The sequence below is a fragment of the Phaenicophaeus curvirostris genome, chromosome 2 (assembly GCF_032191515.1).
Source record: "Phaenicophaeus curvirostris isolate KB17595 chromosome 2, BPBGC_Pcur_1.0, whole genome shotgun sequence".
In the NCBI taxonomy this organism is placed as follows: Eukaryota; Metazoa; Chordata; class Aves; order Cuculiformes; family Cuculidae; genus Phaenicophaeus; species Phaenicophaeus curvirostris.
In genome coordinates, this window is record NC_091393.1 from 90,911,974 (window position 1) to 91,200,331 (window position 288,358).

A 288,358-nucleotide genomic window follows, 5' to 3' on the forward strand; every position below is an offset into this window, starting at 1 on the left:
GCGTTTCCATCCATCCATCCAAATAAATTTAACTTTAGTTCCAGTCACCCAGCTAATAACTGCTAGGAATGGCACACCTGACAACTTTATAGTGATCCAACTGAAGGCTTTATACAAATATTCAGACTTGTTTTGAAGGTGAAGAATACAGAGAAATAAAGCAGTGTGTACAACTGAAATGATTATGTTATCTTAAAAAAGGTGATCCATAGAAATGAGTCAGTATACACTGCCTTCAAGACAGCATTAGGCTCTCCAGATATTTCCCTTGCATGTTCCTTGACTAGGTAGTGCATACTAAAGCAAGACAAGAGCCGCTTTTTCTTCATATAAATGAATTAACTGCATATCAGCTGTATCAATAGCCTGCTAGGAAATGGTGTTTCTCCAATAAGACTGTCAAGTATCCACATCCAGCTATCCAGACTCTTAAAAAGCCTCCACTGGGTAGATATCCGCTCTTTTACTCCCTCATGAGCAGAGAAACGTAACTGTAGAGCAGTTTAACTTCTGCTTTTTCCTGTTTAATAATATGGAGAGATGTCTTAAGTGTTCGCTTCAAGTTTTATTACTTCAGTCTTCCACTTCAGGGAAATCCATGTAAGATGATTTAAAAGATGACTGACAGGACTTTTTGGTACTACTACCGTTGTTAAACCCAGATTGGAACTAGATGATCTTTAAGGCCCCTTCCAACCCAAACCATTCTATGATTCCATGATTTAATATGGATACCTGAAAGACTAGTGTCATGTTCCTTGCATGAATGCCCTTAATACTCTCACTAATTTCGTTGTTTTCCCAGTGTCTTTCCTGTAAGTCCAGCTAAAGTTTAGCTTTTCATTAGAGAGGAATACAAACAAAAGTCAGAGTACCTCTTCAAATCCTTTGCATCAGATTTCAAGTTGCTTCTACCATTAACATACCTTGTACTGCAAGAAGCTGCTCTTCTGTGGTCCAACGGGCATTGATTTTCTGATTAGACTATTAAAATTAGAAAAATAGCACAAAGATCATAAAAATGTTTCAACAGCTGCAAAATATCTGAGCTTCAGAATGTTTCACTTGCACTATATTTCATGACACAGGTAAAAATGTCTCACTTATAAGCCATAAATCTGTAGTTTAAGATTGCTTTCAGGAAGAAGTAGCATTTAAGATTTGCGTTTAAAACTACATTAATAATTTTTCCTCTGTTTTATCGAGGTGCTTAATATCACCTATATCATAACTTATGCACAAGCTAATTATGTTTACGCAGGCAGAATTTGAGTTCACAGTTACATTTATCTGAACTACGGGGACTTGGTTTCTGGAGTGTTTTGCATTCACATTACGTTTCATATTCCAGCCTTTAAAACAAGCAAAAAGGTAACTTCAGTATTAGTAAATTATTCACTTCAGATGCCCAAATGTTTCCACACAGAACATAGAACTCACTGCTAGCAATCCACAAATCTACTTTTAATCAGAAAAAGCCCCATACAACAGGGCTCAACTTCAGCTCCCTACTGTCATGATCAAACATGACATTTCAGGTTTTTTTCTGCTCCTTTATTCAGCCAGTTGCCATAAAAAAAGCCTACCACTAATTTCTTGTAAAGAAGCCAGACTCACCCTGGATCCTGTTTACGCTGCTGCTGAAACGCAAACACTATGCTGCAGCAAAATACATTTCTGTAGTTTCCCATTAATGCAACTGCAAAGCCACGAGTTCTAATATTTATTCTGATTTACCTCAGGAGGTTTGAATTCTTCAATCCCGCCTTCCATTTTCTGTTTAAGTGCACTGTTTACTTGCTTAGCATTTTGAACCTTGGTCAAAAACAACAAAGTTAATCAGCTCCACAAAGAAAGTTGGTCACTTTACACATATATCTTCACTAGGATTGCCACAAGTGTACCTCCTAAGTTAGAAAGAGAAATATTAAGATTTAAGGCTTCACTACTTTTAACTGTTTTAAAAAAAATTAAAAGTACAGCACAGTTTACTATGGAAAGAAAGATATTTAAGCCAGACTTTCAAAAGAACAGTTCGTCTGCAGGAAAATTAAAAGTAGGACATAAAAAGCAAGACATGATGATGATGATGATGCATGCGCTCTTGAAGAAGAATGCAGAATATTCTAGACACAAAACTTGGTTCTTAGAAATCTAAGTGAGAGGTACTGCATACATTAACTTCTTCCTTCTCCAAAAAGCACTTTGGAAAAAAAAAAAATTATGAGTTGTTTCCAGGTAGTTCCTTTTGACAGACTGTTTTTTATTGACCTTAGATCATCCTCCTTTAAGGGTGCCTCTTGAAGCGACTTAAAATGTTCAGATAAAATATCTTAAGTCTATGAAAAGGAGAGAGCTTCCAAATTGTACATATACATATATATTAACCCTTTAAACCTGACAGTGATGCACATAAGGTAACATAGGTAAGAAAACAGTTTTGCATACTATGGTGAACAGCTATTACAAGTGTTCTTAAGTATGGACACAAAAGTAGACAACTCAGTGGGAGACTCCAAAGGCTGCATCTCTGAGATCACTGCAAGAAAAAAAGGAGAAACAGAACCTCAAGGCTGTAACTCACCTACACTTAGCCTAAGAGTGAAACCCACCTATGCTATTTAGCCCCAGAGTCCTGCTGTGACAGAAAGAAGTATATTTCTCCTGTAAAAGAATATAAGGGAGCAAAAACCCCATGAAACTCCTTTTCCACTCCATAATTTCGCAACATGGCAGCTCTTAGCAGTCTATAAGCAGGCAGAATTTCCAGGAGATAAGCCTTGACTTTGTAGCGCCATGTCTCCTAGAAAGCAAGCATGCATATACTTCTGCACACCCTTAGAAGCTGAATGGATTCTGTGTTTCAACATTAAGTGCCAAAAAGTAACTTCTTCATGCAAAGGACGCAGGCAATTGTCCTCTTAAAGGTGAAGACTACAAAGCTTTTCTAAATTTAGTAAGAATTAGAAAGCTCATCAATTCAAACAGAGAAATAACTAGGCCCACGATTTCCCCCCAGCTATACTTTCATGATGTGTGGGGAAGGACATCCTGAAAAACAGCTACAATTTTAAGCAAGCATAACAAATGCAACTTTCTCTGCTTCATTGTTCTTATTCTCACTTGTCACACAAATATTTTCAACAAAAGTAAAAAATAAAAATTTTACTAAAGTGTGACTTTGTCTTTTGTCCTGTCCCAAATCTGTAATACTGTTTTCATGCCATACTCCCCCCCTCCCTTTTTTTAAAGGAAGTTATCTTGTTTCATGTTATCCACAAGAGTAGATGAACATAAAAAACAAAACCAAAGAACAGCTAGTCAGCTAGTGTCCAGCATTTCTGATAACTGTGGAACAAAATTAGGAAGACTCACATCAAAGAAGTTTCAGAATCTTCACAGATAATCTTCAAAAGCATTACAATCAGAACAATCTGAGATGAAAACAAAACAAAACCAATAACCCATGGTACCTGTCGCTTTAACGAGATTAGTTCCATATCCAGCTGTCTAAGAATTGTGTTGGCTGCATTGGGACTACAGGAAACAGCTATCACATCTTCCTGGGTCAGGTACATGCCTTTTGGTGGACGGCATTTGGAACGCTGAGAATGGTGGCGATGCTGCAAGCTCTGATACTCTCTTCTACCCAGACCTATTTTGCTGGTCTGAACAGGCTGCTCATTATTGCCCTTTAATTTACAAGAAATAAATCATTAAAGAATAACAGTATCTTGTATGCAACTTTATTAAAGTATCACATAACATTGTAATGTCATACATCCTCTCTGCATGAAGTATTCAAACTAACTCTTGCAGATGAGCTGATGGCACATACAAGTCATTTGCTGGATAAGCCTGCATTGGTCTTAAAAGCCAGTTTTCAACGCCTGTTTTTTTTGTTCTCAATACGGCTGAAAATACAATAAATGGTATAGAAATCACAGTTTGAATACTGTGAAAGAGGGCAAAAGTCGAGAACCTCTTACATAAGAAGAGAGTAAAGAATATATGTATATTTTACATGTTTAAATCAAGCAATCAGTGAATTCACACATTTATTTTTGGTCAGATATGACATGTTCAGGTAAAGATCAGGAGAGAAGAACGAGTGGAAGTCAACCATGGGGGGCAAGAATGCAAGGTGCCACTTTTCCCTGCTGCAAGCACTCTTAACTTGGAAAGTGAAGGGGCTATTTGTTTTGGGAGGGCATTCAAGATTTGGAAGATAGGATGGATTCACTTTTCTAGTTATTATAAAAATCCATGTGATTTAGCAAACTTAAGCCTTTGGTGTTTGCTGTTTTGAAGCGGAATAGGATAGCAAAGAGGAGATGCAATCTTTGTAACTGTTGTTCTGATGTGTTTGGACACCTAAAAAGTTCAGCTTTGTCTGAAATGGACAGTGCTGCACAACAGCTAGTCTGCATGTATGTGACTCCCATAAAGCAACCAGGTAGGTTCCCTACAGATCAGGAGCAGAGAAACAAAAACTACTTTTCCTGCAAGGGTCTTCAAATTCAAAGCAACGTTAAATATAAGAACAGAGACGAGATTCAGGCTTTTTGCTACTTCAAGGAGCTCCCTACTACTCCTCCCTGCTGGCACCTATGCAGGTTAAGAGGATGTGGTCATCTGATCACAGTGAAGAGCAAAGAAATTGCAGCAGCCATTATTATTATGTTCTGTAGCACTAGTACAGATTAGCAAGCAATATTTTGCTCTACTATGCTTAATCTTCTGTCACACCCTCTTTCTGGTTAATGTAACATCTTAGTCCAGTACACAGACTTCATAGAGGCAAGCTTAAAAGCATTTAAGATTTTAAGCGCTTAAAAGCACAAAGATATTTGCTTTACCTTGGGAAGTAGATATAGAGCCTTACTACTTTGACACCTAAAAATCTGAAGGTTAAGTTTATTTCTGGCCCACTTATACTATTTGGTTTTTGGCTTTGCATTGCTCTTTTCCTAGGAAATCACAGTTCCTGTCTGTTCAATCTGGATTTAAAGTTAAAAATATTCTCTCCAGCTTTTGTCTTGCCAAGCTAGAGTTTGACTTATTTTAGTTTTCTCTGGTAAGAGAAAGTTTTCATTGCTCTGTGTTCAGGTAGCCTATTCAGTTTATATTTTGCTTAGGAAGTCAAAGAATGCAAATCCCATCAGAAATATTAGATCACAAAATTATGTTACGTAGATCCCACTAGCTCATCAGAAACTGCAAACCTATTTGACCTGTTCCGAGAAGTCTACAAACACACTACTTTCATTCTGCACTGTGTGTAATGATTCAAACAGTAATGGCGTAAACTGAACAAAACAGCCCTTATTTAGAAGTAGCTTAGGCAGCAACTCAAATGAACAGCTTGCGTGACCATTTACAACAGCAGAATAAAAAGTAAAGATGTTAATCATTAGACCTTGTGCCATTTCAAGTTCTAGAAAACATACCCTGGCATGTTAAAAAAAATAAAAATCTCAAACTCTTTTATAGAAAGGGGTAATTGTAATTGTCCTGGTTTGGGTTTTGGTTTCTTTATTCTATTTCCTAAGGCAGTTAGATAAAGCAATACATTGAAGGTCACTGCAAAGCTGAGAATGGAATCTAAATCTATCAGTCTCTTAGCATAATTTTTGGTGTAATCACAAAATTATGTTAGTAATCCTAGATACCACTTCCTGGGACTGTTGAAGTTTTACACTACCTCTCCCTCCTGTTCTCAAAAAGCATGAATTCTACCATTTCAGGAAAATCACAAATGTATCAAGTTGATCAGGGAACCAGTCTTGTAGTGAGATGGGTGTTGGTCTCTTCTACCAAGTACCAAGCAATACACAAGAGGAAATGGCCTCATGTTGCACCAGGCGAGGTTTAGGCTAGATATAAGGAAATACTATTTCACTGTAAGGGCTGTCAATCACTGCAACAGGCTGCCAGGGGAAGTGGCTGAGTCACCTTTCATGTAAAGTGGTGCTTAGGGACATGGTTTGGTGGTAGACTTGGCAGCATTAGGTATATAGCTGGACTCAATCACCTTAAAGGTCTTTTCCAACCTAAACAATTCCGTGATTCTGTTTACACACTTAAATGTGTTTTTCTAGTTTTGTTCAGTTTAACAAAAGAACCTCCCAAAAAAACAAAACCCGAGCCCACCTCAAACACAGCACTCATCTGTAAAGTTAACAGTAAGTGCTCATTAGAGGAGACAAAAATATTTTTCTTCACATTTATTAGTAGAAAGCACCTCAATAAAGCCACATAATAGCTGAAATGCATAACCTCACTATGGCTGTGAAAGAACAAAAAGAGATGTTCTTGGAAAAATGTAGTTTAATTTTAAAATGCAAAGAAAATATTTAGCTTCCAAAAATTCACAACTAGTAAAACTGTAAACATTAACAAAACAGAAGTGGGAGGAATGTTTATTTACCAGGTAGCGATAGCATATAGTTCTCATAAAACCTGAAGATCTCTTGGCAGAGACCGAAGGCAATGAGGGATGCATTTATGTCCATAGAATGGCAAAAATATACGACAAAATTCTGTTTCAATCAGAAGATGTCACGACCTTGATCACTTTGAAACCCTGTGAATTCGGCAGGTTCAAGCTAAACCTCTTTACTACAAGTTATATTCTTCACAATAACATATTCACAGAAAACAAACAAACTGACATTCACCGTTAAGCTATCTGTTACCTCCTTTTTGGCTTCTTTTTTGGGATCATAATCACTATCATTTCCATCCATTGGATGAGCTTCTTCTACGTCATCATCACTGAGGACAGATGATAAGAAGCTGGTTATTTTATCTATTTTTTTAACCTCAAATATAAATATGTATCAGGATTAAGACAAAACTATCTACTCCAAAATTTCTACTCCAAGTACATGGCATCTCAAGGATATTTGTAGTTTTCAAATGAGAGCTATTGCAAACATATTTCCTATATTAAATTCTAGTAAGTATTATGCTTAGCGAGAAATTGTCAACTGTAGTTTCAAAGTTACTTTAAGCAGTGCTGGTACTGCTGCCAAAAAATTTCAACCACTTGCGCTAGCATGAACACTTACACTGTCAACTATACCAAGGCTTTCATTTGCCTTGTTAGCTTTAATAGACCAATTCTCAAACCCGTGCACCAGGTATATGAAGAAACCTGTGCTGAACTCTGTAGGGAGCAAAAGGGGACGGTATAAGATGGGAAAACAGTGGATTGCTTTTTCACCAAAGTGCTCTAGATCTAGCTACTGAGGGCAGGGAAGAATGAAATCTGCTGAACCATCAAAGAGAAAAGGTTGAAAAGGTAACAGCTAGTTCAGCCCAGTAAAATCCAGTCATTCACACAATTTCTGAACAAGTGAATGTAAAAAACCCCCAAACAATAAAAAAAATCTAGTTATTACAAAAAGAAATTCAAAATGCTGAACTGGAAGCAAATTTATTTTCTTCTGTAATTTTTAAGCTATAGGGTCACTGAGTAAGCACATGAATTTTAGATTTCATGTGTTCTTTTCAATAACATATAATTAAACAGATCCTTTTGCTAGGCAACTTTCTGTAGATGTAAAATCATTTTTTCCACGACTATGTTACTAATACATTCAACATACCAAATCACTTTTACAAAAAGTACAAGTTAACACTCAAGTATGCTACGTGCAATATAATTTTAATTTCATAGTTACTAGGGGAAACATCATTCCCTTCTGTACAAGACATTGTTAAACTACTTTGAACTCTAATTCTTTTTGACTGACAGCAGTTCTGAGTCTCCTAAAATAAGATTTATATTTATATAAAGTTTTGTTATAAAACAGTAGTTGGGCATTCTAATTGCTACAGCTCTTTCCAGTGGTCGCTCTTTCAGTTTTTATTCCATTCTAGTCCAAAATAACCCAAGCAGACAAAACCCCCTCATGCCCAGAAAATCCACCTACCCACTCAAACAGGGTTAGACTTAAAGCATTATTTCTAAATCACATCCCCAGATTTCAGGGTTTTTAAACCCTTTTTTTTGCAGTTATGCATTAAAGCACTCAAGCGTGTTATTACAACCCACACCGACTGGAGTGATACAGTCTTTAAAGCACAGGTACCAAACTCCTAACTAAAAGCAGAGACGCTTCAACCTTCAAACATAGTTCATGCTGAAATCATGTTGGCTGGAAATTACTCTAGCATTTCTACCTAGAACTACTTCAGTCTCTGGTTAGCTACTTGAGAATAAAGAACTTACCTATCACCTTGATTATTTCTATTAGCCAGTTTACGTGCCTGCCGATCCATCAAACTTGTCCTAGAGCGAGTTTTTTTCCAAGAATAGTAATATTTTACAAGGCTTGCAATAGTCTTGTCTGGAAGCTAGAAGAATTCATTAATATATTAATACTTCTAAAAATTAAAATTCCACTCAAGAGTATAATTCTGGCCTATTTACAATCACCTTTATCTGAGTACCTTAAAGGCATGGATGAGATGGAAAGGAGGGATGTATTTCATATACTTTTTAAAAAATGGGGAGTGGGTAAAGGCTCTTTTACTAGAGTGAAAAAGCTATAGGTCCAAGAGACATAATGAGATTAACTTAAATCTTATATTCAAAGTTGTTCCTCGAGCTTTTACACAAAAATCAATGTGAAATTTTAGCCCAACAGAAGCCTCTGTTCTAAGAGCATCTGAACTATTTAATACTCCTGATGAAAATATTACTTTACCATTTGCTGGATCCTGTGGAAGCTCTTTCCATGGAAGCTAAATGCTTGTTCAAATAGAACTTTATCTTCAACTGTCCATTCATCAGGGAAAGGAGTGAAGTTAGGGAGATCCGCAAGTGACTTCTCAATATTGTGTTTATGCCAAAACAACATGCCGAGAGCCTTTGAAAAGAAATAGTCCCTTTTTGGATTTAGTCAACTTTCTAAAATGTTGAACTAAGTCAAATAAGAAAATGCATTTATTTGTTTAAAATAAAACTTGACTACCCCTCTCAAACTGTATTTACAATTTTATTGGCTATGTGCTATAGGTAACAGAATCCTCTTTTGAAACAATATGAAGAGTGAGCACATCTGTACTCTATTAAATCTATGAAAACTAGACAATTAAAGGTTGGCATGGCAGCATTAATTCTGAAGTAGCATGAACTAGGCTGATACGCTCAAATCTGACCTGCTTTCTTTCTTTACAAACACGTATCTCCTACACAGTTCCTTACAGGTCTTCAGGCCCACTCAAAAAAAAACCCAAACAATATTTTTCAGCAACCAGAGGATCATCCAAAATGAAAGTCTGAAAGTTCAAAGAGCGGTCTTTCTACAACTCTCCAAACCACACATAACAGCACAGCCACTTCCATGTCAAGTGCACCTAATAAGAACTGAAACTTAAGTACATTTTCTTACATAATTTCATTTCTTCATATTCTTAAAAGCATTTTCCACTGATTAGACTTTCTGCCAAAGGATCCGCAACAGATTCGATGCCAGGCCTGGCATGGGAATTGGGAAATGTAATCCACTCAGTTTCAACCAAACAGTCCAGACACAATCACCAGTTGTTCATCAGTTCTCCAAACCTCCAATTTCAAATCTTCTATTAACCTGGACATAGTAAACCTCTTTACTTGTTAAAATGGCAAATAATAAACACTTCTTGCAAGGATAATTTCTGTTTTGCTGTGAACAGTCTACAAATATTTTGTACCAGAAGTTGTTTAGAAAATTAGTCTTTTTTCGTAGACTTATTTTGAGATCCCTCAGTTCCTTCTCTTCCCTAACAGAAGCCACGCCATAAACAAACCTCACCAAATTGCAGGTATTCTGGACATCATGACACTAGCAGCCTCCTTTTTTAGATAGCAGTTGACTACCAAGATTACTATGAGCTTCCATCCTCTAAAATTTGACCATACAACTTACTTCCACTAGTACACCAAATTTCTTTTGCAAGAGGTAATCAGTTAATTCATGAAGAAAACTGCAATAGAACTAAGTGCAGACCAGCAACGATTTATCCTGTACTTTTTTACAGGATGGTGATTAAAGTTTATTAAAATAATGAACTCATTTGCTACTCTCAAGCCTAGACCTTCGTTCCTTTTTCCTGCCTCTGAAAAAACAAAAGTTGGTTTGCCTCTTTTTTTTTTCATATGCAAGAAACCTTTCCAATGCTGTCCCTATGGTAATCAGCTGCTCAAAACTGTACCATGTTTTAATTCTAATATTAAACATCAAATTTGTAATCTGCTTTTCTAAGAAATTCTTTAGCTAAATATACACACACAATTGCATGACATGCCCAGTGTATCAAGAAACATACCGAACCTTTCAAAAGTGCACATTACAAGCTGAGCATGTCATGAAAACAAAGAGCTCAATCTTTTGCAGAGAATCCAGACCACAACTGTATGCAGGTCCATTTAACTGCAGTGTTTGCTGCCGTGCCTGAAGAGAAACAGCGTTAATTAATGGTAACCAAGGGAGTGTTGTGTTATACTTTTATATTAAAAAATCCTTTTACATAAGCGCTCTCATTTCATAGCACTTACCTGTTCCACATTGTATCCATGTTTTTCCTTTGCTATTGCTATATATTCATCCACTGTAACAAAGCAATGTCAGAATTATTCTTTAGTACTTGTAGTTCTGTTATAAGGTGAACAGAATTAGCCATCTAACATGGGAAAACAGTCATCCTGTGCTTTAATAAACTGCATAGGCTCAGGTCCCCAAAAACATTAAATATATTCACAGCTTTATTAATAATAAACTCACTGATTCTAATCTCACATTTAATTTTATAAACTTCTTACATAAGCTAATTATCAGTGAAAAAGATGTTTTCTTTCACATTTTTATGACAACAAAGCCACAGGGCTCAATAACTTATTTATTTAAATTGGAGACTACCTAGTTATTGAAAGGCTATGTCTTCTTGGAGCCCACTGCTAAGAACACAGACATGCTGGGGTGAGGAGGTGCAGACACCTGGTTCAGTTTTAAATTGAACTACTTCTAATGTTTATATTCCCAAACATGTTAAAAATTAATGTAAAGAGTTCCTAAACCAAGGACTATGCAAAAGTTCAATATCAATATAGTTTTCCAAGACCAACATTAATTTTAACCATGGTATGAAATCAGTTTTCAATAAAGAATATGAAAATTCAATAATTAAGTCATCAAATTCACCAATAGTATTCTTTAAATCATATTTGGCCACACAAGAGTCAGCTTTGAGTTGAATGCTTTCCATCATTTTGCGATTAAGACCTGCTACTTTTGATCTTCAATGGGCATTTTTTTATTTCTAAGGAAACAAACTCTTTCCATTCACTTTCTACAGCTCATAATAAAGTGGCAACTAAATGTGGTTGAAAGGAAGCATGACTGAGAAAGGAAATATCCTCATTATTCAAATGGACCAGTGATGTCCTTCCATGAACTGCTGCAGCAAAGTTAATTGTACTTTAAAGGAATGAAGAAAACATTTAATAATCACAGTTGTACAGTATTTTATTTTTATCTGTTCTGCAGTGGTAGAAGCTATGTTCCCTCAAATGTAGAGGGACACAAACCTCTAAATACTGGTACAAGTTCTCATGACCACATCCTCAAGACTTTACTCTGCTTTATTACATATCTGAAATTCTAGCATAGGGGGCGGGTTTAAACTAGATTAAGCAGGTGGTTGATCACATTTGGTCAGATAAATCCTGCATGTCAGGTCACTTTTGAAGGGAGAAAATGCTCAGTTTTTCCTGAGCATTCCTCAAGAACTCAGCCTCAACACACCTTTTCTGAATTTACCCTGGAGGAGGCTGAGGGGAGACCTAATTGCTCTCTATAACTACGTCAAAGGAGGTAGTAGTGAGGTTGATGCCAGTCTCTTCTCCCAAGTAAGAAGCGATAGGATGAGAGGAAATGGCCTCAAGTTGTAGCACAGGAGGTTTAGATTGGATATTAGGAAAAATTCTTTACTGAAAGAGCAGTGAAGAATTGCAACACACACACCCCCAGGGGAGTGGTGGCGTCACGATCCCTGGAGGTGTTCAAAGAACATGTAGATGTGGCACCTTGGGACATGGTTTAGTAGGCATGGTGATGTTGAGCTGATGGCCGGACTTGATGATCTTAGAAGTCTTTTTCAACCCTAATGATTCTATATTTTATCACTACAGCGCCTTCTCCTTGAAATTTAAAGCAGCAGCAAGTTCCTCATGTTTAGATGTTTTATTCTTTTATTAATAACTGAAAGTTATGATGATACAATGCAGTCAGTGCAATCTGAAACACAAACTTAAGTAGAAAATAAGAAAAGGGAATCTTTCCTTTCCCTAGAGTTCTCTAAATAAGATAATAAGAGAGGATTTCTGTTTAATTTACTAATTTGCAGTTTCACTGTGTGCAAAATAAAGAGCAAACAGGCACACCAGAAACAACTATTTAGGTATACTTAAGCATTCAAATTCCTAAGCAGGGAAGGACTTACACTTGGCATCTGGAATATTATGATATGGAGACCACACAAGCATCCCTCCATTATCTTTATCAGTATATTTCGTGGCACCTGCAAGAAAATATTTAAGTCTTAGTATTTATAAATATGATCTAGAGAACAACTACTCAAGGAAGAATAAGTAATTAAACAATATCATGAAGTCCATCCCAGCTACTAAGGGGAATGAAAGAAAAAAAATCACAAATTCCACATTATTTCCTTAAGACTTCAAAGACTGAATTTGAACACCATTCTTACGAGGTTCAATCGTAACTGGATGTTAGACAAGATCCTGGTTACCACAATTGGTACATTAACATGCATTGCTGAAGTTGGCATGGATGCAAAATTTAGAGGTACTTCTGTTGGAATCATCCACCAGAAGATATGATTATCTATTAGTACTCTAACATTTCCATTATCATAGGAGTTATGAGGATCTAGTGTATTAATTTAGGCTTCCTTAAAACCAAAAACCCATGAGACAGCAAGTAGAATACCTTGATCCTTCCAGCAAGGAACTATATTAACAGCTATGCCAGAAACAGTCCTGTTAATCATCTGTCTCTCTAGTTTTGATTTTCACAGCCATGTAATTTTTATATTCGTAGCTAACCAAATTGTGTAGCTGCAGAAAGTAGTTAGGTGTAAAAGTCATCTTTATGTGGTTGGTTGGTGTTTTTTGGGAGAGGTATGGGGGCTGGGAGCTTTTTGTTTGTGCTTCACCTCCACAAGGTAGCAAGGGAAGCAGACCAAGCTACCCAACCAACCAGGAGGACAGAGCAATATTTGCAATACTGATGCAGCTTCATACAAAGCACTAAATTGTAAGAGTCTTATTTTTAAAAATACTCTGTAAAAGAAAAGGAAACTCACAATACTAGATAAGTATTAACAGATAGTTACATTTCATGAATATTTTACAAGTGTATGCTACTACATAAAGACTTCTTACAATCCATTTGTTTACAACAGTTTATCTTGCTAAGATATTGCTCAACAATTGGAGCATTTGCGCTAATGTCGGTATGAATTCCTTGAGGAATCAGTCTCAGAGGAACTTGCCTTGCATCCTTCTTGGAGAAGGATAGGGTTTTTTTTTATTCAGTGAAACAAGTAACTTCTCACTCTATTTTAAGCTTCCACCCTTTATATTTAGGTTCTATATCTTGTTGAAGGAAACAAATCAGTGCTTTGGAAGAGAACAACTTAGTGCTTTCTAATAATGTACTATGTTTTGGTGGGTTTCCCTTTAGTTTGGCAGTGTTTTGTATTTGATATCATCTTTGCAATCTCTAGATCCCTTGCGATTGTGGATTTGAAGACCAGTTAATTGGAAAAACTCAAGTGTCTTCCAGGATGAGATGTGCAAGACAGATAATCTAAATGCACCATAAACTCTGTAACAAGTTAAAAATGTACATACATCCATAAAGCACCGAAGTACTAAACTCTGTAAAGGTTTTCTTATATAAGAACAAATTCCTTAATGTAACATTCTACTTTAGAACAAAAGCAGCATGCCATTTTCAGCCATCAGAAACAGTATTCCATGAAGAATAATGCAAACATCTTACAGGCACAACTTCTCTTGTCCACTCAGCTTTTATCACAGGTAAACGCCTGGTACCCTGTACTCTGCTCCTTAACTAGAAGATGAAAGGGAAACACGACCACTAAAGAATGCATCAGATTTTCAGGCTGTGAGCGAGAAACATCTAAATTTAATATCAGTATACCCTCAGATCTTCCTTAAAACAAAACAGACACTTGCAGACAAGTGGGTATCACAAATATTGTCAGCTATTGACTATTCAAGTATTAAAGAGAAAAATCCTGCAGGAGGTCACAGATGCGGTACCACTCCCTTACTGAGAAGCCACATTCACGTGACTAATGAGCAGCTCCCACCAGAACACCCCTTTATGGAGCAGTGCTGTTTCTCCTGCAGGAAGCAGATGACTGTTTCCTTTCAGGTGGCAACTTCACACTGCCAAAAGGAAAGCAAGGATGACAAAGGAAAGCTAGGATGCTTATAGGTAGGTCTGCACTCAAGGAAGTCATCTTGTCCTCAACACAAGATGCCAATAGCTACAGCAGAGGGATCCCTCCATCTCCATATGCAGGACCATGACCTCCCTTTATGAAAACAGCTTCTTGCCCTTTGTGCTTTAAAGTATTCAAGTCAGCAGGACTTGGCCCCCTCAAAGGCTCTGCTTTATCTCAAGGGCAGCTTGATCTTCATCTGCAAGATTCATTCTTATTTCAGACAGTGGCTGGACATTCCAGGAAACGTGTTAACCAAAGAACGTTAGAAAAGCAGAGTTGTAAGCCAAAGAAAGAGGAAGACCCTGAGCTACATCAAGTATAACAAGCTTTCCCCTTCCCAAAAGCCACATTCAAGCCACGTAGGAAAAGGTTGCCATACTTCAGCTGCTGCGCTCCCCGGCTGATACCACTTAGAAAAAAAAACTCTGAAGAAGACCCACAGGCACTCCGCTCCCCACTGTTTCCAGAATAGAGAAACAGTAGCAGTATACTGACACTTTATCTAAATTTCAGCTTAGCATTAGAAGTTACTACATGCAGAAGACACTATTCTGTACGTGTCTAAGTACTCAGAATATGAAAATCTGGAAGCATACAAGACTTAATAAGGGTATTCTGGGACAACATGGCAATTTAAAAGAATACTGTTTTCCAGCATATGTACTCCGATCATCTGCTAAGGCTAAGCTTTGCATGTAGGAACAGAACCACAGAAACTTAACAGGAGGAGGAACTAAATTTCTAAAACAAAGGACAGGAAAACTTAAAAATAAGTAAGTAAATAAACAAATAAATAAAAAGTCAGGGAATGTGAGGACAGATGGCATGGAATAAATAGAAAATTTTATACACTACACCACACCACTTAGTAATTTAAGAAAGTCTGCTTTCACACAGGAAAACTAGAGAGAGATAAGTTATTAGGATATACACAGTAATGGAATTCATAAGTGACTTTAGATAGTATGAAACATTCTTCTTGATGCTTCCACCCACCCAGAGAAGAGGGTAAATGTGAAACAAGTACTTCATCATGAATTAAGCAAAATATATAATAAAGATCTTGGCAAGTCTGAATTCAAGTAGAGTAAAACTTCTCTAGCAGTAACCTCAGACGTGGATGACACCGGTATGGTGCATCTCCACTGATGGCATTCTCCAGTACTTTTTCCCAGATAATGCAAACAGCCTTGGTCCTGCCACATCTATAGGCAGGCCAGCTTTGTTCTTGCCACATCTGTAGGTGGGCCAGAAGGTACAAGGAGAAACAATTTCACCTCAAGAACATAAAGTACTGTAGGAAAACCAGCAGGAGGAAGAGACAAAAATCTAGAATGCAGGAGATGCTTTATTAACTCAGTAAATTAGGTAAGGAAATACAGGATTTTGATTTTATTAAAACCATTTTTTGCAATGAGAAAATTTGTCTCATTGTAGTAGTACCCAGCGACAATTAAAAATGCTATTTCTCTTACAGTTCTAATTGAATATTTGCTTGTAAAGAGGAGATGGTGAGGAAGGGATAAGAAAAAGTATGTTTAAACTCACTTCTCCAAATTGTTGCTTCCAACCACAATCCATTTCTTCCAAGAGACACTGACAAACAGTTGATTAACTTTTTCTTTAAACAATCTCTTATTTGAAACAATTTTTTAACCTTAGATCATATATATTACCATCAGAATTTTAATCATTAATGTTTTGTTCCTCAATGTGTTGTTGACAAATATTTTTAAACCCAGCCTAAGTGAGGCCAAAGGACTGGTATTTATTCTACTCCTATCTAGTTTCATCTGCCATTGATTCCCTTATCCCACTCATTTGTTCTAAGAGGGTTAACAAAACAGCACTCAAAGTACTGTAAATAAACACACACTCTAAGGTATCTTAAAAAAAAAAGGCATTAAAACAATTCCAAGAAGAAAGAGCATTGAAGTTAATCAACTAGAGATAGTGGCCTATGTCCATATATAAAAACCCAGAAATAAGATGGAGCAACGTTTGCTACCAAAAAAAGTAATCTAAGTGTAACTATGATAAGAGCACAGCTTTTGGCCCAGCATTACGGCTGTTTCTAATCATGCCTCAAGATTAATCAGAAGGAAAAAAAAAAAAAGCATGAGATCTCCTCAGACAACCGATCTGCTACCACAGTAAGTGTGCATTGCGCTTTTACTTTATGGACCTTTTATTAAAAAATTTTTTCTAAGACTTAGGTATTAAAAATATTGTTATCTTCTTGCCCTAATAATCAAACTACACACAGTAAGAAGAACAATATTATACATTATGTGTCTTACACAAGGCTTATTAGAGCTTTCCATCATTAAAAGCAAAGGAGTATATATTAATCCCAATTATTAGGGAAAGGAGTATCAATTGAATTGCACGCTCCAGGAACACTTAGGAGCTCTAACGGGTCTGGTTATAAGAGAGCATAAAATTAGTTCTGCAGTTACAAACACTATGATACTATCACATATATAGTTTACAAAATTGAAACCACAGAACCTCAGCTGCCCTATAAGGGGTAAAGAGTTCTTTTCATCAAAAGAAAAAAACAAACACTACGTGTTTTTCTAATTTAAGTGACCTGTAGGAAAAACAAGCTCAGGCTGCACGTTAGAAATTATCGGTTTTATTTATTTTTACGTAGGCAATGTAAAAAGAAAGGGTGTAAGCGGTTAGTCTTATTAACAAAGAGACCTAGACTACGCGCTCCTTTCTAGAGGAAAGGCATTCCCTTATGCCAAGATCATGCATCCATTTAATCCCACCCTCCCCCTTTCTTTCCCTCGGCCTTTTCTTTGGCCTGTGGGGACCTGCGCCCATCAAGAGGGGCTCTCTCCAGCTTTAGGAGGCACTATGTGAGAAGCTCTGGCCCAATCCTCTTCCGGTAGGAAATCATCTGACACGAATGGAGCCTGTTTGGAGAACAGGAAAGTAGATAGGCTTCATCTGACCACTCCAGCAAAACTGATAAACGCTCCTAGGGTCTCGGCGCTCAGCGGAGTAAAGGCAAGGCAGCGTTCTGGCAATTAACTTGCTAAAACCGAGTACCAGGCGATGCGATCGTACCCAGTGTCCCCCGGGGTCGGGGGAAGGAAGGCGGAGGAGCTCAGCTCAGCCTGGAAGAGCGGGGCTGGCGCGGCTCCTCCAGCACACAAAACCGGCATCAGGAGTTTCCCACCAAGCGCATCTTCCTTCCACCCGGCGCTTCCAGCAGGCAGCAGCCCTTGGGCGCATCCCTTCCCACCCTCGCCTGAGCGCATCCATCACCCCTTCGCCTAAAGGTTTTAAAATCACCTTTCTTAGCTATTATTGCGGGGGGGGGTGTGTGTGTGTGTGTGTGTGAGCATCCAACCTTTTTCTTTTTTTTTTTCCTGCCTCTCTCCCGAATGATACACATAATAGGGCCGATAACGAAGTGAAAATCCCAATCGTCCCCTCCCCAACCCCCTCTCTCCTCTCCCCGGGAGCAGGGAGAGCAGATGCTGCCCCTGCCAGCCTCTCGGGATCGCCCACACAAAGGCTCCACCAGCAGCATCGATCCCACCCCGCCACCGGACCCAGCCATCCCTCCCTCCTCGGGAGATGTCAGGTTACAGCAGGGGAAATAAATAAATAAATAAATACAAAAAAAAAAATTTAAAAAAAAAAAGAAAAGCCACACACTCACACACACACCAAAAAAAAAAAAAAAAAAAAAAAAGAGCGATTTTACCGGGCTCGAAGTCGGGAATGCGCGCCTGGTATTCCGCTCCGACCCTCATTCCTACATCTGCAACGTAAAAAGCAGGGAGGGAGGAAAGGAGGGAGGGGGGTGGGAAGAAGGAATTAGCGGCTTCGGTGTCCCCGGGCGCCGTCCCAGCCACCGCCGTGCGGCGGGAGGGGACGCCGGTCGCGCCGCCCGGGAGCCCCCGCCCCCCCCGCCCGGGATTAAAGCCCCGGCGACCGCCAGGGAGGGGAGGGGGGAGTTTTTTATTTCAGCGGAACAATGGGGACGGCGGCGGCTCCCGAGAGACACTCCCCATCGTTAAGCACCGCGGGGCCGCCCGGCAGCCGCGGGGCCGCGCCGCGCGCTCCCGGCATCCTCCTCCGACCCCCCCCACGCCGCCCGGCTCCGCGCCTCCCGCACGCAACACAGAGGCGCGGAGGCAGCGGCCGCGCCGGCTCCCGGGCCGGGGTTCGGCTCGGGGGCCGAGCGGGTTCGGCTCCCCTCGGCTCGGGGCCGAGCGGGTTCGGCTCCCCTCGGGTCAGGCTACTTCGGCCCCTCTCGGCTCCGCTCGGGCCGGTTCGGCTCCGCTCGCCGCCGCCCTCTCCCTCCCTTCCTCCTTCCCTCCTCCCCTCCCTCCCGCGCCGGCGGGGCGGCCCGGGCCCGTCCCCAGGCTCGCACCGTGCTCGTCGCCACTGTCCCCGCCGCCGCTCTCCGGCTCCGAGTAGTGCCCGTTGGAGGGGCTGCTGCTCTTGGTGCCGTTGGGGGCTGCCCGGCTCTTACCCCCCAAGAGCTCCACTCCCTTCTCCATCATGCCCGGCATGTCAGGGCCTGGCGGGGGGGAGGGCGAAGGAGGGAGCGCAGGAGAGCAGCGGCAGCGCGGACTGCCGTGGGGGGGTGGAAGTTAACACGGAGCCGCCATGTTGCCCCCTCCCCGCCCCCCCCTCGGGCCGCCGCCGCCGCGCCGGCACCTCCTCCCCCCCTCCCGCCGCGCGCGCGCTCCCCCTCCCCCTGGCGCAGCGCAGACCCCCGCGAATCCTTCCGCGCCGGCGCGGCCGGATCTAGCCGAGGCGGGATGGCAAGGGGGTGGTGGTGGTGGGCGGCAAGCTACGCGGCGGAGCTCCCAGAGCGCGGCGGGAGGGGAGGGCGCAGCCGCCCTCCGGGGCCTCGCTACCGTGCCCGTAACAGGGCCCCGCCGCGGGGTTTCCCCGACGTGCTGAGGCAGAAAGTGAGGGGACTATTTCCCGTGTCGGCGCAGGGAGACGGGAGGGATGCTGCGGCCCGGAACAGGAGGTGGCGGGGCCGGCCCGGGGGTGGCGGCGAAAGGGCCGTGCCGGGAGCGGCCTCGTCGGGCGAGCGGGCTGTCGCCGACCTCCGCGGCCTCCGGGAAGCGTTTCGGTTCAGGATCAAGTCGGGCTGAGGGGATTAAGGACACGGGGGAGGTGGCAGCAAGCAGCATGGCGAGTGGTTTGAGGTGCCGGGAGCAGTGTTGCTGCTTTTTTTCGTCCAAATGCATAAAATAATTGATTATTTCGTAGGATCATAGAGTAGTTTGGGTCGGAAGGGACCATGAAGATTATTCAGTTCTACTCCCTCTGCTGTAGGTGGGGGCGTGCCACTAGATCAGGCTGCCCAAGGCCCCATCCAGACTGGCCTTAAACACCTCCAGGGATTGGGCATCTGCAGCTTCCCTGGGCAACCTGTGCCAGTGCTTCACCATTCTCATAGTGAAGAAATTACTCTAGTCTAAGTCTGCCTCTCTCCAGTTAATAGCCATTGCCTCTTGTCCTACTACTGCTACAACCCTTTTGTAAACAGTCCCTCCCTAGCTTTTTTGTAGCCCCTTCTGGTACTGGAGAGTTGCTATAAAGTCTTGGAGCCTTCTCCAGGCTGAGCAAACCCAACTCTCTCAGCCTGTCCTCATAGGGAAGGTGCTCCAGCCCTCTGATCATCTTTGGAGCCTTCCTCTGGACCTGTTCCAATGCTTCCACATCCTTTTTATGTTGAGGATTCCAGAACTGGACACAATACTCCAGGTGGGGTCTTACAAGAGAGGAGTAGAGGGGCAGAATCACCTCCCTTGACGTGCTGGCCGTGCTTCTTTTGACACAGCCCAGGATAAGGTTGGCCTAGGCTGTGAGTAGATGTTGCTGGCTTATGTCGAGCTTGTCATCAACCAGCATGTTGTAATCAGCCTTTCATGTGTTCTTGGTGTGTTACCGAGTGCCCAGGTCATATCAAAATATTCAGGGTTTACGAGGGAAAAAAGGCTGAGCCTGGTTCCAGATTGAGGCTGAGCTGCAATATAGTCTTGTTGCAGTGAGTATAAGCTTGGCTGTTAAAGTTATGATTGCTTTATATTGTCATCACGTCTCATGTTCCAGCTAAGACTGCCTGGCATAGTCTATTATACTTTGTCATATTTCAGCCATTCTTTCCAAACTTTGTCCTGGCAGCTGTCTGCCCCAGATCGGTTGGTTGATTGATTGAAGAGTGCTAGCTGGAATGTCACAGCTGCTCACTTACAGTGAGATTAAGGAATGATGACTACTTGTGTCCCTGCTTTTGACTGCTAAGTGTCCCTAGTGCTTTACAGTAGTAGCCTGATGTAGTTTGCCATGCTTGCAGGGTGCCATTATTTGATACTTGTCTTGAAATCAGCCCAGTGTGGTCAAATTCTAGACTTTTGAAAAACCTCTGGTTTACCTGTGCTTCTTAGGATGTGGTGGAGAAATGTTATCAAAATCTTCCCTGCTCTGAGTATATTATGGTCTTTGAAGAACTATTTTTGTGACAGCTTTTGTCAGCTGACCATCAAAAATGGGAGAAAACAGGCTCCAACTCCTGTATGCTTGCTATTCTCCCTCTCCAAGAATTGGAAAGAAAGACTAGTAAGGAGATGGTAGAAGTGAAGGTGATTGACTACCTCTAAGTACCTTGACAATTGAGGAAATAAAACCTGTAAGCAACCTCACATTTTAATACACACAAACGACTTCGTGTAAGAATATTCACAAAAACCAGAACCACAGGAGGATCTTCAACCAACATTTGCACTTTTTAGCTGCAGAATCAATAAGAAAACTTGCAGGAAATAGGGCTTTCTAAGTTTAGTGCTCCTAAAACTGAATATTTGAGGCTTTTAAGCTTTATTTTCTAAGGATATGAGGTTTGGGCATATGTGCAGCCCTATGGCTGCATAGGTCTGTCATCTTGTCTCTTAACTGCTAAAGCCACTGAAAAATTCAGTAAGCTAGTACAGCTTTCAGAAATGCTAAGTTGTTTCAAGTGTTGAGCAGGTAACGACCCAAAAGGAAGGAAGATTCCTTGACAGTATGGCCGGGAGGAGAATTGTGTTAAGAGCGTGCCTCTTCTTATTTTTGTTGTTTGCATGGCTACCATTAAAATTGCATTTCAGAGGTTACATTGAGAAAACATAGGTTTGCTAAGTCAAGCGCTTAAATATTAGCAAATGCATGTAGTGGGTTTCTTTACCCTCTGTGATTTTAAAATTAGCTTGCCTTGGAATATGCCTTCACTTGTATGGAAGTCTTCCTTTTGAAGGAACCCAGCCCCCTGTCCAGTTCCTCTGTCACATTCAGTATCTGAGTGCTTGTGGATTAGTTGTTGTATGCTACACTAGACTGTTGTTTGTCAAATTGGTCCTGCGTTTGTTGTAGAAGTTACATATAAGAAATTAACTGAGACTAATAGTACCATATACATCCTTACTCTTAATTTTTCTTTCTGAACATAAGCCATAGGGGACAGCAATGTAACCAATGCTTTCAGAAGGTATGACTCAAGCCAGTCAAAAGATTCTTTTTATGAGCCTGCCAGATTTTCTTTCTTGGAGGTTATGATTTCATCTTAAAACTTACTTCCCACAGTCATAGTTTTGAGGGGAAAGGTTGTGTTTGGGCAGAAGGGGAGGAATTGTTGGACTGCAGAGGTGACTGCAACAAAGAGGATGGGAGTTATGGAGTAGAGAGGTTGCAAACAAGGAATATGAGGCAGTTGCTTCTGCCCGTTCACAGTTAGTAAAAGGCTTTAATAGAAATAGAAGCTCAAAGGCAAACAGCTTTCACTGTCTGTGATGAGCTTCAAACCCGCATGGCTTTTGAGATTGCTCCACGCAGATCTGAGACCTCTTGCAGTCATCTTTGTTAGAGCAGGTTCTTGGCATTCATTGCTTAAAATCAGACTCTTGGAGTGTGGAGTCCTGAGATTCATTATTGTGACCTTGCAGTGAGGGATGATGATGTTAATTGTTGAGTAGTGAACTATGGGAGAGCAGAGACTGTTTATTCAAAACAAAGTAATTTCTTAAAACTCTGGATGGTTTCATATGCCCTTTTTGCTGTAGAATCATTTAGGTTTGCAAAGACCTTTAAGATCTTCAAGTCTAACCCTTAACCTAGCACTACCAAGTCCACAAGTAAACCATATCCCTAAGCACCACATCTACACACCTTTTAAATAATTCCCAAGATGGTGATTCAACCACTTCCCTGTGCTGCCTGTTCCAAAGCCTGACGACCCTTTTGGTGAAGAATTTTTCCCCAATACCCAGTCTAAATCTTCCCTGGCACAACTCGAGGCTGTTTCCTCTTGTCCCAATGCTTGTTACTTGGGAGAAGAGACTAACAGCTGCCTCACTACAACCTCCTCTCTGGTAGCTGTAGAGAGCAAGAAAGTCTCGCCTCAGCTGCTTCTTCTCCAGAATAAACAACCCCAGTTCCCTCAGCTGCTTCTCACAGGGCTTGTTCTCCAGACCCTTAACTGGCTTTTTTGTGCATCTTTGGACGTGCCTCAGCACCTCAATGTCTTTCTTGTATATTATGTCCATCTCACCTATGAAATTTCTAGCTCATGAAATGTACTGCAGATCACATTCTTGACCTTTTTATCTTATGGTGACAGTTTTATACATTCTGTTTTTTTGGGGTTTTTGGTTTTGATTTTTTTTGGAAGTTGCATTGTAACGGTTTCCTGGCTTGGGAGCGTCACTTTATGCCATTTAGAATCTGTGTTTTGTTATAAACAGAGAATTAATTCATGTTGCTTCTTCAGATAAATTACAAATGTGTAGCATGTGTTGTGTGAAACACAGAGAAAACAGGATGACTGTGAACTCTTTTGGCAATATCCAGCCTGGAAACTTGTACTCTAATGTGAAGATTTATAATTTCCTTTGGTATAAATGTTCCATAAAGTAAAGTATGCTCTTTGTCTTCATAAACATTTTAAGAAAAGCATGCCTGGAATCAAGGTAGTTTCAGATAAATCACACTGCTTGGAGTCTGTTTGCTCCTCTGCTGGAAAATATATAGGTGTCATCTGTCAAGTACTGTGTTTCTTTTATATTAAACACAGCTCAGCCTGCTGGGTGGTAAGTGGGAGGCTTAGAGTGGACAGGGTGAGATTTATTAGTTCTTTCAGAATGATGGTGGTTGCTCTGTTCCATGCAACATACTTGAATTTTCCGAAGACTCCATTTTTTTAGTGGAACAGGTGGAAGATGATGGAAGCCACAGGTTTTCTACAGCTCTGGAAAATTAGGACATCTGTATCAAGCTGGGTGCTTATTAGTATTTCTGAATTTCAGTATTAATGGTTTATTAAGGCAGAAATCAGTAAAAAATTGTTCTATAACTGGTCAGCGAAGTAAACAATAAAACATTTGCTAACTGACTTGCTGCTGTTAATATCCCCTAACTGCAATTTGAGACTTTTTTTCTTTGTTTGCTTTATTTTTGTAGTGCTGTCTTCCAGTTACAGGTGTCAAGAGCTCTCTGCTTTCCGAATCTTGATGGGCTGCTTTTGCGATTTAGTTACCGTCATAGAGAGTCACTATAAGGACAGTCAGGAACTTATGCTTGGGAAACGGAAAAAATCATGTTACAGTTTCTTTGAGAAGTCTAAGGACTTCAGCAGTTGTAAACACTTTTCTGTATTTAAATACTGCCACCAGCTGATCAAAATCATACTCTTCTGAAACCTTTGCCAAAATTTGTGACTTCAGCTGTGTTGTTGGTTGATCTGTTGAATGAACCTGGCAACATTAGGACTTGGCACTCTGTTAAAAGTAGTGTTTTGAAACAGTTTGTTGCACTGCAGGAAGGCTTATCCAAGAATTAGTGTAATGGGTCTGTACTAACATCCATCTTGTTCACTACTTTGATCCTGACAGTTACAGGCAGCAGGGCCTACAGAGGAGCTCATTTTGGGGCAGATGCCATAATCTCCAAGAAACCTATTCTTAGTCTTCTAAAGAGTTGTTGAAGCTCTGAAATGTAGAGCTTAGTATATTTTGAAAAAAAAGAAATTATAACTTCCAATTCCTCTTTGAAGGAATTCCTCTTTGATTCCTCCAATTCCTTTATGAAAATATGTTCCACGTGTATGTATTTGTAGATTTTTATTTCAGTGACTTTCTATAGCAGTGAGTTCCACTGGCAATGTGTGAGGATTTTTTTTTTCCTTTTAAAAGAAAAAGTAAAATTTTCCAAAAGTTGTCGTTTTCTTGACAGGAGGGTCAGATGTTCCTGATCAGCCCTTTCAGTCTCATTATTTCGTTTCTCTACAGTTAACCTAAGTATCACGTAAGCTGTGCCATAGTGGGACATTCCCTTGCTCATGGCAGGGGGGTTGAAACCGGATGATCTTTAAGGTCCCTTCCAACCCAAAGTATTTTATGATTCTATGATTTACAGAAAGTAAAAAGGGTTATGTGTTGAGTTGATTATCATGACACACATTAAAGCTGACTTTGCTTCTTTCTTTGCCTGAAACAATTTGTCTGAAGGCTGGCCATTTGTGTGTTTGTTTTGTGGCACCAGCTACGAATAGTGGAGGTGATGCTGTAGCAGACCTCCCCAAGGACGGAGTTTGGGATTTGGCCTGGGGGCCTCGCCTGTGATGCTGGGTTCAATGGAGGGGAGGTGCAGGAGTAAGCAATGACCCTCCTTTGTCTGGCTGAGCTCAAGGTCTGGAGCTGGCTGCTACAGGGGGAGGTGATGCAGAGGTGGGCACTGCTCCCCTCCACTGCTTCCTTCTCCTCCCCTGCCATCTACCTCCACCTGCTGGACTGCCCAGTGGTGGTGAAGGATACTCTTGAGGATGTCACCATTGCACAATTTTGTGACTTCTGCCCTTGTGATACAAAATTCCATCCTTTGGAGAAACCAGATTATTATGGGGTTTTATACGTGCCTCAAGTTTCCCAATATTCTGGTTTTAAGCCCCCTAAATTTATCTGAGCCAGTGGAATTCTGGTTACAAAATTGAAACTTAAAATTTTTGGGAAAATAAGTGGCACCTCTTTGAGTGCCCCAAAATTATTATTGCTGGTGGGTTATGCGTTAAGATTGGAGTTGCTTATTTACCATTGCTAGTAACCTACGGAATAGAAAACCAAGGATAAGAACTGTAGTTTCAACCCTACTTAAAGTGTTATTTTTTGGTTGCTAGATTTATACTTGTACTGGTTCACTCACCTATTGTTATATTAATCCTGATCCTTGTATAATCATGCATGTTATCCTGGTTCTCTTTTCCTCCCTATCTTTCTTCCCCTGTCCAGTATATCCTGATGCTGAATTCCTCTTGTCTTTCGACTGGGCAAGTCGGAAAAGTCCTGGGTGTGAGTTGGTGGCTCGTGGATCTGGGAAATACCCCGTCTTCAGATTGAATACCTTGAGTAAGTGGCTGAAAAGGCAGCCTCTCTTTAGAAATAATTTGAGTTTAGAACCAGTTGTTTCCCACAGAAAAAATGAACAAACGAACAAAACATTGTAGCTGTTTTGTAAGCGAGTCTGCTTTTACTTTATTCTGTTTTAACTCTCACAGTTACCTGAACTACTTTTCATAGGACTGTTCAGTGAAAAGCAGATCTTGCCTAATTGGTACTTGAAGCAGCTGGACTTGAATAAAAAATGTAATCTTACTTTTCCTGCATGGCTTATAAATTTTTGTTGTTTGGGTATTTCTTGTTAGTTTGGTTTTTGTTGGTTTGTTCGTGGTTTTATTTAATGCAAAGCAGAACAAGTGCTTTTATTTGACGCACTTAGTGAAATACTTGAGGACTTCAACCACCCAAACATATGCTGGAAAATCAGCACAGCAAGCTGTAGGCAATCCAGGAGACTCCTGGAGTGCATTGAGAGTAACTGATAGAGACCCCCACCCAAGGAGATGCAATACTGGACCTGATGATCACCAATACAAGCGAACTCATCAGTGGTATTAGGATTGGAGGCAGCCTGGGCTTCAGTGATCACGCACTGGTGGAGTTCAAGGTCCAGAGGGATATGGGACAGGTCAGGAGTATAGTCAAGACACTAAATTTCAGGAAAGCAGACTTCCAGCTCTTCACTCAGTAGGATCCCCTGGGACATGGTCCTCTGAGACAAGGGAGCGGAACAGAGCTGGAAAATATTCAAGGTCACTTTCCATAATGTGCAAGAGCGCTCGGTCCCTGTATGTAGAAAATCAGGCAGGGAAAAGACCAGCATGGTTGAGTCGAGACCTACTGGTTAAACTGAAGAAGAAGAGGGAACTGCACAGGCAGTGCAAGCAGGGGCGGGTAACCTGGGCTCTGTATAGGGACACTGCCCAGATGTGTAGGGAGGAAGTCAAGAAGGCCAAGGCACAGCTGGAGCTGAACTTGACAAGGGAAGTAGAGACTAACAAGAAGGGCTTCTACAGGGAGAGGAAGGTCAAAGAGAACGTACTCCCACTGATGGTTGGGAATGGTGACCTTGTATCAACAGACAAGGAGAAGGCTGATGTACTCAACAACTTTTTTGCCTCAGTCTTCACCGATAACTTCTCACCCCTTCTGGGTCATGGGACGGCAAGATGGTGACCAGGGGGATAAACCCCCTTCCACAGTAGAGGAGGATCAGGTTCGTGACCGCCTGAGGAACCTGAAAATTTATGTCTATGGGACCTCATGAGATGCATCCCAGAGTCCTGAGGGAATTGGCAGATGTGGTTGCCAAGCCACTCTCCATGCTATTTGAAAAATCATGGCAGTCAGGAGAAGTCCCTGGTGGCTGGAAGAAGGGTAACGTTGTGCCCATTTTTAAAAAGGGCAGAAAAGACGACCCTGGGAACTATCGACCTGTCAGCCTCACCTCTGTGCCTGGGAAGATCATGGAACAGAGCCTCCTAGAAGCTCTGCTAAAGCATGTGGAAGACATGGAGGTGATTAATGGCAGCCAGCATGGCTTCACCAGGGGCAAATCCTGTATGACCAACTTAGTGGCTTTCTATGATGGGGTGGCTGGAGCAGTGGACACGGGTAAACCAACTGATGTGATCTATCTAGACTTCTGTAAAGCCTCTGACATGGTCCCCCACAACATCCTCCTCTCTAAATTGGAGAGATGTGGAGTTGATGGGTGGATGGTACGGTGAATAAGAAACTGGTTAGATGGTCGTATTCAGAGAGTAGTGGTCAAAGTCCAGATGGAGATCCGTGACAAGTGGTGTCCCTCAGGGGTCCATACTTGGGTCGATGCTCTTTAATATCTTCATCAATGCTATTGACAACGAGATTGAGTGCACCCTCAGCAAGTTTGCAGACGACACCAAGCTGAGTGGTGCAGTTGCCACATCGGAAGGACGGGATGTCATCCAGAGGGACCTGGACAGGCTGGAGAAGTGGGTCTGTGAGAACCCCATGAGGTTCAACAAGGCTAAGTGCAAGGTCCTACACCTGGGTTGGGGCAATCCCCATTTTCAGTACATGATGGGGGGTGATGTGACTGAGAGATGCCCTACAGAGAAGGACTTGGGGGTGCTGTTCAATGAGAAGCAGTGTGTACTCGCAGCCCAGAAGGCCAACCACATCGTGGGCTGCATCAAAAGAAGCGTGGCCACCAGGTCGAGGGAAGCGATTCTGCCCCTCTGTTCCTCTCTTGTGAGACCTCATCTGGAGTATTGTGTCCAGTTCTGGAATCCTCAGTGCAAGAAGGATATGGAAGTGTTGGAACAAGTTGAGAGGAGGGCTACAAAGATGATCAGAGGGCTGGAGCACCTTCCCAATGAGGACAGGCTGAGAGAGTTGGGCTTGTTCAGCCTGGAGAAGAGAAGGCTCTGAGGAGATCTTACAGTGACCGTCCAGTACCTGAAAGGAGCCTACAAGAAAGCTGGAGAGGGACTATTCATAAAAGCTTGTAGTGATAGGATGAGGGGAAATGGATATAAGCTAGAGAAGGGCAGATTTAGACTAGACATTAGGAAGAACTTCTTCACCACGAGAGTGGTGAGACACTGGAACAGGTTGCCAAGGGAAGTTGTGGATGCCCCATCCCTGGAGGTTTTTAAGGCCAGGTTGGATGTGGCCTTGGGCAACCTGATCTAGTGGGATGTCCCTACCTGTGTCAGGGGAGTTGGAACTAGATGATCTTTGAGGTCCCTTCTAACCCTAACTATACTATGATTCTATGAAATATGTGATAAACTTATGCTTTATTCTTTCTTGTTAGGTTGTCCATTGCTGTTGTACTTGAAGAGGTGACCATTGGCCGTGAATTAATGATGTTTATGCTCCCTGCTATTTTTTCTCTTCCTTTTTCTTCTGTGAAGTAACATTACAAAAGGAACATACTGTGCAAGATTTTCTCTTTACAGTTAATAATGCCACACACTGACTTCCTCGAGAGGAATGGCCTTTAACTCATAGAATAAAAAATTGTGCTCTGGTATGTCAGTATATTGTATGCCTAATCCTGATAATGGGAGAATCTTGCCCCAAAGAGCTTAGTGTTTAATGAGGATCCAGTCAGTGTGTGAAACCCACATTAGGAAAATCAAGGGAGAATAAGGCAAACATTAGTAATGTGTTGATGTGAACGAAGCAGGTAAAATTACTGTACTGCCAATACATTGAAGATACAGTGTCATTGTAGGTGTGATCTTGAGGTTTGTGACACTACTAACTTTCATTCTTTCAAGAATCTCATTTGAGGAAGATAATCTATTTTTGCATGCGAAAAGAAAGTGTAGAGTGTGTTGTAGTAACAATCTAACAACGCTGACTGTGTATGACAAAAGGAAGGTTTCTGTGGTGCTACAAGAGTTTTTGTCTTTGTTTTCCTTCTTATGATTTCTATAGAAAATTATAAGCTATTTCTTAGAAACCCCTGTGCTGTGGAGCTGTGCTGAATTTTGCAACTAAGTTTGGCTGGACTGAGTCAATACCAAAACATTATTACTATTCAGGTACCATATCTTTTCCTATTGTAACTCTTGTTTGTTTCATGTAATGATCCACAGTCCAGGTATGCAGTTTAGGAAAGATCAGCAAGATGTTCCATTTTGAGAATATCTGCAAGAATGGGTTGCAAGCAATAAAAATATAATTGTCAATTAATTTTTAATTTATTTTTTCTGAAAAGCATAAGATTTATTTTCCAACATGGAAATTGTTGTACCCTTTCACTATTTTTTTTCTGGGAATCAAATGATTCTCTTAAGTCTATTCTGTTAAAAACAAACAAACAAATCAATACGGCTGTGTCTGGCTCTTGAAGTTGTATTATGTAATGCTTTCAGGAATGATGATTCTCTCTTCTCTGGTCTATGGCAGATAAAACTGCATAAATATAAAATTGAAAACCACAATCTTGTGTTGGAGGGTATGGATGAATACATAAAGGGTCAGTCTACACTAGGAGAATTCTCCTTGGGAAGATTCAGCAGTTCACAATATTTCTGCTGGTGTGTTTGTTAAACCAAGAGGAAAACCAAAAACTAATCCTTGTATAACTTTAGGGGGAAAATGCTGGTTTCCACCATAGTTTTTAGAAAAATACTGACTTCAAATTCACTCTCAACCAATCTGTTAGATACTCTTATTCTGGAGGTGAGGTTTGTACTTGCTCATATACTGTTCATTATCTTTCATCTGAATTCAGTCCCTTTTACTGAAGGTGTCTTTTATCCTCTGTTTAAGGGTCTGCCTAATTAAAACTAGAAATATTTTATGGTCTGGGAGCCTGTGAGGAGATCCATCTATGTTAGACATCTAGTGTACTGAAAAAACAGTTGATCCAGGTTTCAGAGGTGCACTTTGAGCCCACTGCTAGAAATCCAGTCCCTGCAGATACTGCAGAATTGCCAAGGGCGTCTTTGATAGATGATGCGTCTGCTGATGTTTCACATATAAATGTGTGTGTGTGTCCCCCAGCCTGTCCTTCCCAAAATTCATCTTCCTTTTTGCCATACCCTGTGTTTTGATTAGCTTGCTGGAGGTAGGTTTGGATATTACAGTGCATCTTTTTTAAAGAATGTCCTGATATTTCACTGTACCAGCTGACTTTACAAGGAAGCTTTCATATCAATTAACTGGTAGCAGTTTTTCCTTCAAAGCAGTCAATGTAAGCACAAGAAGGAATCTTGTTATATTTGTTTAAACACTGTGAATTTCATAGAGCATCTATATTCATGACTGAACATCTGTAAAATGTGTACTCTTTACAAACATTGTACCTGGCAGTGCCTGAAGTGAATATATTGTTAAAAAAAATAACTAACATTCGAAAAAAGCATAAAAACCCCTCAGCAGGTATCCAGGTGTTTACAAAAATCAATAGCCCATCTGACTTTAGGGTCATGTGATATTAGTCACTAGGTTGAAATATAAGTCCAGTGCTTATAAAGGCCCTGGAAAAAATGCTCTTAAGATATGATAAAGTGCCAAAAATTAGGAATTTTTTCTCAGTGCAACTGCAGAAGATAACAATAAGGTTAATTAGAATGAGAAAATTTATAATCACTATATTTAAATTTTAAATCTAAAAGAATGGCAATACTAAGCTAGTTACAAAATGTTTGCATTGTTTTTCTCTCTCTCTCTTTTTTTTTCCCCCCACATTTGTGCTCCTGACCTGTTTGGCTACTTTTGTGTATCCCTCCCACTATCAAAGACTGCAACAAAAATTGCAAGCAAGTACTGTAAGTAATGCAGCCTACTGACAGGAAGATCAGTCAGTGGGAAATATTTCATGAAATGTTAAGCTCAGTAAAACTTCAAAATGAAGTGAGAAAAGTTTGTTTTGCTTTTTTTTTTTTTTTGACCTTCCCTGTCATAGGAGGCTTTTTGGAGAGTGGGATTGGTTTCTCTGTTGTTGACGAACCTTCTACAATTGAAATTGTACAAGCAGCAGGTATGGTCAGTAAAGTTGTGAGGTAAGAGATCAACTTTATGAAACATATAACTTCAAAACAGGAATTCTTTTCCTCCTCTGAGTAGTAACACTTGAGTGGGTCACTTGCCTCTGCTCCAAGACTGGGAGAAACTATGGGCAGGGTGGGACAGGGTTGAGCCAAAAGGGCAGGGTAGAGACACCTGCAGTGAGGAGAATGAGGATAGTAGCTGGTGTCCTAATCAGGGTGTGTGGGGATGTTTTTTGTGTTGATTTTTTTTTTTTTTTTTTCCCTTTCCTAAATCAGGGAGGACAGCATGCAACCTCCTGTTGAAATAGATGGACACACTGTTCAAATGCAGAAAATTTTTCTGTACCCTTTTGAGCTGTTCCGAGAAGGAACAGTTCTTCCCTCTTAGCCCACAGCCCAGATATTAGATGTATAAATAAAAGCCTGGCTGTGTACTCTCATCAGATTTATTTTGAGATTTTTTTTCTTCCACTCAGAACATAGGATTTTTTAGTTATTTTTCCGTATTTGTTACCCATAAAAAGTCTGGAGAAAATTCAGTAATTCCCAAACTGGAAAAGTGTCCATATTTATTTTTTGACAAATCTGTTATGGCTGGTTGGAAACAGGTCTGCAATCTGCTATGCGGATGGATATTTCCTTGAGTGAAAAGTTTCATTTAGTTTTAGATCACAGAAATAATTGGACCTTTAGGAACCTCAGACTGATCTTTGCCAATGTCTGGAGCATTTTGGTTAAAATGAGTCGTAGAAATAAACAGTACAGTTTCAGTAAGATGCACAAATGTTTTCCCAAGTCCTTTCCTTTTGTTAGACATGTATGTACTATGGGCTTACCTTAGTTTTAAGACCTTGCATTTCTCATTGCTTTTTCCACAAGATAACACGTAATATTAGTCACAAGCAACTAAGTATTCAAGTGTATATTTAGATGGAAGCCTGCAAACTTTTGGGGGTAAAAATTTGTAGAATAACAACTGCTTTATTGATTTTGCTCTAAAAAAACCCTAATAAAATTATCACTGTTTTACCATCTTGGTTTGAATTCAGAATTTCCTTTTTTTGTTTAGTGTCTGTATGGCAGAGTAAATTCTGTGTTAGCTTCTGTAATTTATTATCCTATCAATTGATGTATTGTACTTTGGCAGTAGCAAAAAAACATATAGTAGTATACAAACAGAACTCAGTTTAAAGATTTCATGTTCATTTTATTTTCAAGGTTAGCGGTAGTTTGTTATAACTTTGTGGTGTTATGATTCTGTTTATTCTCAGTTTACTTCTTCAACAAAGAAGGTAGTATGCAAAACAGGGTAGGAATCAAAAAGGCCTTGAAGAAAAACAGTGCTTTTCAATATAAATTAATTAAATTTTGAAATTGTGAGACTTCTCTGACTACTATGTTTTTTCACTAATGTGATGCTGTGAAAGTGAAATTATAAATCCCACAGAACTAACAGAATCTTACCAGCAAAAGTGTTGTGCAACTTTGGAAGAACTGAGTTTGTTCAGATGTGAAGGCAGCAAGAGCAGACAGAGGAGCATTATAGAAACCTTCCATGCATTTGAAAACTTGCAGAAGCATTGGTGACCTGTGTGTCTGCAGAAGAAAGTGTTTCTACTAGCTTTGAAGACCAGGTGACATAGCAATGTTTTAGGAACACATTCTGAATGAGATTTGTTAGGTGTTGGAACACCGTATGGCTGACTAATGGGAAGTTTTAAATGGAAGTTACAACAGTACCTCTCAGGAGTGAACCTTGTGATGAGATGAAAGAAGAGAGCTCTGTCCTCTTCCAGTCTTTTTATTTCGTAGATGCCACAAGGGGTTGGTGACATTCCTGCAAATTACTGCCTGGAACTAATGTTTTTATTGATGATAGAGTTTTGAACATTTTTGTGTGTATCAACACTGGAAGTTATGGTCATGTTAGTCAATGGGTTGGCATAAATACAGACTGCTGCCAAAAAGGGAGGCGCCTCAGCTGCCTTTCTTCATTCACCACCAGTGCTGGGTTTCTTTTCAGGCTGGTTTTCAATTCAAGTGGGGTGACAAAATACGGACAGCTTAGATGAAGGCAAATCTGTCCTTTTTGCAGCAGCAGCTGCTCAAAGTGACTGTGGAACAGTAGCTTAAGGCTCTGCAGCCAAGGGACAGTCACTTACTGGGGTACTACAAGTCCTGACCTAGGGCCTTTTCCAGAGAAAAAATCATTAGGGTGAACAAGCAGCATAATAAATACAGCTGAATGTGCTCTGTAGCAAACAATGACTTTTTATATTAGCCTTAAGGTGAAGTGTCAGGTATTAAGCTTTGTCCATAGGCTCAAGCAAATTAAGCAATCCCAGTTTTCAGTTTTCCAAAAAAATGATAGTTGGAGAGAAGTAATCATGTAATAATGAAGTTGGACAGTGTATGTGCAGTGCTTCAAGTGGGGCTTTGCTTCCAACTTTGTATTATTTGCAAAATTTACCAATAATGGCAAGAAAATGAGTATAGAATTAAAAAAAACCACAGTGGAACGCTAACACAGTGTCCCTCTGCACTCATGGTGGAAAAACTTCCTTCACAATCAGGAATTGTATTTTGCAGTATGGAGAAACTCTAAAGCAGAAACTCAGTTTGCTGTAAGAGTTTATTCATTTGCTATGTTACAAAGAAGATGTAACCCCCAACCTAGCTAAAATGGTACCTTTGATATGGAACTTGTGGAATTAAGTATGATGCTCTCAAAAATTAGGTAATTGGAGCCAGATAGTCAGGGACTGGACCACGCAATATAACATACACTGCAGCCAGCCTGTGCTTTATGAGAGTTCCAGAAAAATCACAGTTTTGCTTTCTTACTTTGTGTCCCTTTTCGCTCACTTCTGTGTACTTGCTGATTCAGTTTAAAATCTTTTTTTTTCTGTAAAGGCCTCAAAGTTTCTGTAATGTATGCCAGCTGCCAGATGTCTCCAAGTCATAGATATTCCTGCAGAGCCTGGCAGAAGCTAAGATAGCAGGCACTTACCCAGCCCTCTGGCATAGTGGCTTTAAGAAATAATGAGAGTCTTCCAGTTTTTCAGAGCCTTGTTTGTTAGCAGTTGTGTAAATTCATTGTTAAAGGCTGTAGTTACAATTTTTCTGGGGTAAGTACCGAGAGTTTAAGATCTCTTTGGGTTTGGCCTGTGCTGCTGAAGCTAGCAGGAACTAAATAACCTGGGGTCTTCATTACATACAGTTGTTCAGGATAGATTTAGATGCGTAAAGATGCAAATAAATGCTTCCATGGGATTTTTTCAAAATCTGACATTTTGGAGAGAATTGGTAGTCTTTGTGCAAGTCCAGGCACTTAGATTTTTCCCTCTTAACGTTTGGCAGCAAATTCAGGGATGGCCAGTATATTGTTCACGACCGGTTTAAAAGCTCCTTCATGTGCCCGACAGTAGGGCTGTCCCATTCCAGGGTTCTAGGAGTCACCCAGGGCTCTGGCTGTGTGAGGGGCTGCTGGCACTAGTCTGCTCTGGGACTTAGCCTGTAGCTTCTGCTGCAATGAAGGTCATAGAACGGTTTCAGTTGGAATTGACCTTAAAGATCACCCAGTTCCACCCTCCTGTTATGGGCAGGGACACCTTCCACCAGATTAGGCTGCTCAAAGCCCTATCCAACTCAGCCTTGAACACCTCCAGGGATGGGGCCTCCACGACTTCTCTGTCCAACCCGTTCCAGTGCCTCACCACGTTCACAGTAAAAAATTTCTTCCTAATATCCAATCCAATTGTGACCTCTTTCAGCTTAAAACCATTCTCCCTCATCCTATCCCTGCACTCCCTGATAAAGAGCCCCTCACCATCATTCGTGTAGCCCCCAAGTTGTTTATCTGCCTCCACCCTTTATCTCTCCACAATACATAGTGTGTGTCTGGTCAGTCAACAGCGCTGTGGGAGGCAGCAGGTCAGTGGCAGGAAGATCAGGCTCTTGCTGCTGTGCGTGGGTACAGTCAGCGTATGGTCACGACCGTGGGCCATGCTGCGTAGCTGAACCGGACCGTGTGCCTAGCTGCGCTGGAGCTGGCTGCTGTTCCTGGCGGTGGCCCAACCGTTGCCCAGGAGAGAGCTAGCTAGGCAGTGCCAAAATTCTGCGGGAGCAGTGCTAGCACTTAAAAACCCTGAGTGACACGGACCATCGTCTTTGCCATGCTTTGTTTGCTCACTTTGTGAGAAATAGCTTTTCCCCAGACAAGTGATCATGTGGAAATTCACTCATGTCTTGAATAAGCCCTGAGATACGGAGCTCAAAGGTGCTGCACTTAACAGCAAGTAAATGCCCCTGCCAGCGAGAAACTGCCTTTAGATGGGAGAGATCCGAGCATTTTCCATTTACTGTGAGATCAGTAAGGGGGAAAGAACAAAGTTGTATAATCCATGAATGAAAAACTGTTGTATATTAAATATTATAAATAGTTTAACGCCTGCCAAAGGGTATGTTTAAATAGTTCATCTCGCTGCTTCCACTGAGCTGTTGGTCAGTTTGACCACACAATACCAAGCAGCAATTGTCACGGGGCGGTGTTGAGGCTCTCAAATGGGGGCCAGGAGCAAAGCCTCTGATGTTAGGTGGCAACATCATAGAACCATTAGGGTGAAAAAGACCTTTGAGATCATCAAGTCCAATGCACTGGAGAGGCAGAGGGGAGACCTCTCTCTACAACTACCTGAAAGGAGGTTGTGGAGAGGAGGATGCTGGCCTCTTCTCTCAAGTGACAGGGGACAGGAGAAGAGGGAATGGCCTCAAGCTCCGCCAAGGGAGGTTCAGGCTGGACATCAGGAAAAAATTTTTCATGGAAAAGGTCATTGGGCACTGGAACAGGCTGCCCAGGGAGGTGGTTGGGTCACCTTCCCTGGAGGTGTTTAAGGGACGGGTGGACGAGGTGCTGAGGGGCATGGTTTAGTGTTTGATAGGAATGGTTGGACTCTATAGAATCATAGAATAACCAGGTTGGAAGAGACCCACCGGATCACCGAGTCCAACCATTCCTATCAAATACTAAACCATGCCCCTTAGCACCTCGTCCACCCGTCCCTTAAACACCTCCAGGGAAGGGGACTCAACCATCTCCCTGGGCAGCCTGTTCCAGTTCCCAATGACCCTTTCTGTGAAGAATTTTTTCCTAATGTCCAGCCTAAACCTCCCCTGGTGGAGCTTGAGGTCATTCCCTCTCGTCCTGTCCCCTGTCACTTGGGAGAAGAGCCCAGCTCCCTCCTCTCTACAACCTCCTTTCAGGTAGTTGTAGAGAGCAATGAGGTCTCCCCTCAGCCTCCTCTTCTCCAGGCTGAACCACCCCAGCTCCCTCAGCCGCTCCTCGTAAGACTTGTTCTCCAGCCCCTTCGCCAGCCTCAACCCTCTTCTCTGGACACGCTCTAGAGGGGCGGCCCCGCGCGGAGTTCGGAGCGCGCGCGGGGCGCCCCCTCAGCCATCGCCCAGGCGGTGGCGCTGCCGCCCCGGCGTTGCGGCGGGGGGCGTCGAGCGGCGCGGCGGCGGCCGGCAGGGGGCGCTGCGGGACGGCGGCGCCGTCGTCCTCCTCGTCGTCGTCGTCGTCGGGTCCGCGGTGCGCGGGAGGCGGCGAGCGGGCGGGCGGGCGGGCGGCAGCCGCACCGCCGTTACCGGTCCCGGCGGGGGCATGGAGCGCGCGGGGCGGGCGCAGACCTAGAGCGGAGCCTCCGCGCCGCGCTCCCCCGGGCAGAGCCACCATGGCCGGGGGGAGGCGAGGGCTGGTGGCGCCCCAGAACACGTTCCTCGAGAACATCGTGCGGAGGTCGAACGGTAAGGGAGGCAACGGGGTTGGGGCGGGGGGGGAAGCGCTCCCCGCCGCTCCCTCGGGACATCCAGGGGCCGGAGCTGCGGGGCTGGATCCGAGCCCGGTGCGGGGCTGGGACCCGCGGGGGGCTGCGGGCTGGGCTCGCTGGGGCTGCGACTTCTAGATTTGCCCCCCGGCGAGGCCGCTTCGCCGTTTTGGGGGCCGAGGGGAGGCGTCCGTGGTGCTTCTTTTCCTTCTTGTTGCGGGTCTTTCTCTGGGAAAACTGTGGAGTGGGAAATGCCTCGAATCTCACAACTGCAGGCGTGAGCGTTATCCAGATTTTTGGGGGTTTTTGGCACTTAGGGACTTAGCGAAACGCGCTCCCTCGGTTAGCCTGAGACCCTGCGAGCGGTCGTGTATTTGTTTAAACCTGGGCATGTGCATCTTTTCAGGGCTGGGAGCACAAGCTCTGCCATTTCTGATGCTCCCATTGACTTGAGTCGGGTTACTTAAGGGATTAAGAACTTCCAGCGTGATGGAGAACACACATGATCGAGCTCCTTGTGAAGGCAAGACGACTTAATTAAAAATACAGCCTGTTCTGATAAGAGAAAGACAATTGACCCTCTTGATAAGCGGCTGAGAACTCAAATTATTCAGAGTATGGTTTTCAATTTTCTTTTCTTCAATTAGTCACTATTATTGGACTAACAGTCTTTGATAAGGCCATATTTTCACATAAAATTGCGAGGTTCTTTTTATAGGTTGTTTCTCTCTGCAACTTTCTCATAGAAAGAAAGGGATTGGGAGCTGCATTCCTGAAAAAAAAAATCCTCAGCGTTCTTATAGTGCCCTCTTTTTTTAAAAAAATGAAATGTTACATTTCATCGCATTTGGGCTGCTTCTCTAATCTTCCAACGCCGGTTGTCTCAAGCTTTTCTCAAACCTGCCCTGAGTTTGTTGATTATTTTCTTCATGAAAACCCAATTTTCTCTTCTGACTTCCAGTGCCAAAACCTCAGTGCAATAAATCAGTTGAGGTTTGGACTCGAGGGGAGTCGTGCAGCAGAAGCTGTGCTCTGTTCCTGCCTCTCTTCCTCCATTATTAAGAAGGTGTCATAACAGAGCGTGGTGCTAGCCAGCACAGGTAAAATGACAGTGCTCCGTTTCCAAATGCTCAGCAAGTCCTGAGGGCTGTAATCAATACAAGGTTTTAGAATAAGCTTGGTAGGAAGCGATGTACAGCTCAGGCGTATTAGGAGGAGCTCGGGGAAGCGACTCAGCCCGTTTCTTCTGTAATGTGCTTTCTAGTTTTTGCTGGACCCAGTCCAGCTTTGCTGTAAATGTGACGCTGTCACATACGAATACTGTATGGATCAGTTTTAACATGGGGCTACCAGCCTTTTCTAACTACCATCTCATTCAAGAGATGAGGACAGTCTCCTTTTTCTTCTCGTCTGGCAGAGCTGTGCTGGCCAGTGTGCGGGCAGTATGGAAACACGCTGGTTCCTTGCTGCCTGTCTCATCCTGGACTTGGCTCGTACTTGGCCTTTGAGATGATTTGGGATACCCACAGGATGAGAGCTCAAATGGGCCCATAAAGCTTGAGGTTTGGCTCCCCTTTCTTGGTCTCATTCAGTTGAGTAGTAATGTGACCCACAATGAAACTATCTAGGCCATTTGGGATTTGCCAAATAAGCCTTGGGCTTGTTGTCAAACTGTTTTTGCTGGCACATGCAAGCAAGTTAAGTAGTGCCAACAGATACTGAATTGATACAGACATAGGAATGTTCTTAGTTTGGGGTGGGTTCCCGTTGAATGGAGAGGATTTTGGTCATGGAACAGAAACAGACACTGAGTAAGTGCTTCACTTCAAGATACTTGTATAGGACGTGTATCGACAGTCGCAGGTAAACAGAGGAAAACAGATTTTGCTGTCTGTTACATTTTGGGGCAGGAAGTGTTAACTCAGTATAAAAGGCATGGTAATAACAAAGTAATTGACATGCAACCTCTTTTGGAAGAGCTCATGCAGCCTCTCTTACTCTAAGGACAGCACTAATTATACCATTTGCTTACCAGTAGTTTAACTAGGAATTCTTTGGACAGCCTTTCGTATTAGATGTGTGACTGGTAAACTGATGCACCTGAGATGGCTGAAGGTGATAGCAGGGTATGTAGGCATGAAAGTTCAGGGTTTTCCTGTTAGGGTTAGTATTTTGTGTTAATACTGCACCATCTGCAGCAAGACTCACCTCCAACTTCATTGGTCTGAATTGTCTCTGTTAGAGTTAATAGGGATGAGAGCTTCTTCTAAGGCTGCAGATAAGCTGAGACAACTTCTCATGCACTAAATGCCAGCCAAAAGAGCTATACTAGGCTTAGAAGCTGTGCAGTATTTCCTCCCTACGCGTTGGAGTAAAGAAGGAATTGGGAATTTCTCAGCCCATCCTGGGATAGGATGGCCTGATGATAGCACACAGAGGAAAAAATATATTAAGTGTCATCCATCCGCTGACACCTGTGGACTTCATCTGGTCACCTGAGATTTCTTCTCACAAGATCACCTTTGGATGAAGAGTGAAAAGTGAAGGTTCTTTCCTCTTTGAAATAAGGGGCACTGTAATCCTGCTTGTCTTATATTTGGTGTTTGAAAGCTGTCCTTCTATACTAGCCATGTAAAATTAGAAAAATAAATGTTGCATGTAGTGCTTCGTTGACAAAAATTTGTTTGAAGCGTTGAAATATTTAAAGACCAGAACACCCAGTGGGGACAGAAAATGAGCCCATGCTGTAAAAACAGAGCAGTATGTAAAGGATTACTAGCCCCTGATGGTTACTGCTAATGTGATATTAATGTATTTCTCGGGTAATGTGATACACCCGCAGTATACAAGCGCTATAATAATAACAGTTGCAAACTTGGGTCATGGCCAAGGCACCCAATTCTGATGGTGCAGTACGTTATAGAGAATACTGATTCTTGGTGATCTTCCAATGCTCTATCAGTAACTGGAGGCAAAAATACTTTCCAATTTATGTAAATGCTTGGTAAATCCTGCAGTCCTTCCTTGATCAAAATTCTCACCGAGGTACGTGATAATTGTGCATCTGTCAGGATAGAAAAAGCAAGCCCTGCGTTTACAGGGCTTTGGATTTACAGTGGAAGTCATAGATGCTTTTCTGATTTATTGACAAAACAAGGAGGCTGGAAGAAGCGGAGGTTACAGGGCATAAGAGTTGTGTGGATTTAGTCTTGCTTCCACTAAAACCCCTGGGAACATCCTAAGGCAACATCAGGTATGGAAGCAAACCTGCACCCTTTGATGGAGAATGCAGTGAGTTCCCCGTAGAAGGAAAGAAAAAGCACCTTCAGACACAAATCCTGAAAATAAAAGACATTTCCATGATTTATGACATTACTTCCATTGGAGACTGTGAAATTGCTGTACAGTAAACTTTCTGCAACCTGGGCATGCTAACCTTGTACCATTGCCTGAGACCTAGGAGAGAAATTAACTTTATTATAAACAGCTCTGAAACTGAAGGACCTTTCTTTTGTGTTCAGCCAGAGAGAAGTGCAAAAGAAACTAACAGAGAATGAAGAACTGAAGTGAGTTTTATTTCATGCTTTTGCACTTGAATAAAATGTTAATTTAAAGGAAATATTTGTAAAGGATCCTTAACCTGACAGTGCTGTGTCTGCTGCAGCCTGGCCCTGCCTGCCTTGCTTCTAAAAACTAAAGCAGTGAGCAGCATGGTACGGAGAGACAGATGTGGCTGTGGCTAAAGCGATTTGAGTCCAGAAGCAGTACAGATGTGCTTCCCCAAAGGCAGGGCTTATGAACTTGGGTATCGAGGCTCCGATCACTTTCAGACTACTGAGTTGTTATGTTGGTAGGGAACATGTGTGTATATATATATGTATATGTATATATATATATAAACGTGACAAGCTCTGCGTCACTCTTCCATATGTGATATGCCAAGGATATTCAGGTCCTGGGCACCACTCAGGTACCTCGTACTAATGCAACACTTCTGGTAAATAGCATCACTCGTCAAGAAAGTATTTTCTTGTTGTCATTGAAATTAGCATGCACATTTTTGGGGTGGAGTATGCTTTTCTATTTCCTTTTGATAGAATACGTTTAGTTTCCTGACGATTCATTAATTCCCATAGTTTTTAATGAATCTTAAGGCAAAACTGGGTGAAATTTGTTATTTGCAGAGGACCATCTCAGAAGCCATGTGCTACAGGTAAATCTCATCCTAGTCCCATCTAGTGAGTTTCTGTTGATTAGGGAAATGCATTTTAGTGACTGGTTTACATGTGAAAGTAATGAAAAGGAGAAAGTTAACTGTGCACAGGGAAGAGCAATATTGAGGTACTCCTCATGAGGTGCAATGTTTGGGTTAAGCTGTCCTAATTCTTAAAGATCCCAAATGGCCTGACTTGGAAGTCTGTGGCAGATATGCAGGAGGATTTCTGCTCCATGCTGCTCGTCCACCTTCTGGACTTCAGAGGTGAGGGGAATGGTTAATGTCAGCATAAGATAAGCAAATGTAATGGAATAGAGGGCTCTGGTCTGAAGAATGTGTCTCTTCTTTTGTATTGGAAGCTCTTAACCAGAGCCACACCTTGCAAAAAGTGCATGGAAACCTGCTAAATTAGTAATAGGATGGTGCTGTATGTATAGAAGGTTTTCTCTTCCCATCACTATGGCTTGCCCTGTGCAAGGCAAAGTGAATGTTCTGATCTACAAATCTGGCATCCAGTGGTTGAACTTGAGTCTGTACCCTTTTGGGTCTAATCCTGCCAAGACCCAGTTTGTTCAAGATTTCCTGTAAAATCACTTTTGGCTGAGTGAAGTTCGTGAGCATAGGTCTGTCTGTTGGCACTGATTAAAACAAGGCATTTTGCCACATAAGCTGCAGAGTTTCCAAAACCACAAGGGGACGACTTGTAGGTTCCACGTTAAGGACATGTTCCTAAACTGAGAATGAAACAATCTTCCTTATTTTCTAAATTAACAACTGTGGGGATGCTTTTATTTTGATCTGTGTTTTTCATACCATTGGTCAGTACATCAAAATATCTATTCACTATTAACAGGTTTTTTTTTGCGTTGAATATAATTTTTTTTTTTTTGCTGGCTTTGCTAGGCCAGAAGGTTCTAGTTTTGTGTGTTCATCTTTATGCACTTAATGTACAACCTGATCTCCTTAAAATGGCTTTTATTGATAGTAAGAAAAAGACATACAACACTTATGATAGATAATGTATTTTAAAATTAATGTTCTGAAAGCTCAAGAAGTTCCACTGTGATAATTCAATGTATCAGTCCATTTCTGAATTAAATCCTAGAACAAGATCATAAAACAAATCTTAACGAAACCTTTCATTGGAGAATTTGTTAATGCGTTTTTGTAACTCTTAGTAAAAAGTGAGCCGTTAGGTCTTGTCAAATGCTCTTAAGGCTTTTGATGGCTATAGCTGTAATCAGTAAATCATGGCTTCTTTAAAGTGATGGAAGACCCATATATAATCAGTGCAACTAAAATATGATTTTTCCTGGATTTCTTTTAAGATCAGATGGGGTGGGAAAAAACCCTGCCCAATTAAATGGTGAAGTCTCACTGCTAAACAGTGGTTTTGCATATGGCTTTTATAGCTGACGAGCTTTCTAGTTTCTAGAATTATCTGACGTTTGTCTGAATGCCTTTTTGAAAAAAATTTAATTTCTCAGTATGGACAGTGCTTCAGGGACAGGTGAAGAAGGATGGTATGCATAAAATACATATGACAGCTTCTGTGCACTTTCAATTTCAGCCATTCTTGTTCCATTGTTCTGCACTAATTTGTTGTATTTTTTAACAATACAGGTAATTATGAAGATTTTACAGCTACTAGTGTTGGAAGGATATTTTGTTTTGAATTTTAACTTTTCTCATGGTAGGGATTTACTGTGAAGTGTTTTCTGTAACAATGCAAAATAACAAATGTTAAGATGGAACCAGTAGTTTTAATCTATATTGCTGGCTGAAATTGCCATTAATTTTCTGTCATGACTCAAACTGAGTCACTTGAAGTTTTTTTTTAACTTATTGTCTCTTTTGTTATCTGTGATAAGTATGATGAAATACATTTTTTAGTAATTCTTTTCAGCCTGTGCTCTGCAGTACACATGACAGTGTAAGTCATGTTTGAATAAAGCATGAAATGCCTGCTTTTAGTGGATTGTGTTAATGCTGTAGCAGCCAAGGAGCTTTTAAATCAATTTCTGTTTCTGTAAAATAAATAGTTATATAAGACTTTCATAACACATGTAAGCCAAAATGAACCTATCTATAAGGTTTTATGTTGCTTTGTATTAGAGTGAGCCTATGGCTTAAAATAATTTGGTCTTGGTATTAAGGATGTACAATTTTTAGTCTGCTATATCTTTATTCTATAGAGTGATCAAGTTGTTCAATGGGATATTTAAAAATTAATGGACTCCCACTCTAGAAATGAATATAAAGAAATACTGAGTAGATGTGTGTATCTATGTAGCACCATGGACTTCTATGGGAGGGTGTGGGTGGAAGAGCAGAGTTTTGTCTTAATACTTTTATTCTACCATGTGAATAGTCTTTCAGTTCTTTGAGCAGTTCTGTACTTGCTTTGAATACAGTTACAGCTCTTCTGTTGAGATGAAAATTTGGTTAGTTCCTGCGTCTTTCCTACCTGAAGTGCGAGCCTTGAATCCTGTGTATGCAAAGAAAGGATTGAATGGGTGCTTGAAATTCAGTTTGACTTATTTGTACAGATTTAGGGCCATATTTTGATCTCAGAAGTTACATTTGAACAATGGAATTAATCAGTGTGACTAAATGCTTTTACTTCTTTTCAAAGCTAAGTCTAAACATGAGCAAAAATTCATACATACCTATCCTATGCAGACTGTTAAAGCAAAAGCATGATATGAGCTGTTTGACTGTAGTAATTTTGACAGGCTCCTTGTAAAAAATGTTCTGTTTGGTTCCTTACCAAAAATGAAACCATATCCAAATTATGCAAAGTCACAAGTTTGTAAATACTTGAATTTTTTAGAAACACATCTGTGTCTTTTACTCAGACTGTATGATACTGTCTTTAGTCATGACAGCTGCACATGATTTTTGCCTATGCACACTTCTTTTGCTGGCGGTGACATAGCACCTGTGCTGCTTTATGCCCAGCTAATGGAACAATATCCCCCACTGCTAACCCCAGTGACCACAGGTAGGGTAAGAAGCCTGTTTACTAAGAAGTTCTTTTAGTTCTGCTATGGTAGTTTGTACTTTGTAATACTGGAGATCTAGTTTTGCACTACTGAAGATCCATGGGAGGAGTTTGAGACAAGATAAAAAGAGACATGCTATTCTCAATAACCACGGTTGTGTCCTCACCCAACGTGATGAAGGCTGTGGTCTGGAATGAGGAGGCAATTTCTGATCTGTTGGAGACTGATGGGAGAATGAGCAAGTTTGGTGAGCAACAGGTCTTCTCACCACAGTGAGCCCAATTCCCCTTTTGTTAAGAGGGGAATAAAATAGGAGTAAACCTCTTGAGTTTTGTGTTTGTGTGGTGACTGTGGGAAAATATATTAATATATTTAAATTACAGTTGTGCACTGCACCACCCTGAGCATACTTGTGGGGGGCTTTGACAGACAAATCTGAAAGCACAGTGAGCACCAGCCTCTGTTGTTCCCAAGACCTGTGCTACAACTCACTGATCAGAGTTTTCCTCTTGGTCAGCTTCCTCTGTGTGCTTCCTCTGTGCAGGCAGCAGTGTAGGAACATGCGTGGGAGCATGTTTGGCTGCTGGTCTCTGACCAGTGTGTCCTGGAACAGAGCCCACGTGTCACTGAAGAGGCAGGGAACACAGGACTTTTGTACTGGCCTCTGGAAAGAGGTGAGGGGCTTGGTTTGACAAGGTCCACCTTGGAGGAGAGGCTGGGGATGCTATGGGTGCTATGGTGGCGAGGAAGCTCTTCAGTAATTTGCTCCAAACTCTTTCTAGCAGGTGACCTCACCTCAGTCAGCTAGTCCTGACCATATACGTATCTGTGAGGTGCTTCTTGACCTCACATTTTTTGGAGGTTTGAGCTTTGGTTGGGCATAGTAGTAAATGTAACATCAACATTCAGTAGATAAGGTAGTTCTGGTGAAGCTGAGTGTTCTAGAGACTTACTGTCACTGTTGTGAAATGATCACTGTTATTTAGAAAAATGTTTTCTGATGGTGTATTTTGTGAGTGGAGGAATGTACTGGTTTCAGTGACTGAGCAAAATCCATTCTTATGGTTTGGAAGGAGTTAAAATGTTTTTCTTGTTGCTTTAAAGCAGCTGTGTCTAGTTTAAAGTGATAATACAAAACGGGTCTGACATTTGAGTGTGTAAAGACTGATGTGAGGATATACTGCAGTGAGCAGAACTTTTGGGAAATACAGGCTAGAAAATATGAAGTGGGGCACTTCACAAAGTCACCAGTACTGCAGACCCTTTTGATGGGAGCCTGCCCAACTTAGGCAAGTAACTGTGCTGCATTTGAGATGCTACTCAGTTCTTATACGTGTTTCTGCATGATGTGCTCTGTGCAGCACAAGCCAGAACCCCAGGTCTTCCCTGTGCAGTTTCTAGCTTAGTTCTTCTTGGAGCGGGTAAGAAGGGCAGGCAATGCTTACAGCTTCTCCTTGGGCCAGACAGTACTGCTAACCCAATTGAGACCGTGATAGAAATTGATTTCCTGTTAGGGAAAGGAGTCCTTTGAGTCCTTTCAAAGATGTGTCTCAAGTCACTAAATAGTTTTAGTACTGTAGCTAACACATGTACATTTTACCTTCTGTCTTTGGAGAGAATTTGACAGTGGATTTCTTCATGGTCTTCCTCTGACCAACTCCTTTCCTGGCCTTGTTGACCAACTTGAGAGTCCCCGAGAGGCTTTGCCCTGTGATGCTCAAAGTGCACGCTAGAGCATCCCTCGTGCTTGTTGTGCAACGAAGCCACAGCTGTTTTCTGGCCTCCGGGACCCCATGTCCCTGCAGACGGAGAGGCAATATTTGCCGCGGTGGATGTTATTTAATATTTTGTTATCCTAGGAACAATTGTTTAACAGATTATGAGCTGTCTCCAAGCAGCACATTGTCAAGGACGTCAATGCAATTGAATGTAAATGATAGCAATGAGAACAGCCCTTATACCTCCCAGTTATCTGTCAGAATAAACTATGCAGGGGAGTTAGTAGTGGGAGTCCTTATTTTATGCTGTGTCTTGCCAGTGTTCACACAGGCAAAACACCATTGTCTGAGACACTCCTTCTGAAGAAATGCAGATGTGTTCTCTGCATAGGCACAGAACTGCTTTTGTGTTGTCGTTTTGTCTTTAAATAGATCTGGGAAGAGCACTGAGTAACTGGAAAGAAATTCCTGTTTTTCTCCCAGCCTCTTTCTTTGCTGATGCAAAGAGCCCACTCTGTGACCACTCTCTTAGGGCACAGCAGGTTTGGAAAAAAATAAAATAGGTGGATACAGGAGGTTTAGAAACCACCAATGCAGGTTGTCTCTCTCTTTGGAACAACATCAGGATCAAAGGAACTGATCACCCTGAGCCTGGTAACCTCCTAAGGAAAGCTGGCAGAAGGTGGTGGGTTGGAAACCTCTTTTCTGGCCTGGCAGTTTGGATGGTGCTGCACTACAGTTTCTCTCATCTGTTGTGTTCGCCAGGACCAATGGCTTCTCTGCAGACTTTTGGCTATATGGAGAGTTCCCAAGAACTGATCCATGCAGGGCATTGGTTTTGGATCTAGGGATCACCCAAGGTAAGCACTAAATAAGTGTGGCAGTGGAGCTGGAGGAGCAAGCCCAAAGATGAATCAGGGGTGTGGTGTTGACTTCGGAGAATGAGTCCGACTTCGGAGAATGAATCCAACTTCAGTATTCACTTTGTGTGTCTTTGTAAGCTATGTAGCCTGGATGAAAGAAGAGTAAAGATGCACAAAGTGGTGACTAGCTAGAAATGAGACACACTTATAAAACAGTGGGCTCACCAAAACCTCTGACTTGCTATTTGAATTGATAGATGGCCAAGTTTTTGCCTTTAAAGCTTTGTGTGTGCCTGAAGATCTCTTAGCTTGGTTGTAACTCACATCTAAACCCAACCTGATTTCTTTGATGAAGTATTCTACCTCTGCCTCCCTGAGAGACTCCACCAATATAGGCAAACAGGGCTACCTAGTAGGGATGCATAAAATACAGCCAAGTCACACTGATTTCAAAACTCACGTGGCGAGGATGTTGGCATCTGTTCTCTTTGGCAGCTTGATGGTTAGAATGGTCATTTAGGAGTTTAAATTAAGATTGAGCTTTCACTGCCCTCAGGTAGCCGCACATCTCATAGAAGAACATCCAAGGTGCTAGACTGTCAGGGGATAGGGAAATATTTGCATGTTCTCTAAGTGTCCTTTGGAAACTACCAGTCCAAAAAAATCAGGCCTCATTGAGCCAAAAGGCAGGCAAATGTAAATGTGATTCTTTAGTTCCTGCAATAGTGGCTAAGATTCTCGAGTATTGTCTATGGGAACTGGGTTTGTGTTAAAATATTTGGTACCATATGTAATATAGGAAAGGGGGGAAACAAACACCTTAAGATATCCACTTTTTTCATTGTTTTCTATAGTTTAACCTGGGCAGGTTTCAATTTGCTGTGCTAGTATTTTTTGTTTCTGACTTGCCGAGACTACCCATGGTGCTTCCAACTTCCAAGTTTTTGAGAGCTGGGCATCTAGGGGCTGAGCTGTAGCAGTCTCACCTTTTGGTGCTTAAATCCCCTTGTGGATTTAGTGCTTTGATTTTATCTGTAAAAAGGGGATAGGAGTGCTGTCCTCCCTCACAGAAGCATTGTAAGGCTGGAAAAAAGTAGGATTTGCACAGTAATGGTCATCAGAAAAGTGCCCTATATAGCTTTGAATAAAAAAGAGATTATTTGTGCAAAGACAATGTTGAGGTTTAAGTGGGAAAGGAAGGTCACTGCTTAAGTTGATAGAAGTTCATTAAGGAGCTCTTGAGGAAGAGGAGAGAAGGGCAAGTTATCTTTTGAGAAGGGGAGGTGGTGAAGGAATGTGTACATGAAATAATCCCATTTAGATCAGAGCAGGAGCTGGCCTAACATTTGTATCTGCATTTTTTTTTTTGGTCATTTTTTGTACTTCCTGATGTAAATTTAAAAACATCCTAAGACAGTGCAATGCAGTGTCTGTAACAGACACTCAAAAGCGCTTGCTTTAGCAATTAGAAATGACTTGGCGCACTTGTTCATAGGAAGGGGTAAAAGACATGTATTGTTTTTGGAACAAAGTTCTTCGACCAAGCAAAACCCATGGTATTTAAAAGAGGCTGTGTGAAACAAAGCAGTTAAAATGTCCTGAAGTTATACTACTGGTGTATTTCATTCTAAGGAGTGTATAAAGATACACTCGATCATGGTCATGGGATTGGGCAGTGGATTTAGATAGCTACAGGAATGTTTTATTTAAATCCACTTGAAGTTTGCAACGGGACAAAAGATTTTGAAAGGGGAAGTTAACACACACAAAACTCTTTGCAATTAATAGGTAGAATATCTTGTTTGTATCTCTTGGTTGCAGGAACCGTGAATGACGGCTATGTATCTCTGAGCAGCTGGGAGTAAATCCTGAAAAGGAGACAGCGTAGTGGAGTCCCTTAAAAGCTCCCCTTAAGTGTGTATGTTTTTTAATCTCATATGGCTGCTTAGTCTTTTAAAGGCCAGGGATCTTTGCAGCTGTGAAAGGAGCCACTGCCTTCTCCTGTCTCCCAGTGCCCAAGCAGCAGCACTGCTGTCTGTCTTGACCCAGGTGTAGTTGGTTGACTGCACAAGAGCCAAAGCAGCAGAATAAAGCAGTGTCTTGGTCCAGCATTGAGTATGTTCCTCATTTGAACGAGGTCACAATCATAAAAAAAGAGTAGCTTGCATGGATCCGATAAGAATGGAGGTGTGAATCCCACTCAGGATTTTTTTTTCTCCTTACTAATAGAATCTCCTGGCTTGTACAGCAAACAAAAATTTCTTTCTACTGGTCTGAGTACTAACCCTAATTGTCCGGTGTCTAGTCTGGAGTGCTGTGCTGAACACATCACACAAGAAGTATTTGAGCTTGTGTGGTCAGCTTTGAAGACAGTGTCAAGAGGAGCCACTGTGTCTACGTTCAGAGAGGAGAAATATCACTCGTGCTGTTTTGGCTGTGTGTGGGAGGCTTCACGTTCATACTGAGTGTCATGGTGGATCAGTGCTTGTGGCACAGAGGGAAACAGTTTGGTGAATCTACTGCTAGTCATGAGATGATTTTTACCTGCCTGAACATTATTTGCATAAACTACATTCTTTGCATGAGAAATCAACCTATTTTTTAAAGGAAGAATTTACTTAAAATTAAAACCAGGAATAATCCTGTTGACTGCAGTGGAAATAGTATTTGGGAAAAACTGTGCAGGCACTGAAGCAGTTGGGATTGGGTCCTAAAATGAGTATTTCCTTTAATACAGCCATAGCCTTGTCTAATGTCTAACTGATGTCCTCTTTCAAACAGATACTAATTTTGTCTTGGGTAATGCCCAGATAGTGGATTGGCCCATTGTCTACAGCAACGATGGATTTTGCAAGCTATCAGGATATCACAGAGCAGAAGTTATGCAAAAAAGCAGCACCTGCAGGTATTTGAGAACAGATTCATTTTCTGTTAAATAGCTTGTAGTGTTGTGCTTGTTGCTTGAGGAGACAAGTAATCTGTTTATTCCAGTTTTGTCTTTTTTCTCCTAGGGCTGCATCTGTCAAATATGCTTTCCAGGTGAAACAAAATCAAGGAGGGCTATTTCTAAATAGGTCCTTTTCACACTGTAAATAGATGGCTTTGTGTCTTTGTCTAGTATCTGACTTTAATTTCTCACTTTATTTGCAGTTTTATGTATGGCGAGCTGACAGACAAAGATACAATTGACAAGGTCCGGCAAACATTTGAGAACTATGAGATGAACTCCTTCGAAATCTTGATGTACAAGAAGAACAGTAAGTAGTTGATATAGGTGTGTAAAGTTGTTTTAAATTATAGAGTAAGGCAAGTCTGTCAGCCTGGAGGACAATGCTTTATCTAGGGCTAAATAAGCCTCAGTTCTACCAGTTCATCTACAAGGGAGAAATGAGAACATTAGGGATGAAAGTCACTCAGGGAGAGAGAGATGAAGCTTTCTAATTTGTTCTGACATTTAGAGCAATTTATGTGTGATGCTTTAAGACAACACTCAAGATTCCATCAGAAATTATAATATATGTTAGGTTTGTGCAAATGGTTTCTATTATGGAAAGCATACTTTTTCAATCTTTGAAGATTTGATATGGCAAAGCCAGTATTTAACTGTAGTTTTGGAATTAGAAGAACCCATCTTTTGATTTAGAAGCTAAATTACTTCTGACGTTTTTGGATGAAACTGTCTTTCATTTTGGACAAAAATTCCTTAATTGAGATATGATTTTTTTCCTAGGAATTTTAGTCTGTCTGTAACTGCACCTGTCAGCAGATGAACTGCTTGGCCAAAACTCGTTGCCCCATCTACTGTGCACTACATGGCACAGTTATTTTCATGTACTTAATGTCACCTGAAGTGTAAATACATGGAGGTCTTCAGCCTGGCTAAATGTTAAGCTGACAGTCTACATTCTGTAACTTATTTTGGTCTTAACAGTTTTGCTTTCTAATCATGAAACTGGTAGTGTCTGTGTACAGGATGCAGAAGAACCCTGCTAGCAGCTCCTTCCCATTACTGCTGTGATGATCAATTTGATCAGTTCTATGTTAGAGGCCGTGGGGGACTTTAACCAGAAAATATATCATAAACTGCTGTGATGTTAATTTTTGACAGTTAACCTCATTGCTGCTTTGTTTCTTGTTAGAAAGGCCAGTTTTCTGGGGAAAGGTTATCCAATCTATCTGTATGTGTGAACTATTGGTGTTTCTGTTGAAATGACTAGCTAGTACTGATGGAGTTTGGTAAGAGAACCACAGGTATTTCACAAAAGCTAAAAGCTAGTACTGACCTGTGGATGTATGGAGCTGCTTGTTTTCTGTTTGAATTAATTTGTCATTCTAAGAAGTGGTGGTGCCAAAATACATGGAATTGTTTTTTGTTGTCTTTCAGAGAAAATAACAAAATCCTTGAGAGATTTTTTTGCTTCGTCTCTCTTCCAGTATCTTTCTTGTCTTTTTAGCTTGCTGAAAGCATCATGACATCTGACACAGTGCCATTGCTTAAGGCTCTTCTGGAGCACAGCTTTGCTGGTCCAGCTCCTTGGAAAAGCTGGATGTGCTATCTGAATGGCCTTTCTTTTTGCTTCTTTTCTTCTAGTGTTACCTGCCTCCTATTTCTACCTATTTTTTAAAGCTGATTTCTGTTCCTATCTCAGTTAGTGGCCATAGGGACCATATGCAGCTCACATCTATGCATCCAAAGCCAAGTAAATAAGCTGCAGTCATGGGATCCAGGAGGGTCTGGAATTCTCTCTTAGTTAACAGTGATTTGGCACCAAAAGGCTATGCAGCAACTCTTCTGTCATTGCTGCAGCATATGGCCTGTAGTAGAGCCTGGGGCCTCTGTCTTTTACGCGGAATTAAAGCAAGGTAACTGTGGAGTGGGGAATGTTTCCTGCCCTGCTGTGCACTTCCCTGAGGAGAGGCGGCCCAGAACAAAGTCCAGCTGTGCAGAAGCTGTGTGGTGTGACATGCCAAAAGGCAGAGCTGTGATGGTTCTGCTGTGTGCAGTGAGGGTCACAGGCATGGGAAGAAGGAAAGCACAGAGCTTGCTTTTAAGTTTAACAGAACACCGTGCTCTTGGGTTTGTTAGATTTGTAGCTTTAAAAGTGCGTTAATTACTGTTACCAAGACTGTTTAATAACACTAAAATAAATAAATAATAGAGAGTTGTAGCTGAAAAATACCAAAAAGAGGATGTCCTGGAGCTTTTTCTCAGAATAAGCCACATCATAGAAAAGCACTGTCTAGTTTACCAGTTACTTAGCAGCCAGAATGTTAAGTAGTCTGTCCTTTGTGGTCACCCTACCTCTGCCTGCAACTGTGGCAGTTGCCTGCTTGGGCAATAAACATGATTTTTTTCAACCTACTCTCAGTCTGAGGGTTTTGGAAGGGACCCTGAATTTTGTTAGGCATCTTTTTTTCTCTGCTCTTTGTTTCTTTTTTTTCCATGTCTCTAGTTGAGGAATTAGGAAATTAGGAAATATTTTTTGTTGCTCTTTACCTGCCCACTCCCTGCCAGTAAACTAACAATCATGATAAATAGCAAATTTTTGTTTCATTTTTGTGTTGTTCAATAATCGGTACATTTTCCACAGTCTGCACATTTAATGTACTTCTAGCTATTTTAACAATACAACCTGTGTCCTTTCAGGAAAAATAAAAAAGGAAAACAAGGCAGGAATTTCAAGTTAGCTACGTTGTTGCTAGTGCAGATCAGTCTACGTCTTGTATCTTAAGGAGCAAAAGTCATCCCTCTTTCTCTGAGTAACAGTTATGTCCTGATCTTGCATTAGACATGTCAAGAATAGATAGAGGCATTTAATAATGCTACTAGAAGCATTATGCTTTTTTTTCTGACATGGCACTCTCCATGGTGGGTGCTAGTATTTACTTGGTTGCCTGATAAGAATACCCCATCCAGATGTTGATAGGTGCAGTATATCCACCAGCTTCATTGCAATTCACAGTATCAGCTCTAGAAACAACATTGGCTGTGGTTCAGAATAATAAAATCTGCCTTCATCATGTTTGTATTTATGGCTTCTGGCCCTACCCTAGCCTCCCCTTTCTCTGTCTGGCCATACCCCAGCCTCCCCTTTCTCTGTCCAGCCCTCCCCCCACCCAAAAGTGACTATCCTCCCTGTTTTTTAGAACTTGAAGGTAAGATGTGAAACAGATTTGATGATTCCTTTGGCTTAGGCCCTTGATTACTTAGCAAATATGTTGACGATCATTGTTAGTCTCTGGAAATATTGCTGCTTAGAAACGCAGAGCTCTTTTGGTCTAGTTGGAAACAATTGGAGCAAGCAGGTGCATGACCACCAGATCTTTGTCATTGTTGCTCTGATGCCTTCCTATTCCATTCAGTGGGAATTTATGGTCATACCTGGGAGAAGACTAAGTGAAAGCTTTCTTTAATCTGGGCTGTTAAAATGACAACAGACAGGTTGACAGTAATTTCATGCGAGAGCTTCAGCTCCATTGTTTGATTAGATGTGAGTGTACAGTCATGCTTGAATTCTTGTTTATTTTTGTATGGGAAAATCAAAACATTGCTAAATCTTATTGAAATCAGTGGAGTTATGTTAACTTGCACCATGGAAGGATATGGCCTAATGTATTAGGAAATATTTTGTCTCTAGTCTTAGTCATATCTTAGCTTATTTGAACTGATGCAGCTTAAACATCTAACCTCTTATGAGACTTTGACAGCCATTTGTTAGGTTTTTATACTTCATAGTCAGCCTCATAAATTAAAATGGCTGAGTAAATTAAACTTGGATTTTCATTGCCTACTTTTCCATCTACAACATAGGTCTGTGCTACAAGCAGTGCAAAAGCAGACTTCTAGATGTGCTTTCTTCCCTTATTACTGAAGTAAATTTTTTTAAGAATATAAATTTATTTGCTTCTGTCTGCCTCTGAAGAGGTGGTGTCCTTTTGAAATCTAACCAACTTTTCTATGCCGTACTTCATCTGCTTCAGTGGAAAAAATATCTGAAGTGGGCTAGACTCTTCAAAACTAAAATATATGAAGAGTTACTGAGTGTTCAAGCATCCCCTGTCTGAGCAAAAACATTCTCATTGTTTATATTCCGCAGAGAGAGATAAGACACATTTATTTATTTTTGTATTTATTTTCCTCAGAGGTTTCTACAGGTGGGGCCAGTGGAATGGCAGCAGCCAAAGGTTTGTCTGTACGTAATTATTTTGCTCACTGCAAAGTGATGTGGATAAACGAAAACTCTTCTCTGAGTACATACATTATGGTGAGAGTCCCAAAGGCAGGAATTAATTTTCAGTTTGTTCTGGGATTCACTTCTCTGGTTTTCTGGGTGATTGTCTGTTTAAAAAAAATTATATTAGGAATATCTGTGTGGAGTTTTTTTGTTTGTTAACTTTTTTTTAACACATGCACTAATCCCCACAGTGTATTAGAAGGCTTTAGATATTAAAGAATGTCAAATAAGCTCAAAATAGTGATTTGACAAATTCTACTTGCACTTGTCTTTGGGGACCAGTGCTTTCTACACAGGTCAAAAACAGACAAACACCCCCATTGTATTTTATAGAGAGCTAAAGTCACTTCAGGGTGGTGGACCTGTGATTGACCATCACTAGGGAGAGTTTCTCATAACTGTTACTGGATAAAACCTTTTAAAGCCATTTATATTTTGTGTGTACTGTGCCTCTGCTGTCTCCCGTTGGAAACCTTTGCTATACCATATTATTGCATAGAGCCAGAAGCAGGAGAGAGTAAGAATGTTGAAGTAAAGTCGCCTGTATCCTCCTGAGCCTCCCATTGAAATCCAGCTCCATATTTATCAAGCGGTATGCATGCCTGCATCTCCTCTTCTGTGAAGTCCATCTGCATGAGCTCAGTGATTTCCAGCAAGGTCAAATCTAAGTATTTTGGATTCACAAAACTGATAATTCCTATTGATCTTGTCATCTTCAAATGTGTGGTTAAGCAAGACCTGCTGTCATCTCCTCAAGCATACGCAGAACAGTAAGACTACCCAGTAGTAATCCTTAAATGTTTTATCTGGGGTAAATGGAAAGATTTCAAGGCTTCTCTGTGTCTTCCCCTTCCTTGTATTCACTTTCTGTTCTTCAGAGAACTCATAATCAGGTAAACCGTATCAACACTGCTGCAGTACAAGAGTGTGTGCTGAACCTTTGTGTTGTTTCAATGTCGTAGGATAACCCTTGTGTGTAGTGAGTCCACCTTTGGGGACTGAAATTGATTTTCCTTATCTTAGCATGTAAAGATCTGACCTTTAGAAGCATTAGCTGCCAGAGCATAGCAGCACCAGATGGAGAAAACGTGCAGGTAACAGCTTTTAAAGTGCTGGAAATGTATTTTAAGCTCTATTGGTATTGGCACAGAGGGGTGGGCCACATACTGAGTTAGTTTGTTCTCATTCAGTGCACACTGTATGCTAGAAGGTAGAGTATGTAGGAAAAATTTTGCTCTTTGTCTTGCATGGTCAAATGTCTCGGGCTCCTCTGTGCTGCTAGTTAAAGTCTGTGTGGGTATAGTGGCTTGCGCAACCCTTCTTGATCAGACATCATCAGCTGGTTTGCTAATTTGATACTGGACAAACTGTTTGATCTGTGTGGGATAGAGAGAAACAATGTCATACTAAGTACCTAGGCATAAGTGAAACCTCAAAAGGGGTGGCTCTGCTGGTCAGCTCTGCTCTTTATATAACTGAAGTCCTGCTGTCTGCATCACTGTATGTAGGAATTGGTGGAGACACAGTACGTACTCCATTTCCACACTGCTTGACTCTTTACCTCCAGGGCAATACCTGTCTGATGACGGTTTGAGACGTTATCAAGCAATGCAGGGGTTGTGTTGCTTTGAGGAGACTTGCTCCATTCATTAAGGGCAGTGAAGATGTCAGCCAAATTGTCAAAATGTGTTTTTTTTGTCGTATTTATAAACAAATTTGATTTTACTTTGTGGAAATAAAAAGTGCATAATGCAGTTTTATTTAAACAATGCCCTTTTTGTAGGTCTGAAAAACAGCTGAACTGGTTAAATGTTTCAAGGGATACAGAAAGAGCATATTTAGACGGTGGTTTTGATTTTCATTATAGCCTATTTCTGTTTGACAGGAGGGAAAACTAAAGGAGAGGTGTTCCGGCTCAGCAAGGGGCTGAACATAACACAGTTGAAACACACAAGACCAGGAAAGAGATAGTGTTTGTGTTACAGATGGGAAATTACAAGGTGTGGAGACATTTACTGTATGTTAGTCTGGAGAAGACTTGGGATTTGAATCACAGCTCTTAAAATTGTCTTGCCTTTAAAGCCACAGTAAGTTCTGTGCTCAGGCCAGTGTAGACTATTGATAGCTGCATCTGTTAATTCTGGAATTAGCTACATAACTTTAGTGTCACAAGATAGGCTCGTCCTACAGCTACTGTCAGAAGTTCATGGTAGATTTTAGTTTCTTCTCTGTTTTTCATGCTGCTTCTCTACCAGCTTTGAAGTGACATTCCCTTTTCTAGCAGGATTGGTCCTATGCCATTAGATAAACTCTGGATTCCTCCAGTGTTGATTCCAAATCTAACAGAAGCCAACGTGGCTCACAAGTGTTTACTTCTTTGTTTGTGCATTGGCATTATCATTGAATTTCACCAGCGGGAGAGTTTGCCAGGACTGAACACAAAATGTAAATGAAAGTAGATGTATTGTTGGAAACACTGGTAAACAGTTTCTGCATGGCTGTACATCAATGCAGACTGGGGGCATATGGGAGAGTTACTCTTGTTTTGCTGTGAGAACTCTGAAACATGGTGCAGTTTCACTGCCTGAATAACCCATAGGCTGAATCTAAATGACATTTTTCATTAGAATGGTCTTATTTGTGCCTTTTGCCAGTAGTGATTGTCTAGTTGAGCCAGGACATCCGCTTTGACACCAAGAGTATGAGGGCTGCCTGTAGGAGGTTGGAACTCTAGTTTCCGACCTGATTTATAAGTGGTTTATACTTTAAGCTTTCCTGTTTAATAGTTAAATAAACTGTTTAATGTTTGAAAAGTAAAATTCTAATGTTAATTAAACTAGTATGCAGGAAAAAAGCTGAGCACAGCCACATCTTGTCTGAGCCTTTCAGAGTGTTCCCACAGCTTAGATCCTAGTTCTGCTATGAATAAGCTCCTGGTTACAGAGCGCTGTGGAAAGCCCATGTAACCCAGCACTGTGAGCACTAACCTCATGGTTGTATTTTTATATTCACTTGTCTACTATTCATGAAAGAGACTGACAAGATGATGGGGAAAACACTGCAGGGAAAAATACTGAATAATGTTGTGGAGGCAGATACATGGCCTGACAGAATTTTCTGTCTACTTATTTCTGCTGTTGCTGTGTTACTGTGTAGGACCGAAACGGAAAGGTGATTTATGCAGACCACCTATGCCACCTTGATTTTCTGTTCTGCCCTGGAATACACTGAGTTTGTGGCACACTGACTCTCTGGAAATTATAAGGGTGCCAAACAGTGACAGTCATGAAACCCACCTACTTTTAGCTATCAAGGATATCTGGCTCTTCTCATTTGCTGTGGGGCACATAACTAGGTTCTACACTTGGTTCTAGGTAAAACAGTGATTTGTTTTCCTTTTTACTATAAATAATGCAGCAGGGGATTGGAAGTCAAGGGAGTCAGAAAGTAAGAACCCTGCTGATATAAGCTCCTGGTCCTGCAGCAGCAGCCTTCTACAGGTTATCAGGAAAAGTCTTTCCTCTTGCTGCATCCAGAACATGTTAGAAAAATCTTGCAACAATGTTTCATACCATAATCATAAAAAGATGATGACAACATGCGTCTAATAAATAGCCAGAATGAGAAGGTGAACTGCATCATTTCTGTTTCTGTGATGTGTACAGCATCTTCAAAAGCAGAGTAATAAGTTTTTATGGCTGTGAGAGGCAGAGATAAAGCTGTGTGTGTAATGCAGCCTCAGTGCTATGAGGGTTAATGTTATAAGCAGCCCACAGCAGAATGAATGCAACTTGAAATAGCAAAACAATACAAAGTGAGTTTGAGGAGGGGAAAAAAATCCCTGATAAAAAAGTAGTTGCATGTAGATGGAGATCAAAAAGCAAGGCTGTAGCTGGAGATCCTGTGTGATTAAGGAGTTGCATTGTTAGTGAAGGGTGTTGAAGTAGGTGAAATAAAGTTCAATTAGTTACCAAGGAGTCTGTGTAAAAAGCAAGATACAGATTTGATCAACCTCGGAATAGTTCACATGTGAAGATGGGGAAAACCAAGCAGTCAAGAAGAAATGGAGATAGGCAATTTTAGGGGTTCCTGAGAAAGGGTAGTGTGAAAAGTGTTACTGTCTTGCTGTTGGCTGCTTTGTGGCAGCATCTTCTAAGCTCATTAGCAAGTTAGTGATGATTTTACTGGCACAGTCACCTTACTGAATCTTTTCTTGCATTTAGCATTTTTGTTTGCTCATACTTTATTGGAAATGATTGTTCAGAAATGCTAAATCTTTATTTTATATATATATATATATTGACCCCTGAATACTTCTGCCATACAAGGATGCTCGAGTAATGGTAATCAGTGATTCCATCTGGATTTCTCTCCTTTTTAGCTGAGGCCTGCATGCATCGCATACCCTGCTGTTTATAGGGGTGGCTGTACATATGGCGTGGAATCTCAGCCAGGGTTTGAAACTGCCTGTGCTATGCAGACACAGTGGGAGCCTTCTGAGTTGAACTTCATTTATGGAAGTTGTCCATGGGTCTTTGAGATATCCTGGCTTTCTGTGGCCAGAAAAGATTGCTAAGCACAGAAACTAGGAAACAGTCAGGTGAGACACTGGTAGCAACAACATCTGTTATATGAACCTAGTTGTAAAAAAAGCTGCATTTGTTTGCTTTGCTGAACAGTAATTTGTGAACTACTTGAGGTTTCCTTGTGACCCTTAGACAGTAAGGAAGCACAAGTGGCTCTTGTTATAACTATTACATGAAATATACCATATAGTACTTGTATTGAAATACTGAACAATTTGAGTGAAGGAGAATCTGATTTCTAGCCTATAGAAGGGTCCTGTGATTGAGAAAGGAAATAAATAGTCTTCTAAGGTCACTCTTCCTAAATAAGGCTTTCCTACATGCATGACAAAAATCATGTGGTGCTGTTTAGTCTGGCTTTTTAAAGCAAGCAAGCCCGAATCCTCTCCTTGACTCTTACTACTTATGCCTGCAAAGTGGTGAGTTTTTTCATTGTCATTGAGGATGTAAGGACAATCTGAAAACTCATGTACAAAAATGAAGCTCCCTGCAGGCCCAGGCATGGTGACCCTGGAATCTCCTCATTGCTATGTACCTCACAGTTTTAGTAGTCATTTTTTTTTATGTCTGAAGTTAAGACTGAAGACTTAAAAATGGTGCCATCAAGCAGGCCCTGTTATGACATACGGGACCCAGTTGCTTTTTTCAGAGCCTTCCAGTCAGCTTATACACATCGCTAAAATCAGCATGGTGACTCCTATGAAACAAGAGTGGTAGACAGTCTTGTTACGTGTAACTTCATTGCTGTCACTAGGGTCTTTTCAGCAGCCCCAGCAGAACTGACAGAAATCTAGAAAGGCAGGGTTGATTGACAGCTTCCCTCCTCAAGGTGATCTGTGTGGATAGATGTCAAGGAAAATTGACAGCAGCATCTGAAGGGTCGTTATCTGGGATGATCTTTTTCTATGATGTGCAGGCTCTAATCTCTCAAGCAGTTTTCCTTAGTAGCTCGTCTACTGCAGTAGTTAGTTGGGAAACTTACTCCCATCCACTGCCCGTGATTTGGTCCTGATGGCTTGTTCTCTCCTGAATTCAGTGGAGTCTTGCGTCACACTAGAGTGATTGCAAGCAGGCTTAGGACAAGGCAAGCCAAAAGGTAATTTGGGTGGGAGAATTTGCAGGCTAGACCAGAGGTCACAGAGCATGGCTCTTGAAACTTAGCATAGGCTAATGTTGTGGGTATGGGATGGTCCTCCCTGTTTGCTGAGAAATATAAGGTCAACCAAACCGGATGTGCTCTTGAGTTGAGACTCTGTATCATGGTCGTGATCTAGGCACCGTTAGCCTGTTCTCAAGTCTTGCACAGAACTACTGAGATTCTGTTGCATGCACCCTTTACCCTTTGCCCTTTTTTCAGGGGATCACAAATTACTTAATAAGTTGAAGTATTCACTTTGCAGATGAAGACCAGAAAGAGCGTGGGATTCCTGAAGATCAAAAAGCTAATCAGAAGCAGAGTAGAGAACTGAACTAACAGTCTTGTCAGCTACTTTGTCATTTTTTCTAATAGGTGTTTGCAAAAACCCCAACATTAAAGTAACATTTACAAATGACTGATTTTGAAGTGTAATCATCTAAACTAGCACATTTACTGTTCTGCCTACCACTGACCAACTTTTTGATATGTTTGTTTACAGGAACACCTGTCTGGTTCTTTGTGAAAATTGCTCCAATTCGAAATGAGCAGGATAAAGTGGTTTTATTTCTTTGCACTTTCAATGACATAACGGCTTTCAAGCAGCCCATTGAGGATGATTCATGTAAAGGTTTGTCTTTTTCACAATTATATATTTATGCTTCTTCAGTTTATTTGCCCTGGTCTTAAAAGAGCTGAAGTCCTTTAAATACCAAAGCCAAAGAATCAGATGTTAAAATAGCTTGTAGCTTTGCCACCAGGATCTGCGTTGGTGGAAGAAATGGTCGCTATTTACTTAAAGGAATTGGCTCTGGCCTGCACTGGTATTGCTAGTGAAACCCCCGAGTGCTTCAAGAAGCAAAGTGTACTTGCTCTTCCTTTTAGATTCATTGTTAGTCAACAATGCAGTGTAGCCTTGAAGGAGTCACAGTGTTGCTAAACAGCCTCAATGTTGCTAAACAGCCTCTTTAATGTTAAAGGTAACTGAAGGATTTTGGGCCCTGTACAAATTATGCCTGACACTGTATGCAAAAACTGAGGAATTAACCCTGTCTAAGTCTAGCAAAGATCTGAATAATTTCTTTCTCCCTGTCTTGATGTAATTTACCATTGTTATGGGATTTCCTAAATTAAAGTTCTGGACTAGTTTCCTTTAACATATGTGAAGAGAATCCCATCATCTTAATTTGAATCAGATTTAAGTTATCCTGGTGAGTGAAGTAGCATTGCTGTGTTTTGCTCTTAACCCTTTGCTGAGTGTAACCTGGATGCAGAATTAGCTGTGACAGCAGCATAAACTTGCACTCAGGTTCAGGTCCTGTCAGAAACAGACTTTTTGTACCCATATGGAGAATTACAGACTTGCATCTCTAGTGGGGTAAAAAAACACGTATGTTCTGTTGTTTGCGTTTTTGTAGTATTTAATAATATTTGTACTATTAAATTAAACAGGAAACTTACTGTGAAGGTGAACTGATTTATTTTTATGCCTAAAATGTTATTCTTTAAAAATGTAGTTTCTCAAAGTGGAAACACCTGTTACCATGAAAAACGAAATACAACCTTGACAAAACATACCCTCTTCCAAGCTATGTGGTTATTTTTTTCTCTTTTTAATGCCATTTTTAACCTGTCTTCATTGTATGCTGCTGAGGACTGACAGCAAAGATAAATGACCATGATGCAGTGAAGCTGGCTCTTATCTGTTTGCTGGGAGGGAAGGACTTTACTTCACTTAGTTGATAAGCAGGACTTCTAGAGAAGGGTGGTAGCTGTGTCTTTTCCCTTTGCTTTCACAGAAGGCTTTAATGTGGTAGTGATAGACACTCTTGTGAAAAGAATTTGTCCTTCACTTTCAACTAACTTTTTTGTTTTCAAGACAAGTATGTTGGAGGAGAGAACACTAACTTTTTAAGAAAATCTTTGCATCTTGAAATCATGCTATTTTTACAATGATCATGGTAATTCTTAGCAGTTCTATAAAGCAATATAAGCAGTAAATAAGTACACCAACTTGTAAAGTAGCTATGATGATAAAGAAAATTTCTTCATCTGTCTCATGGAAACTGGCTAAGTGACTACCAAAAGCTGTAGGATGACCAGAAGAACTGAGCTAATTTAGAGGTCACTCACTGACAGCTCTGTACTCCATGTGCTGTGGCTTTACGTATGAAAGCTCATGCACTAAATGAGTCTTCCAAATATTGTTTCTGAATCTCCTACAATGAATGAAGCAGCATCAGCTTCATGCTGGTAAAGAGTCCTCTGTCGCTGTATACACATATCAAACATGATATCAATAAAACTGCACATTCTATTCTAAACCTTAATTTAGTCGCTACACCTGCCTTTCTTCTGCAAGTTACTTGCTATAGCCTAGCTTTGGAATTTCCTCGTGTACATCTTGGGAGTTGATACTGTATCAGTCGCTTGATGTCTAGATGTGTAGTTTCTTGGAAAAGAAGAGCTGCTTTGCCAAGCAAGTAAAGAATTTTATATGCATGACCATGTCTTTTAATATTTGTTCTATTTTATACTGTGAGGAGGAAAAAAGGCAGGTATGGAGTGTCAGACAGTTGTCTCCAGTAGGCTGTAGGATTCATGGAGGGGAAAAACATTTCTGGAAGATCTGAAAATGGTAAAATTGTGTTAGCTTCTTCTGAGAATCATTGCTTTTACAGACCTGAGCTTTGAAGACATGTATTCTTTGCGCTGTATACAACATTACATGGGAATTTTGTGGTGTGCTTTTGAAGGATAGCAGTTTTCACAGGAATGTTTCTCATTTTCTAAAACCAAATGAACTCTCAATCTGAAAACCTGAAACTGTGAACTTAGATAGTTATTGTTTAAGTGAAAGAACTGGAAAGTGATTTTTAAATGAATTACTTTTCCATCTTTCACCTTCAACATATCAACTACTTTTCTTTTACTGTGTTTATATTTGAAATTGATTTCCTGTGCATGTGACCATTTAATATGCAACAGGCTGCCTGCAAATGCAGGTATTTTATTACCATATTTGCTATTTGCGTAGTGGCATAGCATAAAATATTTGAGTTTTTCAAAATCAATGCTATATATCTATCCAGAGAAAAATATTTTGTAGAATGAGAACACGGTCAATTTAAAGAGCAACTAATCTGTCAGACTACACCTGCTTAGCTGTGGTATATCTTAGATTTCTGTCACCTGCTGGCAATTACAAGCATGATTGTTCAGCTGCAAATGATGTAGTAGTGATTCCTGGGGTGAAGTGTTGTGCTCTAATGACAAGTGTTTGACTTGTACACAAAAATGAATAGACATCTTTTACATCTTTTTATCTGAAGGTGAAATAGACAAATCAAGGTCCTAGTTCCATTTTTGTTTCATATTTTTTTTGTTAGTAATATCAGACATTAGAAGAGGTAAACCAAAAAATATTTCTGGTCATGTAAAAATTAGATTTCTAATTGCAGTCTCTTTGTTAATTCAGTCAGATAATTTAGAAGATGTTTATTTTATGACTTACATAGAAGTTAACTAAATTTGCTTTTAAATGCAGCAGCTTTAAAAATAGTGCATTCTAAATAAAACATCTTAAAAATAGTGTGTGAGTGATGTTGATATAATACTTTTAAGTGGCCTGTTTCCACTCTTCCTTGTATGCTTGTCCCTTTAAAAATATCAGGAAAAAATAGGTTTATTTGAATAGAAGAAGCAGGCAAAATCAAGCTATAGCACAGCTAAATTTGGCTTGTGAAGTGATAGGTCACCTTCTTAGCTGAAGTATATGCTTAGAGTATATGCTATATTTGGACTTCATACATTTTTTCTGTATGTCTCTTTTGGTTTGAGATTCAACACACCAAGTATGAGATGTTTGAGAATAGAGTATAAAGTAGAATACATCACTTTATGAAAACAAATAGAATCTGTGCCTGCACTCTGAGTAGCTAGGAAGAAGTTTGCCTGAACAGGTGTTGCATGTATGAATACAATGTGAATGTATTCAGAAGATGCATCTATGCTGCTTTATAAGTTTGGAAATGATGCTTTGAATCCTGATTTTAGGTTTTGATACTTTCGTTTTTATACAAAAAGGGGATCAAATTCAGCATCACTGAATCACGTAGGAGAATGTTTGTTAGCCTTCTAGCTATTGTAACCTTCTGTGCTTTGTAGCAGTCATCAGTTCTCATCTCCTCTGCATAAGCAGCTCTGTTTTGTTTTGCAGCCAAGCTGTCCTTTGCAACACAAGCAGGTCTACACAAAAAGTAAAATTTTAATTGCTGCCTCCATCTTAATTCAGGGAAAACTCCAAATGTTTCCATTTTTCCCTTTTGTGTCTGGTTTTTTTTTCAGTTGCTGTTTTTGTTCTGTTTTTAAACATGTATTTATATGAGCAGAGCCAATGTTTGAAATATTTCCATTAAGTTATACTCTACTTTCGTCTAGATGAAATGTTTTTCTTAAAAAAGGAAGCAAATGAAGGGGAAGTGGTGAGTATATTAAAAATCTTTGGTATGCTTCTCCAGTCCAGATGGAAAAATAAGACAGTTTTAGTCATGAACTTTCAAAGGGAAGGAGCATTAAGACTGCAGAGAGGCATGATGGATGTAAGCAGTGATCTTTGATATGTAAGAAAACAAAGGTGATTTGAGTGGAGGCAAGAACTGCTAGAATCCTCATTTACTCTCAGTGGTGCAGTTCTGTGTGAGCAATAGATGTATGAACAAATGAACTTGTTCTCTAGCAGGCTCCTTGTTGTAACTCTAGGGATAGCGTAGGTCATGGATCAGCAACTTAATAACAAGGGTTCTGTAACTGACACAGTTACTGAAGACTAAATTTATGAGTAATCATAATCAAATGGAAGAGAGTGGTAGGAAATAAATAACCACCTACAAATAAATAATAAATATTGTTGTGGACTGAATACCAGTCAATCATGCTCACCTCAAAATACAGAAAAATGATTTCTTCAACTTAAGGAAATAGTTAAATGAAACTTCATCCCATAAAGAAGAGAAGTCTTGATGAGGTAAACATCACATCACAAAGATGTAATTCATTGTAATTCATTGTCATGTTTCCTCATGAAAAAAAGCTCAGGGAACAGTTTTTGTCCCTGTTGTAGGGACTAAAACAAACCCACCAAACCAAACAAAGAAAACCAGACAACACTCCCTAAAAAAAACCAATCCACAACAAAACCCCTCTCCTCCTTCCCTCCCCCCAAAATACCCCAAGAGGCAATGCAAGAAGATAAGTATTCTGTCCTAAAGCTGAGATTCATATACCTGGGACACTTGCACAATGATTCAGTGCCTGGTTTTAGGCATTAATCTCGTAATGGCATATGTAATTCCAAACTGAGTTCCATGTATTGTATCCGGTATATGGAGAGAGTTAGGATGTTTGCTTCCAACCTGTCATTTTCAGGTCAGCACAGGTTCAAAAAGCCGAGGGAAAAAGCCCTGCCTCTTAACATGACCTCTTACTTATATAGTTAGATTGTTTTTAGATCAGAACATAGAGTATGTGTTAAGAGAGATCACGTTCATGGAAAGAGTTCATTTTACGATTTATGCACCCGGAAATGACATTTGCAACATGCAGGACAGGAGAGGTGCTTTTTGGGGATGTTGAGGACAGGAATGGGTTAAAGATGTACCTTTCAAAAGATGACTCTTGGGAAGAGAAGGTACCCAAAGGTGCTCAGCATTTATAGCCACAAACAATGCCACAGAGATGCCTGGCAGTGCTTTTGTGCAAGAAAGCTCAGGTGAAGAGCTTTCTTTTCTTCCCCTCTCTGGTGTGTCTGAATGGCCCAATTCTTAGGAAACTTAATGGCAGGAAGAAAATACAGACACTCTGAAGTTTTTTTTTTTCTCAGATTTTGAACAAAATTTGGAATCTTCCAGGAAAATGCCGTACCCGTCAGTCTAGTTTGAGTTGGTAAAAGGAGCTGTCTGTGTTAGCTGGCCTTAAAAACATCATGTGTCTGGCAAGACAGACTGATTTCGAATTCCCTTGTGAAGCTCGAACTCTTGTCATCTTTCCAGGGCGTTGCCAGGGCTGCTGCTTGCGAACGAACCCCGTTGGGCTGCAGACGCTTCAGCACCATGGTCAGCGCCGAGGGGCTGGAAAACGGGGCGGTTGTGTCTGTGTGTCCTCTTGGAACAGCATCAGCTCCTCCTCAGTCTGGGGTTACATTGCTGGAAATAGACGGGTGCTGATAGCCCTCCCCCGAGGTCCTGTCAAACAGCAAGGAAACGTAGTAGCGCTGGCTTGCAAGTTGCACCACAACTTGCACACCTGATTGCTTCAGCCGGCAGGTTGAGGAGGTGATTCTGCCCCTCTATTCCACTCCTGTGAGACCTCATCTGGAGCACTGTGTCCAGTTCTGGAATTCTCAACATAAGAAGGAGATGGAGCTGTTGGAACGGGTCCAGAGGAGCGCTACAAGGAAGATCAGAGGGCTGGAGCACCTTTGATATGAGGACAGGCTGAGAGAGTTTGGGTTGTTCAGCCTGGAGAAGAGAAGTCTCCAAGGAGATCTTATAGCGACCTTCCAGTACCTGAAGGGTCTACAAGAAAGCTGGGGAGGAACTGTGTACAAAGGCTTGTAGTGATAGGACAAGGGGCAATAGGTATAAACTGGAGAAGGGCAGATTTAGACTAGACATAGGGAAGGATTTCTTCACCATGAGTGGTGAGGCACTGGCATAGGTTGCCCAGGGAAGCTGTGGCTGCCCCATCCCTGGACGTGTTCAGGGCCAGATTGGATGGGGCCTTGGGCAGCCTGATCTAGAGGCATGTCCCTGCCTGTGGCAGGGGTGCTGGAACTGAGTGATCTTTAAGATCCCTTCCAGCCTAAACTAGTTTAGGAGAAGAGGAGGCTGAGGGGAGACGTCATTGCTCTCTACAACTACCTGAAAGGAGGTTGTAGGGAGGAGGGAGCTGGCCTCTTCTCCCAAGTGACAGGGGACAGGACAAGAGGGAATGGCCTCAAGCTCCGCCAGGGGAGGTTTAGGCTAGACATTAGGAAAAAATTCTTCACAGAAAGCGTCACTGGGAACTGGAACAGGCTGCCCAGGGAGGTGGTTGATTCACCTTCCCTGGAGGTGTTTAAGGCATGGGTGGACGAGGTGCTAAGGGGCATGGTTTAGTGTTTGATAGGAGTGGTTGGACTCGATGATCCAGTGGGTCTCTTCCAACCTGGTTATTCTATGATTCTATGATTCTGTGATTCCGTGAGAGCAAAATTTTTGGTTGGTATAAATTGCTGAAGCTGAGTTGGCTTTACAAAGTCCAGTCTGATTTATATCCATTCAAGATATTCTATGATTCTATGATTCTAAGATTAGCCATTATGAATGGTTTTTCCTGATCTGTTTGGAAATAGTCATAGCACAAGTCTGACTATTCAAGAAGCATTTGAGCAATTCCTTCAGACACATGGTGTGAGTTTTGGGGTTGTCCTGTGCAGGGACAGGAGTTGAGCCCAATGATCCTTATGAGTCTATACCAACTCAGGACATTCTATGCTTCTGTGATTCAGTAGTCAGGAGGTAGTGTGGCCTTCAAGCCTCAGCCTATCAATTGTAGTTGGATTTCTTCATGTGCAGTAGAGAAAGAATACACATTTATAAATGTACCTTAAAAAAACCTGACCAAACAAAAAAAACACCAAACCCAGCAAAGCCCACCACCTTCCATGAAAATGTATTATGAGAAATGAAATGCTTTGTGTTGAGTTTATAAGAGATACTATTTGACCTTGCTTGAAGTTCTGTCATGTTGATTTGTTTCTCTAAGAAATAGTCCTTTAGTATAGTAGCTAATCTCACATGGGTTTACGATGAAAGTTCTGGCTTCCTGGATGGAAATCATTCAGTCTTCTTGCTGAATACTGCTTGCAAGCGATGGCTGATTCTACTATTAAAATTACATTACTGGTGACAGAGTTGCTTTAAAATGTGCTTTAAGGCATGAGGAGATATTCAGTTTTATTCTTGGTTTTGGAGACGTGATGAATTTGATCCTTCCCTTTAATAAATGCACAATTTTACATATTCATAAAGGAGAAAACGCTAAGCTTTCTTTTCAGGTCTGCCCTGGAAGATCTTGTTCGATACTGGATCCATGTAATTTCCTTATTTGCTGTACTCACATCTCGAATTACAAAATATGTTCCTGCAGACTCCATCAAAGTGAGATGTTAAGCAAGGATGCATTCAAAATACCTGATAGTATTTTAACCACCCTTACCCCTGTACTTGTCATGGATCACACGCAGGCTAAAATTCAGACTGGTGTTTAAAAACAGATACTGCTAATAGTATCACTTCTTGTGGTAATAAAACCATAATGTGGAGGGTACTTTTTCCAGAACCAGGTTCTCATTAAGAACTGAATCTGCAAAGTGCTGAACATCTGTGGTTGGAGTAGGAGGTGAGGCTGCTTAACAGTTCCCAGGTGGTGCTAGCATTTTTCAAGACTGGGACTAAATGCACTGCTTCTTTCCTTTCAGAGAACCAAAAATATCCAGATGTATGCTCTGCCTGAGTTTCTATTATGGTGAAGTACTGCTCATAAAGGTTATAGTTACAACTAGCGCTTATGACTGTCATTCAAGGTTTTCTGTTTTGAGGAGTATTTGAAATGACTGTAAAAAATATTTTGAATTAAAATTCAGCATATGACTTCTCTGCCAGAAGCTGCTAAATGTTTTATTAGAGTTTGAGAAAATCTATTTGTATACTTCCCTCTTTTGTTTAGAGAAGATAAAATTAATGATTTTGTTTTGTTTTGTCTGTTCTGATTTTTATTCTCTTATGTATATTTCCTAGCTTATGCCAGATCTTTGCTTGATACATTTGAGGCCAGATTCACTTCTGTTACAGGCAACTGTAGTTTTTGTTATGTGTGATTCTAATCTTATGTCTTGATCAATCTGGAGTGTCTTCTGCAGTGCTGAGGGATCCAAATCTGGCCATTTGGTTCAATAGAAGATTGTTGTAAAGTAGACGTTTTTCGTTACAAAAGATGCAGTTCATGTAACAGCACTCCTCTAGAGCCATTGAATACAAAGTCACTGCAATAATGTTTTTTATTACTTTACCACACTGACACCTCTTTTTGACTTGCATTTATCTGGTATTCGGTTGAATTATACTCCCTTGTGGTCAGTATTAAAGCAGAATGCTGTGTTTAAACTTTTTTTTTTTTTAATTATGACAGGCTTTACGTAGTACATTTGCAGCTTTATTTGGTAACGTCTATAATCTTGCATGTTTTCTCAAGGTTGGGGGAAGTTTGCTCGCTTAACCCGTGCCCTTACAAGCAGCCGAGGTGTGCTGCAGCAGCTTGCTCCAAGTGTGCAGAAAGGAGAGAACGTTCACAAGCATTCAAGACTTGCTGAGGTAATATTTTCTTTCCCTTAGAGACCATAAAGAAATGTTTTTCCTTTTTGCCGGTATGTTGCCTCTGCATTAGCCAAGCACTGTCTGTTCCCCTTGTCCTGGAAATCTGAAGCCTAGTGGCAGGTATGGGAGCTCAGAACATAGCACATGTGCTGTGAAATGTGTCCCATGACAGTGGAATGGAAATAAGTGTCCAAAAGACTTCGTATAACCTAATTACAGTGTTGTGTTCCACATCTCAGTGAAGTCTTATAATGGCATTATTATTGAAGTAATACTTTCTTGCTTAGTTTCCATTCTTCTGAGGATCTGAATGGTAGTAGGCTCTTGGACTATTCACTTGTGTGAAATTGAGGTGAGAAAAACCCAGGCTAGTACAGAAGGAAATTGTGGAGAATCCTTGACACAGTTGTTCTCTGCATTCATTTATGTCTAGTTTTTTTTTCAGTGGGATGCCAAATCTGCTTTACAAACTGGTTAAAACATATGTTTAAGTTACTGGGTTTGCAGACGGAACAGCTGTAGGATGCTACAAGCAACATTGCAGACAGATTAGGAAAATGAAACCTTGTGATTTAAGACTCTTATTGAGAAAAGCTCCAGGCAGTGAAGTCTCCTTGAAGTACTTAATGGTTTTAGGGCTTTTGCCACGAGGGGGAGAGACTATCCCAGGTTTCCTGTAGCTGTCTCCTGAGCCAGTATCAGGGTCTCCCTGGCATAAAAATAGTTTAGGGAAAATCTTGATATGGTGTTAATAACAGCATGGCCAATATAACATGGCACTTCTGTGTCACCTTTTGCTGTTAATGCCATGGCAGCAGCTGTGACTCTTGTCAGTAATTCTTAACCTTCCTGTGTAGCTGGAGTGGTATAAGCCACTGATGGGTTCCATGGAGTCAGCACTCTATTGTTTTTGCTCTGTATAGGTCTTAGTTTCTATACAAAATAAAGAACTCCTGCCAAGGCCTATACTGTTACCATGTGTGACAATGAAATTCCCACAGGCAGATGCTAACCTGTTCAGTATTTAATAACGATGCACTCAAGAGGGAAAACCTATTTCTGTTGAAATTACAGAAACAGTATAGATCACACTAGCACAGGAAAGGGCCAGACATTCACATAGACACTATACTGTAGGAATACCATGTGTTCTGGAATATGGAGTAGTCTCCCTCCTAATCCTACTCAAGGTTTAGAACCAAATAATCCTTCCTTCTCCTCAAATGTTTACCATTACTTTCGAGTTGATGCTAAGATGTAGGCAGTAAAATGTAAGGCAAAAGGTCTGTTTGGTTCAGTGAACCTCAGTCTGGACTTAAGTGACTCTGCATTACTGAAATTTCTTGCAAGCCAATGTGCTCAACTGGTCTTTGCCAGTTATTTTAACTGGCACAGCTGGGTGATTCATTACAAATAATAAAAGGCAAGTGTGTAGTTAACGTGTCTGAAATGAGTTTCTTTAATTGTTGACTGAATATTGCAGTCATTATTTTAAGAAGAATGTTGGCCCCAGATGTGATGTTAGGTACTTTGTATATCTGCTGTAGAAATCTTAAGTCAAGTGAAAAGTAGAGTGCAGATAATCATACAGATAAGCCCACTTTCTTCCTTTCAAGATGTATGGGGTGCCACGCTTCTTATTCTGGAAAGATCTCTTGATAATATTGAATGTGGGATCTCTAACTGTTCCCTGTTGTATTTTAATATCTTCTTTTCCATTCCTGTCTGCAATAGCCCATTTGAAATCTTAAGTTCAAATTGAAATTAATCCTTTTCCTACTCATTATGGCATTTCACATCAAGCTTGTTTGCTTGAGAAGGCTATTCATTTATTGTAATATTTGTGTTGCTCTTAGTTCTCTATCACTTATATTGTTGAATATCTGAGGAGCCACTGTGTCCTAGAACCTGAATGGGGCAAGGTGTTGTACAAATACAAAACAGGAGCCTGCCACTAAAGCTTATGATTTCTTTTATTGTTCTTGAAATACTAGTTTAAGAAAAGTGTAAGTTACAAACTTATTTGTTTTATTCACAGGCCACAGATAATACACGCAGTGTCTGTTAAGCCTCAGCCTCTGACTTTTGTCAGCGTGTATAGATTTCGTTAGCCCAACATCTTTAATAGCAGTCATATGAAAACTGCTTAAATTGATTATGCAATTAATACAAGGCAATTAGGTAACTCTGAGAGTATAAAGAGTATAAAGTAATTGGTACATTTTGGTGGATTTATCAACAAGGAGCTGATCGAGCTGATTGTAAGAATCATTCTTCCTGGTCACTGCATAGCATATGACCTCTGCACCTATGGTGTTAACTATTATGTATGTTTACCAGAGAGTTCTTGGTAAAAAAGATTGTGTCATAATTTAAAAAATACGATAATTATGAGAAATAAAAGCAGAAAAATTATAATGGTGCTTAGCAGCACTGCTTAATAAAAGAACTTTTGCCATTTATTTTGTAAACTCTGTTTACAAGATACTTATAACTGTCATTGAAATCTGTTTGAAGTTGAGGCTTAGCACCTAGCTCTTGGTTTGATAGCAATTTGTCTGAGTGCTTATGAAAACAAAAGCAAGGGAGAGTGAGGGAAAGCAAACATGTGGAGTTGAAAACAGAAAAGATAGAGATTAAGCTAAAAGTGAATGATGGTTTGTGTGGGTTTTTTTCCCTTGGTAATGCAGTCTTAAAAATAAATCATAGTAACCACTTGTTAATGCACTTTTACCAGTTTTGACAGGGGATATATTCACCATTTTTTAACAAATCATCCTAGTTTTTTTTATTTTTTTTACATTAAAAAAAATGAATGCAGCCTTGTGAAATACATGATGAAATTTACCATTTCTGCTCTTGAAATAATATTCTCCAGCTTTAGAGAGCTATTAAAACATCATGCATCATTACCACAAATAATAAATGCAGATAATGCAACTGTAGTAGCTGATGAATCATAAATTATTGGAATAATGCTTTCACTAATAACTTTCTGAAGCAAGTATTTCTTTTACTATGGTAAAGCTGCATGATAGAGAAGAACCTTCCAAAACTGAGGCTATTTCAGTTATTTAGAAGAAAAGTAATGAAATATTTGTTCAGTGGACATGGGTGGAAGCTGAGCATATTGGTTTATATAGTTGTGTACATTTTCTTCACAATTACTTTTATATTCATCTCTTGGGGTTGTCTCTTTCTCTCCTAGAAAAGTACCTTTACAAGCAGTTTGAATCTAGTTAGTTCATGTGGGTGGGTAACAACACCTGATTGCTTCAGCAAATATTGTGTTTCAGGTTGGCACCACTCTCCCTAGAGGCTGAAGTGGAGCAAGAACACCTTGGAATAGGACAGAAAGTACTTCTCTTTGCATCTACCAGGCTTTGCTATATGATGCAGAGAGAGTGCGGGTTATAGCTTTCTATCTCCAGGTGAACTGGAGTGGTGCGTGTGTCTGGAAGGATGGTGAAGAAATAGATTGTGTGTGGCCTTTGGTGTGAAAAGTGGAGAAAAGCCTTTGGTGTGAAAAGTGGAGAAAAGAGCTCTCCTAATTTCCATTTTCAGCAAGCTGAGAAAACCTAGAGCTTTAGCATTAAGCTCTGTGGACCTGCTTCCATTATTTCTGCACAGCACTGAACTCTCTTATTGTACCTAATGCTAAAAGAACTCGGGTTCTCCAAGATAATTAAGCTTTGTTATAGGGTTTTTTCCTCTTCTTTTAGTGAAAAGAAGAATTTGGTGCCTTTGAAAGCTCTTGGCCAGCAGTCCTGCAGGCTGCAAGACCTTTCCCAGTCTGTAAGGCCAAGTTTCTTTCCCAGGAGAGATAGCTGAGCTGGGGCAGTGACTTTCTTCCATTTCAAGCTGTGAAATGACAGCTCATCTCTAGCAATGCCAGCATGATGTTGGAGTGGTTTTACAAGATGTGTATTAGTGATGTAGTGAGGGGGAGCCAGGGATAGAACTTATCGCCTCTACTCCACCCAACTAAAAGCCTGAAGACACCCTAGACTTGCCATAGGTGGCTTTCCCCACCTTGTGAGTGATTGATACCATTCCTTGATGCCCAGCTCCTACCCTGTCCCTGCCTCTCCTTTTGAGATTCACATCCACGCTGCTGGTGCACATGCTTCGACTGGAGACGAGCTAAAGCCATAGCCCCTGGTCATTTTAACTAGCTATTGGTAGAGTTGAACCAGAGACTCCAGGGTAGTAGTGGAAGTTCAAGAGTCTTCTTAGTAAGGTTCCTAGCCATTCAGATAGTTTAGAGTATGTTTACTTTCTAAATAAAAATAGGATGAGACTTCAATCCTTTTATTTTCCTGTGCTGTAGCTCTTTGAATTTCAAACAAGCTAGAGGAGAGTGCTTTGTACTTGCTGATGACATTTTAAAACACTGAACACTGAAACAGCAAAGTTGTTTATTTTCTTAATCAGCTGAAGTTAGAAGTCTATTTTTCTCTGCACTCAGTTCAGTTTTACATCCCTGCAGTTCCACTGACTTTACTGCATTATTTTTTATCTTCAGCAAAAAACCCGGACACCATAATTTAGCCTCTTCTTTACTTCCAAGCATAGATTGGGTTTGCCTTAGTTCCTATTATTCAGGTATATGGGAATACATTTCTGCTTTATCCAGTAATTTAGTTTGGATGAAGCAAGATTTTCACAAGTTCTTGTATTACAAAGAGACCGGTGGTGGCCAAAATGGAGTGCATTATACAATTCTTAGTGTAGAACTTATGTATATATGTGTAAGAATCTATCTGATAAGAAGTAACGAAATTTTTTTTTTCAGTATTTCATAGCTGTGTTTCCAGTGCTACAGAATGGTTACAAAAATGATTGACTTTGTCATATAATATCAGAGGGCAAAAAAACCCAACCTCTAAGAGACGTGGTTGCAAAAGAAGGGTTTATGCATTTATGGGATGATACACTCTCTCCGCTCTAGTAAGATGTCAACATTAGAATGTAAATCCAGTTAGCTGATTGAAAACTTACACTATGTGATAGAAAGTGCTTGGTTTTGCTGATCAGTTACTCCAGTGAGTGAATATTGCAGAGGATTCTTCTTGCCCGGTGAAGCATACTTCAGGCTTGGGATCTTATGTTAGAGCTGCTGCTCATGTGAAGTCTTATAAAAGCCAGTAGTAGCTCAGTGCTTTCCAACTGGTTCAGGTACAACTGTGATGTTCAGAAGGGAGGGCAGGAGGTGTTTGCAATATTGATCTTGGGCTAAAGCTTTTGTGTAGAAAAGACACTCTAACATTTGTCACTGGACTGCAAACAAGTCCTTAAGGGAACATACACTGGATCAGCGCACAACCTATGCCTCTTCCAGTCCCTACTAGTGGCTTCTAGGGACTACACTTGGGTGGGCAGTGCCTCCTGCAGAAAAAGACTACCTCTGTCTTACGCTGCTTCTAGCTTCTCTCATCACAAGGAAACTTTTAGTTTGGTTGGTTTTGTAGCATGGAGAAACCTGTATGAGTCAGGGTCAGGAGTGGCAGAGTACTTAATACTGCAGTGGATGTGTCTGACTTCTAGTTTGGTCTGCAAGGGTTCTGCTTAGGGGAAGGCTCCTTTTCCCTCTTTGCTGCCCTTCCAGAAACTCAGTGAAACAAAAATACTAAATCCTCTTTTTTTTTTTTAAATCTGCTAACACGAAGGTCTCTCTGAGCAGGTCATGCTACTTCTCTTCTGAAGAACATACTGGGCTCAAAGTCAGCAGGCTTGCAACTCCTGTTGTCATTTACACATGTGCAAGGGACTGTGATCTGACAGTGTTTCACCCCTGTTGTGCCCAAGAGTAAGTGATTATGTGAGGTTCAAAGCAGCAGGGAACTTGATCTGAGGCTGTTTTGTCCAAGTAGGATTCTTGTAACTGATTGTTTTCTTTTGTCCCCTTTGGCTTAATCTGTTGGAAAAAAAGCCCACCAGTTCACAAAAAATAGAATAATAGAAAACACTCAGAAAAGCCTGCAGATAAAAATAATTGACATTAAAAGAGCTGAGATAAGAAGCATGAAAGGAAGACATCCTCCTATTATAGCTATGTTATCTGATCTTTTCCCTGAGAAGCTGGCCGTTTAATTTCCTGCTCCCTATTGCTCTGAACTGTGTGTAAATCATGTGAAAAAGGAAGCATTCTCCTAAATAGTTCTTCAAGTCTGACACTAGAAAACACATCTCATTCAAGTGAACTTTCATCTTCCTCATCCATAACGCATACAGGGTAAAAATTTATTTTTAAAATTTAACTTGTCTTTATTTGGAGATGGACCCTTCCTCATATATCCATAGATGTAACGAAATGCATTCTTGTTCATAGGTATGTGAAAGAAACTTTAGTTTCCAAGAATACGATTGTACACTTTTTGCACTAGTGTGCAGAACTGGAAAGACAGTAGGCATTGATTGAGATTGCAATAATGTACAACAGTTGAAGCATGTACTCAGCTTGAGGTCCAGGGTTTAAAACACATGCTGACAGATCATCTTTGGCTATAGTGCTTTTTTGAATTCAGACCTAACCGCATTATAACTTGACTGTACGCCATCGGATAGTGAAGATGCTGATCTTCTCTCAGTGAAAAGTTAAAGTGCAAAATGAGTTTATTTAGCCTAATGATAGTTATCTATGGGCTTTGGTCCTGCATGGCCCAGAGGAGAAGAACAAAAGCCCATGCATTCCTAATAGATTGTAGTATAAGACTATTTCAGATACAGTACAGTGGAGAGTTAAATAGACTATATTGGAAAACAATGTGGTCCAGTGGTCCCTGTGCTGGACTGAACTCAGAAGTTGTGATATTGTTCCTGGTGTTGCCATTGATTTCTATTTGCAACTGATTTCCTGCCCATGATTTATCTCTCTTGTCTATTTAGACTGCTGAAGGAGTTGTCTCTTCTCTATATGTCTTGGAGACCCAGCGTATTAAGCTTAGTGTCAAAAAAATAATTAATGGCATTAAAAGAAACAACAGCTGTTCTTAGGTAGATGCTGGTCGATTTAACAGAATACTTATCCTGACTTGCTTACCATTTGGTGGTGATTAAAAGAGTTAAAGGATGTATGTTTTTTTTAACTGTTGTAATGAGCTTGAGAATCTACAATGTGAAACATGAAGTTAAAAAATTAACCATGCTTTCTTTTTCTTCTGAAATCTCTGTGACCACAGGTATTGCAGCTGGGCTCTGAAATCCTCCCACAGTACAAACAAGAGGCACCAAAGACTCCGCCGCATATAATTTTGCATTATTGTGTTTTCAAGACCACCTGGGACTGGATCATTTTGATTTTAACCTTCTACACTGCTATTTTGGTCCCTTACAATGTCTCCTTTAAAACCAAACAGAACAATGTGGCATGGCTAGTAGTTGACAGCATTGTAGATGTAATTTTTTTGGTAGATATTGTGCTTAATTTCCATACCACCTTTGTGGGACCAGCAGGAGAGGTGATCTCTGACCCAAAGCTGATTCGCATGAATTACTTGAAGACCTGGTTTGTGATAGATCTGCTTTCATGCTTGCCGTATGATGTCATCAATGCATTTGAGAACGTTGATGAGGTCAGTATACTACTTACACTTCCACTCCTTAATTTTTACTTAATGGTTGGGGGGTGTGAGGGAGGGAGGGAGGGAAGAAAGAAATGCATGACTTTAAATATATTGTATTAGCATACATATGTCTCTAGTAGCTGCCCTCACTGCACATAGAAGTTTGCTTTTGAGTACTAGCCAGAAGGATCCATCTTTAACTCCACTGGGAGAGGCTGAGTTTTTTTGGTGGCAGAAATTTACGGTTTTTTCTGTCATTCTTCATCCTCAGAGTTCAGGAGGAAAGGCAGAAGCAGACAGCAGAACCTCTGTACTGCATTGAGGAAAACTGCTCCATCTGACTTACCATGAGTAGCTTGAACTGGTGCGTCAAGATAGTTTCTTGGGGAAGGGTTCTCTTGCTTTCACTGTTGACAGAACAGGTTATGTCCACTGATAAAAATTCTTCACATGAGCAATTGGAAAGTATAAGACAATTTTATCAGCTGCTTCTAACACAATAAAGCAAGTGGCAGGCAGTGATTCACTGAATCTCAGAATACCAGAAAATTTGTACCTGATGATCTATGTGGCATTGTTTGGCAGCAGTTGTTGTAGAGGAAGATGAAGCAATTGAAGGTGCTGTTTTGGTAATTCTATAATTAGAAGAAAGGATAGCAAGAAATCTGAATATCTCTCCTTAATGCTTGCTTATTTCTTTGGGAACTGGTTACAAGCCAGCAAAATAAATTAACGTTCAAACGCTTAAAGCCACAATACCACCCTGTTTTAACTGCCAATTCTTGTACTGGATCAGGTTGCCAAGAAAATATTCCTAAAATAAATGTATTAAGGTTCCATGCCTAAATAGTTGAGAGAGTTAATGAATTGTTAATAAAATCTTAAAGAGGATTCCAGCTGTCCACTTTTTAATTACATATTGTAAAATCTGAACCATCAACTAATTATAAGTATTTATCTGTGACATATGCTAGACCTGTAAAATACATTAACATTTCATCAGTGCTTAGTATTTAATTTTTAGCCTGTAAAACCTCACTTTTCTGAGTTCCTTTAAAACATGCCCATGTTATAAAGGAATACCTAGCTATTAAAAGAAAACAATTCCAAGTGAAATATCTGCATAAAAACATAAAACTGCTTTACTTCTGTAAAAATATACTACCCAGGTTTTTATGAAATTTAAGATATTTAAAGTATTTTTCTCAATGACTTTGAGGACAAGTAGGCAAACTATTGGATGCAGTGGAAAAAAACATAATGCTGTTTGATACTTAATTCCCTAGAGAGGTTTTCATTTTATATAGAGCTACAGACTGAAATAACACAAATGAGATGAAGCAAAATAGCCGTGTGAGACCTGTCCTTATATATTTGTTTGTCATAAAAAGGACCCAGGCTGCAGATTACAGTGTGAGACTTTCACATATTACTTTGTTGTGGCACTGCTAAAGCAATGGAAGGAATGGCCATCTGTCTGTTTCTGACATTTAGACTGAAACAGTTCACAAAAAAAAAGACAAGAGATGAAAATAAAAGGAAGGAGGCTTTTCTCACCCACTGCAGATAGTAGCAACCTGCTGATGATTTTGCTGAAGGAACGTTTCATAAGTGTAGACTGGTGATGTGACCTACAGAGCATCCCTGAGGAAAATGTCTGTACTAGTGACTTTGACAACTCTTGTGCTGAGCACAGGGATTCTCAGGCTCATGGCAGCAGTTCTGTAGAGAAATTCTTGTTGTGTGAGTTTGAATTTATCCGAGTTCACTGTCTCAGCGTTGCCTTGTAACAATGAGGAGCCAATTGGTACTTGACTTTTCCTACAGCTCTGCAACAATCTCCTTATTCAGTATAACGGTGTTAGTTTTAGTTATTCCAGCTATTGTGCCCAAGGAAAAAAAACATTTTTCTTGATGTGATCCTTTCAAGGCTGTTCATCTCTTATTTCCTCTAGTGGGTTCTGACATGTAGCTGGTATAAATCATTGCAGGATCATTAAAGCAGAGTTTCCATTGGTGTAAATTGCTGTACTTCTATTAAGGGCTCATAGACTAGTTTATAGGACCTGAGGGGCTTTGCCAGCAATGCCAGCAGAACAATATAGTGCACATCAGATGAGGATCTAGGACAGTATATGCTGATTGCTGTTTCATTAACTGGCTGTGGAGAGAAAGATAACCTTTTATTAAAGAAGGACCACACCCCCTCACAGACACCTCACCCACATTTAAGGAGTCTTGAAAGTAGAAAGACTTTGCCTTACATCTTCTTCACTGTTGTGTAGAGCATTCCCTTGTGTGTCAACTTCTGTATCTTTCAAACTTGCTGGTTTAAGTACTACTTGTCTCTTGCCCTGGATTACAGAGCATGTTACTTCACTGTTGAATTAAGTCAGCTTTGAGGCTGCATTGCTCAAGTTCTAAGTAGCCAAATGGAATTGTTATCTGTGTGTCACTTTGATTTTGCTAATGGGAATTCTCCTGGAGCCGTGAGACTGAAGTTAGTAGGTGTCCGTGGCTGCTGCAGGAATTTTTGTTAGTCCTAATGTAAATACTCTTAAAAAAAATTGCTGGAGATCAAATGGTACCCAAAGTCAACAATGGTGATAGAATGAGATGAAGAATATGAATTGCTATTTTCCTGACTTGGTGTTTTCCATATATGATTTTAAACAGGAGAAAATAGATTTTGGGCTTTGTTGAAGTCCCTGTAGTGATGGGAGACTGGGACAAGTGGAAGCTCACTGTTTTTTTTCTGCCTGTTATCATTCTCTGTTAAAAGAAACGTCACAGAAGACACTGAGGATGCTATGGAGGAACTAAATTGACAAGTCAATTTGTTTTTAAGAATGCCGTAATTGCCACGATGGAGATGATGAATTGATTTGCAAGGGCCATAGGACCTGGAGCTGAAGAAGCAAAAAGCTGTGTATATAGGGTGTTGAAGCTCATTTGCCTTTGGGTAATTTTGGGACTGTCCCATCACTTAGCTCTTGATAGATTGACAGTGAAATAATTTTTGTCTTCTTTAAGGTGATTCACTGTATAAGATTAACTGCAACATAAGAAACTAGAGTTGATCACGATTTTTCACAAGCGGATATAAATTAAAAAACTGATGTTGGATTTTTTTCCATTTGGAAATAACTTTTCGTTTTGCAATTTAGTTCATGATTTCATTATACTTTATAATGGGAAATATTGTCTTGAAACAAAATTGAGTGTGAATTCTTTGTTTTTCAGGCTGTTTTAGAATTTTTAGGATTTGTTGCAGTTTGGAATGTTAGTATATTTTCAATTCACATTTTTTAATATAATTGAAATTCCAGTTTCCTCTATGCACCGAGAATATTTTTATCCACAAAAATACTTTGAATTCATTAACTATTAATCAATACAACTATTAATAACTGCAATTAATACAAGAGGCCCTTAAGTATGAATTGCCACATCCTTCAGAGGAAAGAAAAAACATTAACATCTTTGTTCAAGGCCATAGAATTAAATACGACAATGTAAGGAGCTTCTGAGCTCAAGCACTGCACTCAGAGAATCATAGAATCGTAGAATCACCAGGTTGGAAAAGACCCACCAGATCATCGGGTCCAACCATTCCCACCAATTTCTAAACCATGTCCCTCAGTACCTCATCCACCTGCACCGTAAACACCTCCAGGGAAGGCGAGTCAACCACCTCCCTGGGCAGACGGTTCCATTGCCTAATGACCCTTTCAGTGAAGAATTTTTTCCTTATGTCGAGCCTGAACCTCCCCTGGCGGACCTTGAGGCCATTCCCTCTTGTCCTGTCCCCTGTCACCTGGGAGAAGAGGGCAGCTCCCTCTGTATAGTATCTCATATTCAGACATGAACGGAGTTCAACAAATGAAGGAATGAATAGCTGTAGAACTTCCATTGTTACTCAAATGAAAGTTAAGTTATAAATGTTTCTCCTGGCTTTTGTATACAGCTGGCTAATTATACAGTTAAATACAAATTACTTTCTTTACCTGCTATAGAACTTCAAGAATAGAAAAAATTCCACTGATTGATGAATTAACTGAATACTTGACTTAGACTTTCGACTGGTAAGACAATACGTCATGCTGTAATATAGTTTGAGTAAGAAAAGAAAATTCATCTAACATTTACACAGTCCTTTAAACATGTGGTATTAGTGTCTTTTGCATTTGAATGATGACAATAAAATTTGACAGTAATCCTTTACAGTAATTAGTCTTATTCCTCACTTAAGGAAATACCACCTACTTTGGGGTATAATGTTATCTTTTTGTGTTCAAACATCAATCAGTAGATTTAACAAAAAACAGGCTTAAAGAAAATACCACAATTATTGTAAGAATAGTGCAATTTCAACGTGCCATTGTAATTCAAAATCTTAAGCATATTTTTACGGAGTCAGCTTGAGCAATTTTATACTGTGGTTTTCAGCCATAATACCATAAGGTATGAATTATATAGGAAAAAAATGACTTATTACATGTGACACTTGTAAAATCTCATGGTAGGAGTGGAATCCAGTCGTGTCACCACCATATAAATCTCTGAAATGGGGAGTCTGTAACAGTAACTGCTATCTGCATTTGAAGGGAATGCTCTGTTCAGTTGTTGGCTGATGCCAATTGAGAACTGCATATCATTCTTCTTAGATGTGGAAGAAAGGGAAAAAAATGCATAGTAAAAGATCATAAGGAAGAATGTTTTCAATATAAACAATCTAGTGTTCACTTAGGTGGATGAATAAGAGAGAAGCTAGCATGTAGGCAAAGAAGATACCCAGTTTTGAAAGAACAAAATTTATTATGATAAAAAAGTCCCAGAAAAAAGTCACAGTATAGAAGTTATAGAAATAAATTAAGCTATTTAGTGCCAAATGAGCATGGTGTAGCTGGAAAGTAAGCAATGAGTTGTGACAGAGAAAAAAATGAAAGTGTTGCTGGTCAGATTGTTGGCAACCCTCTCGGGCAGTACTGTTGCAGTAGATTAGATTAAATTAAACCTTACTACTGGAATAATCTCTCATGATAATGCAAATCAGCTATCTAGGAATTACTGAAGTAGCTACACTGAAAAGCATGCAGCTTCCCTAGGCTTGTTTATGCCTATTTTTTCTTAATCAAATACAGGGTTCTTCAACTTCCCTCCGTAAAAACCCAACGTCCATGCTACTAATGAAGTGCCTTTTTTATGCTACCCTCTGAAGGGACAGGCTGTCTTTTCCCCATAAATCCTCTTCTTTTCCAAATTGTGTTGATGTTGTATATAGGTGCTGCAGAGCTCTTATGCCATTTAACCCATTCAAAGTTAAATTCTCTTCTCTGCTGTAAGACTATTTAAGGTGTTCATACACCTTGGTGGCTCAGAGACATCTACACTGCTGACAGATAGCCCCTTCCAAAAGGGAATACCAGAGAAAGATGCTTTGCTGTGTCCCTGCCTGGCATCTACTCCATAGGTTCTGTTGTGGCTGTTAAGATGCCAGTTAACTCCCCTTCTGGGCTACTAGTGTTCAGATTAGACTTTTTGTTAAATCACAGATAAGTAAGGGATGTTACTGGGTTTCAGAACTACTTCTTCATAGCTTTGAAAAGCATGACATGATTTATCATGAGAGAATAGTAGTCTACATAATCCATTCAATCTGTGTAAGATCAGAAGAATTAAAACACTGAATTACATTTTCAGTGATAATATACGGTGATAGCCTTTGTCCAAGAAGGAGGGCTAATTGAATATATTAGAATCTGAATTATTTCAAAAAGCTGCTGTTAGAGTGATGCTTACATTGCATATAAAGGGAAGCATGTTTCAGAGACAGGGATCTGTTACTCTATTCTTTTTCCCCCATTCAGCATATTTGTATTGATCTGAGGCAAAAAGTCAGATGAGACGGCAAATGGTATTTATTTGAGTAGCTAAATGGTTGCTTTATAGTCTATTTCATAGGATGGATTAGATTAGAATTGGAAAGATGGAGTGGTAGTAGATGCTAGTAACGCTAAGTCTTAATTGAGTGTTCTTCCTCTTTGAGATAAGTAAAAAGCTTCTGGAGCTTCTTCCAATCAGAAACATTGGGAAGCAGGTTGCTGTCTGTCAGGGGTAAATTTTTATTTGATATTGTGGAGAGTGGTATTTCTTTAGACTTTCGTATGTGTTATCTTTATCCTTGTTCTTCCTCTTAAAGTAAAAAAAAACCAAACAAGTGTACATGTGCAAGGCAACCACAGACATAGTTTTATAAGTGAAAAGTCAGCCTTTCCATCTCTTCTCCCACCCTGTGATCTTATGCATGGATTAGTGCTGTTTCTCCCCCAATTCTAACCAAGCTCACAGATATCTGACAAAAATAAGCTTTGTGAGTCTAGAGATCTGCTTTCCTCTATGCTGGGAACCATAGCAGTAACCAGAGAGTTTAAGTATTGATTTTGACCTGTACACATAATGTTATCTAATCTGTTGGTTGCTAAATAGGCAATCTGTAGGAAAACTCATGAAATGATAGAATCATAGAATAGTTTGGGTTGAAAGGGACCCTTAAAGATCAGCTAGTCCAACCCCCCCCTGCAGTGAGCAGGGACATCTTCAACTAGATCAAGTTGCTCAGAGCCCCATCCAACCTGACCTTGAATGTTTCTAGGGATGGGTTATCCACCACATCTCTAAGCAACCTTTTCCAGTGTTTCACCACCTTCACTGTAAAAAATTTCTTCCTTACATCTAGTTTAAATCTACCCTTTTTTAGTTTAAAATCATTACCCCCTGCCTTATTGCAACAGACCCTGCTAAAAATTTTTCCCCATCTTTCTTCTAAGCCCCTTTTAAGTACCGAAAGGCCATGATAAGGTCTTTCTGGAGCCTTCTCTTCTCCAGGCTGAACAACTCCAACACTCTCAGCCTTTTTTCATAGGAGAAGTGTTCCATGCCTCTGTTCATTTTTGTAGTCCTGTCTTGGACTCACTCCAACAGGTCCATGATTTTCCTGGAGTGAAGCTCCAAAGCTGGATGCAGTACCCCATTTAGCGTTTCATCAAAGCAGAGTACAGGGGCAGAATTGCCTCCCTCAACCTGCTGGCCACGCTTCTTTTGGTGCAGCCTGGCATATGATTTGCCTTCTGGGCTGCAAGTACACACTGTCAGCTCATGTCCAACTCTATGTCTACCAGTACCCTGAAGTCCTTCTCAACAGAGTTGCTTTCAATCCCTTCATCTCTCAGTCTGTCTTGTTACTGGGGCCTGTCCCAACCCAGGTGCAGGACCTTGCACTTGGCCTTGTTGAACCTCATGAGGTATATATGGGCCCACTTCTCAAGCTTTTCCAGGTCCTTCAGTGCCAACCACACCACTCAGCTGGGTGTTGTCTGCAGACTTGCCGAGGGTGCACTCAATGCCATTGTCCATGTCATTGATGAAGATATTAAACAGTACGGATCCCAGTATGGACCCCTGAAGGACACCACTTGCCACCACTTGTCTCCATGGGGACATTGAGCCATTGACTGTTACCCTCTCAATGCATCCATCCAACCAATCCATCATTCAAAGAGTCCACCCATAAAATCCATATCTCTTCAATTTAGAGAGAATGACATCGTTGGGGTCTGTGTAAAAGTCCTTACAGAAGTCCAGACAGACAACATCTGTAGCTGTTCCCTTGTCCACTGATGTAGTCACTCCATCCTAGAAGGCCCCTAGGTTGGTCAGGCCAGACTTGCTGTTGGTGAAGCCATGCTGGCTGTCTTGAATCACCTCCCTGTTCTTTATGTGCCTTAGTATAGCTGCTAGGGGGATCTGTTCCACGATCTTTGCAGGCACCAGGGACTTCACCTTATTGCCATGACTTTTCAGATGTCATGGAGAGTGTCTTGGTGACTATATCAAGCAATTCCCTCCTATCTTTGGGTTGCATCTTCCCAGGTCCCATAGACCTACAGCTATAACCTGTCCTTTCATCCTCACGGAGGTCGTTGTGATTCTGGAGGTGGGCCTTTCTGACTCTGGCAACACCTCTGGTGTAGATGTACCTTCATCCACTTCATCTACTGACTGGTCTTGCACCTCCAGAGCATCATACCTATTGTACAGAGGCACCTGGGAAGGTGAGGCGGGTAAGGAGGGGGTTTGCCTGCTGCCCAGAGTGTGGACTTGCCTCCATTCACTCTTCTCCTTTGCATTACTCCCTTCACTTGGCAGAGGGAAGACACGGGATTCCCTTGATATTGGGGATTTTGTTTGGTGGCTGTTTTTGTTTCTGTCATATTCTCAGACCTAATTGAGAACATCAGAAGATGCAAGTAGGACAAACGAAAAGTCCTAATAATGACCTGACACAGCTGCTGTGTTACTGCCAGGCTGTGGCACAGCTGACTTCAGTATTAAATGTCCAGGAAGAAGACAGTGTTTTCCACGGCTCTTGCCTCACTTATGCTAGTGATAAATTTGGTTAATTGCCTTCCTTTTTTTTTTGGATAAATAATTAATTTATTTCTATGTTCTGTTTCATTCCCATTCTTTCAAAGGTTGTCTTTTAGTCTCCTGTATCTGCCTTTAATTGAGATGAAGCCTGAACTTTAGCAGTTCCATATGAGAGGAGAGTGCTGGAAAACTTAGAATGGATTTGTGCCAATACTGAATATTTTTGGTTTTCTTAAAAACAGATCGTAAATAGAAAGTAAATTATAATTCCTTTGAGCCTAGAAAAAAAAAATCTTAATTCTTAGGTTAAGTGCATTTTTTTTCTGTGCACATGGAAGATAAGTAATGGCCTAAAGTGTGAATACTATCATGGAAATTGAATCTATTACTAAAGTGCTAGTGCTACTACAGCCGTAGGAGGTGGGATGAAAGTTGCATTTTAGCTCGTTTCTAAAGTTGTTCATCCTACATCTTGTTTGGAAGGGAAAATGAATTATTTCTTTTGGGGTTTTTCTGACTATAATTAATTTTTATTGCTGTTCTTTAAACAATTTTTTTTTCTAGGTGGAATTTTAGTATTTGATTAATTGAGTTGAATTTAATTTTGCAAGGCAGATGAACAACAGAAACTGTTTTATTTGTACATCATCTAGCACTGTAGTGTCCACATTTACTGTTTTTGAGGGCCATAATGACACAAGTAACTGATAATTACTCTGCTTACAGCCCTTATGTTTTCCTATCACTTCACTAAGTACTTCTTCACAGTGTCTTTTCTCTATCTCTTTCTATGGGCATGGAAGTAATGGCACAAATCGTAGGTTTTCTGATGCAAAGCTACAGCCAAAACATGGACATGAGGTTCAACAAGGCCAAGCACAAGGTCATACACCTGAGGCGGGGCAATCCTTGGTTTTAATACAGGCTGGGGGGATGACGTTATTGAGAGCAGCCCTGTGGAGAAGGACTTGGGGGTGCTGGTTGATGAGAAGCTTGACATGAGCCAGCAATGTGCGCATGCAGCCCAGGCCAACTGTATCCTGGGCTGTCTTGCCAGCAGGTCAATAGAGGTGATCCTCCCCCTCTATTCCGCTCTTCTGAGACCCCACCTGGAGTACTGTGTCCAGGTGGAATCCCCAAAATAAGAAGGATATGGAACTGTGGAACTGGTCCAGAGTGGTGCCGCAAAGATGGTCAGAAGACTGGAACACCTCTGTGATGAGGAGAGGCTGAGAGAGATCTTATGGCAGCCTTCCAGTTCTTAGAGGGGACTTCAAAGAATGCTGAGGAGGAACTTTTTACATGGGCATGTATTGATAGGATGAAGGGGTATGGTTTTAAACTGGAAGGGCGATGATTTACATTAGACATTAGGAAGAAATTCTTCATGATAAGGGTGGTGAGGCACTGGCACAGGTTGCCCAGGGGAGTTGTGGATGCCCCATCCCCAGAGGTGTTCAAGGCCAGGATGGATGGGGCCATGGGCAGCCTGATCTAGTGGGATGTGTCCCTGCCCATGGCAGGGAATTGGAACTGTGGATGATCTCTAAGGTCGTTTCCAAACCAACCCATTCTATGATTCTGTGGAGATCCTGGATCCTATGTTAGGAAAAAAGGTTATTTACATGGCGGAGATACCAGTGTGAGACAAGGGGTGCATTGACACTAGGTAATGTCTTGCAGAAAACAAGGAGATACTAAAGAAAATCTGCATGAATGTACACAGTATCGAGTATGTAAGTCTAATTAATGACAAATTATACGTGGAGATTTACTTTTAGCAGTATTTCATGGACAAACTCAAAAAGTTTTACCTTCTCTTTGAAGGTAAAATGTGTGTCCTGCTTTCCTTTATGGCTGAGACTAGTCTGTTTTTCTTCTGTATTTGAGGTGCAGTTTCACTCTGCAAAGATGCATAGGAGGACAGGAAAGGGAAGTGGTTGTATTTCTTGTTCTAAGGACTTTTGACATCCAGGGTTGCTCAGTTAGTGAATAAAGAATTATTTATTCTGGCTCAGTGCTTTGAGCTTGCTCTTAGGTTTGGAGGGGACTCACTACAGCTTCTTCCATTTTTATGCGTCGGCCATCACTGGCAATGAAATTAAACCTGCCAACATATTAAATCTTTATCAACAACTGTATGCAGGTATCAGCAGTAGATTCTTTATTTAGTGTTATTCAGTTACTTGAAACTATTTGTAATATATGTTTGTGCGAAATTCAGCATTTTCAGCCATATTTGACTAAGTGCTGCTAGCGAGTGCTCTATTTGTTTAAGCAAGCGCTGCAGAAGGGGTCTCTGTAACAAAACACAGTAAAACTCTGGCCATAGAAAAGATTTCTTAGCTTCTGCATACCCCCAGGGAAACATTTCTGTTGGATGGAGTACTGATAGTTAAAAGCATGTCTGAGTGAATCAGGTGCAGGTAGAACTTTGTGGGATATTATTTAATCTTTTTCTTTCCCTGACTGTCACACAGACTTTCCTTAGGTTGATTGTTCATAGCAGAGCATCTGAGGTGCCAGTTTGGGACCTATAGCACAATTTCTAGCTCTTTATGAGCTGAGGTTTCATCTATTTTGTTTGGGCAAATGAACCTCTGGGTGTCTCTTAATTTGCCTCTCAAAGGTTATAGGAGTAGCAGAGCTAAGAGAGTGGGACATGCATCAAGAGGAGTAAATTGAGTTCAGGCTCCTTGGTGTGACATCGTGGAGCCATCTTTATGACAAAAGCGAAACAATAATCTGTACTGAAAAGAGCATTTGGATGGACAGTAATCTAAAAGTACAGTTCTATTTTGGAAAGTGGTAGTCTAAAAATGTCAATTTTGAATCCAGCAGATCTATTCCTGTGAGTATTAAAATGTTACTTGCTAAATTTAGTGACAAAAAGTACTGTTTTAAAGTATAGGAGAATGATCTGATTTTTTTCTACTGTATTATCCGTGAAACAGTCTATTCAGTTTCCATTGTTCATACCCATTTGAAATTCTGTCACTTAGAAATTTTTAAGAGAGTTTTATGAATAATTATTTCCCTGGGCATTTCTTCCTCTGGATATTGATCCACTTAGAACAGACAAATTCTTTCCTCTAGGGAAATCAAATAGAAAGTACTGTTAATGCTGAAATAAAAATAAATTGTTCTTTTTTTCAACTTTTAGAATCTTATTGGCAATGTAGTCAGGTGAAATATTGTTACTAATTTGAATATTAAATGCATCCTTTCAAAGCAACCAAGTCAAGTAATCAAGTGCTTGTTGTATTATATAAAAAGCCTAAATCTCTATCTCTGGTCAGAACTTGGTAGGATGACTTTCCCTCAAATGTTGCAGTTCTATCACATTTTAAATATATACACAAGATTTCTTCTTCTGAATTTCATAAGGGAAATTAGGATAAGAGTACTCTGAAAGCAAAGTAGTTTGCCTTAAATGTTTTAAATTTAATTTCAGATATTTTATTTTGTATTCCCATTTTTCATATCCAGTTTTTTAAATTCGCCTTCTGTGATTTCCACCGTCTGCCAAATATTTCTAATATTTGACTATTTTTTTTTTCCTGTTAAGAATTAAGCAAATGCCAAACATTTAAGTCCTTCCTGAATCACTACTAGTTTTGTCTTTGGTAGGAGTTTTACTGACAAACAGCATTTATATTTTTTAAATCCTAGTGATGAGTTTTAAGAGCAGGTTTTGCACCACTAATTTTAAGGAAAAATAAAACTGGTTTTTAGAATGTTAAGATGGAAAAATTTCCTGCCCTTGCTGGAGACTTGTAAGCACTGTGTGATTAAAAAGCTTGGCTTTGAGACTAAAGCTAAAAGCAGGCCATCACTGGAGACCTCTCATAATGTAAACCATTATTGGTTTCCTGTTAAAGTTTGTAAAGAGGAACGAGAGAAATGGGCATGGGTCCTGAGGAAAATGGATAGAAAGCTGTGTTGCCTCATCAGAAGGTGGATATTTAGAATGTAGAGACTAAACATGCTTGTCACTGTGGGACTTGCATATCCAATTCTAAAATAAGGTTTCATGTTACAGGTTTTTTTGTGTTTCCCCCTTTGCTTTTCCTCTGTGTACTGAGTGTCCAGCAGTACCTGTTTTCCCTCCCCGGGAAGTGAAAGCCTAATGCCTTCTGTGTTGTAGTCTCTGAATTGACATCAAGGCTTACCTTCATTGTTTACAAAACAAAGCCAGATATGGAATGAACAGGAAATGGAAATTAACTTTTACTTATGAAGGAATTTTTGTGTCCATGGCTTGAGAAGTTTGACACAGATAATCATGAAGAAAATAGATCACTTTTTCACTTCTAGATCTATGCAAATATCTCTGATTTAAAGGAATGATGCTTACTTATCTTTTTGTTCTTCCTTTCTACTCCCCTCCCCCCTGGCTGTGTTTGATCTTGTCCGAATACTTAATAGAATTGATAGTGCGTTCCCAGGTAACAAATCACATCTGTCTCTGAAAATGAGTCAATGTAATCATGACAAATTCATGAAATAAAGGGGAAATACATTGCTGCAGTCCTGGGGAATGAGTCAATATGCTTTATGTAATTATTTAATAAAGCATCTCTTCTAGTACATTGAACCAGCCTAAGATACCGAAGCAGTTGTATTTATGCAGGAATAAACAAACTTCCAGTAAAGGCTGGTGACCAGAAGTATGCAATTATGCATTTCCAGAAATACCCATTAAACCAGTCTGCTTAAATTTTAATCAGACTTCAATGTATGAAACAGTCTTGATAAGACAGAGTAGAAAAAGAAAAAAAGGAAGAAAGTATTTTTATGAAAGGCTATTCAGATCTTCTTGTGCCCCAAATGATTTTCATTTTTTTTTATTTAACTTCTTGTGCATGGAATTGCAAATCTATCTAAAAGTTGACATTACATAATCCTGCATGCTGGCGTAATTCTGTTTTACGGGAGCCATGTAAGTATCAGTGCAGAAACAATACCTTGATAACAAAGCTGTCATAAAAAGAACTTGATGTGGGGGTTAGACAGCAAGGTAGTTGAAATAGTTAAGCTTTGTGTAGTCCATGTGACAAATGCTAGAGGACTGATTATCAGTGCGTGTATTCTCATGTGACAATAAAGTCATAGGAAATGCACTGTTACAGTGAAGAATTACAAATCACCAGATACTTCCAGTATTTTTTGGCCTTCCTTATTTATCTTCTTGGTATGTCTGAGCTAAATACTGCAAGCTGTGTTATATCTGAGACATGAAAGGACACGTGTTGCCCACGATCATAAGGAGATCAGAAATAGCCGTAAGAAGTTCATGACTCCAGATTCTGGAGTGAATTCAGTAGGTCTCTGGTTATGTTCCTCTCATCATTAGTTTTATATAGTTTAATGACCAGTGACTTCCACATTTATTTTCAGTCAGCCTAAAGTTGCATCAGAATGCTCAGGGACAGTCTACTTGCAAAACTAGATGTGCAATGAGTAACATCTCATTTGAAATCTTTACAAATGTATTTGTAGACCTGTTCAAATAATCTGAAAGGGGGGTTCAGAGAGCAATCCATAAAATGTTAGTGAAGGCAAGAGTGTGTATCTCCATCCCCGAAAAGCATTACTAACCTTTTCATGTTTCACAGTCTCTTTTCAGGTGTTATCTGATGGCCAACCATTTGTTATGCATCACCTCATGTCTTAGGAAACTGCAGTTATGAATATTTTTGCTTTAATATTAAATTCTTAACAGTCACTGTACTTTATCCTTCTAGGGTATCAGTAGCCTCTTCAGTTCGCTTAAAGTGGTCAGGCTACTTCGGCTGGGTCGTGTAGCTCGGAAGTTGGACCACTACATCGAATACGGAGCAGCAGTCCTGGTTCTGCTGGTGTGTGTCTTTGGTCTTGCAGCACACTGGTTGGCCTGCATTTGGTACAGCATAGGAGATTATGAAGTTATTGATGAGGATACAAACACGATCCGAACTGAGAGCTGGCTCTATCAGCTGGGGGAGTCAATAGGAACACCTTACCACTTTAACACATCAGGCTTTGGAAAATGGGAAGGCGGACCAAGCAAGGATTCAGTCTACATCTCCTCATTGTATTTTACGATGACCAGCCTCACCAGCGTTGGGTTTGGGAACATTGCTCCAACTACAGATGGGGAGAAGATCTTTGCTGTTGCCATGATGATGATTGGCTGTAAGTATTAGAGATCCTTACACACACACAATGCCAAATAGCTGTGTATCATGAATGCTGATATCATAAGGACATCTGGAATTGTGTCAAATATTATGCAGCTTAAAATGGTTTTGGTGCAGTATAGTTATTACACACTTTCTTACCAGTTAGTTTTAAAATCACAAGTAGGAGTATTGCTGTGACTTACAGAAATTCAGTCATTTTGGAAGCAATATCCTTTCAATGTTCTCTTGTAAGAAAACCGTAAAGTGTGTAAAGCCTGATGTATTAAAAATTAATGCACCAGAGACAGTACAGACAACCTTTGTGCCTCCATTTGATATGTGGCAAAATCTTTGTATGTCTGACTGCTGTATATATTGCACAAGTAAGTCAGTGAGCAGGATGGGAGGAGGTCCAGGAGCATCTCACAAAGGCAAGAGGACAGTAGCTCTCTAGGAGCCATAAACTCAGCAGTAGACTGAACATACAGTCAGAACCTAAAGCAACCAGGATGATAATTGGCCTTGGGCACCTCTGGTTCGCATCTCCTTGTTTCAAGGGATTCATATTGTCAAGCTATCCAGCTCTTGGCCATGTTGTATCACTTCAGTGCAGATCTGCACTGCAAGTGCCTTTAGAGCTACTTGGAGGTAAGAACAATATTGTGGCCACTGTTCAACTCGGTCATGTTTTTCTAGATAAAGGTGGAATATGAACCAAAATAAGGAAAAAAGTTCTACTTTGTACATGGAAGAGCATATCATTATATGGAGAGAGACAGAAGCTTCTGTACAATAATATTACATCTAGAGGAGAAAAAAGTCAATCCTTGCTAAGCAGAAAATGAAAACTAAATATATAATGAAACTCAATTAGCAACACAGGGCCTGTTATGATAGAAATGTGAAGCTTTGATTCTGATGTGTCATTTTACAGCAACAGTGAAATCATGTACTGGGATTGCGTGTGCAGTGCTAAGCAGGCTGAAGGTCAGTGAAGATAAGTATAAAGACAAGCATTCTTGATCATACAGGGATTGGGATATTTTACCTATGAAAATTGTTAATTTTGTTCTTCTAGTTTTTTCCACTGCTAGAAGTCCCTTCATCCTAATAAAACATTCATGTAGTAGAAGGGGAATTTATATAAAACTTGGAGAGTATTCACAGAATCACAGAATAACCAGGTTGGAAGAGACCCACCAGATCATCAAGTCCAACCATATTACACTGTTTCCTCATGAGGCTGTGCATTAGGCAATGTAGAAGTATAGTACAAAGTGGGCTTCCAAACGTATTTCTTGCTGAAGGTACCTGTTTAATAGGAAATATCCTGACCTTTGCCTTGTTGTTCACTGGACTATGCTCATGATGCTAGCTAGACAAGAATAGCTAGTATTATTCACTACCATTATGTGGTACTATGAATACTGAACGAACATAGCCCTCATAAAATCGAGGATGTACATGGGGATATCTTGGAATTGTACCTCTCCAAACTCTTCATATGAAAATGTAGTGCGAAGAAACTGAATTTATGGAAGATTAATGTTGTTATTAGATATCTGCCCTGAATTCTAAAATTAACTTTAATTTTAACAAGTTGCAAAAAATAGTGCTTTGGCAATTTTAAATCTCATGAATTCAATGACATTTGAGGGAAACAATTATTTTTTTTTTAATTTTTTTTTATATTTGGGATTCTGGAACTCACATTTCTACCTCCATAACTTGCTCTGTATCTGAGCCCCTTTATCCCGTGAAGAACTACTTGGAAACCATTAGGACTATTTACAATATATGCTTGTGGGAATGGCAACTAAACAATCCAGTCTTTGAGTTTACCTCTGGATTTTGTAGGGTATGGGTTTGTCTTAACATGCTGAAGTTTTGAACTGTGGTCATTCCTCAGGATGGTAGGAATAAAGTGTATTTGTTTAGTTTGCAGCTATTTAAAGCCTAACTGTTGATATACATTCTTCCACCATTAATTTTTGTGTTAAAATAACACTATTCTGTTTGTAGAATTAAGCTCTCAAATATTGGTCTCAGCTTGAACTAAGGCTATTTTATAATACTTTTGTCTGATCTGCTGGGAACCTGAAAGGTTCGTAGCAAATGTATCAGGGGTAGATTTGGGAGAGAGAATTTTCCTGGCTAAAGCTTTTGTGCATCACTCAGAAAAATTCCTGCTTGTCCCTGGCCAAGTAATATTATTTTTTATGAGCTGAGCTACTTACTTATATTGCAGTTGGTGGCTCCATGTTCCAGTTATGGTCCTCATTTTGCAGATGTCAGATCACATGGATTTGCACATGGGTTGGACAAGGACCGTGGATGTCCAAAGCATCAGAAGTAAATAGTTTCAAATAAATTCTGCTAATGTATTACTGCCACTAATATAAGGAAAGGGTATATGATTTCTCATTTGTACTTTGCCATTGACACTACATTTATTTTAGCACCCACCTAGTGATGCGTTCTGAAAAGCTACTGCTATCTTTCAGTAGCACAGGGAATGTAATTTTCTTTCCACAGAGACTGCAGAGAGAGACTAATTGTTTGACTATCTAAAACTCCAATTGAAGATAGAGGTGGGATTTGCTGAACCCAGCCTCAAATGTATCACTCCATTAACTTCTTCCCTGCTAGAGGATTAGTCTTTGAGAACAGTGTGAATTTATCTTGGTTTTGAAGTGGCCGGGTATAGTCCAGACAAAAATACATACCTGTATGTTTAAGTAGTACAGAGAAATAAGTAATTTTGCAGCCTTTTCTGTATTAAATAGAAGTAAAACTGTCACTTTTTCTTTGCATTTTGTTTAGTTAAGTAAGACAATATATTGACAATATTGGTTTTGAGACTCCAAAATTGCCACTACAGTGTAATTAAAGAAAAAAAAATAATTATTTGGGGACAAATGTATAACAGCCAGCATTAATATTTCAAAATGATTCCTGCAAGATTTTACTTTAAGTAGGCCGGAGATTTTTAATAAGAGGGTAATTTTTTCCCCCTTCAGCCAATTATCCTCCTGTGAATAAACAGTAAAACTTCTGTTAGCCTGATGGGGACAGATTTAGATGAGCTGAAAGAAAATGATAACATCTCCTTCTCTTTGCATGTTTTATCCTCTTTGCTCTTTTCAATTGCTATTGAATAGCAATAAGCACTGTGTCAGAAAACCAAGTAGCTTGTTAAACAAAACTGTGGGCAGCTAAGCTTACAGTCACAATTTTGTTAGCAAGATCAGCTTTGAAATTTTGATATTCTCTTTATTTGTAAAAGAAACTGAATTTTCTTGAAATGGATATGATGGTCAATATGTCTGAAAATGTCTGTGATCCCCACATTCCTTACATGGGTTGTATGTGCGGCTGTCCTACAGAAAGTTAGGGTGCAGGTCCTACTTTAAGCAGTTGCCTCCCACTGGTGGCTGACCAAGAAATTACAACAGTGTGGTGCTTGCTCGTTCCTGGATCCAGCTTAGGGTCATACCACTGCATTTGCACCCTCTCTCTGATTTTTAGTGTTAGTGGTCTTAAGTTTGTTTCATGAGCTTTGCAGCCGTCGTTTGGTAGGGGTACTCAAGAACTGCTTCCCTGGAGTGCAGATGTTGGCATCGAGTAGAAGGAAAGGAAGAATTTACTTAAAAGCATGAACTCGTCCTACTCAGTGAACTTAAAAATAAATAAATAATAGGTATACATGCATATATGCATAGCATATGTGTATACGTACAGAGAGAGCACACGTGTGTTACAGTGTTTAAAAGAAGAAAAAGTTAGTGTGCTTTTTTCCTTCATGTTTGATATTCTAGAATTATTTTTAATAGACTAGGCTTGATTTTGCAAAATTCTTGTATCTGGCGAAGACTGGACATGGTGTGTACTGCCCTGAGGAGCACTGCCAGGTGGCACAGTTTTCTGGGCTTTCTGTTCCTTGTTTCTAGCAAATGGAGTTTTTGGGTTTGATTTGGTTTACTTGGCTTACTGGATGAGTATCTTGAATAGTTTCTGAGGAGGAAAGTTGTGAATAGCAGCAATACTTTTTTGTTTAGACTCCTTGTCTGTTGAGTTTCTCTTTTTCAAGAGAGGAGTTACTGTGCAAACAAGTGATTTTAAGACGTATATTGCTGTTTTCTCCACTGGCAAACTGATTGAAGGGCTTGTGGTACAGTCAGCACAGTACTATGGTGACATTCAAAGAGGATGTTTTGTGTTGGAAAGGCTCAAAATATTACAGGTATTTGAAAGCAGAAGCGGTTTATAACTACTGTCCTTTCATGTGTGTTTAGAATGCTTTTGCACAGAATGATGAAATTAATACTTGGCAATTATGTTCCACCTTTTGTAAGACAAGATTTAGTTTTCTTTGCTGCTCAGCCACTGATATATCCCCTTCTGCTCACTGCTTACTCTCTCTGTAAAGCTGATCCTGTGGAAGAAATATATGTGCTATATTAACTCTTCGTAGATCCATTGACCACTAGTAGTGGGACTTCGCTATAATGTCAGATAGCTGTTTAAAAAAGCAAAGAAGACCACTTCCATTTTCCTTTTTATTCAGTCTTTCATTATGGTAAGTAATAAGGAAACTTTTACTTAAAAAAAAAAAGAGATATGTTAGTGAAGGTATCCTGGGCCAACGGGAGTTTTGGATGAATTGAGTGCAAATGTTGGCCTAGTAGAAAGTTTAAGGTATATGAAGGAAGTGGGGGTAAGTCGTGTTAGCAGTGCATAGATGCTGGGAAGGGATGTTTGAGATGAATGATTGTATGTGGGTATTGAGCCTTTGGGGCTAGCTGGGTTGGTTGATTTTACACTTGGGACGAAGTACGAGAAAGCATGGCTTGGTCTCAGCAGCCCTGGTATCTGCTTGACTGCACACACTGTCCTACTGACCTCATTGTGACTACAGTTTTCAGAGAGAAAGAGTTTTACTGTTGGTTATTTTGACATGAATACATGCAACTCCTAATTAGATCTATGAGGGACCACAGCATACTCATTTTGTAGCCCTGGGGATGTATGGTTCATTGGGCAGCTCCACTGAAGGGGGACATGGGTAGGTGAGAAATGCTTTTGATTTTTGACCTCAAATAATGCACATCTGTTTGGGAAGAACAGTGGCTGCTCTTAAGGATTTCTGTTTTGTGGAGGCTTGATTCTTGTGGTAAGATATGCACTTCATATTCTTATGTAGTTGCTTTTTCTGAATGTATGGTGAATCATAGTTTTGTAAACCAAACTGTCTCCACATCTGTCAATGAACTGACCTGCATGGTTTTGAGGGTATATGTATATATAGAGAGAAAAGGATGAGTTTTACTACTGAAAGTAAAAGCAATTAACCCCTCAGCATCATTTTAAATGAATCAAAATGTATTTGCTTATCACTTTTCACAGATGGCCACTAAATTTCTAATTAATAGGGAATATGCTTACAGACATCTTTCAGAGAGGCTGAGAGGCTGACGTTACATAAAACCAGTTTTAAAACCACTGTCTGGGTTTGTGGAAAGACATGTATTTTCCATTTTTCATACTGGGATGAGGTGGGGGGGGAAGCTATTTCAGGTTTTAGTTTCTTCCCTGTGGAGTTAGGTGCCTCAAAATAACAGTTCTCGTATATCTTGTTCAGTGAAGCTGTCAGGTTTGGTTGTGTATTGTTTGTTTTTCCTAAGCAATAGCAGAAAACTAAGGACTTTCATTTGCAGTTTTCATATGTGGGCACTGTGTCAGCAATTCCCTAGCTGTGCAGGTGAAGCAGGGAGGAACAGTCCTAAAAATGCTTTGCATTTTCCACTTTTAACATACCATAGTACTGATGGATGCTTGCCTATCTGGATTTTGAGCATCTGAGCAAAATCTATCATTTCAGAAGCCTTTTGTCAGTGTTCTCAGTTGCACTGAAAGATCTCAAGCTTTTGGTGCCTGTTCATGCTGAATTCTCCTTGTTGGAGTACTTACTGGAAATACAGTACTTGGCTCATCCAAAGTGTGAAGTTCACCGAGGAAAAGGCACATGTTTGAATGCTAAACTAAATCATAAATTCCCCTGTGAGCACTATAATTAGACCAGACAGTGAGAGGGATTATGGAAAAAGAAAGCAAGTAGGAGTTAAAAGATCAGGCTCGAGGGCACACGTACACACATACTGTAATAAATTTTCAGCCACGAAGTTCATTAATTAAAACAGACCAGAGACCAAACCCACTGTTCTTCACTGACCTTGTGCAACACAAGCATCATGCAGTCCTCTGGCACGTCAGTATTGTCTCTGATTAAGGTAAACACAGATCCCAGGAGTGTGGAGTAGCTGTCTCAGCTTTGTTAGCTTTGTTTGTAAATAACTTCTTTCTCATTTGACATCAAACCAGGAATGAAAGTAAATTTGAAAACATAATTAGATAGTTTTATTTACAATGCTTGCTGAAAGGAATGGAAATCTGCCTTTAGTAATGTGACGATTTTTCTGAAGTATAAGAAAACCTTGGTATTGTGACACATGGATCAGTGTTGCTTCTTCACAGCCTCACAGATGAGTAGTGTGCTTTTGTGAAGCAGAGCAGGAAGGATTCAGAGGGTGTTGTGAACAAAGATAGCCAGGAACTGATGAAAACTGTATTGCTGTTATCAAAATACCTGAGCAAAATACAGATGCATCGCACCACCATGTTTGATGATGTTCCTGAGGCTTGATTTTCCCCTCATAATGCAGTTCATCAGTTGTTAGAGGAAATGGATATAGCCATGCTGTATGGGTACTTACCAAACATATCTAATCATAAGAGAAGCATGTGTATGCCTAGTACCGCTTTTAAGGGATGGGGGCAGGGGCATGTTGAAATTGGTTTTGCTGGAGGTTGGTGGCCTGAAACTGCTGAGAATTATCATTCGGGGGTTGAGCACAAAGGCCTATGAGACTTCAAACCCAAAGCAACTTTTTCTGTATTCATGGTTATTGCAAATGTGATGTTTTGATTTGGGGACATGCTGAGAAATGAAAAAGAAACCTTGCCTTGCAAAAGTGGTCTCTTGGATACCTGCTCTTTGTCACTAACCCTGGCAAGATGACAAAAATCTCTTTGATGCCACAGACTTCTTGCTAGCCTCTGAGGTTGCTGTTGGCATGCTTTCCACATGGCTTATAGTTTGGCATTGCTTTTCATTCCTGTCTGTCTTAGCCACCAGCAACACTACTCAAGCTAGTAATTCCTAATTTAAAGGCATGGATTTATTTTAATTTTTTTTTCTTCTTACTAAGTAGGATCATCTTTCCAGTTCTATTCCCTCACCCCTCTCTGCTGTGCTTTATTACTTGTTTGAAGCTAGTCATGATATTTGAAGAGCTGGTGTGTTACTGGTATGATTGTTAAGCAACTGTTTGGGACAGAATTTGTCCTGATTATCTCTAAATGTCAGAATACCCCACTTTTTCTTGCTAAAAGTAAAGAATGAGTAAAACAGTAAAAGAATCGAGCAAAAGCAAAAAAATCGCTGTATTTCAAACAAAAAAACTTCTAACACCCCCAAAAAACACAGCAAAACCCTCTGCCAAAACCCCAAAGTCAATGTGATGAAAAAAAAAATTGCTAGACAACATTGTTTTAGGCTTTTTGACTATATAAACAATTCTTCAGACAGCTGAGTCCTAAGGGATGTATTTTTCAGTGAAGCGCATCGGTATCTCTCATTAGTAAGCATGGGACTGCATCAGGTCATTGTAGCATTTTCAGACCCACTGATGAGCTGAAGTATCTGGCCTGTGCAGAATTATATCATTGATATTCAGTATAGACGGGGCATGCTGGAGGGTTGCGGTCAGTGCTGACAGACTTCACAACATAGCAAGCTCCAAACTCTAAACTGTAGCTCTTAAAAGTTGCCTCCTTTTTGAATAAGGATGTCCAAAGCTTGCAGACTTTTTAAGGATTGCTTCTGTGGAGATATAAAACACCGGTGTCAAAGCCAGCAAAAGGGCAGGCTTTAGGTGACAAGTATGTAAATAGTGAACTCCTACAAAAAACATCATCTGCAGGCTAAGATGAGCTGGAAGGATTTGAGGTTCACAACACCAGTGCTAATGCTGTAATAAAACTGTCTGAGCTAACGACCATGGCTATATGAGGAGTGCCCCGTTCATATGGGGTTAGTCATCTCCTTACTACAACACACTTGAAAGCAATATTTATAGAATAAATAAAACATTTTTTGTGCATGTATTAACATGGTAGTACTTTGTTTCTGGGCCTGTTTTGGGGAAATAAAAACTAACTCTGTGTGACATGCTATTTCTTGCTATGCAAAAGTGAGTAAGCAATATTCTTATTATTTAAAGTGTATATGACCAGATTAAAGCTAAATTAAATTATTGCTATTAAATCTCCTGCAAAATGCAATTTGCAAGTGGCAAGGGTAAATTGCCCATGTGCTTTTTGTTCGGGGGTGGGGGAGCGGGAAGAAGATAAGAATTCCATGTATTTGCCTGACGAATTGCCCCATGATGCCATCTTGCCTTAATGGCCCACCCTCATAACATACTAGAATTTAATTGTTAAAACAGTACCAGGAAGTTTTATTCTAAATCACTGTCTGTATCATGCAAAATTCAACCGAAATAATTTTTACAGTGAGATTTTTGTGAAAATTTTTTATTTTCAAGGTTCTTACAATCTCTTGTCTCCTGCGGAACTTAACCTTACTCTCTAAGACACTGGACAACTTATTGAAAGGACTATATATGCATATGGAGAAAAATAGTTGTTTACAGGAGAGAAGATGAAAGTGTTAGTGATTTGAGTTTTGTGGCATGTGGGAGAGAGCTCACGCTACAGTAATCATGGAAGGATCATAGAATGGTTTAGGTTGGAAGGGACCTTAAGGATCATGCAGTTCCAAGCCCCTACTACGGGCAGGGACACCTCTCACCAGACCAGGCTGCCCAAGGTCCCATCCAGCCTTGCCTTGAACACCTCCAGGGATGGGGCAGCCACAGCTTCCCTGGGCAACCTGGGCCAGTGCCTCACCACCCTCACAGTAAAAAATGTCTTCCTAAGATCTAATGTAAATCTACTGTCTCTCAGCTTAAAATGGTCCTCATCCTGTTACTGCCCTCCCTGATAAAGAGCCCCTCCCCAGCTTTCCTATGGTCCCTCTTTAAGTACTGGAAGGTAATGTTATGGTTTAGTGTTTAGTGTTTGATAGGAATGGTTGGACTCGATGATCCGGGGGGTCTCTTCCAACCTGGTTATTCTATGATTCTATGATTCTATGATAATTGCCTTTTTTTCCCACTTCGTTGCACAGTGTTTCTGAATTTTTACTTTGAATTATTTAGTAGTAATGAGGATGATAAGGAAAACAAATGGGCATCCCAGCTGTGGGTGTCTCACTTTCTCACCAAATGTCTTATATATCACGTGCTTATTAGTGTAGAATTTTGCTTTCTTTAGGCCATTTCTAACATTTATTTCTATAGGTACATTTAAATCAGTGAAGTGTAATGGCTCTTTCAAACTTCCATCAGCATGTGCAACTGACTTGTTTTAAATTCTGAAAGAGCATCATTAACTCAAGGTAATGTTTGAAAGGGAAGGGCCTGTTACATCCAGAACATGGACTGAAAGGGCAGAGGACCATAAAAGTAAAACTAATATTTCAAGTGGGTGAATCAGGATAATATACGAGTGTTTTGTTCCATATGAAGTAAATCTTCAAGAATCTTTGAGAGACATTGTCTTTTGAGATGCAGTACAGCAATCCCGGGGATTCAATTAGTAATTTTATTCTTCAGTTACTGAGGCACACAAGTATTATCCAGAAGAGCATGATTTGTCTTGTTGGAATTTTATTCTGGATTCCGATCTGTGAAATTGGCTAAATACCTATAGTGCACAAGAATCTTGACAGGTTTTTATCTCTCTTTGCAGTCGTGGGAGGCATTTTGCTAAGCAGCAGCTCTATGTGAAGGATGGAAATCTTGGACAGTGATTTGGTTTTACATGAGTGTACTGAGTACAATCAGCATAAAAAGCCCAAACTCTCGAATACTATGTGAGATCAAATTTTAGTTAACTTATTAAAACAACAAAGGTAACAAATGATTAGTAGCGATTAACAGCAAGTTAACATCAATAGCTTTAAAGGCAATGTGTCCAAATATTATCTGCTATAGGACACAAAATGTAGAAATAGCTTACCTAGCTGTAATAGGTAGGTGGTTTATGGATCGTGAAATGTCCCTAGCCACTCCGATGAGCTATCTCATGACATCTTGAGAATAAATGAGGATTAGTTGTGCTTGCCAGATCAGTGAGTTTGAATGCATTTGGCTGTTTTTACATTATAGAGAAAGATTTGTCAGTTTATAAAAATGGTAAGCAATGGGCTATAAGATGTAGATGGTGCTGAAGGTCACATGTGGCTTACTTCTCGGAACTGAGATCTGAAGTATTCTAGATCTTAACTTTGGTTGCTCTCTGAATACATAATACTATATCATATCGTATCTTGTTGTATCGTATCATGTGCAGCAGAAGCCAGATGGAGGAAATTCCAGTCTGAGAAAATATGGAATACAGGTGAAAATGTCAATATCTTTTATCCAAAGTACAGCAACTATTCTGCAACTCGTGTAGAAAATGTGGAAGGAGAAAAGTAGCTTTTTGGTAGGCCCTCTTTCCTGGAAGGAAAGTAGAAAATTTATTCTTCTAACCAAAGGGTTTTGACAGCCAGTGGGGTCTAAAATGTGAAGTATCTTATGGTAAAGGATGAAATAGTTGAGGTATTAAAGCCTGACTGGTTTTATGCACATCAACACAAATTGGCAATGCTTCTTTTTACTCCTTCTTTGAAATCAAACTTGTAACTGCACCAGGTGGCGTGGAAACAATTCTTCTGGTCACATAATAGAAAAACCTTGCCCACCCCTGCCACTATCTTAAAAGCAAAAATAGATTACATGATAAGCACAGGTGAGTGGGATGATTCGTGGTTATGGTTTAGTGGTTCTTCAGTGCTAATGGTAACATCCTGAGAGATGTTCACTACAAAATAAGAGGGAGCTGGAGATTGCTAACATCATCTAAGCGTTCAGAGGCCAAAATGAAGGAGGGAAATGGAACTTAAGATAAAGGATTAACTAATGTCTTTGAAATGGAACTTGAATGAGGTTTTTTTGAGAGTTATTTTCTGGTAAGATTAAAATTCACTGCAAAAACATGGAAAATAATGCCAGGGTTTTCAGTTCTTAAACTGTCTTCGGGGCTTCTAGGTGGTTCACTAAGTGAATTCTGAAAACCATAAGCTTATTTCTTATAGTCGTATTGCTTATTGACAGTTTGTACTCTAGCGCATTTTTTGTAAAATAGAAAACAGCACACTTGCTGCAATTTTGAACCAGCCTAATTTAATGTTAATTTATCAAAATCTGTCACACCTTTCATTCAGAGGGCAAATAAGTGGAATTCTTCCTCCTAATGGTCAGGTCTACAGTGACGCTTTGTTTGTATGGCTCTGGACAGAGTGCATCCTTTTTTTATCACACACACAGATTTGGCAATGGTTTTGTGTTTTTGGAAACAGTACAATATCCACAGTTGACAGAAGTGATAGGACAAGAGGAAATCACTTCAAGTTGCACTAGGGGAGGTTGAGGTTGAATATTAGAAAAAATTTCTTTATCAAGATGGTGGTGAAGTGTTCAAACAGGCTTCCCGGGAAGGTGGTGGAGACTCCATCCCTGGAGGTATTAAAAAAGCATGTAGACGTGGCACTTTGGGATATGATTTAGTAGGTATGGTGGTGGTGGGCTGACAGTTGGACTCAATGCTCTTGGAGGTCTTTTACAACCTCAATGATTCTGTGATTCTAAGTGTACCTCAAATCTGATGTGGCCATTCTCCCATTTCCAGTTCTCTTTCCTATAATGGACCACCAGTTCCTTCCTCCTACTTTTCTCTCATTTCTCGGCATAAACTTTAATTTTTGGGCTTGTCACTGCTCCGAGATTTGCCATCCAACACTAGTAGCTTCATCCTGTTCTTTGTTTTTGTTTGTTTGATTGTTTCTGTTGTTATTATTAGCACAGAGAGGATTTCATAAGAAACAAGGAACTGGAAAAGATATTCAACTTGCATTGTTATGACCCTTTGCTTTTAGAGAAAGAAGTTATTATCAGCTGTAATTCCTTGAACTTCTTATTCCTTAAATATTTGTTTGACTTCAAGCTTCTCCTGAGTTTGGTGAATTTTGGTGCAGAAGGAGGGGGAAGGAACATGATTTCCTATATTGCAAAGATGCAAATATATACTCGTTATTCTTTCTTCATAAAATCCTTTCTTCAATGACTGGGAAAATTATAAAATCAATTTTAACTGGCATTAAGTATGCCAAAATTAAAATTTCCAGGAACTAGCTTTCTCACACTCCTTGCAAGTAAGGTGGCTGTAGGATTATAGTGAGATAATGGCAACAGAATGTAGGAGGAGAAAGTGCGCCTTCTTCTGGAAGGCAGCCTTACTCCACATAAAGTTAGCAACCTTCCAGGAAAATCATAGAAGAGTTAACAAATAGGCAAATTACTTTGAGCAACCCACTGTGTCAGGTAGTGGCTATACTAACTGGGGGCAGCTAAAAGGAGAAGACCTAGCTGTGTGCCACCTTTGGCTTATTATACTATTCTGACCTGGTCATGCAGAGCAAACAATGTCTAGAGCTGCTTTGAGCCTTCATGTATGTAATAAACATAAGTTACAGGAAGCTGTGAGAGAAGCTGTCTGGAAGAAGCATTGGCATCCAGTTGCTAGTGCCCTGTAGTGTGAGCTGAGTCTCTTACCCAGCTGAGGTCTTAACCTGTGGTATTACTTTCCATACCCTGTTTTCCCTTCTTTTTCCTCTTATGCATTTAGACTTTGTGCAGGCAGGTGGGGATGGACCTGCCTCTCAAAGGAGCATCAGTCTTGAAGCTTCAAGCAGAGCTTGAAGTTCTGCTAAAATGCAAATAGTTGTCACTACAGATACGCACGACAATGGCACCCTTGTTGGTCTACCAACTAATCATGACCCATAAGTTCTTGACTGGCTCCTAAACTATCTGCAGGCCATACACCCAACTGCTCTGTCAAATAAAGAGCAAGTCTCCTTCCTCACTCTTCCAGACTGCCCCTTCTGAAGGGTCTGTATCCATCCATTCCATCCCACCATGTCTCTATGATCCCAATGGGGCCACCTCCCTGTGGCTGTACATAGCCTTCTAGTTCCTTCTGTTTTTTCCACATGCTGCCTGCAGTGGCATAGGTTTCTGAGAGGTACCTGAGCATGCTGACTTCCCAGTACAAGCTGGGAATGGCACTGGAATATGCTGTGTGACCATAAGGGGAGTTTTCTGGAAAAAAAACAGGAAAAGGGGAGATGCAGGTCGGTCAGATTTTTTTTTTTTTTTTCTTACTCGTGTAAGAGAAGATAGCACACTCCTTGTGAAACCTGCAATGGACAAATCAATCAGAGCTTTTCCAGTTCGTTTAGAAGTAGAGAAACAGCAGTATCTGTGAGGCAGAAATCTGTATGACACTGTGAAGCGTCTCCTGGGGTACAACTTAAGTTGCCAAGTGGATCGATGCTCCTGTTTTCCAGCTGATGGCATCAGAAGGTTGCCCTTTAAGAGCAGTGCAGCTGACCATCCACCTTTTTGGCTCCTGTTGGTCTGTTGGTTTATGCACTGACAGTTGGGAGATGTAAACATGTAGCTATTGAGTTTCCCTTGCTTCTTTTGCTTTCATGCTGGGGTATGTGCGGGTGGACAAAATGGGGAACAGGTCTTAAGAGAGAGAAATAGAACCTGACACTGAAGTTAAGATTTCTTCTTTTGCATTTCAAACTCTTAAACTTCTTTTTTGACTGGTTCCAAAAAACCAGAATCTTACACAGTGCATGTTTAAGATGGTTGTTTTATCGTACAAGTTACAAACCTGTATTGCAATAGATGAACAATATTTCTGTTCTTCAGTCTTCATGGCTGAAAGAGCAAGATTTGAAGAATGATGCTTTGAAGCAAAGAATTGAAAAGGGCATTTGGGATGTTTACTTATGTGAGGAAGAATGCATGCTTGGGCATGAAGTAAGCATGGCCAGTTGGCTATACTGATTTTATTTTACATTTTTTTATTGTTGTACTTTACAGTGTATGAGACTCTGCTTGTAATTATGCCAGTACAAAACATATCTCCCTTCATGAAGATATAGTTCAGATCCAGAATGGAGTTATCTTTTATTCATACACAGACTTCAATAATGCAGAAGCATGGAGAGATGACTACTGTTTTATGGGATCATTGGGTTGCATCATTGGGCAGCCAGAGATGGAGAAAATGCTCTCAGGCATTACGAATTTGGGTTAAGATGGAAAATATGTTGCTCCAGGTAACTATAGCAGAAAGGTATGAATGGTTCAGTACATGGAGCACTAGTACGATTACAAAGGTCCACAGGACAGTGAAATGTACATCTCAGTAGTTCAGTGGCCAGTGCATAAGGCATTCAGAAAAACAGGGAAGATAAAAGAACCTGAGTGCAGCCACACTTCTCAAACTGTTTGCCTCCAGTTGAGAAAGACAGCAGTGTGCTTCGAAGCTCATCCTCTCCTTATGCATTGCAGGACTATTTGTGGTAGGATTGGTCAGGAACAGAAGTAACTTTCTAGCCTTGCACAGCCTGCACAAACATAAGTAAATCAGTGTTGGTGACATAAATACTGTCCTGATAGTAGTTAGATGTTTTACTTCCTACAGCTGTTCTGTAAGCCACATCAAGGCTGTGATCTCTCTTCAGCAGAGATTTAATATAAGATAGAGTCAGAAGTGAAGAGAGGCAGGGAAGGGATCTGGGAAGGCATTTGATGGCTGCACATGATTGAGAAATGCTGCTTCTTGTAAGCTTTTGGTGTATTATAGTTGTATTATAGCATTTTGGGTGTTAACAGATATCCCATACAATATGCAAACATAGTGTACTGACTGGGTAGATCCTGGGAGAGGGGTTCAGGCAGGGTTTGTAGGCCCAGTCTTTAAGGTAATACTGCAGATAGCCAAAGAGTTTAATTAATTTGGGTAAATGGGCAGTGAAAGAAGCTGCTTCCCAGAAGGCAGTATGGGTGGAGAAGAAGAAAGAACTTAAATTTGAGAATGCTGTGTTTGTGCATGTACGTGTGCTGCTAGCATTGCTTTCCTCCTGTAATTGCTGCCTCTGACCAGAGTACTGCTTTAAAGAGGAAAATACCTGGGTCTGTACCATTTTCTATGCAGCAATACAAAAAAATGGATGATATGCAGTAAAGTTTGCCTGAGGCTGCACAGCCAAGTTCCCCACTGCTTGCTAACAGGCAAGTTTTGTCCTTCAGTAGCTACACAGCAGTGCTTACTGTTTTGACAGCTTTGAAGGAGCTTGCCATCAGCGGCCAGTTGCCTGGTGGATCAGCTGTATTCCTGTAAAGCAGGGCTACTTTCCCAAACAACCTGCTGTTTGAAATGCCTATTAATTGCAGGTCATTTTAAATGCTACAGGATTGCTTGTGTTTCACAGTTCAAGAGGCTGTAGATTCATCTAAGGTGAAAAAAAAGAGCACTTGCTGTAATTGTAGCTGAAAACCAGAAAGTTTCCTCCAGAGTCTGCTGAGCTGCATCTAAGGTGGGAAAGTTAGTTGCTCTTCTGTGCCCCAGTTCTCAATGGTCAGGTCCTCTGGGAAAGAGACAGCAACATATAAATGTGCAAGCTGAAGGCAATGATCAACAGACAATTCAAAAAACCTGTTTACTGTAAGGATCAGATTTTACTTTTGCACAGATTTCTCCTCCACTCACTCCAGTTGTGCTGTTCCTGAAGTGTTCTGGGAGGAGTTTCAAAGGCTCTGGCCCTACAGGAGCTGCCGGTGTTTCAAGGGCTTTGGCAGTAGAGGAAGTCAAAACATCTTTCATCAAAGGGTTGGATTTCTTCTGAGGTTGACTCAATCTCTGCTTGTAAATGCTCTTATTCCTCCTCATATAATGTTATTGTGGCAGATTTTAAAATTCTGTCCATTATGTATGTTCAGACAACAAATTGCCTGTTGGCAGAATTGGAGACTATTTCGTGTGCTGTAACATTGTTTTTCTGTTAACCCGTGGCACGTTATTTTGACCAATGTTTTCATGGGTGCTTGATAATTTGTGGTTTAACTTCTGATTTTCCCCACATGGTACATGGCAAACCTGACTTTATGTTGGTGAGCCCTTGACAGAAAATACAGCCGTGAGTCTGTAGCACCTAGATTAAAAAAATGAACCCAGCCATAAAAAATGTAAGTATCTCTTACTGGTGACCCACCAGAAAACCTTGACTTTGCAAGACAGGGAATGGGTGTAAGAGTGTATGATTTTTCAGGATAGTCATGTATGTACCCAGATGTCAATGGCACCTAAGCAGGATGTTTAATAGAGAAAATCTGGATGGGATTGTAAATTTAAAATGGGAATTAAGAACTTTAATAGAGAAGCCTAGTAGCATAGGCTGATTCTGCCGGCTTAAACCCTCTAGTCATTTGTGGGAACAACTGCACTTTCAATGCTGGTATTAATTTTTCTGGTTCTGTCAGGAGGGAGCTGCAACTTGCAGATATGCAGTCTCTCTAGTGAGAGAGATGGCTGCACCTTTCCAGTACCTGCTGATAAGCTTACTGCTGATATATGTGCAACAACAAAACCATACTGTGCTTCTGTATTCCTCGCATGATCTCTATGCTGTTTCTGTGTTTTGTCATTGTGTAGCGAATACACTGGGCATGCTGTAATTCAGACTGTGGACTTTAAAAATTACAATCAGACAAGTAAACAGAGCATAACAACTATGATCATCAGTTCAAAACAGCTTGATTGGACCAGTGTATTCCCATTAGAAAGAAGAAAAAAAATCAACCCCCAAACAAAGAGCTTTTTTACTGATGGCTTTGTGCCTTGCACAGATTGATGATATGTTTTATATTATTGCTTGTGTTTGGAGTTCTTCATGCCATTTCAGATTTTGCTGCTATTATCTGTCTGCTGCCATCATGATAGTATTAGAAACAAAATGTGGCAATGTCTATAATTAGGGTTGTCTACACATTTTTTTTCTTTCTGTTTTCCATTTGACTCATGTTCCTAACTTTCTAAACTTTTCAGTTTCTAAGTTAAGATAATAAAGATCAGCCATTTCTGAGAGCAGCGGTGTTGTTTGTGCATTTAACAAAACAAGATTTTGATCTTCAGAGAGATAGGTAAGAGCAGCAGGGCTGGAAACTGAGATTTGGCAGCAAGAGAATACTCATAGAGGAGAATTCTTAGAAAAAAATTCCTAACCTTCTTTCAAGAAAGGTATCAATAATGCAAGGACTTTACTTGTCTAGCTTTTTTTTTTTTTTTTTTTTAATACAATTAGCTTGTTTTGGAGAGTTTTTGACTTGTAAAGGGGCAGAATTTGAGAGATGAGCCATAACGAAGTCCATGGTCAGCTTTGGCAGAACCAGCAGTGGCATAAGTGTGATAGGAAAGTGAAGGTACTGGGTTTGGACTTTATGAGATATTTCCATGATTTGTAGCTGTACTGAAATAAGCAGTGAATTTTGGTGTTTCTGCTGATTAGGATGTCTGCAGAGGTCTGGTACAAATCAGTAAGGATGTGGGGTTTCAGTGGAAAGCACTATTTAATTTATTTCAAGGTAGAAAAGAAATGCAGCATCTTTGACTTCTTGTCAGAAGGTAATGGCAGAGAGCCACTGATTAAATGTTGCACTCTTCAATTCTGGTTGATTCTCCTTTATCTTCTGCATGAAGATATTGCAGTGGCTGTTAATCCTTATTGCAGAAGAGTCAGTGTATTTGTTGAATGTTTGTCAGCTGAAGGGTGTCTGGCTTATGCTCTTCTTGAACTACCAATGAGGTAGAGGACTTGGTCAGTGAAGAAATTAATTTCCTCCCCCACTCATCATGTTGTCTACTTGTGTGTGAAAGCTTCAGCCCTTGGACTGATTCTTTAGACCAGACAACAACAATTCATACACTCTGAGAATGTTGGGCTGTTGAATGGGAACCTGGGGGTAGACTGTGTCATTGAATGACATGGTGGTCTGTGTTAGTTCTTGAACTGAGTAGCCTTCATGAAGGTACTTTGGCAGTTACTTAGAAGGCTAAGTAGGTGTGGGTATACAGAGGTGGTACGCATTTTAGAAATGAGATATATTACATATAAAGCCCATACAAAGAATTCGTGCTTAGAAGCAGAACATCAGAGATGGTACCTATGTTCAGCTCAGCCCAAGCACCTGTAATCAAATCACACTTGTGTTCCCTCACAGGAATTCATTGAGCATACAGCTGGGAAGGTCAGATTGTGGCTTTCCTGAAAGCAAGGAGAGTGTAGGTCTTCTGTGTGGATTGTTAGCTGACAGAAAGCAATGAAGAAATGGTTACTTTAGCCAGAAAAGACTGTAAATCTGATGGAGTGAGACCTATGGTAACAATGATGCTGCTACACCTTTTGCAGAATGCACCTGATCTTTTAAATTTGAGTACTTAAGCATATGCCTAGAACTGGTTAGTCCACAATGTTGTAGAAACTGTAATAATTTATATGCCTATAAAAATTTCTGAGCTGATTTTGTAGCATCTTTTCATCCAATCTATGCAGACTGGTCTAAGTCACTGTAAATCCAGTGGAAAAGGAAACTGGGCTGTTCCATGCAAATGCATATTACATGGAAACATAGACTTTCCTGATACTGCACTGCTAACTTAGCTTTTAATGCTCAGGAAATGAGCAGGAAGAATTAATGCAGAAACTATGTTGTCTTAATGGTGGATTTTTGGAATTGGCGACACACACAGAAAAGAAGGCATTTAGCTTTTGTTTGTGTGTGTAAAACAAGTATTTCTGCTGGCTGAATACTTCAGTTTACCCCTTTTGGGGGGTTCTGGTCTTTGGGGGCATACAGAATTGCCGTATCATTTGGCTTGTGACAGCTGAGGGTGCTTTGCAGCTTGAAGTATCAAGCCTCAGGTTAGAAAGATTGCTTTTCAGAACTCAGAAGCATTTTAAATTGATGGCACTTTTACAGTGAATACCTTTCCGGAAGACTGAACAGCAGCAAGCCTAGAGAAGCCAATTCCTTTACACATTGCCTTATCCCTTGTGATTGCTGTGATGATTAAATAACTTCAAAGTAGAAAAAGTTTGAATGGCATTTGCCTTGAGCATTCTTGTGCACTGCTTTTTTAATGAGCTTCCACACTTCCAGCTTGCAACTTTTAGTATTTAAAGCTTTCTCTGTGCTTTCACTCTTATTTTAATTTTGATAAAGTGGGGGCAGGGGGTGGGGTGGTTAAAAGACTTTTATTAGGAGTTGTCCCTTTTATGTGGAGTGTGAAACCATGGATTAAGGCAAATAAAGGTTTTATATTTATTGCAACTTTATTGTTTTAACTTTAGTCTAGGTGGAAGGATTCTATCAGGCAGTACAAGGGTTGTATAATACAGGAAAGAAAAAAAACAAAGATAATGAACACTCAGAGATTCCAAAGTATTTTTCTAAATACTTCACTAAATATTTAGAAATGTTCCTGAAATTGCTGTGGCAATGCAATCCCACTATCAAACTGCTGTTGGAAACACTAAAGGACATTGCTCCTCTTCTGAGGCTGAGGAAGAGGAGACTGTGCAAGTACCAGCAGAGGGAGTCAGGACTGGCCATTAGCTGCAGGAGATTTTCAGATCACAGTGGTCATCGTTTGGTGGTGGAAACATCTTCATAATGTGTGGAGTGGAATGTAAAAAGACTTCCTTTAAGAATCTTCTGCCTTCTGTGTGATACACATACGTGTTTACTCCCTCCCGCACTTGGATTAGGAACATGAAAACACGTTCCAGTAAAAAATGGTTTAATGAGCAATTTCCCTCTTTCCTGTGCCCTTCTCAGACCACAATAATATGAAGCATGAAATGGGGCAGTATTTAAAACTGTCTAGGATTTCACATCACTGCCTTGTCAGTGGTAGTAAAATAATGTTAAATGGGCAAGACTCCTAGCAGGATAGATCCACACACTGGGGAGGAAAAAAGATTCAAGATACTGGCATCATGCTCAGAAGAACCAGTATCTCCTCCCCTTCCGACTAAGGAGCAGTGATCTCTAGATGGATGTGTGCTGTCCCTGATGGCAGAGTGATGAAGTTGAGTAAGTGAAAAAGCTGTAAAGAGACTTGTGACCATGCAGAAGCTCTTGATTTTTTTTTTTCTGCCACTCTGTAGAGTAGCACAAAGAACTTTCACACCCTGCTTGTGACAGCGTGTATGAAGGGTTTTTATGAAGAATACTGACCCAACATTATTGTTCTCTGTGACAATCTCTCTGGATTTGTCTAGTCCCCTTGGCTTGTTCTAAAGTATTTATTCTTTCTTTTTTCTGACTTACTGCCTAAGCTTTCAGCATTGAAGAAAGTGGAGAAAAGTAAATAAAATTTTATGGGGTGTTTTCTTTAAAATATAAAAAAATGTGCAATTTCTGGCCTGCAGGAAAGCTGGGGAGAGGTTCTTTATCAGGGAGAGTAGTGATAGGATGAGGAGTCATGGTTTTAAGCTGAAAGAGGGGAAATTTAGATTAGGTATTAGGAAGACATTTTTTACTGCGAGGGTGGTATGGCACTGGCCCAGGTTGCCCAGGGAAGTTGTGGCTGCCCCATCCCTGAAGGTGTTCAGGGCCAGGTTGGATGGGGCCTCGAACAGCCTGATCTAGTGGGATGTGTCCCTGCCCATGGCAGGGGGGTTGGAACTGTGGACGATCTCTAAGGTCCCTTCCAAACCAAACCATTCTGTGTTTCTATGATTCTGTGATTTTATCCCTTCCAATCCTGACCATTCTATGATTTTCATTAGCTTCTAGCAAAGACAACATTCTCACCATACTATTTGTTATTAGAGTCACTGTGTTTCTGCGGTCTGACTTGTGCAGTCTAAAGTTTCTTGCATTGCCCTCACAATGCTGACACACTTCAAAGAAAGCTTTTAGGGATGCTTGTTAGCCACAGCTCAGCCTACTACTGCTGCATTTCACTTACTGATCTTAGTGAATGTTGTCCTGACTCAAACAGTTTCTTGATTAAACAGGCTTCTGGTACAATTTCTTTTTCCCAGGGTGATGGAGATTCACCCAGAGACAGTGTTTCTGTTCTCTCCTGGGAGCTGGTTACCGAATGTTCAGAAAGAATTGGTGCTTCTTAGCCTCTAGAAGCTGTAGGAGGTTCTGGGCACAGAAAACGGGTGTTATGGCCTTCCAAGGAAATAAGCTGATGGGCAAAGGGCAAAGCAAAAAAACAAAACAAAACGAAACACTTTCCTTATCAGTGCTGAAAAATACTGCAGGTACAGTGCAGGAGCCAGTGAGGGCTAGTGCACAGGGGATAGGACTTGAGTTAGCAGGTTTGGGCTGAGTTCCCAGCTCTGTCACATGCCCTCCCATGTGACTTTTTGCAAACTGCTCTGTGTGTCTGTTTTGCTTGCCTGGCCTCTGACTCTTCACGTCTTGCTAGTACTGAATGCCCCTCTTTTAATGTGGTCTATATGTACCATGCCACTGACGTAGCTGTTCCCTCCCTCTGATGGGCTACTGAAGTGTGTCTCTACAACTTTGAGGATATTGGTATCAGTAAAGGCAAGCCTGCCCAGAAAAGTGGACATTCAAACTCCCTCTCTATTTTTCACCAGTTCACTTATCATCTGATGCTTTTGTGTTCCATGCTCCTGACCTCACGTATGTTCCTTTGCTGCTTCTCCTCTGCTGTTGCTTATTTAGGCTTGCATCCCTGTCGCTCCCCTTCCTCCCCTCCTCAACCTTGTGAAGAATCCTTATTCTCTTGACCATCTAATTTAACTGCGATTCCCTCCTAGTCATTAGGCTTCTCTATTGAGGCCACAGAGGTCTGGCAGCCTCTTTGATGGGTCTGCTAAACTGTTGATTTAAATTTTGCAGGCTCTGTGATGCAGAGAGACTGCTAAATCGCTGCTCCCATGACAGGTTTCTCACAGGCTAGAAGAAGACAGAGTATTGAATAGAAAATTGGAACAGGTGAGAGGAAACAATGAGGCAGAACTTCTGGAAGGAAGCATGAAGAGTAATTTTGGGCCAGGTAGTTGACAAGAATTTGACAGGGTGAATGGTTTTAAGAAGAATAGGTGTGTACATGTAGGGTAGGTGAAGGAAGGCAGGATAGATGGTTATCCATCAGAGGGCCATTTGTTAGAGGGAGCTGAAACCATGGTGACTGGATCCTGAATGCTCAACATCAGGAGTTGATATTTAGGGTCAGCTTCAAGAGACACTTATCCAGAAAATCTAGCTGTGTCATTTGAAGATAGGCTTTCTTATTTTTAACAAAACAAAACCCCAAAATCTAAACAAAAAACCCCAACCCCAACACTGAGGCTGTGTACCATTCAAAGCATGTCAAGTGAGCTTGACAGAAAAATATTTTTATAGCCTGGTGCTCATGTACTGATTGATTACAGCAACACATCAGAGATAAGTATTCTGTCAAGAAGCATTAATATGTGTCAGCCAGTAGTAGCTATATAATAACAAAAATTTGAGCTGTTGAAAAGCATTCTATGCTTGCCTTGTTCCTACGACCAGTAAATGAATATTCATGGTATCACACACAGCTTGCAAATAGTTCTTCACGTCACGTAGCTTTGAAAAGATGAGCACGCAGGTTACTACCACAGTTTGTTAAGTGCTAAAATGAATTTCTGCATTTTTGCTTCTTAACTATACGACTGCAATGCCTGTAAATGACATTAAATATATTTACCATAATTGTTTGCCGAAATCCTATTGTTTGGGCAATTGTTTTGCCCAAATCCTATGTATGAGCTGTAAGATTATCTTGTTGCTTCCATCAATGGAAAGGAAGATTTTAAGAAAGTCTAGTAGATGCTGCTTAGGTGATACTGCATGTGTTAGAGAATTACAGAAGGCAAGGTCTTCAGTGTTTAAACATGAAAAAGACTTGTGATAACTGTGAAGACTCCTTTTCTGGAAGTCCTTCGATGTTCTCAAAGTTTCCCTAGTCTGCAAAAAGTGTCAAGGAACACTTCCTTAATGGCTGCCTTGGGACTGTTGCAGGAATAGGCTAGATTCAGTGTTGTGTCAGCAGAGAGTAGGGATCTGAACTGTCAGGACTTTTTATTTTGGAATCCCAAGATCATGGATTTCAGTTCAGGAGGAACCATTGTTCTCACATGATATGTCCTGTGTCACAGCGGTGAACAGTTTACTCTGAGATTTGACACCTGATGATTCTGTCTACTTTTGCCAATTGCTACTGCCATCTTATATCGCTGTGGTTCCTAAGACTTTGTTGATGCACAGATGTGAAGCAATCTTAGACTTTTCCTAGGATCTCTTGGGAGTTAAGGGATAGTAGGTGTTCTCCACCTGCTTGGGCTGGCCAAGTAAAGCGTCCTGGAGCATGTTGGCCAGAAAATACATTATTCTGTGGAGAGGTGAGAGGAGAGAGATCTGTGTGTATGGCCAGAGATACCTGCCTCTCACACTTTAATCAATTGCTTCATGGTTAGAAGGCTCCAAGGGTACGTAAATGTTTGGTTCATATCCCTGCCATATTCATGGAAACTGGAACAGGTCTAATGGTAAAAACTCTTCTCCTTCCTCTTTGTCTCAAAATACCCAGTCACCTAAAGGTGAAGGAACTCTACAGGAAAATGGGAGACTTGAGTTCAAATTTATTCTGCTGCACTGAGATTTGAAACACATGCCTTTTGTATCCTAGATGTACGTTGGTTGCAGGAGAGTATAGTTGCAGTCTTCCCTAAATCATTCTTCCCATAGCAAGTAAATGTTTTGTGTGGCTGACTACTGGATGAAATCTGTAGCTGCAAATTACTGACAGTGGTAATTCATTACCTTTGAGAGCCCTCTGCACTTTCTGTTGGCCATCTGCAAATGCCATTCTTGTGTGCCTCACTTGTTCAGGTGCTGCACGAGCAGTATAATTGTTTGAAAATGTCCCCATGGGACATTACTACATCACTACTTCTGACCGTGCAAGTTTGTAACTGTGCAAATATATTTGCATTTTGCTAACCAACTCACCAAAGCACAAAATAGAGCTACCTGACATTTTTTAGATGTCAGATGATTTTTATGTAATGTTTACTTCAGAAAGAAATTAGGCAGTACCTCTAATACAATAACATCTGTCCATGAATTCAACTATGTATCTTTTTTAGAAGTTAGGTGTAGAACTCCCAGCTGCATGCATGCTTGCCTCTACTACTGCTTTTAGTCCTGCTTGAGTTCTAATAAAACAGCAGAGTCAGCCTGGAAGACAAGCATTTTCACGTTTGGAACCATAGAAACAGTAATCATTATCCATGTCCAGAAGTTAGGCTGTAACCCTCTTCACCCTTCCAGAGAAAAGTATTCTTCTCACATGCTGTCAGCTAAGGTTTCTCATTAAAAACTCAAACAGTTGCTTAACTTGTTATTTGACAAGCAATAGGTGTCTTTGCCTGCCATTTCACTCAGTAAAGCAGGCCTCCTAGAGAAGCAGCTGTCTTAAAAGCTTTCCCCATTTCACATTCCTGTACTATATGTATCTATTGATTTTGGTCTGCAAGCACATCTGAGAGTAGTGTGTGGGAGGAGCATGACTCAGGTCTAGTCATTCCAGTGACAATTATTCTGTAACAACTTCAAATTAGTCTTCACCTGTGAATGTCATCTTTATCTGAGACCTCATTGGCTTACTCAACGTAATGAAAAACTTCAGTATTCTTATTTGTGTTATAAATACCATTAAATATTTGTAATTATTTAATGACACCAGAAGAGGGAAGCTTTTGGGGCATTTTGTCTTTAGGTTTGTTTGGGAAGTGTTTGAAAACCCTGTAATGGACTACAGTTACATAACTTGTTTGTACTTCTTGCAAGCAGAAGTAAAAGGTGTGCACGTGCAAGATGGGATGGTCACGTCACTCAGTGTCAGATGAAGAGTATCTTGCAGTCTTTCTGTGGTTATTGAAGTAAGACCACTCCCAGAGCCTGGCTTACCAAGATTCTTGCATCAGAAAGTTCGAAGTCTGGGCTGCAGGGGAGCAAAGCACTCGGGTACAACCCGGTCCATTTAAGTGCAGTTGCTTTAGGGGCTTAGTTTCACAGCATAGTTGATCTGAATTGAGAATTAATTGTGGTCCTTAACTTGGATACTTGGGTATCCGTTCATCCTGCAGATGCTGATGTGCTCTTAATTGTAGCTGGCTGGCCTGTCAACTGAACAGGCTTGACAGCTCCTTGGTGATTAACAACCCATGCAGTCAATATATAGATCACTGGTTGCTTTGCAGTGTGATTGCTTGGAGCAGAGTGAGCTTGAAGGGTACTAGCGAGTGTAAGCCAGGCAAGCTACAGAAGACCCAGGCTTCATCTCAGTTACATGCTTTCTGTTGTTTTGAGGCTTTTGTTTAACTGTTTTTTGTTTTGGGGACAGTTAATCTGCAGAAGTTACTTCTCTGGAAGCTGTGGGACAAGGGTTGTGCAATTATTTTCATCAGCTGGCTGAGGCCAGCACTCTACCGCCCACCTCTTGTTCTCTTCACAGCGAAACCATAGTGCCTTCATCCCACTCTGCTTTTATATTGGGATAATTTATAAGCATTAAAATTTTACCGTTTCTTTTGTTCTCAGAGAAGACAAAGCCTAAAAAAAGACTGTGATGTACTTGCTACACATAGAGAGCAAAAGCTTTTGTAAGTCAGTGGATAAGTGTGAGTGGTCGAAGAGAGCTGCTTTGTCTCAGTATTTCTCCTAACTGTGTCCTCAACTTTAATCACAGGCATACATGCTCATGCCTGTGTAGTAGTGTTTAAAGCCTGTTGAAGTGCATAGCCAAGTTGAGGTTTTAAGCCTAAGCAGAAGGGAGACCACTGCATCCTCAGTGGAGGCCTTGGGTCCTTCCTCCTTGTAGTCTTAACGGGTCGATTCAGATCTGAACATAGTAGCTGACTGCATTTCTTGCTGAATAACTGCTGCAAATCTACCCAAATCCATTTATGATTGGAAACAAAGGATCACTCTAAATGTCTTGCTTGAATGTAAGATACTGTATTAAACAAGTTATGGAGCAATAACTAAAATAATCACACTGGAGAATGCTAGTTGGGCAGTTGTCAGCAAGTGACTTTAGCCATCAAAATCTTGTGTTGCATCAAGGATTGGAAGAAGTGCAGAATTCAGTATGTGTAAGACCTAGATAATGGCTTTGGTGTGCAAAATTCAGATCCAGTTCTTAACTCTTGCAGGCTACAGATAGATTATTGCAAAATCAGATTCAGGAATTGCCAATAGGAATGCGCCTGAGCCAGCGCTTACAAAGCCCAGCAGAACATGCAGCAGCATTGTAGGGAAAGGGCCATAAACTTTGGATAAAAGACAGTCTCCTTGAGCCTTGCTACATTTCCCTCCTGCAAGGCTTTGTGCAAAACATAATACAAATCATAGAGGAAATAGGGTGAAAACAGGAACCATAGAAACTATGTACGTCAGTAGTTTCACATGAAAAGAGAACAACGTTTCCTTTTTATTCACGCCTTTAAACTTTTCGTAACTTTTTTTTTCCTTTTTATGTGTAGCTCTATTTCAGTAATAGATTTTTTAAAAATTAAAAAGTTTGCTTCTAATTGGGAGTAACTATTTCAGATAAGTTGTGGGTAGTTTAAAAACAGCTTTCAAAGCAAAAGCTTTCATATCGGTGCAAGTCAGTAAAAACCTAGAAGCAGTATCTCGAGATTTAATTTTAACTAAGTAATTGAAAATGGCCATGCGTTACCCTGTATAAATCGTAGAAGAAAAATGATGCCCTTAAATGGTTCAGTCATCATTTAAATGGTGATCTGTTCATTAGTGCTGGGAAATGAAATGGAAATCCATTTCAATTTTCTAGGCAGTTTAAATTTTATTGTCCATAAAATTCTACAAAACAGTAAAATAGTGTCCTTTCTTGCAAACTGCAGAAGATTTAATCAGATTTTGCCATTTTAATAATTCTTGTCATGGTAAAACCTGCTAGTGAATACACTGAGCTGAAGTCATCCCTTGTTGATACAAGTGTCCCACTGGCGAGTCTGGCCTCGTATGTTTGGAATACAGATGGTTTTTGCAGCTGTAATCTGTTTGTACAGTTAGTTTCCTCTTGATAATCAAATTGGCTTAATCTACAGCAAGGCTTAGTATTCATTGAAGTACATGTGTTTAAACCCCAAAGCATCATCAAGATCCTGCTCCACATTTAAAACCCTTTATGACCCTCCTAAAGATGTTCTGGCAAATATCTTGTTCTTCACAGAAAATGTAGTTTTTTTAAATAGTTGTGGAAGTTGATACATTTCCTGACCATTCTGTCTTGCCTTATCAGAGATGAAACTTTCTTGTGGGGGATAAGACCTGGAGGGGTAACTGGAAAGCGTCATTTCTTTGGAATTGTCTTCCTTTTCCTCTAGTCTTACCTCTGAGTAATCATGCAGTCCTTTCTCCTTGCAAATCTTCTCACCTACTACTCAATCCCATATTGTTGTGTTTTGACTGAAATAAAGTTTGATCCTGCAAGGAAGTTTCTGTGGACTCATTGATTAAACTGTAATGGTTCTTTGAAAGTCTTTTTGGTATCAAGGGCTAAGGCCCTAATTTCTATTAATTACTAGGCATTATTGTGTTTGCAGTTAGTCATGGCAACCTGGCAGTTTTAAGAATTTACCTGTAAGTTGAGGCAGAACATAAATCTTCATGCCTGGTATATGATGCACCGTTGGACGTAAAATGATGTTACCCCATTTGGACTAACAAGTCAGTGGAAATACAGGGCCTTGCAGAAATATTGGTGCCTTCAGATAATTTAAGTGAGAAGAGGCAGATGGAACTCATTGGTCTGCAAGTGCTGTTTGTTCATAGAATAAGTACATGCAGTCCTGTTTTCCTGAAGGTGAGAGAAGCTTGTGATAAAGGATTTCAAAGACTGCCAGCCTGAAGTCTCTCTGTATCCAGGATGCTCTTCTCTTTAGTTCCTTTCAGTGTCATGTTTGTGTTGTCTGTTGGCTTCCCTTTACAGCACAAATGTAATGTATGATCATAGTCTTATTACTTAATTTTGCAACTGAGAGCATGCCCAAGTCTTCACAGGCTTGTCCTGACTTGTGCATCTGATTACTTTAGTAATCTGCTTTTCTGCAAGCATATTGGCTGCAGAGTATAGATCCATGTCTGCCATTAAATCCCCCTCTGGATGACTGTTAGTGCCTCTCAGTGTAAATATAACACTAAACTGTAGCTGTCAAAACAAATGAGTGATGAGTTTTGTAAATCAGTATTCTTGCCATTTTTTTTTGTTTGGACACTTCTTAATTTGCCAAAATCCAGACTTTGCAGTGTTAATTCATGGGACTTTGTTAATTTAGACAGGTGCTGCTGTACAGGGGTAGGAGTCCTGGCCCTGGAACAACCCTTTCCTTGCATGGATTGCTGGGGCCCCTTCATCCTCTCTTTTTATGTGCAGGCTTTTGGATCAAAGATACAGACTTTCATAGAGTGCAAATTGGTGTTGGCCCATCACTGTGAGTTTAGACTGAGCTGTTTGTGTTGGAGAGTTTTCTTGCAAGGCTGGTGCTGAAGTTTGTTTTATTGGCTTATATTCACTTTGGCTCTGATAGTTCATCTGATCCGTTTTGGTCTGTATGTTTTCCCATGCTGTTTATTTCAGCCCAAACATGCTGAAGGCAAAAGCAAAACCTGTTAGAAATTTATGCTACCCACGATGCCCAGGCCTGTGAAATTCTCGTGAGCCAAACCACCTGTGATTGCTGCTACCAGCTGTGTGGGTGCTACCAGATCAAATAAAAATTAAAAAAAAAAAACAAACAAAAAAACCCCTTTAGTTTTGAAGCATCCTTAGAGATTCTGGAGTTCAGCATCCCTGGAAGGTTTGGTGTTTTACCAACACTTACTTCCTCCATATTAAGCCTTAAACTGGCAAAATGTTAAGTGGTTTCAGATCCCTGAGATAACAGAAGGTTATTTGTGTGTGGGTCTGTGTTGCTGAGTAGCAGTCTGCCTTTATTTGTGGAGTTAGGAAAGGGTGTGAGGAGAGCAGCAGTGGGAGCTGTTTGTGGTGGTTTTTTCATAGCTGTTCTTAACTCTTCCTTTTCTGCCCTTGCAGGCTGCAGACAGCCTGTTTTAAGTTGCACAGATGTTTCTACTACTCTAGTCTTTGGTAGCTGCTTAAGTGGCTTCCTAGAGCAGCTGTTCTCTTGTTTATGTCGCTGGCTTTCATTTCATTGCCATTCTTTTTGTTTTGGTGATGGGAAAAGGAAACAAAATCATGTCTGTGATGCTCTATTGTTTAGCCCTTATCAACTGTGTCCTCACTGGTGGCTTGTCCTTCTGCAGGGGTGACATTTCCACTGGGTCTGGAGCCTAGTGTGGTCGCTCTATGTCCCATCTGTCATCGGCAGGGTGATTTCAGCATGTGTGGTGATAAGCGTGAGAGGATTTGAAGTATGATTTGACTAAGAGTTTAATAAAAATTTTCTGATGAGCTCTCATCTTTCATTCTAGAAGTTGAGTGGTTCTGCCACATAGCTTCATGCTCATGTTCCTCATGGCCTGTTCTGGTTTTCTGCTTTGGTCTTTGCTGTTGAATTGATTTTCAGACTTACTCGATGGATAGTAGTGTGCTAGTTCTTTGATATTTGCTGTTGCTACTGCCTTGCATTTGCTTGTGGAGTGCATGAGCTGAGCTACAAATTAGAAGCTAATGGAGTGAAAAAGCAGGGAGTTGGAGCAGTGCATCAGTTCAGTCGAGGACAATACAGAGCTGTGGGAAGAGCAGGATCTAACAGTCATTGAATTGCATGGTGGAGAGCTCCTCTGGGACTTCAAAAAATGTCTTTTCCCCCTAAGTTATAAAATTAAGGAATTGATGTACATGCTAAGAAGATAGTAGCAATTGTAATTTGTGGTGTACCATGTAAAAATGTTATGTAATTATAGTTTGGAAATTCATAAAGTGCATAGTATTAATTGAACTGTTAGATTATGGCTAAGTTCTTTACATTTATTCTTTTCTAGCTAAACGAAATTATATCTCTATACATTGTATTAAAAAAGATGATAAAAGATTACAAATAGGAAACTTCATAATATCCGAAGCTTCCTAAGAGTAGCAAGTAAAGCAGCTCTGCATCTATCTTGGTAGAAAATCATAGACTCATAGAATGACCAGGTTGGAAAAGACCCACTGGATCATCAAGTCCAACCATTCCCACCGATCTCTAAACCATGCCCCTCAGTACCTCATCCACCCACACCTTAAACACCTCCAGGGAAGGCGAGTCAACCACCTTCCTGGGCAGACCATTCCATTGCCTAATGACCCTTTCAGTGAAGAATTTTTTCCTTATGTCAAGCCTGAACCTCCCCTGGCAGAGCTTGAGGCCATTCCCTCTTATCCTGTCCCCTGTCACCTGGGAGAAGAGGCCAACTCCCTCCTCTCCACAACCTTCCTTCAGGTAGTTGTAGAGAGCAATGAGGTCTCCCCTCAGCCTCCTCTTCTCTAGGCTAAACAACCCCAGCTCCCTCAGTCGCTCCTCGTAAGACTTGTTCTCCAGCCCCTTCACCAGTTTTGTTGCGCTTCTCTGGGCACGCTCCAAAGCCTCAAAATGGGGCAACCTAATTAAATTCTGTACTATACTAGAAGGTTATATAGGTACTCAGTAAGTAAATCTTACTCCAGATGCTCTGGTTTCAAGTTGCAAGAGTACAAATAACAATTCTGTCAAACCTAGTTCTGTAAACAATTTTTTGATAGATACACGTTCACTTTGGTATTTGCTTGCAGACTGTAATTAACAGTTCAGCATTTTTGTTTTAACTGCATGCTCTCTTACCCATAAGTAGGCATAATTATACCACTAATCAAGACCCCTAATCTCAAGCAATTATAAGATCTAACATTGTTCTAATTGTACATTTTAAAACAATGTGGTTTTTTTCTCATATAATTATGTTATAATCCATAGTTATTAATTTCTACTTTTCTTTTTATCTGATCAATGTTAATTTTGTCTGACCTCACAATGTGTTTACTGAAAAATGCCTTTGAGGTGTAAGATTTTTGTGGTTAATTTACAGATATGTTTGAACTTCAGTGGGAAGGGATACAGTGTATCGGGCTTTCAAGGCTGTGCTTTCTCTCAGCCATCTATGAAATCAATAATTTGTTGTAAACTAGGAACTGGTTAGTGAAACAAAAGTACATTATACATTTAAATAATCTACTATTTGTAAATTCAGGTGCTTGCTCTTTGAATAGTTTTTAAGTTAGCACGGCTTCTCCTTAGGCATGCAGGGGGTTGTTTTGGTTTTTTAGTTGTTGACTGAAACTTATATGCAGACAGACTGACTTTCTGGATCAGCTTTCCAGAAAATGAAAATGAAGGCAGTTCAGTTTTAGAAAGCACTGCAGGTCTTGGGGGTGAGATATAAGAGATTGTTCACTAGCCTTTGTTGGTCTCACTTGTTGCTGTATGGTTCTTATGCACACATTTTGTATGCAAGGGCTTTGGATGAGTGCATTTTGAACAAATCATCATCAATCTGATGATTCATATCAGGAACCGCATGCAGCACTTATATCTGTAATTGGGGTAATTGCAAACCTCTCATTCTTACAGATAGAAATTCTTCCTCTTATAATTCTAAAATCAGATCCCAGATCTTGTGTTGTGATAGCTGAGACCTACACTGACTTGTATTTATTTCTCTATTCTTATTTGTTACATCATTAAAAGTAGCAGATGACTTGCTGACCTTTCCAACCTGTGTCTGACCTTCATGATTCACTTGTGCAGGTAATTGGCTATTGAAATGACTATGCTTTTATGTTTGACATTGTTTAAACACTGACTAAATGGGGTGACACAGGCTGCATTGTAAATGGGTAGCCACATTGTTGGAGACAATGTGTTTTCTTTGGCTGTTGTCAGAAAATGATATTAATGTCTCTGTCTTTTCCGAAGGATCGAGACAGTCATGGAGAGGAGGTCCTTGCTGTCTGCTCAGTGTGCTGGAGCTTTGTATGCACTGTTAGAACAGGCTATTTGCTTGTTCTGAAGAAGAAATTTTCTTCTTGTTTGATGTATAGGCATGGTTGCTACAGGCTTAGTCCTGGAGGAAGTTCTCAAAAACCACCACACAGATTCCATCAGATGCATCAGAGGAAGCTGTTTGGGTCAGATTCGTGTGTGACTTTTCTGTGATGCACATGTGGCCTTGCCTGAGTTGAATCTATCCCACACAAGGATATTTCTCCTGCACCTCTTATAATACTTCCTAATTCCTGTGATCCTCTGCACATGGGACTCTAAGCAGTTTGATAGATTCTATAGAGTCTGTAGGGCAGTGCTACAAACTCTGGCTAGAGGCTCCAGGAACATTTGGAAGTTGGCATATGACCTGCACTGTTGCCGTTAGAAGGTAGTGGTCTGATGTCAAGTGTTTGGTCAGCCTTGAAGCAAGGATTTGGAGATTTTGCTCTGTCATAAATCACCCAACTTTATTCCTGTACTAGAATGCGTGTTTCTGAAATTTTTCTGGGGCTGTGGTGTACTCCAAGTGGGTTCATTTCATTATTCCTTTGAAAAGAGGGAAGGGCACACAGCCAGCTGTTTCTATGCAGAAGAGGTCAATGCTTGATATGCTAATGTATCTACCCAATATTAGGCTGCAAAAATCCTTGGCTTTAATGTGTCTTTAACGGTAATAAAGTGGTCAGCTAATGATAAATTAAGGAATGTAACTTTTAGGATTTTTTTAAAAAGAAAAAAATTAATGTATGCAGGAGTAATTCTTCTTGCCAGCATAATTGTCGTACTGGAGCATGGCAGCTACAATTTGCAATGGAAATTGCTGCGGGACAACTCGCCTCATAACAGTCAAGATGAAGAACCAAATTTCTGTTTTTCCTTTAGGCTTCATGTAGCTGGACAGTAATGGGACAAAGCGGCACCTCCTTTTTTACCTTTGCTGGCTTAAAGCTTTATGACCCAAGACACTGAACCAGTGGGCAAGAGATAGTTGTGTGTGCTCAAGTACCATTGCCCAGAAATCCTCAGAGAAGAATTTGCTTGTGACCTACTTCCTAATCTGTCACCTGTTTTCAGTGTTACAGTGGCTGGCAGAATAACGCTGTTTGTGGATGCCTTGTGCTGATGTAGTGTCTTGCCAGCGCGACTTGGCAGTTTTGGAGGTCCTGGCCTCAGTTTCTCTTAAGGGAACATGGGAGTAGTCAGTGTAAGTAGGGCCTAAGGCAGCAATATTGTAGGGTTATGTTTGCATCTGGATAACAGAGAACAAAGCAGTACTTATTTGGGAAAGGTAATGCTGTTCAGATACAAAATGCTCTTTAATTAAGGAGTATTTATAGTAAATCTGTTTTTAAAAGCACTTATTCTTTCTTCAATACTCATTGCATCAGACTTCCTTGTATGATACAGCTCATGCAAAAGTTAAGGTTCAAGAGAGAAATAATCTATATGTTTTTAGTCCCTATGCTCATACTCATACTTAGTACTTTAATTTTAAACCGAATTTGCACATTTTCATATATTTTTCTATACCTGTCTGTACAGAGGAGTAGTTGGGAAAGGGAAGAGCTCGTCACTACAGGAATTCATAAAGAGAAAATAAATCGTATAGTGCCAAGAAGGAGTTCTGTAGAGAATCAGGAGTGTAAAGGCCTTGAGCAAATCTAAATGTAACTCACATCTCTCAATAAGCAGAATATGGACAGTCTTGTTTCTCTTGCATGTTATCAAAGGTTTTTTAGTTTGCCATAAAGCTGTAAAGCATCCCGGTTGGCTTGAGGATAACTGCCTACAACACCGATCTGAATGAATAACTGCCTTCTCAAAAGAATGAATGGGATGAGGACTTTTTTTTTAAAAAAAAAAGGTAGTGGTGAAGGAGGAAATAAATAGCGAAAGGGGTATCTAGATAAGGTGAAATATTCTCTTATTTTTTAAAAATATGAATCCTGTATTATTTATGTTGATTAGAAGATATACTGACAATTTGGTACCTGTTTTGGGGGACTTGAAATGATAAAGTGGAAGAATTCCCTCAGCAAGCCAGAACACTTACTGGTGGTTAGCAGCTTATCTGCTCTCTGACTGTTCCTCTCCCTCTACAGCAAGCTTCTCACATATTACTGACCTGATTCACAACACAGGACGTTCCCCTTGAGGCTTTCTGTCCTTCCTTTCCATTCAGGGTTGAATTGGCTGCAGGACCCTCAGTCGCAGTCTCTGCAAGCCATCAAAACACAAATGTCGAGACTGCCATCAGCCTGCTGTTCTGTCTTGAGCTTCAGCAGGTGGATCTTTGCAAGTCCTGTGTGTTTTCATCTGCTTCTCTCCATACCTGGAATTACTGCCTTTTTTTCTTTCTTATGTTTATTCTTAAACCCATCATGAACCAATTGCCTTCGTGACTATGCTGAATGTAGTTAGAAGGGCTGTGCATCACTTGGTCTGCATTTGAAAGCTCTAGCTCTTGCCTTAGGCCTTACCATTCTTCTGCTTGAAGAATGTGAAACATAATGTGAGTTTGTATGTATTATTAAACTTACAATGATAAATCACTGACCCATGGTAGCTGTTTATTACATATTCCATCTTCTGCTTTGATGCATTGTTGTTGTCACACTGAGGTGGGTAATGATGACTCAGCTTACTACTGTGGTAATACACTTAAACCTTGGGAATCTGTCACTGATGGCATTTCAACACAGGCGCTGTAAACCAGAGATGCAATTTTAAAGTATTTGCTGTCAAGTTATTTGTCTTAAAATTCTTGTATCTTCTAGCATGGTTTTGTAAGGGTTTGGATACTACTGAGTTGTTTGATGGAAAAAGACACAGAATTGAGTTTCAGAAACTCTATGTTGCAGGACTTGCCATCACTAAAGTGGGTAGTGGTCCTCAATTTGTAGTACAGAAGGAGACTTATAAAATGCTTATGCTCATTAAGCCTTCCTAACAAAGCTCTGATATTGCATGCATTTCTATGGGCCTGGCATTTCCAGTTCTAAAGCGCACTGGAACACAGACTGATCATCACCATTTATTATATCTATTGGTTTTCTTCTTTTTTTTTTTTTTTACAGCCCTTTTGTATGCAACCATTTTTGGTAATGTGACAACCATATTTCAGCAAATGTATGCTAACACAAACAGATATCATGAAATGCTGAACAGTGTCCGGGACTTTCTAAAGCTCTACCAGGTCCCTAAAGGACTGAGTGAACGTGTGATGGATTACATTGTTTCCACCTGGTCAATGTCCAGAGGAATAGATACAGAAAAGGTAAGTAAATTACATTGCAAGGAAACAAGTCACATCCTGAAAGCATTTCATTAAAATAAACAGGAGGTACTTGCTTAGTAAAGAAGACAAATATTCTTTAAATAGTTCCAAGTAGTAGCTTCCCTTCACTTTAAACTTTGAAATACAGTGTTTCATACATATGTTAGTGGTAAAATTTCGTATGTGTTGCTGGTCATATGTCAGGAAATAGTATAAAAATGATGAAGGAAAGAGCTTGTTTTTCAGTAAACAAAGAAAATAACTAAATAGAAAGTTCTAAGTTCTAATGCAACCTCAGAATTTCTTCAGATGAGATTTTTTTTTTCAATGTTTCTGTTGTATGAGGTTGTTTGCAACTCTCTGAGCCTGAAAACAAAGTAAAATTTGTTTTGTCTTCATAGAATTTGAATGTAATACTCTGTGTGCAGGTTAAAGATGCTAATGAAAGCTGGAAGTCATTACTGTAATAATAGCATATTGTTTGAAATTTGCCTTATGTGAGGCAAATGTTATCATTGTAATTAATTGAATTTACAAGGAAATTCCTGTTGTGGCTTTTAAAATAATAAATGACCCTTTACCAGAAAAAAATGTACAAAAGCAACTACTTGCTGCTTTCATATTAGTTTCAAGCTTTTATGGCACTAGGTGCTGTTTGCCTTTTTCTTGTAAGGAGATGTGATTTGTGGGGTGGTTCATTCAGGAAATCACACCAATGATCCGGTCACCAGCCTTTTGGTTGGCAGCTTAATTTAGTATTCTAAACTGTAGATGATGCAGTTAAAGAGCAAACAATCTCATTTCTGTCTAGCTGTTAAAGCATCGCTGTGAAAGAGTAGAACAGATGTGGTCTTGCACTGGGCTGTCTGGAGACCAATGGGTACACAGGGTACTGTTTGCTTTCCTGAATGGTTTTCAGCATATCTGCCACTTAGATCCCAGACCGTGATTCTGGGAAGCACTGTCGTACTTGCTTCAGAAATAAATGGTATTTTAGTACTGGATAGTACTGATTTGAAGCTGCTCTGCCTGTTTTCTCACTATATACCTTTGTGAATGGTGACGGATTTGAGGTAGGTACATTTGGGGAAGATGCAGAAAAAACTTCTGAGGATGCATAGAATGCTGGTGCTTCTGTTCACCCCCTGGTACAAGCTCTTCTCATCATTTTAACAAAGCAACAAGAAAAAATGCTATGTAAAACACATTTGTTTAAGCTTATCTTCAAAGTTTATTCTTGGCTTCCTCTGATAAGGAGAGAAATGCTTTAAGAATGCCTTTGGAGACAACAAGATAACTAAACCAAGCACAACTCATTGTAGCCTTTGAGAGTTATCTTAATAAGAAGGAAAAAGTCTCAAATTACCAGGACATCAAAGAACTTAATATGGTGTTGATTTCAATAACTGCTGTGTGTATAGATGAACTGCCAGTAGCGATGACTGTAAACCAAATAAATCAACTCTCGTCTGCATAGCAAAAGCTAGCGGGTATAAGACTGACTAGTGGCTGTGCCAATCCCTAAACTGTCAGATCTGAGTTAGGTTGCTTTGATCTCTGTGTATAACTTCTAAAATATCATGCAATGAATAAAACATATTGCTCCTGTGACAGAGCAGTGGTAGCTGTGCTGCTGTGTAATGCACTGCAGCTTTTTACAGGTGAGGCAGGCATTTAAAGATGAACTTCACATGGAATCAATCTTCTCATTATTTTGTAGGCCACAAATTTGTCTGTTCAGTGTTAACTACAGCCATGCCAAGGTGTAAATAACAAGCTAAAAGCAAAGCCTATAAGTCTAGAAAATGCAAGTAATGCTGAAAGATTCTAAAATGAGTCCATGAAGATATGTTTCTTACCTCCCATACAAATGAACGTCTTCTGCTGTTTGTCTGGAACTCTCAAATGTCTTTAATCCCTCTTTGTTTTTGGAACATATGATTTGTGCAGACTTTTCATGGAATCTGCCTATGAAAGGGGTAACCTACCCACTAGAAACAACCCTTCAGGAAGCTTTTCTCCACCACTTTCTGTACTGCTGTGCTCTTAGTTTTATTGTCTTAAAAACCCGAGGCCTTATCCTGATAATTCAATATCCAGCAGAGCATGCTGCTGAGATGAAAACATTATTTTCTTTCACCTTTTGTGGCTCATGTATAAGTAATACAAAAATAAATGTACAGAGTAGGATTTGAAATTTTGCACAAAGAAAGAAAGTAGTTCTTAAACTCTGTGTATTGTGTGATACATATAAGCAATGCACAGAAATTGATTGCCTAATTTTCTTCTCAGGTTTTGCAGATATGCCCTAAGGACATGAGAGCAGATATCTGTGTGCATCTGAACCGCAAAGTTTTCAAGGAGCACCCAGCCTTCAGGCTGGCAAGTGATGGGTGTCTTCGAGCACTTGCCATGGAATTTCAGACAGTGCACTGTGCCCCGGGAGACCTGATCTACCACGCTGGCGAGAGTGTCGACAACCTTTGCTTTGTGGTTTCAGGGTCTTTGGAAGTAATCCAGGATGATGAAGTTGTTGCTATTTTGGGTGAGTTTCACAGCTGATTTGTTGTGCACGAATATAGATGCACCCAGCATTTTTTATAGCCTCTTCTACTCAAGCACTTAACTCATTCTTTAAAAAGCTTCAGTCAAGTTAGCTTGACCACAGCCTGGTGAGGTATATTTTATTGCTCTTCCTGTTCCACATAGATGAATAGGGAGGACAATCATATCATATCCAGCAGATTCCTTCAACCCTGTTTCTTCTGGTCAATGGAAACTCTACTTGAGCATTAGGATCCTGATCATTCTTGGGGTTCTTCCTGTGTCACTACATGTCTTCTCAATGGAATTTCAAATGAGGAGTTCAAAAAACTTATTTTTATAATTTGTGGCTTCCCTGCCTCCCTCCCACCCTGTAATAATAATCCACTTTTGCTGAAAATTTTCCAATTAGCTTTAGTTGGGATTTCATGTTGAAATAATATTTGTCTCTTAGGAAGTCAAAGTAATATACAAATTTAAAGCTGATTTGCGTAAACTTGGAATGACAGTTTTAGATTGGAGGCATTAAAAACAAGCTGATAGTAGTGTGAACAACATTCTGAGGCAAAGCTAGGAAAAAAGAGTGTGATAATCCAATAGATGTAGATGAATCATGGGGTGGCTGGGGCATTGAGGTGGTGATACTTATCATTTGATTCTGTCAGGCCCTTCTGTGATAAGAAAAATTCTCCTGGTGGCTTAATCCAATACCTGCCACTCGTGGCAGCCTGGAAGAAGAGAAGAAAACGATTTAGTAATCTTAGTCTTCCTGAACGCATACACTTTACTATCCTAAGAGGAATGTCTGTTGGAAAATGAGAGAACTAATAAATATGCTGAGCTAGGTTTTTCTCTACTTCTGAACAGGATTGCTTAGCATGAATCTAGCGTTCTGGGGAATCAAGTTCATAATATTTTGTGCCACACAAGAAATTAAAAAGATGAAAGGTAGGGAGATAATTGATTCTCATTTCTTCTGGAATCACCTTGCTTTTCAGTACTGTATACTAGCAACTTATGCTTTTCTAAGTTGCACATCAAAAATGTACTGCCTATTGCCATGCTGAACTCTCACGTTCACGAAAAGCGTAGAACAAACTAAAGCCTCTCAGTTTGTGTCACTTTTTATCCCATAATGCCTTCTCTTGTGTCCATCACAAGAAGAAAACCTCAAAACATTTTTGCGCTCTGTTTAATCAGTATAGGTAAAAAGCATTGCAATAAAGTTTTTTAAATGACTTTTAAAGGTACAGATTTTCTCCTCATCTTTACCAGGAACATAACGAGTTTTGTTGTAATACTCTATTTTGGGAAACACTTCGCTGAGATTCCTTGAGAAATCAGTGTTAGGGAAACCTGAACCCCTGATCTCTGCTGGTGCAGAATGCTATCTATAGGTAAATGAGGCTGATCTCTTGCTATCTGAATGACTAGAAATATTTTGTTATTGCTGTTCTTTTGGGGCAGTAACTATTGATCCTTTTCCCTCCACATCTGTATATGTTTTTCTTTAATTTTGAGTCACTTCTCTGAATTGCGCTGAAGTTGATCTCTGTCATTTTCTTTGTGAAATTTCTAACCAGAGAGGGAAGTAAAATGAAGTGGGATCTGTTTGTGATTCCTTAATATTTCATTTTGGATAAACATTTATCAATTTTTGTGTTTCAGTTTCTGGACTAAGGAATCCTTTTCCTTCCACATGTGTGTACCTTCCTCCCCCAGGCTGTGAAGCCTTCTGTTGAAGGTTTCTCTATCCTGATAAGAAATGTTGTGGTTAACTAACTTTTTCATTATTCTGAATCAGTTGGACTTTCTTCTCCTTCAGCATTACATAATGTAACCAACACATTACTGAAGGATGCTGCAGGAGATGGGTCCTCCCTGGCTTCTTTGTACTCTCAGTTTTTTAATCTGTAGAATAACAATGATGTTTTTTCAATTTCACATTCAGCTAACTTGCCAAGTTCTTGATAAAACCACACCTTATAAAATAAGGCACTGCAAGTTAAAAAAGCCAACCACCTACATTATACAAGAAACATGATTGTTGCTGATCATTCAACCAGAACAGCCTATGACATAAGTTTTGTTTACCAATCACAAGTAAGTATAGCTGTGAACATCAGGCATGTAACAGCAAACCATGTGAGGAAATCTGTCAGGTAATTTGAGTTAACAGATACATTGGAGAGACTTTAATTCTTTCTCAGAAATTCTTGAACTAAAAGAAAAAATAAGTGCAGAAATTATTCAAGGTGAATTATTTGCTCAGCTTTAGCTGTCACTTAAAGCAGCCTTTACAATTTGCAATGTAGCCTTTATCTTCCTTACAACAGAGAAATAAATTTAATCTCTAAATTAGTCTGTGTGATTGCTGTACAGTATTACATAAACCAAAGGCAAATTGCACTTAATCCTTAAAGGATCTAATTCAAATGGAACATTTTTAAGTTCTGAAATCACTTAGCCTTGCAGAATAGCATTTAAAGGTGTATTGTGTAGCCCTGGAATATGTGTATTGTGTACACTTGCATGATATCTTTCCAGACAAGTTCTTTGTAATACTCAAGAGACAGGTATATTCTCAGTTCAGGATTATGTTCTTATAACAAAGTACTGACTTTTATTGACTTGGATTAATAGGAGTACTGTGTTGGAACAAATTGCACCCAGGCCAGCAGTGAAAAAATGTACTTTTTTTTTTTTTGGTGCCCACTAAGATTGTCTTTTTTCCCGTAAATTTGACTTGAGGACAAAAATGAGTAAATATTTAAAAAAACCACATTTTGTATGAAGTTTATATTGTTGGAATGAAAGACATTTTTTTGAATTCTATCAAAAATTTCTACTGAAATAAAGAAATTACTGATATTCATGGAACGCAGTCTTTGTATTTCATATGTTAAAGAAATAGATACAAAAGTAGAAAATTACTTTTAAGCCAGGCAACTTATTTATTTGTGATTTAGTCCAATGGAAATGGGTGAGAGAAGGGAGACATAGCAAGACAAGCCACTGTATTACTATGGTTTTCTATGTTAATGAGTAAGTAAATGAGTGGGATTATGCAGAAGTGAAGATTAGCTAGCGGGAAGTTGCCTGAATGAAATAAAACTGTTTTCTGTAGTTCAGTATTCTTCCATTTACACCACTGTTGTTGCAAGGGTGAAACAGTGACGTCAACTCAGCACTTTGTGGAAGATAGAGACAAATCACGTAGTCTGTGCCCTGAAGAGAGCTAAGCAAAGCACAGATCGTGCAGAACGTCCATTAAGAAACTGTTTTCAGCTCGGCTTTGCTTTTAATTTTTCTTTTTCTTTTTAAGTCTTATCATTTGCGCTGATACTGCTTTATCCACCTGAGACTGGCATATCTCTTTTTAACTACTCTTGCTTAAAAACCTACTCATTTATCCAAATGTGGTTAGAGAAAATGGGTTGTTTTGTCAGTGTTAAAAACAATCATCCATTTACGTGCACTTCATTTGGCAGCTCTAGTTTCTCTGCTTTGGAGCAGACCTTTCAGGCTGAGCCACTAGCCATCTGAAATCCTGACCTTATTGCAGCTCTTTGAAAAGTTAACATTTCTCATGCTCAGGAGAGATTTCTTACATTTTAATTTAGCAAATATGTTCTTAAAAGTTTCCTGTGGAATTAGATGTGTTTCAGGCAGGGCCCATAAGGTCTGGCTGAAGCTTTCTTTGAAATATGCAGGGGAAAAAGGATTGTAGTAGAAGCAGGAAATAGGCCTGCCTAACAGGGTGTTGTTTCTTAATTTGGGGAAGCTTGAAGACCTAAACTGTCTTTCAATGCACTTTTAAAGTTTTTTTTTTTTTATATTAGGAAGGTACGAATTTCCTTAGTGCAGTGTGAGAATGTAGATTGTTTGGAACTCTAGGAAATTTCAAAGAAGCAAGTGATTCTTGGACCCAGACTGGTTCCAACCCTTTCTGCTTGAAATTGGGATAATCTTTGAAATTTAGGAAAAGATTCCAGTAAAAGCTAGAGAAAGGAAGGAGAAATTAGGGTTACCAGATAGCAGTAGGGAAAACAGTGGCTTGTCCTTAAATCTTCAGACTGTTGCAAAATTTGACAATTGATGACTCCTAGAGGGCCTGACTGAGCAGCAGACCATCACTTCTGAGAATTTTTTAGAGTTGCTGACGTGCTCTTGATGATCCCTGCAAGGGGGCCCAATGTGCATTAAGACTTTATTTAGTAATTAAAAAACAAAGCCTTAAAAATCACTGTAATCTTCAGAGCAGAGTGATGCATGAGAAAAATAACATTTACTAGAAGGTTTAGTTAAAAAGGAAAACAACCCCCCTTCCCACAGAACAGTTTATTGTAAGAGTAAAGCAGTTTATCCCAAGTGTTGCATCCCAGCTGTTCTTTATTTATTTTGTTCTTGCTATCCTTATTTGACCTAAAAAAAATTCAAAAGAATAAACTTTTTAATTGACTGCTTGTTTAGCAAAGAGTATTAATCATAGAATAATAAAATATCCTGAGTTGGAAGGCACCCAGGAGAATTGTCAAGTCCAGCTCCTGACTTCACAAAGAGCAGGCAAAGTGAATGAGATAGGAAGGGAAATCAAGGCAGTAATTTATTGTGAGCAGGGGAAATCATTGCCCTCCGCAAGGACAGGTCGTTATTGCTGCTATCAAAGCTGAAGGGAAGTAACAGAATGTAAATATTACGTAAGTATGAAAGTATGCATTAACAGAATAGCCAGAATGGGAATTGGTAGTCTCAACCTGGCTGCCTTCTTCACCATCAGGAAGAAAGTGCGACGTATCACTTCTTTTCTTTTTTTTTGTGGCAAGGGGTGATGTGCAAAGGGTGCACATAGATTTACTTTCAAGATCACATGTGAATTGAGGATGTGAAACTTGAATGTCCCTGAAATACACATCTTCTGTCATTATTTACAATGCTGTAACATTGGCAAGGTAGGAGACTGTGGTTTTAACATGATATTGTAGGAGAGCTTGTGTGCCATGTTTTGTTTCAGCAGGATATTAAATGCTTCATTGGCTTTGTGTGGAGAAATTCCTGCTGATTTAATTTGATCTAATGGCAATCTTAAAGGAACATTCCAAGAATAATTGTTTGTTTTCATTACAATTGCTTTAGCTTACTCATTTAGCCATAAGCAATTCATTCAGATATAGACACAAGAGGTTTGGTTCAGATTTTGGTGGGACAGATTTGCATCCAGATAGGACAGTGCACACTGCAAGGGCAACTGCACCACAGGGTTGTTTTACTTTAACAGAGGGAAAGTAGCAGTATTATCTGTCTTGAACCTTCTCAGTGGAAAAGCACTGCATCTTCCATAAAATCACGTGAAGATTGCTTCTCAGCAGACTTATAGATCATATAGAATCATAGAACAGTTTGCGTTGGAAGGGACCTTAAAGATCATCTAGTTCCAACCCCCCTGCCATGGGCAGGGACATCCCACTGGATCAGGTAACCCAAGGTGCATCCAACCTGGCCTTAAACACCTCCAGGGATGGGGCATCCACAACTTCCCTGTATTCAAGCAATAGCTATAACATAAAGCCTATTTCTAATAACTTGGAGGTTATTGCATTTTGAGCCTCTTTATATAGGTTTTTTGGTTAGAGAACTGGCACTGTCCATGCAATGACAAAAGAGATTGAGCTATGTTTTTCCTATTAGTTAACCAATGCAAATAAATTGAAAGACATTTGCAACTCTAGTTATTTAAGCTGGCAACTTCTGTGTCTTCTCAGTTTGTACAAACTGGCCTCATATTTATAACATTTTTTACAGTAACCATTAAAAAGCAAATAAGGATAGATGATTCAGATTCTGGTGAAGCCTTCTAGGTTTTTATGAATAAGTCTGGTAGGGCCCAGGTGACGTATTAAAACTCTTCCCATCACAGTAAGTCAAGCAGTAAAATATAATCCATGCTCTATTACAGGAGACAAATAAACACATTAATTATAATAATAATAGAAATCTTAGATGTAACTAATTCATGTTGTTGCTACTCATCCCATGTTCTAAAAGTTTTTAGTTTTTCTGTACAGTAATGTGCTTCAACAGTGAAAATTGATGCAGTTGTATAGTAAACTGTCAGCAAAATGTTGCCAAGCTGTGTTTTAAAACGTGAACAGCTACACAGTTTTTCTATTCATGTATCAGGCAAATCTCTTGAAGTGCAATTTCAGTGCATTACCATTATAACAGTCCTCTTGGTTTCTGTGGCACTGATACTCTGGCTTTTTTGTCTTAAGGTCTTAGTAAAGGAAAAGAGTAATTAAAACCCTCTAGTTAATAAAAAATAGTATATTCCCTGCATTGCAGTTGGTCATTCACTTCTCATTACGTGTCTCGGTTTTCACTTGAGAAATCTTAAGAAAATCCAAAGCAGCAAATCACTTCCATGCATCATCTCCTGCCAGCTGTACTGTGTTGGAGGACAAAACTACAGACTATTCAGTGGCTGTCAAGTTGTGTAATTTATTTGTGGGATGGGTACTGAATACTCTACCTTGATGCCAAATGGTAGCACTGTTTTTTTCTGGCTCGTAGGTATTCATTTCCTTAAACCGATGCAGCAAGAAGAAAAATTATTTCATTGAATCTTCCTTCCCTCTGTGAAATGGGAAAATTTAACTTGGATGCCTTACTCGGATATGGAAGAGAGGAATGGGAAAGATTTTCAGTTGAAGCCAAATAGATGAGTGGTGATCACAGTGGGGGTTTGACCAGAGTCTCACATCATTGACTTTGAACAGCAGGGGTGAATACACTGTCCTTAGTGGAATTATGCTTGAATAGAATTGGTAGGACCCTGTCAGATGGACTAACTTAAGATCCTCTGGTTCTGTTCAAATCTGTTCAGGAGGGAATAAAATAAAAAAAAGGAAAAATAAAATCAGGCCAGGTTTTTGTTTGTTTTTATATTTCAGCATCATTTTAACTGAACAGGCAGTAGAATAAAGACTGACATGGAGAGAATCTGTGTTTGCCTTTACAGCAGTTGGTGTCTCCCACTGTTTGGAGGTGGAGAATAAATCTAGAAGTGTAAATCAGTGTGAGTCCTTTGTGGAGCAGTGCTGGGAAACTCACTGCGCAGATGTGAAAGCTGCTGTGGATCAGCATCACAGAAAACAGTATTTGCTGACATCTGACTTCCAGGATATGCTTGGTGCTGTGTGGCTGCTGAGGTACCATCAAGCAGTGTTTGGTCATTCTAGCTTATCTTTGGGTCCGCTGAGACTATGTCTTATCACAGTTCTTTTATGAAAGAATCTTCTGAGCCAGATTCTGGTGTTGGCTGCTGTAACAACTATTATTATTGATTTGAGAATGATTCTGATATGAATATTTTGTCTGATGTATTGAAAATGTATGGATTGGTGTGAATCCCATCAAAGTCAATACTGACATGGGAGACCTTCAGCACACAAATTCTTAGCCTCATCTTCTCACCCAGCTCCTATTATAGTATCGCACCAAAACTGCACCACTACTCTCAGATACTCTGAGTCAGAAGAACTAAGTATTTCACATTGTGGTATAATTTTTTAGAGTAGGGTGGAATATTTTCTGTTTCAGAGCTCTTCAGTACTTTCTCTTTGTAGGAGTAAAGAAACTAAGTGCTGTTCTGGTAGGCACATCAAAGGAATACAGCTGCAAACCATGAGTGTGGTCCTGACCTCAAACGTAATCAGCAAACCACTTGGCTAAGTTGCAATAGTCAAATCTTCATTACTGTTCTGCTTTCAGGAGACTGAGTGGATGTGGCTTGACCTTTTGCTTGACTCAGTCTGAATTTGCAGTGGTAGCAGAGAAATCCTCTATTTAAGATGAATAGCAAATTTGATATGGAGAAAAGATTTAGAAGGAATAAATATGGAAACAGAAGGTGCTGGGTTTAGTAAAGAGTTCTTCAGTAGTTAAGATCTGGGGACTTGTTAATATAAATAAAACAAACAAGCAAGCATAAAAGGCAGAAAACTGTTGGCCTTCTAATGCATACTGAGTTGATGGTAGAAAAGGTCCTCAGCCCACAAATCCAGCAGGGAATATAAGTGATTGATGGTAAAAGCTTAGATCATCCACTTTAAGTGTGATTGACAGATACTGGTCCTGGCAAATGCCTGGAATTCAGCAAGCTGGGAATGAGGAATGCAAAGTACTGACAAACAAATGACCATCTGCATTTCTCTAGTTGTTTAATCGTTCTTCAGAGGTAAGGTGAAATACATAAAGCCTGGAGTTACATGTAAAAAGATGCTTTTGACTAGGGTTCTGTAATGCAGCCATTAGACTTTGCCAACCACCTTCTGACACACTTAGAAGTCTGGATTTACTCTTCTTGCTTTAAAATTACAGGTGTTTTTGATTAAACACCCACTTGACCTGCCCTTTTGGGTTTTTTTTTTTCTCCTTCATCCTTTTTCCTGAGTGCTTGATCTTACATTATGGAGAACATATACATGAAGGGAGATGTATGCAGTATTTGTCTATGAATGTCAGACATTAGTTTGTCGTGCTAAAAAACCTTTGTTTGTTACTTTGGAATGTATAATTTAGAAAATGCACTTGACAAAACAAAGCTGTACAATGACTGCACGTGTACCATGCTTTGGAAATTGAACTGTAATGTAGGATTGATTTTTTACTAGATCACTGGCTGTTAACTCAATTAATTTTAAGGAAATTGTTAATGATGGAAAACAGTACAACTTCTTTTAGCCTGGTTTGTTTCTTAAAAATTGAGTCTTCTGTGGTCTGACTCAGTTTATGATTCATGTGTTGCTTTCTCTTTGGTTTGGCTCAGTGGGCTCCCGACGGATGTAGCTCCTTCATGTGCTGCTCTTGCCACCAATGGGAAGTGGCTCCCTGGGGTGGCAGAAAACTACAGGAGGGGGAGGTTGTGGGGAGTTGGAATTAGCAAAGGGAAACTGGGGTTGCTGCCATAGGTGAAAAACACAGTTGTTTTTCTGTGTTATGTGACAAGCAGAATGAAATTTTTAAGAGTAAGACATAACTAACTTCTGCTGCCTGTTGTTTCCTATGTAGGCGAAGCAGCACCATACTGTTTGTACTCGCATTGGCATTGCACTAATTATTCTTTATGCTACAGTAGGGCAGAAAAAGAATTATTGTAATTTTAAGGTAGGGAAACTTGTCTGGCAAGATGTTAATAAATAAGCTTAGAAACAAGCTAGATTTGCTCTCCCTTATGCTTGGACTACAGGCTCTAACTGTTGCTTATCAGCAATGGCACATTTCTATACTTGATAGATTCCTGAGCGTTAATTAAAACAGTTGTTTAGCTAATTGCCTGGAAGATTGTGAGTAAAAGCATGTTTATTCCAAAGGCAAACAATTCACTTTTAGCCAGTGAAGCATATCAGATTTTATGGTGCATAAAAATTGTTTCACTTCAATTTTGAATATATTGTGTGTGTATGTCTAAGAGCCTTGTAGATGATGATCTGTTTTAGGTGCATGGAAGCTTTTTTCTTAGGCCATTTCTAATGTATCTACTGAAAATTGTATGTTTAAATAATTGAAAATGTGAGAAGTCATTGTCATTAAAATAAAAAGTTGCTTGATTCACTGGGCTATTGGACTATCACCATGTTTATAGATGTGCAGCCTTCGTAGTATTCCTGGATGTTGGTGGTGTCCAATGTAAAGATGCTAGAGGTGGAAGAAATTGTATCATTATGATGTCTTTGCCTAACTTTGTGGGGAAAAAAATCTGCTTATGGAACAAGTGGTTTCAGTGTACAAATGCATTTAAAATGGAAGTACAGTCTATGCTCCTCCGGAGTGTTCATGGACTAAACTGGTCCCTGGCAGGTCAACTGCATAGGGCTTTTGTATAAAACTAGGAGCACAGTGTGACCCACAGTTTATTGCACTACAGCGTGGCTGGCTTACCATTAGGCCTGATAGCTTCTCCTCAAAGAGAAAATGCTTATCATCTAATGGAAGAGGTTATGTAATGGTGGAAGTACAGCTCAAGGGCTGAAATTGGAGTTCTGGCTTTAATTTAGAAGTTTTCTTGACTTCTTTACTCATGATAGTTCTCATGACTTTCACATAGACTTTCATACGTGACCATTTAAGGATTGAAATCTAAAAGGGCCAGGGTGAAGTTGGTAAACTAATATATATTTTGATGCTTTGGCTTTAAGAATTGCTACAGGCAAAGTATTACTTGTAAGACAAGGAGCCATCTGGTCCATCCCTACCACAACTTTATAGACATTAGGCATGTATTTCTTGTTTGCCTGAAAAAAGATGTGCAGTGGTGGTATGAAACAGCAGAAATTTAAGAGGAAAATACCATTATAAACAAGAAGAGCGTAGTTTTTTGTTATGAAGTTAACAACTGAATGGTTGGACTCGATGATCCGGTGGGTCTCTTCCAACCTGGTTATTCTATGATTCTATGATTCTTATCTTGTTAACATTATATGTCAGGGGGGAAAAAAAAGTCCATTCCTCTGTAAAGGAGCTTGTAACTTTCTTGTAAACGCTCCCTTTTGTACGTAGTCTGAGCTGGGGTATGACCAGTGAAATCCTGACTGGGGGTTACTCCTCAGGCACATTTTGGTATAGTTGCCCTGCATTATGGTGCCCAGACTGGCACAAATGCCCTCATTGCAGTATTTCTCAGCAGAGGTTTCACTGGTTGCTGCATGCTCACAGAGGCAGGCACGTGGGAAGATTGTAAGGAAACGGCCATGTCACACATTCTTCCAATGTGTGACAGCTAAATATTCGTGCCTTGTCAATATTATCTTGATGGTAACTAATGTGTTCTCTTCTTGGTTCGGACAATATTTTTATGTTAAAGCTCCACTGTATTGTACAGGGCCACGCACGCACAACTACTGAAAGATGTTGTTGAGATTCTTAACAACTGCGAAGCATTAGAGCCACTGGAACTGAGAGATCTGCTCTCTGTACTGTTGAGAGAGACTTTTCTGGTGATGATCTAGTGAACTAGGGCAAACTTTCTTTAATACTCATGTATAGTAGTGTTTAGTGATATCCTGTAACTGCACTGAGGTGTGGTACAAGGTGATCTTATTGGCACAGAGGTGGGTGATTGTCAGCCAGATGAAGAAAACTAAGCAACAGAGATATAAGAAACAAATCCTTTGCGTGGCAGTTAAAAGAAGAAAGGACGAAAGCAGTTGCTTTTAATTAAGCTCTTTTAAAGGAATCAGAAGATAACATGAACCAAGAATGAATTGTTGCTCTTGATTTTTAGAGAAAAATCTATACTAGTATTTGAAGAGGACTTGTCACATGAAACACTTTTCAATTGTGGTTTATTCTAATGATTTTTTTCTGGGCTGTTGTAATTAACAAAAAGATAGTGGAAAAGCTTATCAATGGAATATTTCAAAGATATTTTTTTCCACACAGATTTTTCTTTTTGACCACCTTGACTTGAGAAATGAGATGTGTGTTTTTTTATAATTTTGATGGAAATAGTACTGTTATTGAAAGCAATGCTGCTACTTTTCTCTAGGCAAAGGAGATGTTTTTGGTGATGTCTTCTGGAAGGAGTCTACCCTCGCCCAGTCCTGTGCTAATGTAAGGGCTTTGACTTACTGTGATCTTCATGTGATTAAGAGAGATGCCTTGCAGAAAGTGCTGGAGTTCTATACAGCCTTTTCACACTCCTTCTCCAGAAATCTCATTTTGACCTACAACTTGCGAAAAAGGGTAAGTAGCTTTGATTTTTAACATATGCCATATAAATGATTACTGTTAAGGACTGTCTGTATCAAAAACCTGAATGGACTAAATTCTGGCATTCTTTGTAGCCTCTCTTATAAGAAGGTTTTTCAAAGCTTGCCTAGAAGACACTGCTAAGATGTAGAGTAAAAAGGCCATAAGTATTTGTTCCAGTGCTAGTTTTACAGGGAGCTGGGCTGTGTATATGTGAAAGTCTTTTATGTTTCTTTGAAGTGTACAGATTCCAACATATTTATGAACTGTCATGCACTTGTGATAAACAACGTTCACTACTTTCTGCACCTTTAGTTTGTAAAACAGCTAAAAAGATGTTAGAGGTGTTGTCTGGAGTTACAAAGAAAGTGGGAGCAAAAGTATGAAATCTAATATATAGTATCAATCACATTTTGGAATTACTTTGCTTATCTACAATGTTTCCATTTTCTTACCCTTGATTTTTTGGCTCTTTTCATATTTCCTGTGTCCCAGTTCAAGTTACTTTGTCAAATGTGAATTATCATAACCTAATATCCCGTTTTAAATTCTCTGTGTAATCTTCAGCGAACCATCTGTAGAATTTTATTAAAACTGTAGTAGATATAATTCAATTGGTATGATTTTATGATGCAGTGTAGAAGACAGTAATATTATATTGAAAATAAATCTATTAGAGCTCCTATAGTCACTTTAAAATATGATGATATAAAGATACTTGAGATAAGCTAAATGTCTCATAGGAGACATTTTTTGTTCCTAAAAAGATCTCCATGGTAACTTCCAGGTGCTGAGTAAATCCAAAATAATTACACCTGAAGAACAGAAACCATTTCATCTTTGAAGTCTGTTTTGTAAAATTGGACTTTAAGCCTAGAGTATCGATTTTTTAACTTTTTTTTTTTACTTAGAGTTAGCATACTAAAATTAAAATACTGTGGTCATGTTTCCTATCTGCATATGTTATCAATATCAAAGAATTCAGCTTTTCAAGTATTGGGCAAACAAGAATGTGCTATCCACGTTTTGGTCAAAAAAGTCAAAGGTCTAGTAGAAAATCAGTGTAATTAAAAACTAAGAAGCAGATTTATACTGGAGGATTTCCTTATAGGAATTTTTTTTCAAATTACACTGACTTCGTGAGAGACAAGGAGAAGATGTACAGCTGCAAGAAGATTAAGAGAGATATCCTGTTTAAAAACTAAGCATAAAAAGCAGCTACTTACCTGGTGTTAATCAATGTAAGAAATAAGAGACATGAAAGAATTTGATATTCAGATTACCTAAAGCACTGGCATATTTTAAAAGAACACTCTGGGTAATGCAGTAAGATGGTCTAAGAATATATAACTACTTTTCTCTTTTTTTTCAACATCAGTAGAAAAAATGAACTTTGAGGCACAGAAGGACCAACTCTTGTAAAGCTCACAGTAATGCTAGCAGAGTCCCATCATTTTGTATTTGTTCTGAGCCAAAAGTTCCAGTTTTAGAATTGAATGCCTACTCCAGAAATGACACTTTCACTCCATATTCATTGGTGTAGCTTTTTCAAGACCAGGTTAAAAGCACTTTTTAATCATAATATTGTAATTGCTGTGCTGTCAATTTTCTGTACAAAATGTTCCTAATAAAAGTTACATTTTATGATAGCAATTTCCATCCAGTTATTCAAATAACTGGATTTTAATTGAGTTGCAGTCAGCAGAAAAGTGGCGTTGATTGATAATGAAAGTGAGAGTTTGATGATTTGAGGTTTACAGACTGCAATTGTTTTTATTTTATTGAAAGAAGGCTGCAATCAGAATACAAATGTTAGATAATGTAAATAATAAATGCTTTTGGAAATGCATAGAAGGTACAATACTTTAGAGTTTGGAGAGAATGCACATTATAAGTCAACTTTTTAGTTTGGAAATTAATCAGGTTTAAATAAGGGACCTGTAAAGGTCCATTCCAGCCAAAAGCATTTTATGATATGTGAATCTTTTATAGAAATAGCTCCCCAGCGTGTCACTTCTAACACTTCTCCTGATCTATTTCTGCAAATGGAATTTTGTAGAATTCAGATGAACCAGTACTTTCTGTGAGTTACGTTTGTGATGCATTGCATATCCTTTGGTATATAAATGCCAGGATTACACTTTTCATTTCAATAAATAGTTTCATCTCTGGCTCTGGAAGTGTTCAACTAGTTGAAATGTTAGATACTGTGTATTCATCCCAGATATATTCATACAGATTCTAAATACATGAAAAAGCAGCTTTGGGGATTTTTTTTTTTTGCCTGAAGGATCTTATGGGTATATTTTTAGACTTGGTTTTTCCTCTTAGGTGTCCCCATCTCCAGGGATGTGTATGCCTTCACTTGGCCATGGTGCTGAGTCTCGCTGCATAGTGCAAGGTGTGTTCTAGCCAAGATTTGCTCAGCTTAAGTGAGCCTTAGCATTGGCCCACTCTTTTACTGTGTTCACATATTCCTTGGCTGCTGGGTGTCCTCCAGTGATGCTTTCTCTCATGGAGATGGGGCTCCCTGTCTGCGACACTCTGGTGCCAGTGAGCAGCGCTGACTTTACAGATGTCCCCCACACTTACTGCAGGCTGAATCCACTTGCTAATGACTGTGACAGAAATAAACAGACATGTAGGCTCATTGTAAGGTACCCAAATCAATTAGTCTTGACCTTAGCTAACTCTTGAGCTAGATTTAGGCAGAGGAAAAAGCATTCTTCCCTCCACTCCATGTGCTACTCTTCCTATTAGTCTGGAACGTACTTTGAGCTGAGCTGGGAGGGCAGGAGCCTGTGTGTCCCCTTTATGCGTCCCTAAAACAAGGCAGCAGTTGTGAAATGCTACTGCCTGTGACATCTGAGGACTTCATGGCCAAGGGAGACTCTTCCAGTGCTCTGTCCTGGCATGCTGTGACTGTCTGTGTCAGTGCTATGAAAACAGTTTTCTTTCACTCACCTTCTCAACAAACAGTGGTGAAATATCCTGTTTTCTAAAACTGTCAGTTCACTGTCAAGTGACTCCCTGAGCAGTTTCCTCAAGCAACTGAAATCCCTCCTGAAGTTATTAGCTGTCTGGTTACCTCTGTCTGGAGCTCAGACTTAGGAAACTTTATGTTTTGCTAAAGGGGAAGAAAAAGAAGACCTTTAATTAACTCTTTCTGCTGCCAGTCATTGAGATTTTCATCTAACTGGAAGCAGGGGGAATATCAGCTGCTGCATCTGTCTGCCGGTATCTTAAGAAAGTGGAACCGCAGTCTGTGGCTGCAGGTGGCTATGTGTCACATTCAAGGGCTTTTCAAGCTGAAAGGAAGCTGACATAGGATTTCTCAGCATACTTCCTGCTGTAACGATGTTGTGAAATTAGAGCAGGTTAACTTGACATTCTTACCTGAATTTGGAACCTCAGAGAGGAACCAGAGTGCAGACACTGGGGGTGTGTAGGATGGTAGAGTGACACTTACCTTTACAGAGGGTGTAGTAGGTGAAAGGGAAATATTGCTGCATTGGAGGGCAGCAGGATTCACAGTCTGCATGGAGGTCTGTTTTTCCCCAACAAATATTTAAACACTTCTCAGTTTACAGCCTGGGCCTCGTAGCTCCAGATTAGCTGAAGTGTAAGAAGAGACAAGCTTGCATGCTAGCTACTTGTCATTGTCTCTTGCTTGTGATGAGGTGCAAGTTTGCTGGTACCTTCTTTAGGAATGTGTTGGGCCTTTGGCAGCATTTTCAAGTGTTCTGGTATTAGCAGTTGCTTCTTTCCATGTGTGTGAGCCTTGTGACCAATATTAACTTACAGTGGATGGTACCACAGTGTATTTACTCAGTTCATTCTACTGCAGCCATAAATGATCTTATAGCTCAAATGATTGCACATGCTGCATAAAAGAGAAAATTCTTATACATAATTTAATATGCTGAGCTTTCTCTACTAAGCCATTTTGTCTGGATAGAGATTAAATGACTAATTCTCAATGCTTTGGAGTATCATGATAGAAAGTGCAAGTAGTTTTTCCAGAATTTGAAATTTGTGTCCTGGAATAAAGGGACAAATGCGGTAGGGTGTAGATATGTTATTTGGGATTTACTGAGACTGAAAGAAATGGCAAAAAACCACTCTGCATTTTCACAAAGCAGGCGTGATTTAGTGATTTAAGCCAAAGCTCCTAGTCAGAACATATTTCTTGAGAGATCAGTGATTGCAAGAGTAGTCTGTCTTCCTGCTGGTATAAGATTGCTCTCTTTTGTACATGTAGTGTTGTGTTTATTCTATGCGGTTCCGACTGTGCCAGTGGACAGAGCTCTCACCAACTCTTTCTAAAAGCTGTTCTAAAATATAATTGTGTTTTCCTCTTCAGCATTATCTTCACCATTCTTCTTTTTATACTGTAAGCTCTAACTAGACAGAGAACCTCTCTCAGATCAAATGTTCAAGCCAGAAGTGCTTCAAGCTTTGATTTTAAATCTATGGGGGGCTGGCAGCAGGTTGTTGTCAGAGAGGTAATCCATGGCCTTCTATCTTGCCTTTCCACATGACAAGTTTTCCAAATCTTTTTCATTATATAGGTTCAAAACGGTATCCAAGAATTCTTTCTGAGATGGAAGGCTGAATTGCTGGAAGATTTTAACAAAGGTTTCTTAAAGTGAGAAGAGTGAAAGGTTTTAATTTTAGAATATTAGCCCATTTGATGATGGATTTTAATATGGCCAACAATTTTGTCTACAGACAAATAGTTTACACTTTTGTAGAGATGTGTATGTATGATAGAGGGCATAATTAAGAAGCTGTAAGACAATGTGGTGCGTTGACCTTGGATGTTTGCCAGGAGCCCACCAAGCCACTCAATCACTGTCTCTTCTCAGCAGGACAGGGGGAGAAAAGTAGGAGTAAAAGTTCATGGGTTGAGATACAGATGAGGAGATCGCTTACCAATTACAGTCGTGGGCAAAACAAACTTGACTTAGGGAAATTAATTTAATTTATTACCAGTTAAGCAGAGCAGGATGACAGCAAATAAGAGAAAATCCAAAAAACACCTTCCCCCTAACCATTCTTTCTTCCCAGGCTCAAATTCAATCCCAACTCTTCTTCCTCCTCTCCATGAGTAGTGAAGGGAGTTGGAGAATGGGGTGGCTGTCAGTTCATAGTGCTTGGTCTCTGTCGCTCCTTCTTCCTCACGCTCTTCCTGTGTTCCATCATGGGCTCCCTTCTCATGGGAGACAGTCCTTCACAAATTTGTCTGGTATGAGTCCTTCCCATGGGTAGCAGTTCTTCATGAACTGCTCCAGCATGGGTCCTTTTCACAGCACACAGTCCTTCGGGAACAAACTGCTCTATTATGGGTCCCATAACAGGCCCTACCAGAAGACCTGCTCCTGCAGGTCCTCCCTTCAGCAGGCTGCAGGGTGGATATTGGCTCCACTGTGGGTCTCCAGGAGCTGTAGGGGAACTGCTGCATTACTATGGTTATCACTGTGGTCTTTACCAGGGACTGCAGGGATATCTCTGCTCCAGCACTTGAAACACCTCTTCCCACTCCTCCTTCACTGACCTTGATGTCTTCATAGTTGTTTCTCTCACATATTATCACTTCTTTCAGCTGCTGTTCTGCAGTGTTTTTTACCCTCCCTTAAACATGTTATCACAGAGGTGCTGCTAACATTGTTGATTGGCTCAGTTTTGGCTGGCGTTGGGTCTGTCTTGGAGCTGACTGCAACTAGCTCTGTACAACATGGGGACACCTTCTGGTGCCTTGTCACAGAAGCCAGCCCTGCAGTCCCCCTGCTACCAAATCCTTACTATGTAAACCCAATACAGGTAACAAAAGTGTTCTGTTGCTGATACATGATACATTTTCATGTTTATTTTAGCTGTTACTTAGATTAAACTATGTGGGTAAGTTGCAAAATAAAATGTTCTCAATGGTTTAGTGTTTGATAGGAATGGTTGGACTCGATGATCCAGTGGGTCTTTTCCAACCTGGTGATTCTATGATTCTATGATTTCATGAATTCATCATCATCAAATGAGATGTCTTCTCTTACTATGAAGAATGAGCATTTTTTCATACATTTGGATGCTGTAGTATAATGTCTGTAAAATGGTTATAAAGAAATAACTTAAAAGACCATGCAAACCAAAATGTGTATTCCCCTAAAGGAATATTAAGTTGCTGAAATTCTGATAGGTAATTCACTAGTGATCAATAGGTGCTAATAACCGTCAATAAAATAAATTGATGTAAGAGCTGGTAAGAGTGAATTTGGAATTACAATTCATCTGAAAATGTAAGAATATGATTCTTTTATGAAGCTGATGCTAAAACCATAACTGCCTTGAAGTACTTTCGCTAAGAAAATATTTCCTGTTCTGTGTTATCAGAGATTTATAGGTTTTTCCACACTGGTTACTAAATACTTAATGATCATTTGCTTTTTCATCACTGAATTAGAAATTAAATTTGTACAGACTCAATTTATAAAATTTTATCTATTTCCCAATGTGTTTTCTAAGTGTAGAAAACTCTGTCAATGTTATGTCAATGGAAGATATTCCAATTGTATGTTGATACTTGGGAAAAAGATGTGGCAAATGGAACAAGCTCTGTTCATCCTGAAGTTGAGGTTCATGAGCACTTCATTCATTAATCCAGAGACAGAGTTGATATTTTGTCTGTTTTAGCACACTTTGAGTAGACCTACTTGAATTGTTTTTGAAAGGGTTCTTTTCCCAATGACCCATAAAATACTCAGCCTTAAATATAAAAGAAAAAAAAAATCTGAGCTTTTCAATGTCTGTAGAGTCTTCATAAAGTCTTTCCATATATGGTGGAGCTATTCCAAGTAGATGAAAAATACAGTTAACAGGGCTGATGGTGAATTAAAGTAAGAATTGTTTTCAGACGATTTTAATCCTTAAAAAAATAGCTAACATGCACATTGTGCTTTTTAAAAACTATTTTCAGATAAGTAATAAAAGGGTTTTCTCTCATTTTTGACACACACAACCACCCACGTCATCTTGTTTATCCCAACACAAGAAAATGCATTACTTTGATTTTTAACCTCCTGCACCCACATAAACTAAAGCATAGAAATAATTTTAGTATAGATAAAGGTTACTTAGTGTGAATGAGGATTTCCTAGAATAGCCCCCCTAAGCCTTTCTGAAATAGAAAATAATTTCCTAGTAAGTAGGGAAATTCTGAATGCTGGCCCACCACCAGAGACACAAGACGATCAACAGTGTAACTGCTCTTATTAAGTCTAGTACTCTGGTCTTCATTGTGAAAACAGTACAACACTCACTAGTATTTTTATAATAGGAAGGATCAGTCCTTAGTTTAAACTTGTTTTTCTTACTCTTGTGTTGACTTAGATAAATAGGAGTGTAAAATGGATACACAAGGGAGGCTGAAAAGGAGCCTTTCTATGAAGTTTATTATTCTCATTTTCAATATGTGTATTATGCATTACCACCTGCTCACAGTTCAGTGTACGGAGGTACATTAAACTGCTTTTGGACCATGCTGGTGAAGAGGAAGGGGACATTCTGTGGGAATCCAAAGGCTTCCTACCCTTTCTTTCCAGTCTTGAGGTCTGTCTTCTACTGCTTACAGTGACCAAGTGGACATAGTTTAAAAAACTCTGATTTAAAATATAAAAGATATTTTTATTGGTGCCTGTCATCCCTGTGTGTGTGTGTGTGTGTGTGTGTGTATATATAAATAAAATGACTGGCCTACTGCTGTATCTCTCAAGTAATTGAAACATTATACACTTTTTCTAATGTGCAGATGCTGCTGCCTAGGCTTTTTTTGCCTGTGTGCTCCACATTTTATCATACATTATAACTGCACTAATTATATCAATGCTTTGGTAACTTCTATGCCCTGGTGATTGTATTTGCTGATACACCATGATGTTTCATGCACTGTGAAGCATTACTGACCAAGCAAAAGACAGACCAGTGACCTAATACCCTCCTCTATTAATTATTTTTAACTCTAAAAGTGATCTCTGATGTCTGTGGTCTGGGAAGCAGTCGACTCTAGGACAAACTCTTACTAAAAGGAGTGATTTTCTGGCGTAACAGCTTTGATCTTCTGGTCTTCTCTAAGTTCACTAAAAGCCAGTTTATAGGACTGCAAATCCAAACACAACCCATTCAAGGCACTCTGTGAAGGAGAAAGAATGTAGATAGCTGTGCAATATGAAAGCTGAGTTACAATGGCAAACCTATATCAAGCTTTATAATCCAAGTGATCAGATTAGTCCTTTCTTCAGGACTCCAACGAAAGCTGAAAAAACTACCCCCTATTAAAAAAAAAATCAAATTCTGGAGGTTACTGCTAATGTTGTGTAAAGACTTTGTGATCCCTGCTCCAGACCAAACCTTCTACAAGTCCTCTGTTTTCTTGCTTAAATATTGAGGACTTTACTGTAACTGTGAGTTCTTGGACAGAGAGACAAAGGAGGTCCTTTTCCTCGTTGCATACCTCAGCCACATCTCCGCAGCTTCTCCAGGGGTTCTAATTGACATGCATTATAATGGGCATGAAACAAGTAGCTGACCTTAAAAGTGACATGTGCTGCTAAGATTTTGTGTGAAACAAAGCAATCTCCCAGCTCGATTTATGAACACTGGGCGGTGCCCCAGTATTTGTGTCAAACTGTCCTGCATCTTTAGACAACTGTATCCAACCTTGAGAATTAGCCTTCTCATTTCCTTTGAACAAGCACGGTGCTGGGGGAATACGGCCAGAAGTGTACCACATTTCTTAGTCTCCAGCCTGCTGCAAGAGTGACACAGCTAGTGTGGTGTCTAATGTCAACCTGCTTTACAGGCTGCTGCCCATTCTCGCGTGACATTGAAGTATTTGATTGCTGGATGTAAAGTGGAGTAACTACTAGGTGTGGCCTTTTGAAAGTTGTGGAGTTTGAAATCCAGTAAGCTTTACCGTCATGGGAATGAACCAATTGCAAACAAAACTTGATAGGGCACGTTGCCAATCACTTGCTATGCCCATATCTACTGCCTGTTGCTGCAGCTAAAGTCAAGCGGTAATGAGAGCGTTTTGTTGGTCTGTGGCTCATTATAAGGACTTATTGAAATACTTTGAGTATAGGATCATGAATCAGCTCCTCTTGCTTTGGTATTAGTGCTGCAGCAGGCAACTGGGGTTTTCTTCAAACTTCCTCAAAAGGAAATGCATTATCATGTCAAACACTATTTGGATTTAGATTTTCAAATAGAAATGTGATACCTGACAGTGATATAAAATGTCAAAGTGCTATGCAAATGAACGTAGTAAGCATTTTTAGAGTATTTTTTCTAAATTAGCAGACTGCAGAGGGGACTTGCACTCAGCTCCGCTTGAAAACACGGTCAGTATTCTCCTTGTTATTGTTGTTTTTTTTTTTTGTGTCCTCATTCATTTTCTCTTTCTACTTATTACTTTCAAAATGTGATGTGAAGTTCAGTATCTTTTGTGAGGGCATTTATATCTACATATTCTGAGTTCAGTAATACCTCCCACAACTGAAGCAGGAACATACAGTGGTAGGCTACCCTGAGTATACTCAGTGTCCAAAAACCTGCCCATAGAGGACTTGGAGTGTGAATAGTGTTATCCACAAACAACTGTACAGCTGGGCAGGAAGCGATCTTAATAAACCACAGGTCCAAATCCAATCATTTCTCTATGCAGCTGTGAGACTGCATAATGTTTTCAACAGCTTTTTATGAGAAGCTAAGTCTGATAAATGCATTTTTAATTAGTACAGCATTATGAATGTAAAAACCTGACACTCAATTAAAGTAATATTTGAGATTCAAATACTACGTGCTTTTGTTCCCTTATACTTAGATGGTGCTTCGTTTTGTCACCATTTTGTGGGGTCTTTTCCAAATATGGAAAGGAAAACACTCGACACGTGCCTTGTCCCAAATCCTTTTGACTTTGGCAAACCACATCTATAACAGGTCCCCAGCATGTGTCCCCAGGAGCCGTGCAGCCAGCCCACCTGGCCTTTTCTTGCAATTCATCTACAGATACTCTGCCGTCATCTTAAAATTAAAAAGAATGTGGTTCTGCCATGCTGATAAACTTCACGTTAGGCCATTTCTCCCATATGCCCTGTAATAAGTATACCACACAACAACATTATTTTAGCATTCATTTACACAGCTGACATCAGAATATCCAAGAAAATTTCTGCCAAAATAATTTTGTAACATATTGGATTATTTACTTTGTAAACTGCCCTAAGCATTGTCTTTGTGTGGAAAATCAAAATTATGTGCCCTTTTTTGAAATACTTTTTTCCTTTTTTACTTAAAAAAAACCCCAGTCCTAAACAAGAACCCCACAAAAACCTCAGGATGTTACCCTTTAAAAAGAGCTAACAGTATACCTAGGTTGACCTGAATAAATAGATCTGTCTCTCCAGTCTTCAAGATTGATTTTTGGGTTTTTGTACAAAAGTTGAATAAATCATATAAACTGCATCACTCTTTGCCCTGTTGCAGAAGTGAGGCATGTTGCAGTCTTCCTCTAAGTAAGGAGACAGGCAATTTGTTAAATTATTAATTGTTTTCTGAATAACAGGAAAGATGTTGTCTGTAGCCAGTTATTATCTTGATTAATGAAAACAAAATTGCTATTGACTTTCATCACATACTTGATCAGCTAGTTTGCACTAGAAATGAAATAGGAGGATGCTGTAGCCTTTGCCCATGTGAAGATACAAAGCAATAAAAGAGGAAGAAAATCACGTTAGCTCAAACAAGTGGATATTGGCTTTGCTATTAGAACTGTGATATAGTCTAGAAATATACTATTAGCCTTTGATTTCCATTGACTGCATTTTTCAAATTGCTCAAGCAGCACGTCTTGTAGGACTAAAGGTTGTTTGTAAGGGGTAGTTCAGTAGCTTACATGCTTTCAGTGATTATTCTGTGCCATTTCTGGAAGAGGTGATTCACATTTAGTCCAATGACAAATTCATTGGAGTAAATGGAGAAAGTAATAATGAAAAGCTTTTATTTGGGATGTCATTTGGGAACAGTTCTATCCTTTAACATAAAAGCATTATGATGGTCTTTATCGGTAACATTCAAAACTGTAATTTGCTTGTGACAATCAGGTTCATAAATGACCTTCATAATTCATACCCAAACCATCCTGTTACGTAGATGCAGCCCTGAAGGGAGTTTGAACAACTTTTGGCTTCTGGCTTGTAATGTATTTCAGAAATTTCTGACAGTTTGTCTAAAATTTGTTATTGCTTTATTGTTTTTAAGGTATCTAGCGTATTTGTTAGTGATATGAAAACATAACTTCAAAAATACTAAGAGGGTGTTTCTTACTGTGCTCTCTGAAAATCTGTCATGAAATATGGCATATTGCTTGGTTCATCACATTTTCCAGTCAGTAAGATTTTCCAAACGCCATCATTGTCACCACAGAGCTGTTCAGAAAGGCATATTTTGTAGAATTACAAGGCCCCCGCCAGACTACCTTTAATAATATTGTCATTTTCCTACATGTTGGAGTTTCTTTACTGAACGTTTTAAGATATATAAGTGGAGCACTTCATCCAAAGATTTCATATGGGGTTTTATTTCTTTATTTTTCTATAAGACATAGGATAATCTATTGTCCTTATGTGAAGAGAAACTCAAATGGAGAGGGTTAAGTGACTTGCTGGATTGTAAAGTGTTCCTCAGTGATAATGAGGAATGGAACTAGGATTTTCTGGCCATATGCTCTAGACAGTGTAGAAGAACTTTGAAGATCTGCAGCAGGTAGCCATAGCATGTTGAATTAAGCCAGGTGTAGTGGAAGAATACACTTTTATTTTGTGCTATGGTCTTATGAAGCCTTTATATCTGCTCTCTGTCTGAAAGGCAAGCCATACTATGAATAATAAGTATTTAATAGTACATACAAAATATGCTAGAGGAAGCCACTGAGTGAGCAAAAACAAGGACAAGGTTGCTAAGAGAAGACTAGAAAAATGGTACTTGGAACACAAGCTTGTCTGTTTTCCGCTGTTGAATACGGCACGTACAAAGACAACTGCTTAATACATCAGCGAGTTAAACAGAGAAAGAGGCAGGAGAGAAAAGGAGTGGAGCATCTGGTATCTCTCCATGGAGATGAGTGGAAAGAAATGGATAAATGGAGCAGCTGGTCGTGTGATCCACAAGACTATAGGACAGCAGTAAGTGACTGGGGACAGAGGCATTTCATTCTCTTTCAGCGTTTTCTTAGATCAGGTGGACACAATTAAAGCAATACAAGGCAGCCTCAAACTCTCTTATTCATCAGCTTTTCCCCTAGCTGGCCACCAAGGAAACCCCTTCTGATTACATCATTTGGCAGCCTATATGCTACGCCTTCCTTCTGACAGAAGCTGCAATACAGCAATGCTCTCTCGATACCTGTGGAATATTATTAAAGCTACAAACAGTAGGAGATTAAGAAGTCAGGAGCAAATTCTAGTGATTTTACTGCACTTAAGGTGTTTTCTCAGCTATCTGTATGACCTGGTCTCCAAGGTTGCTCTAGTACCCTAGTCTAACCTTACCAACACAGTGCCTTCTAAAAAGTCTGTCCTAAGACCACAGTGGTTCAGGCTGCATCATGTCTTGCTACTGCCACCAAATGTTGTAGAATCAGGGGTACCCAACATGCTTCTTCAAAAGCTGTGTGGCATGGATCTGGAGCCCATCTCTCCCACCGGGCAGGTCGTGCTGCTGTTCCTGTGCCATTGTGATTGTCAAAAGCAATCTCACTTGGTATTTCTATGTGGTAACCTGAATAGTGCATGACTGATCCTGCTCCTCCCATGCGAGCATGAGTGACAAAGGTCCTTTAAGGGCCAGAATAGATAACCTGCATCTTTCAACCCTCCTACCTGAGAGAAACAGCATGTGACCAAGCTGAAGGCTGCTGCTCCACAGTTGCTGGATGCATGCTGAATGTCCGTTTGCCAGACTACCCAGACTCACTTGGCAACTGTGTGTGTACTTGGGATGTGCTGAGCCAGTCTCAGTACACCATGCTGCCTGCCCCTGCCTGAGCGTGCTGTCAGGTCACATTTCCCCTTGAGATTTACTCTGCATGTGTGTTTTTTGCTTTGTTCTGTCCACCGGCAGGTGAGCTCCACACCATATGAGAAGCCTTTGAAAGTGACCTGGGCCAGCCATGTCTGCTCAGACAGCTGATAGACATGCTGTATGAGCTGTGCCATATTGCTGAGTTGTGAGAGCACCTTCCCACAGCCAAGAGCCTGAGGAAGGGAAGAGTAGGGGTGTTCTGCCCCATGTGAACAAACAGGTCTTCTGGGACGAGATCTAGAGGTCAGTGGTGCTTGGTTTTTCAGGTATGGCCCCTGATGGGCGTAGGGACGAACATAAAGAAGGCTGACTTTTCAGAGATCTGGCTTTCTCCTGATTCCGATTTCTTTCTCCACTCTCCTCACTCCATCTGAAGAGATGCTGGCAGGTAGCAGGGCTAGGCAGGATCCCTTCCATAGGACTGTGTTGTGTTACGGGAGTGTGCAAGGTGTGAACAAACAGCGTGCATGTTAAGGCTGGGCTGAGACCAATGGCATGAGGTTTAACAAGGCCAAATGCCGGGTCCTGCACTTGGGGCACAACAACCCTATGCAGTGCTACAGACTAGAAGTCTGTCTAGAAAGCTGCCTGGAGGAGAGGGACCTGGGGGTGTTGGTTGACTGCCGACTGAACATGAGCCAGCAGTGTGCCCAGGTGGCCAAGAAGGCCAATGGCATCTTGGCTTGTATCAGAAACGGTGTGGCCAGCAGGTCCAGGGAGGTTATTCTCCCTCTGTACTCGGCACGGGTGAGACCGTTCCTTGAATCCTGTGTTCAGTTCTGGGCCCCTCACCACAAGAAGGATGTTGATGCTCTGGAGCGAGTCCAGAGGAGAACAATGAAGCTGGTGAGGGGGCTGGCGAACAAGTCTTACGAGGAGTGGCTGCGAGAGCTGGGGTTGTTTAGCCTTGAGAAGAGGAGGCTGAGGGGAGATCTCATTGCTCTCTATAACTACCTGAAAGGAGGTTGTGGAGAGTTGGGTGCTGGGCTCTTCTCCCAAGTGACAGGGGAGAGGATGACAGGGAATGGCCTCAAGCTCCACCAGGGGAGGTTCAGGCTGAACATTAGGAAAAAATTTTTCACAGAAAGGGTCATTGGGCATTGGAACAGGCTGCCCAGGGAGGTGGTTGAGTCATCTTCCCTGGAGGTGTTTAAAAGACGGGTGGATGGGGAGCTGAGGGGCATGGTTTAGTGATTGATAGGCATGGTTGAACTTGATGATCCAGAGGGTCTTTTCCAACCTTGTGATTCTGTGACTCGATCGGCTTAACTGCAAGGGAATGGTGGTATTAATGCACTGAAGAGGTGCAGTGAAGACCAGTTAGAGCCTGCTGGAGATACCAGCTTGGGCAGCAGCAGAGAAGACAACATTCATGCTCCAGCCTCGTGTCATCTTGTATCCACAGTACTCAGAAATGTTCTGAAAGGGCAATGTGACAGTGAATGTTGTTGATTTTACTGTAGGAGTGTCAACTCCAATTGATCTGGAAGAAAATAAGCTTTTTTCAAAGGATTACTGGTCTTCTGAACTATTTGGCAGTTTCTAGCACAAATTGTTCAAACTGTTGCTTTGAAACCCTGCACTGTTTGGTGCAGGATATTTTGGGGTTTATGGAGTTGTACAACAAACAAACAGGTAGGAGTAGTTCTCATGGTTGGGAGACTCCTAAAATGGATCTAACATCAGTGGAGAACGCTTCTCTAAGAATTTTCTGACCCTTCGTTAACTAGGCGTTTCTAGTCCTTTTTGGTTTTGTAAATGCTGAATCAACACTTTCCACGGTCAGTAGGGCAAGAGTGAGCAGATGGGACTAGGGGACTAGGGTGAGAAGAAACCTTTCAGTACAATAACAATAAGCTAAACAAATCACCTTTATAATGGGTGTACTATAAAGGTAACTAATATTAGTCGCTCTTTTGTTCCCACATGCTTATCTTAGGACATTCAAATCATCATTACATTAGAAAGCTTCCATTCTATTTTTTTCTTTAAGGTATAGAAATTGTAACTTGCAGTTTATGTAGAAAGAGGGGAAACAAGAAGAGATTTCAGAAAGTCTTTAATAGCATGATGTTAATTGGTAAAGATTGTTTTGCAATATAAATATTCTTTGTTTACTATTAAAAAGCTTCAATTGCCTTTAGACATCGTAAGTGATTCTGAGAAACAGACAAATGATTTAATTTTTATTTTGTTTTATACTCCAATGAAACAAACAACAGATTTGGAACAAGCTGCTTGCTAGACTTTGGAAATTAAACTGCTCTTTTTATTGGGCACTGGTAAAACATCTCTGCCTTTCCTGATGGCAGACAAGCCTGAAATACATTGACTCATGCTTGTTAGGGTTCCATCAAGCTCCTTTTATTTCCTTGATTATGATTCTAGTGCTGCTGCCCAGGCAGGAACGCTTGCTTTGATTTCCCTTGAAACCTGTGCTTTCCAGAGAATTTGTCCCCCCTACGACTCAGAGTGAGTTACATTGTGAGAGCCCACGTTACAAGACTACGTATTGACAAGTCAAGGCTACCTATGACTTCTCTCCAGAAACCTATTTAATGCAGAACACTGAAGCTTTTTCTTACCTCCTTTTAGTGGGGATCTGTGCGCATACAGCATTGGGTGAATCTAGAGCAGGGTTTGTGAAGATAAGAATAGTGTATTTTAAGTTATAAATCTGTTTTGATAAGGCCATTGTTGAAATCAATGTTTTGCTGACTGAATGTGGTGCTTTGAAGCACACTCATTGATGTCATTCTTGGTCCTTAGTAAGTTTTCTCAGTAGTCAGCAACTTTTTGCAGAAGTGTAGGAGCCTCAGGTGAGGGAACCACTAACATAAGAACCTTGAGTAATTATGCGTGCTTCTTGTCTGGCTTGCTTAACCACTCTAAGATAAGACATTTAAAAGCAGACTCCTTGCACAACACTTTTTCAGGCTCTAAAAGTGCTATTAATAACCTATATTCACCTAATTAGTTCTAGTTCTTGTACCACTAAAGCAGCAACTGTAGATGTACTTTTTTTTCCCCCTCTAACTTTGGTTCTGTTCGGATTTACAGCAGCTCTCATTCTGTCTTTATCACCTGATTATCCCAGGTTCTTCTGGCATAAAGCAAAAGCAGTAATACCTGGACATCTGCTGTATGTAGTTTATTCTCTCCTCAGAGAAGTAAATGTATTTTCAGTATGTTGGTTTATTCTGGTAGGATTTCTTTGTGTTAAAGAAGGTGGAGTGAGAACAGCACTGAGAACAGCACTGAAAACAGCAAATGGAAATAGCTTTTTAAAAGCAAGATGAAGCAGAGCTCCTTCTAATGTAAAGGCAGTTCGTCCAGAGAAGTCATGGGTGCTCTGTCACTGCAGGTGTTCAAGGCCCAGTTGGATGAGGCTTTGAGCAACCTGATCCAGTTAAAGGTGTCCCTGCCCGTGGCAGGGGTGTTGGAACTGTATTATCTTTAAGGTCCCTTCCAACTAAAACCATTCTATGATTCCATGATTGTACATAATTACATTTTCTTGATGAGATGCATCTTGCAGGCAGTATGGTTATTTTCTCTAGAAATGAAAGGCTAAAGGTTGTTCACTGGAATTACTTCTGTCTTTTAAAAGACAAACTATGTTTCCTCTTCTAAGCGTTTCAAGAGTGTTACAAATATGACTATAAAAATATCAGCAGACAATGCAGTGGCAATCTAGTGTTTTTTTCTTGTTTTGTTTTAAGAAGAACATACAATAAGAGAAAATTCCAATCTTAGTGTTTAACAGATCATGTTATTTGATATTTCTCTTGATTTTACAAAATTTGAGTGGAATCCCAGACTCTGCTAAATCTAACTTCAGTTTAAGTCTTCACATTCAGATCTTCAGATTAATGGTGATTTAAAAAACCAAAGAAGTGTATTTTCTGGCATGAGATTAATTGTTGTATGATCACTTCAGTTACTTCTGAGAAAAGAAAACTGTTACTTGTTCCAAGGTTGCACAGTTTTTGAATATCCAGTTGTCACAGTTGCTGTATCTTGGTTATGAACTGAGCACTGCCTAAATCTGTGGGATTTTTTAACTGCCTTGCTTATAGCTTCCCTTGTTTTTGCTCTGACTCACATCTTGGATGTTAATTGTGTGACCTTCCAGCCAATTGTCTGCTATGAAAAATGTTGTAGCTGCAGAGATTATTATTAAGTATGTCTAATAATTTTCATATTTTAGTGATCTATTTTTGGATCATTATGCAACCCAGTATTCAGTGGGACAAGGCATAAACAGATTGGATGCTGATAAACATAAATGATTTAGTGTGCTCAGCCAAACAGTGGGGGTCCACTGGGCACAGGTGACCTGTTTAAAGCTGTCTTATTCTGTAGCAAGTTGGCATGGACTCCCCCAAAATATAAGCCATTTCCTCCCACTTAAATTTCTGGGTATGAGGGCTTTCAGCAGCTGCTGTATAGCTATTGGCAGGGCTCTTCTACTATCAGGTAGACATGCCCGTAAACATAGAAGACATATTTATGTTTGTGCATGTAGTAGAGAAGGATTTTAGTACCATTCAAAACAGTATCAATACATGCTGGAAACTGCATAGTAAATCACCATATGTTCCAGAGGAAATGCCAAACAAAGTCATGATCACTTTATATGTGCACAGCTGACTGACAAACATAAAGGCAGGTTTATGATGGGGGATGCTATCATATGTTTCTCTTCTTCTGCTATACCAGAGCATGATTAGAGCCCATCTGCTTCCCTTAGTGCTGGGGAAGGCTAGTAAAAAACCATTTAGCCCAAAGTTTTGCTCCTGGAGCAAATGCAGCAGGGAAGAGGAAGCCAAAACCAAGGAGCTCTCTTAGATGTGTTTGTTTTCCATTTGTTTTGAAGTATAGAATTTTAAAAATTGCTTTGAAATTCTCTTCCCTCTGTGATCCTTACTGCTCTGGCTTTACATTCATACTATTACAGCCTGACAGTTGCTAGCTGTAGTTCACAGACCAGGTATGTCTGGGAACAAACCTCAGCCCTGCATGCCAGTTAGACTGCCTAATACAACTGGGGAGGGGGCAGCAAGCATCTCAGTTCTTTTTACCTGTGCCAGAACGGAGTATTTAATGCCTCACTAAAGCCCTAAGTGCAGGCATAAGAGTGGTGATATTTGCTGACCTGTTTGGCAATCTGTTTGGTTTGCAATTTTTCTAAGCTCTTTAAGGATACTTGAAATTTCTCATAGAAAGTCATAGAAAAGACTAATGACTTCTGACTTCATCTTCTTTTTTTTTCCCAATTAAACCAAATTTATTTTAACTACCATAATTTAGCTTTCTTCAAACTAGATAACTGCGTGGATTGAAATTGCTGTACAACGATATCATTGACTGCCATGACACCTACTGGTCGACCTGAGCTGAACAAGAGTAAACTTGCTCTTTCCTCTTCCCAATGATGATTCCAGGTAATCAGTTTGACTCTTGGGACAAACACAGCAAGGATGACATCTCTTCAAACCACTGACACATCTTTTTTCATTAAATCTCCCGGTACTTTGTGATTAAGAAATATAGATAATCACTTTTATTTTTGCTTTTAACTTCTGTCCTTTCCATTCCTGGTAGCTCTTTAATCTTCGTTCTCTTTGTTTCATTTTTTTTATCTTTGTTCAACTTTCCCTTAATCATATTGGTTACTGCAAGGAAGTCACTTTGAAGTCATCTCTGAATTGCATTCCTCCCCTAGAACACTTCCTTCTTCATTATCTGTGATCATTTCTTTGGTGCTGGAGACCTATTGTCATTCTTGCTGCCCTGTTAGGCATTCCACTTTTCTGGAAAAAGTAAGGAGCCATTCATGCAACTCCTTCCACGAGATCTCATACCTAAGAAGATTTTTGAGAGTAAGTGAAGCTTTTATGTATTTATAGAAATAAGGATGTTAGTAATTCACAATAAAAAAAACAGCTTTGCATCTCAGTTGAACAATGAAGAATGGATCACATTTCATAATGGTAGGAAAGTATTCTGTATGCTTTTCAGAGTGATAGTTTTTCTGCACTCAAGTAATTCTGCAGTCTCCTAAAAATGCATTCTCCTATGTGTAATTCTGGAACATACCATTAATACAAAAAGTTCCAGAGAGGGCTGGATTTGCAGGTTGATATTCTTATATCAAGGCTTACAGGCTTATTTTGAAAGACAATTTATATTCTTGGTACTTGAGTAGATTCAAGTAACTTAAAATTATGTGAGGTGACTTGACCTGATCTGGTACTCCTCAGTGGCTGAGAGAGAGGAATTCCTGCTGTCTCCTTTTCCCTGTTTCTGGCTGCATACATATGTAATTTATTTTGTGTCCAGCAGCTCTGACACTGTTTCAGACCCCATCTGTAGGCCCATTCAGTTCACTGACCTAGCAAAAAGAGAGGGGATGGGTCATGTGGGTTCCAGTCTGATGAACACCTTTGGGTATCAGGAGGGGGCAAGAGGTGGCTGGGAAGCAGGGATGAGAAAGGAGCTGGAGTGGAAGGCAGTTTAGTGATGTCTCCCTGGTTTGGGCAGCAACAAGCTGATAGATTCAACTGTTGCATGTAATTTTCACTGTGAAAAAACTGTTTGTCATCTCTTTCTACCTTTTTCCCTGTCTCTGGTCTACCAGCCCTGTGGAGTGCTGCCATTCTTCCGTGTCCCTTTCCCTGATTCTGGACAGGTCATTCAGTTACATTTTTAGTGTAGGGTCTGCCCCCTGTCTAGGACATCTGGCAGCATGACTAACATGCCTTGTCTCTCCTCTTTTTGGGGGAGATTTGGGTATTCTCACTTTTCACTATGTATTTACATTAATTTTTTTGCATGTGTAGCATTATTTTTGTTAGAAAAGGCCAGGGAAAGAGCCATCAACTTTAGTCTGAAGGTTTAAAAGGTCTGTGAAGGTACTTTTTCTGTTGGTATTTCTGACCTTTAAGAGAAATTTGTCTTGCACAAGTAGACTTTATCTTTACAGTATGAAGTGATACCGTACCAATGGACGAGGGATTTTACAAGGATTTCCCCCTAGAACTTAAATGGTTTTAACATACTCCTAGAAGTTATGGAGTTATGGAGAAAAAGGGAAACTAAGCAAGATTTTACATTCCTTGGGAATTCAGTGAAAAGTTGAGGTTGTATATACTGTTATCACAGAAGGTTATGGTACTGAGGATTCACATTGGTGGACTACAGTAATTAGAAATTGTGCATTGCGTGTCAGTCTATATTCTAATAAAGAATGAATTGAGATGAGAAAATAAGCTCAGCATCAGAGAAGACAGAATAGCATCTGTCAGACAGCTGAAGTAGTCAAAGTGTTACTTATGGTACAGGCTGTTCCTGAGCAGATGAATTGACTTCTCTGTGCCAACGGGAATAAGCTCATTTTGTTTTCATCTCGAAGAGTTATGTCTCAAAAAGCAAAATACACCAGTGATGTCTATTTACTTGTCTGACACTATTCCAACTCCAGACTCATTTCAAACAGTTGGGTTTGGGTAGCAATGAATGCTACTGCAAGGTGCTGAAAAGTTCCTGCTTACTTGTGGCCTCACTGAGGGTTGAGGGCAGTTGGCTGTGATAATAGTATTTCATTATTTCAGTTCTGTAAAAGTAAAATATCCCTAGCAAACTGAAAACCGCAGACTTGCCTACTGCTGCCTGCAAAGAGCAGACAGGATGTCAAAGATACTGGTCTGAAGGAAAAAAGGTTAAGGCAGAGGATGCATGATTCCTGTTGTAGTGATGCATAACTAATCTCTCTGTCTGAAGACTTGGAAGTTACAAAGGAATTCAGTAGCTTGTGGGTTTTTCTAAGCCTGTCAGGGTCTAGTCAGTCATAAAAGTCACTTATATTATTAATAATTTCACTCTGCATCTTCCTTATTCTGATCCTTTGACATTAAACAACTTGCACAGGTTCACACAGAAAATCTGTGGCAGACCCAGGAGCTAAATGCAGGCAGCCAGACACCTAGTCCAGATACCTAGACACTTTCTGGGTAGCTTCTCTGTAAGCTAGATCCTGCAAATAAGCTTGTCAGTCAAGTGGCACTTTCAGCAAGCCATAATACCCCTTAGACTAGAAATCTACAAAGTAAACCTGCATTTTATAGCCAGTTTTGCATAGTATTAGTGTGTGTTTTAGCAACACATCACTAAAAACTATAATTTGAAATCTTGAATTGCAGAAATCTCTGACTATCTTTTTAATCACAATCCTATGCTTAGCTGGGGAGCTGTATGTAGGGATGACTGACCTTGACTTAATTATAGGCATCCACACTGCCTTATTTATGGTGATGTCATTTATCTGATGATAAAGTTTCAAAGTGTGAGAGGCTGAAATTTAATTTCACTGTTGCTTTGTGCCGTTGTGGCAACTTGACTTTGACCTCAAGATATAGTAGGGCACTGTGTCCTTTAGAGGTTTCTCTGTGGGCTGGCTGGAACTAGAGTCTTTGCCAGGTTTGGGTACAACTCAGACGGTGAGGCAGAGCACTGTCTCCCTAAAGGAGCTCCAAAGAACACAGTTCTGCTGTCTCCAGTGCAGCCACTGCATTAAAATAATTATTTCTTTTGAATTCTTCCTTTGAGATTGAAAATTCATTACCTAGAGAAGAGGTGTCCAGTCTGCGAACCTTCAAGGACAATTTGGTTGGTGCTGTACCCAGCTGTGGTACTCTGTTTCCCAGGACCCTCCCCCAGAGCAGATCAAGGGCTGGCTGTGTTTTCCCATAGTGAGCTTCCACTAACCATCTTTCTCTGGGGTGTGAAAACACCTATAAGTCATCTGTAATAACAGGCTCAGATACAGCATAGAGGAACGTGCTAGCATCCCTTGTACCATGGTGACTCTTCTCTCAGTCCACTTGTTTACCGAGTCACAGATTGTTTGGGGTGGAAGGGACCTCTGGAAGTCGTCTTTTCAACCTTCCCATGCTTAAGCAGTGTCACCTAGAGTAGGTTGTTCAAGACCTTTTCCTTAATCTTTAGTGACAGTGACAGCCAGGAATCCACAGCGAGTTCTCAAGCCATGTCCAAGAGGAGAGCAATTGGGAAAAGACTGTGCAGGAGTCCCTTGCTTGCTGCAGCCCATTGCAGCTTCCCACTTTCCTGGGATGCTAACAGGATCCCATGTCAAGTGTAGCCCTCTTTGCCCTGAGAATGAGCTGCGAGACCCAAGCAGCTAGTAAGGTGGGGCTGCTCAGTGGGCATGCCTCCCGCTCACAGTGTGAGGAGGTAAGCAGCTTCTGCTCCTGACGCTAGATCTCCTTCATGGCATTGGCTCTGCAGAGATACAATGAGGAGTTTGTCGCTGTGCCTGCTAAATGTTTGCAGCCAGTAAACGGTAGTTGTTAGGCTTACATGCGCCCCATGTACTCAACGTCACAGAGAGCAAAAATAGAAATGTGATTTTCTTCCCAACCTAGTGCGTCAGCCTGAGTAGTAAGTGCCTTTGTGTTGCGTTCTTCTTTCGCATTACTGTAAAGATATCTGATTGAATACTAAGTATTACTTATTCTATTGAAAATCACAATGGGATGCTCCTGCAATCTTTTATTGTTCTGTTGAGCCTCTTTTTTTTTGTGGTGCAAATAACAATCGCTCGTATAAATTTCATGCCTGTTGCAGCAGCTTTCTGCTTTCCTCTCGGATTTTTGTATGATGGCAGTGCACTGCCTATAAGCATTAGAGTGACAAAAGATTTTTATAAAGTCTAGGAGGCTGCACATAGCTTTTCAGGTGCTATGTTTGCTTAGTGAGAAATAATAGATCTGTAAACCATTAAAAATAAATAAATCACATCTTTTTCTGGCTTCTCCTCCTGCGCAGAAGGAGTAGGTTTGGAGTAGGGTCCAAAGAGCTTGCAGGGAAATATGCTGCATACTTCCAGCTCTCGTCTAGGGTTTGTATCATCCTGTTAGAATTTCGAGATTACAGAGCAACGTATAGGAGTCATTTTACATGTCAAGATGAAGTCTGTTAAGTCTAAATCACTGCCTTTGAGTTGCTTTCTCTTTCTTTCCTCACTGAAAGTCTTTGTAATTTTTAATTTACGCAGTTGCCGAAACTGGTGTCTGTGGTTTTTATGTTAGTTACCTTTTCTTTATCACATTCTTGGGAATTATGTACTCCTCCTTACTAAGTCCAAAGTATATTTTCAGTCTGCTGAATTTCTGATGTAATAGTTAAGCAACGTAAATTGTACCTGAACATGGTAAGTGCAGATAATTTCTTTGCCCTAAAACATTTAAAGATGTGCAAGCTTGAACCTGATGAAAACCTGACTTATAATGTTATAGTTCACACTTGGTGGCAGAGGCAACTCCAAGGTTACTTTGTATTTGTTTCTGCCTGCAAGCATTAGCATGCATGGCTTTGGTGCCATTGTGCTCCAGAACTGTGCATGCAATCATTCAGTTTGTCCTGATAAATGGGATTGCTTGTGCTTGCGTTTTTACCAGCACATCTTTTGAGAATATATTTGAATGCTGTGGTTTCTAAACCACCTTCATTTGAGGAGGAATGTAGCTTTGCAAAGCCAGTGAAATTACTTGCTGAAGAGAAAACTGAAAGCAAGTTCTCTGCTTTCCTGTTGGTTATGTAAAACAAAAATAAAGAGCGTGGTCCAGGATAGTAACTGTGGAATACACAGCTATGTGGCTCTAGCTGGGTTGGTATCTTACAACAAGTATTTACTCAACTTCCTTAAGAGCACAAGAACAAGCAGAAAGAGATTGCTCTTCTTAGAGGTCCATCTAACCAGGTATCTGGTGTTGGACAGTGTCAAGCGGTACTGCCTAGATGACAGCACAAGTGCAGGATGAAAGTGTCACAGTACTTTTTGGAATAATCTCCTGGCACCTAACCAATTTGGGCAAAAGGATCAGAAGCAGTTTGCTGGTGTTTCATAATCTTCTGTGTGGTTTTCTTCCGTGACTTTGCCCTGGTACCTTTGGAATCTCCTAAAAGCTAAAACTAAAAAGTTCATAAGATCCATGACAAGGAGATCTGAAAGTTAGTAGCCAGCTGTGTCGGAAGAGGTGCCTTTCTTGTTTTGAATGTGCTAGTATTGTTTGATACCCCTTAATTCTTTTATCGGAAGAGATAGAATGAGGAACTGTTCCCTGTCCTCTACTATGACACTAATGATTTTAAAGCTCCCTCTAGACCCCTTTGTGCTTTCCTTTTTCTGCTCTGTCTCTCTCTTCTCTTCCTCTTCCCTACCCTCAAAGTAGTTGTGAGACTACTTGTCATTCACGGCTTCATGCTGATTTGACTAATAAAGCATGATGAGAAAAAAATGATGTAAAATTGTTTTCACATTTGCATAGTCAGGTGTTTCATTTGGAAGCACAATACAATATAAATAGAAAAAAACTTCTAGGAATAAAATGAAGCATTTTGTTTGACTCAAAGTAGATCTTTTGAGGATGTTTTCAGGAGCTTACTTCCATGATAGAAGAGCATTTTTTCAGTTTGTACCATGCAAGACAGATAAGAGTTATTTTACTCTTTTGGAGAATTTAATAATCTCCTCCAGTCCTTGCTGTGCCTAGCAGCACTCCCAGCCCTCAGACCTGTGCCTGTTCCACAGCGGGAGCCATGTAAGACTGCCAGTGCTAGAGCCAGCAGCTCCACCCCAGCTGTAGGACACCACCTTCTAGCCAAAACCCAGGGTGCACAGGCTCTATAGAAAACCAGGTTTCACTAGGAAAAAAATGTTCTCCCTGCAGCCTTTATGCAGGTCTCCGTACAAGAGGTTTTGGTTTTGTTGCTTCTGGTTTGGATTAATGCATTTTTCTGACTGATTTAACAGCTATCTAAGCACTTTGGCTAACCATCAGTTTAACTCATGAAGCCATAGTCTGACTGCTTATTAGAAAGTTAAAAATAAAGCACAGAGAGACCCCAGCTTAAATATTTTGAGAGTATTTTATTTTTAGTACTACAATACAACCCCAAGCTACAGAGAAAATATGGACACAAGGCAATTTGGTCTTCTTAGGTACAAACTGTCAACTTCAGAAACCACAGGTACGTCGTCAGGACATTTGCTTTGCTTTAATTTCTTTTTATAGCTAACTTGCAGAATCATCAAAGCTTCTCTGTGGCTCTGTGGTATTAATTAACTCTGATAGATTGGTATTACTGATAAATCTGAAATTCTGTGCTCTTGAATAAAATATTTGGGTTCTACCTTCTATGGTAGTGGTGTTCATAGAGATTACCTGAAGACTCGTGGCCAGATACTTTTGATTTTGGGGTGACCAGATCTTTGATTGTCTGGTTGGAGTTATGTTAGACCTGGTTATCTGAGAACTGGGACATTTCTGCAGCTCCTGACATGTCTGTCTTGAGTCAGCGTTCTAAAATGGACTTAGTCAAAACAGAGATCACTTTGGAAATGTTAACTGACCTTTCTCTGACTCAGTTTACAAACAGGTGAAATGGGAAAATAATATCATTTGCTCCAGGGCAAAGTAACTTGTCTGATGTTTAATTATGTTTTAGATAGTAATAATGAGCATAATGAGAGTAGTGAAAATTTTTTAATTTAGTGACTCTCAACAGAGTTTATCCATTTATAACATTTTGGAGGTATGTGGAAGCTGAACATTAGGGAAAATTATACAGGGGCTTGACAATGAGTGATTTGTTAAGCTGTTATTGCTCAGTTTTCTTTGTAATGGTGAAAGTGAGAGATTTGATTGAGACAAAAACTACTCTACATACATGTAGGAAAATGGTTGTGCTCTGTAGGTACATCAGGGCACATCTCAAGCCAAGCGGCATCTAGATGATTAGCATAAAGAAGTAGAATGAAGACAAGCGATGCTTTATCCTTTTACATTTTCTTCAATGATGTGGCATATCAAAAAGATTATAAGCAGCAAGCCAGAACCCACTTATTTTAAAAAAATAGCAGTTATTGTAATAAAAATGGTGATGAAAATCTGGAAATAATGCTAGATGAAAATGATATTTTTTTTATATGTAACTTGTGGGGGGGCTGAACTTAAATATTGCTTTTAGTTGCTTTCATCTTGTTATTTGAAAGATGTAGGAAGACAAACTGAAGGAAGCTCAATAGAAAATCAGTATATGAATAGGATGGCATGTGGCATCTGATTAAATACCTTTAAACATTTTCTTTTAACAACTGAAGTCTTTCAATCCAATATACATTGAAATACAAATAGCAAACAGGATTCAAGACAGAAAAAAACCGCAAACAATTGTCAGAAAACAAGAGCAAAAGGAGCTGCAGCTTTTAATTGTTTTTTACTGTGGACAAATGGCACAAAGCAGCATGAAGTCTGGTGTTTTATTCTAACTACCCAAAAGTAAAACTGGAGAGATTAGATGAGTCTTAATCAGGGGGAATATTTGACAAACTGGCAATATGCAGCAAGGTTAATCAGTTATAGATGATAAGGGGCTACATGCCCAGATAATTCCAAATTATATTTTGTCCTTTTTTCAAAAAGCAAGGGAGTTAGGTATCTGTTCTTGTAGCCCAAGAAGAAAAAAAAAAAAAAGGTACAAGAACATGAACGTGCGTGTTTATGACTGACTGTTCCTGCACCTGAGTATCCAGCAGGTTCAGCTTAGACACCAGCTCTATCTTAGAGGCTCTGGCCCAGCTTGCTGTGCCCTGATCTCATTCACGTGCACTTCTCCGAGAAGAAAAGAGATGGAAGGGGCTGCCTCTGCTGTGGCAGTGAGTGGAAGGAGTTGGTGTGTTTGGATGTCAGTGTACTCTGGAGCTGAGTGTGGGGGATCTTGTAGGGCTGTCTCCATCTTCTGCCCTCCTTCCTGGAGGGAGCTGAGTTTCTTTGTTGGGGCCCAAGTGGACTGACTTGAGCTATGGAGGAAGAGGAGTAAATGGCACTGCTGGGCTGGGGCAGCTCAGCCTCCTTTACTTCTGTAGAGTAATACCTTGCTCTGTTAAAGAGAATGGAAATATTTGCAGAGTAAGGTACCACTTACTACTAATAAAAGAGCCTGAGTCTAGTCTTAAATTAATATTTATTTAACATCAGAATGTTAAGTGAATAGTGCTGTAGAGGAGGGAAGCTGTTTATTTTTCACACAGCAGAGGCATTTTGAAAAACAAGAGATGGTAATGTAAAGCTGCTCAAAGGACCGAGTGGCATGAAAGGTGGACGTGCACGTAAGAAATTCTGGAAAAGTGCATACTGCTTTACACTCACTGGGTGGAGATTAAAAACAAATATTCTGTGTGTCATTGGGACAGCAGAGGATAATTTTTGAGCCTGCTGTTGTTTTCAGATTTATATTAATTTATTTGATTTTAAACCCAAAACATAGCCAGTACAACTGTGGGCCTAATTATATTTTACAGTATCGCCTAGGATCTTTAAAAGGTTGAAAAGACAGAGGAATATTGTCATCTGGTTTTGGATTATGCTGTCTGCCTGATCTTCGGTAATTCTTTTCCTACCTCTCCATCGAAGGATGAAGTGTCTGAGTGGAACATGAGAGTCAGTATGTCAAAGCAGAGACCTTGCTTTGTGTTTCAGAATTTCTTGTAGTCCTTCTTTTCTTCTGGAACATGTGGATATCTTTTAAAATACTGGTATTGCTTTTCCAGTTAAAAAGCATTTTCCCTATTGCCTTGAGACCTTCATAACTAGTATCTTTTTCATGACATAGTTGAGACTTCGTGGCTGGTTTTGCCCATGAAACGAGTATGGAATGAGATCTGTTTGCTATAGGTGACGAACTTCCTGAAAAATACCTTTTAACCAAATCGTTTCTACTTTTTCCATTATGAGGCCATTTGCAGTGAATTCACTGGCTATAGCGACAGCAGAGAGGGTTGGGTGTTGCTTGCAAGAATTCAGAGTGTGTTCAGTAAAAGTAATGTGATAAAACTAAGCAAGCAACATATGATGCACACATTAAATTTTGAAATTATACTGCCTTGTGAAAGTCATCTTTCATGTGATTGTGATTCAGCACAGAGGTAATTCCAGGGAGAAATGAGAAATAGAAATCACAGAATCATAGAAACATAGAATACTTTTTGTTGGAAGGGACCTTCAAAGGTCATCTAGTCCAAACCCCCTGCAATGAGCAGGGATATTTTCAACTAGATCAGGTTGCTCAGAGCCTTATCCAACCTGGCCTTGAATGTTTCTAGGGATGGGGCATCCATCACCTCTCTGGGCAACCTGTTCCAATGTTTCACCACTCTGTAAAAATTTTCTTCCTTATATCTAGCCTAAATCTACCCTTTTTTAGTTTAAAATCTTTCACAGCAGACCCTGTTAGAAAGTTTGTCCCCATCTTTTTTATAAGCCCCCTTTAAGTAATGAAAGGCTGTGATAAGGTCTTCCCATAGCCTTGTTTTCTCAGGCTGAACCACCTCAACTCCCTCAGCCTTTCTTCACAGAAGTGTTCCATCCCTCTGATCCTTTTTTGGGGCCCTCCTCTGGACGTGCTTTAAGAGGTCTATGTCTTTCCTGGAGTGAAAGCTCCGCAGCTGAGTGCAGTACTTGAGGTGGGGTCTCATGAGAGCGGACTAGAGGGGCAGAATCGCCTCCCTCAGCCTGCTGGCCACACTTCTTTTGATGCAGCCCAGGACACAATTGGCATTCTAGGCTGTGAGTGCGCATTGTTGGCTCATATCTAGCTTTTCATCTACCAGAACCCCCAAGTTCTTCTTGGCAGGGCTGCTCTCAATCCCTTCATTCCCCAGTTTTTCTTGATACTGAGTGTTGTCCTGACCCACGTGCAGGCCCTTGCACTTGGCCTTATGAACCTCATTAGGTTCATACAGGCCCACTTTTCTAGTTCGTCCATGTCCCTCTGAATGTCAACCACACCACTGAGCTTGGTGTTGTCAGCAAACTTGCTGAGAGTGCACATGATCCCATTGTCTGTCTATGTCATTGATGAAGATATTAAACAGCACTGGTCCCTGTAAAGGACCCATGAGGGACACCAGTTGTCACAAATTTCCGTCAGGATATTGGACCCTTGACCACTACTCTCTGGCTGCAACCACCCAACCGACTCCTCATCCACTGAACAGTCCACCCATCAAATCTGTATTTCTTCAATTTGGAGAGAAGGATGTTGGGAGGGACTGCGTCAAAATCTTTACTGAAATCCAGACAGATGACATCTGTAACTCCTCCCTTGTCCACCGATGTGGTCACTCCATCCTAGAAAGCCCTAGGTTGGTCAAGCAGCATTTGCCCTTGGTGAAGCCATGCTGAAAAAATTTTTCACGGAAGGGGTCATTAGGCACTGGAACAGGCTGCCCAGGGAGGTGGTTGAGTCACCTTCCCTGGAGATGTTTATAGGATGGGTGGACGAGGCACTGAGGGGCATGGTTTAGTGATTGATGGGAAAGGTTGGACTCGATGATCCTGTGGGTCTTTTCCAACCCAGTGATTCTGTGATTCTGTGACTGTCTTGACTCACCTCCCTGTCCTCCAACCACCTTACCATAGCTACTATGGGCGATCTGTTCCATGATCCTCCCAGGCACAGAGGTGAAGCTGCCAGGTGAATAGTTTCCAGGGTCCTCCTTTCTACCCTTTTTAAAAATAAATAATGCATCTTACCAGTCTCCATAGATTTATGTACATTCAAGTTCTTCAGATGGTCACAAACCTGATCTTTTCTTGCAGTGGGAGGGAGTTTGCTCCCCCATTCCCCATATTGTGGTCCATCCACTTGAGAGGCTTGGGAAGAGAGATTGCCAGTGAAGCCTCTGGCCTGGACAGGTGCACACTCTCCTGGGTGGAAAACTGGTTAGATGGCTGGGCCTAGAGAGTGGTGGTAAATGGTGTTAAATCCAGCTGGAGGCCAGTTACAAGTGGGGTTCCCCAGGGCTCAGGGCTGGGTCCAGCCCTGTTCAATGTCTTTATCAATGACCTGGATGGAGGCATCGAGAGCACCCTTAACAAGTTTGTGGACGACACTAAGCTGGGTGGAAGTGTTGATCTGCTGGAGGGTAGGGAAGGCTCTCCAAAGGGATCTGAACAGGCTGGACCGCTGGGCTGAGTCCAATGGCATGAGGTTTAACAAGGCCAAACGCCGGGTCCTGCACTTGGGGCACAACAACCCTGTGCAGTGCTACAGACTAGGAGAAGTCTGTCTAGAAAGCTCCCTGGAGGAGAGGGACCTGGGGGTGTTGGTTGACAGCTGACTGATCATGAGCCAGCAGTGTGCCCAGGTGGCCAAGAAGGCCAATGGCATCTTGGCTTGGATGAGAAACTGCATGACCAGCAGGTCCAGGGAGGTTATTCTCCCTCTGGACTCAGCACTGGTGAGACCGTTCCTTGAATCCTGTGTTCAGTTCTGGGCCCCTCACCACAAGAAGGATGTTGAGGCTCTGGAGCGAGTCCAGAGAAGAGCAGCGAAGCTGGTGAAGGGGCTGGAGAACAGGCCTTATAAGGAGCAGCTGAGAGAGCTGGGGTTGTTTAACCTGGAGAAGAGGAGGCTGAGGGGAGACCTCATTGCTCTCTACAATTACCTAAAAGGAAGTTGTGGAGGGTTGGGTACTGGCCTCTTCTCCCAAGTGACAGGGGACAGGATGACAGGGATTGGCCTCAAACTCCACCAGGGGAGGTTCAGGCTGGACATTAGGAAAAAATTTTTCACAGAAAGGGTCATTGGGCACTGGCACAGGCTGCCCAGGGAGGTGGTAGAGTCACCTTCCCTGGAGGTGTTTAAGGCACGGGTGGACTAGGTGCTAAGGGGCATGGTTTCGTGTTTGATAGGCATGGTTGGACTTGATGATCCAGAGGGTCTGTTCCAACCTGGTGATTCTATGATTCTATATAGATTGGTTGAGTCTCAGCCTCAACCTTCTCCTCACCTGTTGTTACCAAGTTGACATTCTTGCTCATCAGGGTGGGTTGGCTTTCTTTGACCTTCCTTTTTTTGGCTGACACACATGTAAAAGCCCTTCTTATTATTCTTTGCTTTTTTTACTAAGTTCAGCTCCAGCTGCACCTTGGCCTGCGTTACCCCATACTTAGACAACAGGACAGCATCCCTACACTCTTCCCGGTATTCCTACACGTATTGACTGGTAATTGTGTGAATAGCAACAAGCAGGTAGTTTAAAAACACAGATTTCAGCTATTGGGTTTCTCCCAGTTTGCTTTTTCACAAATAGCAGTAGCAGCTGGGGATGTGAACTTTTGCTTGGTGCTTTTTGATGTCTGAATTATTTATGAGATGGGTCGATGTTCTTCTGTAATATGCTAGAAGATAAGTTTTTCTTGCATGCCATATTTCAGTGCAGGTTCAACAAAAAAAATATTCTCATGTTTGATTATTTTATGCCATTTATTTGCTGTAGCAAGAAGAATTTCAAGCACTATCTAGGTCATTACTGCTAGAATGAATTAGTTCATTACAAAGTACCACAAAAAGAAATGTAAACTGCAGTGCCTAGCTATTCTGGGCAGATTGCTGAAACATATACTGTAAAAAAACCCAACCCTAACCCAACAAACAAAAGCATTTCCTTGGCGTAGATATCGAATAGATGGTTGGGCAGTTCTTTCCCTTTTATATTTTGAACAACATAATGTCAGCTAATGTAACTCATCTTGTGTATATGAAGGCTGGAGTGGGGATATCCTAGCTGTATACCACTCAGAACTGTATTTGCAGAATTTAAGTTATACTGAAGAAGTGGACTTCAGTTTCTATGACATGGCAATGAAATACGTGGTCGATATAGACGAAACATTTGTTTCCTTCATTCTGTTAAGCATTTTTCTTATCCATTGTGAATATGTTTACCTGTGTTTAAAGTTCTGCTTTTGACACAAAAGTATGGTCAATAGTGATCATGTTTAGCAGCCATTTGGCTCTGCTTACACCATGTGTAGGAGCTACATGCACTTTTGGCAGTTCATCCATGGTAGTAAGAAATGGAAAACCGTATGCTTCCTCTGGATCATGCTACCTGTGTGCTTCTTACTGGCAGGACCTGAGTCAACCACCTCTCCTTGCAGTGGATCTCACTCTTCTATGATGGACAGACAAGATGGCTCAGCCACCATTGTAGTGACCTTCATTTATGATTCCACATCATTTTGCCTAGGGCAACACTATGCTTTTTTGAACAATGTATAGTGAAAAGCATATACCAAAGAACTTAAGCGTAAAGACATTTTACCTCCTTCAAAGCAAACCTTTCATTTATTACTTTCTTTTTTCTTTTTTCTTTTTTCTTTTTAAATTGGACACATATTTTACTTTAGGGTAATCATTCATTAAACTGAAAGCTTAATTAGCACTTTGAGAATCTGTGACATGATGAACAGTGTAATGCTAAGTAGTGGTCTCTTCTGGGAAGTTAGTGCTTTACCAGCAGATATAAAAAATCAGGTTTGGTCTGAGCTATGAGAGTAGTTGTAGCTATACCCTACTATTTTCTTCATAGGTTCAATACTGCAAATGCTGAAAAAGGTTACATATCTCCTTGGAAGTTTTCAAAGGGGAAAAATATATTTCTAGCTGAAAACATCCTTTCAGGAATTATTTTGTAGTAGAAAAATCCCAAACAAACAGAAATGCTGAGAATAAAGAAAATAATTTGGAAGGAGGGAAAAAGGTGTCCTTTCCCCAGTTTCAGTCAGTAAAGTTAGGAAGGCAGCCAGTTTGGAAAAGTAACTCTTGAATATAAATCTTAATGCTAAAGTTGGCACTTGGAAGTGCAAGACAGTGCTATGTATGTTCATTATTCTCCCTATTGTCCTAAAACCTCAGCAACCCAATCCCCTTTTGTAAATCTTATGAAGAACAGGGCAGAAATTTTAAAGGGAATTACTAACTAATTAAAGGGAACATCTTCTGAAACAAAAAAAAATATTTGAAGTTACAGGGTTTTTTTCCAAACATACTCATAATTATGTCTTCTAAATGAAAAAAAAAAAACCAACCTACTTCCCCAGATTAATTCTGAGCTAAATAAATTTTTAAGCAATATTTCTGAAGATATCTGACTTACTTAATTTGTCCAGTTCTGAAAAATATATGGCCTGTAACATGACACAAAATTCAAATGATCATAAACTGTTCATGATGGACAAATTTATTGCCCATGTTTCACTTGGTTGCATCTGAGTTATGCTATTGAGAGTTTCAGAAAGAAAAGCTTCAGATTAGATTTCTGCTTGTATTACTTTGTGCAGGGAAGCTAAGCATTCTGCACATAGGTGTCAACTTCTCTGAGGTGATTTTTATAAGTCTTTGATAGAGAAACATATTTTTTGGTATGAGGAATAAGTTTAACAGCCAACTTCAGTCTCAGCTCTTTGAGAATATGGAAGTATAATATTTGTCTAAAATAAATCTAGAAACCAATGCAGAGAAAAGGAGGCACAAGTGTAGATAGTTTTTAGTATCACTTGATGAAGCCAATTTGTAGCACTTTCCTCCCAGCATGCGCTCCATCAAGTCTTCTGGGCATACCTCTAAAACGGCAAACTGCTTAATTTCCCTCCAGTTTTGACTTGCAGTTTTTCTTTCTGCTATGGGATATAAATGTGCTTCTAGAACCTTGTTACTTACCCTGGTGTGTGCAAATCAACATTTCCAGTTGTTTCGTGCTTATGCTTACATTGCAATTAAATTACATATTTATTGCTGTTCTTACCAGTTTTTCTAATGATTTGCTCACAATTTTTTGGCCAATATATGTGTTCTGTGATTTCCCATCAGGACATTCCAGTGAAGAATGAAAAGATTCATATAGAAAAAGGAAGTATAATTATTAAAACATAAAGAATGAAATAAAAAAAAAGTTGCCTTTTTTTACCTCTCGTTTCTTTCAGAATTACTAGTCATGGCAGGGATAATTTTCAACCTTTTTTTCCTCCCCCAGAAGTAAACATGGTGTTGTAGCTCAAACATTAAACTGGAATTAAGGGTGATGGTTGGGTATTTATTATGCAAAGTATGCCTGCTAGTTTAATCGTAGACTTTGACATCTAAAATTAACAGAATTTGTACCTTGTCAGCACTGAAAAAAGAAAAGCCACTTGCTGTGTTTATTTATTGCTTTATTACTTCTAAAAGCATCTAATAATACAAGAGCAAAATGGTTATTTATGCAATGAAGTCTGTAATGAGTTCACTACATTTGGTTGCAGTCAGTAGTATTGCAATCAGAGTTGTTTTGTTCAACAGAGCTGAAGAAAGTTGTACGAAATGCTGGAGATGTGGTAGGGATTGAGCTGAAGTGAACAAAGTGTTTCAAGAGTTCTTGGGGAACATCCTGAGTAAAACAGTTTTTGGAAACTGACCACAGAAGATGGTCATGTCCCAGGTCACACAGTGTGGAGTGTGGTCTTGTTAACATCTTGCTGTACAACCAGAAGCGATAAGGAAGGTGGTTGTAAGACTTTGGCTGAGAATTGCCTTAATATTTCCCCCACAGTATCAATGCAACACATTCTTTATTAAAACACTCCAGACTTCAGATCCTGAGTATGGTGACATTACTTATCGTTGCCTGACCCTGCTCCCTCTGCTTCTCTCACAATGACAGCAACTCCAGCACTGGCTCCCTGCTCCTCCATTCCCAGCCCATTTATCCTTCTGGCACATCTATCTTCTAAATGGCATTCTCCATAGTGTTCTGTAGATGTATTAGAGATACACTGATTAGTCTTGGGAAACATGGATAAACAACTTGTCTGAGTAATTCCTATGGAATTGAAGTAAGTAATGTTAGTAGAAATGGCTTTAATTTGGTTTTTTTCCGAATGTACCTCATTGTGGCATTTAAAATAGTGGCACAACCTGCTTTTACTCTTTTCCATTCTGTACCAATATTTTGTATTCAGTTTAGTTTCCAGGTGCTTAGTTCACTTCATTTTTCTACAGAGAAGCCTGTGATTTTGCTTATATCATCATGATTCTCTTTGAGAATGCTTTGAAAGCCTTAGTACTGAGAATCAGTACTAAGAAAAGTAAAATTAAAATTGTGTGGTATAAATGGTTTGCTTTTTGATATTGGCTCTAAATTTTTAATTTGTAGAAAAGATAAAACATAGACTTATAGAAAAGTTTGATCCTAACTGAGATCTCCCAAATTAATGTTGAGACTGACAGCAGCACGAGTGATGTGGGTTGAAGCTTTTCTTGTTTTATTACTCTTCCTTGCCCCATTTGTTTCTGTCATCTGCTGCTGTTTAGCCTCCAGGTTATGTTGAGATATGAATGCTGCATGAAATCTAATCCTAGTGCAGAACTGCGTTTTGCTCTGAATCGTCTTTACATCCCAGATATACTTCACTTTTCTAAACCCACTTGAGGCTGGCTTACTTGCTTGAGTGAGGTGTAATGAACCTGCAGGCATACACCCCAAGCTATTTCATTTTTTTGCATTGGTAGCTTTGAATTTTTCATATTCCAGAGGTATGATAATTATCCATGTTTTTTCCATTTTCAGGTGGACTTAGACTGTTTGCCTCTGTTAAAAAAACATGTATTCTTTTTTACTTCTTAATTTCCAGCACTGTTTCTGTGCACAGACTCCAGATGATGAATGGCTTGTATATGACTGTTATTCTACCTTTACAACAGTGTTAGGATAATGAGATATATTAATGAAAGCGAGAATGATAAAATGCACTTGCCCACTGTTCAGTAGCACACATCTTTTCTGCCTCACTGCAGTTTGAAGGTGGGGACAGAGCTGGCTTCACAAAAGCACATGGAATAGAGAGAAGAGGTAGAGCCAGTGGTATAAGATGAAGGGCTCAGGATAGATCAGATATCTCTTTTGCATGGTGGTAAAGGATTTTTTAACCACACATTTAAACTAACACTTCTGATTGCTACCCAACCTACTCTTGTAGACCAATAGCTAGTTCTTTCTTTTTGCATATTGGAAGTATTTTCATTTGCAGGCACTGTTTGGATCTGAGAACTAGACTATTAAAAAAACCCTCTTTATAGTTTAAGAAGCACAATAAAATAGCAAGAATCACAGCACTTGCCAGCTTCTGCAGTTTCATAAAAATACTCTATTTGGTGCTTTTTCTCCTGATGAAACAGTTCTTGGAGACAAGTATCTATGCAAAAACCTGACTCAAGTTTTGGAATTCCACTATTATAAATCTTTGGAAGTGTGTATGGTAGAAACTCTAAAAAGCAGGGTGTTTGTGCTTTTTCTTTTTAATCGTGTGAATTCCAAAGCTGTTCTGATGGCATTTTAATGATGATGATAGCCAATATTATTGATAATAACAGGGCCACCTCCTTGTTATGAAGAAAGAGCCAAAAAGCAGCAAGGTAATTTTATATCCTTCCTAGCATTACTTTTCAAGGTCTTTTTTTTTGGTCTTGTGTTTTATATATAACCAACATCTTTCAAACTGACAATTTTCTTTTTATTTAAGATAAGCTGTAATTTGAAGAGCACTAAAATAATAATAAAAGTTTTATATTTGTCTTCTGTAACATTTATTCATTAAATAGCTGCTTCAATACAAAATAATGAAAAATAATGTAATCTGAAGCCATGGGACTTTCATTGAAATTTTTGCATATGTGAAGTTTTTCGGAGATGTGTGTTGTTATTTTGTTGCAAATATAGGTGTACAATTGTATAGCAAAACTACATTTTACTCCACAGTGAAGTATTTATCTGTTGTGGGCATTTGATTTAAAGCTTTAAACAGAAATCCAACTAGACTTACTGAAAAATCAGTTAGCTGATAAAAAGCCCTAATTTTTATTTTTGAATTCCACATACTGTACTTATTTCAATAACAAACAAACATATCATGAGAAGATGTTTTTAGGAATATGTTCCTTCTTTTATAACTAATAAGTATTGATAGTCCAAAAAACATAGCTACCTGGGGAAATCGTGGAGAAATCTCACCAGTTTCCAAGAAATTGGAAACAGAGTACTACTACTTAACTTCACTGCCAGTTGGGAGCCTGCCCTTCCTGCCAAGATTGTCTTTTGGAAGTGTTTTCCTGGCCACAGTGAATGCTTCATAGGCTGATTCAAGGTCAATATGGCATCCATCAGTGAACTTTGTTTTTCACGAGCTGGTCTTTTAAGACATTCTGTTCTTCAACCCTTTAGAGTTGGTGGTCAAAGCATTTTCTGCCAATATGGGTTGTTTTTTTTTTTTAAAGGCAGAGAGTGGCATAGCATTCCTTTTGATATAAAATATTATACTGGTGAACTCCAAGAAGAAATAAAATGGAACTTCAGGACCATTACTTACTAAAGAAAGTGTAAGGCATATGCTGAATAGATCTACATCTATCATGCATATATTTAGATAGAATTAAATGAAGTTTTCTAATTATTGGAAGGATGAGATGTTGAAACTGGCTTATAAAGAGGCAAAAAAATTCAAACTAGGTCCAAGACAGAACTTGGTAGGCTGATGAAGAGGTGCAGTTGTCTGAGACAGCATAGGATTGGACACGGAGGAGATGTCATTGCTTTGTCCTGCTAGCAAGAATTTTTTTTTATTGCTGTGTTTATTCCATGTTATTGGAGGAATCACTTAGGCCCTTAGGACTGTGCCTCTGTGAGAGTGTTTATGCTTGAGGTGCAAAGTCTGAAACCTGCTAAGTCAGGTACTGATGTTTCACGGTATTTCTGAGCCAGAGGTGCTGGCAGAGCCAGAAAGGACCAAAAGCATATTTAGCATTTCCCTCATTCACACACCCTCTCAAATCTTGCTGGTATCAAACAGACAGGTTTGTGTGTACAATTGTTCACACACACACTTGGGGAAGCCCTCCGCTTTCAGTGTTTATTCCAGCATGGCTGCTTTACGTATACATCTGCTTACATGTTTTTTGTCAATCCTGAGACATCAGATCAAGTAACTTTTGCAGCAAACGTCCTTCCTGTGGTTTAGTACCTATTACCTCTGAATAATTACATAACTACATCTACCAACTGTCTTATTCGATTCTTAGTTCTCATTTATTCCACAAATAAGCAATTTGGGCTGAAGCCACTGCATCTTCTTCTGCGTGATTATACAATAGTGGGGTGTCTATGAGTGACTGAAATCACTCCCTTGTGCTAAATCTTACTTTTGCCAATAGAAGGACCTCCACAATGAAAATAGATTGAGAAGGTAAGACTGACTTGTATCTACCTCTAACGTGACTCCTTGCCACAAGAATGTCAAGCTAAGATTGTTTGTTTGTTTTGTTTAAATTTAAGACAATTAAAAGAAGTGAAATCTTTCTCTTACAGAGCAGAAAGATAAATTAGTCTGTGCCATTTTGCTGTCAGATATTATATTCTGTAGCCTGGGCTAGATTCTCATTTGATTACAGCTTACTGAATTCTCTAAAGTAGTATTTTAAAATGGAAAAATAAGGTATGATATATATATATATATATATGTTGTATATATGTATATATAAGACCGGAGAACCAGTCTTATGAGGAGCATCTGAGGGAGCTGGGATTGTTTAGCCTGGAGAAGAGGAGGCTAAGGGGAGACCTCATTGCTCTCTACAACTACCTGAAAGGAGGTTGTGGAGAGGAGGGAGCTGGCCTCTTCTCCCAAGTGACAGGGGACAGGACAAGAGGGAATGGCCTCAAGCTCTGTCAGTGGAGGTTCAGGCTAGATATCAGGAAAAAATATTTCACGGAAAGGGTTGTTGGGCACTGGAACAGGCTGCCCAGGGAGGTGGTTGAGTCACCTTCCCTGGAGGTGTTTAAAAGACGTGTAGATGAGGTGCTGAGGGGTATGGTTTAGTGATTAGTGATTGATAGGAATGGTTGGACTTGATGATCCAGTGCATCCTTTCCAACCTAGTGATTCTATGATTCTGTGTTTCTGTGATTCTATGATTTAAATGGTGGTATTAATGGGTTTCAAGCAGTAAAAATAATAGCTTAGTACAAATTGATAAACTTGCAGGATTGCAATGTGGGAAGTTTTTCTAACTCCTCTTGAGAGAAAAGATTTGGCTTTATGACAGAGTTGTGTTGCTAGCTAATTTTAAATGTGGCTTTATTGCAGTGGGATTCAAACATGTCTCGGGGAAAGCAACTACCCCAGCTCAAATTTTAAGGAATCATAGAATAACCAGGTTGGAAGAGACCCACCGGATCATCGAGTCCAACCATTCCTATCAAACACTAAACCATGCCCTTTAGCACCTCGTCCACCCATACCTTAAACACCTCCAGGGAAGGTGAATCAACCACCTCCCTGGGCAGCCTGTGCCAGTGCCCAATGACCCTTTCCGTGAAAAATTTTTTCCTGATGTCCAGCCTAAATGGCGGAGCTTGAGGCCATTCCCTCTTGTCCTGTCCCCTGTCACTTGGGAGAAGAGGCCAGCACCCTCCTCTCTACAACCTCCTTTCAGGTAGTTGTAGAGAGCAATGAGGTCTTCCCTCAGCCTCCTCTTCTCAAGGCTAAACAACCCCAGCTCTCTCAGCCGCTCCTCATAAGACTTGTTCTCCAGCCCCCTCACCAGCTTTGTTGCTCTTCTCTGGACTCGCTCCAGAGCCTCAACATCTTTCTTGTGGTGAGGGGCCCAGAACTGAACACAGGATTTGAGGAGCGGTCTCACCAGTGTCGAGTCCAGAGGGAGAATAACCTCCCTGGACCTGCTGGTCACACCGTTTCTGATACAAGCCAAGATGCCACTGGCCTTCTTGGCCACCTGGGCACACTGCTGGCTCACGTTCAGTCGCTGTCAACCAACACCCCCAGGTCCCTCTCCTCCAGGCAGCTTTCTAGCCAGACTTCTCCTAGTCTGTAGCACTGCACAGGGTTGTTGTGCCCCAAGTGCAGGACCCAGCATTTGGCCTTGTTAAACCTCATGCCATTGGACTCAGCCCAGCGGTCCAACCTGTTCAGATCCCTTTGGAGAGCCTCCCTATCCTCCAGCAGATCAACACTTCCACCCAGCTTAGTGTCGTCTGCAAACTTGCTAAGGGTGCACTCAATGCCTTCATCCAGGTCATTGATAAAGACATTGAACAGGGCTGGACCCAGCCCTGAGCCCTGGGGAACCCCATTTGTAACTGGCCTCCAGCTGGAGTTAACTCCATTTCCCACCACTCTCTGGGCCCGGCCATCTAACCAGTTTTCCACCTAGGAGAGTGTGTGCCTGTCCAGGCCAGAGGCTGACAGTTCCTCAAGCAGAATGCTGTGAGAAACTATGTCAAAGGCTTTACTGAAGTCCAGGAGGATACATCCACAGCCTTCCCCTCATCCAGCAGCCGAGTCACTTTGTCATAGAAGGCGATCAGTTTAGTTTGGCAAGACCTGCCTTTCATGAACCCGTGTTGACTGGGCCTGCTCACCTGGTTGTCTTGCATGTGCTTCATGATAGCACTCAAGATCACCTGTTCCATGACTTTCCCTGGCACTGAGGTCAGACTGACAGGCCTGTAGTTTCCTGGGTCCTCCCTGCGACCCTTCTTGTAGATGGGCACAACATCAGCCAGCCTCCAGTCCAGTGGAACTTCCCCAGTCTTCCAGGACTGCTGGAAGATGATGGAAAGGGGTTTGGCCAGCACATCCGCCAGCTCCTTCAATACCCTTGGATGAATCCCGTCCGGCCCCATAGACTTGTGACTGTCTAGTTGGGCTAGCAAGGCTCTGACCACCTCCTCTCGGATCATGGGAGCCTCATTTTGCTCCTCTAGCTCCTGGGTTTGTGCACAGACGGAACGACTTTCTTTACAATTAAAGACTGAGGCAAAGAAGGCATTAAGTACCTCAGCCTTCTCCTCATCCCCTGTCACTGTTGTTCCTTCTGTGTCCAATAGACTGTATGGTCTCCCTAGTCCTCCTTTTATTATTTATATATTTATAGAAGGATTTTTTGTTATCTTTCACAGACTTTGCCAATCTGATTTCTAGCTGAGCCTTAGCCCTTCTGATTTTTTCTCTACACAATCTCACTTCCCTCCTGTAGTCCACCCAAGAGGCCTGTACCCTCTTCCAGAGCCCATAAACGTTCCTCTTCTTCTTGACATCACTCAAGATCTCTCTGTTCAACCAAGCTGGTTTTCTCCCCTGCTGGCTTTTTTTCCGGAACATGGGGATGGCTTTCTCCTGAGCTGCTAGGATTTCCTTTTTGAAGAGCTCCCAGCCCTCATGGGCTCCCTTGCCCTTAAGTACTGTCTCCCATGAGACTTTGCCAACCAGCCTTCTGAAGAGTTCAAAATCTGCCCTCTGGAAATTTAATGCTACTGTCCTGCTAACCACCCTCTTCACCTAGAGCAGAAAACCCTATCATCTCTTGATCGCTTTGTCCTAGGTGTCCACCTACTGCCACATCCCCCACAAGGCCTTCTCTGTTCACAAACAGCAGGTCCAGGAGGGCACCTTCCCTTGCTGGTTCATTCACCAGCTGTGCAAGGAAGTTGTCTTCCACGCGCTCCAGGAACCTCCTAGGCTGCTTCCTTTCTGCTCTATTGTACTTCCAGCAGATATCAGGAAGATTGAAGTCTCCCACAAGAACAAGAGGCATTGATCTAGAGATTAACCCCAGCAGTTTATAGAAGAGCTCATCAGCTGCTTCTCCTTGGCTGGGTGGTCTGTAACAGACTCAATCTCCTCATCACCACAATTCAGCTCAGAGGTGTCCAAGTCCTCCCTTACAAAGAGGGCTACCCCGCCTCCTCTCCTACCCTTCCTATCCCGCCTGAAGAGTTTGTACCCCACCATAGCTGTACTCCAGTTATATGAGTCGTCCCACCACGTTTCCGTGATGGCAACGACATCATAGGCTCCTTGCCCTACAACAGCTTCCAGCTCTTCCTTCTTATTCCCCATGCTGCGTGCACTGGTGTAAATGCACTTCAGCTGAGCTGCCGAGCCTTCAGCCCTCTTAGAGGGAACAGAGTTCATTCCCAATTGCCTGGTAACTGGAGTAGGTAGCTCCAGAGTGCCCGTATCTCCCTTAGCACCCTCAGGTGTGTTCTCCCCCATTTTCTGTGTGGTGAGGTACTGGTGGTCCACACCAGCACACCCTCTCCAAATCACCATTGCCCCACGTCCAGGCTCGTTCCTGTCTAGCCTGGTCTCAACCCCTTCCCCCTTCACATCCAGTTTAAAGCTCGATTTATGAGCTTAGCTAGGTTTTTAGCAAGGGCTTTAGCCCCCCTAGGAGACACACGTGTCCCATCCTTAGCAACATAGCCGGGGGGTGCATGAGCCACCTCATGATCAAAGAAGCCAAAGCCCCTCTCCTCACACCAGGCTCGGAGCCAGGCATTAATTGAATTCTTCTTCCTGACTTCCCACTCCTCTCTATTTAGCCTTGGGATGGAGCAGAATACTATTTGTGCCCCAGAGCCCTCCATCATTTTCTCAATGGCCCTGAAGTCATTCTTGATGGTTTTGGTCTTTTTGTTTACTAGATCATCGTTGCCAGTTTGGGCTACTGTCAGAGGATAGTAGTCTGTCTCGTGGACCAGGGAAGGAAGTTTTCTAGCTTCCTCCTTCACTGATGCCCCCATTAAGCAGCAGACCTCTGTGGAGCGGGTCCGGTCTGCAAATGGGTCCCTCCGTTCCTTTTAGGAGGGAGTCCCCTACAACAATCACCCTCCTCTTCTTCTTAATGGAGGATGTTTTTATCTTTTTCTGAGGATGGTGCCGCCTAGGGAAGGATTCTAGGCTGTGGGAGCCATCATCCTCATCCTCAGGGTTGGATTCCACCTGCACCAGGGGGATATGGGGTTTTGGTGTCTGGGTGAGGGGAGCAGATTTCTTTCGTCTGGCAGGAACTTGCTGCCATTCCCCATCTCTTGTTCCCCCAACCTTGCAGTTTGCAAGTGGAAGCAGGCATTTCAAAGGCTAAATGATTCTTTTGTCACTTCTCCATGACTGGAAAAGTCAATGTGAAAGGAATCTCTGATTTATTCTGTGGCTATCACAACAGTTAGATTGTCTTTATCTTGGTGAATTTACCCTACTGAAAAAACAGTCTTGGCACAACATTCCTTTGAAATGGCAGGTTTTGTTTGCTGACTTTGAATGTATGCTGCAGTGTTTTGGTAACGCAGGAATATTCCTGACTAAGACATGCTAAAAAGATGTTTTGTGATTTAACTCTCCATTGACTGCAAAACTAATTGCTTTTTATTTGACATATTTATAGCATGACCCAGCAAAGAAAAGTGATGTTGCTCCTAATCCATTTCTGACAGTGATCGTTTGTGCTCCCCAAAGCATTACTATCATGCTACAGATAGAAAAGCACCAAAGTGTAGCTATAGGAACTGTTCACTGTGGAGAACACCTCTACCTCGTACCTCCTGAATCCCTGCCCCCCAAATCTGCTCTTCATTTCCATTCTTTTTACAGAACTTGTGCTCTGGCTTGGAAGAAAAACATTGCAGGAGCTTGCTGGTTCTGGGAATGGACAGACATTTAGTGCAACAAAGAGCTGATGTTTAGAATAGCATTCATGGTCAAGAAAAGACAACTATGGACAGCTGAATGTCAGAGGAAAACTGAAATATTTCTTAGCTAAAAATGTCATCTCTCTTTCATTGTTCCCTATGGTGGGCCACTGTCCAGGAGCCTCAGTTGAGGACCGTGCACCAGTAGCCACCAAGCATGTGGTCCCTTCTTCTTGGGCTCACCAACAGTGTTTTCTGGGGAAAGCATGAAAGATGAACAGATCTGAGGAAAGGCCAGGAGTTTCTCAGAGGGATTTTGGAAGATCTGTGCTGCTTTGTATTTGAAATGTCTTTTTTCCTCTGAGGGAAGGAGAAAAGTGTGTCCTGTTCCAACTGAATGCTGGAAGTAGGCGGTGATTTCAGGGAACTGCCAGTGCAGACACGAAAGGAAGGGTTGGGGGAGAGGAGGAGAAGCTTTCTGAACTCTTTGTAAAGAATCTAAGGGTGGAGGTATCCCCTGTGCTTAGCTAACCGTAGGGGCAATCTCTTCCACACTTACAGGCACATTTTGCATAGGACATATGATACTATGGTGCTCTTCACTTGTGGCTGAGTTTGCCGTTATGTTGAAATTAGATGCAGTTACTTCTGCCTTCTGTTGCTATACAACCCCCATTATACTGTATGGACCTTCCTGAATAAGTCTAAAGGCTGCTGTACAGACTGATGATAATACAGATCTCAGTGTTAAGCTGTTATGAGATGGTAAGGCCCTGTATTTTTAAGGTGTGCTTAGCCAAAATAGACTGTTAGGACAGAAAATGTACCTTTATAGAATTACTTGGGAAATCTATTTTAAAATTTTTATTAATGGTCTGTGTAGTCACTATGGAAGGTCCAACTTTGTCCTGTGACAGCATCATAGGTCTGATGTAATTCCAGCAGGAGAAAAAAAGACAGGGAAGAAGGCTTGGTTTGTGCCACATAACCAGAGACGATCAGCACAGGTGATGGTGTGGACAGTGAGTATAAGTTTTGAATGGCTTTAACTGGATGAGTAGGGAATTTCACGCAGAAGAGTGCCAGTCACGATCACCCCTCATAGGACTTGTTCTCCAGCCCCTTCACCAGCTTCGCTGCTCTTCTCTGGACTCGCTCCAGAGCCTCAACATCCTTCTTGTGGTGAGGGACCCAGAACTGAACACAGGATTCAAGGAGCGGTCTCACCAGTGCCGAGTACAGAGGGAGAATAACCTCCCTGGACCTGCTGGTCACGCCGTTTCTGATACAAGCCAAGATGCCATTGGCCTTCTTGGCCACCTGGGCACACTGCTGGCTCATGTTCAGTCGCTGTCAACCAACACACCCAGGTCCCTCTCCTCCAGGCAGCTTTCTAGACAGACTTCTCCTAGTCTGTAGCACTGCATAGGGTTGTTGTGCCCCAAGTGCAGGACCCGGCATTTGGCCTTGTTAAACCTCATGCCATTGGACTCAGCCCAGCGGTCCAGCCTGTTCAGATCCCTTTGGAGAGCCTCCCTACCCTCCAGCAGATCCATGCTTCCACCCAGCTTAGTATAATGAAAAATATAATCCCAGAAACCATAAGAATGGGATATTTCTGGCTCCATATTGGACAGAGGAGCAGAGAAGGTAAGTCCTAAATCTATAACAATTGAAATATTTATATATTGCCCCATTTCAGGTGTTCCATTCATTATCAAAGTAATAATTTTCAAACTGTAGTACAAATAGGTGTAAACAATAGAATTCCAGCCCAAATGAACCATCAGTCTAAGCAACTTTAAGTATTAAGAACTCAAACAACTTTAGTGAATGGTAGAAAATCACACCCTTATTTGCTAGAAGGGTTCTTTAGTTCAGCTTATCAAAAATGTTTTCTATTCCTGCGTAGGACGGTCAGCAGTCAAGCAAAATAAATGGTTCGATCCTGGATGCATTGGAAAAAAAAAAGTGTTTGGATCTTAGCACTGTTGTTTCAGCTATTTGAAGATTTTGAATGATAGAAGGATAAATTTGATGGTGCTGACTTCGATAAAGAATAACATTAAGGTAGCTGCTGGCACACAGCTTTTAAAACGTTGCAGTATAAAAATTCGCCTTTATGCCTTTATAGTATCTGCCTGCAGGAAAACTACTTAAAAGGCAAATAAACATTATAAAGGAACTAAGAGAAAAGCTTCTTCTCATAGTAATTGAGAGAAATCTGTTACGAACTGTTGAATTTGCAATGTAATTTTATTCCTTCTCAAATTAGAGTCTAGGAGTTGGTGGCAAATTCTCCTTGTTGAAGATTGTGACGCTGTTGCTGGTCTATGCTTTCACATTTATACATCAGAATTTTTATTTCTAGAAGAGAAGTAGTCACAGGGAAATCTGTAATTTCTTTAAAACATGTTTCTAGAAGGAAGGATACTGTTCACTGGCTTGGTGTAGGTAAGATCAAATCTTTTCCTGATGGCTGCTCTTTCCCCCTCAAGTAGTTCAGAAATGACTGATCTGGGGACCAGGCAGTAGGCACAAGATCAGCAACAGCTTTTGCCTTTTTTTGTGTGGATCAGCAACCCCTGACCAGCCCTGCTCCTCTTTGGATGTCGTGCAACTAGACTCATGGCAGAATGATGTCATTTGTTCCAACCTTTTGATGAAACCTGAACAGGACTCATAAGTTGTGCAAAGTTTTCCCCTTTGACCTCAGAGATCATAGCCTCCTCTTTTAAGAGCTAACAGAACGATATCAACAGCCCATTTTTCAAGTGACATGTATATCACAAAACCAGAAACATTAGTGGGTTGTCATCTTAGCAAACACAGAGACACTTGATGTTTTTAATGGATGTAGTTTGTTTACACATAGCTTGAGCAGACAGAAATATTGCATGTTGTTCTGCCAAGTCAGATTTAAGTCACACTGGGAGGACAGTAAAGGAAAAAGCATTGCCATTGCATGAATTATACCATAAATCATGAAATATTAAAAAAAAAAGAGTGCTCCCTTGTTATGTCTTTCACTCATAGCACAGAGAGAACAAGCTGTTCAGTAGAGGGTCATAATGCCACAGATTTCTGTGTGTAGTTGAAAGGGAACTGTCTAGTCAAACTGGGCAATTATCTCTTTCAAAGACACCTTTATAAATGGAAATCAATATGGTTGTTAATGATAATAGGTTTCCAACAGTAGTACAAATGTACCTGGTAATTTCTAGGCAACTGAGTGATAAAAACAAGTTCCATTATACTTCATTGCAGTTATTTTTTTGTCCTCTTCATAAAATTGGCTGTAGGAAACTCTCGTGAATCTTGGACTAGCCAGCCAATCTGGTTTCTTTCCTCAGGTTAAGCCAAAGGTAGAAAGCTGCTAGTTCACTGTGTCTGTGATCTGCTTCTGCTTTTTTCTTTTTTTTTAATATTGGCAAAATCTATAACACAGGCTCTGCAGATGCGTATCCTTAATTTCTGGAACTTCACACCAAGTTTATCACCAGGAGCAATCCAAAACTTCTGTAGGAGATTGTCAAAGCAAATGATGGAAAACAGCTATTTCCAATTAAATGCCAAGACAGTACTGTGAGGATCCTGCAAGCATGAATTTTACTTCAAAGAACAAAGAGACTAAACAACATCAACCAAGATCTTTAACTACAATTTCTGTGTATATACATCTCTATATATTTATTTATTTATAAAACCCTGCAATAAATGCTGTAACAAAATATTTACATGATCTTTTTTGTTACCCAGGTCAGCCATTGTTTACAAAGTACTGACAGTAAAGGTGTCACTCTAAAATGGATTTTGACACTGTTTTCTTCCAGCCATCAGAGCATAACACCAGTAAATTGGTATGAGTTTTTACTGACAATGACATTTAAAACAGTCCTTGAGTCAGCCAGCAGCTATGCTTTATTGGCAGTCAGTTGGAGATACTGAAGCACCAGAAGCTAAGAATTACTTTGGAAAAGGTTTGTATGGGTGATATGCCTGCTTTTTTCCCTCTGTGGCTTGTGTCGGCTCCAGTAAATTCCAGGAAAGAATTTACAGGAGAGTGATGAGGCTTAGGTAGAAAAATAACTGTCAGTGAGATGGGATTTCATTAACATCACTGTGAACTGGTTGGTAGATCATTGGCAAAGCTGTTGCTCATCAGCTGTGTCCTGCATTACCATAGGCTGTCTACTCTCTCTCTTGCTTTGTATATCAGCTAATGTTTGTTCTTTCTGACCACCTCTGTTGGGGCAGAGGATGAACTTTCTTTAAGTTAGTGTGTCTTGTAGCACTGGCATGCTGTTTTCTCACTGTGAGGAAAAAATTATGAAAGTGAGACTGTTTGTTCTGTTCTTCCACAAAAGATAACAGTGTTTTTCCCAATGGCACAGTGTTCATACTGGTAGCCCTACAGGCAGCCTCACCACTGAATCATTGATTGTGATATGCAGAGCAGTAAGGAAAAAGTCCCAGCAAATGGAGTCTTCACCGTAACAGTCTTGTATGATTATTATTGTAGGCATCTTGCAGTGATTTAATCTGTTTACTAAAGACAGAAATGTGTAGCCGTTGCAAACTGTCTATAATAATTAGTTCATGATAACACAGTTATGCCTGGATGACTGTAATGCAGACTCCTGAGTGCATTTTTATGGAAAAATATTAACAGTGCTGAGTTAGATGAAACTGAACTAATTCTGTTGTTATCTGTTCTATTTATATTTTATAAGCAAGAGCTGTCAGCTTGACCAATGCAATGGAAGTGATGTATGTACAATTATTTATGCAAATATTTGAATGAAATCTCAGTGGCAGGTGATGACTCTGTGGCAGGGTATGTGCCGGTGGGTGTTTCCTCTGGACCTTTCAGAGCAAGGTACCCCTGTTTCTCCAGCCAGGCTACTTCTTGTCTTCCTTGTGGTCTGCACTAGAGGTGGCCACAGTTTCTCCTGAAAATGGATCTTGCCTATTGTGGTAGGTTATCTACTGTGTCTTCTTTTCCAGTAACACCCTTTTTCCCGATGTGTTGCTCTTCTGATGCAAGCTAACTGTGAGCAGTTTTGCTATTCTAGTCCAATGGTTCTGAAAATGCCTCCTGTGAGAAGCAGAAGCTGGTTTTCATCAGAACTTTCCTTTCAGTTTTTGAAGGGAAATTAATTTATCTGCAGTTGTTAAGAACATCTCTGTAGCATGTATTTGAGAAGCCAGCACGGAGAAGGATACTAGTGGTCCTTTCTGTGGTATAAAAGCAGTCTCTAAAGCCTTTTCATACTCTAAAACCCTGCCACTGAGCTGCGAAAAATAGTTGCTGCTCCTTGCGTGTTCTGCACGAAGGCAGTAAAATATCTTCCCAATGTCTGCAGAACAGTTAGCTACAAAGCAGGGGTGTGTTTCAGATTTTTTGAGGGGACATCCTGCTGCCTGCTTACACAGGTGGCTTGCTCATTTCTGAATGAGACCTACCTCTGGTTTTCTACAGACATGGGTGCTGTTTGGCATTGTCTGATTCAAATATGGATATTGCCTTCATTGGAAATGGAGTGAGGCTTTCCTGCTTTCTGAAGAGGTAGGACAGGGTGTTCAGCCAGTAGCTGACGTGATGAACCGCACAGATGTTTTAATGCTGTTCAGGAGAGTGATGGTAACAGAAGCTGCAGTTTCCCAACTTGAGGTTCACTGAGCATTTTCCCTGAAAAAGTGCCTTCTGCAGAAAAGTGCACGTAGTGTACAATATGTGTGCAAAAGTCCTTGCACACATATTAGTCCCAATATAAGAACACAGCATATACAGCAATACTCAGCCCAGGACTTTACAAATCAGATTGAGCTGAGCACCCCTATTGTGCTTGCTCTTTTCCTGCTGTCCCTTTGAGATTTTCCCAAAGGATTCCCCAATCCAGTAGCAGTTTCTGTTGTAGCAGTGGTAGCAAACTTCTTGGTAATTTCTCACTGAGAAGGGTACCTGGGCTATTTAGGGCTTTGTCTGACAACTGTGTGGGAGGTGCGTGTTACTGAGTTCAGGGGAGCAGTACATCTTCCAAGTAGGGGAGTTGACTCTGGTCCAACAAGGCTGCTGTGGGACTGGGAGGAGAAATAAAGGATGAGTGCCTATCTCTCCCAGCATTCACTCGTAGGAGAGGTGGTAGTACAGGGCAGATGGGGGTAGAAATAGCATGGAGAGCTCCAGGGGCTGCAGAACTTCCACTTAAAGCAGCAGATGCTCAGCTTTGGGCTGTGCTTCTCCTTTTGCCGCAGCTCTGCTCCTCTTGGCACTGGTGCCAGGGGAAGGGATTTGAATGTCTGTCCATCATCTTTAAGTGAGTTTTAAAGCAAAGCCAGAAACAGCTATTGGGGAGGGAAGAAGAGCTTAAAAAAGTATTTTTGCCCTTCTCTAAAACTGCTCCTTTCTAACTGATTATTTTTCTTTAGTAAGTCCTTTAATACGGAAAGCATAAGTGCGAGTGGATCATCAGGCACTTGTTGCTTACATGTGATTTAGCTGCATGGCACTCTTAGTCTTAATAGAGAAAACAGAGATGAGGCGCTGCCCGTGGGAGATCATGTGCCTCCAAGGCAGCTGTGTGCCCAGGATGTGCCATGTAAGAGCGTTCCCTCTTTTCTTGTAAATGAGGGCTTTAAGACCAAGATAGATAAATCAAAATGTTGAATAGTGGTTATGATGGCTACTTCCCTCTATTTCTTCCATTTTTATTTAGAAAATACATTAATAATACTGTTCCTTATAATAAATAAGCAGTGGATTCCCAATACTCTAATGTTTTGGCAAAGTTCAAATGATCTGGTGTATTCAGTTTCATAAGTCACTACAGAAATATTAACTGTGTAGCCTTGACATACATTTTAGGCCAAAGGAAGCCTCTCTCTGGTGTCTCACTATCTACCTGTGTGCCTGTTATCAACTGGGTTTGAAAAAAGTATGTGATTCCTAAGTGTTCAAATAGTCTGTCCACTTGGCTAAGCAGTTCACTGCTCTAGATTTTACATTCATTGGTGTCATTGCTCATTTCTTGGCTGCAGTTGCAGCTGATTAGAGGTGGCAGAGGATTTACCTTTGTCTTTTGAAGTACTTTAAAATGTTAGAAAATTAGATTTCCTTTGAAATCAAACCAGTGGATGTGCTCATCCTTCCACTGCTATGTGTTTTGCCCAGTGTAGGCTTTTCTATTTTATATATTGCTATGATCATTTATATCTGCATAACTCTGTTTTTCTAGAGTGAGAGATATCTGTAGCTATGGCCAGTTACTTAATGCTGCAATTGTGATTCTGCCCCTCTTGGGGGTCACACTTGTCTGTCCTGAAGTGAAGCCACAGTAGTCTTTAGAGAACCATGACAAGAAACTGCAACGTAAGTCCGTGAGGAAACTTTTGTCCTGTGCTGTGGGATCTCAGAGAATGACCTGTTTGCTCTCATACCATTTATGTGGTTTGTGGAAGAAACAGCGTCTTTGCATCTGGGTCACTTTTAAGTGAGATATTTGGCTTTCTGTGGCAAAACCAATTATCATATGGGCTATTGTGAACATAGAAAGTTTTCCTGTTCCCCAAATCATATGTTAAGGGTGCACAAAGCTTTTGATATAGAATGGGTGTGCAGGTTTTGTTCTTTTATGCATCTCTCCAATGTCGCTGGAAGGAGGCTTGACCAGGCTTGCAAGAGTAGGCATTTGGCACAGGGGCCCGTGAGGAGAAGGCCTCCTGGAAAGCCTCGCGCCTATGCACAGTTGGTGAACCAGTCTATGCATTGTCATAGCTGACATCCACTGAACTGTTCTCAGTAGTCACCCCTTTTTAGCTGCTTGCTGGGCAGTGCAATCACCTTTCCTTTAGCCAGTCTCTGGTGTGTCGCAGGAGCCAAGGAGACAGGGCTGGTTGTTGGCACGACGCTTTGTGCTCAGCATCCCTTGCTGTGCGTTCCCTGGGCAGCTATTCTCTCCCTGGCTCTGCTGTGGTATCTTGGCGGGGCTCCTTTGTTATCACTTATTTGAACCACATGTTCATCCCCAAGCCATGACTCGTATGATACAAGACTCGTATTGACTGAATTACCTAATAGTCTTCATAACAAGTGGTGCAAAGCTGAGGTACTGCAGGGTTCTTGAATCACTTAAGGTATTTTGCTCGCTAGTGTATGTGTGTAACATATGCAAGGATTCAAGGCTTAGGTCTGATCCTACTAAAGTAACATAACACCTAATCCTGTTCCTACCATGGCAGATTTATCAGAGCATGACTGTTAATGCTCTAAAGCTGACTGAGAGACAGCTACATGCTGTGGACAGACAGCAGCTGAGAGTTCACTCCCACAGCTACTGCAGGAGCAGGAAAATAGCGATGAGTAATAGGAGTAGAGTGGGGAATTTACAGCAGTTTAACAGCAAGCAAAATGAATGTAAATTGATAATGTGCTCCCAGCATTAATATTAATTATTTCTCTCACCAAAATAAAATAAAAGCAACACTGTAAGCACTCATTTTAAAATTTTAAGACTATATTATTAAGGCACTTATATAATGCTTTTGGGACCTGCTATCCTGTTTTGTGTCAGAAATAAGAATTTTGGCACCAGATAAGCAAGTGAAAAGGAAGATTAATAGAAAATGAAAGCCATGACAATTATTCCTTGTATTCTTTCTTCCTTTTAGTCTTCCCATTCAAAATGCTGCTCTGCCACTGTATATTCTGCAGTTCTTATTCTCTGAGAATGTGACTGATTGTGGTAGGTCTCTGGTAGAATTCAGTCCTGCAGAAGGAGCGATTTAACTTGTGGAGTATGGGCTTCACAGTTCATAATCTTTCTGTAAATTGCAGTATATAGCTGTGCTGCTCCTCACTGCACCTTAGAAAGGATTTGCCATCCAAAAAAATTATCACTTCCCCTCTTTGTTCCAAGAAAATTGTAATTTGCAGCCTCCAGAATTGTTGCATTTGTCACCTGTCCTGACTAGTGGGTTTTTTCTCCCTGCACTGGGTGGCTGGTTCATCGGGGTAGGATGTGAGGGCTGGCTCTCTCATTTTTTGTCTATTATCAGATAGGCAGGTAGCTTACTTCCCCACACGTGCTCCAAGGCGTGAGGAAGCAATTGAGCAGTTCAAGGCTGTCTTTGTGTGGTAGCCATATAATACAGGACAGCATGGCTCCCTTTAAGCCAATACTTTTTCTTTTTACATGTCTGTATAGCACATTATGTGCTTTGGGCTGATATTTAAACCATCAGCAATGATAGTGGCGTATTAAGATAATACTGTTGCAGATCCATCCCCATAAACTGTCAGAGATGGAGTGTGGTTCTCCTCCCCTCCCCTGTTCCTATTGATAAGTGTTCTGAAGTGCTGAGCTGTTGTCTTAGGTGCATAAGCCCACGCCTGCCCCCAAAGTGGATAAAGTGGCTGTAGTTTGGGGTGTAGGTACTGACACAGGCACTGTGCTGAACAGTTGTTCTTTGCAGCTGTTCAATCTCTTCTGACAAAAAGACAGCTACACAGGTAGAAAAAAATCTCGAAGGAATCTATTTGGCCTACAGAATTGCCAGCTGGACTGTGCAGCTCTGGGCTAAGGTCTTCTAAGCATTATGAAGTAATTTTCAATTTTCCATTGCAGTGGAGGAAGAAAAGCTGGAAAATCAATATGCTTTCTTTTTTCCATAGGAGACGATGGACAGATCGTATAATTTAAGGTTAAACAGATGTTTCTTCTTGAAGCGTTTTTTTAATCCATAAAAGCAGTGGTAAAATATATAAAGAAAAAAAATGGTTCAAACAGATTAAGGGTACAATTTTGCTTTATTGCAGATATTTTAAAATGTCGTCTAGAAAAAACCAAACCAACAACACTTAGCATTGATATAGCTAATGAAGCCCAGCCATTTGCAAAGTCATCTTTTTCCTTCTCTGTTTTATACAGAAGCAGAATGAAGTTTTTACGTTGTAAGAAAGAAAATAAAGAAAGAATATTATTTCATTATTGTTAATAATTGTCAGAAGATGAGATTCTGAAATGGCTAGTGTTTTGGTATTTTATATCAGATCTACTTCAACAATTTGAAAAGCTATATGCTAAAATACTTGGAATAGTTGTGAAATCAAAAATTTTGATAATACTCTTTAAAATTACTCTACTAGGAGAAACAGAGAAAAGAAGCTGCACATAATATGCAAATTTCAGTGTATGGATAGCTGCAGCAGAGCTGTCACCAGAATGCATTCAATGATTATTGGTGCGTTTAAGTTGCCGGTGCAGCAAAGTATGGGTTTAGAACATGGGAGTATGGAGTCAGTGTTATCCTGATTTCTGATAAATCTCAATGTATGCATTGGGGTGGTAGAAAGCATGTCTTTCCCTCCTGAGCATGCGGAAAACATCAGCCATTATTTTGTGCTCATACAAAGTGTAATGTGGAAGAGCCCATGTGCAAATCAATGGTTTCTTTCTAGCTTCTGAGCCTTGACTAGCCCATGCAGTCAGCCTTTGGATCAGGAGCTAGGGTAGCTAGACCTCTTTGTAAAGTATCTTCACTGGGAACTTGTATAGGCAATCCCAGGGACCTGCCAGGGATTTATGATATAGGCTAAAGGACTCGGAACACATTCCTCATCAGGGTTGTGGTAAAGGCAGCACAGTTTAATATGCTCTAATCTGTAAGGTTTGGGAAGACTTTATTCAAAGATCACTTTTGTGTGCACTCTGCATTTTCAACATCAGATAAGAAGCTTTATAACTGAATTATTTATAGGTTCGTAATACAGTATATCTGACCTTTTTATAGGGCAGCATGCAGAAGGGAATGAAGTATTTTAGCACGAGGGTCATGCACGCAAGGCACAGTCTTGTTTCAACTGTGATGTCCCCTAGCTTTGCTCTCTCATAGCCATTTTTTTTGCAATGACATTTCTTCTGTCTTATGTGTGAACTGATGGCAAGTCATGTAAAAAAACATCTCTTAGATTTTGAGGAGCGCTTTCTGTTTCAGCTGTGATTGATCAAATGCAGTGTTATAAAACCAGTTCAAAAGTTGTACTCATTCTGCTCATCTCATAAGGATGAGCAATAAAGTCTATATTTCCCAGTTTATTGAGCCTGAGCAATATCTTTTACCTGCTTCAATGCAAAAGCACTGAATTGAAGAAAATTGGCATTGTACTCCCATGAATCACCAGAACAGTGGTGGAATAAGATTTTATCTACAGCATAGGGAATCCAGTGTGTGACTCTTAAAGGTTTTTTAATATAGTTTTGGATTCTGAACCCAGTGCTAAATCCACATACCTCTTGACTGCTGTGTTTTTGTTTCAAATATGATTTGCACAGATACTAGTTTGTAAAAAAAACCAACCCACAACACAAAACAATAACAAAAAAAACCCCACCCAGAACTACAAAATCCCCTCAATGTATCTGCTTTTAAAAACTTCCAGGAAATTTTCACATGCAAGTGAAAGTTCTATTATTTGTCATTTATGTATTAAAATCTTTCTCCTCTGGTTAGTAATTGCTATTTTTTATATCTGCTGGCTTTAGAATATACCTTAATTGCACATTATAATTACATGTAGTCCCCCTTTGAGTCAACTAGTTTCTTCGTTGCATCTTTCAACAAAAATGTGGAAAACACATGGTCTGGAAATTTGCCTGTTCTTTATTATAAGAGACACAGAGACACACAGACCAATATAAAGAGCCAAATTTTGAATATCTGCATCTACACTTTGGAACAGCCCATGCCAGAGGAGCTCCTTTCTATTATACAATGCAAAGCGGGGCTGGAGACCCTCAACAGCAAGCGTGTGCATGTACTTGCCTTCCTCTCAACTTTTCACAGGATATTCAAGGCAGTACAAAATGGTCATGTGTTAGGTGGGTACCTGACTGCTTCTCACTTTCTAGAGTTACATCTCTAAAAATGCAGGCTTGGGCTGCACACTTGCATTTAACCTTAGTGCATTAAATTTGTAGTGGCTTTCCGCTGCAGATCTGAAAGTAGATTGGTGCTTTAAGGCATACCTCAGTTGAGGGAAGCAAAGATAAATCTAACAAGCAGTAGTATTACTCATTTATGCACTGCTATTCGGTAAGATTTTTTTACTTATCTGAGATGTTAACATAGGGGCATTAATGATTTAGGCTGAGCAAAATGTGAATGTGAAAACACTATACTCTGTCATGGGCTTTAACATTGTAGCACAGTAAGGAAGTGATGTAGGTCAGTGAATAAAGGCAGAATAATGATTGCAAGTAGGCAACTGCCAAACATCTCTGTAAGATGCTCTTAGATACTTCCAATTTTCAATCATTTAATTTGTCACAAAGCTGTTTTTATTTTCTTTAAAGCTTATGCAATTAACGGTGTTGCACTTCAGCAGAAGTGCTGCTCACTTGTGGGGAACTTACACCTGTAAGTGCAGTGGCTCAGGTGTCCTAAGAGGATGGCTCTAACTACAGCTACTTGCAACACTTGGCCTCCCTGTCTTAGTGGACTGTGGAAGTTACTTCAACTAAATCTTTAAAGATGTTTTGTAACATTTATGTTTGTGATGGCAAAAAGTATTGTGAATCTTCAGAGAAACTGGTAAGAGAAATATGATGATGCCAGGCTCTGAAGTGAGATAAGGGTTGATTATCTTCCAAAATTACAGAGTTTGTTTGTTTGTTTGTTGGTCTTCTGTGTAGTTTTATTCTTACCACTGAAACCAAGAGTTTCAGTGATCAGGTCACTGCTTTTCTCTTGAGGCAGTTCCAGTAACTTCAGTGAAGCTATGCTGAACTTGCACCTCCGCAGGATGAGATCAGAAGGAATTTTTTGTGCTCCTAAAATTGGGCTTTTAAGGGCAGGAATGGTCCTTAGTGAAATTGAGCAGACCTATTACCCTGTCTGTGTTATGGCAACCTCCCAGGCCTTGTACCACCTGTAATACACTGTGTTCTTCACAGAGTTTTGTGTCTAGTATGGTTTTTGTAATAGAAGTGTCTGCAACTGACTATACAGGACAGCAGCCTGTAACTTCTGTCCACAGCACTGTCACCAGAGAAGACCTTGCTCTGCTAGCACTGGGTTTATGAGGCACCTTTTCAGCATCCTTATCCTTTCCTGCAGAATGAAAGAAGTGGAGCCAAGGCAAAATTATGTCCTCTGAGACTTTCGGTGTAAAGGGTGTTTGAACCAAAGGAGAGTAAGTTACGTTTTGCACAAAATAATGAATAAGGTATGAGAGAACTGGTTCCAGTGTAGCAGGAATACCAAAACAAAGCAATGATATCTCTGAGATATTTAAATAGACTTCTGAAAATGTAATTCTAGTGCACCAGATAAACAATTAAGTTGTCTTCTTGATGTTTTAAGGATGTCAAGCGTTAGAACAGGCTGCCTAGGGAAGTGGTGAAGTCCCCAACCCTTGAGGTGTTATAAAAGAGTGTAGATGCGGCACTTTGGGACATGACTTAGTAGCATTGTGGTGTTGGGCTGACAGTTGAACTGGGTATCTTAGACATCTTTTCCAACCTCAATGATTCTGTGATTAGGTATTATATCTTGCCTCAGCCATTTGTTGGACATTTAATTTGCGCTGGGTTAAGGAGCTTGGCTTTTGCTCCATACCCACTTTGCACTTTTCTTTTAGGAGCATCACAGTCCTGTTGTGGCACTTCATAGCAATTTTCCAACTATGTTGGAATAAAAATAAGAACAGGAGAGAGTGAATGCAACTGATGGTGAAACAAGTCTAAAGCCTCAGAAAACCTGTAATGTTTTGGATTCTGTGTGACCGGTCTCAGAAGTCTGGCCTTTTTATTCTGTCTGAGATGAGCTACCTACAGCTATTCTACATGGATACAAGATGAAGCAAACTTTTAACTGGGAGTTTTTTCTCAAAAGTTATCCGTCAAGGATATGCTTCCATTGTACTGTCATCAGCAGTAGAAGCAGTTCCTCACTGGAGCTCAGTGCTGTCTCGATGCCTGTTTTAAATGAAATCCCCATTAGCTGAAGCATCTTGTCTCCATTGTGCAGAGTTACAGCAGGTATCCTTTGGAAAGCTGACAATTCCTTCTTTTCAGAGTGAAGGTGGCTTTGCACAGTGTGAGCATTGCAGACCATTCTTTGCTTAGTGTCAGTTATATTAAAATAGAATACAAATGACATTCTTTCAGTGTAGGAAACACTTTCTTGTTCTGGCTGCATGAAATCCTTGCATACAATGTAGATAAATTGCGGCATATAAATATGATATACAGATTTCCATACACATACACTGTATAAGAACAATGTAGCACCAGTCATCTCATTGTGACTGCAGGGCTTTTGCAAAACACCAGTTAATTCTGTCTGATCATTCCCCATTGTGTAGACTGAAAAAAGTATAAAGTTCCTCAAGTTGCTTGCTTCTGAATGCTTCTGTATTTCAGATGTTCTTCAAGCTCTTTGAATTCAAATGAAAGATGGATTCTTTCCTATTGCTGAGTCATGTCTCTGATGTTTCTGTTTCATTGCGTGGGGCTTTTTACATTCTTCTGTGTAAATATATCAAACTGATAAACCAGATGTTTCAGAAGGTACATTTTCTTGAGTCGTAGCTATTCTCTGTCTCAGCTTTCCTTAGACTCAAGAAAAAAAATCTGTCCTAGCATACAAAGGTCTTTTTAGAGTTGTTTTTTTTATTACTTTCTTTTCATAGCACTGGTTCTCATTACAAACAAAGGTTAATGCACATATGGTTTTATTCCTTTTGAATTTTTTTTTCACATTTCTTGAAAATAGACTTTCCATTCTCAGGAAATCCTTTGCTTCTGACTGCTGTTTCTTCCTCATATCTTTCTCTTCCTTGAAGAGCTGCCTAGAAAACAATGACAAATAACTATTTTACAGGAAGATAAATCACAGCATAATTTGATGTGTTCTCTCTAAGTGATCACTTATATGTTATGTTTAAGCATTGCATTGCAATTTACTTTAATCATTTTCACAATCCTACTTAGTTTTTGGCATTCCTGAGAGATGCACTTGCACTGGCAGTAGTTGATGACATTTCCTTCCTTTTCTGGCTGTTTGAAAATGTGCAGCTTTCCATGCTTCTGACAAAGTTATCCAGGCTCCACAAAATCCATACAGCTGTTTACAGACTGCCTCAAGCCTTTTTGTATGCATAGAAGTCATAACCTATTTTGATCCTTATTGATTTAAGTTAAAGGATGAACTACATGCACTGATATTAAAGAAACCATCTGGCTTGATGATAAAGCATGAGTCTGTACTAGGAGCTGTCATGCACTTTTTCTTCTGTGGGTAAATGGGTAGTAATGTCACAGGGCATTGCAAAGAGGAATTCATTAATCTTTGGAAAGGATAAAGCTACTGCAACAAGAAAGCCCATGAGGAAATTACACTGTTGGCTGTGCAGGGTTTGAATGCTGTGTATGCTAGTGGTTGATAGACCAGGTCATGCAAAATGCTGTGAAAAATAGCACCTGATGGACTCCACACTGCTCATAACGCAGAAGCCCTGGGTTAGAGGGCAGAGCATTCGTAAATTATGACGGTGGCATAACAGGAGAGCCCTGCCTGAGCTTCCCACCTGTGCAGTTGGTTTCTGAGTGTGCATACATGTGTGTGAAGATACGTTACCTGTGGAGGGTTTCACAAGAGCTGAGAAGCGGTGCTTGAGGTCAGCACCACTGCTGAGCACTCTTTGTGGCCACTGAGCACTCTTACTGGCCACTGAGCTGAAGTTGAGGGTGTTACGCTCCATTGAAAATCTAGCTCTTTAAACTTGTTTAGGCTTTTAAATCAAACTGGGTTTGATTTTGAAATTGCAAAAATGCCCCAGCAGTCAGAAGCTGAAGTATTATCCTCTGGGGATGGAATGATATACAAATTGCAGACTTTATATATTCATTATTTTCTACCTGAAAAGCTTAATCTGGGACTGTCTGGGCATATGAGCTTCTCTACAGTAATGCAGATTTGTGAGACCTGCACACTTGTGGGAGTGAGATCAGCTTGCGTATCAGTCACGACTTTACCGCTGTGTCTTCCTTTTTGTCTGAAACCAACTGATCACAATGAAGTAAGAGTAGGGACCACTTAGTACTGTTGTGTCACACAAGTCAAAATCATTTATTTACAGCACTGATAATTAAATGCACCATATCTAACTGTTATGCAAGCATATATGACTCCTTGGAATATATATTCTTACAATGAACATTCTATATTGCTGGGAAGATTAGGATTGCTCTTCTCCCTACTGCAGGCATCTAGGATAAAGACTAGGCTGATTAATCACTCTTCACTCTCCATCCAGACAGCAAAAGCAATATTATTTTCCTTGCATCCGAAGCTGTTTGTGAAGTTGCATCTACTTAAGATTCCCAGGTAAAAGGTGATATTGAAGTGGACAGATGCTATTTAAGAAACTAAAGCTTATGCCACAGCCTAGACAGGTAGTCAAGGGAAAAAAAAAAGGAAGTTGACTGTTGTTGCTTATAAACTTTGGATCTAAAGTACTTATTTTTACTGGGATTTTTTACTGATTCTTATGTGTGCAGCAAGATCAAGATTTGTCTTCCTTCTCAAAGTCATTACACCAGCAGGAACTTCTGAATGCTTTTGTCTTGGAGTGGATGCTGAAGTTCCTGGAGCATAGGAAAACATCTTTAGTGACCTACGGAGTACAGTGGGAGCTTTTTATTCTCATCTTTAAAACATCTTTTTATATAGGAGGAAAATTCCTAACAAGTTAAATGAGGTATGTTATAACTGTCCTGTGGAGGGGTTTAATTATGGTGTTTCATGTTAATACCAAACTACCTCTAAAACCCACAATGCGACACTTACTTTAGTTGAATTATTCCTGGGTTTTTTATCCTTCTGTTACTTTTGTCTGCTGCAGATTGCAGGAGACATTTCAAATGACAGATATTTACAGAATTGGTAGAAAGTGGCCAGGAAATGAAATGATATGCATGATACCTGCTTCTTCAGATGAGCCCAAGATTTGATTTTCTGAGACTTTTGCTTGTGACACATGCTTCCTGCATGTTATGAAGCAGAATTCCTTATAGTTAAACACTTTGAACTTTGTCTCTATTATACTTTATTGTTTATGAAATACTAATACAAATTGGAAATGTTTTCAACAAAATCATGATGCTTTGTAGCTCTGTCCAGCAATGTATTAGAGGCCATAATGACACCTGCTTGTGGCTTAAAACTGCCAGTGTTAAGAGGGTGCCATCAGCTATAGTTAGACACCAAATTTAGGTATCAATCTGGCAGTGATGTGTGGGAAGAGGGAAGACAGATATCTGAGTCCAGAACCTATCTCAGCTTTGACAAAGTAAAGGAGAAAGTAGATCTGTCACTTTCTCCTCTTCAGGCATTTAGGTTTCCTTTTGTAAACATCTGATTTAAAAGACCTAATTGGAGCAATGGCCTTACCAGAGATTATGAATTTTCCCATTGCATCTTCCACTGCCCAGGAGTTCTTGACCTTCCCAGTAGCAAACTCAGTTCAGTCCTGACTCCTGACCTTTGTGCCTTTGGTAAGGCCAGATTAGCAAGCAACGAAAATAACCAAGCTGCTGCCACCAGCCACAGGGAGTCTGAAGCATCCTAGTCCTGGTTCCCTAATATGCAAAACACATCTCAATGCAGTATATCAGACATCTGCAAATTTGTTGCCCCTTTTGTTCCTGCAATTAAAGTGAGGACATAGGTCAATATTACCTTTGGGTATTTATTCTGTGAATTGTTGCTGTGTTTGGAAACAATTTGGTTAGCCGGAAACCTTCTGAGTTTAGCTTCTGTGTGTGTGTCTCTACAAATCCAGCAAGACTGCAAGACATAGCTGGATCATGATATTCCTACATAAGCCTATTATGCAGCACTATGCAGCACTTGGGTCCTTCAGGACCTCTGCAGTGTCTGGTGTTACTAGCTGCATAGAAAGCTTCTGATCTAAAGGGACGCTTAAAAGATATCTAGTCCAAATCCCCTGCAATGAGCAGAGACATCTTCAACTAAATCAGGTTGCTCAGAGCCCCATCCAGCCTGGCCTTGAAGGATTCCAGGGATGGGGTATCTACCACCTGTTGCAGTGTTTTACCACCCCCACTGTAAAAAATTTCTTCCTTATATAAAGTCTAAATCTACCCTCTTCTAGTTTAAAATGAGTACCTCTTGCCCTGTCACAACAGATCCCACTAAAAAGTTTGTCCCCATCTTTATTATAAGCCCGCTTTAAGTACTGAAAGGCTGCAATAAGGTCTTCCCAGAGCCTTCTCTTCTCCAAGCTGAACAACAACTCTCTCAGCTGTTCTTCATAGGAGAGGTATTCCATCCTATCCCTCTGACTGTTTTTGTGACCGTCCTCTGGACATGCTTCAACTGGTCCATGTCTTTCCTGTGCTGAGAGTTCTGGAGCTGGATGCAGTACTCAAGGTGGGGTCTCATGAGAGTGGAGTAGAGGCGTAGAATCACATCCCTCAACCTTGGATACAGTTGGCCTTCTGGGCTGTGAGTGCACGTTGCTGGCTCACGTCCAGGTTTTCATCCACCACTACCCCCAGGTCTTTCTCTTCAGAATTGGTCTCAATCTCTTCATCCCCCAGTCTGTGTGATACTGGGGCTTGCCCCAACCCATGTGCAGGACCTTGCATGTGGTCTTGTTTAACCTCGTTAGGTTCACATGGGCCCACTTCTAAAGCTTTTCCAGGTCCCTCTGGACAGCATCTGGTCCCTCAGGCATGTCAACCTAACCACTCAGCTTGCTGTCATCTGCAAACTTGCTGAGGGTGCACTCTATCCCATCATCTATGTGATTGGTGAAGGTATTAAACAATGCTTGTCCCAATACAGACCCATGAGGGACACTACTCATCACTAATCTCCATGAGGATATTGAACCATTGACCACTACCCTCTGGGTGCAACCATCCAACCAATTCCTCATCCACTGAACAGTCCACCCATAAAATCCATATCTCTTCAATTTAGAGAGAATGGTGTTGTGGGGATCTGTGTGAACGTCCTTGCAGAAGTCCAGAGAGACAACATCTGCAGCTCTTGCTTTGTCCACCTATGTAGTCACTCCATCCTAGAAGGCCACTAGTCTGGTCAGGCAGGTCTTGCCCTTGGTGGAGCCGTGCTGGCTGTCTCGACTCATCTCCCTGTCTTCCACGTGCTTTAGAATAGCTGCTAGGGGGATTTGTTCCATGATCTTCCTAGGCACAGAGGTGAGGCTGCCAGGTGACTAGTTCCCAGGGTCCTCCTTTCTGCTCTTCTTAAAAACTTGTGAGATACTATTCCACTTGTGTGCTCTGCAAAAAGATTTATTTGGTGGCCTTTAACAAATAGTTTATTTTCTTCTATTTTCTGTTCTCCATCTATAAAATAGATACAGCATCGTTATGCCATACTGCAGCTAGGAGAATTAATGGTCTCTGCATATAGAAAGGATAATGTGTTTTGTTCGGAGTTCTGATTTCATATGTTTGGCAGGTGTCACCACAGTCATCACAATGTTTTCATGCAGTTCAGGAGGCTTATTTGTGTCTCATGAGGTAACCAGAAGGGAAACAGAGCAGGCTTGCCATCGGACCATTTCATTGGGGTAGAGCAAGACACTGCAGAGCAGACAGGTCACATCTGTGACATGCGATTGGTCAGTGAATTGCTGCATGGAGCTGGCAGGAGAGCAGCTGTGCTGTTTCTCCGCCCTGACTCCTATTAGGGGCTGCAGTCACAGTTAAAGTTCTGGATGCAGCATTAATGGGGTATTGCTCCGTCTCTGACAGCGAGAGATACAGAAACAACGACAAAGCCAACAGCAATAACAGATTTTGGAGTGCCTTAGCAAAGAATGGTGTGATTCCTTGTCATTTGCTTTGCTGTCAATAATTGCTTGTTGTAGCTTTGTCCTTGAATAGGTTTTGAATGTGAAAAAGGCTCTCTGAGAACAGGAACAGCATGTTGTACTGAAGCATGTAAGCACCTTAGAAATTCTCAGGCACTTGAGGGTGACTCACTGTTTTAGCAGCAGTGCTGGGGATCATTTGTCAAGATGCAGTTTCAATAACCAATACAGGCGCAATGGCCAAGTGTTTTCAGAGAGCAGAGGCTTTGCCTAACCTGGTGTAGCTGGATGTAGTGCAGACAGGAACCTAGCTTCTCCTTGCCCCCAAGGTATAGGCTAAAAGAATTCTCACATTTAGCTAAGTCAGCTTCTGTGCCTGATGACTGCTTCTTCAAAGCTTTGATGTGGTAGGTGTATCCAGTGAATGATAGATTCGTGAAGACAATCAAGTGGAACATGATATGCCAAATATCTAATAAGACAGAACAATTTCTGCCTTCACTCTCAGGAATCCTGTTCTATTGAGTTAGGCAAAGATGAGGTTTGTGTGCTGATTAGTTACAATATCCTTTGTGAAGTAACTTGACTCAGCTATCAGGGAGTCATTGCAGCATCCTGTGCCTCTGCTAAATCCTTCTGGGTCTGCATGCTACAGCAGCAGCAGCCAGCCAGCCATTCATGGCCAGCTCTGCACCCCTTGCTGGCAAACCTGAGGCTCTTCCAAGGGAGAAGCTCTAATAACAAAGCTTAAAGGATCTTCTTTTAATCACTGTTGCACCTGGACAAGGTTGGAGGTGTGAATGTAGGCAACAGAGGAGTGAAAAAAAGTAAAGAAACTAAAATTAGATGATGGTGTTGTAACTCACATTTTCAGCAAACTTTTCCAGACAGCACATGCTGAGGGCAGCTGGCTTGGAGAACGGGTGATGATACATAGCCATATTTAAGATAAATGCTGAAAAATTGCATGACTTACTAAAGGAACAGCTTTTCAAATTGCACTGTTCAGAAGACAATGATTTTGAAGAGCAGTAGTTTGAATTTTAGCTGTTTCAACCCAAACTAATGTTCTAGAAATAGTTAATATTTATTTATTAACAATCCAGATGCTTTATTTCCTAAGAAGTCATGGATGAAGTAGCAAATACAAAGTAAAAGGAATACAGAAGACAAAATGTTTGAAGTGTTTAAAATGTTGGATCTGACAAACTTTCCTGTTAGAGAAATGTCTAATAGAGACTGGGCTATTCTTTACTGGATAAGAAAATTTTTTTTGGGGGGATAAAAGTGAATTGGGAAGCACAATTGAAAAGATTCCTGGGCAGTACTTCTTCAAAGAATGTTTCAATTTAGCCCAACATCTCCAGTGAAATCTACTTTATACTTCAAAGCTGTTGTGGAAGTTATTGTGTCTGTTGTATCTGTCTACATGGGAACGCCTATTAGTAGATGAGCTTATGTTGTGTCGTGGTCTGCAATTAAATACTGCACATCTACATGCAGACCTCCTGCCACCCTGCACATCACGCACCATCCAGGCAGCAGGTGTTAGTGACACATCTCTCAAACTTCCCAACATCCGTGTTCAGCCTATGAAGTGCATTTCTGACATTTTGTCCAAATGGTGTTCTAAGAGTTGAGAGGTCAAATATGTATGCTTTTTTTTCTTTATTTTCAGAAAGATCTTTTTAAAAGCTTAGAGTTTGGCACTGTGTTGGAAATAAGTGGACTTCATATGAAACTCATGATATCTAGCCATTCCCACTGTCTGTCCATGAAAGAGGGGCCTCATGGGTCTAGTTTTGAGTGGTGGAAAAAGATTTTTGTCCCCTGCTTGTTCTGCTGCTGAGTGATAGGGCATGGAGAATGAAGAGGGCAGTTTACAAGTGTTTTAATCCTTCATCTTCTGGTGCAAGACCTGGCTTTAAGAGAACAAAGACAAGCAGGTTATTTGCTGTTCTCACCCTCTTTTTGGAGGCAGTGACAGCACTCGAGTGTGTCAATGCAACCCTGTGCTGCCCTGTGGCAAGGATGCCCCACCTGTCCTTTGTGCCACCATGCCACCCTCTGCTTGCAGGGCTGGTGGCCCTGAGGTCTCTGCTCTGAGCATGGGGATAGCTGCCTAGGTGATGTGTGTGGTGTAGCAGCTCATTTACCCACTGCTAAGCTAGAGGACAGCTTTTCCACATAAAGAAAGCATGAGGTGCATGAAAAGATGCTCCAGTACTGCAATCTTGCTGGGAGACTCTTGTTCTGAGGGCTAGCATCAGATCCAAGTTACAAGTGAGCAGGTTTTGAAGTTCAGGGGACTTGAATGATCTCAACTGGCATTGCTATGCACTCCTTGATGGTGTTTTCCAGAGCCTTCTGTCACCAAAGAACAAAAGCTGGATACTGGCAGTTGCCTGGTGCTTCCATCCACTTCAGCCAAACAGGCATTTTGGGCTGGATGCCCTGTAGCACAATGAGAATAATGGAAATTATAACTGATCTACTAAGCAATGATGCCTCTGAGCCAAATGGTTTCCATCTGAATACGAAGCAAATTTGCCAGTGTGCTGGTGTAATTAATGCACAATCTCTTTGCCCCTTTTGTGCCTTTGTACTCAAATGTTTGCTAGAAAGTCCGGTGTTAGATAAAAATGGGGAAGAAAGGGATTGAAGCCATAGCTTTAAAAAATAAGTTTCTATGGACTTAGTATATAGTACGAGGCCCAAGAGTTGGCAAATGGATAAATTGGAAGTGTTCAAACCTGCTTTGTGCAGACTAGCCCAGGTATGTCCATATGCCATAGGCTTTGCTTCAGCATGGGCTCCCCGTGTCAGGAGTTGTAGGACCTGTGTTGTTTCATCTTGAGAGAAAATGTTTCCTCCTGTAGCCTTTTGAAAAGCCTGCTTGAAATTTGAAAGCACTGTGGCTTCCTTTTATGCATCCAGTGCCAAAACCTCTGCAGTGAGGCTGCTGTGCCGTCAGTAGCACAGAGACAGATAAAGTCCTTTTAAGGACTTAATTTTGCAGACCGATATAAATCTATGCTGTGGGCAGATTGGTGATAAAGATGCACGTTGGGAGAGTTCAGGGGCATTTGAGAGGACAGCGGGCGTGCGGGAGGAGATGCATCCTTGATGAGTCTCTGAGTCCTCTAAAATCTGTTAGTCCTTCCCAGCCCCCGAATAGCCTGTGATTAGAAAGACACAATGATGGCTTGGGTTCACCTGCTCTTGGGCTGCAGTTTTAGTACAGCTTCCCTTAGAGAAGTGGGCACACAGAAGTTACGTGGCAAATCCTAATTGACAGATTAGTGCCCATGTTATTACATAGTAGGGATGATGGTCTTAAAAGCGATTCATTTGATTAGGATGTTATTATATGAAAGATGAAGAGCACTTTTCCTTTATGTGGAACACTGAAGCTATTGCCAAAATCAGCTTTCATTTGCTGTGCTGGTGGTTGTATAATGATGACTGCTTTGTGTTTCTGAGGATCGTAACCTCTTAATTGAAAACATCATCAGGAAGAGGTTCTTCAGTGTTGTTTACTGTACATGCAAACACTTTTTATTTTCTTGGAGCTCTGTTAAGTTGTTCAGCTGTGTCATTGTCAAATATGCATACCCAGAGATAATAGGTTAACCTAACCATTGCCTACTCAGATTCAGAGTGGTACACTGAGCCATACATGCTGCTGTCTTTGCTTGAGTTTAGATCCATGTCTAATGTTGTTTTGGATAAGATTGTCTTATTTTTTAGTCTCTTAGCTAGGATTTTGCATTAAATTACTCTTTCCAGTATATTGAAATCATCTCTTTGAGGAGTCTGGTATTATTTCTACATGTACTTAACTGCTGACTTGCCTGCTGCACTCTTCAGTTGCTAAGGAAATAGTTTCCTTTTCTTGATATATATTTTTGATGTCTCAGCTTATGCCTGTGGTGTAAGATCATCCATCTTCTCATTTGAACATATTTAACTGTGTTTTGGGACTAGTAATTCTTGCAGAATAGATGTCTTACAAAGGCATAGGAAAGAGCAGGAAGGAGAGAAGACCTCTCATAGAAGCAGGAAGAGAGTGATTTTTTGTTTCATTTGCTTAATTCTGAGCCATTAAAGAAATTTATGCACCACAGCACAACTATTACAACAGAAAAAATTTACAGCACCTATATAAGCGTCCACTCTTAAGTTACATGTTGCATTAGGAACTGTTTTTAGCTGGATCTCAAGTGTGTGGGGCCCTGTCTGCGTACTCAAGTTGTATAAGATCTATGGCAACCCTTTTTCTTCCTCTCCCCGTGCACAACAGGACAATACGATGATGACAAAGCAGACTGTGAAACCCACTGGGCTTCCAGCAGCTTCTCCAACATCTCTGTGTCTGCAGTGCTTCCACTTTTCAGAAAAGTCAGAGTATATGATGCTCACAGCCTTTATTTCTGGTCAGAATGATCATAGAATCATAGAATCACCAGGGTGGAAAAGACCTCTTGGCTCATCGAGTCCAGCCATTCCCGTCTGCCCCGAAACCATGTCCCTGAGCACCTAGTCTACCCATCTTTTATGTACCTCCAGGGATGGTGGCTCAACCATCTCCCTGGACAGCCTGTCCCAGTGCCTGATGACCCTTTCTGTGAAAAATTTCTTTCTTATATCTTTCTGATATTTCTTTCTGATGGTGGTTTGTATTATTCCTGCACTTGGGATAAGAATCCGTTTATGTGAAATGCAGGACTAGAAAATTAGTAACATAAAACATAGTATGACAACCTCCCTGAAAATGCCTTTGTCTTGTTTTCAAAAGAAGAAAATTATAGTTTGTATGTATAAACCATAAATGCATATGGACAACTGAAGAGCCTGAGGTGTAGTGTGACGGAGAACTAAGTTGAGATTGCAAGGCTGCACTACACGCCTAACCTGAGGTATGGCTTTGGTGGTGGCTTCTCCTGGATACTGGTACAACTCTGACATCCAAAATATGCCATGTTTCAATGAGTCTTAGAGGTTAAGAATTACCATCCCAGTGTTACCAGTGGAAGAGAGGCAGCTTTCTCAAGGCCAAGCTCTGTGTCTTGTCTTTGTCTTTCCTCATGTCAGACAGTGGATTGAGGTGGAAACTGTTTGACATTACCCCTTAGGAGGAAGGAAGGAGACGTCACCTCAGGTATTTAAGTTTAGTCCAGCACGACACTAGAACATAGAAGAGGAAGAGATGGCAAAGCACAATAGTTAAATATTTTATCAATCACTTAAAAGTCTATAACCATGTTGATGTACAGTCTGTGCTTTGCCTCTCTTAAGCTACAGCTGAACTCTTCAAACCTGCCTCTCAAATGAAGATAAAATGTTTTGTATTGCCTCAGTAAAGTGGAGTAACAGGGGAAGAGAAGAAAGGTTACGTGAAAAGCTGCCTGTAAGATGAAATGAAACATTTTAGTTTGGGGAAATGAAGGGTTAGAATTACAAAGCAGAAAGAGGTGGTTAAAGGATAAATCTGGGTTATTAGATGAAACTGGAATAGCTCTCAGGCTCAGGAACTTAATGTTTCTCATTGATTTGAGACAATTAGGAGAATGGTGAAACTGCTGTCCGGGGTGGTTTCTGGGATTAGGTGTTGTAGTATCTCGAATGGAGACTTTCCATTTTGAGCTAGTGGTGTGAGCATTTGCTCAGGAATCAGAACATGGGGATCCCACCTCCTGGTGAGAGCCTCTGTCTTCAGGCCGGAGCACCGTTTTTGTCATCTGCCTGAGGAAAGCTGGGGGATCTCAGTTCCAAGCCCTGTTTTGAAAAGCAGGAGGACTTTTTTCATCTCCTTCTGTTGGACTCGTTTCCCCTTGTTTGGAAACATATCTGGTGAAGAAGGCAGAGACTGACTTTGCGGCACTGAAGGCATGATGCACTGAAGTGAGAATGAGAGCAGCTCTCCCCAGAGTAACCTCAGCCAGTCTGGCTTGCATCTTACTTGCAGTGAGCAGTCATCTCTTGTCACAATTGCCTCATCACAGTGTGAATCTCTGAGGAGGGAGGGAAAGGGAAGATCTTCTCTCATTGTGTCTCTATGCACCTCGGAGCTTGAATTGAGTTTCTGTGCTGGCTGGGCAGCCCTGCCTCACAATGTGGTAACTGGAGCATGCTCTTGAAAGGAGTATACTAATCCTTTTGGCAGGAGGGAAAAGGAAATTTGCTTTCTGCTTTCTATGAGTGCTCTCAGCTACTAAGGGAAAGGGAGACAACACCATGACCATGTAGTCTAAGAGTCAGAAGCAAGCACATTTTTTCTAAACAAAACCTTTCAACAGAAATAGTTGCAAATGCAGTCTGAATTTATGATGACTGGAATAACATTTGTGGATGAAGAAACCATTGTTAATACATATCTGTCCACATCCATATGCAAGAGGGAGAGGTGTGATACAAATGAAGGCTGGACACTTTTAGGCCTTTTTGATGTGCCAGGGATTCTTATGTTTCCAGTTGCTACTGGTCCTGGTAATAGAGATTGGCGTGCAGAATTTTTCAATATTTAGACTTAACTTTGTCTTTTTTTTAATACACATTGTCATAAATATTTCTTAAATGAGTGTTTGAATCTTCTTGTGAGGAAACAATACACTTGTGCTGAATTATCCTACTTTTTCTCTTCTAGAGAGGTTGCTCTCTTCAGGAGGAATTCAGGACTGTTTAAGTTAGGTGCGTTTGAAATCATGACTTATTTGACAAATTGTATTCAGGATCTCTTATCTGGGACTTTTAAGGGTGAACCTTTACCAGTCATAACAAAACCAGACATCTTGCACAAGTAACATTTAAAACTGCTCATAAAGTTTTGTGTTGCTGGCATCAGTCATTGCAATATGAGCAGGGCCTCTGAGGTTTTCTCATGAAACAGGCCACTTTACCTCATTGAATAATGACGTTTTGCTTTCTGTGTATGTATTAACTGAAAGACTAACACAACCCTAAGCATTGTGCTATGTAAATAATAAATAAAAATAATGGCATTGGTCATATTCAGAGGATCACAGAACCATAGAATCATTAAGATTGGAAAAGGAACTGCTAGCTAAAAGGAACTCCTTGAAATAAGATCTGAGACAAATTACTACAGTCAACTGTTTTCTTCCCTTCAAGGTTTTAAGCTCCTGGCTGTTACTTAGGGCTGAAGAGATTTGACAGCTGCTTTGGGAAATAGTGAGCAATGTACTTTTTAATACTGATTCTCACTCAATTATTAACAGTTTATTTCTTTATTGTGTAATGTTATTCAAGTAGTGCTCTTGAACAAGGAAATGACAGACCATTTGAGTGGTACTGTGCAATTGGCTGAGCGTGGCTGTGCTGCTGTACTGGGCTACCTAGTCTGGTAGAAGATTTATTAGGTTTTTATGCAGAGCTGCAAGTTAGTTTGTTTTTCTTCACTATTATAGCTGAACTTTAAGCCTGTTAACTCAGAGAGAGGCACATAAGGAAGAGTTCATGCTATCTTAGAGAATTTATGCAAGGAACTTCAGCTGAGCTTAATGTAATTCTCAATTTATAATTTCAAGAGCTGCACAAGCCTTGCACGTCAGGGACACTGAGTATTGTGTTTGTGTGGATCGGCTTGTGAGTGGGCATTCAAAGATAGCTGAACAACTTGTAAGCTTTTGGGACTGGTGGTGCCTGATTGATTTGAATACATTTGAAAATACATTTGATGCCCTCTTGCAAAGTAAAATACTGTTTAATCACTATAAGCCTCATGACAGAAAGCAGATAAATGAGAGCAGGAAAAAAAAAAGTGCATGAAAGGAAGATACTGGCTTAGAGGAAATATTCTTAATGGCAAACTACTGTCAAATATAATCACTGGAAACAAACTATACAATTAAACTATTACCTCAACACACCATTGCTTTCCTCAGCTCTACTACCTCTCCATCCATTTCAGATCTCAAGTGAAATTGTTTCTAAGTTACATGGTGGGGAAAATTCCCAAATCTTTGACTCGCACAAATTGCCTGATTTCTGTCAGGAAATGCTTGGTAAATGGCAGTGAACCACAGGGAGCTTGAGGAAACAAATTCTGACCGTTGAGAGGGCACATTGTACTGATTAGATGACATTTTGTATAGTTGTAATTTAGGTGACAGAGAGGTAGGTTCCTGCTGTGCCTTGGGCTCTTCTTAAAGCTGTTTTTGAGGGAGCGTTGCCTACCCAAGAATGAAGGTAGTATGTTGATCTGGAGTGAAAAGGTGAGTCTGCATGAGCTGTTTGTGTGTCTGATGTGTGTTCACAGATACAAGAACACCTGATGTGCTAGAAGTGCAGAAAAGAAAGCAGAAAAAACATCCAAACAAACACGAAAACGGTGTTTTATAGGTGATGCTGCTGCAGACTGCTGGCACTTTTTCCTTTATTTACTACAAACAAGAAGTTCCTACAGAGCTTTTCATGTTTTGACAGGCATAGCACTTCTCAGGTGGCATACCATTACCCCACTCAGACCTGGCATAATTTCCCCTAAGTCCTTGCCCCTACCTAAGTTAGTGCAAGGGGTTGCTAAATGAGCTGTAATGTGCCGTAATTGTGAATGTCTATCCAAACTATTAACCAGTGTCAGTGGTGTGGGTTTTACTTGTGTGGTTGTCTAAGTTTACTAATGAAAATGTTTTAGAACCTGTTTGGGGAAAGAGACTTCCCTTGATGCCTCAAAACTTGCTAGTGATCAGGTTTTGTTTATTATTTCCACTAATTGCTCTGGACATATAATTCTGTCTTATTTTCAGTACTATTTTTGTAAAAACTTTTCTTTTTCTCTCAACAGTAGCATACCCTGTAAACATGAATTAGAATGAGAAGTGTAACATAAAGAAGAGCCTTGAGTTGTGCAGAACTTCTAAATAAATAATAATGACATGATTAAACACTAATATTCAAGTCAGTGTTTCTAGAATTTGTAATCAGGCTATAAAATATGCTGTCACAGAGAAGAGCTTCAGTACTGTTGAAGCTGATGGTGCTCATGGCAGTAACAGTTAGCCCAGGTGTTGTTCTACATAGATGAGAAACCTTGTTACCTCTATTCATCTGGATAGCGTGGCTGCTAAATTATGAATTTGTGTTTCTTCCAAACAACACTTGTATATTAATGACACACAGAAGTCTGATTTTTGAGAAGTAAGCAAATACTGCTCTGTCCGAAGGGCTGGGTTGACTCCCCACAGGACAAAAAACTTCTTGGAGATGCAAAAGGATCTGCGCTTTCACCTTTGATAAATGTGACCTGCGTACTTAATATACATCTGGCACATCTATACCTCTACATCACAGAGATGCACCTGAGACTAACATTTAACCCAGGAATTGTCTATGATAATAGATAGATAGAAGTGAAATGCATTGTAAATTTTGGTAGCAAGCTTTACGAGGCTGTGCTTTTGATACTTTGATATGGTACTTCTGTGGGAAGGTAGGACCAGTAATTCCCTCCTTTCTGGCAAGCCATCCCATGTAATTGCAGAAGATGTAGTCTCATTTCTCCACCATTTTCCCTGACACCTGCTAATACACTGCTTTCAGGATTTTTCACCGTCACAGACTATGTTGATCACGTGCAGCTTTTGTTTCTATAACAGCAGTGTCAAAAGCATTTTTATTGTCAAGCCTTCTGCCTCTTCCCTTTTTTTTCCCCTTTCTTCATTTTGGAAAAAAAAAAAAAGATTGGATCCAGTTTTCATCAGACTAACATCAGCCTGAAGATATTTTCATCAGTTCTTGGCAGATGGTGGATGGACTGCGTACTAATAAATGCCTTTTTGTAGTTGTTTTCCTCACACTTAAGTCCATTTTCAGTAAGCACCATATGAAGTAATTTTAAGCTTTTGATTGTTTATGATATCTGGCACTTCCAGACTTTGTGAATGTTTCTATATCCGTGAAAGAGAATTATTAAACACCAAAGAAAAATGCTGCCATGCTACTTGCTGTTAATGCTGAGGAGGACCTGCCAAATCTTGCACAATTTGTGCATGCTATAGAGGTGGAAAGAAGGGAAGTTTGTGGAGCTAATAATAGCAACAGCTTTGTGGCTAGGAGACTTATAATTGTAACTCCATGATGACAGTCTGATTCAAAACATGATGAAATCTGTATTTCTCTCTATTCCTGTGGGTTCTTGGATCAGTTCTTATGAATAGATGTTGAAAAGAAATTTGGATATTTTTGCATAAGACCAAAAGATCATTTCCACTTCAGATACAGGCAGTTCTTTTTTAGTATATAACAGGATAAGGTTTTCAATATATTCATAATGTATTTTAAATGAAGCATCCCCCAGTCTTAAAGACTGTCTCATGCAGTGTTGGCACAGTGGTTGCAATTACAATCAGATAACAAGACGACCAGAATTTAGTTGCTAATACATTACTCCTGTCTCACCTTCCTGTTAGTTACCTTCCTGAGAGTGTGCAGAGTGCTAAAGAACATAGCTTATTATGGTTTGGCAGGCAGCATGGTTTTAGTGAGCTTTGTGGACTACCAACAGTTCAGAAACAGTGAAACCCTTCAGTGGGCTGTTCATTACGAGAGTGACTAGAGACAGTGGGCTTCTCAATTTCCCATGTGCACCACATGGTCTTCCCTGATGTACCAGAACAATATGACATTTTTAGCTGTGTCATTTGAACCAAGGCAGCCGTTCTGGATTTGGCCTATGTACTTATTTAGGGTTACCTAGGGATGCCTGAGGCAGCAATAAGAACAAAACTCTCCTATGTGGCAGTTGCTACAAATACTTTTGCAGTTTCCAACTAATTTTACCTCAGGAGATTTCCTGAGCAGCATGCCAGTTTTGCCAGTTTGGTAGCAATCAGTGGCTTTCTCTGCCAAGTGTTTGCCTGGTCTGTAGAATCCATGCAGACTTTTTGCATCCAGAGCATCCTTATTAATATCTTTGACATGTCTAATATATTCAGGTGAAGAACCATGAACTTATCTTTGGTTGTCTGTGGCTCGTCCTGCTGTCATGTGATGCTGTAGTTTTCATATTGGACAAGATGCTTTTATAATCAATCCCTGCCTACCCCTGCTCATCCAACGTATGATTTTATACACTTCTGTCATATCCTTTACGCATTTGCTCCCATCTTTGTGTAAAGGAAGCTGACACTCAAATTTCTGCATCTGTATTTGCATCTGGTCAGATAAGGCTGGTGTTGAGCACCTCAGCCTTTTATCTTGTTGCAATGCAGTCTTCAGTTTTAATAGCCAAATTAGCATAGGTTCTCTGAAGTGTCTTTGTGAAACAAAGTGAGTATGCCTGTGCTTGTTTCCCTGTTATTACTGCTTAGGAAAACCAACTTGGAGCTATACAAGCTAGTTCTAGAGAAATATCAGCAGGTATTGAGATGGGAAGAAAAGTGTGTAGTACTGAGCCAACAGATGGAAACAGCTGGAAGGCTCATTGTACGATTACTTGTTATACTTGGCTTTTTAAAGGGAACCTTATATTTAACTAAATCAAATACATATTCTAGCTCTGGGCAGGAGTGAGAATTTAAGTACCAAGTGCTACCTATTAGAGCTAAAGATGCTGGAATGTAAGAAATAATTTGAACATCTCCGAAGAGTTAAAATTGGAAAACTAAGTTAAATTGAAAAATCTAAAGCTTGGAACTTTTCCCGTATAATATCAGTAAAACATTATTGTCTAAGTCCCTCAGTAGTAACTGAGTAACTGTAATACTTATGCAGAGATTTTTAAACACAGGATTCAAGAATCATTTTCTAAAAGTGAATTGTTAAGTGTCTGAGGGAGCAAGGAACAGAAATGTAACTGATGTCTGACAAACTCAGTCTTGAAGCAAAAATTGCAGGGATCTTTTATCAAGATGTGACAATGGATTCTTGATTGCTGTCAAACTGAATGCTTTTCTGAAATATGCAATCCAGTTGTAACAAGATTCCCTTCAGGGAATGCTCATTCAGAGCAATCCTATGGCCTGCCTTACGCTGGAGGTCACATAGCACTCTGTTCTTCTGGTCTTTTCATAAAGAAATTATGGAATTCAAATAATGAAAATGTCCCTGTTGTGCTGTTTAAATAATGCTTGGGTTTCAGTGCTGAGCACAGGCAAATTCAAATAAGAGTTGCTGGGAAATCCACATTTGACAACCAAATAGATATTTCAAATATTCATTGATGTCCACTTCGTTTTTTAAGACTTTGGGGAGAAAGCTTGAACTTAATTTCTAAAGGCATTGGTTCTACAAATACAGTTGAACAATTCTTTGAAGATTGAAAAGAAGCAGAGTCTTTCCCCAAAACTTACTAAAGACTTCACTTTCACAAGTAGTTATTACTGAGGAAAGGGAAATGTGCTGGGTGTAACTCCACTTTCTTCCTTGGACATGGGTCACACACAGGTAAGAATGTGGCCACAGGCTTTGTGCTGTCATAGGTCAGTGGGACACATGGATGTAGGAATGCAGCAGGACATGTCAATGCATTACTCCACTTCTTTGAGTGCTTTGTCCATAAATAAGATTGTTATTGAGTCATCATAACTGCATGCCTCAGTTAAATATTTATATGATTGCAGCAATCTGTGCCTACAATAGCTATTTTCCAAGTTTTTGGCAAACCTAGCCTGGTAACCCCGCAATACTCGCATTTCTGGCAGCTTGGGAGGCTTTCCTGGGGAGCTACAAGATTCAGCACCTTTTAATTAGAAATGGAATTGTGAAATGAGACTCGAGACTGGATTTGTGTAGTATTCACTTTTACACCTACTGTTTAAACATCTTGTTGTTTTATCTCAGTTCAGGTTCTTTGTCCATATTTTGGTGTTCAAATACTGTTAAAATGATCGCACTAGATGTTTTTCCGTGTGCTTAGGTCTTGAAGGGGGTGATGTTATGGAGAAATAAATGGCTTATAAAGCAGAGGACCCCTGTGTTTGCATGGCTTGTAACACATGGGCTAGGAGGGTAGAAAGCACTGTCCCTTCCCAGACAAAAACAAATGCTTGGAGATAGAGATAAAGCAGAACTGCTCTAAAAACTATCTGAAGGTCTTTGCCATAATATTTAGGGGTTTTAACTTAGGTTAAGATCCTTATTTGTGGCCCTATCAAATTCCACATAAAAAAATGCTGTGTAGGTTTAGATTTCGCTTTCTTATAACAAATGAAACTTATTTTCTTTCCCTTTCTGCTCTTACTGCTTGTGGGAGCAGGCATACATATGTTAGCATAACAACCACATTTTCTGAATACCTTGGATGCTGCTGAATCTGTTTAATCACTTAAAAATTGCCATTTCCTCAAGAATTCTTTAAAAAATGGTCTGTTTCAAGCAGTTATTTGTATTTTTATTTATAAAGTCCTGCGTTTAATCTTAAAAAAGATAGCATAAAAAAATCAAAATGGTAGAATCATAGAATTATTAAGATTGGAGAAGACCTCTAAGATCATCAAGTCCAACCATCACCACAACACCGCCATGCCTACTAAACCCTGTTCTGATGTGCCACATCTACTTGTCTTTTGAACACCTCCAGGGATGGAGGGTCCACCACTTCCCTGGGCAGCCTGTGCCAAAATTTTACCACTTTTTCAGTAGAGAATTTTTTTCCTAGTATCTCATCTAAACCTTCCCTGGTGCAACTTGAAGACATTTACTCGCATCCTGAGTTGTTACTTGGGAGAAGAGGCCAGCACCCACCTTGCTACAACCTCCTTTCAAGTTGTTGTAGAGAGCAATAAGGTCTCCATCCAGCCTTCTCTTATCTAGGCTAAACAATCCCAGTTCCCTCAGCTGCTCCTTATGAGATTTGTATGTCTTATGAGTCTTCTAAAATGCAGTCTTGTAAAGTCTTTTCAATTACTGCATAATTATAACACTTTTTCTTAATACATAAATATGGAACTGTCTTGAGAAAATATGCCATTGGGGAGCTTGCAAAAAAAGGAGATCATTGGCAGCTTTGCCTGGGCTTTCCAAAGACAAGCTGCTCTCTGACAGGTATTTATCCAGTGTCTTAGGAGTTAAAAGAAGTCAACCCAACAGTTGGACACTGTGTATGTTGGCAAATGTGCATAGATTTGATTTGCACTGCCTGAGTTGCAGCTTATCACTTAAATGTTTGTGTATAAAAGGTGTTTAACAGGATGGGAGACCTTGTCGCTGGTGTAAGACCTCATGTGGAAAATGGAAATTAAGGGCCTCATTAGCATAGTAGCAGTTACCCATGGCAAAGGCAATATTGATGTAATTGCTCCCTCCATATATGTCGTTGTTTGTGTTGCAGTCTGATCCCCTGAAGGCAAAGGAGTGCAGGTATGTTCAGGGCCCTGAGGGTGACCACCACACAGCAAGAAAGCTGGTGGTATCTCCTCCATGGTCGAGCAAGCTTAGCATTGACAGGGCTTATCTAGGCAATGCAATGGAAAGCAGTGTGGGCTGTGAGATGAGTACTAACAACTCGTCTCTCTGTTCATCTTTTTGTATCTGCTGGTAAATTTGGTTCTCGTACTCCAGTATGGAGATTAGTCTATCAGCACCAGGAGATGCAATGACTATGGGTTGGGCTAAGCTGTTAATGAGTTACTGCTTGAGACTTCTGGCATTCCCTCTTATCTGTACAGTGCTGTGGCAGAGACGGCCTCCAACAAAGAACTTACCCATTTATGTTACAAAAGCTGGTCATTAAACAGTGAGAGGTACTCCAGTGCTTATCAGACAAGGATCTGAGCAGGCTTTCTAGAGTAGTGGTTGGACTAGACAAGGACTCCACAAAGCAGCCTGGCCTCTAGTTCTTTCAAGCACCCAGGTGCCTTCCCTGGTGCCCCTTGTGAGGGTGATCATTGCACCTTGAGCCTTGTGAACTTTTAAGGAAAACACACAGCCCAGATACATAGGTCAGGCTGAGACTGCTCATGTGCAAAGTAACATGAGCCCCGTTAACTGCATGACCGCCTGGCACAGCAACACGCACGGTGTGCGTGTCTACACCAGGGCTAAACATGCATGCTCCAGGACAGGAGGCGGCTTGGGGATATAGACGTTTGCAGAGACAAACTGACCTGGCTTATCGTTTTCCTGGCTTGCTGGGACTTTGTACCTCCAGAGTCAGCCTCAGCCTGCTGCTGGAGTGACCCTCTGAGACCCTGCTTGCCATTGCCAGGCTCCAGCAGAGCAGGCAGGGCTGCTGCCCTAATGCTGAGCTGGCACTCTTCCTTCAATTAAAGCAGGGGACAGCCAGTGTGTAGGAGACCATTAGCCTGGAGCATTGTATTGATTCTCCCTTCTCAGTAAGTGCTATTCTTTCACTTCTAAGGGTTATGCTGCTTTGTCTGCTTTCTACTGAGCTCACTGCAGACTGTTTCCTGTGGGCAGGGGCGGGAATACTGTCAAGTACCCTGTTTTCTTATTCTTACCTCACATTTAGTTTCTTAATTGCAGCTTGGAAATAAAATATCCTTCCTGCTAATTTTATTCTTTTCTATTTGGGAAATGCTGCCAAGTCTGACGATGTCTTCCTTCCAAAGACGTGTTAAGATGTTTTTTCCCCCACTTCACAATGACAAAACTGCCAAAAGGCATTGGACTCAGGAGAAACATGCATTTTGTGTGTGCCACTGAAGCGGTGCTTATTAGTTTAATTTAAATCTGTCTGCCACTGAGGGATGGGTTTATTTACACATTTCCTAATAATGATTTGAATCTGAAAATTATTTCTGCACCAGAGCGTAAGGACTTTGAGTAGATTTTCCCCAAAGCAGCTAAAGAGATTATGTATCAGCAGTCAGTAGAAACTTCAGCTTAGGGCACCACCCATTTTCACACCAGACTACTTACCGGTTCTCCTTTAATACCACACGGGAGGGTTTTTTTTGCTTGGAAAATACAAATACCACTGTAAAACACATGGAGTTTTTGAAGAGAATCTATTGCCATCAAGTCCAGGGAACAAATATTCCCTGGTTGCAATTTGAGGTTATATGGAGGCACTGTGAGGCTTTCATCAGTACCATGAGATCCTTGGGTTGCTTCCAAGGAGATTGCTTAGTCTACAGGCTCAGAAAGATATAATTAGGAGAGTAGATGGAAAAGAAAAATGTTCTCCTTTCCATAGAAATAAAGAAATAAATCAAGACATGAAACTCTTTGAGCTTCTGCATTAATAAAGCCACAAAGAGCTTCCTAATGTCTTGCGGAGTCTATTCACCACTGTACTTGTACCCTTGACTGTGGGATTGACTTGAGTTTTTCCTCATCCCTAAACTGCAAGTTACTTCTAAAAGTGGGCATGGGAGGGAAGGGAGGGCAAGAAGCACTTGCAAACTGCTGTTGTAGAGTCTAGAGTAGCCTCTGCTCTACTGACCCCATTAGTGGCCAAGCTGCACTAAAATACTACCAGATCTTTTGCATGATGTGTAGTGAGTGAAATCGGGGATGAGACTGATGTGAGATATGGGAATGGCACTTTATAATATAAATATATAAATTTATAATATAACTTGGTGCTAAAAGATAGAGTCAGGAAAACAAATATAAGAAGCCACTTTTAACACAAAATGGAACAAGTAATTTCCTGGGATCATTATATTTACAATGGCGGTGCCTTCCTGACCTCTTGGAACTGGAGAAACTTTTTTCTTCCCTTTTCCCTTCCTGGTGTTATAAGATAGATGGTGTATGCTCTTAAATAATGAAATATGCCGTGTTTCACACAAGATAAGACACTTGAAAATGTTGCTATAAATGTGCAGAGGTTGTGCATTGTCAGTTAAAATAATTCTTTCAAATAATTCTTTCTCTACAACTTCTTCCCTTTAACGAATATGCAGTTAATCAGAGAGTGAAATCTCTTTCCCCCTGTAGATTGTGTTCCGGAAAATCAGCGATGTCAAACGTGAAGAAGAGGAGAGAATGAAGAGGAAGAATGAAGCGCCTCTGATCTTACCCCCAGACCACCCGGTCCGTCGGCTGTTCCAGCGGTTCAGGCAGCAGAAGGAAGCGCGGCTCGCAGCAGAGAGGGGCAGAGATCCAGATGACCTGGATGTGGAGAAGGGCAATGTTTTAGGGGAACACTCCTCCACCCGCTCTGTGGTCAAAGCCAGCGTTGTGACTGTACGAGAGAGTCCGGCGACCCCTGTGTCGTACCAATCTGCTTCAACGTCTGGGGCCTCTGACCAGGCAAAGCTGCAGGCTCCGACATCGGACTATGCAGGATGTAAAGTGTCAGGGGACTACCCTCGACGAAAAGGCTGGGCCAAATTCAAAGATGCCTGTGGCAAGGGTGAAGACTGGAACAAAGTCTCTAAAGCAGAGTCTATGGAGACATTACCAGAGAGAACTAAAGCTTCGGGAGAAGCTACCCTGAAGAAGACAGACTCTTGTGACAGTGGCATTACAAAAAGTGACTTGCGCTTGGATAATGTTGGGGAGACAAGAAGCCCACAGGACCGCAGCCCCATCCTCACTGAGGTCAAGCATTCCTTTTATCCCATCCCAGAACAGACTCTTCAAGCCACCATGCTGGAAGTGAAGCATGAGTTGAAGGAGGACATCAAGGCTTTAAACACAAAAATGACCAATATAGAAAAACAGCTCGCTGAGATACTTAGGATATTAACCTCAAGAAGGAGCTCCCAGTCGCCACAGGAGTTGTTTGAAATATCAAGGCCACAGTCTCCAGAATCAGAAAAAGACATGTTTGGAGCTAGCTGAGGTGTTTCTTTTTAAAAACAAATAGCCAACCACCCGGCAAAGAAACAGCCCCCTCCCCTAATGTTTTAAATTTACTCTTTCTTGAAAATGAGTGAGGGACCAGTTCACTAAGCATGTTCCCTGTGTCTAAAAAGGTACAGTAACAGGAATTGCAACCTCATGTCAAGATGGCAGCTGACTCTGAAGCCTTTTTGACAGCAAGGGTACAGTTTCTAAAGTTCTTCTTTGCTTTGTTGGTGCCCATTCCCACCGTCCCCACCACTTCCCTTCTCTCCCTCGGGATGTTGGAATTCTGATAGCAGTAGCCATCCCCGTGAACCCCAGATGACTTCTGAGGTTTTTGGAGCATGCCTTACGTCATTAGCTCGGGTTTTGCCTATATGAATAAGCAATTGCCAGGATGCTTATGTTTTCAGTGTTTGGTGGGATTTTTTTTTTATTTGCTGCTGCTGTTGTCACTGTCTCAGTCACCTGTACAGCATGTTAAATGTCACAGTATATTTTCATATATCTGTAGTGATACAAACAGCAGTTGGAGACATGTATGTCATCTCAATGGAATGAGTGTTACTCAGAACCAAAGTTATTTTTGGGTAGTCGAGGGCTAAAGCGATGAAAAAAATAGCACATTTTGTTTGCATACTGCTGTATTCCTAGAGCAATTGCGTTTAACATCTTCATTAATAGCCACAGTATTCCAGGTCTGCTGATAGATGGGATCTTCCACATTCTCATTCCTTGAGACAAAGATACAGGTTTTCAAAAACTTAACTTGTGTGTCAGATGTTTTTGAATATTTTTTACCTTTGCTTTTGACTCCAGCTGCTGGAAGATGGAGAGCTGGGTTTGCAGTGTACCTGAGCTCAGTCCACTGCACTACCTGTTGTAAACATCAGTTTGACTCCCTGTGAAAATATGCTGTAGCATTTTTGTCCTGGTTTTGCTATGAATTTGCTCTTTTAATTCTTGCTAAATTATTATTCAGAAGTTTCTGTTTCGATAATGTTCATTGTAGCCAAAGGCTTTCACGAAACTTTTAGAAGATTTTAGATTGTGGCATTTTTCTCTACATCCAGATGCAATATTCCTGATGTAATCTAGCTAGTAAGCAAATGGATAGTAGAGGTAGAAATACAGTGCTTACTGTATGCAAGTGGTATTGTAGCAAGGAAACAAGAAGATCTGCTTCTTAAAGAAGGAGATGTTTCCAAAACCTGTATTTTCCTAACTTTTTTTGGAGGACGATTGAAGCACTTTACCAAAACTGCTGTTCTTTATTCATTAGGTAGGGTAGCACAGCTGGTATCATGGCTTGGGTTATCACCTTGGGATATAGGTGTATATATTCACAATATATTATCTCCACTGACGCAGTATCTTCACTATTTGACAGTAGGTTAGAGCTCAGAAGCACAGTGCAACAGTTCTAGGGGTTTTCATTTATAATGTCAATAGGTCTTAATGCAGTGTGAGAGTAGTTAAGTCTCACTCTTTTTCCATGGTACTAAGTCATTTACAAAAAACACATGATTTTCTGGGAAGATTTTTATTCATGTTGAGTAAGGCAGATGCAAGGAAAATGACCCATTTTTGAAGATTTCTGCTGGCCTGATGCTTGCACGGTGCATTGCAAAACTGTGTCAGACATCTCTGGGGAAGTGATGAACCTGCACGGTGTTGAGGCCGTGTTGTGCAAAGCTACAAGCTCAGGTCTTGAAATCAGTTTATTTGTTTGTGTCTGTTCCTGTGGTAACTGCCCTGTTCTCAGAGGTGCTGATTATTCTGAGCACAGCACCACCATTTCCAGGTCCAGATGCAGCTTGTTTGGGATTAGCTTCCAAGGGTCTTACACCTAGGTTTGACATGGAAGTGCCCACAGATTGTGAATTCTTCTTGAAATATTCCCAAGAAACAGCTGTTGGGATCAAATCCGTAGGTTACCTTTCCCCTTCCACAAGAAATGACAGTAGGGGGGTGACTTGCTCTGGAACCAAGGTGCAGAGTTCTTTAATTTGTTTCTGCTTCCATGTTTAGTTTTTTTCCAGTGGTAACTGGTGGCTTTTACAGTTACGCACTGCAGACATGCAGTACTGGGGAAGGATCTCTTCAACCAAAGTGACCCTGTACGTTTGATGCATTAATCACTGTAAGTGGCAGCAATTACCTGTAATACCTATGGCATGGTTGCTGTAAGAAATCCTTAGGCAGAATCACAGAACCATAGAATAGTTCGAATTGGAAGGGACCTTAAAGATCACCTAGTTCCAACACCCCCTGCTATGGGCAGGAACACCTCCCACCAGACCAGGCTGCCCAAGGTCCCATCCAACCTGGCCTTGAACACCTCCAGGGAGGGGGCATCAATAGCTTCCCTGAGCAACCTGTGCCAGTGTCTCACCACCCTCATTGTGAAGAAATTCCTCCTTATGTCTTGTCTAAATCTGCTCCTCCCCAGTTTATACCCATTGCCCCTGATCCTATCACTACAAGCCTTTTTAAACAGTACGATAATGGTTTCCATTAGAAACTGCTGAATGTTTTTTTTTTTTTCCTAAGTCTTCTCAGTCAGTAAATTCATTGGATAGGTAAATTATGCCTAAGTAGACCAGAGGGTACTAGTATACAAAGATTTATAATTGATGCTCAAAAAGTTCCAATAAGCTTTTAGAGACTGACTTGGAGCCCGTTTTCTATTCCAGACAAATTGCTCACCTGCGTTATGTTTCTGATACTGGGGTTTGGTTTTTTTCATAAAATTTTTGAAAGGCTGAAAGTCATGCTGAACTTAGCAAGCACTTTGTGAAAGTGTCACCTGCAGTTGGATAAATGTGGAAATTAGGTTATCCTAGGTGGATAAGGCACGAAATGTTTATAAACTCTAAAGTATGTGCCTAATATCTCCAGCATTGCAGTGCAGAAATAGAATTAAATGTACAGTTGCATGTTACCTGGCCCTTTGCTGCTGATACTGAGTTGGTGTTTCTCAGTGGTATTTTTATATGCCCTCAGGGATATCTTAAGGTTTATTCTGGTGTTGCTGATTGCCCAGGTCTGGAGTCACAGTAGGGTCAGCCCTAGAAGCCCCATCATTGGCCACCCCCGTGAATAAAAGAACCCAAGTCCCCATTTGCTGAGAGCATTTCTTGTGTAGCTTGACATTCAGTATGACCCTGTGCTCTTGCACACCTTGCATGACAATGGATGGGTGCAGCATGGAGTCCTTTTTTAAGGCTTTTATGAGGCTGTTATAAAGACATTTATAATCCATTTGTAAAGCCTTCCAGGATTGCAGTATGCCTTTGAATTACACATAAAATTTAATGTTGTTGAAGATTATAGCCAAATTTTATTTTGTTACACTCATGAAACTCCAGAGAAACTCTGCTCCTTACAACGTCACCTTCAGGGTGTCTGCTCCAGGTCAGCACTGACAGCAGTCAATGTCATTCAGATTTGCACTGCTGTAACTGAGATTAGACACATTTTATAATGATATTATGAACTGGCAGGCATTAAAACTAGCTGTAGGTGACTTCATCATCCCTCAGTAGCGCATATATGTTGTAAGAAAATTTAGAAAGAAAATTACTATCTGGGATGAGCTTTGGTCTTTAGATTCTCTGGGATACCGAGCAGTCAAAATGAGCAAAACCTTGCTCGGAATAGGACTAGTCCCTGCTTTGAACTTCAATTTGGAACTGTGCTGTGATGCCCAGGCTCTGCAGATGCAGCATATCTCCTTTAGACGGTGGTCAAAAGCACCTGTGTTACATATCTGTCTTTCTCCATTGAGCCTTACACTTGGATGCCTATGGCTGGATGGTGTGCATACCCGCTGTAATTATTACTTGTTCTCCCATTTTACTTGTCAGCTTTTCCTTTTGTTTCTTTCTGCATGTTGGCTAAACCTTTTCACCTAAATTATTTTCCAGCTTAGAACTGAATGATCTCTGAACATGAGACTCCTTAACAAGCAAATGCCTCTACATACTACAAGAGAAAAGGAAAAACAGAAAGCCTCAGTTTTAACTGTGTTCTGGCATAGTGCTTCTGCCATTTAACGATATGCTAAATAACCTGCATTGATCTAAGAGAGACAGTGTGTTCCAGCTTTACTGTATGATGAAATTAGATTTCAGTCAAAAGCAGGTAGTTGAGATAAAGAGCCTGGCTTATGATTTGGTGAAATGTGAACTTCTAAAAGTTCACGCTTAAACTGTTAGAAAGACAACTGATATACAGCACTGGATTAAAAAGCAAAACCCAACTCTCACCCCTACTGTGTTCAGATACATTTACTTCTGTGTGGTATTACATGAATACTTTTAAAAACACCATTCTTGCTTTAAATCTCTTTCACAGTGCTTCCTGAATCCCAGCGAATACCCTGTTTAGCAGCTTCGAAGGTGATGTTCTGCTTCTACAGTACTTCACTTTAATGAACCGAACAAGATATTTACTGTGACTATCTGGTGATATATTTTCAATCACTCTTAACCAGTCTGTGAAAGAATTTAATACATGATTCGTCTTTACTATATAAACAACAACGTGTATGATCACACTTGTGCAGATGTGTGTACACACACACACATATATATAATATCTATGTATAAATAAGTCTGTGGATTGCATTTCTGTTAAGTAAAAGTACATCCCTCATTTAATCATTCTGTTTCAGGAAGGGAGCTTAAATCTTCCCAGTAGACATCAACCTGGTTAGTATCTTGTTTGTTAACTGTTGAACTTCTAAGGCCATGATCTTTGGTTTCTCTAGTTGGCCTCAATTTTATACTGTTAGTCTGGCAAATATTGTGACTGAGAGATCTCTCAGGCATTGTGATAGTCAGGAAACAGAAATACATGTGAAATTGGAAAAATGCAGTATCCTAGTTGGTGGAAATAAGGCTAATAAGCCACTGCTTGTTGCTCATGGTATCTCTGAAGCTAAGCTACCCTGGAAGGGCTTCTCATGGCTTTGCCTGCTGCAAGATTGATGCTGGAATAAGTGGATTTCTTTTTCCTGGTACCAGGGGCTGTCTCAAAGGTGCTGAGCCTATCCTTCTCACGGACTGTGTAACACATGGTTGCTGCACCTCTGCTTTCTTGTCCAGGTGTTAGGTGGTGAAAAGCATCTTCTACTGCATTCTTCCTTTCCAAGTAGTCTCCTATGGGTGTATTTGCAATAACAAAGTCTGTGTTTCAGCTGCATTTCTGATTAATTAAGACAAACCTTTTAGAGAGAGTCCCATGCAGGGGAAGCTCCAGAAATTTGAGGTAGGGCATAGCAGGTTACTGTATCCTTCAATCTGACAAAGTTTTGACCACATTGTTGTGGCAAGTGTTGATTCAATTAAATAAAAGAAAAAGCTTTTTGCAATAAGATATATCCAACATTTAGCCTTAAGACCCTTTCATAAATGATATAATTCAAACTGTGATTCCATTCTCCTTCCTTCTTAATGTTCTGTAGTATTTACAATGTTGCCTAAAGATGAAGCACTTTGATTAGCTTTCTAAATCTAATTGAAATCACTTGCTGATAATCACGTTTCTTTTTCCATTTATTGCCTTCTTATTAGGATAAAGCATTACTCCAAAAGCCCTGTCCCCTCACAGAACAGAGAGACGTAACTATTGTCTGAACACTTTTGTATATCAGGGAGCCAACCTGTCATACTGCGGAAGTGTTTGTTTCAAAAGGTGTTTTTACAGTTCAACAAAGCTAATGTGACTTTACCTGCAACTGTAATTTGTTTCAAGCTGATTGTTGAATGTAGTGTAAACATATTCGATGTATAAACCCAGAGCATCTCTGTAACTGGATCTAAATGCCTAATGATAGCAAAACAGTCTGAGGTTTTCACTAGCTGTTCTGAAAGGCTTATGGTTTTTTTTCTTCTTCCCACTGAATCTGTGACCACTAAAATAGAAAAAGAATCATTTTAGCTGTAGATGAAAGAACTTAATAATCTTGTATCAGGATGAACTGCTATATAAAGAAACACCAAGTTTTCTAATGAATGTGTTATATTATTGTACCTACATACAATCAATATTTGTACATCTGTTGGAGACCTGTCTGCATTTCAATATTTAGCCACCACTGCATGGACACTTTATTGATATGCAGTTAATGCAGTTGCTTTGGCGCTTTTCAATGTACTTCACTTGTTTTTATCCTTTCAGAAATCCACCAAATACTCTTGGTTCTTTTTCTTTGCATTTGTCACTTTGTTCAATGAAGCATGACTAGAAAAAGAGAACGTGTAGATACTATTTTTGTGGTCAGCAAAGCAGCTGCCAGTAGATAGACAGTGTGTGTGTATGTATGTATATATACGCACTGTCTGGGAATGTTTCAGTTACAAATGCAGCCACCTACATTAATGGTATCCCTATTCAACATTTTTAAACAAGCACAAATAATATTTGTAAAAAAAAAGTTTAATTTTATTTATTAGAGTAATAAACTATTTTATACATTAGATTTGCTTTTGTGTGCTTTTTCATGTGTTGAGCATGTGTTTATAATACCAATAGGGGATTTTAAGTTACTCTCTAGAACTTCTGGCTAGCCATTTTGTTGCTGTTGGCTTGTATCTTGACTGTTATCAATAGAGAGGTTTGATATTGCTGTTCTGGTAGTGAACAATTCAGGTTCTTTCCTTAAATGTCCATCTGCTGTGTATCAGTACAACTGGGATTTATGCTTCCACAGTCACTGTGAACTGCACTCAGGTGTTCTGTAAAGTGAATATCCTGGCATCCCAGGCAGTGTCTCCTGTGGGCTCTGGTCTGGGCCAGGTGTGTGCTGAGCAGGAATGAGATCGCCTGAGGACTGGCTGTGGCCTGTCTGAAATGATGATTTGGTGTCTTGAGGGTAGACGTGCCTGTAGTCTTGTCTGTGTTTTAGACTGTGTTGACTACTGCAGAATCTGAGTACTGTAAGAAAAACTTCTGGAAACCAGACTATTAGAGATCAAAGAGGCTTCTGCTGTTCCATCATCTGCTGCAGAAGAAGGTGACCTTACCACAGACTTAGATGAAGACACAAACAATTGGAAGGAAGCACCTAAAACTGTGTCACCTGCCAGTGACACTACTGCAACAGGCAGCAATGAATATTATGTGAATATTGGCTGGCCACCTCAGCAAAGAAATCGATAATCATAGGTGACGGGGAGGGGAAATTCTTTCAGTTCAGGATGGGTATATGTGACAGGATCACATGCAGCACCAACTCCTGCAGGCCAGTAGCCACAGTGGACATGTATACAAAGTTGTAGTCTACAGGACGTCAGCCTAGACCCCATGAGCTTGACACCTCTTTTATGGTTCATTCTCCATCCTCTCATTTGAGGGTTTGGTGAACACCTGTATTAAGACACTTCATGGGATATTAAATCTCATCTTCAAAAGGACTGCAATAAAGCATAAGCTTTCAGACTGCAGAGCAGAGGCTAAACTGTACCGAGAGCAGCCAAGGAGCACAATGACAAGCTATTTTTAACACTGTTCCTGCATCCGCTATAGTATGTGATGTGAGAGTCACTAGCATTGTTTTACTGGCCACTAAGAAAATTCAGCTTTATTTGCCTAATGTTATACAGTGGTCTCTGTATGTAATAGAAAAGGGAAAATTACTGTAGTGAAGTGTAGTGAAGGCATGTACTTTTTTTTTTCTTTTCTTGTGGTCTCTAGAGGTTGTCAATCTCATTTTCTGAACTCTCTGTTATTTTTTTGCTGAGGCTTTCCCTGCATTCTTAGCAGCCTCCCTGGTAATGCCGCAAGCTTAAATTAATGAAGAGAAGGATAGCATTGTCCACAATGATCCTCCTCCCAGCCTCCCTCCCCTCATCAGCCTCACAACATTTCAAACCAAAGGTAATTAACTACAGCACTCTTTGCCCAGATCTCTGTGACATTTGCAAAGGATGAAGTTCCACGTGCTGGCCCGTCAGGACTGGGCTCAGCTGAGCAGCAGCAGCAAGCAGCCCCCTTGCCCACCTGCGCCAGCCCGTGCTCCTCATTCACTGCACCTGGGAGTGTGTTCACAGCAGGGACAGAAGGTTTCTAGACCACGGGGGTGAGTGCTGTGGGTTCTGATCTCTCTCAGCAATAACTAGGTATTGCTGCTTCTGTTTTATTACAAGTTAGTGGGCAAAGGGCAGCACTTGCAAGATGCCAGAGCAGAGCTTGGGGCTGGAGCCTACATAACGATGAACAGCCTCCTTGGAGCTGTAAAGAAAGCCCTTGCTTACAGCACTGTCTAGCAGAGGGTCCAGGCTCCATGGAGAACTGTGTAGCAGCTGCTGGGGATGCCTCCTGAGGACGTGGGCGCTTTTCCAGCTGTCTCTGCAGTCCCACGGCACTCGGCTGCAGGGGCAGCAGCAGTGACTCCTAGGGCAGCCTGCAGCATCTCAGCTTGTGGGTAGGTGAATCCTGCAAACACAGGTTTTAATTTTGCATTCAGTAATTGGGGGGGGGGGGTGTGTGTGCTTTTAGTTGCCCTGTGGTGCATTTTAGTATCTCTTGCAGTCAGAAGCAGTCAGGCTTTCTGCACAGTGGAAGGCTCTGGTGTTTGGTGGCAGCATCATAGAACCACTAGGTTGAAAAAGACCTTTGAGATCATCAAGCCCAATGGCACTGGAGAGACTGAGGGGAGACCTCATTGCTCTCTACAACTACCTAGAAGGAGATTGTGGAGAAGAGGGAGCGCTGGCCTCTCCTCCCAAGTGACAGGGGACAGGATGAGAGGGAATGGCCTCAAGCTGCATCAGGGGAGGTTCAGGCTAGATACCAGGAAAAAAAATTTCATGGAAAGGGTCATTGGGCACTGGAACAGGCTGCCCAGGGAGGTGATTGAGTCACCTTCCCTGGTTTAAAAGATGGGTGGATGAGAAATGAATTGCAGTGAATCTACTCCCTCTCACACATGTGCGATGGCAGCATCTTATATTTGCTTCCCCGATCACTGAAGGAACATCAAAACTGTTTCTGCTCAGTATGTGCCAGAAATACATCTGCTTGGTGTGGGCTTGGCACAGCTTACCAAAACTTAGGGTGAGCAAAGAGCCTAGTGGCCTTGTCCTCCTCACTTAGTGAGAGGTGGCTGCTGTGCTCCAATCTGCTCAACCAAGTTGGCACTGAGACTTGAGAACATCCTGGCTGAAGAGCTGCTTTCTGTGCTTCCCCTGTGCTCCACTGGGGTCAGGTGGTTAGTAAGGCTGCTGATCCACCTGGAAAATGCTGAGAAGGATGTGTGTTGCTATGGTATTTATTACTGATAGTGGTGTGAGGGATTTCATTGCAACAAGTAGATAGCAGATGAAGAATATCTGCAAATATCAGGTAGTGTTTTTCACCTAGAAGATTACATTTTTACTCCTTTCATTCTAATTCAGCACAACCTCGATATTAGTATGTGGAAGCTTGGGGGAATAACCTATCTTGTTCTTGAAAGGCAGAATGAGTAAAAATCCTGTGAGAGATCCAAAGGTGGCATTACAGTAACTGAACTCCTAACACATCTGTCAGAAGCAGAGATGAGGACAGTTGTGCACAGCCATATCTGCAAAATACACACGCTCAAGCCTTGTCTGTTTGGGTTTTTTTTTTTTTCCTTTCTTCTTTCTTTTTCATTCCTGCTCCCCCTTTGGAAGTTCAAGTCCTGATGTGGCACAGCCAAGCTAAAATTTATGCTGTCCATTGGCAGAGGTGTACGTTTAAAACAAGCTTAACTTTGGCAGGTTCATCCAACATGACTGACTCTCAACCTTTCTCCCTAGAATTCCTTCCTGATACTGAGGAGGCAGGAGCACGTGAGCATCCTCAAAGAGTTTGTGTTTGAAATTACTTCTGTTGTTCTACAGAGCGCTTCTTTTAATTTTGTTGGGTTTTGTTTGTTTAAACTTTGTTAACTTGTTGAGTTTTCTTTGAACATGTTTCTGTTCAGGCAGATGAGGAATAAGGCAATGGTAACAGCTTTGCCGTTAATGCCTCCCTGGGGGGAAGCAGAGCCCCTGTGAATGCCACTGCAGTTGGTCTGTGCAAATCTGAGGGACAGGAGCTTTGGTTCAGGTTTTGCCTCCACCTCCCCGTTCTCCTAGCTAAAATACACAACTCGGAGAGAAAAAAAAATTGCGCTGGAGTATCTTTTAATTGTGTGGATTCTCTATAAAAGGAGAACTGTGGCTTTTTCTTCAGCAGGGGTTACCAGTGGGAGGAAGCACTAAGCAACGGTAGCAATCCAAGTGCAATATTAAACCAAGTGCAACTAATGTGTGCTCAGCAATAGGACCAAGACAGCTCAACAAGAAAGAGTTCCCTGCAACCAGTGGCCTACAGTGAAGGGAAATATAGATTTCTTCCAAACCTTTCTGGCAGCCTTTTTTTTTGAAGAGTTTTATGGTTAAGCAGAAGGTATTTTAGAAGAACTAAGGATAACAGGAAAATTTATTGAACATTCTCAGCTGCAGCGTGAGGACAGGAAAGAGAGCTAAGGTAATCCACATGTAGCCCCAAGTCAAAATAAAATATTTGTTTTGGTTTTCCTTTAGAATGAGAACACTGCACGTGCAACCATATTGAACTTGGATATTCGAAGTGTGGAGACAGAAATATAAACTACAATAGTTCATCTGAAAGCTAAACTGAAAAAAAGCATCCTTTAGGAAAGTGTGCAGAAACTGTGTGCGAGCTACTGCATGAAATTACAGTTCTAGCAACAAGAATTGTAAATAACTGTAAAATGGGGGTGGGAATGCCTTAATTGTGAGCAGCAAATAAAGCAGCTGTAGTCAGGTGTGCTGAGAAGCTGCGTGCCGGTTGCTCTGACATCTCTGGTAGAACCAAGTGTCAGTAGAAGAGTTGTGGCAGTGTAATGTAAGAAGCTTATAATGTAGCCAAAGTACAGCCTTGGATACCTGTCGTGGCAGATTGTATCTGCTGCATTTCCTTCATCCAAGAGCAAAGATTATGGAGAAAACCTAGCAGCATCTCAGGAAAGCTTCTGAGGAAAGCCTATAAAAACAGAGTGAAAGAGTGAGACTGCAGTCTGCAAACCCACCAAGAGGGCAGACAATAGGGAGGGAGCAGGAGTAGCTGAACAAAAGTACAGTGCTGGCTAAAGGGTAAATGGAACTGGCTGCCTAGGAAGCTCCTTAGGCTGGAGGTTATAATAGGCTGTAGCCCTCCAAGTTATTGTCTTCAAAGCAGCTACTGGAGTTTCATTACTGGAGCATGGTTGTCTTCTGGAAGGAGCTGTGTGATATTTCATCCTAAGTTGTCTCTACTAGTGTCATAGGGTACCCTTGTATTACTGCCAGCAGCCTTAAAGTTACAAAGATCGAGCTTGGAACCATTATTATGAAAATGTAATTTTTCTTAAGACAGAAGCTTCCTCAACTGGCATTCAGTAATGAGCAGTTCATAGCTGTCAAGTACTCCAAAAGCAGTTGTACTTTTCAATGACTCATGCTTTTTTAAGCATCCCTTAAAGGAAGATACATGCCACCCAAGCAAGTGGATCGCCATGGAGAGAGGTATCTGGTACCCGAGGGAATTAGCTGTGTGGGAGCTGATTTATAATGACCTGGACAACCCACAGACGCTCATAGATCCAGATGAAGTCCAATGTACTTGACCCATGTGGTGGAAGTCAGGGCTCAAACTGCAGTTGTCCTTGGTGTCAGTGGTTATTGGTGTAACTGTTCAAGACAAGCAGGATGTCTTCAAAGGCTGAAGGCCCTTTGTAAGTCTCATATTTTTGAAAGCAATGGTTGGCAGGACTTGATCAGATGGAGGAATTCTGACAGTAAGCTGAGCAAAGGGTGTTAAAATCTGAGCAGACAGCACTAACAGTGGAGTGCCAAGTGTGGGTCAAGAAACATCTCAGTTGACAAGCTCAGAGGTCAGGAACCAGAGCTTGTTTGTTCACGTATCCCTGATGACCTACTGGGATATTGCTGTCTGTAGTGTCGGGAGCTCAAAACCTGCCTGGTGCTTGAAGGGAATAAAAGACCACTTAGTATCCCCAAACCTTACTTTTGTTGCCAGGCTGAGAGGAGGTGCAGAAGGGTCTTGAGTCTCCAAGTCCTGCAGGGAGGCTTCTCCATGGTTCTTTCTCCTCTGTGTTTTGGCATTTCTCAGCATAATTTGTGATGGGTCTGCAGAAACAGGCTGGCGAAGTGGAAACCAGAGCAGGCTGGCTGTTAATGCTGCTGCACGGTGTTACAGTGTGGGGCAGACAGTAAGGCCACGTGTGGGGAGGGTACTAATGGGGAGTTATTTACCTCCCCAAGCCACAGCTTTGGGTACACGGGAGCCCTGGCAGGCAGCAGGGGGGCTACGTAAGTGTTGGGCTTGTTCATTAGGCAGCCTGGTCCTGGGAAGACGTTTGCCAAGACAGGACCTAGGCCTGTGCTGTGTTTGCAACACTGTCATGAGAACTGAACCTGATGAAGGGGTGGCCATGAGGCAGGATGCCAAGAAGTAGGGGGAAAGCAGCTGAGAGATGGCTGAAGTAGCCTGGAGCAGAGACATGAACATTCATCTAATGTTATTAGCCTGCAATTTCAGCGTAAACTACCACTTCAGCACAAAGCTACCATCACAAGAGTAAAGAAACCCATAACTATAAATTAGCAGTAACATCATTTGAAGAACTGTCTCATAAATGTTTCCTTTTAATCTCTGCAATTTGGCTTACTATAAGGTAATCCTCCCACATACTTGAGCACTTAAAACAACCTTAACCCTTCCAGCAGCAGTGTAAAAGAATCAGCTGGATCTTCTTTTTTCCCTTAAGACTTGCCTTTTAAATTCCTTTACCAACAGTGTAGATGTTTTTGGTCTTCTAGTATCATTTCTAGTTGTTCTATTTTTGGCACCTAATTTTGGAAATTCAGATGCACTGGTTCAGGGATGAAAGTTCTGTGGGCCATAAAAATTAATTAATTTTGTCAAGAAAGATCAGCTCTAGAGGGAGTGCTAATACAATTTAAACGTCACAGGTCATAACTGTTTCTGTACTCTTTCTTCAGTAAACTTTAATTTTTCAGTGGTTGGCTGATGCACCCGTCAGCAATAATTCGCTTCAGCTGCCCAGCCATATGAAAAGTTTTTCTTAAATCCATGTAGATGGTGATGCACTGTTATTACCTGTAGTCTGACTGTTGCCAAGGAAATCATGTGTCACACGTAGCCCATTTCATTTGACCCATTTCTGAGAGGAGCTGGTATGCAGCTACCTAAAGTTATTTATGCTCAGACTAAACTGGCCCTGGCTATGATGAAAAGTGATGCAGCCTAGCTTGTGGTCAAGTTTTGCCTGTTAAACCCTGACAATAGCTTAACCTGTTCTCACCCAGTCCTTTGTGACTCACAGCATAAGGAATGAGTTTTTCATAGATCTGTATTTGATTCCTCTGACTAACACCACTGCATAGTTTCATCCTGCCATTAGCTGTGCTGGGCACTGAGTGCACGTGCCTGTTTCCTTCTGGAGCAATAGTTTCCAAGGCCAGCAATGATGACACACAACTGGAGGACTCGTGCTGCTGAAGTTGGAGGGAGTTGCCCTGAATGGAAAAGTGTGGAAGCTACCTGAAAGTTGGTCCTTGACACTTCAGCTCAGCCTAAAGTATATGGGTCAGATCTCATAGGCATTTTCTTTTCCTTTCCCTCTGTTTCTAGGCATTGGTGGTACTCCTGAAAGCCACTCAAGCTTGGAGCTGCCAGTGTTTTCTCCCAGGCTTGGGATGCCTGAGCTGAGTTGGTCCATCTGCAGTGAGCTCAGATGCAGGTGACTCGTGCCATAGGCAGCTGCGACTCCTCTCACTCTCAGATGCTCTGTCAGGACCTGTGCTTGACACGATTGCAGTTGCCTAAAGTGGAAATCTCGAATAAAATAGTTGCCTTCATCCCTGCTTCCTTTTACATGCAACCACTGAAGGAACCGCTCCACAAGCAGCTACTGGTGAAACTGCTGAATTCGGTGGATACGCACACAACACCCCTGCACAGGGGGCCACTAGAGACTCCAGACACCCTCAGAGGTCCCTTAATACAAGAAATTAGCTTTTGTAATGCAGATTTCCCCTCACTCCTCAAAGGTGATACAGACTTGGAGTTCTTCAGAGGCTTTGCTTCCAGCAGTATTTCAGCTGTCCCTGCTGGATTAAAATATACTACGCCTTGACTAACAAGTGGCTGTGCGCTGAGGGAGTTATTTTGCAAAGAAATAATGGGCAGCTCTACTTGGAGAAGGGAGGAGGGGGGGCTATAAAGCGCAGGCGGGAGAAGCAGACCATGCGTAGCAATCTCCTCACTCTTCACAGCTCCTTGAGGAAAATCATGCCAGCATGCCTGAAGAAAGCAGGCCTCCCCTTAGCAAGTGTGAGCTGCAACTGGCTCAAGGATTAGCAGTGACGAAGGAAATTAAGCGGGTGTTCAAGAGAACAGAAAGGCACTGTGTTATAGCTATGACTAATAACAAAATTGCTGCAGGTTGTCATAGCTAAGCTGTTTTTCTTCTGACCTGTGGTAAGCTGGTTATTCCAACTAAGCTGCTTTTAGCTCTCAGATGTGAAAGAGATGCGAGCAAAAACCTTGCTCATCCTCTAATCAATGCAGAATTAAAGGAAGAGCCACTTAGCATAATCTTACTGTCCCCAGCAATAATGATGGCTGGGAGGGCTTTGTTAACCAAGGAAGGGGTTAGGGAAGGATGCGTGAGTGCAGGGTGTGTGATATCACTGTGTGCACACCACTTGATTACTACAGCTTTGTGGCAGCCGTTAGCTCCCACCCCTTTGTTTATGGTTGGACTCGATGATCCAGTGGGTCTCTTCCAACCTGGTTATTCTATGAATTCTAGAAAGTTAAACACCATATATTGCAATACGTTATGCTTGCTAGTTGTGTAAGCGGTTTTTAAGAATCAGTTCTAAACTGATTTTTTTCAGTAGGCATCATGCATCTGTCCAGTTCATTTGGGGTCTGGTTTTTTTTTTTCATTGTGTTTCCCCTCCACCCCCAACTCCCAACCAGAAGTGCCTCTCTTTTGGTTCAAAATGGCCAATGTCTACCTGTCCTTCTCAATTTCTGTCTTTGTCAACTTTTTCCTAGGTCCCTTAACTAGCTTTCCCTTAGTGTTTGGAAGCCTCCTCCCCTTACCTATATTTTTATTTGGTAGGTGGGGTGTCTACTTCAGTCTCTTCCAGGCTTCTGCAAGCTCCCATCCCTCTAGGACTGTGTGGAGGGTGGCATTTCTGATTTCCACATAATATCAGTTACATCAGGAGGAACTTGGTAATGAAGAGTCAGTTCTATGGTCATGCTGAGGAATATGCCTTCAAGCTGGAGGTTTAACTGACTACATACATTTAAAGCGCTTCAGGCACAGCCTGAGCTCTTAACAGAACTGTGTGTTGGGCCAAGCATGCCCCGTGCCCTGCCTACTGGTCAAGAATGATGTAGAAACTTTGTGTGTGGGCTTGTTCTTTAAGTACCTATTTCGAAATGCCAGGTCAAAGAACCTATGGAAAGACTGAGAGTAAAGGAAATCTATTTATTTCTTGTATGATAAATATTTAAACTGTAAGGAAAGGTATCCATTCCTTAAATTGTCCAAGCACGCTTCATACTTCTGACTCCAGACCAGGATAGCAGGAGTCTAAAGGGAAGCACTTGCACACTACTCTTGGTGACCATACTTAGAAGCTTCACATGATGAAGTCTCACCTTAACTGATCTACAAAAGGTGTATTTGCTTATTAAATTCACACCATTAGGGAATGCACGCTCCATGCAGTGCAGAAGCAGGATAGAAGTGATGCTGCACTGCACCCATTCAGCAGGTTTCCAGTGTGTAGCAGTGTTTCTTCAAAGCAGTGGAGCAGTTATTTCTCTTACACCAACCCACAGGTTTCTAAGACACAATTCTCAAGCCAACAGTCAGTTTCAGCTTTATTTATAGAAACAGAAAAACATACAAAATTATGAAATGTGTATAAAGCACTAGAGCCCAAACCACAATTTTAGTTCAGAAATAAGCATATTCTAGATGCGTTTCAAGGTCATTTCCATATTGGAGTAGGAAGTTTTCCATGCATACAAATTGGAATCTAATCACTTAAGTAGCACCTCGTTTCATGTAATATCGGTAATCGATAAAACTGAAGAACAGACTCATAACTTTTCCTTCTAATGTCATTTCCACTTAGTTACAAAGCCTGAGTTAAGTTGGAGGAAGTTCTTGCCTTTAGCTCAGTTCTGCTCCAAAATGGAGGCCAATCTCTGATATTTTTAGTAAATTCAGAGACTGAGAGGTTCATTGCAATCATTGTAAGACAGCCAGAAGGGCCACGTCTCTGCCCAGGTAACATTCAAAGTAAGTCTTATTTTCAGCAGTTCCTGCTATCTCCTAGAAATTGCTTCCAGGGGAAATCACAGCATTGTTATGGGGGAGGGAATCTTTCCCTAAACATAAAGGGCTGGCGATTCTGCTTTGAAACAGCAAGATATGGGCATGGTCTCTAAATGAGTAGAAAGCTGAAGCTTCTGCCCTTATTTCTTCAGGAATAAATGAAGGCGGGGTGGGTGTGAAATCTGCCATAGTTCTGGGCAGCAGAAACATCAGAAATGCAGGCACTAAGCTGAAGCCTGTCTCAGGGGACTGAATTTCTTGTTGAAGGGGTAAACTATATCAGACTCGGGTGAAGCTGCAGGAGCGATGGACAGCAGGATGCCAACTGTGCCTTGCAACAGGCTGAAATGGCTGCTGGGGATGCAGGTTACCAGTTTTGACTAAAGTCTTTCTGCTCTGGGTGCAGAAAGCTGCTCTTGGAAGCAGCCCTGTCCAGGTCTGGTGGCCTTTTACGAGGTCTAGGGGCAACGTCTAACTTCAGAGAGACTAAAGGTCTTCTGGTTGCTTTTCAGTATCAGTTTAAAAAATAACAGCTTGGGATTCACCCCTTGTACTAGATGGAAGTAGGGTCTCCCCTTCCCTCAGAAAATGGCACATGCTGAACAGCCCAAACACATGCTGGCAGGATCTTCCCAGCTCTGGGCAACCACATGTTGCTGTAACAGGTCTGGCTGCGGGCAAAGGACATGGAGCTCTGGCTAATTTGGTGCCACTGTATTGGACCATTCCATTTCTTTTAAAGGTCTTAAAATGCTGCTCCTAGGGTGGCTTTAACATTGCAGGACCTGATTGCTTGGACATCAGAGAATGAAACAGACTGAACAGTTTTACCATTCAGCCAAGGTTATCTACTTTTGTAACAGAAAAATACAAAAGGCAAACTGAACAGTTCCCTTTAAGGTGGGACTTGCCCCATAATAAAGGTAATATTATATGCTTTAGCTCTAACACAAGGCAGAGAAAACTTAAAGCCCAAGGAGCTGTAGGGTCATATTTGATTAAAAAGACCTGCCTCCCTACTTTGTCTTTTTAAAGAAACAAATAAAACTACACACCCCAAAAAGGTGGTGTTTTAAATGCAAAATTTTAAATGAAGACATTGAAGAGAAAAGGCAGGCTTTGCTACAGTAAGCAGAAAAGTAGCTTAAGGCTGAACTACTTCAGTCAGGGAGAATAGCAAAAAAGTTGTTCTAACATATCAGAAAGCAATCAAGAATTTCTGATGAGCGTCGTGCCCTTCACGGAGTAAGTTAAGTGCAGGGCACAGCCCTGCATGCCCCAGGACACAGGCTGAGAGAGACTGGGCTTTTGAATTCTGCAAGGCAGGAAAATTCTTTTTCTTTGAAAAATAGGCAGCAAAACATTGGAAGAAACAAACACAATCTTCAATATATATAAAATACCTACTCTGAAATGCAAGATTTATGCTTCCAATGTACATAGAGTCAAAGAGATGCTGTTTTATAAAAATAATATAATTCAAAATGCTTTGTAATTTCTCCCCACCCTCAGCCCATCACTGTTATTGGTTCAATTCTTGCATTCACAATCCGGAATCAACTCCATGAGCTTTAGGTTTTAACACATTAATCAAATACTTCTGTCTGGCGCATCTGTCTGCAGACAGAATATCCAGTGTAGAAAAGCCATGAACTTGTCTGAAGAATCATTGTTCTGCGTAATTCCTACTTCACAGCATACGTTTGCTCCCATTCAATTCCAACATGAGAGTAACAGTACAGGAACCCGAGAACAGTCAGTGTTGCCCATGGCCAGCCTATAAATAGAAAGACAGACAGTCCTAGTCATAATAATTAATGACTGCTTCAAGCAGAAATACTCTTGGGATGTTCAACTTATGATGCTTCTAATTAATTTTATTAGCAATTCAGTCTCATAAGTAGAGCCAACCCACAAAATTTCAAAGGCAAAATCTTGATTATTTGAGCTTCTGGGACACCCAACCTTATGCAGCCCTAGTCTTTTCCTTTTTCAGGGAACTGGATCAGGTTTATTCCTGCTCTGCATCCCCAATTGATACTTGCTGAATTAAAGAGGTTTGCTTCAATCCTCTCCTTTGTGGTAGCTCTGTCTATCAAGCAGTTCCCTGAGTGAACCCTGATGCTTTAAGCTGGCTGCAGTGTTCCCTCGGCACAAAGGGATGCATAGCAACAATGCACATTATTAAAAATCAGAACAAATCCAGTTACCTGTTCTCCCAAAAGAGTCTTGGGAAACCTCCGATGAGGCTTTTCTGTATACCTTGCCGGTGGGTGTAAAATTGATGTATACACTCTATAGTCCCATAATGTCTATAACAGGGTCAGAACCCCACTGCGCCTGTGCAGAACAGACAGCCCTATTTGCTCAACATATTCTTGTTAGCTTTTTTTGAACTAAAATAATAACTATATTAAACCTTTCGTGGGGAAATGACATGTTTTGTCATTATTTCAAATTCTTTTTAGGGAAACTCTCTTATCTTTTCACTTGAACTTTTTAGAGCTAAAGCAGTAAGCAGGTGATCACAAGCCAAAATGGTTTAGTGCTTTCCAGTGGAGTTGTAGATCACTTGAAAAATCCATAACTGTACACTTCTGAATCAGGTACATTATTTTGCTTTTCTTGATACCTCCCCTGGCACCTCTGTTCCCCTTCTCCATCGTCATCCGTTTCCCCTTAGAATTCATTAAATTTATACTTTTGAGGTTGAAAACCCAAGTGTTTGGCCCTAATGTTATTCAGTGTTTATTTGTCTGTGGGAAGGGGGCCAGGAGGAAGGTGTGTCAGGGGTTTTTGTGGCTTTGTTATTGCCATTGTTGACATAAGTATTTTGTTTGACATAAGTATTTGACTGGAGGCTGGCTGATGTTGTGCCCATCTACAAAAAGGGCCGCAGGGAGGACCCAGGAAACTACAGGCCTGTCAGTCTGACCTCAGTGCCAGGGAAAGTCATGGAACAGGTGATCTTGAGTGCTATCATGAAGCACATGCAAGAGAACCGGGTGATCAGGCCCAGTCAACATGGGTTCACAAAAGGCAGGTCTTGCCAGACTAACCTGATCGCCTTCTATGACAAAGTGACCCGGCTACTGGATGAGGGAAAGGCTGTGGATGTGGTCTTCCTGGACTTCAGCAAAGCCTTTGACACAGTTTCTCACAGCATTCTGCTTGAGAAACTGTCAGCCTCTGGGCTGGACAGGCGCACACTCTCCTGGGTGGAAAACTGGTTGGATGGCCGGGCCCAGAGAGTGGTGGTAAATGGTGTGAAATCCAGCTGGAGGCCAGTGACAAGTGGGGTTCCCCAGGGCTCAGTGCTGGGTCCAGCCCTGTTCAATGTCTTCATCAATGATCTGGATGAGGGCATCGAGTGCACCCTTAGCAAGTTCGCGGACGACACTAAGCTGGGTTGAAGTGTCGATCTGCTGGAGGGTCGGGAGGCTCTGCAAAGGGATCTGAACAGGCTGGACCGCTGGGCAGAGTCCAATGGGATGAGGTTTAACAAGGCCAAATGCCGGGTCCTGCAATTGGGGCACAACAACCCTATGCAGTGCTACAGACTGGGAGAAGTCTGTCTAGAAAGCTGCCTGGAGGAGAGGGACCTGGGGGTGTTGGTTGACAGCCGACTGAATATGAGCCAGCAGTGTGCCCAGGTGGCCAAGAAGGCCAATGGCATCTTGGCTTGTATCAGAAACGGCGTGACCAGCAGGTCCAGGGAGGTTATCCTCCCTCTGTACTCGGCACTGGTGAGACCGCTCCTCGAATACTGTGTTCAGTTCTGGGCCCCTCACCACAAGAAGGATGTTGAGGCTCTGGAGAGAGTACAGAGAAGAGCAACAAAGCTGGTGAAAGGGCTGGAGAACAGGCCTTATGAGGAGCGGCTGAGAGAGCTGGGGTTGTTTAGCCTGGAGAAGAGGAGGCTGAGGGGAGACCTCATTGCTCTCTACAACTACCTGAAAGGACGTTGTGGAGAGGAGGGTGCTGGCCTCTTCTCCCAAGTGACAGGGGACAGGACAAGAGGGAATGGCCTCAAGCTCCGCCAGGGGAGGTTTAGGCTAGACGTTAGGAAAAAATTCTTTACAGAAAGGGTCATTGGGCACTGGAACAGGCTGCCCAGGGAGGTGGTTGAGTCACCTTCCCTGGAGGTGTTTAAGGCACGGGTGGACGAGGTGCTGAGGGATATGGTTTAGTGTTTGCTAGGAACGGTTGGACTCGGTGATCCGGTGGGTCTCTTCCAACCTGGTTATTCTGTGATTCTGTGATTCTGTGATTCTGTTTAAGTGCATGACTGGTTTTCTGCACGCTGTCCTCGAACAACCAGCAGCTGCTTCTGAGAGAAGGGCTCCAGTGCTCCCTCTTCAAAAAAAAGGGACCTGCTAGCAGAAATGACTCCCCATTGGCCTGGAGAAGGGATGGAGAGAAGATGTAACTTCTCCACAACACAATACTCCAGGAAAAGCCCTTTCTGAAGGTATGTTTACAAGGTGTTTTGCAGGCTGGCTTTGTCCAGGCTTCTAGTTTATGCCAGTCTGGAGGCTGTTTAGTTGTGCTAATGTCCAGCCGAGCTTTGCTTAATACCCTGCCCTCAGCAGGGCTTGCAGCCAGCACTTCTGGGAACTGCACATGCTGGGATCCTTCCTCTGTGCTCCAAGAACCCAGAAAGTGTAATGCTTCATCCTGGAACAGGGTCAAAAAAAGTTACTTCTCTCCCTGTGTATTTGTTTTGTGAATCTCTAATTGTTCTGGCCTTGTTATGTAGTGAAATACAGTCTTGTAACCTGAATGATTTTCATGGAGACGTTTACAAATATTTAATATTTGTCCTCACAAAACCCTAAAGCAAAATTATACTTCTTGTTTCACAAAACAAAACACTTGTCGTATCTCCAAAAGGATTTTTAACAATAAAATAGACTTCTGTCTCCATCAGTGAAATCAGGCTACTGTAGATTGTGCTTCACTTTCAGTAGCAAACTAAAGCCGTGCTTTTCTCTGATAAAATTGCACATGGAAGTATGTCAACAGACATAATAAAAACATACCTTTTCTGGTAGCAATATCGTGGTGCCTGCTTTATACAGACAGAGCCAGAAAGTTAACAAAGGACTGAATCTAGAATTGCTCTTGTGTTTTGTTTCTTTTTTTTTTAAAGGGTAGTTTAGAAAACTTTGCTAGATATATATTTTGCATTTTTAAATATTTGGAAGCTCTGGCACACAGAAAATGTACCAACAGAAGTCTTCAGTCTGACTTGTGTGTTATCCCTGGCCAATGTATAAGAGACCTTGTCAGAATAGGTAGATATGCACTGGAAATCTTTTCTGGATGGCTTAGATATATGATACGACTCCTTCACGGTGCCCAAGGCCTGGGTTCACAGGGCTCTCAAGCTGCTATAATCAGGCTTGTGGTAATCCTCCAGCAAACGTAGGAGACTGTCCTGTATGGTAAAAGGTGTCAGGGGTTATGTTCAGCAGATTACCTCCTCCTGATCTAATTAAGATAAAAAGGAAGCAGGGAGAAAAAGTGACCTACTATGGGTGAGGGAAAAGAGGATTTTTTTTTTAATTTATCCGTGCTACAGCTATTCTCTGAGGAGCTGCACAGATCCCAAAGCATTTCTTGCTGCACAGACAAGAGGTATCCAGGTCTAAGCATGGGTGAAAGAGAGGGCAACTCTCCCTTGCTGGCCATTTCTGGCCACACAGGAACCATGTGCACGGCCGCTGGGCGTGGGGAAATGCATGTGGTTCTCCCATGAAACAAAGGTGTCATGTTCTGCTTCTACCCAATCCTGAATTAGCTCCTGTCCACTCAAGGTACATTTGCACAAGTGCATCCACACCTGAGCAGTGGCCCAAGGGCAGGATACAGCAAGCAGGGGATATTTCAAGTGTATTTTCACTCATCTCTTTCCATTTTAGGATTACATATAAAATAAACTTGTTGAAAAGACTGAAGAACTCCAGAAAGTGATGTAGGGAAGGACCCATCGAGCAATCCTAATCCAGCAAGGATACAATTTCAAATTCTGCCTAGTGTGCAAAGACCTGTGTCTCATCCTCGTATGTGACCTTTATGATCAAACAGCAGCTCTCTGGAAAGGTAAGTTCACAGGAGCCTTTCCCTTGCTTAAACAGTTTCTCCTTGTAAACCTAAACAACAAAACAGTACTGGTGATCTCAGATCTACAGTTCCAAGACAATCCCTGCTTTTGCCTTTGATCAGAAGTGTAAGGTACGTTCTTCCCCCAAGCCTTTTGCTAACTCTCATTCTGCTCCTACTCTCAAACATCATTCAAGGTGCTCTTCTTTGGTTGCCACCTAGCTTTACCTTATCACCCTAAACCACTTCATCCTCACCTATGCCGTACCATCCTCCAAACTCTGCTTGGAAGCATGCATTCCTGCGTTCTAGATCAGTATACCTCTACAAAATCTCATACATAAAATGTACTCTTAAAAACATTACTGGGGTCAAATCAAGCACTAAAATATTAGGAAATGCCTGAGTTAAGCTTTTCCGTTCAAAAATAAGTTGCGTACCACCTTAAAACTTACAATCTCTTGGCTATCTTCAGCAATTTGTTTTCAGGCCGTTTCACAAGACAACTCAGATTTTAATAATTTTTTTTTGTGAAAAGATTAATCAGTATTCATTAACATGCTATTTGTAAATACAAGAACAGATTCATTTGCTATTTGGAAATCCAGCAATATTCAAGCTTTATCTCCACGAATTTCTTTTAAGACAGGTGGACTTCCCTTATAACAAAGGAACACTGGGTGAGAAACATTAATGGAATCAAAACCAAATTCTCTGCTTATACAGCTACACTGCTCCACAAAAATCAAACACAAACCCCTTTGTGAAGAGGTCTGAAAATTCTGTGGTGGGCCAACAGCAGCAGTTTATCTTTCTGTCACATAATCTCTCCCAAAGAAGTTTCCAGTCCCAACCAGGCAAGAGGCAACTCTCTGTCACACTCGACATACTGACCAGTAGTCTAGCTGGTGTAAAACCAATTTTTGAGAAGTTATGAACTCAGCTTTCAGCATAATGAATAGGAGACTTGTTTTCATTACACAGCCAAAACAGAATTACACTAACTGTAACATAAACAGTTTTTGGAGTTACTCCTTCCTTTGAGCTTCCTATCTTCTCTTCAAGAATGCTTCTGGATACTTTGCAGACATTTACAAAAGGTCATGTATCTGGCATACTCTGGATTTTGAATTGAAGAAAATGAGGTAAAACCTAAGCTTTTAACCCAAAAGTAACAGCCTGATTCACAGCTCTCAAAAGACGAGTTATGTCCTCATTATGTCAGTTCAAATAGTCTGAACCATCACAAAATCATGTAGCCATAAGAAAAATATCTCAAATTTCCTAATCACCTAAAGTAATGAAAAAGAAATCTCAACAGCAATGTTTTGGGCACACTTAGGCTTCACATCATCATCAAAACACTAGGAAACAGCCCGTTGTTCTCTACAACCTGTGAGATGCAAGAGAAAGGGACCATAATGGCGTTTTGCATTTTCCAAAACTGCCTTAGAAGCTTTGGGACCTTAATGCTATTTTCAGATGCGAATTGGCCTCACAGACCTCAGAAGTCTTCAAGTACAGAGTAGCTGTTAAATCAATAGAAGTCACCTTATTCTGACCGCAACTGGAAGTACCCAAGTTGCTATGAGATGTGTAGCACTCAGGAAAATTTATCCTTAAACAAAAGTTCATATGTGACAAGATAATAAAGCATCTTCCCTGTAAATTGGAAGTAAGGACACACAGCTGTGGACAGGAGGAGGAACAGGCACCGATCTGTCAATCAGAATAAAAATCCAAAGCAAACCAGCAAACCACTTAAAGCCAAGACCTTTCTTACCTACTATTACTAACAACCTTACAAGATCAGTAAAACTGCCACAGTTTTAGGAAAAATAACACATGAAAAACCAAAGATCAGTTGAAATAAACCTATAATCTAGCCCAGCATTGGAAGAAGAGAATAAACTCTGGATTTTTTTTATTTTAATTTTAATTTCAGGTCTATTTGTCACTTCCAGGTGGACCACTGCTGACTATTATGGCACGGCAAGCCCAACAGCATCTATTACAAACACTATGCAGTGTGATACCCCCTTATGCTGTTCAGATATTTGGAACAGATGACTATATATTTTCAGTTGTGTTAGCTCTTAGCATGCAGATATGGGGCTGGATAAATTCAAAACACATTAGAAGTGATCTAATTGGTTTTGTACAAAATTGTTACGTATATTGTACATCAAGTTTTCTATCTGCGCTGAACACACAGACATGATAGATGCGGCCCTGCTTAATACTGAGTCTTGATAACACCTCATTATGCAGTGCGCTCTGCAAGCTCTCTATCACCTGGTGCATTTGATTAGAAATACTGTTTCTCACTAATCTGTATTTATTTGAATAGTACTATTAAAAGACTTTTTCTGTGGGCACCAAGTGCTTTAGAAAAAATCTTTGGTCAGGGAAGCAGCCTGTAATTATCTAAATTCTTCCTAAACTCCTGGCATTGGTGATCAAATTTTTTTCTATTTACTTTTTATAATCCACATTTAAGGACAGATCCTTAAAAATACAAGTGTGTGCATTACTCGCTGTAGCCACTCCTCTTCAAATCCAGTGGAATATTTAATACTTGAAATCCTAGCCTAGAGGCTCATTAAGGCTCCCAGTTCCTGAGTTTAAAACATAAAATGAAGAGGCTACTAGTTTGTGTTATTCGAGTGCTTAAATTCAACTGTGATAATTTTCTAAATTAATGTCTAGCTTAGGCATTACTGTTGGTGAACAGTAGCCTTATGCAGGATCTCTTACTAATAAGCATTTTGGTTTTGCATACTTTCAGTTCAGCTACTGATATATAAAATTCTGCTGCTAACAAATGGGCCCGGAAAAAAGAATCGCAGAAAAATTCACTTCCACCTAACTGACTTCTTGGCTGTTGTGTGCGAGCACCCAGACCAGGGATATCAAATCACCTCCAGCCTTGTGTTCAGGGATAACTGCAAGGATGCTGAGGTAAGGTGCAGTGCAGAGAGGATAATGAATTCAGTTGCCAAAGAATACATATGGCAAGCAAAGCCCTAACCTAAGCCATAGCAGGGCTTTTTTTTTCCCTGCTATTTTCAGCCTCCACATTGCTCCTCCCTGGGCTGTGGGAAGATGGAGGAACATTAGTACCATGGCAAAGGACGGGCAATAAATTCTGCTAACAAATGCACAGCCCTTGAAGTCCCAGCTGGACATCTCCATCCTCCCACCCTACATAAAACAGCACACAGATTCACGGCATCTGCATATTCAAGATGCCACCTTGTCCCATCAGTAGCCCCCAGCAAACAGCTCCCACATCTTTCCACTCCCATCCACTGCATAGCTTGGGAGCAGAGCAGCAGAGAGCCTCAGCCAAGGGGACCTAGCCTGGGAGGCTCCAGGATGGCCATACTTACTGCTATCGATTTCCAGGTGTTGAAGATACTGTGGCTTTTTGAGGAGTACTTACCACTGTTGAGAAAAAAATGAAAATGGACAGGTAACAGTCCAAAACCATCATCTGCAGTGCAGGATGACCGCAACTCACCCACATCAGCATTACTGAGAGTAGAAAGCCTTAGTCTCTTACTGTGTTTTCATAATCATTAAACAGGTTTTATTTAGCAGGCAGAGGTCACAAATGTTGTGCGGCTTCTGTGCTTTTACTGTGAATGGAACTATGATTTACCATAGCTAAAATAATTTTACATTTATGCTTGACAGCACTGAAGAAAGTTCCTTAAACAATGAGAAATCGATGCAACCTATACCAGGGCTAAGGGTGCCGAACATACTTTTTCCTTTTAATTAGATAAGCTGCAAATACGTAATTTCACAGGTAGAGCTCAAAAGATAGGCCTATCCTACTTTAGAAAGTACCCCTTGAAACAATTCAATGCTGCCAAAATTATTTGCATTGCATTAAGTATGTACATGAAAAAAAAACCACACAAAAACCTTGCTGTGTTATTTACAATTGTTAGTAAATGCTCTGCGGATGTAGGTATCCTTACAGGATATGCCTGCCTGCATTGATTCTCTGTTTTGTCTTTGGAACCAGAACCTCATTAATGCTACCTAACCATGACACTAGCAGCTCTCCAGATGTCATACAACATAGATTAGAAGCAGCATTTCCCCTGTATGTATCGCAAGATGTGAGCAGCATGATGCTTGCAACTTCACTCTATGTTTCTTGGGTTTTTTGGTGATAATCTGTGACCATAATTATACCTTAAATATTTTTACTTCTAAACATTGTATAAAGCACAAAGGAATCATAGGAGTTAAACCTTCTGCTTCATGTTTTAAAATAAAAGCTTCACACTCTGCTAGTTTTTCCAGCAGAGCTAATCAGTAGGAAAAAGCCTGAGATTTTAGGTGGTAATCCTGGTCTTATTCATATCGAAGTTGACTCTGGAGTAATTAAACTAAATAATTCAATAATAACTAAAATCAAAAGAACTATCTTCATGATACTGCTGAATTTGAATTGACACTAAAGACGACTGCTTAAAACTGCCTGGCAGAATATGTCAGCCAGAACTGCTAATAGGAAAGGAAAAGAAAACAAAACAAACAGCTTTCATTTTCAGATCAAGGGATGAATCTGTAAATCGGAAGAAACCTCACAGATCTTTAGCTGAGAGCTACACACAGCTAATGAGAAATCAAAGCTCCCAAAATAAGAAAACTCAATGTTTGTTCATTTATTTTTAGAACACAGACAAAAGCTTTTGAAAGCATTATTGTAAATAAAGATGCATCTTCACCCAGGAGTAATGCAAAAGTGTTATATTAAAGTCTTCAAACTGTTACGCAAAGAAAACATTTCAGAGTAGTAAATGTAGCTTGGCACACAGGAGGACAGCACTATCTGTATCATTAAATGTCTACGCAAGTATTCCCAGTGCAAACTCCTTAAATATGGTGTGAACAGCTATAGAAAGACAACACTTGCAAAGATTTTAGGCTATTTTCCAGTTGTAATTATTTTGGCTTGTAATTGCCAATCAAAACATCAAAGCCATAAGCCTCCTTTCCTTACAGTTGCAAGATGGAACAGGAGAATAACAAGGTAACTCCCCAGAAGTATATAAAAATCCCAAAGGCAGAGCTGGGAATAATGCTGCTGCCTGGCAGGAACCTGAGGTGAGCATCTGTCTTTTATTGAGCAGAGATACCCACGTTATACAGAGAAAGACATGCTGAGCAGAAGGGTGAATTCACTTCCCCGCTGCTAGAGCTTGAATTTCAGGAAGATTTCTGTACCAAGCTAATTTGGGTTCTTGGATTTAGGTTTGTATGTCAAGCTTTTTGCATACAACAAAACTCCTTCTTTAGCCTTTTAGTGCCACACAAAAGAAGAGGACTTAAGCCAGGAACCGAGAAAGCTATCATCAATCACCAGCAAGCAAACATTTGGGTAAGAAGGTGAAGTACTATAATTTATTTCCCCAACCCAATTTCTGCCCAATGTACTCTGGAATGGTCATGAATATAAGATGCTTAAATGATCATAAAATATTTAATTTTTAAATGTCAAGAATTATTTAGGGATGAATTATTCACAGCCCCTTTACTACCTGCAAATTTTTTTAATCTACATTTTTTCTTGTCATCCTCAAAACCACTTACATTCCCAGACCACTGCAGCAATTCTATGGTGCTGTCTTGTCCCTTCACAACACTAAGAAATAAAGCAGCTAGCACAACAAATTTAACAACTATTTACAACCAGCTACGCTAGCAATAAACAAACTGCATGTTCTATGCTATCTGAAATGTTCTGTGTAATGAAAATTATATTACCTTCTAGAGTTTAGTGCAGTAAGAGAAGGGCTGAGACCACACTGGTAATTTACAGGAACACTGCATTTGCGATAATTGCTGTATCACTGTAAAGCTAGTACTACAAGCCAGGCCATTGAATGGAGTTCTCACTTAACAGAAATCCAAACATTTTAAGGGATGGAAGCACACAGATAAAGCAACCAGGCAATCTTACAGTTGCTTACTGAGCCATAGCAGGACTAAGGGATTTTTAATGCTGCTGGTCTCAGGTCGTAGGAAGTTACTCCCCTTTCCACTTGTGTCTTATTTTCACTGCATCACCAAAGGGCAAAGAAAAGGGCTGATGTGGAGTTAAGGCAGGCAGCCTTCGAAGGACAGTGGTGCTTGAAGGCAGTGATCAGCCAACAGAAAATGTTGACAACAAACTACCTCCATCACATTTGTTGCCTATCAATGAAATTTAACTGTTGCATGTAAGTTATCTGTAGGAAAGGGGCCATACAGGGCTGAACTTGGCTGGCCAGTTTGTGATAAAACAATTGTTTCATTTCTTACCTACGCAAGCTAATTTGACTCTGATGCAGCCCATATATGCATAGCAACTAAACGTACCTATATAAGAAGCATAAGCTTGGAGCACATTTGAAGCAAAAGCTAGCAAACTCTTTATCACCTACATTGGAAAACATAGAACAGAAATACCCAGGCAGCTACATCAACATGCAAAATCTGTCAGCATTGCCAAGTGCAGAGAGCTCGTTTTCTGAGCTCTGCTCCACTTCCCTGGGATCTGGTCTCAGGCCAGTAAGCAGTAACTCAAGGGATGGAAGTTTGATCAGCACAAATCTCAGCAAGTTATGTACCGGTGTGGTAACCAAGATCAAAACAATTCTGTCAGCTAAAGTCCCTTCATCTGTACTCTGAGGGAAACAACAGCTCTTTGCCTTGAAGCCAGCTCAGAGGCATGCAAATGGAAAGCTTTATATGTTGTTATAATAAGTATATTATGGTAAAATAAGTGTAATAAGACCCTAGCTGCTCTCCTTGCTTTCCTGTTTAAAGAAAGTTTCCTGAACAGATGCTGAATGGGACCACTCACAATGTTCTTTGTAGGTAAGATGGCTGCACTGGGGCAGCAAAGCATACAAAGGAACAATCCTGTGACTGAGATTTTTTTTTTAAATCCTTTTTTAAAATATACGTATCTTTCTCTTTAGCAGCATAGTCCTTTTTTCTAGAAGAAAAAAACCCCATCAGAACCACCACCTCCTTCACATTACATAAAACTATAACCTAGGAAAACAGTATTACTATGCCCTCTATTAAGTTAGTGCCTGCATTTAAATTGTCTTATTTAACAAAGTGCAGCTTGGTGCAATGTGATATAATCTTTCCATATGCTTCCCTGTCCTACTAAAATTAGCAACGAGCATGAGCTGACACGTGGCTGTTACACCCTCTGTCCCACCTGTGCTCTGCTATTCAAAGGAATAAAAGGAGTGCTCCAAACCTTTACCAAGTCTGCTGATTGCACAAATACACATATCTTACTCAATATCAACACACACATACACCCCTCCAGAGGAAGCTGTGAACCCATTTATATTCATCAGCTCTGCAGTGTTCAACTAGTTTCTTGTCTCCTTGCCCAGGTGTGCAATGAAGTGACACTTTAGTGATTCACAGCCTTTATTGTGTTTGCTGTTGACCTAAGTTAGAAACGGATTCGTTGCATCCCTGGGCTAAGCAACACAACATGAGCTCCAAGGGTAGTGAGGGGTGGCTTTGCTTGACTCCCTCACTAGAAGATGGCTGGGCCCTACAGGGCTGTCTGAGACACAAAAGCACCAGCAGGCTGTCATTGCCCTGACCAGACTTAGCGAGGGCCTCCACACTGAATCACAGAATCACAGAATCCCTAGGCTGGAAAAGATCGAGTCCAACCATTCCTATCAATCACTAAACCATGCCCCTCGTTCATCCGTCCCTTAAACACCTCCAGGGAAGGTGAATCAACCACCTCCCTGGGCAGCCTGTTCCAGTGCACAATGACCCTTTCCGTGAAAAATTTTTTCCTAATGTTCAGCCTAAAGCTTCCCTGGCACAGCATGAGGCCATTCCCTCTTGTCCTGTCCCCCGTCACTCGGGAGAAGAAGCCAGCACCCTCCTCTCTACAACCTCCTTTCAGGTACTTGTAGAGAGCAATGAGGTCTCCCTTCAGCCTCCTCTTCTCCAGGCTAAACAATCCCAGCTCTCGCAGATGTTTCTCATAAGGCCTGTTCTCCAGACCCTTCACCAGCTTTGTTGCTCTTCTCTGGACTCGCTCCAGAGCCTCAACATCCTTCTTGTGGTGAGGGGCCCAGAAATGAACACAGGATTCAAGGAGCGGTCTCACCAGTGCCAAGTACAGAGGGAGAATAACCTCCCCGGACCTGCTGGTCACACCGTTTCTGATACAAGCCAAGATGCCATTGGCCTTCTTGGCCACCTGGGCACACTGCTGGCTCATGTTCAGTCGCTGTCAACCAACACCCCCAGGTCCTTCTCCTCCAGGCAGCTTTCTAGACAGACTTCTCCTAGTCTGTAGCGCTGCATAGGGTTGTTGTGCCCCAATTGCAGGACCCGGCATTTGACCTTGTTAAACCTCATGCCATTGGTCTCAGCCCAGCGGTCCAACCTGTTCAGATCCCTTTGCAGAGCCTCCCTACCCTCCAGCAGATCAACACTTCCACCCAGCTTAGTGTCGCCTGCAAACTTGCTAAGGGTGCACTCAATGCCTTCATCCAGGTCATTGATAAAGACATTGAACAGGGCTGGACTCAGCACTGAGCCCCTGTATTTAACTATATAAAATAGCTTACACATATAAGGTATGCATACTGTGCCTGACCGTGACTAGACTTCCCAGCTCCACCTTGGCCCTGCTTCATCACCACCTCCTGTCTGGTCCCTTGGCCGACCCTGGCTGACTTCAGTGGACTGTCTCTGCCCCTTGCTGAGGCATGTTGGAGAGGACTTGCTAGCTCCCTGGAAGAGCAGCCTCAACAGCCCCAGCTACTGTGGGATCACTCCTGGTGCTAATTTCACATCTCACGGGAGTGAAATATAACAAGAACTGGCTATGAGGCAGTCATTTCCATTTCTAAGTGGGATAACACAAAGGAACAAATGAGAACAAATTTCCATACGCAGAGTCCCTGCTAAACAATCGTCTCTGCAAACCTCTCCACAGAGTACATGGTACAAGCTGCCTTTCTTCATTGGATCAGCCGCACAACTAGAATAATTAATTAATCTAAGCACCACCACATCAGCTCAGAGGATCAGAGCTGGATGTGATTTGTTTTATTTGAGATCATAGTTTGCATGCAATGGTGTGACCACACAGATAGTCAGATTAAATATAATTTGGGGCTAATTAATCAATGCTGCATTCAAGCAGGCTCAGACTACATTCAGACATCTTTGTTTACAACCACTACACATCAAAACAACACTTTTTCATATCCCTGTGTTGAAACTAGAACACCATGGTGGAGAAATAAGCCACCTGAAGATGAGAGCAAGGTGGTTAGAGAGGGGTGGCTGGGCTTGGGCAAAGCCAGCATTGAAGCAGGATGAAGTGCTGGGCTTGCAGAGCAGCGCAAAGCCCAGCCATGCAGGCATGGAAGGCAGGGGATGAAGCATGCACTGGGAAGAACAAGACATAAGGAACAGGTGATAGATCAGAGGGCTTGTTTTTCTGTTAGCATCATTGCTCATGTTACCTGTAGGGTCAGTAAATGGCCCAATGGTATTCAGAGAACTCTCCTAACACAGCTAATATTTTCAGCATCACATAAGAAACATGAACATGATCTATTTTAATGACTGAGCTGAGTAAAATATCTTATTAGCTTCAATCCACTTGTAAGTGGTAAGACGACAGAAAGAAAGCTAGCCACGGAAAACAAGCTCCCAAGAAAGGTAGCTTTGATTTTATAGCGGATGCAGTAAAAATGTTCATGGAGTTGATTTGACTGGGAATGCCTTCGTTTTTGTTAGGACTGCCAAATCTAGAGGTTGGCAGCCCTTGGTATGTTGGCAAAAGTGTATTGCCAAATGAATACGCCAAGGTGTCCATCATTTACACTGATTAGCTGGAGAAGATGCAAAAGATGATTGCCAGGTTTTGGGGGGAAAACTGGGGAATATGACTCACCCTGCTGAAATAGGCTATTTTTCTTCTGAAGGCAGTATTACTCCTGATCTTGACAGGGAGATTAATGCCAATTTCTGTGGCAATAATTAGGATACCTAACAGAGAGGATAGAGGGTCTGTCTTCTCTTCCCCCCCCCCTTTTATTTGGTTGGATCTTCTACGGGTTCTACATGAATTATTACAAAAAATCAATTCCTTATGCTGAATTAAATATTCTGGAATAGCTTCTCAAAAATTTATGCACAGTCACTTAATGCAGCTGAATTTTGCCCTGGAAAATGGAGGATAAGGCAATAGTATCCACTTATTTTATTGGTTCTTTTCTACTCAAATCTTAAAGTCTGGTGGTCCAACCATCGTATATCGCCTTAATAATTTCTTTAAAAAATATTTTGAATGGATATTGGCACTCCCTGTATAGATTTTGAAAGTCCTCCTTTTCAGATCAAAAGACAAAAAGCACAAGTGTCAGTACCCTTCATGTCTGCTAACAGTGTATTCATCATACTGGCCAAGGCTGCTCAGATGACCCTCTGTTTCCCCTCTAAAAAATTATTTTGCAATGGGATTTGTATCAGTGTTCACTTTACTTCAGAATTGCAAGACAGCTATGGGTAAAAGACCTTCCTCTGTCCTTTAGCATTTCAGTATTGGACTCAAGTGAAGAGCTCAGCTGCGGTTAAAGTTTGTCTTAACAAAGAAGCCTGATTAAATAAGAGAAATTTACCACTTGGCAGAATCCTTCAGCTGTTCATAAAAGGAAAAGTCAAACACAATAAATGTTTTGATCAGAAACTCTACTTAAGTCTTTGACTTGCATCCTTGATGACCTTTAATCGCATTTGAATACATTTCAATTACTGAGGCAGGAAAATTACTCTGCCAGATGGACCAAGGTCATTATCAATTTACTAACACTTCTACCTTCCCTTTTGCTGAAGCCCCTGTATCTTCTATGGCTTTAGATTAATAAACTATTTCTTCCTCTTCAGAGAGTGATGTAGCTTAATTTGTTTTAAATCCTAACCCAAACTGCAACAGATGTTATAACTGTTGGGTAGAATACTTGAGAGGTTGTGGATTGTCTCCATTTTCACTTGCTCTTGGAGGCATCAAAGTACAGAGGACAAAAGCAGGAGGGTGACTCAAATGCACTGGCATCACTCTAGACAAAGACTCTGAAAAACTAAATATCAAAGGGTTAAAGTGATCAAGTGAATCTCCAGTAAGGAGGAAGAAATGTCAGCAGTAGACTGAGAACCAAACTAGGTAAACAGTGACAAAGAAAAGATGGGAAGCAAGAGTCAAACGCATGGACTTGAACAGGTAAACTCTTCACTAAAAAAGACCTAAGAGGCTTCTTCACTCATTACTACCGATCTAACTGTCCAGTTAGAAAATGGGCAAAGTAAGGCACTATATTATACATTAGACAGCAAATGGTCTTAATCAAGTATGTTATGAAAGAATAAAACATCCAAGTACTCTTGTTACACAATACTTTTTTTTTCAGAAAAGGAGACAGGAAAAAAAGATTCAATAGCAATATATTTTTTTTCAAATTTTGGGTGGTCATTCTTAGTCTTATAAGTAAAAGCAAACAAAGCTCTTAAGTCAACATAAACTTGCCTCACTACTCATGAGTGTACCTCAGTGGAGACTACCTAGCTCAACTTACCTTGTGCCGTTGCTGTGTATATGTGTCCCATACATGCAGAATGGATACTGAAGGTTATTTGGCAAGAGAAATGTTCAGAAATGATCAATTTCTAAATTGCAATTACTACTAACAAGGGTGGGCTTTACCTGGTAAAAACAGGTGCGGTCTTTTGAGCCTTTTTTCAGAGCTAATTTTGCCCCATTTGGTTCAGACTGAAGACTTAAGTTAGTCTACAGTGAAGAGTTGTAGGCCTGGTACAGGTTGACCAGCAGCTTAATTACAGCTGTAATTGTACTAATGCTGAAAATTTTTATCGTCTTCCCTCTTGGAGATGTAAGTCGACTTAATCTTATATCTCAATCAAGCTTAACAGAACATTAAATACAAGTGTTGTCAGTAGCCAACTTCTTTAATGAAGGCAGTGGTACACAAACCTGAATTGAATTATTAATGAAATTACTCCTGCAGAACTCACATGATAGTAGAAACACTCTGCAGAAAGTGTTGACTAAATGTTAATATTTTCTAACAAAATATCCACTATCTTTGATTAATGGAGCTCTAATCAGACTATACATTAATTTGAATCATCTATAAATTGTCACGGAGGTAATTAGTGCCATTTTTCAAAAAAAAACCAGCACAGATTTGGCAAAGTACTACATGTAATACAGGGTCTTGATGCAATTAGCTTCAGTGACTAAAATGCTCGTAAAGTGTGTGTCCTTGGCTAAGCACGGCACTGCCACGGTCTCAGTTTCAAGAACTGATGGGTTGGCAATTACTATTGTAACAGAAGTACAGGAAGGTTATTGTAGGCAGACCTTTACAGTTGTTTTGTATACTACTGTGCCTGCACTGAAATGAAAGCATAGATATTTTATGTAACACCACAGGCAGTCTGAAGACACAGAAAGTGCAAAGTGTAAGCAGGACAAAAAAACCCCAAACCAAAACAAACAACACCCCACCCTTATTTTTTCACAATCACACTGAAGACTCAGCAATTTAAGATGTGACATCTGGGTATGTGGTGAGTTTTCTTGTTTTGTTTTGTTTTGTTTTGTTTTTCACTTTGCTAGTGGCCATGCTCATAGTAGCACCTGCCAATCATGTTGTAGCAACAATACCTATTGCATTTGCTGGTGTAATAATTATATTGTACCAGATTCCCAAAGGGAAATATGCTTGGCCCCAGGAAGCTTCTGCTAGAGGCTCACACTGAAGCTGTCCTCGATGCTAGGCTCTCTGGCACCTTTGGAAGCTGCTCCACAGCTCAGTTAGCAAGTCACTACAAAATAAACCCAGGATTTTCTGTATCCTTGCGTCTTGCACACTACCCACAGCAGAATGTTAGAAAGGTCCCCACTCTACTCCACAGACTATCTAGTAACTGTTTAAAGTAAATGTGACTTTCCAGTATAGCCACCTGGCAGAAACTAAGCCAAATACATTCTACAGATGCTTTAGCCTGTATTAGGCATTCCCTAGGAGGCATCAAAATCTCAGACCATGTGGAAGACAGCTCACTACTCTACTCTACCTGGGCATTAGGCAGTAAAGGTGAGGGCAGAGAGGAAGAGGAGGAAAAAAACCCACAAAAAGACTAGACCATCATAAAGGATCCCTAATCTATGCATGACATATACATTAAGACAGAGGATCCTGAAAGAAAAAAGGGGGATGAGACAAAAAGAGCTATTTCCTCCAGACTGTCAAAGGAGGTAAATGCTGGACTCTCTCTCCTAGTTTCTCCTGTCCTCACCTCATAACATTTTGTCAGCAATGATGTTACTTTAAAAAGAAGCATGAGACAAAGCTTGTTTATTTGACTCTAAAGGCAGGAGCCAGCTTCACAGAGAGACAGATCAGCAATGCTTATTGGAATGTAAAGAAAATGCTGTTGTGTTAGTGAGTGATCATGACTTTTTACACAAGGACTTGACCTTTCTGAACTTGGCATAAGTCAAACAAATTGAGACATGCCTAATTCGTAGCAACCCCTTCCACATACAACACTGAACTTTTCACGCACTGCTGTCATTGAAGACTTTGCAGTCAGCTCAAAAAGCACAGAAACCAGTGCACTGAAAGGATGTTCTAACACTGCTGTGTTTCTGCTTCATGATCAATTCTAGTTCTTCCTTCTGTGCTACTGAGCTCCATTCACAAACTCCAAGGAACTTGGTGTCTAAGCAGGGCTGTGAAAAAGCCCATCACAGGGAGGAGTAAAAGCCGAACTACTACTTCTTACTGACAGGGGGCATGAGAGCCAAGATCCATTCCCAGTTCTCACACTGATTCCCTACTTCTCTCTGTGCTTCTGCTTCCCTTTGGTATTCGCAAAACAGCTGGAATCACAAAGTTCGGCAAATATTTAGTTAAAAATTACAATACAACAGAAGGATACACACATCTATCGCCATATTCTACTGCTCAGAAGCCTGGCAACCTACTGCAACCTTGAAGTTGGCCAAAGCAGATTCAAATGACATTAGGAGAAGAAACCATGCTTTCTCTCTTCATGAGTGGCAACTAGTTACAATGCAGGCTTGTAAGGATAGGTGTTTTAGGATATTTTTAAGGAATTGCACCCAATGTGTTGCCCATGCAACACAGGATTTACTGCAATAAAGACAAGTGCTATTTAATTATGTTTTTTTTAATAAATGGCATCATGATATAAAATTTACATCTTATAGAACAGGTTAGTTCATAGAATCATAGAATCATAAAATGGCTCTAATTGGAAGGGACCATGAAGGTCATCTGGTTCAAATGACCTGAAGTGAGCAGGGACATCTTAAACTAGATTAGGTTGCTCAGAGCTCCATCCAACCTTGCTTTGAAGACCTCCAGGGATGGGGCATCTACCACCTCTCTGGGCAACCTGTTCCAGTGTTTCACTATCCTCAGTAAAAAAGATTTCTTCCTAATATCTCGTCTGAACTTCTCCTCTTTTAGTTTAAAACCTCTACCCCTTGTCCTATTGCTACAGGCCGTGCAAAAAGCTTTTCCCTATCTTTCTTATAAGCCCCCCTTAAGTACTGAAAGGCAACAATATCAATTTATCAATGATCTGGATGAGGGGATCAAATGCATCCTAAGTAAGTTTGCGGTTGACACTAAGCTGGGTGGAACTTTTGATCTGCTGGAGGGTAGGGAGGCTCTGCAAAGGGATCTGAACAGGCTGGACCACTGGGCTGAGTCCAATGGCATGAGGTTTAACAAGGCCAAGTGCCGGGTCCTGCACTTGGGGCACAACAACCCTGTGCAGAGCTACAGACTAGGAGAAGTCTGTCTAGAAAGCTGCCTGGAGGAGAGGGACCTGGGGGTGTTGGTTGACAGCGACTGAATATGAGCCAGCAGTGTGCCCAGGTGGCCGAGAAGGCCAATGGCATCCTGGCTTGGATCAGAAACGGCGTGACCAGCAGGTCCAGGGAGGTTATTCTTCCTCTGTACTCGGCACTGGTGAGACCGCTTCTTGAATCCTGTGTTCAGTTCTAGGCCCCTCACCACAAGAAGGATGCTGAGGCTCTGGAGCGAGTCCAGAGAAGGGTGACAAAGCTGGTGAAGGGGCTGGAGAACAAAGCCAATGGCTTTAGAGAAGTCCAGATAGAAGACATCTGTGGGTCTTCTCTTGTCCACTGATGTAACCACTCCCGCACATAAGTCCACAAAACTGGTCAGGCAGGACTTACCCTTGATGAAGCCATGCTGGCTGTCTTGAATCACCTCCCTGTCTTCTGTGTGCCTCAGCACAGCTTCCAGGAGGATCTGTTCCATGATCTTCCCAGGCACAGAGGTAAAGCTGACAGGTCGGTAGTCCCCAAGGTCCTCTTTTCTACTCTTTTTAAAAATGGATACAATATATCCCTTTTCCAGTCACCAGCGACTTTGTCTGACTGCTGTGACTTTTCAAATATCATGGAGAGTGGCCTGGTGACTACATCAGCCAACTCTCAGAGACCCCTCAGAACTCTCAGATGCATCTCATCCAGTCCCATCAACTTACATCCCCCAGGTGCTCAGAAACCTCATCTTTTCCTACAGCAGGAGGGACTTTACTCTCCCAGTCCACATCTTGCAGCCTATCCCCTCGAGAGGTGTGGGAAGAGAGGTTGCTAGTGAAGACCAAGGCAAAAAAGTTGTTGAATACTTCCGCCTTCTGTAGTTCAAATAGCAACGTGCATAGAGCTCCATGACAATGACACCATCATCCAACACTGGGCTCACTGGAAAGGATGCCTTAGGAACAACAGGATGATCTTGTGGCTGCTAGGAAAGGCCTTTAACCCTGGCTGCTGTGATAGGGTCTGGGATTTTACTGTTCAGCATAAAGCAGTAAGATGATATCAAATGCTCTAAGGAAAACTATAGGTCCATTACAACTAAACTGAACACATAAGGTAACAGTATAATAGGGCTCAATCCCTAATCTACAGAATTTTACTGGTAGAAGTTACAAGAGTATTCCTGCCATTATATGCTATTTCAACCCAGGGAAGAGTTTTACTGAATTGGTACAAAGCACAGATTTATATGAGATATCCTACTGGTACAGCCTGTGGGTATTCCTGTATTTGCAAAGGTGCCCTCTGCACTGATATGGCCCCAAGCTTATGAACTGAGAATGCACAACCAAGCATAAGCTATAAAGAAATCCCACTGTGCTTTTTCCCTCTTTGAAAAATGGTCCTCTAAAGAAATCCCAGACTAATTCCAGGCATTCTTTAGGAAGTCAATATTCCTTGAGAAATCTGGCATCTTGAAGTTACTCTGCATTCCTCAGGGCTCACTCTCCTAAATGCAGTGGAGCAGAGCTTAATTACTGTGTCTCTCACTCTAAGTAGAACTAGCCTCTGTCCCTTATACCAAGAGGGAACCATTAGTAATTTTCCCCCAGGAAGCACAGTTCATTATATGCTGTTGTCAAGTATAAAATAGCTTTTGGCTCCTTTAGATTTTTTTTTGTTTTGTTTTGCAGCATGACACAGAATAAAAGGCAATGCACATTGAACTGTTTATGTGATAAAAGGCATGACTGCCACTACACAAGTTGAAGTAGCTCAATAGCTGAAAACAGCTGCTTCCTGAAGAGAATCGATGTGACAAAACTTGGACTCATTTTAGGAGTCAGGCAATAGATCTTCAGCCCAGTACAGAGCAGCAAGTGTATTGAATGTAGGCTGTGTAAAATTCAGCAGGCAGCTTACCCCAAATTAGCTTTTTGTAAGATGGCTTGACTGCTTGGAGAAGATTTCTGAAGAACAACACCATGACGGTGTTTTCTAAAGCTATGAAAGTGTATGTGAAAGATCAACTGCAGTAAATGTAAGGTTTAATGTATCTGAGATAAGGTCCTACTATAATAAAATTTTCATCTGACATAATAAGTCTCAGATTTAAATATTGCAGACTTTGCAGAGAATTGGTTTACCTGAGAAAAGGAGATACAGACAATTAAAACTGGTGCTGACAAAATCAGTGGGGATTTTGCCACCAACTTGAATGGAAATAGGAGTGGGTTGTCAGGGTGTAATGCTCTTTGTTGTATGGTAACCTCTAGGTCCAGCAACTCAAGCAGAAATTAAAAGCACTCAATAATTTGGGGGACTTGGCTTGAAAGTAGCTGAAATATTGATGCCTGGAAATATATAACTTGCTTGTGACAGATATTGAGGAACTTCACATCTATGAATATATGACAGAATCTTCTCTCAAAATCCCCTCACAAACCCAAAACTAACTCCCACACTTACCCATCTGAGAAAAGAAGTACATTAAATACTTGAATAAATAACAATACTTGAGTGTTATAATTATGTATTGCTCTAGTAAAACAACTGCTGCACAGGACAAGAAAATAAACAGAACTTTTATCTAGTCCAGTGAAAAAAAAACCAAACAAAAAAACCCCAGCAAAACTTGGCAGAGACAGATCGAAATATATGAAACCTGTTTAACAAATAACTACCAGACTCCTGTAAAGTGTTAGATTCTCTACTCTAACTTTCATGAAAACCATTTAGAAAACAGGACACAACACTTGTGTCTGCTCTGAATCTTTAAACTTCACTTGAACAAACTTTATTATAATTCCTCCATCCATCCATCCAACTTTTTTGCTGCAGCATTTACGTGCATCATCATTCTGTGCATGGAAACTGTTCCACCTTTTCATCATCCCTGCTGTTCTTGTCCAAAACCTGTCAAGCTCTGCTACATGCTTTCTTGTATGTGGGGAATGCTGCAGGGACTGCAGAGAGGAACAGTAGCCTGAATATAAATAACAGAGGGTTTAGCAACTGCCTATATATGAATACTGTGGTGCGTAAAAGAGGTCCCATCCAGGACTGATAAAAGCATGGCAGGGTGAAGCAAAAGGAGAAAATCCAAATAAAGTAACAAGCTGTAAAAGGAAAAAGTTGCAGCAGGGATAGGAACCAATGCAGGTGGAACTGTCTATAAAGTAGATACAACAAGAAGAACAACTGTCTCAAAACCTGGACAGCAAAGCTGTCATGTTGAAAACAATGAGAAAAACTGGAACCAAATCAGAGTGAGGAGAGCAGAAGGGCAAATGCTATTTACCTTATTGTGCAGACAGAAGTCTGCTATACTGACTTAGATTTATGCAATAAATGCATATATGCTTAAGCATTTATGAACTTGCATATAGTAGGCTAAAGCACCTCAGAAATCCAACCTAAAACTAGATGAGTCTCCAAGCCAGATGCGGTTATACTTTTCGAGCCTTTTGCATCTACTTCAAAATCAAGTCATAGACAATTTTGCATCTGTCAGTATGTGGGCACAGGATAGCTTTGTACAGAGGTAAAATGGCACCACTCATTTGTTTTTTTCTGCTGCTAAGCTGATGTTCTCATTGGACCGTCAGTGAGATAACGCCAGGCTCTCTCCTGGATGGTAACGGTCTGCTCAGTGATACAAATCTTGGCTTTTGTTCTCCCTCTCTATGTCGACATACAGGTAACATACTGAACTAAATTTTATCTGCCATTTTTCTGCTATGCCACTGAAGCCTCCTAAGATTCTTCTGCACCTAATTCACACTCACCCCATGACCTTTTTTACCAGTAATACTCAGTATCATCAGCAAAGCTGACCACTTAGCACGGGATGTGAGTAGGCAAGTACTGCGTGCCTCTCAGGCACTGGCAAAATATCTCCTTCCCCAGAAGGAAAGAGAGAGAACGGGAAAAAAACAGTCATGTTTCCTTTACTGTCCGATTCAACTCCTGAGAAAGTTCAGTGGCACCTGCTCTGGGCTGCATCTCTGCCTAGACCAGAGCATACAACCAGCAAGTACTAACAAGCAAGACAGAAGGATGCAGAAGCCACAGCATATACCAACATTAAGGCTCTGTCCTGCTGTCCTGACACAGTTTCATATAATACTCCGTGAATAATTTAAATACGTCTATGTATCAAAAAAGCACAACTGCCCCTGTTAACTTGAGCAGGAATTTCTAAGTAAGAGAAAAATGACTGGTCAATTCCCATACACCAAAAGGCCAAATCCTGACAAAGGACTGCTCCTCACCTCTGGGGCACAAACCTAAGTCCTCCCCATATTCCCTTCTCCTTTTCCTTACCTCCAACCAAATGCTAAGTCTGGTTTGTCAAAGAAAATTGCCAATCTGGTTATATGTGCTTCAGTCCCACAATTGCCTGAAGTGTTTTGGCTGAGTCTTTTCTTCTAGGAATTAATCTGAGGAAAAATACAAACAAAAACTCAAAAACCCCCAAAAGCAAATAAAGAATTGATGGTCTTGTATTGAGAAATCTGAAGTGTTCCTAACCCTATTTGTAATACATCAATTCAATTTCTTTCAGTATTGATATAATACAGAAATGTTAATATTAAGTCTTCAGCCTTATTATTTTACTGTTAGGAAAAAAAAAGCATGTAATCTTATTTTAGCATGAAGTACTCAGGGTGCAAATGTATAGAAATATTTAGGTAGATACTTAAACAGATTCTTTCAAAATTATTCTGCATCTCAGTTCTTACTCAGTAGGTGTTTTTAAATGGTAGGTGGGAAAATGGCTTATAGTTACCTTCCAGTTCATCCCACTGGAGCAGATTTGAAAGCCACAGACTTTCTAAAAGGTCTGGTAACTTATTCCATATGGCAAAAGAGAACGCTGTTCCAGGATGCCTAAGGAGAACTCACTGAGTCAGTGAGATGCATTAGAAGTAAGCCTGACTCCTTGACTTCGCTGGCCATTTAGGCATCAACTCACCTGCACATGGTCTTTTGCCGTAATATGTTTTAGGCATTTGAGGTACTTTTGATTTGGAAAAACATAACAAAAGTATTTCTCCAAGAACCAAGAACTCCTCTTCTCCAAGAAGAGTTTTCTTTATAGCTTGTATCAGTCACTGTTTAGGAAAAAGCAGTGGAGAAGACTGGCCAGCCTTGAAAAAAACTTCACACGTACACTATTGTGAACCCAGCTTTCCCTCCTTTGTGTATGCAAAACACACAACTCTGCTAAAAACAAGACTGTCATAGATTTACTTCTCCAACATGCCCTTATAATTTCCATTAAGAATTTTTTTTTCCTGATCTTTCCAATCTTCTTTCCACTTTATAAGGTCTCTGGAGGTGGCAGGAGTAATCACCGTCAGACTCTCCTAAATGAGCAGCTCCAGGCTCTCTAGGCTTTTGCTGAACAGAGAAATACACCAACACAAACAAACAGTCCTGGGAACCCAGACAGAACTGAAAGAAGGCTCTTAGCCAAGAAAAAAAGGGCTTTTCAGAAAAGAACACAAAAGTGTACAAAATGACTTCCACCCAAGATTGTTTCCCAAGACTTAACACTGTAAGAATAATGTGCCAGTCAAAAAGGAAACTATATTATCTATTCCTGAGAAGAGGAGGTCATTTCTGCTGGCTTTATGAATTCAGGCATGTGTTAGTTCAGCCCTCACCTTGGTTGGACTCTGCAACCTGGCACACGACATTGCTGGTGCAGAGCAAGGAAGAGGCATTTTTCCATTTCTACATTTGGAGGATTTTTCCTCCATGCAATTTTTACATTTTAAGTCTAGATTGCTCATTAGCCACCCACGGCTGATATTCACTTTTCCAAGATCCTCATTAATACTTAATTCTGCATTTTATAATTTTAAACCAAGTCTATGCAGCAGGAGACCATGTGTGAAGAACATAAAACAGAAAACTTAAAAACCAGCCTCCCCATGTCCATGAGAACTCTTAACCTGAAAGATTTAAACCAATAACGCCTGGCACTTCAACACAACTGCAACATCAATGTGCTTTACAGATCCCCACATATGTTGCAATAAAAGACTCGGGGAGTATAAAATGCTCCTTTGTCAGGACAACTGTGTCAGTAATTCCAGTTTAAATATGCCAAGTCAGGAGACTTCCACCAGCTTCCCTGAGCACTTACTCCTAATCTCACAGATTGCCCTGTAAAAATTTCAGACTCTGTAACTAATTGAGTGATTGCTGTGTATAAAATGTACCATCACGCAGATTTAGACAGAGCATCCAGACAGACAATGAACATGTTCAACACATACACCTGTTGGCAGAAAGCAGCCAGAGATTCTAAATGAAATTTGCTTCCATGGTAGAAGCGAGGGACCTCAGAGAGGGAAAAAGGAGGTGCAGGCACAAGGTGGAATGCAGCAGATGACTTAGAGCAGTGGAAGGAGACAAAGGAGAAGCAGTTCAGCCTTCAGAAGGGAGCTGTCAATGCAGCAAAACCAGCAGACATTGGCATATACCTGTGTAAAGAGCGTGGCGCAGGGCAGGCTTAGATTCAGGAGCTGGGACACAGCTGGTAAGAGGAAAGATTTAGTCCAACACTCAGAGAAAGTTACTTTTAATAGCTGCATTGGATGGAGATCAAGAAATTTATTCCAAATGTATTTTTAGCATGTAAATTACATTTTAATGCATTTTGCTTTTTAAAAAAATTTGTTTAAAATTTAATAAGAACCTATGATGACTTTCCTGAATATCTGATTTTTTTGTTATCTGTTCAAATAATTTATATAAGAAATACTGCATTACTGAATCATGCTGTGAAGTTTAATAAGTTAAAAGGTGATGATTTTGTATGAATGTAGAAATAGAATAAATAAGAGCTGTAGCTGTGGTGTCAATCCAAGTTCTATAAATAATGCGGCAAATACTACTGTGGACAGAAGTATCTGAGTGAACTCCTGCCCTGTTTTAACTACATTTCTACCACAAGTACAAGTATTTTTTTATTTTGAGCATGAAAACGAGGAAGCTTTGTCCTAACTAATTTTCAGTTTCCCTTTTCTTAGGAGATAAACAAGACAATTTTCTTTAAAGCAGCTAAAAGTTAGAAACAGAATGTGAATCTAAGACCAGTATTCTTTATGTTTCTCTTCTCACCTCCAAATGAAAACTGGCACAGAATGTAAGAGCTTGGTGCTAAAGGACACGGTATGGGCCAGACCTTCTGAAGGTCTTAGATATCAGAAGATGCTGACAAGGTCATTGTGCAATCGAAAATCCCTCTAAACATAAAGTCTCCTGTTGTCATTACAGTATTTGTTCAGAGAGAAAAGCATGAATTTTTGTACTGACCATCAGAAATCTCTCTTTTTTCTTCTTTTATTCAGGAAAATAACAAATACAACAAAAAATTAAGATTGACATTAATTGCCTCAAGTTTCTTTCTCATATGCTGTAAACATAAGGTCAAGTAACTCTCTGATTATTATTAGTTCACTTAGGACTGAAATAGACATACCACTCTCCCTTTTCCTACCCTTGTTAAGAACCACAAAAACGTAATCGCTTAATGACTATGAGACCTAACAGTTCTCTAGAACATTAGACCTACAGGATGGTTTAAGCTGGTAAAACTGATGATCTCATAACTCTGAAGATAGGCGAACCCTCCTTTCACTGTACAGACTGCTGGCATGAGGAGACAGTGACATTAAAATTCTATAAGTAATGAAATAATGAAGGGGATTAGAAAGTGGTTAAAATATAAATAGTGTTCAGACTTCACAGCATTTACCAAAGCACTCATTATAATAATATTAGATGACATAAAACTGCCTTTTTTGTGTTATTGCTCAAATTTTCTTACAAAACAGCTGAAGCTTTCTCATAAAATCATTTCAAAGAGAAGTTTTCAGTGAGGAGGTATAAATATGACAAAGTGCAACCTGTTTATCCATCTCCTAGGAGGTGATAGGTGAGTTCAGTTATGGAAGACAAATCAATGGTTTAGTTTATTTAAAACTCATAATTAGATTTTGATTAAACAGCCTAAGAATTGAAATGTAGTGCTCAGACACCTATAACGTTTAGGAATGTTGCGTTAAAATGTTTTAATCAAACTTGGTAAAGAGTATTTTCTTCACTAATGAATGGATCTCCACAATCAATCCTTATTGCCTTATGTTTATTTGACCAAATTCATATAAGTCAATGTAGTCAGCATGAAATACATGAAACTGGCTTGTGAGAAGGGTTCAGGTAGAAAGCCAAATCTTAGTATTTAATTTCCAAATGCACAAGCTCCCATGACAAACAGAAGGTCTGAAGCAAATCTGGAGAATTCTGTTTAGAATACACAGAGGGAACTGATAAATATTACTGCATCTAGTCAATTGTGTGACTGGAATACCAAGCTTCATAGAATACTGGGAGTTAAATTGCCTCACTGAACAGGAATTATGTGGATTTGAAAAGATAAATTATCTCAGCTGTACTCATTCTCTTAAGGCACTTTTATTAAAATATTTGCAGGAGGCAGTGTTGTCCTAATGCTTAATTTTCACAGACACTTCACAGCCGTATATAACAGCAGAGCTCTTATTGAGTGGATATTATTTACATATGGCAGCAAATACAGACAATTGGTACTATCATTTTTTTTTTCTCTTTTTCAGGAATCAAATCAAGGGGTCACTGGTCTTAAAGCTGATTTTTTTTTTTAAATATAGAATTGGTAAATAGGCATGCAACTAATTTCTGTCCTGTTTGAGAAGCAATGTACCGTGCTGACTGGTAGTTATTATGCACTTGCAATGTTAAGCTTTTTATTGCTTTTTTCATCTATTTACAATGAGGGTTTCATTAACACTATTACAAATCAACTATTGAAAAAAAGGCAGGAACAGAAGTGAGAGAAGTGCAGATGCTCTGATCTTCATCACTACTAGACACAGAAGGAAAAAGGGCAATACCTTATGATGCTACATACACTTGCATTTCCTCCCTTACACTGTTCTCTAGATAAAACTGTGTTCTGTATTTCTATCAGATAAAAAAAACCACAAGAAAATGAATCAGGTAGATGAAGAACTTTTCTTTCTTTCCTTTGTCTCTTATGATATTCTGCAACAGCTTATTACCATCTACTAGCTATTTTTGTAAGGAATAAGCTAGGGATGCTCTTCAGTTCTTAAAGCAAAAGTCTACCTCGTATTAATCAGTATTACTTGGAATGAGATCTCAATACAAATAACAGCTGAAAGAGCAAAACTGAGCTGCTTTCTCATTACTGAAGAAAGTCTCTGCCAGCTGAGTTTGAAACAGGTGAGCATGTGCATGCACTATTCCATCTCTTGAGCTGACAAACAGCTTTTCCATCTCCAAATCAGATGCTGCATCTAATTTGCCATAACACCAAATTCACTCAAGTGTGTGCCTGCATGTGCATACACCTGCATGTGGAAATTTTCTTTTAAACCTGAACAGCAAGATACAGTGTTATAACAGAACATTTAACCCTGTTCACAGATTTTAAAACATGCCCAACAATCCTGAAGAGAGAAACAGCCTTGCTTTTCCTTCTTTGATAAGGTAAAACACTATATTGTAAAGTGAGAATTGTAATAAATACACTTTGGATATTCACTACTACATTAAGAAAAAAAATATGCTCCAACACACAACAGCTGGGTGAAAAGGTAATGCAAGAGATTTTTTTATAGTTTAGTTCTTCTGTTATGTTAACCACATCCATTACATATTCGAAGAGATTTTAATGGATGCCAGATCAAGAGAAATAACTTCACTTACTTTAATTAGTTTTCTTTCAAAACTACATACAAAAATGATTCATAGGACTGATGAAATTGATTTCCATATACTTGTCTCTTAGTTTTCAATGAGTGTGGGTTTCTCTCTCTCTCTCCACTTTCTTTTTCCCTTAATTTTTATTTTATGTTATTTTTTATTACATCTGCAGCATGAAACAGATTGTCCCAAAAGAAATTATCATTCTTCTATGTCATTATCAGGGTTACCGTATTTTGGTAAAACCAACAGATTAGTCAGGGAAGCTGCAGTTCATTCTCCAACTATGGCTCTTGTTCACCTGCTGGCAAGTTAATGAACTAGTGTGTATACACACTTATTAGAGAACATCTGCTTTTAACTTGGACCCTTCTTATGATCAAAAGACCCAAGATCAAAACTTAACCAGTAAACAGAAAGACGACATTAAAGGTTGTTTTTTTCTAATGCTCTCTGCAGCTGTATATTTTCAATAATTTCTGTGATAATTACACTAATCCTTTTCATGTAAAAATACCCCAAGTTTTGATTATAACTCAGAGAAAATGGAACTCATTATTAAATAAAAATACATAATCTGTTTTGGTTTTTTGGTTTTTTTTAAATGTCCTGCTTCTGAATATCTTGCCTGGATGCTTGTAGAAGGAACAGGTCAAGGAAGCTGTTCAACATCCTGTGCTGAGACATTTTAATGAGAAATGCAGCAGTCAACTGCAATGCATAAAACAGAACTGAAGCTTTTAGCTACACTGAAAAGTGTTCTGCTTTCTGGTAAAGAAAAACTGCACTTTGATTCCAGTTAGCACCATGGTTCTAACTAGCATGCTGGTTCATCAAAGAAGCCTGGAGGGCAGCTGACGGCTATAGCAGAGCCAGCAAACTGATTTTGCCCCCTGAAATACTCAGTAGTGAGTGATTACAGCTCCTGTGCTTTGAAACACAAGCCTGGTCAGCTTTGCAGCATCTCCTTGTTCTTTGTTTTTTTCAGAAGCTTGATGCTTTCCTGAATATTTTGCTCTCCAGCAGGCACAGCTCTGGCTGCTGCTGTGTGATCCTGAGGCAGGCTGCAGCCAGCTGCGCTGCCAAATGCAGTGGTGGACACATGCTGCTCATGGTCCTTCCTTGATCTGCTGCTCATGTACCTGCTGCCACCATAGACTTACTGATCAGGTCATAGCTTTTTTTCAGACATTTTGAAGCCGTTGTTCAACTGACTCTTTGCATTTGGAGGTAAAGACAACAGCTGCCTCTGAGAAGTGTTACCACTTCCTATTTTAATTAAATATTTGTACGCAAACAGCAAAAAAAAGAACACATCTGTCTGCCAGAAAAATAACAAAGGGAGGATAACAAGATATAAGAATCAGAGAGAGTGCAGTGAGCTTTAGACCTGCTGAAACCCTTCCTCACTGGATGATCATTTAATTCCTTAAGCAAGTAAGAAATGATCCAGCTTCTTGAGTCAGATCTGAAGACACACAGTGGAAACACCAACACAGTATGGCAGAGTATGAGACAGCAAGAAACCAATTACGGACATAAATTTATATTAGACCGTCTGTAACTGGACCAATGTCTAATCCTGTTTCTTCTACAGAGCTACTAGAAATGGATACATTTTCCTACAGACTGAATAGGACCATATTTAAAGTACTGTGGTTGAAGAGGCAAAGATTGCCGAAGGAGTGCAGTTTTTTGCAGTTTACTGCCTCCATCCAGGACTTCTAATTCTTTGTAATCCTGACCGAACTTCTCTCCCTTTGAAGAATCTGACGTGAACTTGCAGAAAAAAGTGTTCAAACTTAACACGCACAAGTATGTTGCAGCAGGAGCTCACTGAAATGTCCTCAGTTTAACACAAGGTATTTAAATACTAGTAGCTGGCTGAGAACTTTCCTGACCCAAAATATTGTGTCACAGTGACTCTGCAACTTTAGACAGGGAGAGCCAAGTTTATACGAACCTTCTCTGTGTGGTTTCTCACAAAAAGCCCCAAAGAAAAGGAATTTTTTACCATTTCCTACAGGAGGAAAAAAAATATAATCCCTGCTCCCACAATCTTGTTTTGAAATGTAAGCCAAGGTTTTATTTTTCCATTAAGAAAATTCAGGTTTAAATAAAATATGAAACTAAGGCAAACCCATCTCCCTGGACGCTATCTGACAGGTCAGGAAAACTATTTTTTTTCACTGGTTTTATCCCATATCGACAGGAAATTTTTTGAAGACTCTATACCTTCCAAGACAGAAAACAATCTCCCATCCTGCTCCAGTTTCCAAGAAAGACTTTGCCGTATTAGGATGAGTCTAACACACGGCACTGGCTAAAGCTTGCCCATTTGAACTGAAACGGTGCCCACTGTCTACCAGGAGGAGGAAAATTGAGGACCGTTACCTCCAGCCTTAGGCTATCCCAAAAATTCCACATAACAGCTAAGAATCTAGCTGTCTGCATCAAGCCAAACATTTGCTCTTGCTGCGACGGGGGCTCCAAGAAGCCAAGCACTCAGTGCTTGCCAAAGCAGAGACAATGAAGTGTTGCAACTGTCCTATCTGATTGATCATGCAGACCTTTCAAAGCTGTTCCTTACTCACTTCTCTTACATCGCAGCCCTAATAGAGAAGCTTTCGCAGTGCTCGCTTCCATCACGGATATAAATAAACGTGACAAGCTTTTAGAAGCAACCTCTTAGCACTGTCCTTACATTAGCAGACTATTATGAAGAAATGGCCTCAAGCTTTTAAAGATGAACTAAGTAGCACCTCTTCAAAGAACTAAACTGTTCAAATGTGAGAATTTAATTCCTGCTTAGTGACGTTCACAACACTGTGTGTTACGCATGAACTGAAAAAGGCCCTCAGAATTCAGCTATGCCATTTCCACTCCATCCCCTGACAGAAGCTTAGGAGCAAAAATCCTTCTGACTAGAAATCCTTCAAGTAATTTTACATGGCTCTAGCAGCAAAAATAAAAGAATATTAATAATAAAAAGAAGCTTTACAATCGGTGTAGAGTCTTGCAGCTTTAACAGGTCTTTTATACATACAGACCTGTAGACTCCAGCACTGTGTCTTCAGCAGGGACAAGACTCAGACTTGCCCCCACTAGATGCAGTGAAGTGACAAAAGCAGAGCAACAAGGCAAGGCGCTAACTCCCAGCTTTACTTCGCTTCCAGAAAGTGAAGCTGGCTCACTGCCTGGGGTGATTGACTGTATAAGCAATCACCTACATGCACACTGAACTGAGCTCTGATGAACAGGTGGGTACCAGCACATTAGAGAACTGCTGACACAGTCCATTATTAAAGTACAGGCCCAGTGCTGCAATCCACAAGCATGCAGGTACGTGTACGATCAATATGCCTGTCACCTGAAGCTTTTCTCATTCCTCTCCTGAAGATGCACTTTGATCACCTTAATAAAGGAGCTGACCTTAAGAGAAAGCAAGAACAGAAACTGCTAAGAAAGACAGCCAGAGGCACACAAAAGCTTCCTGTGCAGCAGCGTTACTCATAGCCAGCTGCTTATGATGAGCATCAGCACTCTCATCGGCTGGTGAGTCAGCAGCACCTGCTCCCCATCACCTTCCTGGAGGATACATAACACCACAGCACCATGCTCAACAGCCCTCTCCAGCATCCAGCTGTTTGTGGTAGGACCTAGCCCGCAGGAGAAATATTGCACGTCAGCCAGTATACGTTGCTAAATATAAACATACCTTATTCTATTGCTTTTGCTATTGATTTTTCGTATGTGCAGGAGACACTGAACAGTTATCTCACTAGAGCATCACATCTGAACAGAATCATATTTAAGCTGAATTAGTAATGAAAATTTTGAGGACACTTTAGGAATTTTTAGTTTAAAGGATTCAGACATTAATACTTTAATCTCTGTGTAGTCCTGATCCATTTTTTAGTTTAAATACATCTCTACAGAGATGCATACACAGAAACAACATATTTAACCCAAAAGTTTCTTTTGTTTTGATTGTAAGATCATACAATACTATTGTACCTGATATTCAGCTGAAGCAAATGGGAATAATTTAAGAATCCCATGTGACATTTCTATTCAATAATAATTCATGTGCATATTACAGTTCTCAAAGTGTTCTATTCAACAGATCAATGGCTGCAATTCCAATAAATGGGAAAAGCTTGGACAGATAAGAGTTCACTGTTCTTTCTGACTACCTCCAGTGATAACTTACCATCCATCCAATAAAGTTATGATAAAGCTAATGCCCTGCTGCCTATTAATTATCAGTTCAACAAGCCATTTAAGCAGAGACAAAATGCACAGCAAGCTGCTTTCTGACACACTGCTTATTTGCTGTAACAAATGGCTGCAGAGTTTACAACACATCACATTGAGCAAACCAAGAGGGATTCCTGAATGCAGCATCGTCCAAAACACATACCTGCATCTGACTTAGGCATATTCTTCTGGTGCTGTGAAGTCTTCCTTCCTTCACCACAGGAAGCGGGATGGTCTAAGCTGTTCATTCTAGGTGACTGAAAGAATCCCTCCCGTCCCTGTGCAGCCCTTCCCAAAGTAATTCCCTGTCTATAGCGTACCAACAAAGCCAGAGCTGAGCCCCCAGCCTCAAACAAAAGTAACTCTCCCTTTTAAGGTGAACTGACTGCACTGGATATTGCTGTATTTCATAGCAGAGATACTGATCTTGTATTTTTTTAAATAGATCTCATCTTTGCCTGTCTATTTTGGAGATCATAGTTTTAGGTGGAGTCCTGATATCACCACAAAAAGTAGAAATTTCTCTCATTCCCATCATTCAATCTTGTAATTTTAGGCACAATAGCACAAACAAGGTATCTAACTACCTGACTTGTGGACAGTCAGATATTCATGGATCCAGTTTGACCTCCACTACACCTGCACAACTCTAATGCTAAAATGAGCTCAAGTAAGTACTCCTTTCTTATCTTTCTTTGTTTCAAAGTTGCTCTGCAGAATCTGAGTACTGGAAAGAGGAAAGCCAGAACAGGCAATCCATGTCCTCTTGCTGCCTTTGCAGCCACCACACCATGGTGCAGAAACCTTCCAATACATCATTGTTTTCCACCTTCTGTGGAATTAAAAATTATCCAGTTATGGTTATTGTAAGAGTTTCTACACCAGCTACAAGCTTTGTGTTCTTGGTGTAGAGAGTGAATGGAAATGTAGGAAAGAAGTATCACACTACAGTTAGTCACATGTGTCCATACACAGATTGCTGTTCCTGGAAGATTTCTCAAGTTACCACTGCTCCTGCTTGCTTTGACAGCTCTAATTTGATTTTTGTTGTGGAGTTCTCTTTCTAGAGGAGAAAATGGCAGTGATCACAAAACCTTGAAAATAAAAAGCAGACTTCACTCTCATTCTCATTTGTATGGCAGTATATTAGCATTTTGATTTGCCCTGCTTGCAACATCAGTTTGTAGACCAGCCCTGATCTATTCAGAAGGCTGAGTGTGTGGTCCCAGGCATGCAACAGTTCCCTCACTGCTCCAGTGAGGGCTTCCTAATTTCTTATTTCTAGGGAGTAGAGAACTTCTGCATCATATGTTCTGCAGCATAGAGAACCCTTGGATACCAGCATAAATTCGAGAAAACTAGAATTGTGCCCATTCTTTTCCTCTGCCTCATTAAGGGCAGTGGGATTTAAATACAGGAAAACACAGACTAAAGACAACAGAACAGAGTTTTTCCTACTCTCTAAGATGTCACTCTTTCACAGCTGTGGACCTTATTTGACAAGCTCTCTACTGAGCACAAGGTCAAGGAAGGCAGACCTGCACTGACTTTCAGCTAAACTCAACAGTTTTCCTTGATTCATGTAGGACTTAACTCTGAGCATAAGACATCTGGCACAAGCTTTTGATGCTACAATGTCATGTTTACTTATTTCTTTTCTTTGAATTCACACAGACACACATATGGAAGTGGCACAAGATAATTTTGTTAAAATCCCATTTATTTATTTAGTGCATTCACTTCCCACCATTTATGATTGCTGTTTTAAGTACTTCATCTCAGGGAGAATCTTATTAGAATCCAATGGTTTAAGATATGGTTAAGTTTGCTGCTCTGTACACAGACTTTTTTAGCAAGGTCACCCACAACATCCTTCTCTCTAAATTGGAGATATATGGATTTGATGGGTAGACTGTTCAGTGGACATGGTACTGGCTGGATGGTTGCATCCAGAAGGCTGTAGTCAATGGCTCAATATCACAATGGAGATCAGTGATGAGTGGTGTCCTTTTGTGGCGTCACAACAGTCTCGAGAGTCAACACAGGACAGATAATTCACTACTGTGCGAAACTTATTGAAAGCAGGACTAAATGGGCTAAAGGCTCTCAGCCTTCCAAATAGATAAAGGTGATGACTTGAGCCCATCTTCATTAAATACTTTCTCTCATCTTATGAAATGACCAGACTAAAAATTCTGAAACATTTTTTGCAGAGCAAAATTTGCAGGACCTATTTGTTATCAAATAAAACCCCACCCCACCCGGATGTTAAACCCAAAAAGGTTAAACAAAGAAATACTACTGCTCTTAAAATAGTACCAGGAATCAAGTAAAAATTATCTACTTGGGAAAGAAAAAAATTCACACTGGGACAAAGAAAGGAATACACTTCCACTATCGCCTTTGCAAGTCCATCTGAGCACTCCTGATATGACTACTTGCACCTTCTAATTTTGTATTTTCTTTCTTTCTTTCTTGAGCTGAAAATCAGCTCAAATATGGAGACAAACAGAAATAGTAATGCTGAACTTCCACCTGAAGCTATAGGAATTAAAAATCTTATCCTGGGAAAAGCAGATTATTTTCTTTAAAGCCCCAAGTTCCTGGAGTAGCATAATAATTTCAGCTTTTCTTTGAAACTGGAGTCTGTACGTAGCCTTCATCTTTGTACCTGAAACACAGCTGGACTGCAGCCGAAGGCCAAGAAATCAAAATCTTGATAGAAAACACAAATGAAGTAAAGCCCTAAAATTATTTTTTAAGGCACTAACACATTTTTGTGATCAGACTCCTGATATTTTGCTATTCAAGTTTGGCAATATTGAGGAGGAGATCCAAGTGACAGCAGGTCACAGTCCACTGTAAAATGAGACTGTCTTAATCTGTGGCCAAATTAGTTCTTTTGTGACATTTGCACTTTAACAGTGCTCACTCAGGTAAGAAGGGGAAGGTAGATGGGGACTGCCTCAGCCATTTGAAATAATTCCTACAATTTCAGTTTTTATTTTGAATCACTAACCTGAAAACTCAAGGTGGCTACTTTGGAAAGTAATACAAAAAAAAAAGGGAGAGGCTGTTCTTCCAGAAAACCAGGCTAGTACATTAAGCAAGGAAAACATTTACTTAGTAATAACAGAGGAAGAGGAATTGTATAGTTTTGTTTTACATCACATCTTGTGTTCAGTTGAATTTATAATTAGCTACAATTTATTCAAATTTGGCCTTTACTGGATTTAATAAACTACAATGTTCCTTACAGCCCTTTAAAAAAAACTGAATGGTGATAAGAAGTAATGGTGTTAATGAAGGACATAATGAAAATAGTACAAGACTTATTTTTCCCAAAGCATGATTTTGCTGAATTAAGAGAAGAACTGGGAGATGCACTAAATGTTATTGGGAAGTCATTAACAAATATTATAAAATAAGATACAAAATTTGGCTTACTAGAACAATTTGCATCCACAATTTAAAAGCTAGAGACGTGAGGGTTTCAGCAGAGTCAACTGCTACATCTGAGTTGGTAGAGAAGTGCTAGGACAGCAGTCACTGCTTCCCAATCTACAGTTCTAAGTGGCATGGCACCTGCCCATTGCTGCCTGCCAAATGTATGCCACTACTAATTATAACTAGTTGAAATACGAATGAGTAAAGAGAAGGAGGGACTCCATTATTAGAGAGAAATACTAAAAAGCACAGCTTTAATTTACCTACATGAAAGACAGATTTTTGTCACTCAATAGCAGCATGAGCAGAATCCCACTAATTTCCATGTAACAAATCCAGTGACTCTCAGTAACAAAACTCCTGCAGCTCCTACTCTTTCTCTCAGAATAGATTTATTAGGTAGGCACTATAGTGAAGTCTCCTATTCCCTGTTTTTTTACCAGCTGTATAATTTGGGTTCAATATCCTTATTACTGGGGGCCTTGTTCTGTTTCACCCAGTAAGTTGCTGAATTCTGTAATAAAGGAGTAACTCTGCACCCTGAGTTTTACGGATCCAATTCTCTCAGTTAGGTGCCAGCCACTAAAACCCTCACCAGTGTTTCCAGATATTCACTTCTCCTTGTCTGCGGTCTCTGCAGTTTGAGTTTCATTTGAAGATGACAGTGCCAGTCCTCTGGCTAGCCAGGGACAGAGACAGAAGACACTCAATGCGTTGCGTGCAAATTGTCAATACATCTTTTTGTTTGCTTCTCTACAAAGAAGGAACAATTTCTAAAAGGCTAATTTGCTCCATCAGACACAAAACTATGGAACAGCCCTTATGACCCTGCAATTGTGTCTCACTGGTGAGACACAACTGAGACAGGGACAAAGGGCTTCTGAAAGAAATATTTCCAGGGCAATACCATGCATGACAGTCCTGTAGTACAGTTATCAGACATTCTGCTGACTCTGAGCACCAAAACACAGTATTCCCACTGGTTACTTACAACAGCAAAGGCAAACAGTATTGAAGCACTCAATGTCACTTCTTTTCCTCAGCTCCTTCCTTGGTAGGACAGCAGGGCCACTTTCCTTACTCTGTACCTTCCACAATGCCCCATTTCTCTCCTCACTCACAGCACCTGATTTAATATGACTATCATAAGCTGGCTCTGTATGTTGTTGTCACCTGCATTTAGCTCATCTCCCTTTCTCTCACTTCTTACAGCTGCTTTGGCCTGTAAAGCAAGTCCGCACACGTGCAGTATACAAAACTAAGGTGTACACGTTCTTTGCTTCCCTAGAAGCCTGTCTACTCAATGAGCCCCAGGAACAGACACCGGTGTTGATCAGTAACCATCAATGGGCAGAAAACAGATGGAAAAGCAGGTAGATCGTGCTCATCACCAACTTTACTTTTTTAAAAAAGGGACAACTTGGCAAATAAAACATTTCCTCAATTTCTCCTTTTAATATGTGAAATTAAAGTCAAAAGCTACAGGGTTTTCCAGCATACAAAGCCACAAAACTCACAATGAAGATGACAAACGCTGCTGACGACAGAATCACAAGGTTGGAAAAGACTCACTGGAACATTAAGTCCAACTATTCCTACCAATCACTATACCATGCCCCTCAGCACCTCGTCCACCCATCCTTTAAACACCTCCAGGGAAGGTGACTCAACCACCTTCCTGGGCAGCCTGTGCCAGTGCCCAGTGACCCTTTCTGTGAAGAATTTTTTCCTAATGTCCAGCCTAAATCTCCCCTGGCAGAGCTTGAGGCCATTCCCTCTCGTCCTGTCCCCTGTCACTTGGGAGAAGAGGCCAGCACCCTCCTCTCTACAACCTCCTTTCAGGTAGTTGTAGAGAGCAATAAAGTCTCCCCCAGCCTCCTTTTCTCCAGGCTAAACAACCCCAGCTCTCTCAGCCGCTCCTCGTAAGACCTGTTCTCCAGCCCCTTCACCAGCTTCATTGCTCTTCCCTGGATTCTTGTGGTGAGGAGCCCAGAACTGAACACAGGATTCAAAGAGTGGTCTCACCAATGCCGAGTACAGAGGGAGAATAACCTCCCTGGACCTGCTGGTCACACCATTTCTGATACCAGCCAAGATGCCACTGGCCTTCTTGGCCACCTGGGCACACTGCTGGCTCATGTTCAGTCAGCTGTCAACCAACACCTTTTTCCTCTGGGCAGCTTTCTAGACGTGCTGATAATATGGTCCTGGCAATTTTCAGTGTCACTGTACTGGCTTTGGACCTGACATTGATTCAGCCCTTACATGGCTGAAGCTATAGCCAGTAAAACCAAAAGCTGAACACACTATTCGTCTCTGCTTCCATCTTTCTAAGTGCCAATTTCAGGAGCCAAAGCCTTAACTCACTTAAGGTCTGCTGCTGACCTGTCATTTAGATGACTGCTCCAAGCAAAGAGTATCAGATAATGACAAATGCAGGAGGGGAGAAGGAGTGATTTATAGAACCAAATTAATGTGCAAAACCAAAGCTGAACAATTGAACTTTAAAGAGGCTGCCATTGATCAGAATCAATCAGTGGCAGCCAGAAGGGCGAATAAACACTTTTTCATGTCAGCTAATCAGAGGTTACAAAGAAGAGAAACCTGCTCTGGAAAGCACTCTTGGAACAGGTCACCCTTAACAGCCACAAGAGAAAGCCTACAACAGCACCAGCAGTGTGGCAAGGCCTAAGGAAAGCTCAGCAACACAAACCTCACAGGTATTCCCCTGCTCCAAAGACCCCTCAATCTCTGCAGACCTCCAGGACCTCCATCCAGTTACATGCTTGTTGCTATTTCAGTACTATCCTGGAATCAGGAGGTTTGTGTGATGATTACTGTTAGCAAGCAGCCATTTCAGTGGACTACTGGGGGGTTTACTTTTTTGAAGAAGCAAAATCATATCCTTCCTTGCATGAAAATGGAATAAGGAAAAGAATAGACAATTGCACAAAAATAACTAAGGATACAAATGAAACTGGGATGGTGCATGGCTAATGCTGAGGATGGTTAAAAAATTAGGCAGAGAAATTATCAGGGAAAAGCTAACAAAAAAAAAAAGAAGGGAATGGAGGAAAGACCTGCAGGACAAGCAAGTAAGGTAAGGACATAACCCCCCCCCCCCAAAATCTGGGGACAGGGTATGCAAAAATAGTATGCACAAAAGGGAAAGGAAAATGAGAATGGAACTAGAAGAGGATACAAGAAAAGGCAAATCAAATTAAAAAAAAGAATGAAAGAAAAAAGGAGCAGATATTTGGGCCAGAATAAAGACAAACATCGAACCGTGTGTCAGTATCCTTACACTGAACCCATCTTTGAGGTATCTCAGCCTGGATGCCTCTGCATCTCATTTGCACTGCTTTGTTGCATTTGATAATTTGATAAGCTAATCCTCTCTGTATTGTTCCCATTTGAAACTAAAGGCAACTTTTAAAAATGTTGAACAACACAGTAGAAGAGAGATAAGCTTTTTATCTGCCACACTTTGCTGCAAGCCCCACTGAACAACAACCACATTTCACTGTTATAGCAGCTCAAGTAAATCTAAAAGCTAAACCGAAATCTGAGAAATCAAAACTCTATCACAGCACCAGAGAGCATGAAAACATATTAGTATGAGAAGTGAGTTGGAACTTCTCCAATCTGCTGCAGGCTGCTGAACTGCCGGACAGTTACACAAAGTGGTTCTGCAACAACAGTTTTTTCTCACCTGTAATTAATTTTAAACAATAGATCTGATCCTCAGTAAAGTGTTACTTATCTAGTTTGTGCTGGATGCTCCTGATATAACCTCACTAGGGAAAGTTTAGAAAAATCATAATAATAAAAGAAATTCACTTTGAAAAAAGAGAAGAAACACTTTGGAAGTGAATCTTCAGGATTTTGCGTCTGCTTACAGCATTCTGCATCACACAGAGACACTACTTGCCTGAACTGGATTCCTCTCTGCTGAATTTAAAACCTTAAAATGCCACTCAATAAACTCACTCTGAAGCAACCTCTTCTCTTCACAAAGCACACTATGTATGGATGTGCGCATGTAGGCTAGGACTACAGATTAATTTAGGTCATAAAGGACCTTTAGAGGTCATTTGCTCCAGATGCCAGCAGCACCACCTTAGGTTGCTCAGGTCTTTGCTCCCCTAAGTTCCACAACCTCTCTGGCCAACCTGTTCTAGTGTTTAAATATAACCATTCTGAAACTTTTTTTCCCTTATATTTAATTGGATATTCATTTGTTGCAAATTATCACTGTTGCCTCTTGTCCTGTTACCATACAGCTGTGCCCTTTTCCTCCACACGATGCCTTAGATAGATGGAGAGAGCAGAAAGATCCTCCTCAGCCTTCCCTCCTTAAGCCTGAAATTATTAATGTGCACCTAAGTTTCAGTATTCACTCTGAGACTGTTACACCATGCTTATGTTCTCATTTTTTCTTGTAAAAAGCATTTTGCAACCCACAGACCCTCAGCGCTGTCTGCCACTGGTATGGATCTGCTCCTGCAGCACAAGGCTTCTTGCTGATGCGGACGTAGCCATTCCCTGCCAGTTTACGTACAGTGAGTGCAAGGACAGCATGCTCAGGAGCACTGCAGCACACTTAAACAGGTATTTTTTTGGCTCGGCTGTAAGTCCTAAGAAGCTTAATTGCATTAGCCCAAATAAGTCATTCAGCAAAATCTTTCCAGCAGACGGCCAACAAACACACCCTTGAATACAAACTCATTCCCTTGGTATTGGTCCAGGACAGGAATTAAGCAGAATAAAAATATTTTAGCTCTTAAAAACATCCGTTTGAAATGGCAATTGTCTAGATGGCTGGTGGGATTTTGCCACCGTCACAATTTCATGGTCATCCTCAACCTCAACACTAATACAAAGCTAATGTGATACAGTTCTGAGTCATCGCTACCTTTTCATGTGTTTAAAATCTCAGTTGCTTTCAGCAGCAACTAATTATTTATTAATTCCACCACAGAAGATGCTGTAAGGGATTTATAGTAATTAATAGAAGCTAATCAGCTTTATGTCCTGACCTGTCACTCCTGCACATGAACTCACAAAGCAGTGACTGAACCCCAAGCTGCAGAGCTGCAAATTTAAAGCTAAGCTTTGTGCCACCTTTTCTCTGGTACTCAAGAAAGACACTGGCTTTGTGCAAGACAGTAACATAAAACAGTTCTTTCCCCTTTTTGAAAGCAGTCAGAAGAGGACAATTGCATCCATCAACTCTCCATCCATCATCTTCCTGTCATCTTTTGATTGAATTTTGTCACTCTGTGGGACAAAAAGTGTGTAAATGCAACTCACAATCATGAACCTGCTGACTATTTCTAACTACAATCCACTCCATTGTTAAACCTTTACAATGCCTGTTCCGGATTTATTTATCTTTTCAATAAAGCTAAGTGATTCACAGAATTGGCAGCATTTGCAGAGCACTCTTTACTCTGTACTGATAAATATCATGAGAAGAAAGATATATGGGGGGAAAAAACCCTATAAATAATTGTGCTGGATTTGGCTGGGATAGAGTTAATTTTCTTCATAGTAGCAAGTCTGGGGCTATGTTTTGGACTTGTGCTGAAAACACTGTTGATAACACAGGGTTTTTGCGCAGCGCTCATACAAAATCAAGGCCTGTTCTGCTTCTCACACCACCCTACCAGCAAGGAGGCTGGAGGTGCACAAAATGCTGGGAGCAGACATAGCTGGGACAGCTGAACCCCACTCACCAAAGGGAGATTCCATACTATATGATGTCATGCTCAGCATATAAATCTGGGGGACGAAGAATGAAAGGGCGGGGGGGGGGGATGCTTGGAGTCATGGTGTTTTGCCTTCCCAACTGTCTTTATCTCAGCCCATGAGTTTTCTCACTTTTATTCTTCTGATTCTCCCACTCATCCTACTCGGGGAGGATAAACAAGTGTCTGTGTGGTATGTAGTGGCTGGCTGGGGTTAAATGCACTCATGATTAGTAAGGCAGGAAACTGTAATAAGAAGCCCTCCTTTCTCTGCTTGACCCAGTGTGTCATCCAACAGATGTATTCTTGCTAAAATACCTGAATGCTTCTCTATTGACACTAGCCCAGAGTTTCCAAAGAGCTAGATGATACACTTGCTGGGGTGCCAAGTGAGTTGAACCCCCTTCCAAATCTCTAAAGTATTTTTCTTAAATGATTAAAAGGTAGCTGCAGATCTGTCAAGCTCATTTTAATGGAAAGCAGCTATAAATGCTGGCATGTATACTTAGTAAAAGAACACTGCAAATATTTAGATAACAAAAACTACAAACAAACTCTGTGATGACAAAGGTAAGAGTGATAAGCAGTCATAAATTAAAACAAATTAATTATGCCCGATAAGTCTATTCTCTTTCTGGATGAAGAAGATAGGAAATTTACTACATCTGGTCATGAGCAAAACATAGTAGGATGGATTGCAGCTGCAGAAATGTCAGACTATCCTCACAACGTTACACTTGACATTCTGGCAGAAAAGCAAACAAGAAACTTGGAAGAATAATTCCTAAGTGTCCTTAACAACTATAATTAGTTATTGCAAGTCAAAACTATACCAAATAGCAAGATGGAGAGCAAAAGGGAAGAGGATTTTGCTTCTTAAACTTTGCCATTGAGTAAAAAAAAGAAGTGACAGGCAAAATTCAGTATTCTGGAACAATCCTAACATAGTAATGAACATATTGTTATGCAAAGCTGTACAACTTATTCTTCCTTCTTTTAAGTTATGGAATGAAATCTTGTTCTTCGATGCAAATTCTACTTCAGCTTCAATTCAATTTCATCTATGCATTTTAATTTGAATTGCCAGGGAAAAAAACCCACAGCTTTTTAACGCAGTAACTATTTAAAATGATCTTACACTAAATAATGCCCTTTTTAAAAGTAAAAACCAAACTAAAACAATAAAAAAAAAACCAAGAAGACAATCATATAATATTATTTTTGCTATGAACAACCTTTTTTTTCCTGCAACAAGGACTGGAACGCAAATACAGACACAGTCAAAGCATGGCCTCAGTGAATGACTTTCATGTACACACTCTCATGTAAAGTCATCTGCTTAATATATACTTGGTATGATGACAAAAATGCATTTTCCCATCCCCTGGCAAGATTTTCTTTCTGCACTACAAGGAAAGATGGTACTGACATTGAAACCACAACTACAGTGGCAAGTAGTTTCATTACCTCACAGTTCTACTGCCAAATGTCTACGTGCCTGACAGACATTCGATAGGTAAACAGAAACTATTAGAAAAATTTAAAAAAAACCCCAACTTTTTATAGTTATTTTGATGCTAAACTCATATTTTGAAGAGTACTACTGTATGCTTGCAATTCTAGGGAGGGGAAAAAAAATCCTTGTCTGCTGCATTACCAGGGCTATCTATTTGCAGTGCAGCTACAGGACTTCTTCAATACAGCTCCAAAAGTCAGAATATAGCTTTCTTTTACAAGAAAAACACACACAGCTTCTATCTCAAGTGACAAAGATGACAATATTTCTAATGAAATAGGCTTGAAAATATTTGGGTTTTAGGAGAAAGAACTCACTCAAGGCAAAAGTCCCTGCAAATTCCCAATCACATGCCCCTCACTCATATCTAATGTTGTCAAGACTTGCCATAATCCAGGTTGTTTAAGACGTAGCAGTTCTGTGTGTCCTTCAGTGTTACGGCGTGTCAAACTCTCTGATGGGATAAAAAGCTCCACACCACATCTCCAGGAAACTGTTTTTTCCTCCTCTTTCAAAAAAAAAATGCCATACTATTAGAACTAGACTAAAAGAAACCAGAGCTCAATTGCCAGACAAGCAGTTTACATTTATGATCTGGAGGTCAAACAATGGCAGTACTTCACCTGAAATTTAATAAAGAATGGAGAGGCTGTCTGCTCAGTAGCATTGACCAGGAATATGCTATTCTGTAGCAGCTCTGCCAATTTAAATTGAGGACTCCTTAGTACAGAATTTCATCATTACTTTTCTACACGGGCAAGCTGTAAGAACTAAGGAAATTCAAAACATTGCAACAAAATTATTAAGTAACAGAAATTGTTAGCATGATAAATTAAGAGCTAAAGGAAGAAAACTAATTACTATCATAAAGGAAAATGATGAAATCCTGGAGTATGTCCATAACATTTCTGTTAAGTTATGTGTAAACAGCAAGAAGCATGGTAAATTCACTGTTGGTCACTTCTCCCTGTGAAACCAGGTGAGTACAGATAAGGCAGGAGGTTGGAGCTACCAAAAAGAAACCAAATACAAAACCTAAGTAAAGTAGAAAGCAATGCTGGCACATCAAATTCAAGCAAAGTTATGTGTAAGAAGGTTTCCTCAGGACATCTCATGAAACACATAGCATTTTAACACATCTTTTCTCTGAAAAGACAGGCATACACTCTGCTGGGTTAAAAACTGGCTGGACGGCTGGGCCCAAAGAGTGGTGGTAAATGGAATTAAATCCAGGTGGAAGCTGGTCACAAGTGGTGCTCCCCAGGGCTCAGTGCTGGGTCGAACCTTGTTCAATATCTTTATCAACAACCTGGATGAGTGGATCGAGTGCACCCTCCAGGTGTATCTGAATAGACTGAACTAATGGGATAAGGCCAATGTGATGAGGTTTAACACAGCCAAGTGCAGAGTCCTACACTTGGGATACAACAACCCTGTGCAGCGCTACAGGTTTGGAGAACAGTGGCTGGAAACCTGCCTGGCAGAGATAGACCTAGGGGTGTTGATTGACAGCCAACTGAACATGAGCCAGCAGTTTGCTCAGGTGGCCAAGAAAGCCAATAGCATCTTGGCTTGTATCAAAAATGGTGTGGCCAGCAGGACCAGGGAAATGATTGTGCCCATGTACTCAGCACTGGTAAAGCCACACCTTGAATACTGTATTCAGTTCTGGGCCCCTCACTATAAGAAAGACATTGAGGTCCTGGAGTGTGCCCAGAGAAGAGCAATGAAGCTGGTGAAAGGACTGGAGAACAAGTCTTATGAGGAGTGGCTGAGGGAACTGGGGTTGTTTAGCCTGGAGAAAAGGAGGCTGAGGGGAGACCTTATTGCTCTCTACAACAATCTAAAAGAAGGTTGTAGAGAGGTGGGTGTTGGTCTCTTCTCCCAAGTAATAGGTGATAGGACAAGGGGGAACGGCCTTAGGCTGCGTCAGGGGAACTTTAGACTGGACATTAGGAAAAAATTCTTCACAGAAAGGGTTATCAAGCACTGGAACAGGCTGCCCAGGGAGGTGGTTGGGTCACCATCCCCGGAGATGTTTAAAAGGCAAGTAGATGAGGTGCTTGGGGATATGATTTAGTAGCGGACAAGTAGAATTGGAGTTGATGATCTCAAAGGTATTTTCCAATCTAATGATTCTATGAAAACATGAGCATTAAGACATTTGTCAGGTAACATTCAAGGCAATCTTCTATCTGACTTGAACATGCAGGTAATCTCAGGCACTGATCAACCCTTAAAAGCTGCTGTGTACAGATTAGTGTGTGATAGTTACCTTGTGAGCTTTTCCTCTGTTAATGGCAAGCAAAAGGAAAAATGGCAGAGACATTTTAGAGTAAGGTTTTGTGTACTTATAAGTAACTGATCCAAATAGATACATGTGCATCAGTGCTAATATTCAATGCCTATTTAATGTTCTTCTTTTACCTAAACAAAATTGTAGCTTAATATTTGTCTAACGAAAAGGTATGCTTTACAGCTCATTTTAATTAAGCAAATGCAGTAATGACCATGTAAGCATTTCTATTTTAGCTCAGTAAAATTGACACCAACAATGGCACAAGCAAACCTGTTTCTGTCTTTCAGAGTAAACTGAAATACTCAGTCAGCCTCTTTCTACAACAGCTCTGGGACTGTGATTAAAGCTTCGTCAAAACCAAGTACCTGACTACACTCATAAAATAAACCTGTTTTATCTTCATCACCTGCAACTACCCTATGGAAGAATGACACCATTTTACCCTTCTCCTTTAGTCAACATGAAGACAGTTTTATTCAAACCAATTCTGTTTGTGTAGATATTTCAATGAATTAGAAATGGAAACTTCAAACTTGAAATTAACACATTGTAACAGAAGCCAGACTGAGATTTAAATGAAATATAAATACTGCATTTCTGCGTCGTCCCTAGGTTACCTAACCTAAGCATCTGGTGCACACTGGAAAGCATCCAGTAAGAATGGTAACAGACATGTAGAAAACATAGATGAAAGATCAATGGAAGACATGTAGAAAAAATAATGGTGAGATGTGGTCACATCTGTTAAAGGTCACTTAGAACCAGAAGGAAATAATTGGTCCCATCAGCTTGTAGCAGCCAGGGAAGGAGAAGAGTTCTTTGTGTCAGCAAAGTTTGAGGATCACTGCCTGACAGGGATGCTAGCAAGGGTAAGCTCTAGCAACCTGAAGAACAATCTGGAAGCCCAGAGCTGGAGAGCTGCATGCGTACCTTGTATAAGTACCAGTCCCAAGTTACATAGGTATAGGTTGTGTATGCTGTGGTAAGGCAGTAGGCAGTAAAACTGTCTGCTTGAAAGTCCTGCCTAGGCTACTTAGCCAACTCCATCTGAGACAGAGCGAGAGCGCACACAGTTACAGCCATGTCCTCAATGCATGTTTTCAATTACATTTGCTAGTGTATCATGGAGTGTGTGCACGCCATTCAGTTCTTCCTCTCCTCGCCTGACACGTTCATGTATAACAAGGAGGAAAATAACAAATGTTCGATATGCAGAGTCACAGACCGATAAATCCTACATATGCACCCAGTGAACAAGTTAAATGATTGATTTACTGTTTTCCAGATATTTTCACTGAGTAGAGCGGCATAGTTTAACACAGGAAAATATTCATAATTATT

The 288,358-nt window shown here is 40.6% G+C and overlaps 2 protein-coding genes across 8 annotated transcripts in view; one reads left to right on the forward strand and one right to left on the reverse strand.

Annotated features, from left to right (window-relative positions):
• Window positions 1-19,240, reverse strand: part of RCOR3 (REST corepressor 3) — a 24,978-nt gene extending 5,738 nt beyond the window's left edge. Inside the window, exons 1-10 of one of the 6 annotated variants that reach the window (XM_069852846.1) lie at window positions 18,947-19,240; window positions 18,275-18,331; window positions 12,493-12,570; window positions 10,550-10,602; window positions 8,718-8,879; window positions 8,240-8,364; window positions 6,681-6,777; window positions 3,474-3,692; window positions 1,738-1,815; window positions 927-984 (exon numbers count right to left, since the gene is read on the reverse strand). In XM_069852846.1, coding sequence (XP_069708947.1) covers window positions 927-984; window positions 1,738-1,815; window positions 3,474-3,692; window positions 6,681-6,777; window positions 8,240-8,364; window positions 8,718-8,879; window positions 10,550-10,602; window positions 12,493-12,570; window positions 18,275-18,331; window positions 18,947-19,088 — 1,069 coding nt within the window. In that variant the 5' untranslated portion in view covers window positions 19,089-19,240. Of the gene's footprint in view, window positions 1-926; window positions 985-1,737; window positions 1,816-3,473; window positions 3,693-6,680; window positions 6,778-8,239; window positions 8,365-8,717; window positions 8,880-10,320; window positions 10,449-10,549; window positions 10,603-12,492; window positions 12,571-18,274; window positions 18,332-18,946 lie in introns of those variants that run through there. The other 5 variants (XM_069852847.1, XM_069852842.1, XM_069852843.1 and 2 more) reach the window with 5 other exon arrangements.
• A 12,133-nt stretch (window positions 19,241-31,373) lies between these two features.
• Window positions 31,374-223,837, forward strand: KCNH1 (potassium voltage-gated channel subfamily H member 1). Of its 2 annotated transcripts, none has more exons than XM_069852852.1 (11): window positions 31,374-31,465; window positions 49,859-49,982; window positions 50,228-50,334; window positions 60,536-60,664; window positions 69,328-69,446; window positions 76,631-77,023; window positions 91,192-91,621; window positions 126,901-127,100; window positions 129,393-129,645; window positions 141,190-141,386; window positions 221,651-223,837. In XM_069852852.1, exons 2-11 carry the CDS (start codon window positions 49,960-49,962, stop codon window positions 222,497-222,499), a joined length of 2,700 nt encoding a protein of 899 aa, XP_069708953.1. In that variant the 5' UTR covers window positions 31,374-31,465; window positions 49,859-49,959; the 3' UTR covers window positions 222,500-223,837. The 2 variants fall into 2 exon arrangements, with proteins under 2 accessions (XP_069708953.1, XP_069708952.1); XM_069852851.1 differs by lacking the exon at window positions 31,374-31,465 and adding an exon at window positions 37,178-37,255.
• Window positions 223,838-288,358: the final 64,521 nt, after the last annotated feature.

Bases quoted from the DNA above. Each gene is read 5' to 3' on its own strand.
- KCNH1 (XM_069852851.1), top strand. From the start codon at position 37,183: ATGGCCGGGGGGAGGCGAGGGCTGGTGGCGCCCCAGAACACGTTCCTC. The intron at 60,665-69,327 runs GTTTGTCTTTTT...TGTTTTCTCAAG, and splicing joins TGAGGATGATTCATGTAAAG to GTTGGGGGAAGTTTGCTCGC. The intron at 91,622-126,900 runs GTAAGTATTAGA...TTTTTTTTACAG, and splicing joins TGCCATGATGATGATTGGCT to CCCTTTTGTATGCAACCATT.